Source organism: Capra hircus, chromosome 19, assembly GCF_001704415.2.
Source record: "Capra hircus breed San Clemente chromosome 19, ASM170441v1, whole genome shotgun sequence".
Taxonomy (NCBI): Eukaryota; Metazoa; Chordata; class Mammalia; order Artiodactyla; family Bovidae; genus Capra; species Capra hircus.
This window is the reverse complement of record NC_030826.1, coordinates 48,214,673-48,503,030: the sequence shown is the minus strand read 5'-3', so window position 1 is coordinate 48,503,030 and position 288,358 is coordinate 48,214,673. Positions and strand designations below refer to the sequence as shown.

The following is a 288,358-nucleotide window of genomic DNA, read 5'->3' as shown; positions in this document are numbered from 1 at the left end:
TGATTCCGTATGTCATGTTCCCTCCTATGTGGGCATGCACTCTGGGTCCCCATGACTCTCTACTTCCTTCCAGGGTGGATACCCACCTTGCTCTGTCCCAACCAAGTTTTAGGACTGAATTGTTTGGGAAAGGAAGAGGAAGGGAAAAGGGATTTGAAGAGAATGAATTATTAGTCCCATGATTTAAAAATGAACCTACAGACTTTATTCAGATCTCGCCAGTTCTGCTCACAGCCTTTTTCCATCCCAGCATCTAACCAGGTACCATGTTGCCCTGAGTAGTCGAGTCGCCTTAGTCTCCTCCTATTTGTGATGGCTTCTCAGTTTATCCTTGTCCTTTGTCTTCGACACTTCCGAAGAGTCCACTCAGACGTTTTGTATCACTTCAGTTCAGTTCAGTCGCTCAGTCGTGTCTGACTCTTTGCAGCCCCATGGACTGCAGCATGCCAGGCTTCCCTGTCCATCACCAACTCCGGGACCTTGCTCAAACTCATGTCCATCGAGTTGGTGATGCCATCTCATCCTCTGTCATCCCCTTCTCCTGCCTTCAATTTGGGCTCATTAGATGTTTTCTCATGATTAAGATTGGGCATGTAGATTTTGGGAAAGAACACCTACAAGATGGTGTGCCCTTCGGATTATAGCTTCTCGTGGGATGTGTGATATCCACCTGTACTAGTTACATTTTTTTGAGTTCTTTTCTTTTTTTTTTTTTTGGATGTGGACCATTTTTTAAGTCTTTATTGAATTTGTTATATTGCTTCAGTTTTATGTTTTGGCTTTTTGGCCACGAGACATAGGATCTTAGCTCGCCAATCAGATTGAACCCGCACCCCCTGCGTTGGAAGGCAGTCTTAGCCACTGGACTGCCAGGGAAGTCCCTTTTAGTTATCATTTTAAAGATGGAGATTCCAAAGCTGTCTCTTGCCTAAAGCCACACAGCCAACAAATGGTGGAGGGAGGATTTGACACTGAGCCATTCTGAACTTTGTGCCACTTCCTTTTTGGAGGGGAAGAACTGGCCAGTGAGAGAGATAAAAAGAGGCCTTTAGCATTGAAGTGAAGTGTGGGATGTGGGGAGACCTCATGTCCATATTAAGTCCCTCAGCCAGGGTGATTCACCACCCATGGTCTCTGCCCCACGGCCTTGTCCAGTCTTGTCTTAAATTTCCTGTGTCCGGTGCAAGAGGCAATGAGGTCTCCTCTTTAAATAGATATGGCAAGACCATCACATGCCCCTTAAATGAGGCTGTCTGGTCTTTTCATCCTGGCACTAAAAGCACAGATAATCTGATAATTCAAAAAAGATGCATTTTCCATGAGGGCTTAACTGATGCAAGAATCCTATAACCGAACCAGCTAATAGTCACAAGGCTATCTGTTCCCTTCAAATTTCCTGCCTGCACTCTGGGCCTCTCCCTGTGGGATGCCTTACAGAGGAGGCTTTCCTTTGCCCACTCTTGACCTCTTTGCCTATCAGTTATCAGCAAAGTCACTATTACTGCATCAGAAACTCCAGAACATCTGAGGTTTCAGAGTAGAAGCTCTAAACATGTCTTCTGGGCAGTGGTCAACCAGCATATGTGTTTCGTTTGGTCCTCACTTAATTTAAGAAGTTTAAAATTAGTTCACAACATGAAAAAAAATCAGGAGTTCATCATAAAAGTCTGGATTTTGGCTTCTCTTGAGAAATCAGATGAGGCAATAAATGGTCTGCATTCTCCCCTGGCAGCAAGTAGCTGGAGCTGAGCATGGTGCAAGCACTCCATTTCACTCTGCTCCTCACCACTCCCTGCTGCTCACAACCCTCAACCTCAGTCACTTGTGTTTGCCTGGATTTTATAGTTGGTTTACACTGTTGCTGTGGTTTCTGCTCTACAGCAACGTGAATCAGTCATACATATATGTGTTTGAGATTCTGTTCCCATATAGGTCATTGCAGAGTCTGGAATAGAGTTCCTTGTGCTATACAGTAGGTCCTTATTAATTACCTGTTATATATATGATAGCTCACTTGGTAAATAATCCGCCTGCAATGCAGGAGACCCTGGTTCAGTTCCTGGGTTGGGAAGATCTGCTGGAAAAGGGATAGGCTACCCACTCCAGTATTCTCGGGCTTCCCTTATAGCTCAGCCGGTAAAGAATCCACCTGCAATGCAGGAGACCCTGGTTTGATCCCTGGGTTGGGATACTCTAGTATTCTGGTCTGGAAAATTCCATGGACTGTATAGTCAATGGCATCGCAAAGAGTCGGACACAACTGATCGACTTTCGCTTTCGCTTATAGTATACGTATATGTCTATCCAGTCTCCCGGTTTATTCTCCTATGCTGCTTTCCCCTTGGCAAGCATAAGTTTGTCTTCTACATCTGTGCCTATTTCTGATTTGTAAACCGGTTCATTTGTACTGTTTTTATACTTTTTTGTTTTGGTTGCACCTCATGACATGTGGACATCCCCAGCCAGGGGTCAAGCCTATGCCCCTTGTCATGGAAGCGGGCCACTGGCGCACCAGGGAAACCCATGTATCACCTTTAAAAATTCCACATATAAGTGACATCATGTGATGTTTTCTTTCTCTGTCTGACTTACTTCACTCGGTACGACAATCTCTAGGTCCATCCTGCCTGACTTCTGAAGACATTTGAGTCCACAACCCCTTACAGTTCATTTGTTCACTCAACAAATACTCACTGAGCTCCTAACTCCTACTCAGGCCAAGTTCGGTTGGAGGCTCCCCGATCGTCACACACACACTAATGATTCTGGAACTGGATGGTTAGTCCCCAGTAAACCCTGCTGATGAGAGCATTGAAGTAGGGGCTCCTAGCTCAGCCCTGAGGGAGCTGATGAGGCATACTACAGGAGACACCTATACCTTTAAAAAGCCAGTCACTTTCTAAGTGAGGTTTATGGAGGAAAGCTGCTCCCTTTACTCTGGGACCCCTGAAGCTAGTCTGAGTCACCTGCCTATCTGGACTCATCGTGTAGTTTTCTCTTCAGTGGCTTCATCTCTCTGCTAATCCTTTCTCTTTTTTGGTCACACCCCATGGCTTGTGAGATCTTAGTACCTCGACCAGGGATTGAACCCTGGGCCCCAGCAGTGAGAGTACCGCATCCTACTCACTGGACCACCAGGGAATTCCCAATTCTCATCACCTCTTTGTAGAGCAGGATTTTCTACATTTACCTTAGGACCTGGCTGCAGCTCAGTGGGATTCCGAGTATGTGAGAAAGAAGTGTAGAATGCTCAGCTGTGATGCGAGAGGACATCAGAGCTGGAATGATCTATTGTGTGAATGACAGAGGAGTTTTTTATGGATTAGGAGGTTACTTGAGGCAGGCAGGGGAAAGGGCAAAAGTCTTGGAGTCAGACAGATTTGGTTTAAGCCCTGGTTTTGCCACTTCCCCACTGTGTGATTGTGTGTGGTTACTGACACTCTCTGAGCATCTGTTTCTTCCTGTCTAAAATGGACCAATAGTGTTTATTCACAAAGTTACTGTCAATATCATGTTTAATGTATGGAAGGCATTCCCAAGTTGCTCAGTGGTAAAGAATCCGCCTGCCAATGCAGGAGACGTGGGTTCGAACTCTGGGCTGGGAAGAAGATCCCCTGGAGAAGGAAATGGCAACCCACTCCAGTATTCTTGCCTGGGAAATCTCATGGACAATGGATCCTGGTGGGCTATAGTCTATAGCGTCTCCAAGAGCTGTGCATACATGCACAGGGTGTGTGTAAACTTGCGAGAGCGGTGCTGTGAACATGATGCTGAATAGGTACTCATCATCGTTAGAAAAAAGAGCATACATTCCTTTTTTGCAAGGTGTATAATTCTATGAAATTTTCTGTGCAGATTCAAGCAACTATCATCAAGATCTGAATACAGAGCTATTCCATCACCAATAAGAAACTTTTTCATGTTATTCCTTAGTGGTCACACCTCCCCCCAGCCGTAACCCCTGGCAACCACTGATCTATTTATTCCCTGTCACTATGATGTTGCCACTTCAAGAATCAAAGAATATGTAACTTTTTTGAAATGAACACTTTAAAGAGAGCAATCTTACATTTTTTTTTTTTTTTTTGGGTGGGTGGCCATGCTGCACAGCTTGCAGGATCTTAGTTCCCCAACTAGGGATCAAACCTGTGCCTTCCTGCAGTGAAGTGTGGCGTCCTGACCACTGGACCACCAGGGAATTCTTGAAAAGACCTATTTTAAAATATAAATCTATAATAGGCAAAAAGGAGCAAAGCCAGCCTTAAGGGAAGGGCTTAATCTTTTTTCTCTTTTTCCAACTTTATTGAAGTATTATTGACAAATTAAAACTGTGTGTATTTAAGGTATGCCTGTGATGATTTGATATATGTAGGCATCATGAGATTAATACCGCAATCAAGATAAGTACCATAACAGCCATCTCCAGCACTGTACATCTCCAGTATGTGCACTTTGGAAATAGGCTTTTTTTCAGTCATCATAAAGCCCTAAGATGCCCTCAAGTGGTTTCGTGTATCAGTAGCTCATTCCTTTTGATTGCTGAGCAGTATTCCATTGTATGACTGGCCCACAACTTGTTTATCCATTCACCTGTTGAAGGACATTTGCTTGTATCCAGGTTTTGACTTGTGATGGTTAATTTTGTGTTTGTGTGTGTGTGTGTGATGGTTAATTTTATGTATCAACTTGACTGGATCACATGGTGCTCAGATATTTGGTCAAATTTGACTCTGATTGTTTCTAGGAGGGTGTTTTGGATGAGTTTAACAATTAAATTGGTATACTCAGTGAAGCAGATTGCTCTCCTTGGTGTGGGTGGTCCTCATTCAATCAGCTGAAGGCCTGAACAGAACAAAAAGACTGATTTTCCCCCCAGTAGAGGGACTCCTCCTGCCTGAATGCCTTGAGCTGAGATATCGGATTTTCCCTCCCTTTACACTCAAATTGAAACATCAGCTCTTTCTGGGTTTCAGGCCTTCGGACTCAGAGGAACTACATCTTTGGTTTTCTTCCATCTCCAGCTTGCCGACTCCGAAACTTTGACCTTGTCAGCCTCCATGATCATGTGAGCCAATTCCTTATGAGAAATCTCCCTCTCTCTTAACCTCTCTCTCTACTTTCTGGTTCTCTGAAGAATTCTAATACAGGACTATTACAAATAAAACTGCTATAAACATTGGTATAGAGGACTTTGTATGAACACACATTTTCCTTTCTCTGGGATAATTTCCCAGGACTGCTATTGCCGAATCTTATGGTAAGTATATATTTAACTTTATAAGAAACTGCCAAAGCGTTTCCTAGAATGGCCTTGCCATTTTTACCTTCCCACTGTTCATCATTTTTATTATTTTATGACACTAGTTAAATTCATTCAATTTGAAGTGGGCTGACATTTTGAAGGCTGGCCATGCAAGGATTTTTGCCCGCTTGTCTTATAAATCACAGCTATCACATGCATCCTTGTTTTAAACTTTCTATTTACTAGCCAAGCACTGAGGTCTGCTGGGTTAGAGATTTGAAATAACAAACCTGGCTGCCTCAGATTTTCTTGGCTGGCACCAGGTCTTGCCAGGCCTTTGAATCAGCTGGGTGCAGGAAAGGGTCACCAGGAAACTCAGGCTGCCGGACCCGACAGGAAGCGTGGGACGAAGCTTACTCTGGGTCTGGCTCGTGGTCAGCCTGGCTGGGGCCTGAGGCTTCCAGGCCGGCTCAGTGTACACTGTCAGGAAACAGCCCCAGCTCTTTAAATCACTCCACCCCTGAAAAATAAATTCATAAACAAGGAAGCGCTCAGCTCCTTCCTTTGAGAAATAGCATCTTATAGCCTGGAAGAAAATCCACTTGCAGAACAGCTGTGACTGTGTGTCTCTCAGGCTCCATACATTCACAAGTCAGTAACTGTGGCTTTGGGGCTTCTTTTCCTGGAGAAGACTAGTCTGGAGTTGTCTACGGACACTTCGTACCATGAACTTCTCCCTGCTACCCTCCCTGCATGCCTCCCCCTGAGTCCACTTGTCCAGAAGTATTTTATTTTATTTATTTATTTCTGGCTGTACCCTGCAGCATGTGGGATCCTAGTTCCCTGACCAGGAATTGAACCTGTGGCCCCTGCAGTGGAAGCAGAGAGTCCCAACCGCTGGACAATCAGGGAATTTTTGTCCAGAAGTATTTCTCTTGCCTGTGGTTATGATGGTCTTAGGCTATAATTTTAACATATTGCATTTTGGTATTGATAAATTCAATCAGACATCACAGCTGTATGAACCTTTATATTTGTGTATTGTCTTGACGGAGACTTCCAATAACCATATGGCCTAGACAGGTCAACTCAACTCCATTTAATTAGGAATTTCTCAAGACTAGGACTACAATTCCAGCTTCCCTGGTGGTTCAGACGGTAAAGAATCTGTTCCAGTGCAGGAGACCTGGGGTCCCATCCTTGGGTCAGGAAGATCCCCTAGAGGAAGGCATGGCAACCCATTCCAGTTTTCTAGCCAGGAAAATTCCATGGACTGAGGAACCAGGTGGGCTACAGTTCATGGGGTTGAAAAGGGACGGACACAACTGAGCGACTGACACTTTCACTTTTCAGGACTGAGATTCACAGCTATTCAGGCACTTGGGGTTTCCAGGTAGCGCTAGTGCTAAAGAACCTGCCTGCCAATGCAGGAGACATAAGAGACGTGAGTTCGATCCCTGGGTCAGGAAGATCCCCTGGAGCAGGGCATGGCAACCCACTCCAGTATTCTTGCCTGGAGAATTCTGTGTACAGAGGAGCCTGGCGGGCTACGGTCCATGGGGTCGAAAAGAGTCAGACACGACTGAAGCAACTTAGCACACAAGGCTCTTCCCATAGGTCCCATTGTTAGTGGTGGAGCTGGTGGTGGAGCAAGAAAGCAGGGACTCAGGGCTGGTCCAGAATTGTGCCCCTCACACTGAAGCCTGGAGCTCCGCACACGGCCCTGGAACCCTGAAATGTGGCTTGCTCTCCCTGAGATGCGTGGCAAGATACACATCAGCTCTCGATTGAGTGTGAAAAAAGTAATGAAAGTACAGTATGTCATTACTGATTTTTTACATTATTTATAAGCTGAGATGGCATTTTGTATATGCTGGGTTACACAGATATTTTGTAAAAAATAAGTCCTCCCCCCAGTTTTTTTTCCACATGATTATTAGAAATGTAAGATTACACACATCTCACATTGTACTTCTACTGGACAGTGCTGCTCTAGACCACATCACAGGCATTTTTTCTTAATAGAGGAGAGTTTTAGACAGATGATGTCATTATCTTGTAAAAGCGTATTCATCCCCAGTGTCTGCTTTCTGGACAGCATTTATGAAGATTTTTCCTCACCGTCTTTTCCGTCACCCATCTTTGATAAATGTTAGGGGAAGGGGGTTTTTCTCCAAACCGCTCCCGAATGGTTATCCTCTTTCTTTGGGTTCTGATTTTGTATTTTTTTAATTTTTTTTTTTTTTTTTTGCTGTGCAGGCTGTGTGGGCTTTTCTCTCACTGTGAAGAGCAAGGGCTACTCTCTAGGTCTAGTACACTGGCTTCTCCCACTGAGGAGCACGGGCTCTAGGGAGCGCAGGCTTCCATACTTGCAGCCCCTGGGCTCAGCTGTTGTGGCTCCCGGGCTCTGAGAGCACAGGGCTTAATAGTTGCGCATGGGCTTAGTTACTCCGCGGCCTGTGGGATCTTCCTGGATTAGGGATTAAACCCACGTCTCCCGCATTGGCAGGTGGATTCTTTACCACTGAGCCACCGGGGAGCCCCAGATTTTTTAAACTGCAGTAGAATGTGCATAACCTGACGTTTACCATCTTCATCACTTTCAAGTGTACAATTCACCGGCATTAACTGCATTCACAACATGTACAACCATTACCACTTATCCATTTCCAGAACTTTCTTTTATTATCTCAGCACAGGGAGGTCTACTCAGTGCTTTGTGGTAACCTAAATGAGAAGAAAAGCCAAAAAAGGGGATATATATATGTGTGTGTGTGTGTGTGTGTGTGGGTGTCTATAGCAGATCCACTTTGCCATATAGCAAACTAATACAGCATTGTAAAGCAACTATACACCAATAAAATTTGATTTAAACTTAAAAAATAATAAAAATTTGAAAGTAGATTAATTAAAATTTGAAGAACTCTGACATGTTTTCCAAAGTGGCTGCCCTATTTTACATTCCCCCTAGCAATGAATGAGCGTTCCAGCCTTTCCATATCCTCACCAACACCTCTTATTATCCATCTATTTGTCTATAGCCATCTAGTGGGTGTGAAGTGGTATCTCATTGTGGTTTTGATTTGCATTTCCCTAATGACTATTGATGCTGAGTGTATTTTTTCATGTGCTTATTGGCCACTGGTATCTCTTCTTTGAAGAAATGTCTGTTCAGGTCCTTCACACACTTTCTAGTTAGATTTTTTTTTTTGTCATTTTATTGTTGAGTTGTAAGAGTTCTTTGTATATTTTGCATTCCAGGCCCTTATCTGATACATAATTTGCAAATATTTTCTCTCATTCTGTGGGTTTTCTTTTTACTTTCTTGATAGTATCCTTAGAAGGACAAAAATTTTAAATTAAAATAAAGTCCAGTTTATCTATTTTTAACGCTATGCTTTTGATGTCATAGCTCAGAAATCACTGTCTAATCCAAAGTCACAAAGATTTATGTCTATGTTTTCTCCTAGGAGTGTTATAGCTTTAGCTCTTACAGTCAACTCTTTGATCCATTTAAAAAATGTTTATATATGATGTGTGGTAGGAGATTCACTGGAAAAGACCCTGATGCTGGGAAAGATTGAAGGCAGGAGGAGAAGGGGACGACAGAGGATGAGATGGTTGATGGCCTCAGCAACTCGATGGACATGAGTTTGAGCAAGCTCTGGGAGCTGGTGATGGACAGGGAAGCCTGGTGTGCTGCAGTCCATGGGGTTGAAGAGTCGGACACCACTGAGCGACTAAACTGAACTGAAATGAGGAGATTCAGTGTCATTTTTTCTCATGTGGATATCCATTTATAGAAAAGATTAATCTTTCCTCATGGACATTTTTTTTTTTTTTGGCCATAACACACAGCATGTGGGATCTTAGTTCCCCTACTCAGGATGAACCTGTGACCCCTGCAGTGGAACCCTGGAGTCTTAACAACTGGACCACCTGGGAAGTCCCTGTCTGGGCACTCTTGTTGAAAGTCAGTTGACCATAAGGTTTATTTCTGGACTCTCAGTTCTGTTCCGTTGATCTGTATGTCTATCCTTATGCCAGTAGGACACTGCCTTGATTACTGTAGCTTTGTAGTAGGTTTTGGAATTGGGAGGTCTTTGTTCCTTTTTTAGGATTATTTTGGCTACTCTGTGTCCCTTCTATTTTTCTATGAATCTTCCAGCCAGTTTGTCAATTTCTGCAAAAAAGGGCTCCATTTAAAAAAAAATTGTTAAACATTTCAAGCAAAGTTCAGAATTTACTATAGTATTCTCTGCACCTGTTATCTGAGTGACTTTTAACATTTTGCTATATTTGCTTTCAATATTTATTTATTTTTAAGGCAATGAGGCATCAGTTCAGTTCAGTTCACTCACTCAGTCGTGTCCGACTCTTTGCGACCCCATGAATCGCAGCACGCCAGGCCTCCCTGTCCATCACCAACTCCCGGAGTTCACTCAGACTCAGATCCATCGAGTCAGTGATGTCATCCAGCCATCTCATCCTCTGTCGTCCCCTTCTCCTCCTGCCCCCAATCCCTCCCAGCATCAGAGTCTTTTCTAATGAGTCAACTCTTCGCATGAGGTGGCCAAAGTACTGGAGTTTCAGCTTTAGCATCATTCCTTCCAAAGAACACCCAGGGCTGATCTCCTTCAGAATGGACTGGTTGGATCTCCTTGCAGTCCAAGGGACTCTCAAGAGTCTTCTCCAACAGTCTGCTACTATTACCTCTGCGCTGTAACTCTCGCCAGTCTTGTTACCTTGCCTCCCCTCTCCAGAGATAACTGCTCTTCTGAATTTCTATAATGGTCTTCATATATCTACAACATATATAGCATCTGCAAATATAAAATTGTTGTTTGAGCTATTTATTAACTTTAGTTAAATTACATTAGGTATCTATTATATTTCAGCTGCTCTCAAATTTAAGTTTTTGAAATTTATTCATGATGATATAGGAAGCTGTTGTTCTTTCTTAAGTTCCTGCATAGTACTTCATTGTATAATTCTACTGCAATTTATTTATCCCGTATTTTATTGGTACATGATTAATTTAGTTGTTTTTGTTTTTATTGCTTTGCAATTATGGAGTTGCAATGGACATTCCTGTTTCTACCATTTTGGGTGAGTGAGAGAATGCTTATGGTGTGTGCCCAGAAGTGAAACTGCTGGATTGAAGAATTTGTTCACCATTGGTTTTACTAGCTGCGGCCAATGTCTTATTCAGTTTACACGCTCGCCAATAGTGCAAGTGAGTTCTTATTTGTGCACATCTTTGCCCACCCTTGACAGTCTTTTAAATTCTTGCCAATCTGAAGGATGTAATGTGGTCTTTCAGGGTGGTTTTAATTTGTATTTTCCTGTTGATGAGTTTAAGAACTCTGGCCTCACACCCTTGACTATTTTCTGTTTCCTTTGGATTCTTAGTCATTTTCTTCTTGCTTTATTAGGAATTCTTTAAATCTTCTGAAAATAAATCGGAAAGTCTGTGGCTTTATTTTCACTGTGATTATACCCTTTTATTTTCCTTTTTCTCTCTTTTTTAAAAATATTTTTTTATTTATGGCTGTGGAGTGGAGGCTACTCTCTAGTCGCGGTGGGCAGGCTTCCCGCTGTGCTGATTTCTCTTGTTTCAGAGCATGGGCTCTAGGTATATGGCGCAGCCATCAGTAGTTGCAGCGCACGGGCTTAGCTGTCCCATGGCCTATGAGATCTCCTGGATCAGGGAACCAATCCATGTTCCCTGCATTGCCAAGTGGATGCTTTACCACTGAGCCACCAGGGAAGCCCTCCTTTATCTCTTGTTTTCTTCCTTTTGTACAGAAGTTGTTTCTTTTTTTCTTCTAACTTTATCCTATTTGTGTCTTATTTGAGAAGTCTTTTTCTACCCAGTGCTGTAAGATATTTCTCTATATTTTTTTCTAAAAGTATTAAAGTTTTGCATTTAGGTCTCCAATCCATCTTGAGTTTATTTTTGCATATTATGTGAAGTAAGGATCTAACTATTTCCCTCCCATTTATAAAACTAGTTCTTCCAGATCCACTTCTTTTTTTCAACTTTCAACTTTTCATTTCGTACTGGGGTATAGCCAATTAACCAGCAGCACGTTTAAGTAATCCAGCCATCTCCTTTTCATTGATTCGTAATGTTCCTTTTGCCAAATATTGTTTTCATGTGATTTTGGTTCATTTCTGGCCTCTCTACTCTGTTCCATTGGTCTCTTTGTTTTTCTTTTTTTTTTTTCTTTGTTTTTCCTTGTCTGGATACCACTCTGTCTGTTTTTAAAAAGTTTTAATGGGTGAATTTGACTCAGATAACCATTATATCTACTACTGCGGGCAGGAATCCCTTAGAAGAAATGGAGTAGCCATCATGGTCAACAGAAGAGTCCGAAATGCAGTACTTGGATGCAATCTCAAAAACGACAGAATGATCTCTGTTCGTCTCCAAGGCAAACCATTCAATATCACGGTAATCCAAGTCTATGCCCCAACCAGTAATGCTGAAGAAGCTGAAATTGAATGGTTCTATGAAGACCTACAAGACCTTTTAGAACCAACACCCAAAAAAGATGTCCTTTTCATTATAGGGGACTGGAATGCAAAAGTAGGAAGTCAAGAAACATCTGGAGTAACAGGCAAATTTGGCCTTGGAATACGGAATGAAGCAGGGCAAAGGCTAATAGAGTTTTGCCAAGAAAATGCACTGGTCATAGCAAACACCCTCTTCCAACAACACAAGAGAAGACTCTACACATGGAGATCACCAGATGGTCAACACCGAAATCAGATTGATTATATCCTTTGCAGCCAAAGATGGAGAAGCTCTATACAGTCAGCAAAAACAAGACTAGGAGCTGATTGTGGCTCAGATCAAGAACTCCTTATTGCAAAATTCAGACTTAAATTGAAGAAAGTAGGGAAAACCACTAGACCATTCAGGTATGACCTAAATGAAATCCCTTATGATTATACAGTGGAAGTGAGAAATAGATTTAAGGGACTAGATCTGATAGACAGAGTGCCTGATGAACTATGGAATGAGGTTCGTGACATTGTACAGGAGAGAGGGATCAAGACCATCCCCATGGAAAAGAAATGCAAAAAAGCAAAATAGCTGTCTGAGGAGGCCTTACAAATAGCTGTGAAAAGAAGAGAAGTGAAAAGCAAAGGAGAAAAGGAAAGATATAAGCATCTGAATGCAGAGTTCCAAAGAATAGCAAAGAGAGATAAGAAAGCCTTCCTCAGCGATCAGTGCAAGGAAATAGAGGAAAAGAACAGAATGGGAAAGACTAGAGATCTCTTCAAGAAAATTAGAGATACCAAGGGAACATTTCATGCAAAGATGGGCTCGATAAAGGACAGAAATGGTATGGACCTAACAGAAGCAGAAGATATTAGGAAGAGGTGGCAAGAACACACAGAACTCTACAAAAACAATCTTCATGACCAAGATAATCATGATGGTGTGATCACTCACCTAGAGCCAGACATCCTGGAATGTGAAGTCAAGTGGGCCTTGGAAAGCATCACTACGAACAAAGCTAGTGGAGGTGATGGAATTCCAGTGGAGCTATTTCAAATCCTGAAAGATGATGCTGTGAAAGTGCTGCACTCAATATGCCAGCAAATTTGGAAAACTCAGCAGTGGCCACAGGACTGGAAAAGGTCAGTTTTCATTCCAATCCCAAAGAAAGGCAATGCCAAAGAATGCTCAAACTACTGCACAATTGCACTCATCTCACATGCTAGTGAAGCAATGCTCAAGATTCTCCAAGCCAGGCTTCAGCAATACGTGAACTGCGAACTTTTAGATGTTCAAGCTGGTTTTAGAAAAGGCAGAGGAACCAGAGATCAAATTGCCAACATCCGCTGGCTCATGGAAAAAGCAAGAAAGTTCCAGAAAAACATCTATTTCTGCTTTATTGACTATGCCAAAGACTTTGACTGTGTGGATCACAAGAAACTGTGGAAAATTCTGAAAGAGATGGGAATATCAGATCACCTGACCTTCCTCTTGAGAAACCTATATGCAGGTCAGAAAGCAATGGTTAGAACTGGACATGGAACAACAGACTGGTTCCAAATCGGAAAAGGAGTACGTCATTGGGGGCTGGAGGAGAAGGGGACGACAGAGGATGAGATGGCTGGATGGCATCACCGACTCAATGGACGAGTTTGGGTAAACTCTGGGAGTTGGTGATGGACAGGGGGGCGTGGTGTGCTGCGATTCATGGGGTTGCAAAAAGTCGGACGCAACTGAGTGAGTGAACTGAACTGAACTGAGTTGGTTTATAATGTTCTATTAATTTCAGGAGGACAGCATAGTGAATCTATTTTACATATACATATATCCACTCATATTTAGATTCTTTTCCCATAAAGGCCATCACTGAGTGTTGAGTGCAGTTCCCTGTGGTATAAAGTAGGTTCTTATTTGTTGTTGTTGTTGTTCAGTTGCTAAATTGTGTCTGACTCTTTTCGACCCAATGGACTGCAGCATGCCAGGCTCCCTTGTCCTTCACTATGTCCCAGAGGTTGCTCAAATTCATGTCCTTATTGGTTATCTATTTTATATGTAGTAGTGTGTGTATGTCAATCCCAATCTTCCAATTTATCCCTTTCCCTCCAACTCTTGACTTTTTTTTTTCGGTAGTGGCTGAGTGGCATGTAGGATCTCAGTTCCCCAACCAGGGATCAAACCTGTGCCCCTGTGGTGGAAGTGTGGAGTCTTAACCACTGGATCACCAAGGAATTTTTAGTTTTTAAGGAACCTCCATACTGTTCTCCAGGGCTTCCCTGGTGGCTCAGACAGTAAAGAATCTGCCTGCATTGCGGGGGACCTGGGTTTGATTCTTGGGTTGGGAAGATCCCCTGGAGGAGGGCATGGCAACCCACTCCAGTATTCTTGCCTGGAGAATCCCATGGACAGAGGAGCCTGGTGGGCTATAGTCCATGGGGTCACAAGGAGTTGGATACGCCTGAGTGACTAAGCACACACATACCACTCTTCATAGTGGCCGCACCAATTTACATTCCCATCAACAGTGTGGGAGGGTTCCTTTTTCTCTGCACCCTCTCCTGCATTTGATATTTGTAGGCTTTTTTTTTTTTTTTAATTTTAAAATCTTAGGCTTTTTAATGATGACCATTCTGACCAGTGTGAGGTGATAGCCCATTGTAGTTTTGATTTGCATTTCTCTAATAATTAGTAATGTTGAGCAACTCTTCATGTGTCTAGTGGTCATCTGTATGTCTTGTTTGTAGAAATGTCTAAGGTCTTCTGCCCATTTTTTGATGGGTTGTACTTTTTTTTTTTTGGTCTTTTTTTTATTGACGTGTAGTTGATTTATAATCTTGTACCAATCTCTACTGTACAGTAAAATGGCTCAGTTATACATATGTGTGTGTGTGTGTATATACACACATTCTTTCTTTTATATTATTTTCCATTATGGTTTATCCCAGGAGATTGGATATGGTTCTTTGTTTTGTTACTGAGTTGTATGAGCTATTTGTATATTTTGGAAATTAAGCCCTGGTCAGTTGCATCACTTACAAATATTTTCTCCAGTTCTGTAGGTTGTCTTCTCATTTCACTTATGTTTTTTTTCTGTTGTGCAAAAGCTTATAAGTTTGATTAAGTCCCATTTGTTTATTTTTCCTATTATTTCTATTGCCTTGGGAGACTGACTTAGAAAAACATGGGTACGACTTGTGTCAGAGAATGTTTTGCTTATGTTTTCTTCTAGGAGTTTTATGGTGTCATGTCATAAGTCTTTAAGCCATTTTGAGTCTATATTTGTATACAGTGTGAGGGAGTGTTCTAACTTCATTGATTTACATGCAGCTGTCCAACTTGCCCAACACCATTTGCTGAAGAAACTGTCTTTTCTCCACTGCATATTCTTGCCTTCTTTGTCATAGGTTAATTGACCATAGGTATGTGGGTTTATTCCCCAGAAACTTCTGGTCACCAGTTTTCCAGTCTTGTACTTACTAAGCTCCTGACCAGTGAGCCAACCCTTCAGCCACTGCCCATGAGTCAGTGTGGATCCCTATCGCAGGTCACCTTTCATTCCACACAAAGTGGACAAACCAGTTGTTTGGTCTGAAGTTCGGCCCATTGGGAAGGTTTTCCTTCACCACTGTCATTCAGGGCCATGCCTGAGTGGGATGTAGTTGTCATTGACCTCATGTGATGCCTGCCTGCAGTATGAACTCAGCCAGAAACCAGGCCTACTGGTTCTTCTTCCTCCTCTGCTAACTTGTCATAAGGAAATTGCTGCAAGCCCATAGGTGTAGGGTTGAGGGGAAGATGGTGAAACAGCAGGAGCTCCTTGTCACCTGCTCGTACAGACACTTGTGCTTTCCAGATCTCAGACCTGGATCCAGGTACCCCAGCTCCAACTGCTGATGGAATATTGGAGTGCTGCTGTGCGTGTGACCCGGTGGCCTGTGTTCAGGTGTTGATTCTCAACCTGGATCCAGAAGCAAACCAGAGGCTGCTTTTCAAGTGGAGAATAGTGACTGGCAGAAGAAAGCAAGACCTTTCTCCAGTCTGCCCCTTCTCCTGTTGGGGCTTGTTGGTGCCCCAGAGAATCTCTCTGTGGGCCAGAGGCATTTCTGATCCCATTAGGTGTGCTGAGTCATAAGACCCACAGGCAGAGCAGTCTACAGCGTGGCCTGGACTGTGGGAGAGCTTTCTTATTCTAAGCCCCGCCAAGGCAAGCAGACTCCAGGTCGCCCAGGGCGGCATGCCCACATAGGATACATGCCATCTCTGATATTCAGAGGTTCACCAGGGTTGCATCTTTTTTTTCATAGTGGGCAACGCAAAGTGCATCTCTCACTTTGGAAGGGATCGTCTCACATACCCTAGACTGTGAGAATTTCACAATATAGTAGGTTTTGAAAGGCCATGGGGTTTATCTTCCACCCTCTGCAGTGCATTGGTTTACTTAGATATCTAAGATATAGTACTTACAACTCATTTATAGTACTTACAACTCATTTATAGTACTTATAACTCATCCATGTCATGAACCAATGTGATGTTTTTTAGGTTATCAAGATTATTACAGCTTTCTGGACTAGATTATGATGAGAGAAAGGAGAGCTAAGGGAACCCTAAGGCAGAACAGTCAGGACCATCTCTATTGGCCCCTGCCTCCAATTTTCTTTCCTTTGGGAGATAGGGGAGAAAAGTGTTTTTCTGTTGAGCAGCTATGTATTGTGTGTGTACGTGCTAAGTTGCTTAAGTTGTATCTGACTCTTTGCAACCCCACGGACTGTAGCCCACTAGGCTCTTCTGTCCATGGGATTCTCCAGGCAAGAATACTGGAGTGGGTTGCCATTTCCTCTTAAAGGGGATCTTCCTGCCCAGGGATCGAACCCATGCCTCCTGCATCTGCCACACTGGCAGGCAGATTCTTTAGCACTAGCACCGCCTGGGAAGCCTATGTATTAACGTGCCTAGAATTGTGCCATAGCTGGTACCTGATTATATCTGGGTCAGTCTCCTGACATTCCCCCATGACCACCTGGGGTTTTCCACTATTCACACAAGTATGTTACAGGGGCTGTCCTTGCATCTTTCAGGTTTTTGATGGTTTTGACTTGCCATCCTGGCGGGGCACTGGGTGGAGTAACAAAGACAGAGTGTGAATTCCTGACAGCTAAGGGGTGCTGACAGAAATTTCTCTGTTAGCTTCTTTAAATCACTGTTCTTTGGGTTCTCTGTCACAGCAGCCACATTCATTTCCTATTTAATATACCATTCAGGGTGTATTGACTTAATCTTATGATCTAAAGTTTTCTTTTACATGGTGGTTATTTTGAACAGTTATAAGCAACAAGAAGCAGCCACGGGTCAAGTGTGGACTCAAAGCAGACAGCTCCCAGGCAGTGACTGATAAACCGGAGAGCTGTATTAAGAGCCTGGACACTGGAGTCAAGACAGCCCTGGGTTCAAATTCAGATTTAGCTAATCCCTGCCTGCGGTCCTGGGGTGGAGAATTTAACTTCATGGATCTCGGTTCTGTTTGTGCATTTGTAGGTTTTGTTTTCTGGGTTTTGTTCTTTTTTTTTTTTTTTTGGCCATGCTGCCTGGCTTGCAGGGTCTCAGTTCCCTGACCAGGGATTGAACCTGGAGCCTGGCAATAAAAGCATGGAGTCCTAACCACTGGACCACCAGGGAATTCCCTCGGTCTTCTTATCTGTAAAATGCTGTGATAACTAAGTCTTCTGGCAGTATTCAGTGGCCTAGAACAGGGCTTTAGCAAATAGGAGCTGCCTGCCTCTGCCCTCTGTCCCTAGGAATTTGTCTCGCTCTCTGCTTTTCCTTCCTCCCATCCTGTTCTCACTCCCCTGTACTTGCTTTTATTTATTTATTTGGCTGTGCCGGGTCTCAGTTGTGGCAGGTGGGATCTTTAGTTGTGGCATTTGAACTCTCAGTTGCAGCACGTGGCATCTAGTTCCCAGACCAGGGATCGAACCCAGGCCCCTTGCATGGAGCGTGGAGTCTTAGCCACCAGGACCACCAGGAAAAGACCCCTCCCGGGCGTTGTTTACTTTCACTTTCTGGGTTGCTTCTGCCTTAAGCAGGACTCCTATGACCAGCTGGCGTGTTTTACCTACTATTGCCTTCAGAAGGCCAGGAATTGTACCTGGGCAACCTGTTATTTATTCCCCCTTCTTTTGCAATGATACTGCTTCAGCTCACTAAGAGATTGTCTCTCTTTCTTTCTCTCTTCACGGGATCATGCGCTGCAGAGAAATCCCTGCAGGCAACCGTGACCAAGCCTGACTCTATGACCTGCCAGGCCATCCCTTCGGTGTAGCCAGCCCCTTTCTCTTACTTTCTCTTCCCTCTGTCCCCTGAGGAAGCCCAGGACAGGGAGCTGGCAACCTGGGCCACCAAGTCAGTCAGTAAAGCACACCTGGAAGGGGAGAGTGATGGGCCAGGGCTGTCTCAGGCCTTCCATACATCAGATCTTGAAGGAAGGCCACCCACTCTTCTCTGTGTTTCTCTGGGGGCTTGTTCCTGGGAGTTGCAGTACACGTTTGATACTTCCTCGGAGAATGCATGCCAAAAAGGAAAGAAATGAGGGAGGAGAGACTCCTCTGTGGTCCAGTGGCTAGAATTCCTCGCTCCCAGTGCAGGGGCCTTGGGTTCGATCCCTGGTCAGGGAACCAGATCTCACACGCCACAGCTAAGAGTTTGCAAGCCACAACTAAGGCCCAGTGCAACCAAATAAATAAATAAATTTCTTTTTTAAAAAAAGAAAGAAAGAGAAAAAGAAAGAACAGAGAGAAAAGGGAACAGGGGCCAAAATGTCACTTATCCCATGAGGGAGCCAAGGCTCGGCTCTGAGTCCCTCTGTCGACACAGGGGAGCCTGGCTTCCTGTGGCGGCCTCAATTCTCAGGCATGGGTTCCACCCCAGCCCTGAAGGTCCCAGATCACCTCTTCTCTCCCTGAGAACTTGACTTTTTGTGCAGCCACATAAAGGTGACCAGTGTCTGGTGGCTTGACGGGACAGACTTGCAGGGACTTCCTGCCTTTTGATGCATGCCATTCCTGTGAGCTGGGCTGGGCTGCTGAAGACGAGAGGACCCTTTCGACTTCCTGAGTGTCTCAACATTTAGACTCTTGGGGTTTGTGGTCAGAGACACTGGCATGAACATTGTATTTCTACAAAGTGTAACTTCTGGGCCCTCAAGTTAGCAAGCAAAGCTTTGTGCAAGCCACCCCCTAACCAAACTGACCCAGAGGGTCTGAAAGGCCCTTGACCTTGCTGCTTTTCATGGGTAGATGAGCGAATGGTAAGCTGGCTCTGGGGGGATGAGGGCAACTGACTGGCTGGGGGGTCGGGGGGCGGCGGGGTGACAGCATGACCGTCTGCGGCGCTGTCCCCTGCCCTCTGCTCTGACACCTCAGAGCTCCCTCCAGATGTCACCAGGGATTTCTCCAGCCTCGCTAATTGCTAAGGACCTGACATAGGTCACTGCATTCTAATCCTCTTCCCACTTTCAGATGAGGAAACTGAGGCTCAGCGAGATGAAGCCATTTCATGAGAGGACAAGTCGGAGAGTCTGGGGAGAGGTCGCAGCTGGCTTCAGATGCATGACGCCTCTGCAGAGCAGGGAACAGTAAGTGTCCTCAGCGGGTCTCCTTCCTGGTGGCTAGTTCTCCTCTGCCTCCAAGGCATCGATCTCCTGTCCTGGAGATTGTTTGCAGGGTGGACAAGGGACCTAAGGAGGCTTGGTTGAAACTCGGAGAATGTGCCTTCCAGAAACTTCCAACCTGACCTTTGTGGAACTGTGAAAAGGGGATCTCTAGCAACTTGGTCAAACTGGACCATGTCTCCCCGCACCCCTCCTGATTCTGGAAATAGGGTGACTAACCCTCCCTGGTTTTCTTGGGACTCTTCTGGCTTTAAAATTCAAAGACTCATGTCCTGGGAAAAACCCTCATTCTCAGACAAACCAGTGGGGCTGTTCACTCTACCAGGAAGATCAGTTACTTTGCTTTCCCTCTCCAGCTTCTAGAAAGGAAAAAGTGAGGTTGGAATAAGGTGAGGGGAAATTACAGGAAGGGGAAACTCAAGACAGACTTGAGGTGTCTTCCCACCTTTGTGGCTGTCACACAGAGCTCAGACAAAAGATGGACCAGTTTCTACTACATGTGACTGAAACCTGGGGTGGTGCGCTCCTCCTACGGGAACATTTAGCAGAGAATTTAGCAGAATGGATGCCTGCTTTGGGGCCCGTGCATGCGTGCTAAGTCGATTCAGTCATGTCCAACTCTTCGTGACCCTATAGACTATAGCATGCCAGGCTCCTCTGCCCACGGGATTCTCCAGGCAAGAATACTGGAGTGGGTTGCCATGCCCTCCTCCAGGGGATCTTCCTGACCCAGGGATTGAATCCGCATCTCTTGCTTCTGTACTGGCAGGCAGGTTCTTTAACACGACACCACCTGGGAAGGCCCCACTTTGGGGCCCACCTCTAGGCTACTCCCAGGATGACTCCATGTCTTCCATCAAGGAGGGCCCCTTTCTTTCTCAGTTTACAAGAAGCACCTAGAAAAATGTGGATATATATATATTGATGTGAAAAGATGCTCATGACAAATTGCTTAAGTAAAAAAGCAGGTTGCAGAATGTTCTGCACCATATGAGCTCTTTGCTGTAAATAAATGCATTAGAAGCAGCCTGCCAGGATGACACCTCCTGCTGTCTTTAACCTCATGTCAAAGACAAGCTTAAAGATGCTTGCTTTGATATTCAGAGTAGAAGAAAAAAAAATCACAGCTTTTATTATAATAATCATAATCTCATAATAACATTCCAAGCTTTGAGCTGCTCGCTGCATTTCACCATAAACACAAGTCCCAGAGCTTGTCTGGAGATATCTGTGGTCACACCAAGTTTTCTTGCTTTTTCTGTTCTTCTGGAAACTTAAATTAATGCATTTGCCCTTTCCTATGCTGAGCACTTTGTTTGTGATTCTTAAACAGCCAAGCTGGTTTTCATCAGAAGTTTCCTGGTACGGGTTTTATGACACTAATGCCCTTTAGCCAAAATGCAGAGTCCAAATTTTGGAGCCCACCAGGGCAGAACTGAGGTGAGGGGTCTGCAGGAACTGTTTCTCTCTCTTCTGGCTGCCAAACAAGACATCAGGCCACAGCTTCCATGGTCTTGAGGCTGGAATACCTCCGTAAAGTTGGGAGGCTCCTCTGCTGGGGCGCCTGAGCATGAGGGCCCAGGACTCATTCAGGCCAAGTCAGCTTCCTCGACCACTCCGGACGAGGTATAGAAAGCAGGTTTCCCAGAGATCCTCGGGCAGTGGGCTTCTAGGTGGTCTAATCTCCTACCTCAAACCAAGATTAGTAAAACCACTTGCTAGAAGGCTACTCCTGGGACTTCCCTGGAAGTCCAGTAGTTAAGACTCCATACTTCCACTGCAGGGGGCATGGGTTCGATCCCTGGTCAGGGAACTAAGATCCTGCATGCCATGCGGCGTGTTAAAAAAAAAAAAAAAGCTACTCCTTTCAACAGTTCCTACAGAGCCTTAACCCAGACATCCTCTCCTCTCTCTGCCACTGAGTTGTTCCTCCCCGCAGGGGGCAAACACAGCACCAAGACTTGCTGCCTCGTCGAGTGTTCACTTCCTCACTCATATCGTCCCCAGGAAGACACTGGCACAGAAGCGGGTTAATCGCACAGCCCACTGGAGCTGGCTGGGGGCTTGGCATCAGCGCCCTGATCCCCCTTCAGCCACCAGTCACTCAAGCCGAGAACCCTGAAGAAGGAAACACCTGTTCTCCCTTCTTAGGGATGGGCTGCGCATTCCCCAAGACGCAGAGTGAGTCACCGCAGGACCATGGAGCGGAATTTACTCACCCCCCAGGAATGGACCCTTGGAAGGCTCCAGAATGACTAGCCTCAAGTGTTCCGTCTCAGGCACGGGGCATTTCCCTCCCCCCACCCCAACCACGTCTGCAGTCACTTCCTCTCTGGACACATCCTGTTTCTGAGAGCAGGCGATTTGCCAGGCAGATCGCAGCCTCTGCTGCTGGGAGCAGACGGGCGGAGACATCCTTCCTCTGATTTCTAGTACCTAATCCCATCTTCCTTCCCAGTCAGAGATATCGATCAGCATCTCCGCTTTTCCCAGGTCCCTGCACGCCAGGAAGGGAGAGTAGATAGAGAGGGAGCGTGTTTCTATTGGTGACTCCAACTCATTGGAGATGCTTAGAACCACCTCTGGTTTGTTATCAGCCTCGCAGGCACATGGTAGTCAAGAAAGGACCTGGGGCAAGGATCATTTCCATCCATCCATTCCCTCCAACTGGGGTTTCCCTGGTAGCTCAGCTGGTAAAGAATCCGCCTGCAATACCAGAGATCCTAGTTCGATTCTTGGGTTGGGAAGATTGCCTGGAGAAGGGATAGGCTATCTACTCCAGTATTTTTAGGCTTCCCTGGTGGCTCAGCTGGTAAAGAATCCACCTGCAATGCAGGAGAGCTGGGTTCGATTCCTGGGTTGGGAAGATCCCGTGGAGAAGGGAATGGTTACCCACTCCAGTGTCCGGCCTGGAGAATTCCGTGAACTGTATAGTTCATGGGGTGGCAAAGAATCACACACGACTAATCAACTTTCACTTTCATTCCCTCCAACAACAAATCTGTATTGAGTACCTACTATGCTGTTGTTTGTTTGTGGTTTAGTCGCCAAGCCTGGTCTGATTCTTTCGAGGCCCCGTGGACTGTAGCCTTCCAGGCTTCTCCGTCCATGGGATTTCCCAGGCAAGAATACTGGAGTGGATTGTCATTTCCTTCTCCAAGGGATTTTCCCAACACAGGGATTGAACCCATGTCTCCTTCATTGGCAGGCGGATCCTGAACCGCTGAGCCACCAGGGAAGCCCCTACCTACTGTAAGCCAAGACTTATTCTAGATGCCAGACTATGGAGATAAACAAAACATAAAAATCCATGTCTTTGTATACACTGCGGTACTTAAAATAACCAACAAGGACCTACTGTATAGCACATGGAACTCTGATCAATATTATATGGCAGCCTGGATGAGAGGGGTCTGAGGGAGAAAGGATACATGTATATGTATGGCTGAGCCCCTTCACTGTTCACCTGAAACTATCACAATGCTGTTTGTTAGTTGACAACGTTTTCGTGTGTTAGTCACACAGTCATTTCTCACTCTTTACGACCCCATGGACTGTAGCCCGCCAGACTCCTCTGTCCATAGAATTCTCCAGGTAAGAATACTGGAGTGGGTTGCCATTCCCTTCTCCAGGGGATCATCTCGACCCAGGATTTGAACTGGGTCTCCTGCACTGCAGGCAGATCCTTTACTGTCTGAGACCCCAAGGAACCCCTTAATTGAGTATACTCCAATACAAAATAAAATGTTCTTTTAAAAAAATCGATGTCCTCATGGCAATTACGTATGATCCGCTGGCAGGGACAGCTGATAAACAAGATAAAACGTATAAAAACTTATGGCATGTAAGATAGCGATAAATGCTAAGCGGAGAAAACAAAGCTGGGAAAGCAAATACGAAATGTTGAGTGTGACGGGAAGCATGAAACGGTCATCAGGGGGTCCGGAGAAGTCTTTGCTGCAAAAGGAAGTTTTAAGCAAAGAATGGATGGAGGCAAGGAGTGATCAGTTGGGGGACAAGAGCATTCTAGGCCGAGGTGTGAGTGCTGGGAAGTGGAAGTGGGCCTGGACTGTTTGGCAAATGGGGGGAAAGGCCAGGGCGACTGCAGTGGAGTGAGAAGCTGGGAAGCACAGGCGCTGAAGTCAGAGAGGTAGAAGGAGCCGCCCTGTGAGAGGTGGTACGGACTTTGGTTGTCACTTTTATATGGGAGGGCTTCCCGGGTGGCATTAGGGGTAAAGAAACTGCCTGCCGATGCAAGAGACATAAGAGATGCAGGTTCGATCCCTGGGTCGGGAAGATCCCCTGGAGAAGGAAATGGCAACCCACTCCAGTTTTCTTGCCTTGGAGAATCCCATGGACAGAGGAGCCTGGCGGGCTACAGTCGATAGGGTCGCAGAGTCGGACCCAACTGAAGCAACTTAGTATAACGACTGATATGGGAAACCGCAGGAGAGCTGTTTAATAATTTTGTTTCCGTATTTATTTTTGGCTGCGCTGGGTCTTCACTGCTGCTCAGGCTTCTCGCTCATTGTGGTGAGCAGGGGCTTCTCTCCAGCTGCTGCAGCTTCTCTCGTTTCGGAGCACAGGCTCTGGGGCGCGCGGGCTTCAGTAGTCACGGTTCTAGAGCGCAGGCTCAGTAGTTGTGGTGCTCGAACTTAGTCGCTCCAAGGTATGTGGTTCTTCCCAGATCAGGAATCAAACCTGTGTCTCTTGGATTGACAGGTGGATTCTTAACCACTGAGCCACCAGGGAAATCCCCATGGGAGAGTTTTAATAGAGCAGTGACAGAAAACTACTTAGATGGAGATTGCCTTAGTTTAGGGGAGGAACTTCCCTGGCGTTCCAGGGGTTAAGACTTCTTGCTTTCATTGCAGGGGGTGTGGGGTTCAATCCCTGGTTGAGGAACTATGATCCCTCATGCCTGTAAACGTGGCCAAAAAATAGTCTAGGGGAGAGATAATGGTGGCCTAGAGAGGTAGAGGAAGAGGGTGGGGTGAGCAATGGTTCCAGAATATTCTGAAGATAGAGTTCACAGGATCTGCTGTTAGGAGATGGGGTGTGAAAAAATACAAGGAGATAAAGATAACACCAATGTGTATAGCCCAGGAAAATTGAAGAATGGAGCTGTTATGAATTAAGATGGGGTCTCCTGCCGGAGAAGCTAGGCCAGGGTAGAATATCAAGAAGTTGGTTTTGGCCATAGAAAGTTTGAGATGCCTGTTAGAGATCCATGTTGAGTTGTCAAGCAGGCTATGCAGACATGGGTGCATAGTTCAGAGCAGAGGTCCTGGCTAGAGATATAACTCTGGAGTCATGCTTTTAGAGCTGGCTCTGGGTTTTATTTCATATGCTGAACATTTGAAAGATGTAATCTTTAAGAACTTCTGGTATGTGATCCTTTAAAGATGTAGTTCGGATTGTATGATTTCTCTACGTTGAAACTTCAAATGATTTCCCTTTTCACTCAGACTGAAAAGCTAAATCTGAAGACCATTTGGTAATTTCTACCAAAGAAAAACCCACACCCCCGAATCCCATCCTGATAGTTACTCAACTGAAAGGCATGCTCATGTGTTCCCAAAGACATGAGCGGGAATACTCATAGCGGTATTATTTGAAATATCCCTCAAATTGGAAACAATCCAAATACTGATCAGTAGTAGAATAGAATAGAGAAAGAAATTGTAGGATATTCATACAGTGCAATACCATATACTAATGAAAAAAAATGAAGCCTGACTGTACATAACAAGATGGACGAGTCTCATGAACATAACATGGAGTGAACAAAGTCAGATACCAAAGGGTAATCCTGTACAATTCCATTTGTACGAAGCTCAAAACCGGGGCAAAATTAATCTATGGTGATAGAAGTTGAAGTCATGATTCTCCTTGGGATAATGACAAACGAGGCAGGAGAGGTTTCAGGGTTGCTGGCAATGTTCTGAAACTCATTTGGGAAGGTGGTTTAAATGGGTGTGTCCAGTTGGTGAAAATTCATTGAGTTGTACATTTATGATTTGTGTACTTTTCTCTTCCCATATTTCCATGAAAAGCTTACGCAAAGTTCTTATCTAAAAGGCCCTGCATAACAATGCCACTCCCTCTCCCCAGGCCATATTTCTTAAAAAAAATTTTTTGGGGGGCCTGCACCCTGCAGCATGCAGAATATTAGTTCACTGACCAGGGACTGAACCCATACCTCCTGCAGTGGAAATTTGGAGTCTTAACCACTGGACCTCCAGAGACAGTGACAATGTCTGTCCCTCTCCCCAGCCCTCGTTTCTGACTGCACCCCAACTTTGCTCACTCCGCTCATATATTGTTCTCCAACAAACACTGTTGGTTGCTCCTCGTTTGAGGGTTTTGCACTTCCAAGTCCCTCTGCTTCCACACAGCTTGTTCCCTCACCTGATCCAAGTCTCGAACTTTTGCTTATCAGAGAACTCTCCCTCGGCAAACCTCTACAAAATAATATCCTCCACCACTTTTGTCTCCTTACCCTTCTTTATCTTTCCTAAGCATTTATCATTGTTTTACATGTTATGGGTTTCTTTCTTCATTCACTTATTGTCTTTCTAGAATCTCAAACCAGAAGACATACCTGGTTTTTATTCGCTATTGTATTTCTGGTGCCTGAGTTGGGCTCTGGCACATTGTAGATGTTCAGTAAATATTTACTGGATGAATGGATGCAATATACCGGGCAAATAAGCCCAACATGGTTCCTGTCCTCATGGAAAAAAGAATGCTTAGATCTTTAAAAGGAATATAGGGGCTTCCGTGGTGATCCAGTGGTTAAGACTTCACCTTCCAATGCAGGAGGTGCAGGTTTGATCCCTGGTTGGAGAGTTAAGATCCCATATGCCTCACAGCCAAACAATCAAAACACCAAACAGGAGCAACGTTACAAAAGATTCAATTAAGACTTTAAAAAAATACAATAAAAGAAGTATAAATCGTTTAGCTAGCTCTGAAGTAGGGGTTACATTTCTTTGTATTTTCATAGAGTAGAGGATAGGAAATGATCTATAGAGTAGATTTTCAATAAATGATGACTGTGGTTTTCAAAGTTAAATTTCTGGGCTTAGAAATTCATTCCCTCAAAGGAAGAATGAAGACAACTGATTGAATACATCTAAGACTATTTTTAGCCCCATCTGGTTTCCCAGCCATAGGTAAGAGACTGGACCCTAGCCTACAAGCAAGTGCTCCAAATCAAATGTGTGTGTAGGTCTGTCCCCTGAGTAGATGTAACTGCCAATACTAACAGTTTACTGCACCACATTTCAACATCTTGATGAGACTACTTCATTCTTAGCAGTACTTCTAGGGCATCAGAACTCCAAGTGTGTGGAGACTAGACTTGTCTTGATAAGTAGGAGAAAGGCAGGACAGCAAGTAAGTGAGTGAAAGTCGCTCAGTCGTGTACGACTCTTTGTGACCCCATGGACTATACAAGTCCGTGGAATTCTCCAGGCCAGAATACTGGAGTGGGTAGCCTATCCCTTCTCCAGGGGATCTTCCCAACCCAGGGATCGAACCGGAGTCTCCTGCATTGCCAGTGGATTCTTTACCAACTGAGCAATCAGGGAAGCCCACTCTAAATAAGAGCTTAACTGAATTCCCTGGTGGTCCAGTGGTTAGGACTCAGCACTTTCACTACCAAAGCCCAGGGTTCAACCCTTGGTTAGGGAACTAGGATCCCACAAGACACTTGGTGCAGCTACTGATGATAATAAATAAGAGCTTAAGATAGGGCTTCACATCTGGGGAGGAACAGGGACACCGGTGGGGGGGGGGGGGCGGGGACCGAGAAGGGCAGGTCACTAGCTCGATGGGGAATAGATGCTGAAGGATGTACCTGGGCTAGTATCCCAGCTGGGAGTCTCACGTGCATTCATGTCTTCAAGTTGGTCACCCCTGTCCTGTTCTGATGGGGCGTCCCAGGTGGCTCAGTGGTAAAGGATCTGCCTGCCAGTGCAGGAAATGTAAGAGGGGCAGGTTGGATCTCTGGTTCAGGAAGATCCCCTAGAGGAGGAGACAGCAACCCACTCCAGTATTCTTGCCTGGGAAATCCCATGGACAGAGGAGCCTGGCTACAGTTCACGGGGTTGCAAAGAGTTGGATATAACTTAGTGACTGAGCCCAGGCACTGGCTCTTTGCTGACAGTGATGTGAGCGCTGGGCCACACTTCTGCTCCTGCACGACCCAGCTCTAAACCCAGAGTGCTGACCTCCTAGGTGCTTCAGGAGATCACGGGATGTATAGGATTGCATGACTCCTAAGAACCCTCCTCCTGCCTACTGGGTCTTTTATCCCACCCGTTCACATACCTTCTCAGTTGGTAATTAAGCTCCCCACAGACCCAAGTGGAAGCTAGAGATGTTGAACACAGTGTTCCTTGTTCTGTGGAGAGAAAAGAAACAGGAGCGCTTCTAAGCGTCTTGGCTGGAGGGCACGCACAGTGAGTCAGCGACGTCTCCCAGGAGGGGAGTCTGGCGTCCTGTCCACAAGTGACATGTTTTATTTTAATCACCACCCCGCCCAGCGCCTTCTGGTCTCTTCCTTCACAAATCTGTGGGTCTGTTACCACTCTTCCATCAGCTTGCCCTCTCCCAAAAATGTGTTGGAATTTTTCAACCATGAGATAGTTTGCTTTCTTTCTTTTTTTTTTTTCTCATAGGTTTGTAATCTTTTAATTTCTTTACTGTCATTGTAACAGGGTCTCCCTAGGCAGAGGAGAAAAACCCAAGTGGAGAGTCTGTCATGATTAAAACTTAAATTTGAAAATTATACTGATACCGCCACTGGTAGAAAATTCAGGGGGGAAGAAAAGGTAGGAGGAATCTCTCGTCTCTCCTCCCAACAAAAGCACTATTATCCTTCAACACTGGTGTGTTGCTCATGTGATTCTTTGCTACGCATGTTTTCAGAATGTGGTCATATTCTTGGTTTGTGTAAACTTTATAAACTTTTTCACTTGACATTTGCATCAGAAGCATTTCCCCTACTTTTTGACATAACTTTTAAAGTCATTGCTTTAAAGAGATTTCACCAGGAAGATTTACAAGAACACACTTTAACCGGAATCCTATTGTTGGTCTGTGTTACCAAATATTTAAGGTGTCCCTGGTATTAATTCATAAGGGGTATCTATATTCAGTATTTTTTTTTAAACTAGAAGAAGCCATCACTTGAATGTTGTCAGTGAAATCTGATATATTATAAGGGTACATAAATCAACAGAAGCTATAGATAATAAGGAGCTTCCATGGTGGCTCAGATGGTTAAAGAATCAGCATGCAATGTAGGAGACCTGGGTTCAGTCCCTGGGTCAGGAAGATCCCCTGGAGAGGGAAATGGCAATCCACTCTAGTATTCTTGCCTGGAGAATTCCATGGTCAGAGGAGCCTGGTGGTCTACTGTCCATGGAGTTGCAAAGAGTGGGACACGACTGAGTGACTAACACACACATAAATAATTACAAGAAAAATTATGTTGGATCACCAGAGTAGCCAACTGGGAGGAAAAACCCTCATATCTACACCCTGAATTAGGATACATTTCAAGTGCACCCAATATTTAGCTATCCAAAAAATAAAAACAAAAAACAACCCTAAGAAACTGTAAAAATACTTGAAAAATCCACTGGAGAATTTTTTCATTATTTCATTGATGGAAATCTTGTCCAAGTATGAAACAAGGTCCAGCATTCATAAAATTAAAAAATGAATAAATATGATCATATAAAATCTTATTTCTTCATGGCAGAAACTACTATGCAAGCTATCAAAAGACAAATGACAAAACTGAAATACAATTTCAATTTCAAATATAGAAAGGACTAATTTCTCTAATATATTAAGAGCTCCTACAAATTGGTAAGGAAACAAGTCAATTACCTAGTGGAGAATGGTCTAAGACTAGGTAGAAACATTTCACAGAAAAGAAAGCAAAATATTTTTAAACATATGAAATAATATTCATTTTCTTTCACAGTAAGAGCAATTCATAGGAAATATCCTAGACAGTAACAGTCTTTATTTCTCAGATTGAGAGGGACCAAAAATGCAGTTTAGCTTCGTGGTTAAGATCCTCAACCCTGGCTTAGAGACCCTTGGTTTGAATCCCCATCCCACCATCTATGAGTTAGGTGGGTATGCTTCACATTTAAGTCATTGATTTATTATGAGCAATGATGTCCTTTTGTGATCTGGTGATTTATACATTTGGTCTTGATCCCATTGTGGGCTTCCCTTAAGGCTCAGTGGTAAAGAATCCACCTGCAATGCAGAAAACTTGGCTCAATCCCTGAGTCGGACACGACTTAGTGACAAGGAAATGGCAACCCACTCCAGTATTCTTGCCTGGGAAATCCCATGGACAGAGGAGCCTGGCGGGCTACAGTTCATCTGGTCGCATAAAGTTGGACACGACTGAGTGACTAACGCATACAACAACTTGGTCCTATTGCTGGCAGAGAGCTCCTAAAACCCTTGGAATTTCTGAAGTGAGAAGAATTGTAAAGGTGTCTTTTGTTATGTTAATATGACTTTGGACAGCACCTAGGGTTAGGGGCTGGTTGCCAGGAGACCCAATCATGTAATTAGAGAGTTGGAACTCCCAGGATGGGGTGGAGCTGGAGATAGAGTTCAATTGCTAGTGGCCAATGATTTAAAGAGATGGGAATACCAGACCACCTGACCTGCCTCCTGAGAAATCTGTTTGTGTCTGAAGCAGGGGGTGGGGAGGTAGCAGGCAGTCTTGTAGGACTGAGCCCTAACTCGTGGAATTTGACACTCTCAGATAGTGTAGAATTGAATTGAATTACGGGATACCCAGCTGGTGTCAGAGCATTGCTTTGTGGTTTTGAGGGGGAAACCCCTCTCTACACATTAGAATTTGAGTTTTTGACTTTATAAGGGTATTTGTTGCATTGTTGATTGATGAGCAAAAGATTGGGAACATGTCTCCAGGCATGTCAGCTATAAAGAAGATGGGGTCTTATGTTTGTGCCTTATGCTGAAGAAACAGGGCATCCTTGTTATGCTTAAATAATATCATGATGAGCAGCTTTCCACTTAGTGCTTTCCCACATTATATATTATTGATTTATTTGAATCAGATTCTGAGAAGTGAGATTGTGGAGTTAAAAGCTATGGACAGTTTATATATGACTTTGTCAAAGGGTTGAAAGTGACAGTCACTCAGTTACGTCTGACTCTTTGAGACCCTATGGGGACTCGAGCCCACCCGTCTCCTCTTCTATGGACCTCTCCAGGCAAGAAGACTGGAGTGAGTTGCCATTCCCTACTCCAGAGATCTACCCAACCCAGGGACTGAACCCAGGTCTTCTGCATGGCAGGCAGATTCTTTTACCATGTGAGCCACCAGGGAACCCATTTTATATATAACTTTGTCAAAGAGTTACATCCAATTATATACTTCCATACCTATGTGTGTAAAAGAGTCAGTTCTTCTGCATGAAGGCTTGTACATGAAAGTTCATAATCACCAAAGAGTGGCAACATCCAAATGCCCATGGTGAATAGATAGACAAAAATGTGGTCTGTTCATAGAATAGAATATTATTTGCCAATAAAAAGAATTGAAATACTGATACATGCTATGATGTGGATGAACTTTTAAAACATTATAGTGAGTAAAAGAAGCTAGTCACAAATGACCACTCATTGCAAGTCCACAATAAGCAAATCTAGAAAGGCAGAAAGTAGATTTGTGATTGTCCACTACTGAAGGGGAGGCGGGTAGGAAATGACTTTTAGTGGGTTCAGTGTTTCTTTCTGGGGTGATGAAAATGTTCTAAAATTAGATAACGATATGGTTGTACAACTCTGTGACTACACTAAAAGCCACTGGTTTGCACATTTTAAAAGCATTGACTTGCATAATTGAATTATACCTCAATAAGGCTATTATTGGAGAAGGTAATGGAACCCACTCCAGTACTCTTGCCTGGAAAATCCCATGGACGGAGGAGCCTGGTAGGTTGCAGTCCACTTTCACTTTTCACTTTCATGCATTGGAGAAGGAAATGGCAACCCACCCCAGTGTTCTTGCCTGGAGAATCCCAGGGACGGGGGAGCCTGGTGGGCTGCCGTCTATGGGGTAGCACGGAGTTGGACACGACTGAAGCGACTTAGCAGCAGCAGCAGCAAGGCTATTATTAAAAAAGGCAAGGAGTTCTATGAAACTGACTAACATGAGGTTATTCTTTACTGTTATATTTTCCTGATTCAATTACTTACACATATTTTAACAAATGAAAAATTAAAAAATTTGTTGAATATCAAAAATTTTGCTTTGAACTATATGTGCAACTACTTTGGGGTTGGGGTTTTTCCTTGTTAATTTGTTTATCCACATAGTAAACATATAAATACTTCCCTAATCACTTTTGGAAACAAAATGCAGTCTGTTTCTTTCACTTTTGTGTTAATTTTTCTTGGGCCTGCGTAAGTTTAAAAAATAATTTTATAAAGTTAATTCTATCACTTTTTCTTCTGTAGTCACTTTTATTGTTTTTAGGCTTGGGAAAGTAAATGAGTCAGAGATAAGGTTGCATTGATAAATAAACTGAAGGGCTAATTCTCTGAAATATTGAAAAAATCTGATGATCTAAGTAGACATAAAAAAGGTGGGAAAACCCCACAATAACTAGATTTAGAAATGAGGAAGAGAATATAAGATGAGAAGAAACCTCTCAAAATTTAAAGTGTATGATGTTCAACTCAAGTCTAGTAAATCTGCAATTCTCGATGAAGTGGAAAATTTTCCCAGAGAAATATGTGACCAAAATTGATCCATGAGAAAGTAGCATATCAGAATAAGCAAAAAGGTATGGAAGAAACTGAATATGTATGTCATTAAAGAAAAAGCCAATTTCAAGAAAATATCTGAGTCCAGAGAATTGCCAGTCCATACAGTCAGCTTTTAGGAAAAGAAGGACTGGTGGTCGTGTAGTGAAATAGCCTCATTTGTTTGAAAAAAAAAAAAAAAGACTGTACTGAGAAAAAGTTCATGCCCTTTGACTTCAAGGGAATCCCAATTCTAGGACTCATTCTAATAAAAGAACCAGGGAGTTAAGAGCAAGAGTATTCTTTAGAGATAAAAACTGGTGAAAAATTGGAAATGACCTAAATATTCATCACTATGGAAACAGGCAATAAATCAAGTGTATTTATCAGATAAAACACTACATTGTTGTTGTTTTAGTGGCCAAGTCGTGTCCGACTCTCTTGCGACCCCATGGACTGTAGCCCGTCAGGCTTCTCTGTCCATGGGATTCTCTAAGCAAGAATAGTGGAGTGGGTAGTCATATCCTTCTCCAGACATCTTCTTGACCCAGGGATTTGAACCTGTGTCTCCTGCATCAACTCCTGTACTGGCAGGTGGATTCTTTACCACCAAGCCACCAGGGAAGCCCAAATACTATACAGCCACTTATAAAAATAATATTTAATTATTTGGAAACAGTCTTGTGATAGGTAAAAAATCTGGATGTAAAATTGATTTTGCAGTGTGATAACTTGATTTAAATTTTTTTAATGCTTATGCATAAAAACACAAGCTGGGGACTTTCTCTGGCAGTCTAGTGGTTAAGACTTCAACTTCCAATGCAGGGGGTACAGGTTCAATCCCTGGTTAGGCAGCTAAGCTCCCCCATGCCACACAGGCCAAAAAACCAAAACATAAACAACACAAGCAGTATTGTAACAAATTCAAGAGAGACTTGTATATTTTAAAAACACAACTGGGATTGAAATATTAATAGTGATTAAATATAAATACATACAATTTTCTCCTTTGTATTTCTCTGATTTTCCAAATCTTCTGCATTAAACTTGTGTTACTTTTATAATCAGAAAAATATTGGTTAAAATACGTAAATTTCCATAGAATAAGCAATAAAATGAAATATACAGTGGTTATCTTTGATTGGTAGATATAATAAGTCATTTTTAGCTCCTCCTTTATAGTTTTTGCCATTTTCCAAATTTTACAATGAGCAATTGTTCTTTTCTATAATAAACATTAAAAAAATCAGTCTTCATAGGCTAGATAACCTTTTTTAAGGTTTTCACAATTATTTTTCAGTGAATGTTAAATACACATGATAAATAGCACACTGAATATATTATTTTGTAATTTGTTTTCCCTAAATGTATTATAAACACTTTTAATGAACCTGTTAATGCCTTTAAACAGTCATCTGAGATATAATTTTTAATGGCTATACATTTTCTTATAGTTTTTACTAGATATTTTTTTTTCTAATTCAAACTCTTCTTCAGTGAAATTTTTTTATTTTTAATCTTTTGGCCACAGGGCTCAGCCTGCGCGATCTTAGACCCTGACCAGGGATCAAACCCTGTCCCCCTGCACTGGCGGCGTGATCCAATCTTAACCACTGGATCACCAGGGAAGTCCCTTCAATGAACATTCTTATTCAGAAGTCTTTCTGAGATACCCTTCCAGTTTTTAAGTTCTCTACACACTCCTTAATGAGGGTAGTCCCACCTCTGATTTCTCTCCAGAGCAACAGGGCGCTTATCCCCTCCCCAAGTGGGCAGTCCGAACCAGTACCGGTCCAATTTGAATATACGTTTGCGTCACCTGGGCATCTTTTTGAACTGCAGGTTCTGATTCAATATGCCTGGGCTGGCCCTGAGACCCAGCCCTGTTTTTCTCATGGGCTTCCCCTGAGGTCCACGTGCTAGTTCTACGGACCACACTTTGAGGAGCAGGTTCAAAGCTGGTATATCTTCTGCCGGTTCAAATGATTCAAAAAGCATTCCTCCTGTCTCAAGGTCTGTCTCAATAGAATTCCAACCCCAGCTCCACCACACTGGTCATGCTTCCTTCCTGAAAAACTATGTGGCAGAAAGTTAATTCACCTGAACACGATCTCTTAATATTTTAAGGCAGCTGATGTGTTCCTCTGAGTTTTCTTTCTCAGCTTTTCCTTCTGCATGGGACATGGCTTGACGTTCCCCAGCATCTTGGTTCCTTTCTCCCTGGTCCTTTTTACAGTGTTGCATTCAGAACTGAAAGTATTACTCATGGTGTGGGCTGATGGGCTGCAGGTAGAGGGCAACCATCATGACCCTCACCCCAATAGAATCCTGCTGTGAATTCAGCTAAAGAGCCCATGACCCTGAATGACTCATGCTGAGCCCACTGTCAGCTAAAAGCCTGAAGTCATTTCCACAGGAGCTGTTGTTGGTTCACGTCTCCCTCAGCTTCTACTTGAGCAATTGACTTTGAATCAAAGTGACCCCAGGGATCCCTGTTCAGCTCGTTTTCTCGCTTGAATTTGGCATAGGGCTGTCCTTGTCTCAGAGAAAAATGCTATGATCACAGGAAGGGGGCGGTGTTGAGTCAGAGAATCCCACCACCATTTGGACCAATACAAAGGTGTTGCCGGTATTTGCAAATTACACCGTTATTGGCTTCATTTAGGAATCTTGCCATGACAGTCATATTTCTTTTTAACTTTTTACTTTATATTGGCATATAGCCGATTAACACTGTTGTGGAGAGTCATATTTCTCAAGAAGGAATCTATAGCAATTGATGATAATATAGAAATTTTTGGTTCACCGAAGTAACCTTTCTCCTAACTGCAACCATTTTTCTTCCCCTGCTCACTTACCCAACGTGGGGTGAAATATTAGTATTATTAATATGTAATGTTGATAACAGGGCTTCCCTGGTGGCTCAGATGGTAAAGAATCTGCCTGCAATGCAGGAGATCTGGGTTCCATCCCTGGGTGGGAAAGATCCCCTGGAGAAGGGAATGGCTACCCATTCCAGTTTTCTTGTCTGGAGAATTCCATGGTCAGAGGAGCCTGGCGCCGGCTACAGTCCATGGGGTTGCAAAGAGTTGGACACGACTGAGCGACTAACACTTTCACTTTCTTTCTTCATGTTACTAACATAGGTAATATGATTTTAATATATGCTCATTGTGAGAAAATCAGAAAAACATCAGAATTAAAGAGGGAAAAAGAAGTCCTATATGATGCCATCATCTAGTTGATACTGTATATCAATCTTTCATTTTTTTATTTGTCTACTTTTATCTTACTAAAAACAATATTTTAAACTGTTTTCCTACAAGAGTAGTAGATATTCATTATAGAAATAGGTGGAAAATATGAATATGCAACAGAAGAAATAGAAATCCCATTATCTAGAAATGACTTGTTACATTTGGATATATTTCTTTAAGATATTTAATCTGTATATATATTTTTGTTAATAAATTTATATAGTAATACTACATTATAAAGTTTTTTCACTTGACAGCATGCTGGAAGCATTTCCCCACATAAAGAAATATACGTATTAATAATATTTATGCATTATATGTGTGCTATGTATCTTTATTTTAAAAACATATTTCTATAATATTATTTTAATGACTGAATGTATTCCATAATATTAATGTTGTTGTTATTTAGTCACCAAGTCATGCCTAACTCTTTGCAACCCTTTGGACTGTAGCCCACCAGGCTCCTCTGTCCATGAGATTTCTCAGGCAAGAATATTGCAGTGGGTAATCATTCCCTTCTCCAGGGGATCTACCCAACCCAGGGATCGAACCTGAGCATCCTGAATTGGCAGGCAAATTTTTTACCACTAAGCCACCAGGGAAGTCCATGAAATATGAATGTGCCATAATTTATTTAACTGACCCTCCATGGTGCAATATTAAGATAGTTTGTAAGTTCTTCCTGGGATATAAAGTTTTTATTCTAAATAAAATCTCTCACTAGGTCATGTTTTCTCAACTTCTTTGTTAATATGTACTACTTGCTGCTACTGCTGCTGCTAAGTCGCTTCAGTCGTGTCCTACTCTGTGCGACCCCATAGACGGGGGCCCACTGTCTCTGGGATTCTCCAGGCAAGAACACTGGAGTGGGTTGCCATTTCCTTCTCCAATGCATGAAAGTGAAAAGTGAAAGTGAAGTCACTCAGTCGTGCCCAACTCTTAGCAACCCCATGGACTGCAGCCTACCAGGCTCCTCTGTCCATGGGATTTTCCAGGCAAGAGTACTGGAGTGGGGTGCCATTGCCTTCTCTGATGTACTACTTAGTGATATTTAACTCAATTTTCTTAAATAAACTTAACTTTATTACAAATATACAATTCAGTGTGTTAATATACTTTATCTACTTAGCATTTTAATGGCCAATATGGCATTCTATTAGTTGCATACATTATAGATTATTTAGCTATAATACAATCACAAATGGCATGTTCAAAATTCCTATTTCAACAAGAAAATTCACATTAAACATTAAACAATAAGCATTAAACAATAAGCAGATAGCTTTTTAAAAATTTTGTGTGTGTGTTTATATTCACAATCGTGAACATTTTCTCTTTCTGTGCTCATTCAGTCATGTCCAACTCTTTGTGACTCTATAGACTGTAGCCCTCCAGGCTCCTCTGTCCATGGGATTCTCCAGGCAAGAATACTAGAGTGGGTTGCCATGCCCTCCGCCAGGAGTTCTTCCTGACCCAGGGACTGAACTCGAGTCTCATGTCTCTCTGCATTGGCAGATGAGTTCTTTACCAGTAGGACCACCTGGGAAGCCCCAAAGCTGAGATAACTGAAGCCAAAAGAATATCTCCTTCCAGGCTGCTTTACCATGAGGGTAGACAGGTTTCACTTCGGTTTACTCAGAGTTCTTTCTTGTGTCTCCTGCATGAGGACGCAGGAGAGGAATTCCCTCCATGGTCTTGACTGGCTGAATTGCTTTTCATGGCTTCGATTCTATGGAAAACTATTCTAGAGAATGCTTAGTGAACTGACTCTGTATGGTTTCACAGTGTGAGGATTTACTTTATAAGAATATTATTTCGCCTGTAGTTGAAGAAAGTTGCTAGTTTTGGCAACCCCTCTTTTGTTATGAGAATTCACAGGAGACAAATTCCACTTTCAGAAATGCTGTGGGCCAAGCGTCACTCTGTGTAAGTTCATACCTACAGACTGCAAATTTCTGAATGGGTTCATAAGATGAAAAACAATGTACTTGTGCTCACTGCCTTTACTTAGAAATTAATTCCAGAAAGTTTTAAATGCCTACATATAATCATAGGTTCAAACTGCTAATGACAGTAGTGAAGGAATTCAGAAACAAGGCATATCAATGTTTTCAAATGGTTACACCACATATTTTAATAGTTTTGCAAATAAGGAAATTCTGATATTGAAAGGAAACCCTCTTGGTTCCTATAAAGATAATACAAGTCATTCTGAAGACTATTTTTAAAGACAGGAACTTGAAAACTAAGAATTCAAGTTTGACAGCATTTGGTACAGTAAATATTTTGATGAATGAATGTATAGTTTATAGTTATTCTGCCGGGATAGTAAAAAATATGACTTTAGCCTTTTTTCGGCTGTGCCATGCAGCATGTGGAATCTTAAGTTCCCCAACCAGGGACTGAACCCTGGCTCCCTATATTTGAAGCTTGGAGTCCTAACTATCGGACGGCCAGGGAAGTCCCTCTAGACTCTTGATTGCCATATGGAATATCTTCTGGTAGGGGCACAGATTGATTGGGTATCGTTTTGTCTTTGGGTTAAAACATTTGGTTTTCAGATGCTCTCCTTGTATTGTCTTATCCCAGGCTCAATCCATTGACCACAGTGCTACTTTTCCAAGTCTCTGTACTAAATCCATGTTCCGCTCCTTGGCATCTTCTGCCAGCTCTGGTTAAGAGTCCTTGTCCTCTGGAAGCCTAGGTGATGTTGGCCAACCCACTGATCACTTCCTGGACTATAAACATGGATATGGGGCATAATGTTGCACAAAAGTGTTTATAGCATTGATATTTCTATGGCATGAGAAAATAGAATCCTTTTTCAGCTCAGTCCCTAATCAAGAAGTAACTTTTCCTTGAGGTGAGCTACGACTCAATAGGCCTTGTGTAGCTCCACTTCCCTCTTGGCACTCAGCCCATCCTCCCTGTGAACAAGCCCAAGCCAGCCTGTGGAGAACAAGCGGCCACGTAGAACAGAGGCAAGCCATCCCACCTGAGGCCACTTAGTGCAGCCGGTCCCCAGCTGATGTGCTAGCTGACCAGCCGCTGACCAAAGATGCATGAGTGAGTCCAGCTGAGCCCGGAAGCCCAGTCCAAAGTGCTGACCCATGTAATTGTGAGCTAAATAAATGATTGCGGCTTTACACATGGAATTATGAGGTGGTTTGTTACACAGAAGAAGTTGAATGGTTCACCCTGCTAGGGAGGTCTGGTTACATCACAGATTTAATAACTGGCTCAATTTTACTTGACTTTAAGGCCATCTTTGGAGCTATCCTGTTCTTCTCTAATACCCTCAGCTCTACTGTAACACTTTAGTGTGGAGGTCTTGGGCACTGTAGTCCCAGACCTGGATCTGAATCCAGTCTCTTGAGGCGTATGACCCTGAGCTAGTCACTTTCCTCTCACTGAACCTTATTTTCTCATCTGTAAAATGTGGAAAGGTTTATCACCTAATAATATCACTTGTGGTTGCTTATCCAGTATCCATTTCTGGTCCCTATATTTCCTTCCCAACAGAACTCTGATTTTGTTCAGTAGTCATACATCCTCTGTATTATCTTCTGAATTCTCTAGTAGCCTAGATCAGGAGTGGTTCTTGATGATTCTCAGCTAATCATGGAAATTCCATTCCCTTGGCCAATGGTTAGTTTAAGTGTGGGCTAGGATAAAGTTCTGACCAATGAGAGCATAGAGGGAAAGATGCTAGCATGCAGGGACTTCTGGGAAAGATTTCTTCACTCCTAAGATGGACATGAGTTTGAGTGAACTCCGGGAGTTGGTGATGGACAGAGAGGCCTGGCGTGCTGTGATTCATGGGGTCGCAAAAAGTCGGACATGACTGAGAGACTGAACTGACTGACTGAAGAAGCAGAGAAAGAGACGATCTGTCTCTTTTGAAGACTGTTTGGTCTGGACATGAAGCCTGGGGCTATTGTAGCCGTCTTGTGGTCATGGTTACTTGAAGGTAAAACCAAAACCCCGAGGAAGGCAGAAGCAACAGATGGAAAGAACCTGGGTCCTTGAACATATCACTAAACCACTGAAACTCCAATTACCAAGTCAACCCTATCTCAGAACTACTTTTTATAAGAAATAAAAAATCTTCTCTTTTATTTAAGTTTGTTTGAATTAGGCTTTCTGTTTCTTGCTAACCCAAACCTCCTAAATGATATATCCTTTAGGGAAGTATCTGACACGCAGTGAGACTTCAGTAAGCATTAGTTCTGGTTAGAATTGTACTGGCCCCCTTCCCTCAGCCATTAGATGGTTTCAGGTTTCACAGATCTTAGAAAAACACTTTGCAGAATTCTACTGATTCCGACACTGTCCTGTTTGCTTATGGTCTTAGTTCTAGAGCAGGGGTTAGCGCTATAGACAGTGCACCAAATCTAGCCCACTGCTTGGTTTGTAAATAAAGTTTTATTACATAGCTACACCCATTCATCCAACGATGCTCTTGCGTTATGACACCAGAGTTGGGTATTAATAGTTGCAAAGGAGGCTCTATGGCTGGCAAAGCCTGAAATAGTTACTCTCTGGCCCTCTACAGAAAACGTTTGCTGGTCTGTGTTTTGGAGCCAATTCTTTACCTCCTCAACGATTATTCACTTGGAGACCTTATTGCAGTTTTCACCCCAGAGATTTTGCTTCCCTCGGTGTATCCGCTAGGACTCTTGTGAACAAGTGATTGAACATGAGACCCAAACTATGTGATGGCTTTAGGAATGGCTGGAACCAGGGACTCAGTGGGATAGTGAGGATCATATTCCACTCTCTCCATCCCTTGGCCCCTCTTCCTCTGTGTTGACTCCAGCCTCCAATGACAGTGTCTGCCACTGAGGGCCATAATATGACCCCACAGTGCCTGTCCTTCCTAGCTAATGTTTAGTGAGAAAGAGGTAAAATCTTTCTAAACATGTTCAGTAAAACTCTGGAGAATTGCTGTGGCTGATTTGACTCAAACATTGAAAGTGCATTTGAGAGAGCAGCAACAGATAATTCTCTTTTTACTCTTTTATTTTACATATTGTTTACTTGTTGTCTGTCTTCCTCCACTAGATTACGAATTCTAAGAACAGTACTCAGCAGCTACTATATATAGCTACCATATGCCATTTGTAATGAATGAATGTATTTATTAGTATATTTATTTAAAAATTAGAATTGGGATTATTCTATACAGATAGTCTTATTTTCTGCTTTTAAAAAATTTACAAATTTACATGAGGACCATTCCTTTTGTGCCACTAACGCTGTTTGAATTGGATTCCAAAGGCAATGAGCAGCCATTGAAGGTTTTCTAGCAATGGTTGACATTGACCCATTGGCTTGTGAGCCATGTTGATCTCATTCTGGCCCATACTCTCTGCATTACCCATAAAGACTGCATCATACAAATATTTCCACATCTCCTCCCATCCCGCCCTTAGAGAATCATGTTGTAGCTACTAGAGTTTTTATGTTGAAGATGATTGGATATGACTCTTTGGTTGAGCCTGTTTGTGTTGCTCAGTTGTCCAAGTAGTTGCAGTTGACTGATGCGCCCGCTCCCTTTCCCCCGGGGCTGGGGCCGCTACCTCATCCTGAAAAGATGTGTTGCTTCATGATATCAGCTTACAGCAAACCATGCACAGATAACTTTTCAAACATTTCATTGTAATACTTCCACGCTTAAATCACCAAACTGGCTTTGGAAAATATGCAATGCCTTCAAATTACATCCTCTTTTAACTGAGAATTCACAGGATCAGAGGGCAGTCTGTGTACTTAAGACATTTGAAAATGGGGGCATTAAAATTGGGCTAGATTTACAGGATTTAAATTTAAAAAAACCCACAGTATTGTAAATGCAACAAATGATGAGAAACAGATACGCCGTGTGTCTTTTTACCTGTATTGTATATAATACAACTGGGTGTGGAAGGGACTGAGAGGTTGTTTTAGTTTCCTAGGGCTCTTGTGACAAACTATCACAAACTGGGTGGCGGAAAACAACAGAAATTTATTTTGCCATAGTTATGAAGGCTAGAAGTCCAAAATTAAGTTGCAGGCAAGGCCATGCTCTCTCTGACACTCTGGGTAGAATCCTTCCTTGCCTCTTCCTAGCATCTTTTTTAAAGAAAATATTTCTTTGGCTGCATCAGGTCTTAGGTGCGACCACAGGACCTTTTGCTTCGGCACTTCTATTTCTTAGCTGTGGTTCACGGGCTTAGTAGCTCCTCGCTATATGGGATCTTAATTCCCAGACCAGTGATCAAACTGGCGTCTCCTGCATTGCAAAGTGGATTCTTAACCACTGGACCACTGGGGAAGTCGCTCTTCCTAGCTTCTGCTGGTGGGGCCAACAATCTTTGGCATTCCTTGGCTGGCATCTACGCACTCCAGTCTCTGCCTGTCATCATATGGCATTCTTTTTGCGTGTCTCCGAATTCAAATAGCATTTTCTTCTTCATTAAGGATACCAGTCATGTTGAATTCAAACCCACCCTAATGGCATCATCTTAAACGAAGAACTTATTTCCAAATAAGATTATATTTACAGGTACTGGGAGTGGAGTTTAGGACTGTAACATATTTTTTGGAGGGGAGGTCAAAAATTCAACCCATAACTTAGGTCATCAAGTTCATTTCTCTACTGGATGTAGGAATCAGCTATATAAGATCTATCCAATTTCAAGACTTAGGCACAAAGTATGATAATCCATTTAAGTCAAACCCAGGTAGGTGGAGAAGTGGCAGAAAGAGGGTCCTGACACAAAATTGTCCCACACTTACTAGTGTGAGATAGTTGCTGCTGAACTGACCTTGTTTTAGAAGTTGGTGGCAAGGACTTCCCTGGTGGTCTGGTGGTTAAGATTCCGTGCTTTCAATGCAGGGGGCTCGAGTTTGATCATGGTCAAGCTAGATCATGATCAGGGAACTAGATCCCACATGCCCTCTGGCCAAAAAAAAAAAAAGGAAACTGGTTGCAGAGCTGGGTGGGTGGGATAAGGTCCTAAGAGTGATGCAGGGAAAGTCTGGTGCTGGGCAGATCACAGAGCCCACTGATGGGGAATCCAGCTGGCTGGTGGCAAAACTTCTGGAGGTAGATGGGTGGGGTAGTCATCATCCTCTGGATCACCAGTGTTCAATAGAAATATAAAGTGAGCCACGGAAATTCCCTGGTGGTCCAGTGGTTAGGACTCTGAGCTCTTACTGCTGAGGGCCTGGGTTTGATCCCTGGTTGGGGAATTAAGATCATCTCTCAAGCTGGGCAGTGTGGGCTGAATAAATAAATAGATAAAAGTGAGTCACACTTGTAGTTTTAAACTTTCCAGTAGTCATATCAGAAAGAGTAAAAAGAAATGGGGAAAATAAGACCTTATTTTGGGAGTTCCCTGGTGGTCCAGTGGTTAAGACTGTGCTTCCAGCTCAGGGGATGTGAGTTTGACTCCTGGTTGGGGAACCAAGACCCCCATATGTTATGCAGCAAAAAAAAAAAAAAAAAAAGACTTTAATTCAGTATATCCAAAATATTATAGTTTAATATGGCATCAATATAAAAAAGGTTAAGATATTTGTTTTTGCCTTCTTTCCCCCCCCATACTAAGTCCTTTTTAAAAAAGCTTTTAAAAAATATCTTAATTTTTGGCTGTTCTGGTTCTTCCCTGATACATGGGCTTTTCTCTAGTTAAGGAGAGCAGGGGCTGCTCTCTAGTCGCTGTGCTCAGGCTTTTCATTGTGGTGGCTTCTCTTGCTGTGGAGCACCGGCTCTAGGCATGAGCTTCAGTAGTTGCGGCTCCTGGGCTCTGAGCACAGGCTAACTCTGAGTTGTGGCGCACTGGCTTAGCTGTGTCTGGGCATGTGGGACCTTCTGGGATCAGGGATCAAACCCTCGTCTCCTGCATTGGCAAGCGAATTCTTGACCACTGAGCCACCAGGGAAGCGCACCCCATGCTGAGTCTTTCAAATCCAATGTGCCTTGTATACTTGCAGGACCTCACTAGCCATGTCAAGAGCAGCCTAGCCACAGGTATTAGACTGCAGTAGATTCTAGAAACGCTGACTCTGCTAGGATCCAAGCCACAGACTGGGTTGCAAGTGAGACTCAGTTCTGGGGAAGAACACAGGCAGGAGCACTGCAGAAGCTAAGGGTATCTAGGGAAGAGTTTAGGGCAGCCTGAGGAGGAGGCAGTGTTCCAGGTAGAGGCAAAGTGAGTGAATGGGAAAGGGTCCGCTTAAATTCGCTTTAGTCGGAGATGGGCTGGTTATTCTGCACAGTGAGATCCTTTGGAAACTAGCTGTAAGAAGTCACACCTGGGCTGGGAGTACCGGCAGGAAACTGGTCAGACAATCACTCTCTTTGTTTCCCTCTTTAGTTATGAAACCTCTTATCTCCACTTCTCTCTGCTTGTCTGTTTTGTTAGTGTCTTTTCTACACACTCATTTCCTCTTTTATTTCTCTAACTGGGCCTTAAAGTGGCTTCCTTAGCGGCTACCTCTAGGATTTCTCCGCTCCACTCCCCACCTCTAACTTAGTGGCCCCATGGCCCATTTCATGTTCCAAGGGGAGAAAATCTGATCGGCCACTTAGTCACTCACCCACCTTTGGCTCAGTTAGCTGAGGCCAAAGCCCACCGAGTACCACTGGGGCCACCCAGGCTCATCCCTGGTCAAAGGCAGTGGTTTTCAAAGTGGGTTCTCTCCACCGGCAGCCTTAGAAGTGTAAACGCATGGGCCCCACCCAACCTGCTGAATCAGTGTCTCTGGGGATGGAGCCTGGGGTACTGTGTTAGCCACGGGTGAGGGCAGATTCCTTCAGAAGAGGATGTGGCTAAGGACTACCATCTTAGTATATCACCTTAGAGGCCAGAGCTGAGGTGAGGAGCAGGGGGGAGCCCAGACCACGAGAGAAAGAGGTCCTAGATGAGGCCTCAGCTTCTACCACTGGGGACCAGGTCTGCTGGGAGGGGTTGAGGGACGAGGTCACAGAGAACAGGTCGGAATGTGACCTAATCGTAAATCATGTCAGGACAGGACTACATGTGAGTGTTTTTAGTGAACCTTATTTTGAGGACCTGGGACGGGCAGAGGCAGAGAGGAAGTGAGTGGAGGTGGTGGGGGGTGGGAAGAGTCAGGTTGACAAGGTATATGGTGGCTGTGCTTGGCTGCTTCCTCAGTTATAAACTGATTTGGAGGAAGCCAGAACTAAATATTAAATTAAATTGTTGTTGTTCAGTCGCCCAGTCATGTCCGACTCTTTGCAATTCCATGGACTGCGGCACGCCAGGACTTTCTGTCTCTCACCATCTCTTGGAGTTTGCCAAAGTTCATGTTTATTGCATTGGCGATGACATCCAGCCATCTCCTCCTCTGATGCTCTCTTCCCTTTCTGCCTTCAATCTTTCTCAGCATCAGAAAATTAAATTAATAATATTTAAACAGTGAAGAAAGTTGAATTTTTAAGCAGTGGTAGAAACTGCTGAGTGCTTGATGTTTGCTTTTTCCATGGCACGTAAATTGTATTAAAATTGAAATTTACACTACAAAAATAGCTTCAGAGGAGTACCATTATTAACATAACCTTACCTCGGACAGATTTTTTATTACTGGAGACAGCCCTTCTAGGTACAAAATCTATTAATGGCTGAAGCAGAAGAAAAATACCAACTACAGATGGTAAGCATTTTCTTGCAAAGTCACATCACATTTAACATTAGCCTTGGAAAACAGAAACATATTTAAACAAAAGGTTTTAAATAGTCTTAGAACCGTGTGTAGATTTTCACCTCTGGTCTAGGATACTATCCTAAAGAGAGCACCTTGAAGTGATTAAAATAAGTTAATGAAAAGAGTTTAAAACTTTTGCTCAAAAACGGTGTTTAATGAGTTCTTACACCATTTTCATTGGAAGGTTCTGTTAAGTGGCATTCATGGAAAAAGACATATTTTATTGGTATGAAATAGGTGGAGTTAGTATACTTAAGACAGATGCCTAGAACAGTGATTTGATAAAAGGTGCACAATTCCACTGAGAGCAAATTAGAAGTCACAAGGGAATAAAAAGTCTTTGAAAAGATTTTCTGCAATTCCTGTACCCATTAGAGTCATGGGCAGGTATGATTTACATTAGAAGTAGATTTCTGGAGAAGGCAATGGCAACCCACTCCAGCGTTCTTGCCTGGAGAATCCCAGGGACGGCAGAGCCTGGTGGGCTGCAGTCCATGGGGTCGCACAGAGTCGGACACGACTGAAGCGACTCAGCAGCAGCAGCAGCTGTTGACTTATATCCTTTAATAGCCTTTGTAATAAATCTGTAATCTAGTGAAAAAAAAATTAGATTTCTATTTTAGGAAGGAAGAAAGAGAGAATTCCCTAGGAGTTGTTGTTCCTCCCCTTTTTTCTCAAAAATATGTCTAAAAACGTTGCCATGATGAAGCAATGCATGCATGCTCAGTCACTCGGTCGTGTCCAACTCCTTGTGACCCCGTGGACTGTAGCCCACCAGGCTCCATTGTCCATGGGAATCCAGGCAAGAATACTGGAGTGGGTTGCCATTTCCTTCTCCAGGGATGAAGCAATGCTGTGCGTCTAAGGCTGAAATAAAATCTAGTGAAAGTTTAGTTCTCCTCAATAGTATGGTTTTAAGGTATTATCCGAAACTTTTTTTAAAAAAACAACAACAGAAAGATTTAAACTTATATGCAGGCAAGCCTAAACAGAATCCTTCTCTGCATATTAAGCGTGTGTGCATTTTTTTCCTGAACTGTCACTTGCACATTTGAATGTACTGCTTTAAACTTCACAACAGGCAATCTCCACAGCTCCTCCATTGTTTTCTGAGATCTTAACTTCTGTTACCTGATACAAAACTGCAGACTGTGTTAGTAGGTGGTTGGGAACAATGTGTGCCATTAGAATAAGGCAAATGTGTATGTATACATCCGTTTGGTAAGTTTTATTGCCATTATTCGTCTAGTCTTTTAAACTGTAATGCCAACCATTGTTGAAATTGTTTAATGTATTTTCAGAGCTTGTGTATCACAAAGAAGAGTTACTGCACATAGCAGGCACTCAGCATTTGTTGAATGAATTTCTAGCACTGTCTCCTGAATTTCTAGTCCGACTTCCGGAACTTTATATAATTTTTGCATCAGTTTAATTTGTAGGACTGTATCCAGATTGATGAGCTTCCCTGATAGCTCTCAGTCGGTAAAGAATCCACTGCAATGTGGTAGACCCTGGTTTGATTCCTGGATCCGGAAGATACCCTTGGGCTTCCCTTGTGGCTCAGGTGATAAAGAATCCGCCTGCAGTCTGGGAGACTTGGGTTTGATCCCTGGGTTGGGAAGATGCCCTGGAGAAGGGAACAGATACCCACTCCAGTATTCTGGCCTGGAGAATTCCACGGTCTGTGTAGTCCATGCGGTTGCAGAGTGGGACAGGACTGAGAGACTTTCACTTCACTTCACTTCACCCAGATTGATGAGAAGTTCTTGGAGGTGACTTGATCTGGAGAATAAAATGACATTATTGATGAATTAAAAGAGACAAATGACACAGGATTAAAATATATCAGATTTTATTAAACATTTAAAATTGCAATAGTAGTAGCCTTAAGCAAAACAGCACACACACAAAATCCTCCATGTATACTTTTGCATGCACACATACCACTTTTTATTCTGCTTTTAAACTTTGATTATTTGTAAACTCTTCCATATTATACGATCTTCGTAATTGCCACTTAAATGGGGGCATTAAAACCTATGCGGTTGATGTAATGAAATTCGCCATTAGACTGTCAGTTCGTCTCCCTTTTGTTATTAACCGAATTTTGCAAGAACATCTTTTGTACTATTATATCAAGAATAAATTCCTGAGTGCAATTACAGGGTCAAAGGGTAAGGTACATTTATTTTTATTTCCTTTTCTATTTTTTTCCTCCTGAGATAACAAAATACAGCCCTGTACGAAGAGCTTTCATACATTGCTCTCGACGGCTTATCTTGTTAATTATCCTTTAAGGCATTATCATCCGCCTATCCCTGTGCTACAGTTGAAAAGAAGAGCCCAAGCAGGCTGGTAACCTGATCTCGTTCACCAGGTGAGTCCTGGATGGAGGTGGAAACTACGCTACCAGGAGCAAAACACCCTTGGGGATTTGCCGGAACCCTCGGTGTGGGAAGAGCCTCTCCTGCCTCACTCCAGCCGAGGCTCAATCCGGACCGCAGCAGGTTCGGTTCTAACCGCTGGCCCCTGCCTCTCAGAGAAGCGCCCTGCACGCGGTGGGCGTCTAATAAAGGCACCCTGTATTGCGCGGACAAAAGCTCTCCCTTAAGCGGGTTGAACTCCAGGCCCTCCTGGCACCACAGAGGTCGGCGCCGCCACCCAGATCCTTTGCCCGCTCCTTCCTCAAGTTCTGCATGGGACAGCAGGGCTCACCAGCCCGGACCGCCGCGCCCAGGCCGAAGCCAGGCCTGACGCCTCCGCCCCCCCTCGGTGCTCCGCGCGCGGCCGCCCAGGCCCCGCCCCCGGCCCCTCCCCGCCTCGTCGGCCCCGCCCCCGTCTCCACCCCGCCCCCCGGAGCCGCTGAGTGGCGGCGGCGGCCCCAGGACCGGGTTTCCTCAGACAAGAGGGCGGGTGGAGGAGGAAGCGGCCGAGCCCAGAATCCTGCTCCGGCGCCGCCGAGCACCGCCCGCCGCAACCGCCCGGCCCCGTCGGCTCCTGGGCCTCACCGAGCCGAGAAGAGGGAACGGCAGAGGAGGCTGCGTGGAGGCGGCGGGGGCGCGGGCGGAGGCGGCGCGGCCGGCCGCGGCTGCCGCTTTGTTGTGCGGCCCGGGCCAAGGAAAGAGAAGTGGGAGGAGGGGGGAGCTCGGCGTCCCGCTCCCTCCGCGGCTCATGGCGACGACGCTCGGCACATCCGGGACCCTCCGGCCGTGGCGGCCGCGGCGCCGGCTGCTCGGGCCCCAGCCCCGGCCGCTGTGGTGACTGCGCCGCGCCTCACTGTCGCCCCCGCCCCGCCCGCCGCCCACCGGCCCCGGGCCCCGCGCCGCGGCCGCAGCCCCGCCGCCGCCCCCGCCGCCGGGGACATGTCTAACCCCGGGGGCCGGAGGAACGGGCCCGTCAAGCTGCGCCTGACAGGTGAGGGGGTTGGGCGGGCGGCGGGAGCCAGGCCGGGGCGGCGGCGGGGTGGGCGAGCCGGCGGGGGGTGCCTGTGGCCTTGAGAAGGGCCAGGGTCGCGATCAATGGTGAGTGGGAGGTCGGGGACGTGGGAAGGCCTAGTTCAGGGAGAGTGACTGCAAAACCAGTCTCCCTCGTTGGGAGATTCTTAGAAAAGCTAAGGGTGACTCGGGGGTCTTTTGTTGTTGTTGTTGTTGGGGGGGGGTCCCCCCGTTGGAATTCCAGGCGGATTTGAGGTCGAAAAGCCTTGGCCGAGAAGCACGACTCTCTCCCGGGGCGTCGGGGAGCAGCCCTTGGGCTGCTGCCCAGGTGGGGTCGTGGAGGGGATGAGGAGCTCCTGTGGCGGGGATTATTGAATCCGGCTGCTGACTGCGCGCAGTAAACACTCCTTAAAGATGGAGCGCTTAACGGGAGGGTGTGTGTGTGTGTGTTCCCCGGTTGTTAACTTGTTCGCCCACTTATGCCCGCGTGCAAAACCTTCCCTCTCGGCTGCCAGGCGCAGCCGCGGGTTCCACACACCTGAAACGCACGACTTGAGAGGGAAGGAGACCGAGGTTGACTTTTCCGGTGTGTCTGCCTGATCCGACGACTCGGGCTCATTGTGCCCTCTGTGTTTTGGAAGTGTTTGATTGTAGGGTAGTATGTTTGGGGTTGTTCCTTGTAGGCCGCAGAACTTGTGTCTCACTTCTAACTCTAGATCTGCTTTAAAAACACACTTTTTTTGAGTCCCTTGCTAAGTTTGTGCTCAAACGGACTTTGAAGCAGAGTTTTTCTCTCTCTCCCCACTCTCCTCCCCTTCCTTTTTCTAAATGGAAAAGAATGTCTGGAGGGGTTGCTGGATAGCAGGCTTTTCTTACGAAGTGTTTATGATCCCAAGTGTGTTAGATCTTTAATGTTACAAGTACATTTTTGATCTTACATGGTCGTTTTACCCCATTTTAGGGAAAAATTATTTGGAGTTTGAAACGTGTAAATGAAACCATTGTAATTCTGGCTTCATTATTCGCTATTAATAAATTATGCAGGTTGATATTCGGATATGTGGTGAGAAAGATGACTTTCCTTAGAGAATCTGTGTGTGTGTGGGTGCGTGTGTAAGAATAAACTGTAATTATGTTTGTCTCCACTAGACTTTGAGATTTATATGGACTAATTTTGTAATTGAATGCTTGTCTGTTACATCCCAGTCCACTGGCTGAACTTTCGAGATAAAAACTTGCAGTGAATTAGGTATTCGAGAATTTAGCCTGACTGTATGTTGGCAGCAATTTTTAAAATATATTACTTTCATGACAGTTTTACTTTCTCTAGAGAATATTGCAAAGAATCATTAACTGAGTGGTTCCTAATGGAAAACCTGGATTGGAGGATGCCTGTCTCCCCTACTTCCCCCCATTCAGTTTCCTTATTTTCTTAATCAATGGAAACCTTTGTAAGGGATCTTTGTTGTAGAGTTTATCTACTGCTGTTCCTCTGTGGAGTCAGTCTTGTGTCAGTGATCATGGAAAGAACCTGTGATTCCAGGTGTGCAAAAGGCATCAGAAATAGCCTGGTGGCCACTTAATTCCTTCTAGGTTATATACACGATGACAGCATGAGGGAGAAAACAGGGCTCTTGACTTTTTGCAGATAAAATGAGTTTGAGGTTTTTAATGTGATTCAGAAGATCTTGAAGTGTTTATCTGTGGTTTTCTTCCTACATATGATACATTATAAAAATGCATGAGTAAAGTTAGGAGAAAAGATTACACTTATTTTTGAAGGGATAGGGAATACTGGGCTAAATCTATAGAGTAATTTTGTATTTTTAGATTTTTCTGAGGAATTTTAAATACACTTTGTCCCCTTAATTGTAAAAACAGTTTTAGATACTCAGTTTCTTAAAACCATTGGGAATTTGTCTCTGTCATATTTTAAGAGAAAACTATTTAAATATTAAAAACTTCGCCTTCTTCCTTTTGGTTACGAATGGTAGAGTCCCTTCTGTTTTGCCAGGAAGGTTAATATGTATTTTTGCATTTTTGTCCACTTACAAATTAGATGGTATAGATTTTAACAAATAGATTTTAAGAGCTGGATTCAATTAGCAGCTTTTTAGGACATAAACATTAAAGAGTTAGATGGAAAAGATTGTTTTGACTGACTGGATAAATGACAGGGCTGTGTTTGATGTGCGTCCAGGAATTGGTCTGGAGCTGGTGCCCAACTTTTCAGTCCATCTTGAGAAGCCAAATAAAATATTTAACCTAGGCCTCATTTTGTTTAAAAAAAAAAAAAAAGGTTGATTCTTTGTTAAGACCTTAAGAAATGTTTGGCATACCTTTAGACTAAGTGTTTAACAGTTCATTTAGATCTGGGTTCCATAATAGAGGAAAATTACTTTTAAAAAAATGGGAGGAGCAAATCCCGTAGTGAATTTTTATTTGGATTACAGTATACTTGAACTGTAAGATGATGTAAAATAATTGTTCTTTGCTTTAATACCATATTAGTATTTTACATTTATAGACTGTCTTTGATTTCAAGGTGCTTCATGAATTGTAGTTACTCAGTTATGTCCTTCACATAGAGCTGCCCCTTTACGGAAAGATGTAAACAGCTTTTGCATGGTGTTTGTCACAGATATACACACACACCCCTCCCCCCACATATACATTCTCACATGTACACACAAACTGAAGGAAAAATATTTGAACCATGAGATCTCTGCACACAACAGATATTATACTTTTCCACATGTTATTCCTAAGACTACAGTCAACTGGCAAACTGTTTGATATTCCTTGATGCGAAGAAGGCAGTGCTAATTTAATATGAAATTTGAAATTCCTCAGGTCATTGGTGGTTAAGATCTGATTTGGTCCATCAAACTACTTCTTTTTTTTTGTGACACATTAACACTTGATCAATAAAATGGGCTATATGGTAAAGCTATCAATTTCAACTAGTATTTGTACAGAAAATTAATTATAAAATGTAAATTCTTATACATTAAACTTATGCATAGGCTTTTCTTATGACGGTTTGGATAGAAGATATTCTTTGAGGTAAAAAATTGAGGGTAATTTTTTATATTATTACGTTTTTGAAAACCAAAGGCTAGAAAAGCAGTTTACTATAATTTCTAATATTTAAAATTCTTAGATATGGAGAAATAACAGATTCCTTCTCTAAAACATTTATTGTAGACCTGTTTGTAGTTTAAATGTTTTTGTACACTGTTCCTTGTTATTAATCTATAAAATCCTAAGCAGTAATGTGGTTAACCTTGGCTATAGCTAAAGCAAAATTAACTTTTAAAAAGTCTCATTTCACATATGCTGGTATCTTAGTATTGTTTTATTACATATTTTGTTGATTCAAAAAATTTAAAAGTTACAGCTTGGTTCTCATAGTTGTCTAAGTGGGAATGTGCCTGTACACCATAATGATTTGTTCTATGGGTGTTAATAATTAAAATGTCCCCAGTTCATATTTTTTTCCCTTGGTGTCTGAGGATGAAGCCTGACTTAGCTCCTTCCTTTTCTCTTAAGTTTATCTCTTCTAGTCTGACCTTCAGGCAGGGACTGAAGCTGCCTAGGTGCTTAATGTAGTTTGGTTTTCATTGGTGACTAAAGTGTGGATGTGTGTGTGTGTTTAAACATGGATTCTGCTTTTTTCCTGTTGGTTGAACTATAACTATCACAGCATACTGACATTTATTTAGCATATTTATTATATAACTCCATTTTCAAGGTAAATGAAGGTCCATACTTTAGCCCTGCGAGGTCTTTATTTTAGTCATTTTTGGTATCTTCCAACAATTTTGAAGGCTTTCAAAGATGTGCTATGCCTTACTCTTTGAGTAGTCCGTCCTTAACAGAACTTAATGTTTTATTTATGATTCAGTGCCATGTGGCTCAGTGGTAAAGAATCCACCTGCCATGCAGGAGTTGTGGGTTCAATCCCTGGGTCAGGACAATCCCCTGGAGAAGGAAATGGCAACCCACTCCTGTATTCTTGCCTGGGAAATCCCATCTACAGAGGAGCCTGGCGGGCTACAGTCCATGGAGTTGCAAAAGAGTTGGACATGACTTGGCGATGGAACAGTAACAGCGATCCTTATGAATATGTTATTGTGCTGGTGTGATGTGTAGTACGAGGATGTCATCATGGTGTGTAGGGAGGACTGTTTGATTCTGGCTGTATGTTGCCCTGTTCTTACAGCTTTTTCTCTTTGCTCTCAGTTTTGTTTATTGGTACTTTGTTCTCAGAATGCTAAACCTTGGAAATATATTGTTGTAATCAGCATTGTTACGTGTTTCTGTTTAAGGGACATGTATTGAATGCTTATTAAGTGCCACATACCATATTAAGTTTACATCCATTATTACTTGTAATTCTCATACTCCAAGAGGTAGGAGAAACTCGGAGAGGTTAAGTACATGTCAGAGCCCAAGTTGTCTGTTTAGAGTGCCTGTTACAAACTTTTAAGATCTTGTGTAGAAAATAAAACAGTTTCATTTATTTTGACTTAGCCTTGTCCCTCGAAATCTTTGCTCATCTTTTAAGGCTCAACTCAAGGAACCCTTATCCATAAATTTCTCCTTGACCGATGTTAACCTTTCCTCTGTGACTAAGAGGCTCTACTTCTAGCATCAGACCTAACTCACAGAAGGCAGTGAGTTGTCTCGAGTTAGCTATGCTTAGTGAGTGTTGTCAATGCTGTAAACTCATATGAAGGCAGAATCCTGTTTCAACATGGATTAAGAGCTTTCTGGCATTTTATTTTGAATGAATGCTGGAGACATAGAAGTAATTTTGTGTATTTTTACACGTGTTCCTTATGACCAGTACTCTGGGTGTGAGTGGCAAGAGATGAGGCTGTAGATAGGACCAACCCATTTTAGGACCTTTTTATATAGAAATTTTGCCAAGAAGTTTGATTTTTAAAATTTTTTACAGTGGTGGGAACCATTGAAGGATTTTAAGCTTCGATGTATTCAATGTTTAGAAGCTTCAATCTTCAGGCAATAAGGATGGACTGGAATGGAAACTGTGAAGACTGATTTTAGGGTAACCAGTTAAGAGAATGCTATACAATCACCGGTGTTTTTTTCTTGTTTTAACTTTTATTTCTAAATTTTGTTTCTATAGATAATTGCTGTAAACATCTTGGTGTAGATTAATTTTTTTTAAGGGTTGTTTTCTGAGGATATTTCCATAGAGTGCTATTGCATTAAAGGGTGTGGATCTTTTTAGGTGGTTGATGAATTTTTTTTCCTAAGGCTATTTCTTAAAAGAATTGTGCCTGTTTAGAGTGGTTGAATAAATGTATCCCTCTTAATAAAGAATTGGCTCTTGTTCTTTTTTAAATGTTTGCTAACTTCATTACAAAGAGTATTTAGCAGTTTTTTGTAAAGTTGAGTATTTTCCTGTTGACTAATTATTTCTCTTTGTTGACTTGTTTGGTCTTGTCCTAGATATCGGTTAGGCTCTGTGTGTTTTTCTTGGGTGATCTGCTTGAGAATTGAAAAAGATATTAATCTGTTGTCATACTTGTTACAGACATTTTCCCTATTTTGTTATTTGACTTTTAATTTTGATCATTTTTGGAAGAAAAGTGATTTTGAATAAATTTGTTACTTAAGGAGTCAACTTTGTCCAACTTTCCCTTTGTTTTTTCTGTTTTTTATACTTAGGGAAGCCCTTTTCTTCAAGAGGCTTAGTAAATATTTAATTTTGTTTTATTTTAGTGTTTTTAAAAATGCTTTAGGAAGATATTGCCCCCCAAATTGCTATTCAGTCATCTCATCATTATTTGTTAACCAGTTCTTCCTTTTCGTAGTGCTGTGATACCTTTTTGTTATGTTAATACGTTAGTTACAATCGATGAGCTCTTGTTCAGTGCCATACTCTTTTCAATATTATAGCTTATAATTTAGTTTAATCTTCTCATTGTACCAGAAAAATATTTTTGCTCTTTTTATTTGCTCTTCCAAGTTAACTCCAATTAAATGGTTAAATTTAAAAACAATTTCATTGTGATTAGAATCCATTAATCTGGGAAAAGGAGGCATTTAAGTGTATTTCATTTTTCCACCTAGAAACATGCAGTGTTTTTATGTTTATTTGAACTTTTGTTTATATTGCTTCAGTTTAGTTCAGTCGCTCAGTTGTGTCCAACTCTTTGCGACCCCATGAATCACAGCACGCCAGGCCTCCCTGTCCATCACCAACTCCTGGAGTTCACTCAGACTCACGTCCATCGAGTCAGTGATGCCATCCAGCCATCTCATCCTCTGTCGTCCCCTTCTCCTCCTGCCCTCAATCCCTTCCCAGCATCAGAGTGTTTTCCCATGAGTCAACTCTTTGCATGAGGTGGCCAAAGTACTGGAGTTTCAGCTTTAGCATCATTCCTTCCAAAGAAATCCCAGGGTTGATCTCCTTTAGAATGGACTGGTTGGATCTCCTTGCAGTCCAAGGGACTCTCAGGAGTCTTCTCCAACACCACAGTTCAAAAGCATCAATTCTTCGGCGCTCAGCCTTCTTCACAGTCCAACTCTCACCTCCATACATGACCACAGGAAAAACCATAGCCTTGACTAGACGGACCTTAGTCGGCAAAGTAATGTCTCTGCTTTTGAATATGCTATCTAGGTAGGTCATAACTTTTCTTCCAAGGAGTAAGCGTCTTTTTAATTTCTTGGCTGCAGTCACCATCTGCAGTGATTTTGGAGCCCCCCAAAATAAAGTCTGACACTGTTTCCCCATCTATTTCACATGAAGTGATGGGACCGGATGCCATGATCTTCGTTTAGACTAGCTTAATAGTTTTCTTTCTATGTTTTAGTGTAATTCCAGCTAATTTATATTTGTAGCATATTCATTGTATTTTCTAACCGTAGTTATTGGTTTGCATTTAGGATTGCAGTCATATCTATTTTTGTTTGATTAGAGCGACTTTGCTGAACACTGAGCCTACTAATATTTCACTAGTGGTAGTTTTCCAGATATCAGTATTTGGCATTTAAAAAAAAAATTTATTTGGTTGCACCAGGTCTTGGTTGTAACATATGGTATCTAGTTCCCTGACCAAGAATCAAACGCTGGCCCCCTGCATTGGGAGCGTGGAATCTTAGCCCCTGGACCACTAGGGAAGTCCTGAGTATTTGGCATTTTTTACAGTAGAGTGTTAACACTAAATTTTTTTTCTTTTCGTTTGGATTTTTGCACTAATATGTGATTAATTGAACAAAGTGAAGAATTTTATATTAGTTTATTTTAGAATCACTTCTAAAGGCATTGACTTTAAAAACTCCTTTTGATATGAATTTAGAAATTTCAACATGTGTCTTAAGTTTGGCAGTTTGGTCTGGTTTCTTGTTAAAAATCCACAGCAGACATAAAACTTAGTTTTAAAATAAATGCTGATTTTTAGGTAGGAATTCCTACATAGATGATCGCACAAATCGCATTTCTTTCTTCCCCACACGTTTCCTCCTGCCTCTTCACAGTCCGTCTTCTGCCACCCCCAGTCCTTGGCAACCACTGATTCCCTTTCTGTTGCTGTAGTTTTGCCTTTCCTAGAATTTTACATAAATGGGACCGTACAGTATGTAGTATTCTGAGTCAGGCTTCTTTCCTTAGTGTGGTGCTTTTGAGGTCCATCCAAGTTGTGTATCAGTTGTTTGTTCCTTTTATTGCAGAAGAATATTGCATCATACCCCATTTTATTTATGCGTTCACAAATATCCAGACATTGGTTTCCAGTTTTTTGCCATATGTAAAGCCATCATAAAGGAAATTTGGGTATACATCTCTTTGTGAACATGTTTTTATTTCTCTTGGGTAAATATTTAGGATTGTTGGATCATATGGTAAGTATGTGTTTAACTTAAACACCAAACTGCTAAACTGTTTTGCAAAGTTGTCCCATTTTTGTTTTTCTGTCGGAAGCTTCTGAGAGTTCCAGTTGCTCCCAATCCTAGCTAGAGCTTTAGCACTTGCTGTTGTCAGTCTTTGATTTTAACCATTCTAATTGATGTGTGAAAGTGAAGTCACTTAGTCGTGTCTGACTTTTTGCGACCCCATGGACTGTAGCCTACTAGGCTCCTCCCTCCATGGGATTCTCCAGGCAAGAGTACTGGAGTGGAATTGATGTGTAGAGATAACTTAAGTGTAGTTTTAGTTTTAATTCCTTTACTGACCTACAGTGTTAGGCATCTTTTAATAGACTTATTTGTCATGTGTGTATCTTTGGTGAATATATTTTCAAATCTTTTGCTCATAGTTTTAAAATTGGATTGTTTTCTTACTGAGTTTTGAGAATTCTTTTTGTATTCTGGATACAGGTTCTTCATCAGATAAGTGTTTTGCAGATATTTTCTCCTAATATGCATGTGGCTTTTTCCTCCCCTTAATAGTGTCTCAAAGAGCAGAAGTTTTGAATTTTGAATAAGCCCTGTTCATCAGTTTTTTTCTTTATGGTTCATGCTTTTTATGTCGAATATAAGAAATCTTTTCCTAATCCACAGTTCCAAAGATTTTCTATGTTTTCTTCTGCAATATTTATATTAGCTCTTACATTTCGGTCTAGAACTCTCCTGCTGCTGCTGCTGTTTCTAAGTCGCTTCAGTTGTGTCCGACTCTGTGCGACCCCATAGACGGCAGCCCACCAGACTCCCCCGTCCCTGGGATTCTCCAGGCAAGAACACTGGAGTGGGTTGCCATTTCCTTCTCCAATGCATGAAAGTGAAAATTGAAGTCGCTCAGTCGTGTCCGACTCTTAGTGACCCCATGGACTGCAGCCTACCAGGCTCCTCTGTCCGTGGGATTTCCCAGGCAAGACTACTGGAGTGAGGTGCCATTGCCTTCTTGCTAAGTTAATTTTTTAATTTGCTGTGATTAAGTAAGGGTCAGGTTCTTTTTCTTTTTTCTCACAGATAGCCGATTTTCCTCCCACCACTTGTTAAAATGCTTTTGTTTCCTCCATTGAATTGTCTTGGCACCTTGGCTAAAAATCAGTTGACAACATACATGTTCTCTTTCTGGACTCTATTCTGTTCCTTTTATCCAGCATTCTTTTCTTTGTAAACACTTTCTTATTGCTGTAGCTTTAATATAAGTCTTCTGATTTCACTCATTGATTAAACTTTTTGGAAACATCTTGAAAACAGTTTAATAAGCATTGGGACCCCATAATGATTTAGAATCTTGTTATGGTCTGGAGCCATTATTTCATTTATTTAGTCAACAAATACTTATCAGTTTCTTGACATGTGTCAGACATTAATTTTTTAAATTCTATAATACCATGAATGGAAGTATAAGAAATCAGAATAAACCTAGGTTGGACTCACTTGTTTTTCTTTTTAAAATTCGATTACAAATCTTTAAGAAGTTTTTTATTATTTTTGTCTCTTACTGATGAAAGTGGATAACAATAAGCATACCATGATAAAGTTTGCTGTTTACAGCTACCGGCCCCTTCAAATAATTTTTGGGAAAAGGTGGGATAAAAAATTAACATATCTAAAATGTGGCAATAGAAAAGGATATAATTATAATTGTTTTGTTAAATGTGGGTTGAATTACATTTTTTAAAACTTTTATTCTATGAGCATTTTTCTATAAGACAAAGGAAAAACAATTTTTTATTGAAGTATAGTTGATTTATCATGTTAATTTTTGCTATACAGCAAAGTGATTCAGTTATATATATATATATATATTTGTGTGTGTGTGTGTGTGTATATATATATATATATACTTTTTCTCCCCTGTTCTTTTCCATTATGGCTTGTCATATACAGAGTATAGTTCTCTGTGTTATACAATTGGACCTTGTTAATTCATTCCATACGTCTGCTAACTCCAGCTTCCCACTCCTTCCCTCCCGCAGCCGCCCCGCCCCCCCCGCCCCTGGCAGCTGTGCGCCTGTCTCTGTTTGGTGGATTAGGTTCATTTGTGTCATATTTTAGATTCCACAAGTGAGTGGTATGGTATTTGTCTTTCTGATTTACTGATAATCTCTAGTCCATCCATGTGGCTGCAGATGGCATTATTTCATTCCATTTTACTGGCTGAGTTGTATTCCACTGCATATATGTGCCACGTCGTCTTTATCCATCCATCTGCTGATAGACATTCAGACTCTCTGAGTGTTGGCTACTGTGAAGAGCGCTGCTGTGAACACTGGAGTGAGTGTGTGTGTCTTCTCGGGTTAGGGTTGTAACTGGCTATATGCCCACGAATGGGATTGCTGGATCATATGGTGATTCTGTAATTTTATTTATTTATTGGCTGTGCTGAGTTTTTAAAAGCCTCAATAGTTGTGGCACATGGGCTTAGTTGCTCTGTGGCCTGTGGGATCTTCCAGGATTAGGGATCGAACCTGTGTCTCCTACACTGGCAGGCGGATTCTTTAGTGCTGAGGTACCAGCACTAAATTACCTCATATGGTAATTTTATTTTTAGCTTTCTGAGGAAGCTTTATACTGTTTTCCATAGTGACTGTACCAGTTCACATTCCTACCAATGGCGTAGGAGGATTCTCTCTTTCCCACATCCTCTCCAGCATTTGTTATTTGTAGAGTTTTTAATGATGACCATTCTGACTGGTATGAGGTGGTATCTCACTGTAGTTTTGATCTCTAATAATTAGCGATGTTGAGCATCTTTTCATGTGCCTCTTGGCCATCTGAATATAGAAGAAAATTTTATTAAAATCTGAGCAGACTTTTAAATTTGACCACAGTGTATTCCTGGAAACTGTCATAAAGCAGACATCTACAGTGTAGACCTATTTACTGTTAAGGTTGGAGGTAGTTGGGATGTTGTGGAAAGTATAGAACTTGGAGCTAGGAAATGTGGGTTCAGATCTTAGCTGTGCCACTGATAAACTTTGTATCTTTAAGCAAATCACTTATTCTCTTGGTGCCTATGCTTTTTAGTTATAAATACACGTTTAAAATGACAGTGTTATTTATTTTAGGATCCTGCTAGATAAGAAATAATGTATGTGGAAAATACTATTCAAGCTGTATTCAAGTATTATGTTAATATATTTTGATATTTTTATCCAAAGATTGTGTTTTATTTTGCTTCTCATTTTTTGTTGGAGTATAGTTGATTTACAATGTTGTGTTTCTGCAGTACAGCAAAGTGAATCATGTATGTATATACATATAGCCACTCTTTCTAAGATTCTTTTCCCATTTAGGTAATTACAGAGTATTGAGTAGAGTTCCCTGTGCTATGCTGTAGGTTCTTACTGTTTATTTTTTATATATAGACTGTGAAAAGATAGTGTTTTAAATAGTCATAACCAATTATATGTTGTTTTATAGGAGCAAGTACAACATTAAAGAAGTAAAGGAGCTTGGGAGAATCATTTGAATGGCTTAGGGTTTTGGAGATGGGAGAGCTGGTTCCATCCACATCGTCAATAACTTTTTCCTGGTACTTTCAAAAGTTGCCTGTAGTTTCATCTCTTGCCAGTAGGTGGAGATATTTCTGCATAGGTAGATATGAACAGTGTGTAAAAGAAACTTGTAAAACTGAAACTCAAAGTTGTAAAAAAGAGTTCCTAAAGAGAGTTGGAGAATTAGAAACTATCAGAGGTGATGCTGGCTTCTAGTGAAAATCCATGCTTTAGGATAAACTTCCTTATAGAGACTGGATGTTATTAATGTATGTCGAGGAAGAATGCGTGCGCGTGTGTGAAGTCGCTTCCGCCGTATTCCACTCTTTGCGACCCCCTGGACTGTAGCTCTCCAGGCTCCTCTGGCCTGGATTCTCCAGGCAAGAATACTGGAGTGGGTTGCCATGCCCTCCTCCAGGGGATCTTCCTGACCCAGGGATCGAAGCTGCTTCTCTTATGCCTCTTTCATTGGCAGGTGGGTTCTTTTCCACTGGCATCACCTGGGAAGCTCCCCAAATTATTTTTGTTATATTAGAATTGCAAACATTGGTAGTTAATTCATTTTTAATTTTTGTATGATCTTATGTCATCAGCCTTTAACTTTCTCTTGCGAAATAGAAAATTTATTGGTTATTCAGAATCATATGAAGTTAATTCTAAATAAGGTTGAAAGAACTTTATTAAAAATTGAGTTTTGTAAAGGAAGAAGAATGAAAAAGAGTTTTAAAAGTAAAATGGTATTTGATATATTCAAAATACCATGTCTGACACAGTACTTGATACATAGTGTATCTTCGTTAACTATTTGTGAATTCAAGAATGATGACATTGAAAAAAATGCTTACATGGTTTGAGGACTTCATCTGAAACATATAATAGTCTCTCTCTATGATGTTATTACTGAATTAACTGATATTTGTGCCTTAGTAAATTTTGACAGTGTTAAGTTATAAAGATAGAGGACTGAAGTACTCATTTAGGTTAGTATTTGACTTAAAGAATAGTAATCTTTTACCATCTGCAAAATTTACTTCTCTACAAAGTGAAGATCAGTCTGATATTCAGTGCAAGAGATTTGTTTTTGCAGTGTCACCTAAGAAATTCACATGTATAACAAGTCTGTCAGTGTTAGGAAGATAATATTTTTCCAGAACTTTATAGTTTTAACTTGTTCTCATTTGTTATCTAATTTGATTGCTATTCAGATACTGACTTAGGTATTCTAAATCAGTGAAAGTGAAATATAATCTTTTATCTGATGAATTTTTTTTTCTTGAATCTTACAAAGAGAATAGTATTAGTTTTTTTTGAGGGAACAATTGGTACAACTTTTTAAGTTCCATAGAGAGAAGGTTGGTTGTACCAAAAGTCTTTCATAATGAAATATGAATCCTTATACATTTTAGTTTTTTATTTCCTATATATGTGTATGTGTGTGTCAGTTGCTTAGTCGTGTCCAACTCTCTGCAACCCCATGGACTACATGTAGCCCGCCAGGCTCCTCTGTCCATGGGACTCTCCAGGCAAGAATACTGGAGTGGGTTGCCTTTCCTTCTCCAGGGGATCTTCCTGACCCAGGAATTGAACCTGGGTCTCCTGCATTGCAGGCAGATTCTTTACTATCTGAGCTATAGGGCAGTCCCTTTTATTTCTTAGTTGTTTTGAAATTTTAAAAATTTAAGTAGATAGGAAAGCTTAGGTAGTGAACTGCTCTTTTTATTATTTTAAAATATGTTGGTGATGTTATTTCGAGTTTTTCTGATTTCCATTTTAGTTGTCTTAAATCTTTTTTTCTCTAACTAGAGAGAGGACTTGGAATGGTGATGAAATGCTTATGTATCCGTTCCGTGATCATTTTTGAGAGTCTTACATGCACCTTACTTACCCTTAGGGGTAGGTTTTGGGATTTCAGGAAGAGCTTGGATCCTCATCTTGCTTTCAGGGAACCTGCAGTGTAAACAAGCAGAGACAAGACTTGATGGATGAAGTAACTGAACAGTTAACGCTAGAGTACATGCAGTGAGGGTAAAATAAAAGAATGAAAACCTGTGGATATTTTTGAGGGAGTTCAAGGGAGCTCAATTTTTAGATTCTAAAGTTGATTAGTTCTTTATATTTTCTTCCTTTCTCTTTGCAAAAGAAAGGCATATCTCTTGACCATCCCAAATAATATCGTCCTGGGTTAAGAGGTTTTCCAGGCCACCTAAGAGACAAGTCGATATATTGATGAGGTTGTTGAGAAGTCAGTGACTCCAATGAGTGACACCTTTTCACAAGTCATATAGTTTCAACCCTTTAATTTAATTTAGGGACTCAATCAAGTTGCTAGTTGATCATTAAAAATTTTTTTCATAAAAATAAGCTTTTTTAGCACTTGAATTTATAAAAATGAAAAATTGAAATAAAATATTTTCAATAAGCATTCATTGATAGACACATGAATGAATTAAAAATAAAACCTCATCCATCTTATGAAATGATGCATTTCTGATTCTCCTTTTCCTCATCTCCTCTCCCCCCTTTTGAATAAGTGTGTGTGTGTATGTTAGTCTCTCAGTTGTGTCCAACTCTTGGCGACTCCATGGATGTAGCCCACCAGGCTCCTCTGTCCAAGGAATTCTCTAGGCAGGAATACTGGAGTGGGTTGCCTTTTCTTCTCCAGGCGAACTTCCTGACCCAGGGGTCAAACCCGGGTCTTCTGTATTGCAGACAGATTCTTGACCATCTGCGCCGCCAGAAATGACTGGTTTGTTCTGATTAGGAGGCAGGGAAGGCCTATACATTCATTGTATTTGGTTGTATGTCTAAAGTCACTTTTAAAGTATAGGCCCATTGCCCCTTGCTTACCTTTCTTTTTTGAATTTACTTATTATAGAAACCAGATCTATTAAATACCTCTGTCAAAGAACTCTGTATGATTTGCTTCTAGCCTTGTTTCCCATCATGCCTGTGTTCCATCATATGCCTATATTCCACGTTCTGAATTCCTCTTCTTTTCCTGTTCTTCACATTTTCTCATATCTCCCAAAGTTTGATGGTACTGTTTCCTGAGACACTATTACAATATTTTCTTTCTAACCTAGTTGCTCTGCCCAGTCACTAGGCTTTTAAGACAGCTGAAGCATTATCTCCTCTGAGAAGTCATCCCAGACTTTCCCAGTTTGAGTTAGGTGCCCCTCTCTAATAGTTAGGGTCCTGATAGAGACAGATAGCATTCTCACAAAAGATGAAGGAGAATGTCCTTCAGAGATTACTTAGAATGAATGGGCAGGATTAAGGGAATCCAACTAGGAATGGTGCAGCACCTTGGGACTAGCAGTGATGGGAAGTTGCATCATCTTTGTGCAAGAAAGGGAAAGGAAGAGAGTCGCCATGGAAACCCAGAGAGACCCTTGCTGTTGCTTCTCATTTACGGAACCCACTTTGAAGGTGAAGGGTAAGCGAGGCCAGTTAATATAGTCCATAAATGTCAGCCTCCTAGGACACTGTGTGCTAATTAAAGGATGGAGAATGATCTGAAGGAGCAAATAGAAATATACAGAACACCCGTATTTATATTCCTATAATACGTTAGCATACGCCATAGCATCATTTATTATATTGACTTAAAATTCATTGTTTGTGGTGATGTTTTCCTCATAGCACTGTGAACTCCTCTCTGTAGCTATGAACTAGCTCTTACTCATATTTGTCTGCCCATAGTGCTTATTAGATATTTGTTAAGTGCAAAGAAAGCAATGAATAAGATACATAATTTAAAAGATCTGTTCTACTTAGTGGTAATGTGTTGTTGATTCTTAGTTCAGAAGAGTAAGTCTATAATTTTTGCTTTGTTTGGCAGTTTTGATGCTTCTGCAGTAATTGACTTACTCATTTAGATTGAAGAAAGGCCAGGGATTAATTTAGGCCATAATAGATAACTTCTGTGTTTAGAAGGATTATAATAGAAGACTGATTTATCTGAGCTCAGTGGCATAATAAGTGTATTTATGTACCTTCTTTTGCTATAGGAGAATTATGATGCAGGGAAAGAATCTGTAGAGGCTGTAAGGCCATAAAATTATGTTGATTTCAGGTAGAAATCAATATGATCAAATATTATTAGATATCGGAGAAGGCAATGGCACCCCACTCCAGTACTCTTGCCTGGAAAATCCCATAAATGGAGGAGCCTGGTAGGCTGCAGTCCATGGGATTGCTAAGAGTCAGACACGACTGAGCAACTTCACTTTCACTTTTCACTTTCATGCATTGAAGAAGGAAATGGCAACCCACTCCACTGTTCTCGCCGGGAGAATCCCAGGGATGGGGGAGCCTGGTGGGCTGCCATCTATGGGGTGAGACAGAGTCGGACATGACTGAAGCGACTTAGCAGCAGCAACATGCCTTATTAGACTTTCTCTGGGTTATTACATAGCTTTTCCAAGTCTCTTAAATGAAAGCTGGTCTCTATATAGAAAGTGCACCCTTGTTGCTAGCCAAATTCTTTCCCTCACCCCAGTTAAACTAATTATCAACTATTTGCTATAAAGGCTTGTTAGAATTGCTGCATGAAAAATTACTCCAAAACTTAAAGGCCTAAAACAAGCAGTAATTTTATTCTCTCTCATGATTTCCGTGGGTCACAAGTTTGGAAAGGGCTCTGTTGGGTGGTTTTGGTGCAGGATCTGACATGTATTTTTATTCAAATGGTGACTGAAGCTGAAATAACTGGTGACTGGCTGGGCATTTATATCTTTTTAGGTCATCTGTGAACCTTTCCATGTGGTTTTCAGTGTAACTGCTAACATGACTGGCTCAGGGTACCAGAAGGAATTGTCAGGAAACAAGGTGGAAAGCTACATCTTCTTTTCTGACTCAGCCTTAGAAAGTCCTTGTTGCATTTTACTGGTTACAAGCAAGTTACTTACAAGTTCTTCTAGATTCAAGGGAAGAGAGTGTTGACTGTATTTCTTGATGAAAAAAGCAGAAGAAAAGAATTTACAGTCATTTAAAAAGTTGTTATAGGTGGCAGTGGTGGCAGCCTCTGCTGCTGCTACTTTTGGTTTTTGGATTGGACTCTATGCTCTTTGGGATCCTAATCTGATACTATTTTCCATCATTTATGATTGAGTTATGTTCTGCCTTTGAAGTTTCCAGAAATTTTATTACAGAGAACTTAACAAAGGGCATAGAAATTTTCAACAATTTCTAAAAGAGTTAATGATAATTTGCTATGGTAATTTGTTATTAATATCCAAAAGTAAAATTTCTATAAAGGATAAAGATACTCAGTGGAAACAGACGCAGACTGGTAAGATGAAAGAAGGCAGATACTACTTGAATAAAATAATTTATAAAAATATGTGAATTAAATTATTTAATTCTCTGGAATGAGTTTTATATTGAAAAAATGTAATTCAGGGCTAATAATCAAACAGTTTTAGTGCTCCATCAGGTCTGCATTGTTTTTCTTTAAACTTTTTGTAATCAATTCTCCATGGACAGTTTCATTTAAAAAATTTAAATTGGATTATTTTACTCTCCTGTTTAAACATTCCAGTGGTTTTCCATTATACGTTGAATGAAATAGATGTTATTTTGCACAGTTCAGTTCAGTCGCTCAGTCATGTACTGGTTGGATCTCCTTGCAGTCCAAGGGACTCTCAAGAGTCTTCTCCAACACTGCAGTTCAAAAGCGTCAATTCTTTGGCGCTCAGCCTTCTTCACAGTCCAACTCTCACATCCATACGTGACCACTGGAAAAATCATAGCCTTGACTAGATGGACCTTAGTCGGCAAAGTAATGTCTCTGCTTTTGAATATGCTATCTAGGTTGGTCATAACTTTTTATTTTGCACAAGGTCCTGTATAATCTGGCCCTGTCTCTCCTTGGCTCACTATGCTTTAGTGACTTTAATTGTGTTTTGATTTCTTGAAAAGATCAATCTCTTTCCCACCCCCCCTTTTTTTTTAGTAATCTTTCTCTGGTTACTTATAATTTTTTTCTGTGTCAGTTCATCATTTCAGCTCAGTTCAGTTGCTCAGTCATGTCCGACTCTGCGACCCCATGAATCACAGCACGCCAGGCCTCCCTGTCTATCACCAACTCCCGGAATTCACCCAGACTCATGTCCATCGAGTCAGTGATGCCATCCAGCCATCTCATCCTCTGTCATCCCCTTCTCCTCCTGCCCCCAATCCCTCCCAGCATCAGAGTCTTTTCCAATGAGTCAACTCTTTGCATGAGGTGGCCAAAGTACTGGAGTTTCAGCTTTAGCATCATTCCTTCCAAAGAAATCCCAGGGCTGATCTCCTTCAGAATGGACTGGTTGGATCTCCTTGCAGTCCAAGGGACTCTAAAGAGTCTTCTCCAACACCGCAGTTCAAAAGCATCAATTCTTCGGCGCTCAGCTTTATTCACAGTCCAACTCTCACAGCCATACATGACCACAGGAAAAACCATAGCCTTGACTAGACGGACCTTTGTCGGCAAAGTTAATGTCTCTGCTTTTGAATATGCTATCTAGGTTGGTCATAACTTTTCTTCCAAGGAGTAAGCGTCTTTTAATTTCATGGCTGCAGTCACCATCTGCAGTGATTTTGGAGCCCCCCAAAATAAAAGTCTGACACTGTTTCCACTGTTTCCCCATCTATTTGCCATGAAGTGATGGGACCAGATGCCATGATCTTCGTTTTCTGAATGTTGAGCTTTAAGCCAACTTTTTCACTCTCCTCTTTCACTTTCATCAAGAGGCTTTTTAGTTCCTCTTCACTTCTGCCATAAGAGTGGTGTCATCTGCATATCTGAGGTTATTGCTGTTTTTCCCAGCAAACTTGATTCCAGCTTGTGCTTCTTCCAGCCCAGCGTTTCTCGTGATGTACTCTGCATAGAAGTTAAATAAGCAGGGTGACAGTATACAGCCTTGACGTACTCCTTTTCCTATTTGGAACCAGTCTGTTGTTCCATGTCCAGTTCTAACCTTTGCTTCCTGACCTGCATATAGGTTTCTCAAGAGGCAGGTCGGGTGGTCTGGTATTCTCATCTCTTGAAGAATTTTCCAGAGTTTCTTGTGATCCACACAGTCAAAGTCTTTGGCATAGTCAATAAAGCAGAAATAGATGTTTTTCTGGGAGTCTCTTGCTTTTTCCATGAGCCAGAAGATGTTGGATGTTGTCCTCTGCCTTTTCTAAAACCAGCTTGAACATCTGGAAGTTCGCGGTTCACGTATTGCTGAAGCCTGGCTTGGAGAATTTTGAGCATTACCTTACTAGCGTGTGGGATGAGTGCAGTTGTGCAGTAGTTTGAGCATTCTGGCAACCCACTTCAGTACTCTTGCCTGGAGAATCCCATGGAGGGAGGAGCCTGGTAGGCTACAGTCCATGGGGTCGCAAAGAGTTGGGCATGACTGAGCGACTTCACTTTCACTTTGAACATTCTTTGGCATTGCCTTTCTTTGGGATTGGAATGAAAACTGACCTTTTCCAGTCCTGTGGCCACTGCTGAGTTTTCCAGATTTGCTGGCATATTGAGTGCAGCACTTTCATAGCATCATCTTTCAGGATTTGAAATAGCTAAACTGGAATTCCATCACCTCCACTAGCTTTGTTTGTAGTGATGCTTTCTAAGGCCCACTTGACTTCACATTCCAGGATGTCTGGCTCTAGATGAGTGATCACACCATCGTGATTATCTTGGTCTTGAAGATGTTTTTTGTGTAGTTCTTTGTATTCTTGCCGCCTCTTCTTAATATCTTCTGCTTCTGTTAGGTCCATACCATTTCTGTCCTTTATCGAGCCCATCTTTGCATGAAATGTTCCCTTGGTATCTAATTTTCTTGAAGAGATCTCTAGTCTTTCCCATCTGTTGTTTTCCTCTATTCCTTTGCATCGATCGCTGAGGAAGGCTTTTTTATCTCTTCTTGCTATTCTTTGGAACTCTGCATTCAGATGCTTATATCTTTTCTTTTCTTCTTTGCTTTTCACTTTTCTTCTTTTCATAGCTATTTGTAAGGCCCCCCCAGACAGCCATTTTGCTTTTTTGCATTTCTTTTTCATGGGGATCATTTCAGAGAGTTCCTAAATACTCTGTCTAAAGTAATTTCTACCTTCATTATTCTGTATCACAGTATCCTGTTAACTTCAGAGCACTTGTTGTAGTTTATTTTCATATTTATTCTTATTTAAATATTTATTGTCTTTGTAAAAATGTTAAATTTCAGATTAGTTTTAGATTTACAGAAAAATTGTGATGATTTTTCACTTTCTATATATTCCCTATCCAGTTTCTTGTATTACTAAGTAATCTTAGGATAGTATGTTGCATTAGTCACAATAAATAAATCAATAATGAGACATTATTTTTAACTAAAATCCATACTTTATTTAGACTTCCTTAGGTTTTATCAGTACCGGATTGGAAACTCCTGCAGCGCAGAGACTGTGTATGTTTCATTCATCTAGAATAATACTAAACACTTAGAGTTACTGTGTATTTCTTGGAAGACCTACTACCTGAAAGATGTTTTAGAGTTTATAGTCTAACTTCTTTCCCATTTTATGTGAATAACTCGCTCAGGGAAGTCATTTGTGTCTTCTCTAAGTCGATGGCTAGTTGGCAGTACCAAAGTCTCCAGGGTCGTACTAGAGACCACATCTTGTGATGTCTAGTTTGCTCTATTTAGAGGTGAGTTTACAATTCCCTGGAGAACAGAAAGGCTACCCACTCCAGTATTCTGGCATGGAGAATTCTATGGACTGTATAGTCCATGGGATCGCAAAGAGGCGGACACGATTGAATGACTTTAACTTACTGTGAAACCAGTGACGCTTAACTTTCAGGATTCTATCTGAGGTCCTGGGAGGGATGCTGGCAGTGAGTTCACATGATCACTTTAAAAAATTGTTTTATTAGTATATATTATGAATACAGAAAAAGTGCCAAAAATTTTAAGTTTGCAACTTAAGACTTTTCACAAGCTTAACACTCCTATATAAGCAGTGCCCAGATCAAGAAATAGTGTTTCCTGTACATTGTCACATAGTTATGAAGCTGCAAAGCTGTCTTAACCACAAGCAGTTAAGATTGCTGTCTCTCTTTACACTGATTTGCCTTCTATCATGCTTCTCCCTCCTTATGTTAGTGGCGCTGGAATGGCTGTAGGCAGTGTGGGCATCTGGCTATGGGGTGACTGACCTGGGGATACATTTAGTTGGGTTTGTGTAGCTCAGTCGGTAAATAATCTGCCTGCAGTGGAGGAGACCAGGGTTCTATCCCTGGGTTGGGAAGATCCCCTGGAGAAGGAAATGGCAACCCACTCCAGTATCCTTGCCTGGAAAATCTCATGGACACAGGAGCCTGGTGCCCTGCAGTCCATGGGGTTAAGAGAGTCGGGCACGACTGAGTGACTAACACTTAGCGGGATAGGTTTATGGGTAGAATCTCGGTCTCTTCAAGTATAGTCAAGGTATTGCTAGCCATCCTAGTACAGTGTTAGTGTCTAGGAATACCACACGTTGTGTTAACTCATTTGACATTGTGACATAAATGTGCAGTCCTAGAGATGGTGTAGTGACCTGAGTATGTCCCATGGCATCTGGCACCTGAAGTATGTGGTTAGTGGAGGAAAAATAAGGTTTGATGCCAGTTCGTGAAACTCTCTTCCAAATCTTAAAGCTTCATATGAAAGAGAATAGTTAATAGTTTCCCCAAGTTTGGCCACAGTCCTAAAAGTTTACATAACATTACCAATAATGGCCCTGTGCTAAAAGAAACTTTTTCTAAGTTTTATAACAGCAAAAAAATGTGCTCAGCTATGCTAGAGACAGGATTGAATTATTTTTCTGTTATCTCTATAGAAAATGACATTATAAAACTCCTGGGAAAATGTGGTATTGGCGTAAGGGTTGACGTAATAGGTCCATGGAATAGAATTGAGAGTCCATAAATAAGCTCATACATCTGTGGTCAGAGATCAGACTTGTGGTTGCCAAGGCGGGGTGGGGAGGGATGGGGTGGACTGTGAGTTAGGGTTGGTAGATGCAAACTTTTAACATTTAGAGTGGATGAACAGCAAAGCCCTACTGTGTGGCACAGGGAACTATATCCAGTCTTTCTGGATAAACCATAATGGAAAAGAATATTAAAAGAATATATGTGTAAAATTGAGTCAGTTTGCTGTACTGCAGAGGTTGGTACAGCAATGTAAGTCAGCTATAGTTCAACAAAAACACACAGACACGAAAAATGGGAGAAGGACGTGGACAGACATTTCTCCAAGACAGACCAGTGAACAGAAGCCTGTGAAGAGTTGCTCAGTGTTGTGAGTCACTAGAGGAGACGCAGGTCACAAGCAGATGCCATCTCACACCCCTTTGGAGGACTGTAATAAAAAGTGGGAAGAGGGCAAGTGTTAGCAAGGATTTTCATACATTGTTGGTGGGAATGTAAAATGATTCAGCCACTATGGCAAAATTTTGGCAGTTCCTCAAAAAATTGAACATGGAATTACCATGTGACTCAACAATTCCATTCCTGGCTGTATAAGAAAATTGAAAGCATGTGTTCACACAAAAACTTGAACACAAATGTTCATCGTAACATTTTTTGTAATAGCCAAAGTAGTTGGGTGGGAACAACCCAAATGTTCCTTAACTGAGGAATAGATAAAATGTGGTGTATCTATATAATGGAATATTATTCAGCTCTAAAAGGGAGTGAAGTATGTGCTGCCATGGATGGACCTCGGAGACGTTATGCTGAGTGAGAGAAGTTTAGACACAAAGGGTCACAAATTGTATGACTCTATGTCTTCACAGATTTTCCAACTAAAGTAGATGGGTGGTTTCCCGGGGACAGGGGAGGGGAGAATTGGGAGTGACTTCCCTGGTGTGAGGTTTCTTCCTGAAATTAGATCATGGCGGTGGTTGTGCAGCACTGGGAACATAGCACGGTTTAAAATGGTGAATTTTGTATTGTGTGACTACTGTCTCACAACAAATTGTAGAAAATCCCCTGTCACATGGGAAGAGGTGTTCAGTGAGTATGCAGCCAAAAAACTAGGAAAAAAAGATTTTACAGGGTGTCAGTTACCAAAAGTATTCTTCTCTGGCGTTTATAATGTTTGATATTTGTCAGCTTGTTCAAATTTATGATTTCTCATTCAAAATTGATTACTTGCTTTCATACCTAATTTTGTATTCTTACTCTAAAATGGGGCCCCCAAACTGTATGAACTCCAGGCTCCACAAAACCTGGATGACCCTTGGATGTATATTAGCATCAAATAAAAGTGATTCAAGTACTGTGCTATCTTTTTAAGCATGGGGGATTGAATAAGCATTTATTTCTGTTCTTTCCCAAACTACGTTCAGTGATAGTAAATGGGTAAAGATAGCATATACACCTGTAAGAGCAAAAAGAACAGAAGAGGAGATGGCAAATAGTGATGTCAGAAAATCTGGGGGAGATGGAAAAGGGTTGGAGCAGGTAATTTAGCTGAGAATGTGGAATATAAAGTAGTTGCGGAGGATGTGCCAGACTCTTGCTGTATTCCAGCTACCTTAGATCCAAGATCTCATGAGAAGACTCACGGGTTGGAGGCACCAGGTTTCTTTGTGGGGTGCAGATGAGATGTGAGGCTGAAAACGAGAAATGATGTAAAATCTGTCAAAGGTTCTATATTTCTGTACGTTATTCCAGGCAGCCTGGTGACTGTTCTTCCTCAATCCTCAGAGAAAGTTAAAGACATTTTGTGGAGAAAGTTAACCAGATTGACTCCAAGCACCAGGGATACCTGCGAGTGTGGAAGGTGGGGGGGAGAAATGCCCCTGAAAATGAGGGGACCGGCAACACGTGTTCCCAGCCCCCCCGTACTGCTCAGCTCCACGAGCACTGGCACCCAGTTAAGTCTTTTCCCCTTTATGAAGAGGTCTTCTCTGGAAAATACTGGACAGCTCCTGAGAAAGCACTGATGAATGCTGATATTCAGGGTCTAACGAAGCAGCTCAGCCTCCCTGCTAGACACCTGGCAGTGAAAGTTACCAGTTGTGTGGTGGGGGCGGAGGGCCTCACCACTCCTTAAACTGTCACTTGCTCATGGAGAATTAGAAGTGGCACTGACCTCTCAACTGCAGCATCAGAGCTGAGAAGACAGTTGAACAGTGCCTTTGGAGTTCTGAGGAAAGAGCACTTCTAGCCTAGAACCATTTGCTCGTCAAGTATGAAGGCAGAGTACAGCTGCATGTTGAGGCATGCCAGATCCCCCCCATTTTTTCCTGCTTCACCTCTTTTAGGGAGCTGCTGAAGGATGTGTCCATCCAAGTGAGGGAACACGCTTTGAGAGTGGCACGTGCTGGCTGCGTGTCCGTGCACACACGGGGAAGCAGAGAGAGGGGAACCAGTGAGCCCCAAGTCCAGGGAGAAGCCTCTGGGGGCCATCCAGCTTCTTGGAAGAGGGTCTGTGTCGGCACTCTTGTTTATAAACAAAAGCCAAACTTGTAAAAAAATAAAATAAAAAGTTGCCAATGACTGACATTATCAATTTTTTTAGTGTTTGACAATTTTGTAGGTAAGAGACATGGCACGTTTAAAGAATTTTGAGCTTGATGGTCTTTTGTCAGTCCCATTGAACACTTTCATTTGCCAGATTCTTTTTTCTTCGCTTTTGTCAGTTACCTTACAGCTTTATTGCTAAAATACTTGCTGATAGAAAACACCCAAGTTTCAGAGCTGGCTGAGAACCAAGCTCTAAAATTACCTTTAACCTGGGATATGTAGACCTTTAAGAAGTTTTTCAGGTATAAAATAGGCTACAAGGATATTTTGTGTAACATGGGGAGTGTAGCCCATATTTTATAATAGCTATAAGTGGAGTATAACCTTTAAAAATTGTGAGTCACTGACTTGTAAAACTGTAACTTACAGAACGCTTCCCTGATGGTTTAGCAGGTAAAGAATACGCCTGCAGTGCAGGAGATGCAGGAGGCTTGGGTTCAATCCCTGGGTCAGGAAGAGCCCCTGGAGGAGGAAATTGCCCACCACTCCAGTATTCTTGCCTGGGGAGTCCCGCGGACAGTGGAGCCTGCCGGGATGCAGTGCAGAGTCGGACATGACTGAGCATCTGAGTACAGCACAGCTTCTTCTTCAGCAACTTTACGGCAATTAAAGACAAGACTTAAAATGATGAGACATCTCAATAGTCCTCATCATTGTGAAGAATAAAATTTTGTGTTTTGTACTTTGTGAAGGGAAAAACTGAGAAAAATAAAAATTCTATGAACATTTTTAAAAGATTAAAGGGGTGCATCTCACACACATTTTATAATTTTTTGAGGTGGGGCAGTTGTTGAATGAATGTTTAGGGAGACAACTTGGGTTGTTTAATTTACTGTGTTGAATTTTTTCTGGAATGTAAATCTCCTTTTCTGTCCTGGTTAGTAATATCTTAATGATTGTTTTGGGGTCTTGTATTCTTGTGGTTTGAATGTCAATTTGAATGCATTTTAGCATCGAAGCCTTAAATAAGTGTAGGGTAGAACACACGTTCCTAGGTGTGTGTGAGTCACTCAGTCGTCTCCGACTCTGCCACCCCAGGCAAGAATACTGAAGTGGGTAGCCTGTATAGTCTGTGGGGTTACAAATAGCTGGACATAGCTGAGCAACTAACACATTCCTAAGCTTTCAGTTGATTTTGGAAATAAAGCTTAAGGACTAGTATATCTTTCTCTGACTTCTCTCTTGAGCAGCTACTGAGTTTTAGGCTGTATTTTGTCTCTTACTAGGCTGAAACCCTCTTGAGGGCAGGGACTTTGTGTAATTTGCATCAAGCATATAAGGAGAAATCTAAGCTTATTTGTTAAATAATCAGTCCTCAGTTTAAGTCCATTAGGATGTATTGTTAAGGTCGAGATTATTGTCAGTTTGTAACATTGTTTAAGATAAATTGATTATAAAATAATACAGAAACATTTTAGAAATTTAGAAAATCACTGTTTAGAAAAATAAATCATTACCCACATTACCTTACATTTTGGAATTATAGTGAAACATTTTCTTTTTTTAATAGTATGTGGTCCAGAAATGTGTTTTAGTGGGAATATTACTTTCTTTTTCTAAGATTAAAAAAAAAATATATTGATATTCAGTGAAGGACTTTCTTTGCCCTTTTTCTCTATTTAAAGGTTTCAAACTTTGCTACACAGTAAGGAGGAGAAAGATCAGAGTTGCCTTGGGGTAGTTATTTGGCTTGAGCCTTGAAGAAACAAGACTTAGGACTTGGGAGTTCCTTGGCGGTCTAGTGGTGCTTTCCCTGCTATGGCTGGGTTCAGTCCCTGGTCAGTCAACAGAGATCTTGCAAGCTCTGCTGTGAGGCCAAAATTTGGAAAAAAAAAAAAAAAAAGACTTAGGATTTGGTCTGATATTGTGATTGATTTTGAGGCATCTTGAAGAAACAGGTTGTTACTCAGTTTTTATCTCTCTTATGCGTGATTTTTAGAAGTTGAAAACATTGAGTAAACTAAATGTATATGTATGGCAAGTTGTACAAAAGACTGTACAGGGAAATGATTAATTTCCATCTGCTCCCTAAACAGTTTCTTTTTAAAAAAATTGAACTATAGTTGATTTACAATCTTGTGTTTGTTTCAGGTGTAGAGCAGAGTTCAGTTATATACATATATATATGTACACACACGCCCCTTTCCAGATTCTTTTCCATTATAGGTTATTATAAGATACTGAATATAGCTCCTCTTGCTATGCGGCAGGTCCTTGTTGCTTATCTGTTTTATATGTAGCAGTGTGCGTCTGTTAATTCCAGGCTCCTCATCTACCCTTCCTCCCCTTTCTCTTTGTTAACCATAAGTTTGTTGTCTGTGTCTGTGAGTCTCTTTCTGTTTTGTTTCCGGCTGTGTTATGTGACTTGTGGGAACCTTAGTTCCCCAAGCAGGGATCAGATGCAGGCCGGGCGGTGACAGCAGCAAATCTGAACTGCCAGGGAATGAATGCCCTGTCTCTGTTCTGTAAAAAAGTTCATTTGAATCATTTAAGATTCCACACATACATGGTATGTGATATTTGTCTTTCCCTGATTTACTTCACTTAGTATGATCATCTGTAAGTTCATCCATGTTGCTGCAAATGAAATCTTTCATTTTTTTTTACAGCTGAGTAGTATCACACTGGATCTATGTACCACATCTTTATCCATTCTGCTCTCAGTGGACACTTAGGTGCTTCTATTTTGGTTATTGGAAATAGTGCTGCTGTGAATATGTTTCTTTTTGAATTAGTTTCTTTTTCTTTCTGGATATATGCCAGAGTGGGATTGCTGGAACATATGGTAACTCTTGTTTTTAGTTTTTTAAGGAATCTCCCTGTGTGTGAGCTCAGTTGTGTCCAACTCTTTGTGACCCCGTGGGCTGTAGCCTGCCAGGCTCCTCCTTATCCATGGGGTTTATCATACAGGAATACTGGAGTGGGTTGCCTTTTCCTTCCCCAGGGGATCTTCTTGATCCAGGGATTGAACCTGTGTGTCCTGGATTGGCAGGTGGATTCTTTACTGCTGAGCCACCAGTACAATAGGGTAGGGAGGTGAAGAAAGGAACACCTGCAGTGAGATTGTACAGTGACTTAAATGACAGGCTAAGGAGTCTGAATTTTATCCGATAGGTAGTCAGGAGTTAGTAAACATTTTTAAATAAGGGAGGAATTTTAGATTTACAACAAGTCCCCGACATGCACATCTTCAAATTGTGAGCTTTCAAAGGTGCAGACGTGCATTCCGTCAGTGTCAGGTGTGAGTGAGACTGGAGCTTCTCCTCTGTCTCCTGTTGCCGATTCTTCAGCTCTGCCATCTCCCCTTTCCCTTCCCTCCTCCAGTCAGTAACTCTTTGCCTGTTCACTCAGTGTCAGTCCCTGTATGCCAGCTGTTGCACTCTACTGTAGTTTTCAAGGTATTATACTGTAAAATTAAGAATGTTTTATATTTTTATGTATTATTTGTGTGGAAAGTATTATAAGCCTATTACAGTACAATACTATATAGCTAGTTGTGTTAGTTGGGTACTTTAGACTTAAGAAAAGGGTAACTTTAGACATAAGAAGAAATTGGACTTATAAATGCACTCTCAGAACAGGACTCATTTGTATTTAGGGGGCTTCCTATATGGTTAATTCCCCATTTCTCCCAACCCTCATTCTGAAACCCTACTCTTTCTTTGAAGTCTCTCAACCTATCCTTCCTTGTCCATTCTTACTCATTCCACTACCATAATCCAGTCCTTATTACTTCAGACTGAGATGGTTGCTGTAGTTAACAAATGGTTTCTCTGCTTTGAGACCTTTGTCCTGCAGCTAATTCTGGGTATTGCTATCAGGTTACTTACCTAGAGCTTCACTTTGATCAGGTCTTTCTCCTGCTCAGAAACCTTTAGTATCTCCTTTTTGTTGACAGGATAAGATCCAGACTTCTTAGCTTGTCATTCAAGCCATTCTAATAATTAATCCAGTCTGCCTTTTAAGTCTTATCTTTTCCCTTGGTTCTAGAGAACTTCAGATGTTCCTTTTTATCCTCTCATACAGCTTGCCCCTTTCACTTAAAAATTTTGTCTTTGATTCTTCTTCCTGGGTTATCCTCTCTCTAGTGTCATCTCTATTGGTTAAAAACCATACCCAGCCTAGAGTTCAGTCAAAGTTATACCTCCCTCGTAGAGCTTCTTCAAATTAGAAGCTAGTGTGAGTTCTTTCCTCTCGAATCTCAGAACTCTTTATACTTAAGGCACTTAATGCATTCTGTTGTGCCTGTTTGCCTTAACTGCCTTGCTGGATGATGTAACTTAGTTACGGTGTTTATTTTCTGCACATAGTGCCTTCATTGGAGAAAGAAATAGCAACCCACTCCAGTATTCTTGCCTGGGAAATCCGATGGACAGAGGAGCCTGGCAGGCTATAGTCTGTGTGGGTCGCAAAGAGTTGGACACAACTGAGTGACTAACACAGTGCCTTCATACACATCCATGTGTGCTTGACAAATGCTTGTTCTGTTAATTGAACACTCTTATTTGGGGACTGGCTGGCTACAAATGTTTTGGTAGTTTATTTTAGCACAAATTGTCCAGCATCAGTTTGATAGTAGTTGTTTTATGTTTCTTAGTCACGGCTTCCCAACTAGACTATGAAATTCTTCAGGGCAGGAAAGATGTCTAATCTGTCTTCAGAATTCTTATATAATGGTTTTCATTTTTAAAAATAGTGCTGAGATGCTTCAGTCTAGTGTGAGATATTTGACAATTGAATTTTGGACTTAAAGCTTTTTTAGTAACTGGAAAAGTTTTAACATGTTTCTCAGAACCCTAGAAATGTATACTTCTGTATGAAATAGAAGCACACATATAGAATTTCATAGCTGTAGGTTAGGTTATATTTTAAGGAAACAGAAGTTCAAGTAGCCCTTCCCTTTTGGGGCTACAAAAGCAGTATAATACCCCTTTCTATAATGAGTAGTTTTCTCTGTTCAGATAATCTAAAGGTTATTTGTTTGAAATACTTTTATAGAAATTATTCTGTGATGAGTGCTTTTTTCTGTGTTTAAAATTTCAATTTGAGGGATAGTTTTATGACAGCTCTGTGTTTATAGCTTGTTATACTGTTTCCTTTATAGTTGCCAACTAGTATAGTTAATATTGGAGTAGGAAGTGGCAAGCCACTCTAGTACTCTTACTTGGAAAATCCCATGGACAGAGGAGCCTGGAGGGCTATAGTCCATGGGGTCACAAAAGAGTCGGACACAACTGAGCACGCTTGCACACACACAGACACACACACAGAGGGGATGTGTGTATGTGTTTGAGAATTATGTTTATATACTAATGGCAATTGAGTTTAATAATATTGTATATCCTTGAGTCTTTGTTTTGCCTAGTAATATTTTTCTTAAAATCACAGAAAAATCAGTACCTCCCATTTTGCAGTATTATGCTAATAACCTTGGAGTTTTTGAACATTAGATACATATGTAAAATAAAAAACACGTAAGGACCTGTGGCAAAAATATACTTAAGATTGTGTGCTTGTCTGGTTTTATAACAAATGTTAAATTGAATCAAATTGCAGAAATTGTCTGCTTTTGAAGTAAAAGTTGGCAGCTTGTGTTCAATTCAGAGGCTTTTAAACAAGACAGCAGAAGGAGAAACTATTTGTTATTTATATATAATAATTTAGATTAAAAGTAAGTAACTCTTGGCTGTTTTATTTTTAAAAACTGCAACTATATTCTCTATAATGCAAATTTGTGAAGTATAAGTTATTTAAAAATACAGAAAGTATATGTGAAATGATTTAATTTTTATTTTTTTTCAGTTATATAAGTCTACATGCTCATTGTAAAAATTTCAAACAATATAGAAATATATGGAGTAAGAAGTGTAGGTTCCTCCTAGTAGCTAATCTTAGTGTCTTCCCAGATGTAACTACTGTTCATATAGTTCAGTGTATGTATAACTTATCTAGATTTGCTCTGCATTTGGCTTATACACACTCACATAATATATTTTTCATAATAAAACATGGAAATAGAATCATACTCTTCCAAGTGTCCAGTGACTTGCTTTTTTACACTTAATTTGTCCTGAAGGTGTTCTTTTTTAACCATAGAATAGATAAAATAGCTTCCCTGGTGGCTCAGATGGTTAAGAACCTGCCTGCAGTGCAGGAGACCTGGGTTTAATCCCTAGATCAGAAAGATCCTCTGGAGAAGGGAACAGCTACCCACTCCAGTATTCTGGCCTGGAGAATTCCATGGACAAGGAGCCTGGTGGGCTACAGTCCATGGGGCTGCAAAGAGTTGGACATGACTGAGCAACTAACACTTTTACTTTTAGATAGAATAGATAATTCTAGGCAGTAATTAAAAGTAGAGCATGCTCAGTTTCTATTGCTGAATATTTAGATTGTTTGTTTTTAGCTGTTACAAATAGTTACCCAGTGAACACTCTCATGTGTGCATTTTTTTGCGGGGGACATATCAGGCAGCTTGTGGCATCTTAGTTTCCCAACCAGTGATGGAACCTGGGCCCGTGGCAGTGAAAACCTAGAGTCTTGACCCCTAGACCACTGGGGCGTTCCCTTGCGTGTTCATCTTTTGGTTCATGTTTTAGTATTTCAGCAGAATATATTCCTGGAACTGCTGAGTTAGGATAATTGGATTTTGACTGTTGTCAGATACTGCAAAATTGCTTTCCAGAAAGGAGGAATTAATTTACATTCATAGCCATGAATAGTTAAAAAAAAAAAAGTCTGTTTCTTTATACCCTGAAAATTCCGGGCTTTAACAGATCTTTAAAATTTTTGCCAATTCAGTGGGTTAAAAATACTACCATAATGTTTGTTTCAAGTTTAATCTCTTTGATTCATAGTGTGGTAGTCATATTTTCATATTCTTATTTGCCATTTTAGCTTCTGTGAATTCCATGTTTATATTGTTTTAACCATTTTTCTATTCTGTCTGAAATTTTTCTACTTGGTTTGTAGAAGTTCTTTATATGTTCTGGATATTAGTTCTCTGTTCTATATTTTTTCCTGTCATTTCTCTTTGACTTTGTTTTGTGGTAACCTTTGCCATACAAAATTTTTAAGTAGTAAATTTGTTGTGATGAGATTCAGATTTAATACTGCATAAAGATCAAACCTAGCATTATGGAACTGACATAATGAATTATTATACTAGGTTTTAATTTTTTAAGAAAACTTTGATGAATCTTCACTGATTGTAATTTTGTTTCATTTTCTTACTGTTACTATGTCACAGACTGATTGATTGTCACACTGATTGATAGTGGCTTTGGGATTTTAGATCCCGACCAGAGACTGAACCCAGGCATAGACTTTTAAAAATCATTCTTCTAAGTATCACATTGCATACAGACCTCCTTTTGTTCCTAATTTTAAATTATAAGGACAGTAATTTAAATATTTGGATTATTTTTAATGATATTTAAGTGATCCAACTTTTAGAGGGCAGTAATTTCTATCTGTTTAGCTTTTCTTATTTTTTCAAAGTTTTTCCACAGAGTTGATCACATTGGATGCATTTTTCTGAGAAAAGAAAGCCTAGAAAACCTATTTTCTGTGAAAAAAACATGAAAAAGAAAGTGAAGTCTCAGAGCACTTTGGATTGAAAGCTCTTTTTTTAAAAATTTATTTTTTATTGAAGTCTAGTTAATTTACAGTGTTTCTCATGTACATCTTTTCTGTTTTAATGTGAATATCATTATGCACTTGAACAAGAGATTCTACACATATACAAACAGAACTTGTGTCTCTTCAACAGTTTTGACCATATTTCTGTGAAGGTATGTTGGGGGATAATTCTGTCCTTAAATAAATGGTTAATAACTTATTCTAGTCATGTTTAACCCAAGAGACGCTGGTTTGATCCCTTCATTGGGAAGATCTCCTGGAGAAGGAAATGGCAACCCACTCCAGTATTCTTAACCTGGAAAATTCCATGGACAGAGGAGCCTGGTTGGACACGACTGAACACACACACATACACACACACACACACCCCTCACTCACACACACACACACCCCTCACTCACACACACACACACCCCTCACTCACACACACACACACCCCTCACACACACACACACCCCTCACACACACACACACCCCTCACACACACACACCCCCCTCACACACACCCCCCTCACACACACCCCCCTCCCTCCCCGTTTCTTCTCCCCGCAGTGGCTGACTCTGCACTCCAGTGCAGGGGGCCTGGGTTCCATCCCTGGTCAGGGAACTAGATTCCACGCTCCACAACGAAGATCAGCATGCATGCTCAGTTGTTTCAGTCATTTCCTACTCTTTGCAACCCCATGGACTCTAGCTTACTAGGCTCTTCTGTCCTTGGGATTCTCCAGACAGAATACTGGAGTGGGTTGCCATGCCCTTCTGCAAGGGATATTCCTGACCAGGGGTGGAATCTACGTCTCTGGCATTGCAGGCAGATTCCCCAGATGAGCCACTGGGGAAGCCCCTAAGGCCCAGCACAGCCAAATAAATAAATAAACATGTTTGAAATAAAGAAAGACCCAGCTACAGATAATCTGAGAGTCACTTTCGAGTTCACTTTGAAACTTAGTTATACTTCCTTGACAGAAAAGATTTTACATGATATTTACAAGGAATTGGTGAATTTGCAGTTATCTTTTGATCCTGAGACACATTATCCTCGTTGCCTGTGGACGGATATTCATTAATTCATTCTACTGCTATTAATTCTGTTCACAGTCAAATAAGGCCTATGAATTTGGTGTTGTGCCAATATGAATGGATGGAAAGATGAAAGAGGCTGTCTCTCCTCTTATGGAGATCAGTTGATAACTGCAGTGATAAAAAATTATGTAAAACAAATGTTTCATTGGTATATGTTCTGTAAAGGGATATATATCAAATATATCATGGGTAAAATAGTGAAGTAATTGGGTCTATTTTCGCATTTTCTGTTCTTTACCATCAGTCTGTCTGTTAATGCACCAAAACTCATGTCTATTTCTGTGTTAGTGGTTTTAAATGTAGAGTTTTTGTAGTTTGTTTCAGTATCTGGTATATCTAGGCTTCTCCTTTTCTCCATAGCTTTTCTTCTCCTTGATATTCTTTTGTGATATTGTCACCTATCCTGGGGTACCAATTTTTCTAGAAAATGATTGTTAGTATTTTTATTGGGATTTCATTACATTAATTAAATTAACAGATTTGTGAAGTAAGACAGATAGGGAGGAATATCATATGACATCCCTTTCAGGTGGAATCTAAAAAATGATACAAATGAATTTACAAAACAGATTCATTTATTTGGCAGATGAACTTACGGTTGCAGAGGGGAAAGGGTTAGTTAGGGAGTCCAGGATGGACACGTACACTCTGCTGTATTTAAAATTTAAGTTTTTCATATTTGGCCAGTGAAGCGTTTTTATGATGGCTGCTTTAAATCCTTGTCAGAGAATTCTAACATCAGTGTCATCTTGGTGTTGATGTCTTCTGATTTTTTTTTCTCATTTAGTTTGAAATGTTCCTGATGTTTTGTATGACGAGGGATTTTTAAAAATGAAAACCTGGATATTTTGGGCAAAGAAAAGGAGCAAGGGATTTAATTTTATTTCATTGATTACATTAATTGTGACCACAGAGTGTTCTTGCTGTTTCTGCTTTATGAAACTTTATGATTATTTGGTGGGGAGGGAGCTCCTAATATGTACAAGAATTAAGAAATTCTTTACCTGAATCATCACATTTAATTTTCAAAGTAATTCTGTGAAGTAGGTGGGTACAAATACTGTCGTCATATTATCATCAGAAAACACTGACCTCAGAGAGGTGAAGTAATTGTCCAGGGGTTCAAAGCTAGTAAGTATGGGGGGGCTTGAATTTGAACAAGCTGTGTTTTACTTTCCTGTCTGTGTTGTGTTACACTGTCTTCCTAAATTGTTCAGATCGCTTGACAGAGCTCTGGAAGTATTTGAACAGGGTTTGTTTGTTTGTTTGTTTTTGTTTTTCTCCTAGGCAGTTCCTTTTTGTCTTACTTTCCCCTTCAGCTTAAAAAAAAAAGAAAGAAGTATTTATAACTTCCTTTAGAACCAGATTTTGGGTCAAATAGGCTGTGTTTTGAATTAAGAGAAGATTGGTTTTTTCCTGCACATCTCTCTTTTCAACAGCTGACTGAGTGTAAGTCAATTGGAGACCCATTTCATTTATTTGGCAGATGTTCTCCGGCGGGGGGGGGGTTGATGTTAGAGTGTGGGGTGAACTATTAACCATGTGGTGTGGGTTACACAGGGTACTTTGGCCATTCTACCTTCAGACATCTGATCTAATGAGGAAATTTGTGATTAATGTGCCAAAACTTAATCAAGTCAAAACTTAGGGAAATTGAAAATGATGCCTTCCCCCCCTTTTTAAATACAGAGGCTTAGGGTGGTTGATAGACGAGAGGCCTATATTAGTAAAGTACAGCTTCACTGGTGATCTTCTCTAAACCTTAGTTTTATTCTGTAGAGTGCGAATAGTATTATTAATCCAGAAAATTTAGTGAACTAATCCATATAAAGTACTTAGCACAGTGAAAGAGTAAACACTCAGTGACTATGACTGTTCTGTGAATACTTGTTTACATCCAGTAAACATGGTGCTAAAATGAGACGTGAATTCAGAAGCAGAATGTAGGGCCTTATCATATTTCTCTGGTGGGTTTTTTTGTTTTGGAGGGCATCGGTTAAATTTTTTTTTTTTAAAGAGTAGTTCATAGAAGCTTGGGCTCCTCCTCAGTCAAGACCAGTTAATTATCCTTCTGTGTTGTGAAACTTTGCCCTCCTGCCCTTTTCTGTTTCTTCGAGAATTTAAGTATCCATGTGTACCTCTCATATTAAAAAGTCCTTCTACAGCCCATATCGTTTAGCTCCTGTAGTTTCTCCAGTCCGACTTTTAGAATAAGAGCTGTCCACGCATTTCCGTCCGTGTTTCTCACTCTTCATTTACGTGCTAATCCAGTCTTTGCCTAGTACTCTTCCGAAACTTTTTGGTGAAGATAGTGGTGCGCTAATTAATAAAATGAATGGAGACTGTGCTGTCTTAACTTTCTTGCCTTCACTGCTTAACTAGTAATTTCTTATTTAAGGACATCCTAGAATTGGTTGAGTGCTGGCCTCGGGATGTTTTAAGTTCTCCCCTAAAGCAGTGTGTTCTTATCTTTATCAGTTTAGCAGAGGCAGACTCTGGGTAGTTGTTACAGTTTTCTAAAGACAATTTAAAAAACCGATTTGGGCTAAATTTATTTCTACTCTGGCTGGACTATCACCCATTTTCTCTCTGCTGATGGTTGTCCTAGAGCCTTAAATATATATTTTTAGCTCTGACGGTATTAACAGATACTTTTGCACTACCCCTTACACCAACCTGTTACACCAGTTCGGGTGTGGTGATAACTAATTTTTTGTGTCTTGGTAGATTGGTTCTTTGCACACTTGCAGAGTAACAGGTTTCCTTCCTTCTGTGGCATTTAATTTTAGTGATATTGTATATTTTTAGAAATTCCCAGTTGACTGATAGTTTCTCAGATGAAGTGATGTTCTACTTGGTGCAGACGTGAAGACTCCTCCTAAAACAAAACACTCTTTTAGGATCTTTGCTAATCACTTAATCTGCATTAACTTTATATTCATCATCTAGAGGCAAAAGCAGGTGATTATTCACCTCAAGTAACTAGCCGCTTCAAGTAACTAGCCCTTCCTGTCATTCATTGTCTCCTTTTGTAAAACCTCCCTGTTACCTGAGGTCAGATTTACAGCTGATCTTCATATTATGAGACCATTTCTGGGTCCAAACTATATATATAGTTGAAAGGCAGGTATTAGGTTGGTACAAAAGTAATTGTGGTTTTTGAGCCTTGAATTTTTAATCATTTATAACTAGGTTCAAATACATCTTTATTAATCAAAATAGGAACCATTACAATCAACACATTTTTGCCAATGAGAAATGTTTGTTTATTCTTGTAGCATAAAAATGTGTGTTTCAGGATTTGGCAAATTCCTGGAAAGCATTTTTTTGCATCCTGCTGGTTATAGAAGCATTTTTCCCTGCAAAAAGTTGTCGAGATGCTTGAAGACATCTCTTACCAACCTCTCTAACCTGGTGAGAGGTCAGGTGGACATGGCAGATGAGGCAGAACTTCTTAGCTCAATTCGTTCAACTTTTGAAGCATTGGTGTGCGGTGTGCAGTCGGGTTTTGTCGTGGAGAAGAATTGGGCCCTTTCTGTTGACCAGTGCTGGCTGCAGGGGTTGCAGTTTTCATCGCATTTTCTGAGCATACTTCTCTGATGTAATGGTTTCGCCACAATTCACAGAGCTGGGGTGGACCAGATGGGCAGCAGACTACCAAAGAGTGACCATGACTTTTTTTTGGGGGTGCAGGTTTGACTTTTGGAAGTGCTTTGGAACTTCTTGGTCTAGCTACTGAGCTGGCCATCACCGTTGTCATATACAATGCATTTTTTGGTCGTATGTCACAATCTGATTGAGAAATGGTTCATTGTTGTGTAGAATAAGAGAAGACGACACTTCAGAAAGACAACTTTTTTGATTTCCGGTCAGCTTATGAGGCACCCACTTATCGAGCCTTTTCACCTTTCCAGTTTGCTTCAAACACCAAATGACCATAGACTGGGAAACCTTGAGTTCTTTGGCAAATTCTTTTGTAGTTGTAAGAGGATCAGTAAGAGGGTCAGTGATGGCTGTCAGTTGATCATTGTCAACTTGTGATGTCTGCTCACTGCGCTCTTCATCTTCAAGAATGTCTCCTTTGCAAAACTTGTTGAACTGTAACTGGGAAGGGTTAATTTTGACTCCATGCTGTGACTTTAATCCTTCTTTTTGCCATTTTTGTTATTATAATCATACATGAAGGCCTGCCTCAGAACCTTGCCCTCTCTGCCTGACCCTTAAACTAAAGTGCCTTTGCATAGCTCATAGGGAGACATTCTGACCCACCTGTGAATGACTGTAAGGAAAAAAAAACTAACACATCCCCTTCCTTGAGGATTGCCATGCTAGTAGATATTTGCAAAAATTAAATGGTCTTTTAATTTTGTTTCCTTACCTCCTCCCCATCTCAGATCCATAAAAGAAATAAAAGAACCTGACATCCAGGCCCTGACAAGATGGTTATTTTGAGAAGTTAGTCTGCCATCTTCTCGGTCAGCTGTCTTTCTGAATAAAGTAGTATTCTTTGCTTCAGCACCTCATCTCTTGGATTCATGGGCCTGTTGTGCGGTGAGCAGAGTGAGCTTGAACTGGGCAGCAGAGCTACCACTGCACTGTATGTTCATCAGCAGTTCCTGGGCCAGTGCGTTTTTGAGATTGTGAGTTGTCTCCACTGCTTTATGACCCATTTTGAACTTGAATAGGAAATTGCTTGAATTTACTTTTTGTCTAACATCATTTCCATAGTCTAAAATAAATAGCAAGTAATAAGTCATTAGCAAAAAAAAAAAACAACAACAACAAAGCAAGAAATGCACATTAAAATGAATGTGCAACATAACCACATTTATTTAAGAATGTGTTCTAATATCAAAGGGCAAATTTCAGCAGTGCAAAAATTGATACTATGCTTACACCAACCTAATAGTTTCATGTCTGTCAGCTTGACACTTTGTTTAAAGTATGAAATAGCTCCTTCCAGATATCTTTTGTGACTTCTCAGGTCATTCTTCTGAGCCTAACTGACACTTGGGGTTAATGTCTTTGTAAGTTTTCTCTCCATTTTCTCCTAAGCCTCAGCCTTTACTTTCTCTGCTTAGTAGCCTAGGTTTCTGGATACATATTTTTCTTGCAGTCAAATCACCAAATTAATTTCCTGTAGGTTTTTGGTCAGAACTCTTATCTCAAGACAGCCTTCTATGGCAGGTGTTCTGAGCTCTCCCTGTAGGTCTCCGAATAGGCGGTCTTTGATACCGGATAGTTTGCTGCTGTTCAGTCATGTCCAACTCTTTGTGACCTCATGGACTGCAGCACAGCAGACTCCCTTGCCTCCACTATCTCCCAGAGTTGGCTGGATAGTTTACTTATTATTGTGATTGTTTCTCCTGGCCTCTGTTCTTGTAGTTTTTTTTTTTTTTTCCTTCTTTTTTTCTTTGCTTTCAGTCTCATTTGCCCATGTTGTTCTTAAAATTTTTAGTAACCTGCTCTTCATCTCAGCCTCTCTCTCTTTTTTTTTTCCTCTCTGCAGCTTACAAGATCTTAGTTCCCTGACCTGGCGTCAAACCTGGGCCACTGCTGCAAAGGTGCCAAGTCTTAACCACTAGACTGCCAGGGAATTCCCTCAGCTTCTTTTCTGAAAACTAACTTATCTGTCATTCAGTCTAGCCTCTCTTTTTACTGCAGTGTTACTAAAAAACTCATCTTCAAGATACTGACCCAGAACATCAGTCCTGGTCTCCAAGATTATTTCCCAGGACTTCCCTGGAAATACCATCTCTTTAGAAACTGGTATCTTACCCTGGTGTGATTGCCCCTGTAATTCCAGTGCAGTGATAATTGCTTCAGCTGGCCTTCAGTTCACTCGCTCAGTCGTGTCTGACTCTTTGCGACCCCATGAATCACAGCATGTCAGGCCTCCCTGTCCATCACCAACTCCCGGAATTCACCCAAACTCACGTCCATCGAGTCAGTGATGCCATCCAGCCATCTCATCCTCTGTCGTCCCCTTCTCCTCCTGCCCCCAATCCCTCCCAGCATCAGGGTCTTTTCCAATGAGTCAACTCTTTGCATGAGGTGGCCAAAGTATTGGAGTTTCAGCTTTAGCATCAGTCCTTCCAGTGAACACCTAGGACTGATCTCCTTTAGAATGGACTGGTTGGATCTCCTTGCAGTCCAAGGGATTCTCAAAAGTCTTCTCCAACACCACAGTTCAAAAGCACCAATTCTTTGGCGCTCAGCTTTCTCACAGTCCAACTTTCACAGCCATTCATGACCACTGGAAAAACCATAGCCTTGACTAGAAGGACCTTTGTTGGCAAAGTAATGTCTCTGCTTTTGAATATGCTATCTAGGTTGGTCATAACTTTTCTTCCAAGGAGTAAGAATCTTTTAATTTCATGGCTGCAGTCACCATCTGCAGTGATTTTGGAGCCCCCAAAAATAAAGTCTGACACTGTTTCCACTGTTTCCCCATCTATTTGCCATGAAGTGATGGGACCAGATGTCATGATCTTCGTTTTCTGAATGTTGAGCTTTAAGCCAACTTTTTCACTCTCCTCTTTCACTTTCATCAAGAGGCTTTTTAGTTCCTCTTCACTTTCTGCCATAACGGTGGTGTCATCTGCATATCTGAGGTTACTGGTATTTCTCCCGGTAGTCTTGATTCCAGCTTGCGCTTCTTCCAGCCCAGCGTTTCTCATGATGTACTGTGCGTAGAAGTTAAATAAGCAGGGTGACAGTATACAGCCTTGACGTACTCCTTTCCCTATTTGGAACCAGTCTGTTGTTCCATGTCCAGTTCTAACCTTTGCTTCCTGACCTGCATATAGGTTTCTCAAAGAGTCAGATCAGGCGGTCTGGTATTTCCATCTCTTTCTAACTGGCCTTAAGGAGTCTTAAATACTCTTTACAATTTATAATCATGTTTTGGGGAGGGATGAAGTAGCCACCGTAGATGAGGAGTTACTTTCTCCTTAGGTTTTACCAATAAGTTAACAGCAAAATGTAGTGGAAAGAGTATGGATTTTTGTAGTGAGAAAGAATTGAATTTTAAATCTTCCTTTTCCACTTTGTTGTTTTGAGACCCTGAGTCTCAGTTTCCTCATCAGTAAGATTATATCCACCTCATGCAATTGTAGTGGGACTAAAAGTTTATATAAAAGATACCTAGAAGATAATAAATATCTACATACATAGCAAAGAGTTTATTTTTCCCCTTTAAGAAATGGGCAATGGGCCTCAGTTAATTAACCTTGTATGCTTAGTTGCTCAGTCGTGTTCCATTCTTTGCGATCCCATGGAATGTATAGCCTGCCAGCCTCCATCCATGGGATTCTCCAGGCAAGAATACTGGAGCAGGTAGCCATTCCCTTCTTCAGGGGATCTTCCCAACCCAGGGAGCAAACCCAGGTCTCCTGCATTGCAGGCAGATTTTTTACTGTCTGAGCCATCAGGGAAGCTCAGTAACCTTACTGTGGTAATTATTTTGCAATATATATGAATATCAAATCATTGCATTGTACATCTTAAACTTACACAGTGTTATGTGTTAATTATACTTCAGTAAAGCTGGGAAAAACCCCAGGCCTCTCAGACCATGAAAGTAGTGACCGTCCAGCATACCGAGAGGATTAATCATTTAGTTCAGAAACATTTACTGAGTACTTGATGTGTATCAGGCAGTGTGACAGGAGAATAGGTGTTAAGAAGACATGATCTTTATGTGTAAGGCACTTATAGTGTGGTATTTCAGTATATGTTGGTAAGGGCAATGGCAGAAATAAACCCAGTACTGTAAGAAGACTAAGAAAGGAAAATCAAACCTGACCAGACTAGCAGAGGCCTGGTTAGGTGCTCAGGATCACTTTCTGCTGGGAAATGTTTTTAAGGATTAGTAGTGTTTAGCCAGGTGTGTAAGCTGGGATAGAGAAGAGGCATTCTGTTTTGAAGGAGTATAGTGGTTGAAGGGTACATGTGAGTATAGGAGGTTATGCTGGAGAATATGGTGTTCGGGAATCAAATTTTGAAGTATCATGTGTGGCTAAGGTGTTTTGGCAAGCTACTGAAGAATTTTAAGCAAGTAATGATATAATCTGAGTTCTGTTTTAGTTTACTGTAGAAAGTGCATGGATGAGGGATAAAGATTAATTTCTAAACTGCCTCGATGACTGTGTGAATTGGTTGTTGTTCAGTCGCTAAGTTGTTTGCGACTCTTTGTGACCCCCTGGACTGCAGCATGCCAGGCTTCCTTGTCTTTCACTATCTCTGAGAGTTTATTCAAACTCATGTCCATTAAGTTGGTGATGCAATCCAACCATTTCATCCTCTGTTGCCTCCTCCTCCTCCTGCCCTCAATCTTTCCCAGTATCAGGGTCTTTTCCAGTTAGTTGCCTCTTTGCATCACTTGGCCAGAGTATTAGAGCTTCAGTGTCAGTCCTTGCAATAAATACTCAGAGTTCTTTAGGATTGACTAGTTTGATCTCTTTGCAGTCCAAGGACTCTTCAGGAGTCTTCTTTAGCACCACAATTTGAAAGCATCAATTCTTTGTCACTCAGCCTTCTTTATGGTCCAACTCTCACTTTTGTGCGTGACTACTGGAAAAGGAATGGATTGGTAGTGCTGTTAAAATTGAAGAGGAAAGGGAGAGATGAATCAGAATTTAATAGTGGGGGGAACCCTAGACACAGTTACTAAAGAGAACAGAGAAGACTTTTAAAGACCAAAAATTGAGCGTTGAATGAAGAAATTTTACTGCCCAGCAGGGAGCCTGATCTAGCACAGAGCCTAGGTATATGTGTTTTGTATTAGATACCTCTTTTGTATTAGGAAAGCAGTGACTCTGAGTGTTGATGATAGGCTGATGATAAAGGTCTTTGTTGGTCAGATAAGCACTGGACTGGCCAGAAGGAGTCTGTGTATGTGTCCTGAGTATATATGTATGTGCCTGTCTTGAGATTATAATGTTTAGCTAGCTGCCAGTGTACAGGCCTTAGTATAGGTGCGTTTACAGTGTACCTACAAATGTGTTTTAACTGTACCAGGAGCTAAACATAGTTAAAGTCAGTCTCACTATGCTAAGAGAAAACAATAGTCACCTGGTGTTTGAGTTAAATCACTAGAAGAATACTATAACAGTTGTTTTTTAAAAAAGAACTTATCATTCTGTGTTTTGTTCCAATATCTTATGTAGAAACTGTCTTTACATGTAGTCATCAGTTTGATCTGTGGTTTTGGAGCAAATTTTGTTTCTTAGGATCATCTGCTTCTAGAGTTCTTTTAATTAGGCTCAGTCTAAGGTCACTCAGGGGTGTGGGAATCTCCTGGTCTGAATTAGGAGCTTGTTTCAGCTGTGACACACACACCCATGCATCCACTCCTTGAAGTTTGACTGTTGTAGCTGTTGACAGGAGGACCTGAAATGGTCCTTAGCAGAGAGGCAAGGTAGCTTACACTTTTTGGGTAAGAGACTGGGTAAATCAGGTTAGTCACTGACAGTATTTGGTGAGATTTGCATGTAAGAGTACAGAATAAGTTGAGTAAGTTTTTAGTGGAGGTGGACCCCAGTTGGGCATATTGTAATGATTACAAATAGAAAGAAAGTCTCTGTCGGCTCTGAGGGAACAATTGCATGGCCATTATTAATAGTGGCAAAACTTTAGGCTAGGGAAAAGGAAAGGTTTCTGAAACTTTGGGGATAATATGAGAAGTGGAGTTTCTGGTGAAGAGAGGGGTGTTACAGAGTTTCTGTTTACCTCTTCCAATGAAATGAATTCCTTGATTATTTGATTCCTATCAAATTTGATTCCTATCAAGATTTTACTAACACAGGGAACTATACCTGATATCTTGCAATAACCTATAATGGAAAATAATCTGGAAAGAATATATATGTATAATGTATAACTGAATCTTAAGAGTTTGAACTCTTATTTAAGAGTCAGCATCATCTATTCTCATCGACTCGATGGACGTGAGTTTGAGTGAACTCCAGGAGTTGGTGATGGACAGGGAGGCCTGGCGTGGTGCAATTCATGGGTTCGCAAAGAGTTGGACACGACTGAGCGACTGAACTGAACTGATCATCTGTTCTGTGTTAGTAAAATCTTTAGCTCAAGGAGTACAGGGCTGATTTAAGGGTGGTTTAAGAGAGGCCAGTGTGTGCAAGAAAGCACAAGTGTCTGCAGCTGCTGTAATTTAGCTTTGTGTATATATTTCATTTGGGATCTCTAAAATACATATGCCTTCTGTCAAACATTAATTTGACATGCTACTTACATAATAATCCTCAACCTAGTAAATTATCCAGAGCAAAGATTACACTTAGGAAGATATCTTCCTTTTCTAATAGACTAATTGAAATTGGCAAGTATTGGGAGACTGGGAAGATAATAGGGTTATTGGTGATACCTACCTCTGTTATTCTTTTTGTACTATGAGAAAGAGTAGAAAGGGATTTAGGATAGAGACAGAAGGCCCTGTACCCAGGAAACTGCAGCTCTGTTTCTCAACAGAAAATTCATTCTGTCTAGTAACAGCAGAAAGGATAATAGGGTATTGTTGAGATGCTCAGAGGTGTATTGTTACTGTGCATCTTTAATTTGGTTTAACTCCTTTCTCAGTTTTTAAGGGATAGTCGCTTTTCTAGCATCTGAACTCTTAATGGATCTAGCAAACCCTCTCCGACAGTTCTTACCTGTCAGAGGAGGGAATGTTAGATTTTGAGTAAGTTGTTTATTTTGAAGGGGACTTGTGGGCCTTTTTCCTTTTCAGTCTTTTAGAGTTCGTTGACGATTTTCTGTTGTAGCTCCTCTAAATGCTCTATTTGCCAGTCCACTGGCATTCTTCTCACTAATCTGGTTATTTCTGGTTTTAATTCATTAAAAGGCTGAGAACATCTTGTAGTGGCTTCTCAGTCTATATTGAGCTATTTCCTAAAAGTTTATAGAATTTCTGATTATGAATAATTTTGCTTGTGATTTTGGATTTTGGTCTGTTGTACTTTGATAAGAAAGGCATCTGGGATGGCCAGAAGCAAACACTTTTCTGTGCCTTTAGCTTTCCTTAAAATTTGTTCTAATTTGTGATAGTGCGTTAGAACCCCAAACTGTGTTTTTCAAACCTTCTGTTAAGGAAACTGGTGTTCTGGATAAGCCTGTGAAGTTCTGGAAAGTCTAGGGTGTATATAGGTGTCTAAAAATATTCTAAATTCTTTTAAACCTTTGGTTCTCAGTGGGCTTGGGTACTCTTTCTGACCAAAAGTTGAAAGTAGCAGTATGACCTGTGACCTTCTTCTGAAGAGTGAGGTGGGTAACTGTGTAATGGAAGTTGTATGATTGTCTGTTCCTTATGTGGATGATCAGCAACAGGGGAGGAGATAGGACCATGATCGCTAAGGGAGGAAGACATTAAGGCAAGCCATGGTGATAAAGAAGTTGTGAGAGAAGTATTGAAGTCTTCACCTGCGGACTCAGTGCATCAGGATTCTGGAAGACGGGGTAAAGGCTGAGTTTTGGAGGCAGAAAGCCAGGAACAGAGAAGTTGCCTTTGCTTTAGCATTTGCCAGGGAATCCTTCAAGGAAGTTAATTCTGAGTGTCTGAGGCCTTTAGGTGTCTTGGTGTACCAGTTTAAAAAGGCAGGCCATGGCCTTGGGAATAGTCCTTGCTGAAATCGTTCAGTTCTCCAAAGTGACTACTATAGTTATAAACTATTCTTGTTTTAGTTATGCCGTATTATTAGACATGTATATGAACATGGACTAAAATGAATATGCATATAATTGATTCTTTGAATTGACAGTCCTTTCAATAAATGCCAAGAAGGCGATTCTTTTTCCACTTGGTAGACAAATGTATACAGAGCAGCTCGTCAGCTGAGAGAAACCTAGTCTAGTGCCTGCAGTCCTTGAATCTGGTCCAAACCGTGAGTTTTCTGAGGAGTCTCTTCAATAAGACATAGGTGGAGTAACAACAGAAAATGTATAGAATAGATGCCCTCTCTTTGTGTCACTCAAGAAGGAGACCAAATTTCCTCTACCCGTGAGAAACCAGATGGCTCTGAGCCAGAATAAACAGAACCTTGTGAGATAGAACAGACTCAGAGCTAGAAATCAGCTGAGTCACCACCAGAAGGTGCCAAAACTCTGCTAAATCCAGAGCTCAGTAGGTTCGTAAGTGTCCATGGTCTGTCAGCTTCCCTGGGGGGCTCAATCATTTGATCTCTGTGGGACCTCCGAAGTGTTAGAGAAAGCACAGTGACTGTTGGAGACCCAGACTGTGTACTAAGTGAAAAAGCTTCACTGCCAAGCATGGAGCCTGATCCAGCCCAGAGTCTATTAGCAGGTCCTTAGGGATGGCTTCAGGGCAGGAGAAATGGGGTAGGTCCTTTAAAGCCAAAAGCCATGAACTATCTTTGTTTGACAATAGAAGAGACACTGGCTGGTGTTGTCTAGGTTTGTTGGTTGGTAAGCACTGGGCTGGCTGGAGATGGTCTGTGGTATACTGTGGTATGGAATTACGATGTCTTGACCACCTTTGTTGTGCATACTATGTCCAAGTTAAGATTATGTCACTCAGCTGCTGGATTGGCATCAGGTGAGGTTGCCAGGTCAAGGTTTATCAGAGTTTAAGTAGTTGTGTGGATATAGAGGTGTGGGTGTTAGAGAGATCTGGGTATGCTATAGACTTTTAAAGGTGGTCTAGTAGAAAAAAATGTCTGCTTTAACGGGTCTTAATCTGTTCTTAACTCATCTAATGGTGTTCTAATTATCAGTTGATGTTCAGTAAACCACCCCAAAACTTAGTGGCTTGAAACAACAAGAATTTGCTCAAAAATTTGTATTTTGTTCAGGACTTGGCAGGGTCATCTTGTCTCTTTCACTCAGCATCAGCTGGGGTGTCTCAAGGGCCAGGGCCTATGTTATCTGAAGGTTTATTCAGTAATATTTCTGGCAGTTCAGCTGTCTGTCTGCTGGGATCTTAGCTGGGACTCTCAACTGAAATTCCCACCAGTGGCCTCTCTATGTGGCCTCGGTCAGTTCAAAGAGAGAGCCAAATCGCCTCCCACAGCCCCACTTCCAAATACCATCCCATTGGAGGTTAGGTTTCACTGTACAGATTTGGGAGGGACACAAGCATTCAGTCTGCAACATACCTATTTTTCAGCGATATAAAAGTTATATACCCAAAATAACATCTTAATTTCCATAAAAGAACATTTTACTAAAAATAAAACACTATCTAGGACTTTCCAAATACGGAAATAAAAGTTTATGAACTATAAATAATGAAACAGTATGGCTTTTCATATTTTACAGATTTTATTACAGTGTCTGTCACATTTTAGTCACTGAAAGATACTCTTGAGGGCAGTAAACGTAATAACCTTTGAAACAAAATTCCTAACTGCTCTGCCCTTATAGGATGAATGATCTAATTATTAACACTGTATGTAAAAGTGCTTATGCACCTGGATTTTTCCAGTGGCCCAGTGAGCTTTCAGGGAATGAGTTTCTTAGCTTTGTCTCTGGTGTGGTGGATTATACGTGTAGGTCTCAGTGCTTTTTGGAATGACTCTTCACAGAAAAGAATTTGTTAGCTGTAATCTGGAGGTGGTTGGCTTGTTTGGTTTTGAAACACACCTGTGTTGGTACATACCTGTATTTGTATGTCTTTCATGTGATAATTTAGTTATTCCTAAATGCTTTTCTTTTGTGTTTAATTAAATCTAGATACAGATTTTGTATCATGTGGTCTTTTTTTATAATGACAAGGTGAAATTATTTTCAGGTAGGTTTCTAAAACAGATTCTTTATGTTGATTAGTAATTTGAATGAAAAAGCCTGTACTCTTTAAAAAATCAAGATGAATGTGTGAAATAAACTAGGTGAGAGTTCCGAAGTGTACTTGAAAAACACGGACATGTAAGGACCCTATTGTTACTATTTTAATGTGTTTCTTACTGTGTGGATCACAATAGACTGTGGAAAATTCTGGAAGAGATGGATATACCAGAGCACCTGACCTGCCTCTTGAGAAACCTATATGCAGGTCAGGAAGCAATGGTTAGAACTGGACATGGAACAACAGACTGGTTCCAAATAGGAAAAGGAGTACGTCAAGGCTGTATATTGTCACCCTGCTTATTTAACTTATATGCAGAGTACATCATGAGAAACGCTGGACTGGAAGAAGCACAAGCCGGAATCAAGATTGCCGGGAGAAATATCAGTAACCTCAGATATGTAGATGACACCACCCTTACGGCGGAAAGTAAGAGGAGAGTGAAAAAGTTGGCTTAAAGCTCAACATTCAGAAAACGAAGATCATGACATCTGGTCCCATCACTTCATGGCAAATAGATGGGGAAACAGTGGAAACAGTGTCAGACTTTGTTTTTTGGGGCTCCAAAATCACTGCGGATGGTGATTGCAGCCATGAAATTAAAAGATTCTTACTCCTTGGAAGGAAAGTTATGACCAACCTAGATAGCATATTCAAAAGCAGAGATATTACTTTGCCAACAAAGGTCCGTCTAGTCAAGGCTATGGTTTTTCCAGTGGTCATGAATGGCTGTGAGAGTTGGACTGTGAATAAAGCTGAGCGCTGAAGAATTGATGCTTTTGAACTGTGGTGTTGGAGAAGACTCTTGAGAGTCCCTTGGACTGCAAGGAGATCCAACCAGTCCATTCTAAAGGAGATCAGTCCTGGGGATTTCTTTGGAAGGAATGATGCTAAAGCTGAAACTCCAGTACTTTGGCCACCTCATGCAAAGAGTTGACTCATTGGAAAAGACTCTGATGCTGGGAGGGATTGAGGGCAGGAGGAGAAGGGGACGACAGAGGATGAGATGGCTGGATGGCATCACCGACTTCGATGGACATGAGTCTGAGTGAACTCCGGGAGTTGGTGATGGATAGGGAGGCCTGGCGGGCTGTGATTCACGGGGTCCCAAAGAGTCGGACACAGCTGAGCAACTGAACTGAACCTAGAATTCTCTGGAAGAGGAACGTGGATGAGCTTCTGAGTTTCCCTAAACCCTTTTGTGTGTGTGTAAGGACACATTTTCATCAGATTTTCAAAGTGGCCCTTTACTCTGTGTGGGTGGGTGGGTGGGTGGGTGTGGGTGTGGGTGTGTGTGTGGTGTAAGGACATGTTTTCATCAGATTTTCGAAGTGGCCCTTTACCACCATCATCTCATCCCCTAGCAAGTTAAGAGCATTACTGTATTGCTGTGGTTTTCAAAATGTACAGAAACCAGAAGCAGCAGCATCACCTGGGTATTTAGGCCCAGCACCTCCCTCCAGACCTAATGAATTAGCAACTCTAAAAGTGCCCTCTCCTCATATTTCAGTGAGCACTCCAGATGGTATGATGCTGAAATCTGAGAACCATGACTTTAAGGTGATAGAATAGAAATAACCTAACAAATACAATTTCGATATATGTTGGCGTGTGTGTGTGTTAGTCGCTTAGTTGTGTCTGACTCTATGCATAGTTGATACTAATTTATGTGATCTACACTGATGTTAATTTGTTGACAATTTGACAATAGAGACATCAGTTGAATACAAAATTCTACAAGCATGTTCACATGTTCTTGTCTGTGTAGCATTTTTATTTAACACAAATCTTGTTTTGTTGATATTTAGGATTGGAACTAATATTTGAAAACATTTTGATTTATAAAATGTTAATGACTCCTAGGTATAACATATTTTTACTTTTGGTTAAATGCCTTTTGGTCTTTAAGAGTGTTTTGGTTAACACTGTAGATTACTTTTATTCTAATGAAGACATTTTGGTTGCAGGTAACAGGAAAACAACCCACTCAGACTAACTTAAGCAAAAAGAGACATTATGGGAGTGCAGTTTTCATGCCCGAGGGGAAAGTGCAGCCCAGCTTTAGGTGAGACAGGATCCAGGAAATGGGAAGCCTCAGACAGCTATTCTCAGTGACCCCTTCTGGCCATTTAGAACTCTTCTAAGTGCTATGCTTTCTTCTTGGCAGTGGCCTGATTCCCTGTGCTTGTTGCATAGCAGAGAGGATCTAGCTGGATCATTGGGGATCTGGTGGCTACTCATCATCCAATCAGCTGTGGTCAGGATCACACGTTACAAATACAGCTGCTGATCTTTTTCCTCTCTGGCTCATGCTGTAGCTATAGATTACATTTTATTGAGGTAGTACAGTTTAATGGCATTTTGATATGCTGTTAAGATTAAAGTAGGACCATCTGACTTGCATTTTAGTTAGTAGTAAATTGTGTTCTTTTTCTCTACAGTAACTTTCTCTTAAAGACAAGCCATGGCAAATTAGTGAATATTATATTAATAGATATTATAGTACAGATGTAATTATAAAAAAATTATAGACATAAAGTTGTTTAGTAGAATCATGTCCTTATAATCTTGACTTAATTTTGCATGTGTTTGGATGGATTGTGGAAACATTCTTTCAAATTATAATCAAACTGTGTACACAGAAGACAATATGTATTTAGCTTATGCTCTTTCTTTAGATATTACAGATTTATAAAAAGATACTGGTAGGTTTCAGATGCTTTATTTTACATACATACCTACTGTGTGTTTGAAGAAGGCATTTTGTGTAAACACGTATCAGATTTTGGGAACTTTCATTGTCAGTAATTGTTCTGCTGCTGCTAGTGTTGATAAGGATTTGGCATTATGCCTTTCATTTATACTCTATATGGAAAGTTGAAATGATCATTTGAATAGAACTTGGACAGGCTGATGTGTAAATGGCAGTATATCTCTATAGAAAGAATCTAGGAAATGCATTAGTCCTTTGCATTGGAAATTTTACTGAATAATACTTAATAGTTTTGGGGCTTGCAGTGAAATGAGAGGGAGGAGCAGTGGGAAAAGGAAGGCTTTTGTTTACTGTAAGACAGTGCAGTGAAGTAGACATAGTGATGCTAACATCACAGAAGTGTAAACATGACAAATCTAGGCAGACTCCACTGGAACAGTGAGTTACATTATGACTCGGTTCTGAGTCCTCTTGTGGAGCTTCAGAATGTCTAAAATGTCAGTATGTTTAGCAGTTACTGAATGTGTTCTCTGTGCATGGTTTTCTAGACTCCGGGCATGCAGTGGAGATGAAAGTTAAGTCCCTGACCTCAAGGAGTTAATGGTCTGGTAGGGAACCCTGGAAATATTTCGAAAGCATGAAGTTATAAAGAAGTATTTTCTTATTGTAACTACAGTACTTTTTGTAATTGCAGTCTTCTTTCCTGTTTATGCTGGTGGCCTGTGTTTACAAACGGAGCCTGTTTGGGAAACTAAATATCTTTGGCACTTTTGGTCCATCTGAGTATATCCTCAGGTAATTGAATGACTGTGCTTTTTAGAGCCTGGAAGAATGCAGAAGACCTGGGAACTCATCCTTATTTGCACTGTTGTAGAAATAGGTTAATAAATTTGGATGACCTCATGTTCTCATACACCTTTTTATTGTGTATGAGAGAGCTCAGTGAGATGTGTTACTGGGAAAGGGCTCCAGTAGGTAGTTGAGCCCTCTGGTAAAACAGAGTGCTTACAAATAGTTGAGGAAGCCACCCTGATTTAAACGAAATGATCTTTTTGAACAAAAATTAGGCTAAAGGGAGCAGTGAGTTTTGTTTTATTGTTTACCTTTTAGTTTGCTCATTCTTATACCTTGTCAGTGCTTTTTGGAGGATTTTCATTGATTTAGCAAATATTTGAGTACATATCGTATGTAATAAACTGTAAGAGAAATAAAAGTAAGCCAGACTTTGTCTTCAAGAAATGTATAGGTTAATGGGACATAAAAGGAAGGGTAAGACATCATGTTTGGAAAAGACTCTGATGCTGGGAGGGATTGGGGACAGGAGGAGAAGGGGACGACTAAGGATGAGATGTCTGGATGGCATCACGGACTCGGTGGACGTGAGTCTGAGTGAACTCCGGGAGATGGTGATGCACAGGGAGGCCTGGCGTGCTGCGATTCATGGGGTCTCAAAGAGTCGGACACGACTGAGCGACTGAACTGAAGACATCATGTGAGTATGTTTAATACAAGCAAAATGAGAAGGGACATACAAAACAAGCAGAGCCAGAACTGGAAGTGCGCAGGAAGAGAGAGGTCAAAATCAGATTGTGAGAAAGGAGGAGAACGTAAGAGTTTTCACGTGGAGTTGAAATGTGATGGATGGAGAAAGTTTTGAGGGTTAGTAGTTAGAATAGGGACTTCCTTGGCAGTCCAGTGGTTTAGAGTTGCACTTCCCAGGTTGGGGGTGTTGGTTTGATCTCTGGTCAGAGAACTAAGATCCCACATGCCAGCTGATGTGGCCAAAAAATAAAAAAATTCCCAGTAGTTAGAATAATAGCACTTGGGGTAGGGAGAGTATTTTGAATAAAGGCAAAGGCAGAAAAATCCTGGGCTTCTTTGAGGGGACAAAGAGAACAGTATTTTCAATGTAGGAGTTAATGAGAGAGAAAGAAAGGATTCTTGACAGCCTCGGCGTGAGGAGTCTGTAGAAGAGGATGGAACCTGGGTCCAGAATACCTGAGCTCATTTACTAGGTGACAGGTTGGAACAGGCCACAACTCTTGAGTTGTAGTTTCTCTCATGGTGGATTTTAGAATGTAACTTTTGTAAGGACCAAGCAAAAGACTCTGTATACATGTTTTTTGGGGCACATTGTAAAATACTTAGACAAAGCTAGTGAAGGTGATGGAATTCCAGTTGAGCTATTTCAAATCCTAAAAGCTGATGCTGTGAAAGTGCTGCACTCAATATGCCAGCAAATTTGGAAAACTCAGCAGTGGCCACAGGACTGGAAAAGGTCAGTTTTCATTCCAATCCCAAGGAAAGGCAATGCCAAAGAATGCTCAAACTACCACGCAATTGCACTTACCTCACATGCTAGTAAAGTAATGGTCAAAATTCTCCAAGCCAGGCTTTAACAGTACTTGAACTGTGAACTTCCAGATGTTTAAGCTGGATTTAAAAAAGGAAGAGGAACCAGAGATTAAATTGCCAGCATCCGTTGGATCATAGAAACAGCAAGAGAATTACAGTAAAACATTTATTTCTGCTTTATTGACTATACCAAAGTCTTTGACTGTGTGGATCGCCACAAACTGTGATAAATTCTTAAAGAGCTGGGAATACCAGACCACCTGACCTGCCTCTTGAGAAATCTGTATGCGTGTCAGGAAGCAACAGTTAGAACTGGACATGGAACAACAGACTGGTTCCAAATTGGGAAAGGAGTACATCAAGTCTGTATATTGTCACCCTGCTTATTTAACTTATATGCAGAGTACATCATGAGAAATGCTGGGCTGGATGAAACACAAGCTGGAATCAAGATTGCCGGGAGAAATATTAATAACCTCACGTATGCAGATGACACCACCGTTATGGCAGAAAGTGAAGAGGAACTAAAGAGCCTCTTGATGAAAGTGAAAGAGGAGAGTGAAAAAGTTGGCTTAAAGCTCAACATTCAGAAAACTAAGATCATGGTATCTGGTCCCATCGCTTCATGGCAAGTAGATGAGGAAACAGTGGAAACAGTGACAGACTTTATTTTTTTGGGCTCCAAATCACTGCAGACGGTGACTGCAGCCATGACCTTAAAAGATGCTTGCCCCTTGGAAGAAAAGTTATGACCAAGCTAGATAGCATATTAAAAAGCTGAAACATTACTTTGCTGACAAAGGTCCATCTAGTCAAAGCTGTGGTTTTTCCAGTAGTCATGTATGGATGTGAGAGTTGGACTATATAGAAAGCTGAGCACCGAAGAATTGATGCTTTTGAACTGTGGTGTTGGAGAAGACTTTTGAGAGTCCCTTGGACAGCAAGGAGATCTAACCAGTCCATCCTAAAGGAGATCAGTCCTGAATATTCGTTGGAAGGATTGATGGTGAAGCTGAAACTAATACTTTGGTCACCTGATGCAAAGAATTGACGCATTTGAAAAGTCCTGATGCTGGGAAAGATTGAAGGCAGAGGATGAGATGGTTGGATGGCATCACTGAGTCAGTGGACGTAAATTTGAGTAAACTCCAGGAGTTGGTGATGAACAGTGAGGCCTGGTGTGCTGCAGTTGATGGGGTCACAAAGAGTCGGACACGACTGAGCAACTGAACTGATGTTATTTAAATGTGAATATTGCAAATGGAAATAGGCAAAGAGATATGTGATACCTGAAATAATCTGGCAACTACTTTGGATGTTCAGGGAGAGGGATTGATAAGACATTTGCTCTCTGGATGATTGCAAGCATATGGTGCAGTTCACAGAACTGGGGAGATCAAAAGGAAGAAGAGCTGTTGCAGTAGGGAAGCTGATGAATTCAGGTTTTTAAAAAATTTCTATTTATTTATTTGACTGTGACAGGTCTTAGTTGTAGCACGCAGGTTCTTGAGTTGTGGCATGCGAGCTCTTAGTTGCAGCACGTGGAGTCTAGTTCTCTGACCAGGGATTAAACCCAGTCCCCCTTCATTGGGTGTGTGAAGTTATTAGCCACTGGACCATCAGAGAAATCCCTGATCAGTTCAGTTTTGAATACGTGTAATTTCAAGTGCTGGTAAGGTAAGGTATCCCAAGTGAGTATGTTATGGTAGACAATTGTAATGTGAATTTGGATTTTGAGAGAGGAGTGAGACTGGGCATACAGATTGAGACTCATCAGTGTGTACCAAAAGCTTACTAGGTTCATGAACTTTGTTACTGACTGAATGCTTCTGTCTGTGTTCTCCCGTATTTTACATGTTGAAGCCCTAATCAGGGAATTCTCTGGTGTTGCAGTGGTTAGGACTCTGCCTTCCACCTCTAGGGGCCCAGGTTTGATCCCTGGATGGGGAACTAAAATCTGTAAACCTCCCCCTCAAAAAAGGAATGCTCATCCCTAGTGTGATGGTAAATGAAAGTGGGGCTCTTTGGGAGGTACTCACATCATGAAGGTGGAGCCCTCATGATTGGAATTCAGTTCAGTTGCTCAGTCATGTCCGACTCTTTGTGACCCCATGGACTACAGTATGCCAGGCTTCCCTGTCCATCACCAACTCCCTGAGCTTGCTCAAACTCATGTCCATCGAGTCGGTGATACCATCCAACCATGTCATCCTCTGTTGTCCCCTTCCCCTCCTGCCTTCCATCTTTCCCAGCATCAGGGGCTTTTCCAGTGAGTCAGTTCTTTGCATCAGGTGGACAAAGTATTGGAGCTCTAGCTTCAGCATCAGTCCATCAGTGAATATTCAGGGCTGATCTCCTTTAGGATGGACTGGTTGGATCTTCTTGCAGTCCAAGGGACTCTCAAGAATTCTCCAACACCACAGTTCAAAAGCATCAATTCTTTGGCACTCAGCTTTCTGTATAGTCCAACTCTCACATCCATACATGACTACTAGAAAAACCATAGCTTTGACTAGACAGACCTTTGTCGGCAAAGTAATGTCTCAGCTTTTTAATATGCTGTCTAGGTTGGTCATAACTTTTATTCCAAGGAGCAAGCATCTTTTAATTTCATGTCTGTAGTCACCATCTGCAGTGATTTTGGAGCCTCCCAAAATAAAGTCTGTCACTGTTTCCACATCTATTTGCCATGCAACGATGGGACCAGATGCCATGATCTTAATTTTCTGAATGTTGAGCTTTAAGCGAACTTTTTCACTCTCCTCTTTCTCTTTCACCAAGAGGCTCTTTGATTGGGATTAGTGCTCTTCAAGAGAGGTGCTACTTCTTGTGGCTGTATGAGGATATAGCAAGAAGGTGGCTGCCTACAAAACGAGAAGGGGACTCCTCACCAGACACTGAATCTGCCTGTCCCTTGGTCTTGGACTTGCCAGCCTCGGAACTGTGAAAAATAAGTGTTGTTTAAGCCACCTAGTCTGTAGCATTTATTATAGCAGCCTGAACTAAGACGGGCTTCTCATCAGATTGTGAGAAGACCCCTTTCTTGCTATTTAAGATACTTGCAACCTGGGGGATTAACTTTTATTAGAAATTTTAGAGTAGAAAGAATAATAATAGCTAATATTTTTTGAGCACCTGGTACTCTTCCAGGTGTTTTATGTGTTTGAATTTATTTAATCTTTAAAACAACCCTGAAAGGTAGCTCCTAGTATCCTCACTGTAACAGACGAGATATCTGAGGTAAATAGGCATTAAGTCGTCGTTCAGGGTCACAAGTTAATAAGTGACAGCACCGGGTTCAAACCCTGGCATTCTGACTCAAAAGTGTTTAACGTTATATAATGTTTATATCTTAACAGTATACTATGGTATCTCTATGCCTGTCTCTAGAGAAAGAGGGTAAAGGAGACACATTTGGGAGTGGCCAGAAAGTGAGTCAACTTTTCCCCTACACGAAGAATGATGTTCAGGCTTCACTGTAACTATACACTTGAATTTTATACCAAGGATTCCTTCTTTTGGTGTTTTGATGAAAGTAAATTCACTGCAACTATATACTTGAATTTTATACCAAGATTTCCTTCTCTTGGTGTTTTGATGAAAGTAAATTGTTGTTTGGTGAAGTTTAGATACACTAGACCTGTCTCTTGAGCAGCCACCAGTTACGAAATGGATCTGTTTGAATGAAAGTGTCCAATCAAGAAGGTGCAGTGACTGTCTCCGGTAGCACTAGCCTGATAGTATTCAGTCTCCAGACTGCATCGGAGGTCCTTAAGTCTTAGTGAATTTACCATTGTTATGAGTGAAGGATAGTACTTCTGTGCATTTTCATCCCTCAAGTGGAGAAAAGAATTCAAGGAAATATTGCCTAAGATAGCAGAAGGACTATCTTGTAGTATTAAGATAAATAGCAGCAGAGAGTTTCTTACAGTAGCGGTATCTGCAGCGTGCCTGCTACATCCCAAGTCCCTGCATGCTTTACATTTATTTCATACTGAATGTTGCTTGGCTTTAGCAGAACCTTTTTTTTTTTAATGCCAAAACTTGATAATTGTGTGTGTAATAGAAGATTTATTTTAAAATTGCCTCCAGTCTTTTTAAGGTAATTATTTACTCTTGTGGCTAAAAGAAATATCTGCACTTAAAGTTGTTTGATGTGAATGAACTAGATGGGTCATTTTCAGTTGGTTAACTTAAGAACCAGTTTTGCCTTTGAAATACTTAAATGCTGATGCTTTATTTTTTCCTTTAAGTAAGAATATTTACATCATGTTGGTAGAATCTGTATACTGATTAGTTACTCATCAGATACTAAAAACATTAAGCTAAACTTAGAGACCCGGTTTGTTTTGTAACATGCATGAAATGAATTGCCTGAAATTCCTCGATTAAATGGCACGGTAGCAAGACATTTAGTTAAAAGGAGATCTAATATGATCGCAGAGGTAAACTATAATCTATTGAAAGAAATTGCTCATCTTTTGGAAGAGGTCCTTTTGCAGTCTGGGTTTCTGTTAACCATTTTGTAAACCTGTATCACCAGTAATTGCTTTAGCACGTTCAGTTCAGGTCAGTCGCTCAGTTGTGTCTGACTCTTTGTGACCCCATGGACTGTGGCACGCCAGGCCTCCCTATCCATCACCAACTCCTGGAGTTTACTCACACTCATGTCCATTGAGTTGGTGAGGCCATGCAACCATCTCAATTTCTGTCATTCCCTTCTCCCGCCCTCAGTCTTTCCCAGCATCAGAGTCTTTTCAAATGAGTCAGTTCTTCCCATCAGGTGGCTAAAGTACTGGAGTTTCAGCTTCAGCATCAGTCCTTCCAGTGAATATTCAGGACTGATTTCCTTTAGGATGGACTGGTTTGGATCCCCTTGCAGTCCAGTGGACTCTCAAGAGTCTTCTCTAACACCACAGTTCAAAAGTATCAATTTTTCAGCGCTCAGCTTTCTTTATAGTCCAACTCTCACATCCATACATCGACTGACCTTTTTCCGCAAAGTAATGTCTCTGATTTTTAATATGCTGTCTAGGTTGGTCATAACTTTTCTTCCAAGGAGCAAGCGTCTTTTAATTTCATGGCTGCCGTCACCAACTGCAGTGATTTTGGAGCCCCCCAAAATAAAGTCTCTTCACTGTTTCCATTATTTCCCCATCTATTTGCCATGAAGTGATGGGACCAGATGCCATGAGTTTTAAGCCAACTTTTTCACTCTCCTCTTTCACTTTCATCAAGAGGCTCTTTAGTTCTTCTTTGCTTTCTGCCATAAGGGTGGTGTTATCTGCATATCTGAGGTTATTGCTATTTCTCCTGGCAATCTTGATTCCAGCTTGTGCTTCTTCCAGCCCAGCATTTCTCATGATGTACTCTGCATATAAGTTAAATAAGCAGGGTGACAACATAGAGCCTTGACATACTCCTTTCCCGATTTGGAACCAGTCTGTTGTTCCATGTCCAGTTCTAACTGTTGCTTCCTGACCTGCATACAGATTTCTCAAGAGGCAGGTCAGGTGGTCTGGTATTCCCATCTCTTAGAATTTTCCGCATTAAGTTCCTTTAAAAAGGAAGAGCTAACCTGACAGACTGTGTTTAGCTGTATGTATGATGTTTAAGAGTTTGGATTCTGTGATTAGTATCAACTATTTGTATTGTTCGGAGAAGGCAATGGCACCCCACTCCAGTACTCTTGCCTGGAAAATCCCATGGACGGAGGAGCCTGGTAGGCTGCAGTCCATGGGGTCTCTTAAGAGTTGGACACAGCTGAGCGACTTCACATTCACTTTTCACTGTCATGCATTGGAGAAGGAAATGGCAACCCACTCTAGTGTTCTTGCCTGGAGAATCCGGGGTCGCACAGAGTCGGACACGACTGAAGCGACTTAGCAGCAGCATTTGTATTGTTATCTTCACTCTAGCATTTACAGTGTAATCTTTGGCAAGTCCTTAATGCCTAAACTTCCATTTCTTCATCTCTAAAGTGTAGTAGGGACTTACCTGGCGATCCAGTGGTTAAGACTGTGGACTTCTACTGCAGAGGGCATAGGTTTAAGTCCCTAATGGGGGAACTAAGATCCCACATACCATGCTGTGTGGCCAAAAAAAAAAAGAAAAGAAAAATGTAGGTAATACTGTTACTTAACTTCATATGATTGGTATATACTTGGACATAGTAAATAGTCAATAAATGTTATCCAATCTTTTTTATATTCCTTACTAAAGTTCTTTTTCATTTAATGAATAAATGGACTTTTATTCTTAACAGCATATTAAAATTTTTTCTTGTCAATAAATATTTACGTAATCTTAATGGTTATATTTCAGCATACTATTTGTCATCCTTAAAAACTATCAATATTTTGTTATTGTGCAAATAAGGTTGTATTTGATATTTCTGCTAAGTATAGCCTTTTGTAATAATGCTTTTTAAAGGATAATAATGCTGTTGAATATGAATCTTAGGGCTCCTGTTTGAAGAAAAAAACTGAAACATATAGGTATAAAAATTATATTTTATGCAAGTTTTCAATAGAACTTAAATTTCGTGCTTTGGGGTTGAAGTAGAGGTTATTTTCTTGGAGCAGAAAGATCAGGAAGGGAGCGTATTGTAGACATCTTTAAAGCACTAGGCCATCCTGTTGGGATTTGTATAGAAGTGCTGTCCTCAACTTCAGTTTTGTTTTGCAGTGTTAATATAAATTCAAAGAAAATACAAAAGCAGTCTACTCTGTTGAAAAATGGTTTGTACAGCTTGAACAAACAGTGCTATATAATCTGTTTTTGTGGGGCAAAGGAAAATGGGATGTCTGAGTGTTTGTTTTTTTTTTTTCTCTCAGTCTCATTCCAATCAGCAGTGTAATTGGAATGCAACTCCAGTCTGGAGGAGGAAGGGGAATTTTTGGCAAGAAGATACTGAGCAGTTGGGAGTTTAATTCAAATTTAGTATAGGCAGCCATGCATTAGAGTACAACTCAGTAAGAGCAGCAATAGCATTCTACTTCTACAGCTGGGAGTTGTACTCTGGTATTATTAGATGCTGTGTTCCATATAGATAACGCTTTTCCAACCAGAAGAAGGAATTATCAACTGAAATGGTAATATTTATTGCATCTGCACTTCTGCACATGGTTTCCTCCGATCACTGCCTCTAATAAAATATACTAAAGACTTTTGTGAAATTTAAAAATATTTCTTGAGAAAACAACAACAAAGAAAGGCTTTTATGGCATGATATTTGTATTGTACCTGACCAGCAAGCTCTGAGGGGAGAGGACTGTGTCTTATTTATCTTTGTATCTGCAGAATCTGTCATCGCACTTGGCACAAAGCAGTTGTTTAGGATATGCGAATGAAAGGGTGAATGAAGGAGCGTACCCTTCTCATTAAGCATCCCAAGATGGTCCCGTCTACTTGTGTGTGAAATAGAGAGGAGTTACCAGTGTACCAGCCAGGAAGATCTTACCTTGTTTTGATTATCTCCTCTATTTCAAACTCACCTATCTGCTGAAGAGTAGAATAGCTGGAACAGGTTTTAGGTTTTGGAAGTGTAGACTTGGGAGTGAGAAATGCTTGGAAGAAATTTGAGAAGGGTAGTAGCATGATCATATTAGTCTAGTAAAATTAATCTAGTAGAAATCTACAGGCTGTGTGAGACTTGGTCCCAATGGGATCTGAAATAGTGGTACTGTGCTGGTGTGACGCCACATTTGTAGCTCACAGTACTCAAAATCGACATACGGCTGTTAAATGTCTGAAGTCCTGTATAATGTTTTAATACAGAAATTAGTGGAAGTTCATTGAGTTATATTCCTAAGAATTACGCACTTTTCTTTGTAAATTATTTCAAGAGAAAACTTAGTAAACATTAAAAATTTTAAAATATTGACATCTGTCTAGGAGTAAGTCTGTACTCTTTAGCCTTTGTTCTGGCCCTCACACCCCCTTACAAGGTTTCTCTCCTGCTAGTCCCTTCCTGTAATTTCTCAGTTCCTGTGTTTCTCAGCAATGTTTTTACCTCTCTCCTGTAATAATCATTTATAAAACAAAAATGAAAGTTCTTCCTCTCTGCTACCCTTCCCTAGTGCCACAGTTCCCAGTCTTGGCTCAACTTTCTTTAGTTTTCTGTTACAGAAAGTGATTTACAGATATAAATTTGTGCAAATATAAATGTAAAATTATACTACAAATATTAAAACACATTGTAGTATTATATATTTCTCAGGAGATTCTGATGTATACCTCCTTAGTTGAGAATTTGTTACAGTGACAAATAGGAGTTTGTCCTAGTGAAATTCATTAACTCATTGAGCATTTACTGAGCTCTTATGATTGGTACCGAGGATGAAAAGAGCAGCGGGCTATGGTTCTAGGACCCAGAGTACATTCCTAAGAAAAGGAGCAGTAGACTCCAAGGGCTAAAAATGGACTCATGTGAGTAAATACCAGAGTCTCAAATGGCGGCTGAAAAGGCCATCTGCAGATTTACAGGCGCGCTCTTTTGCTGCTGCGTGTACATGATCAGAGATTGCCTGGGGCTGTTGAGATGGAGTGTGAGTAGGCGCTCTGACCAGTCTTGACATTTCTTTCTTTTAAATTAATCTTGTTTCTCTGTGTTATCTTCCTTACTCTCAGAGTTGCTAGAATTTCTCTTTATAAACTTTGAACCTGACTTTAAAGTTCTTTCTTCTTTTGATTTTTTCAGTTACTCTTTAAAACTTGGTCATATATTAGCAACATCATACTCGTGATTAAAAGAAAAAATGTCAAACATGACCTGATGAGTATCTTTTAAATATTGGGAAATGATAATAACATTGTATAAACCAAAACTATGGTTACTTACAGACTGGTAATCTATCACATAGTATTAAAAGTCCCTCTTTCAATGAAATTATTTTAGATTATTTTGGAGTTTGTTTTTAGTCATTTAGCGTTTTACCAAGTGCCCATCAAATGTCTGGCGCAGTGTTTGCTTGGTGCAGGGGTTTTAAAGAAACGATGCAGTCATGATTTATGCTGAATGGAGTTTACCATTTCTAGTTACAAGTAACATTCTAAACTTAAAAACATAATAACGTGTGACAAGTACCTGGGATAAGTATGGGCTTTTGTGAAAATACAAGTGGGCAAAAGGTTGAGAGAAACATGTTCTAAAAAGCTTCCTTCCCTTTTGAGACCTAAATACAGGTAGTTGAAGGAGTCCGGGGCAGATGTTTTGGGGAGAGAGAATGACACAATGAAGGCTGTGGGTGAGAGAATATATTTGAGAATGTGAAGGTTTAGTGTGGCTGGATCTTGGACTTGGATGCTTGAAGAGGAGGGACGGTAGTGGAAGACGAGGTCAGAGAGCAGGAGCCAGAGGGTCTGATGGGCTTAAAACCCAAATAGGTTTTGGGCTTGAAGACCTTGGCAGTATTCTAAGCATGGAGGTCAATAGAAAAGGCAAGGGATACAAGGTTCCTGAGAAAGTGGGAGGTTGGGGATGTGATCCAGAGCACCAGTGGAAGGACTGTTTTGAGGAGTGTTTTACACATGTTTTGGAAAGTTATTAGGAAGAGAAATGGATGGAAGGAATTAAATAATAATTTTAGAAAGATCATTTTAGGTCTAGTGTGGAGACCTGATTGAAGGCAGTTGAGGCTTAAGGCAGGGGACTGATAGGGAGGCCGTTGTAATGGCTTAAACAGTAGTTGATGGTGGTCTGCACAGGTGTAATGGCACTGGTAATAGGGAGAAGTGCACAGGCGAAGGATATTTCAGAGGCAGAGTTGATTAGAAGCAGTGATTGCCAGGAGGTGGGGAGAGGTAGTGTAGTGGAGGTTTCTGACTAGGGCAGTAGAGTGGAAAGCAAAGATATTTATTGAAAGTTAACTGGAGAAGGAGTTTGAGGGAAAGGGGGATAGTGATTTTTATTTGAGGGTGTATTTAGTGTGCCTGTGTGGATCTGGAGTTCAAGAGAGAGCTGAGGATTGGGTTTATAGATTGAGGTGTCCTCAAAATGGTAAAGACCAGGGAGAATGTTTGGAAAAAATGGCTTTTCAAATTTGTTTTTCAAGATGAGAGGAGGAGCTTTGTCAAACTGTCAAAACTATGAACTTTCTCCCCAGGAGAGTACACATGGATATAACAATTTTTGTTTTCCTCGTCCACTCTGGTTTATTTCAAGATATTGAATATAGTCCCCTGTGCTATACAGTAGTACCTTGTTGTTTATCTATTTGAATCCCAAACTCCTAATTCATCCTTCCCCTAACCCTTTTCCCCTTTGGTAACCATAAGTTTGTTTTCTGTGTCTGTGAATCTGTTTCTGTTTTGTAAATAAGTTCATTTGTATCATATCTTAGGTTTCACATATAAGTGATAGCATATGGTATTTATCTTTCTCTTTGTGACTTACTTCACTTAAATTATGGTAATCTCTAGGTCCACCCATGTAGTTGGAAATGGCAGTTTTTTTATGGCTGAGTAGTATTCCTGTGTATGTGTATATCACACCTTTTTTATCCATTTACCTGTTGATGGACATTTACGTTGCTTCCTTGTCTTGGCTATTATAAGTAGTGCTTTTATGACCACTGGGGTGCGTGTATCTTTGGGAATTGGCATTTTCTCCAGATAGGTGCCAGTAGCGGGGTTGCTAAACCACGTGGCAACACTGTGTTTTGAGGATCCTCTGTGTTGTTTTCCATAGTGGCTGCACCGACTTCATCCCCACCGACAGTGTAGGAGGGTTCCCTTTTCTCCACACCCTCACTAGCATTTATTATTTGAAGACTTTTTAATGATGGCCATTCTGACTGGGGTGAGGTGATTTTTGTAGTTTTGATTTCCACCTCTCTAATATTAGCAGTGTTGAGCCTCTTTCCATGTGTCTGTTGGCCATCTGTATGTCTTATTTGGAGTAGTATTACTTACTCCTTTAGTAGTAGTTGAGATCTTCTGCCCATTTTTTGACTGGGTTTTTTTGTTTGTTTTTGTTACTGAGTTATATGAGCTGTTTGTATATTTTGGAAATTAAGCCCTTGTTGGTTACATTGTTTGCAGATATTTTCTCCTGTTCTGTAGGTTGTCTTTGTTTATGATTTCCTTTGCTGTGTGAAAGCTTATACATTTGATTCAGTTCAGCTCAATCGTGTCCAACTCTCTGTGACCCCAAGAATCGCAGCATGCCAGGCCTCCCTGTCCATCACCAACTCTCAGAGTTGTGTTACCCAAACTCATGTCCATCGAGTCGGCGGTGCCATCCAGCCATCTCATTCTCTGCCGTCCTCTTCGCCTCCTACCCTCAATCCCTCCCAGCGTCAGGGTCTTTTCCAATGAGTCAAACTCTTCGCATGAGGTGGCCAGAGTATTGGAGTTTCAGCTTCAGCATCAGTCCTTCCATTGAATACCCAGGACTGATCTCCTCCAGGATGGACTGGTTGGATCTCCTTGCAGCCCAAGGGACTCTCAAGAGTCTTCTCCAACACCACAATCTCATTTGTTTATTTTGGCTTTATTTTGTTCATTTTGTCATATAAAGAAACCATTGATTTATGTCAGAGAAGCTTTGCCTATATTCTCTTCTGGGAGTTTTACGGTGTCATGTCTTATATTTAAATCTTTAAGCCAGTTTAAGTTTTTTTGTGTGTATGGTGTGAGAGACTGTTCTAACTTCATTGATTTCCATGTGGCTGTCCAGTTTTTCCAGTACCACTTGTTGAAGAGACTGTCTTTTCTCCATGTATATTCTTGCCTTGTCATGGATTAATTGACTGTGGGTTTGCAGGTCTGTCTCTGGGCTCTGTTCTGTCCCACTGATCCATATGTGTTTGTGGCATTACTGCACTGTTTTGCTTACTGTAACTTTGTAGTATTGTTTGAGGTTTGGGAAGGTTATGTCTCCACCTTTGTTCTTTCTCCTTAGGATTGCTTTGACAATTCTGGGTCTTTTATGGTTTCATAAAAATTTTAGGTTTATTTGTTCTGGTTCTGGGAAAAATGATGTGGGTAATTTGTTAGGGGTCACAGTAAATCTGTAGATGGCCTTGAGTAGTACGACCACTTTAACAGTGTTCTTCGAATCCAAGAGCATGGGGTATCTTTCCATCTCTGTATTTTTATTTTTGTCTGTGCTGAGTCTTCGTTGCTACATGTTTTTTTGTCTGTGCTGAGTCTTCGTTGCTACATGTGGACTTTATCTAGTTGGAGCGAGCGGGGGCTGCTCTCTAGTTGGAGCAGGTGGGGGCTGCTTTTTAGGTGCGGTGCTCAGGCTTGCCATTGCATTGGCTTCTCTCATCGCAGAGCGCCGGCTCTAGAGCTTCCGCGGCTGCAGCTCATGGGCTCTAGAGCATGGCTCGGTAGCTGTGGTGCACAGCCTCAGCTGCTCCACAGCATGTGGGATCTTCTGGGACCAGGGGTTGAACCAGTGTCCCTGCATTGCAAGGTGGATTCTGAACCACCGGGGAAGCCCCTTTCCATTTCTTTGAATAATCTTCAGTTTCCTTTATGAATATTTTATAGTGCTCAACATATGTCTTTCACCTCCTTGGTGAGGTTTATTCCTATGGTGTTTTTTTTTTTAGATGCAATTTCAGAAGAGATTTTTTTTCCCCTTGCCCTTTCTCATATTTCACTGTTAGTTTAAAGAAATGTGACAGGTTTCTGCATGATAATCTTGTACTCTGATACCTTGCTGAATTTATCAGTACTAGTGGTTTTTATGTGTGTCTTTAGGGTTTTTTATGTATAGTAGTATCATGTCATCTGCATCAATGCTGGTTGAATAGAAGTGGGGAGAGTGGACATCCTTGTCTTGTTCTGGATTTTAGCAGGAGGTCTTTCTGCTTCTCAGTGTTGGGTGTTACGTTGGCTGTGGGTTTGTCATAAATAGCTTTTATTATGTTGAGATATGTTTTCTCTGTAGTTTTTACCATAAATGGATACTAAATTTTATCAAATTTTTTTTGCACCCATTGAGATGATAATGTGGCTTTTTTTGGGTCTTTCATTGATGTGTATCACATCGGTTGACTTTTCATATGTTGAATGATCCTTGTGACTTTGGGATGAATCCAGCTTGATTGTGGTGTGTGATCTTTTTTATGTGTTGTTGGATTCAGCTTGCTAATACTTTGTTGAGCTTGTAACAGTTTACATATAATTCCAAGGTTTATAGGATGGACGTCTGTGCTCCTTAGGTTATAGAGTAAAAGAGGACCTGAGTAAGGACATCTCTGAAGAACCTCAACTTTCATGGATGGAGCAAAGGAAAGAGATCTGGCAAAGAAGACTTAGAATAAATTTTATACTTGGATTGTTTGTGATACATATACGCAATGGAGTATTACTCAGCCATAAAAAGGAATGCATTTGACTCAGTTCTAATGAGGTGGATGAACCTAGAGCCTATTATACAGAGTGAAGTAAGTCAGAAAGATAGATATTGTATGTTAATGCATATACGTGGAATCTAGAAAGCTGGTGCTGAGCAACCTATCTGCAGGGCAGCAGTGAGACGCAGACATGGAGGACAGAGTTAGGGACAGAGGCGGGGAAGGAGAGGGAGGGACGAATTGAGAGAGGAGCACGGAAACATACACACCACCATGCGTGAAATAGACAGCCAGTGGAAACTCGCTGTATGACGCAGGGAGCTCAGACCCACTGCTCTGTGACAGCCGAGAGGGGTGGGATGGGCTGGGAGGCTGGGGGGAGATCCAAGAGGGAGGGGACATGCGTATACCTGTGGCTGATTCATGTTGATATATGGCAGAAGCCACCACAATATTGTAAGGCAATTATCCTCCAATTAAAAATAACTTAATTTTAAAAAATTACACTTGATTTAAATTTTATGTTTGGTGTTAAGCAGAAACCAAAAGTAGAGAGGGGTTCCAGAAGAGGGAGTAGTCAGTAGTGGCAAATGCCCCCCAGGGGCAAGTGCAATAAAGAATGAAAAGCGTCCATTGGATGGATTTAGTAATTAGGTCCCCAGTGCTCTGGAGAAGCAGTGTAGAGGCAATGGTGAGAGGAGAAGCCAAACTACAGTTAATTGAGGCATTAGTGGGTAGTAAAGAAGTGAAGTCACAAGTGTACACGGTGTTTTAAAGTAGTTCAGTTACGGAGGAAAAGAGGTAAGATGGTGGCTGGAGTGGAGGGGCATGGGCACGACTGGAGGATGTGTAAGTACTGATGAGGCCATCACTAGAGGAAATGGGGGGACAAGTCTTGAGAAAATGATGGGTTGGGTATGAAATCCATAGCACAGTCGGAAGGATGCCCTTAGAGGAGTGAACATGGTAAGTGGGAGGAAGAAAAGAATGAGTGTTAAAACGATGTGTGTGTAGGCTTAGTGACAGGAAGTTGGAGAACTTCCCATGTAGCCTTCTCTCTGAAGTAGGATGTGCAGTTATTTATGTTTTGAATCATAGAGTGGTGGTTTAAGCATTACTGAGACCTTGTCAGCACTGCAGGTTGTGATGTGGATTCATATATGTGTTGCATGGGCTTCCCTTGTGGCTCTGGTAGAGAACCTGCCAGTGCAGGGGACGCGCTCAGTCCCTGGGTAGGGGAGAGCCCCTGGGACAGGAAGTAGCAACCCATGCCAGCACTCTAATCTGGGAAACCCCACGGAGAGAGGAGCCTAGCGGGCTGCAGTTCACGGTATCGCAGAAGAGCTGGATATGACTTAGTGACTAAACAACGTGTATTGTATATGTATAGATCCTGAGTATTCTGTTCAGTTTATGTGATGATAACAAAAGTTGAGGGAGTTTTTTTTTTAATGCTTTATCAGATCAAATTCCAAGTTCTCTATGACAACAGCACCCCTGTTCTTGGTTTTCTTGTTTTAAAAAAGCCTTTTTTTTTTTTTTTTGACCATGCATGGTGGATCTTGGTTCCCCAACCAGGGCTTGAATGCACAGCCCCTGCAGTGGAGGCGCAGAGTCTTCATTGTTGGACCCCAGGGAAGTCCCTTGGGAGGCGTTCTCCTCAATCAGCTTTCTGATTTGGTATTCTGAAATATGGCCTTGGTTTTCATGGTTGAGTTTTTATGTTCTTAAACTGTTTCTAACACAGGGCCTAAGAGACTCTGACTAGTAAATCCATTTCTTGTGCTTACTTAATAATTTTATTCATTTATCAGTGGCATCTATCTTCAAGATTATTTTTATTTGAACTTTTAACAGTGATTTATTTATTTAGACTTGTTCCCAAGGTTTGTTAAGTGAATTGTTACACACTAAACTTCCAATAAGTGCAACTAATTGAACAGACCATTTAAACTATTAGCAGAAGTGGGTAGAAATTAGTCACACATTACTTTCATAGATATTTTATAAATTAAAATATAAATATATGGACATTGGTGGTTTACCTTCACTTGTAACAAGTTTGAATTACAGAAGTTCAGTGACTGCATAAGCAGAGGCTTTTAAATTGACATGTAATGCACGTACTGTAAAATTCATCCCTCTAAAGCATGTGCAGTCCAGTGATTTTAGAATTGATCTATTCACAAGGCTGTGCAGCCATCACCATTAAGTAATCATGTAATGAAGGGTAATCCAGAGAATGTGGATCTGGGCTATCTGTCTTGATATATTAACTTTTAGTTTTTGGAAGACACAGTCGATCTTCTTGTCTTTTAGCCAGTGTTTCTGTGGAGTTGAGATGGAGAGAAATAACAATTTTTTTTTTAAATGTCATCTATATCATTTAAGCTTTATTTTACTTATGATCCTCTTCAATATAAAATTATTTTACCCTTAAAATATATGTATATTAATCCCAGTGTTTGTATTTCCTCCTTAGAACTGTGTTTTTCCCTTGCTATCAAGCTACTCTGAGACTAGATCTTGATGGGAGATAGGAATCGGTTCTTTGTTAGAATACCGGATTTATAAACTTTGTTGCCCTCACCTGTTGCTGGTGATCATTGCTGAAGTTGCAGCCACTGGTTCAGCTGTCTTTTGCTAAGCTTTAATCAAAGATTGTGATTGTATTTCATACCTTGCTATAATTAGTGTTTAATTATTATTCACTAGTATTTCACAGTGTTTCAAAATGTTTGACGGTGCAGTTTCACCATTTTAATTCTTCCCATGTATTTTTTGTTTTTTTGTTTTTGCAGTACTCTGTGCAAAAAACTTGGTGAAAAAGGATTTTTTCCGTAAGTAAATTAACTTTAAATCTTGTATATTGTATGTAGATTTTTTTGCAAAGCATTTTCAGAATTGTCTGGTTTAGGGATTTTTCTATTCAGAAATATACTGATTGTTTTATGAATTCTTTGATTGAGCTTTTTGGCATCACATTTCTTAAAGAGGATTTTGTGCTCCTTAGCCCCTTTCCCTTTATCCACTGAGGACCCTAGCATGTCTGTGTGAAATGTATGTGTGTGTAATGTATACTGAAGGGTGTGCATACTACTAGATTTCTAGAAGAGATTTGAGATTATTTGTTAAACACTTTCCCCCTAACATTTTGTGGAAAGTTTACCCATGCATTCAGGAGTTATTGGAAAGCAGTGAAGTCATTCAGCCTGCTTGGAATTTCCAGAGTGTAGGAAAGAAATCTCTGCCTCATTTGATCATAGAAGCTTGTAATGTCTCAGACTCCAAAAGGGACATTTAGTTACTGTATTTGCAGTCTCTTTGCCAATCAGTTGTGATATTTTTTTGTGGCTTTATTTAGGATTAAGTTTTGTGAGGGAGGATTGGGAAGTACCCCTCACACATATTTAAGATCTTTACCCTATAATATTAGACTTCACATTAGCTTTAAATTTTCGAGTAAAAATGATATAATTTTTTTGTAAAAAAAAAAGTCTAAGCCAGCTAAATTTGATAGACAAAATATTTGAAGTTAGAAATAGAGAAGTTCATTAGATTTTTAAAGTTCAGGTCCTACCAGCCATCAAAAACTGGCTATATGCTAATTAATATGACTTAGTTAATTTTCAAGGTTTGATTAAAAGAAGTAATAAGCTCTTGATCTATTTTAAATCATATTTAATTCATTCTACTTAAATTTTTAATTCAGTCTTCCTAGAAGAGCACCTTAAAGTTTATAAAATAACATTAACTGTATAAATTATGGTATGCTTATATGGTAAAGCAGTTACACAGGATAATTTGGGACATAGTTAAGTAGTTTCCAGTTTATGTACTATATTCTTTTTACCCTACAGCATGTCACAGGACGAGAGCCAGTGACTCTCTCTCCTTGCTGCCCCCAGTTAGTGTTACCTTCACAGTGGCTACTGAACTATCCGCCTGGTCCCTGTTGCTGATAAGCTAAACTAACGTATACTCCTTTGACCTTCCTTTAGGTTGATCCAAGGTAGGATTATCCTAGTGGACTTCAGAGTGGCCAGTAGAATTGGATAGGCAGGTGACAAGGAGAAGAGGGAGTGAAGTAAGGCATCGTCTACCCACCCCCACTTCCAGGACAACTGTTCTGGTTTTAAAGACAACATCTTCAGTTTTGTCTCCTTGCCTTCCTTCCCAAATTCTTTTCCTTCCTCTGGAGTCCCAAGACACACCTTCTCCAATAAAGCATCAGATATCTTTGTCTCAGTCTTCCTAGGAAATCTAGAGGAATCTTACTCTAAGTCTTTGTAAGCCCCTGAGAAGCCTATTATTATCAATTACATGATCTTTATCTGTCCATAAGTTGTATGTGAAAAAAAGAAGGAAATCTTTCCCCTTTTTATTGGTGTAAGCAGTAAAAATTGATAAAAATCCTTGAGTTGTGAGGACGCTTCAGGGATAAGAAAACTAGAGGAAACTGTGATTATCTTTGAAACCCAGGATGGAAAAAACACTTGATGGCCTGGTGGGGAAAACAGGAAACCCATTTGTGAGGCCTTCAGAAGAGACTCAGCTGACGATGAGCACCCCAGGTTCACGCTGGCACAGTCCCCCCTCTGTGACAGATACATTTATTTTTGATGTGTTTATATGTTGAGGGTTGCCCATATCAATTTCAAAGAAAGCGTTGAATGAGAGTTCCTAAATCTCTCAATTAAATTAGAGTGAGAGTGTGTTTATATTGATCAGAATGCTGTTATCATTAATACTGCAATATAGTTCTTTTTGCTTGTAGATCAATTTAAGTCATGTTGAATGAAAAATGTAAATTTTAATATGAAGCATGACTATAGGCCGATATTATATATATTTAACTATAGGAAAAATGGCACTGCTGTGTGTTGTCTTTGTAGAGTAATTTGTATATTTGAGATAATACTACCTTTGCTTTGAGATAATCTACCTTTTCTGAGAAAAGTTTTGCTAACTTATCTTTTGGAACTGTTTTCAAGCTTCCCCCCAGATTTTGGCAGAAGAAAATTTCAAACACATAGGAACATGTAAAGAATTATACAATGAATATACATCATCTGCATTCTGTCATTAACTTCATCACATATCTATCCATTTATCCGTTGTGTTTCTTTAATAGTATCTGTTGTTACTGTCTTTTTTCCTCTTTTTTTATTAGAGGATAATTGCTTTAATATTGTTTTGGCCTCTACTTATATACAATGGAATATTAAAGTCACTCAGTCATGTCCGACTCTTTGTGACCCCATGGACACACCTGTCCTCTGTCCGTAGAATTCTCTAGGCAAGAATACTGGAGTGGGTTAGGGCTTCCCTTGTGGCTCAGCTGGTAAAGAATCTGCCTGCAATGTGAGAGCCCTGGGTTGGGAAGATCCCCTGGAAAAGGGAAAGGCTACCCACTCTAGTATTCTGGCCTGGAGAATTCCATGAACTATACAGTCCATGGGGTCGGACTTTCACACTCACTCAGCCATTCCTTTCTCCAGGAGGATGGAATATTACTCAGCTACAAAAAAGAATATATTCATTTTGTTTTAAAAAAAGTTTTTATTAGTGTCAAGTTCTTTTTATCTTTTATGTAACATTTAAATAAATCTTTGCGTGTAAGATACTTTGTTAAGGTGCTGCTGCTGCTGCTAAGTCACTTCAGTGGTGTCCGACTCTGTGTGACCCCATAGACGGCAGCCCACCAGGCTCCCCCGTCCCTGGGATTCTCCAGGCAAGAATACTGGAGTGGGTTGCCATTTCTTCTGCAGTGCATGAAAGTGAAAAGTGAAAGGGAAGTCGCTCAGTCATGTCCGACTCTTCACGACCCCATGGACTGCAGCCTACCAGGCTCCTCCACCCATGGGATTTTCCAGGCATGAGTACTGGAGTGGGATGCCATCGCCTTCTCTTGTTAAGGTGCAATGTAGGGCCAAATTGAAGCCATTGAGCTCCAGCATGTCTGGTTGAATGTTTTTTCCTCTCCCACCCCAATCAAAAACAAAGCTTTATTTTATCTGCTAAGTAGCTCACTTTTAAGTGGAAATTTTTGTCTCATTATTTGAAGCTCATTAAGTGCATTACTGTAGTGAGGAAGTTCCTGCTGCTTCTGCTGCTAAGTCACTTCAGTCATGTCCGACTCTGTGCGACCCTGTAGAGATTTTCCAGGCAAAAGTACTGGAGTGGGGTGCCATTGCCTTCTCCGAGGAAGTTCCTAAGTTTTAGCTATTTTATATGACTCAAATGATGGGGAGAATTGAGAAATTTTTTAAAAATATAGAAAATAGCCACTTTATGTTTACCACTAGAGGTCTCACTAACTTGTGAAAGCTTCATCTTCTGACTGCATTAGGGAACTTGACTCAGGTTAAATTCTTATAGGATAATATAATCAGGTAAGTTGAAACCCAGGTATTTTTTTGTTAGGAAAAAGAGCTTGTGTTTTGTATTATATAACAGAAGGGAACATAGGAAGATGAGATTCAGACTTTCGTACTTAAATAAGGATCTAGAAGCCACAACTACTGACTTATGTGTGGAAAGGTGGTTTTTCTCAGTCTTGATTCTTTAACTGGTTAAGCGCCATCTAAAGGGAAAGCTAGAAATGTGATTTTTTTAATTTTGTTTTTACTTAGAGACATATTCTTACATGTTTATTTGTTTAGATAGTAGAATCAAAAAAACCAGATAAAATGGATTATAAAAATTAATATTATTACAAGTAGAGGGGAAAGTATTCTTCCATTAGACACATTTACAAATGGTTAGGTTGTATTGAAATACTAATATGAATAGTGCTAAACTGCAAGAAATATATAGTTAAATAGATTGATACCCTCACTTGCCAAGGTTTTTCTTGAATACTTAATACTGCTAAATATTAGTCTTCTCTTATTTGAAGTTGCTAGATCACAGAGTTATAGAATTGAGGAACTGGCTGAATTGATTTCTGTCTGGCCTTGAATGTTGGCAGATTAGTATCTTGACTTAAATTAGCATAGTTATCAAGGTAACAGTTTGTGCAATTACCAACACTTACCAGTATTTCATTTTAGTATTTTCAGCTGTCTCTGGGAAATCTACGCTATCCCAACATATCTAACTCCTGAATTGTTGTTTTGGTCTCTAACATTTTGTTTAGTGCCACCTTCTTCCCCTGAATGTTAAAATTCTGCTCATCCTACTGTGTGAAAGTTAGAACAGCTGCTCTGTACCTTTAACCTTTCCTTCTCTGGATACCACCAGTAGACAGATGCGACAGTATTTTTACAGCAACGGTCAAAAGTCTAAAACGGCTCCCCGTTTTCTACTTAAGTCATTCCAAGCCTTTATTTTCTGACTTTTAAGCCTTTCTTACTAATCAGTCTAATCTCTCCAACAGTGTTTACTTTTCACACTTTAGCACAAAGGCTTTTATTAGGTCGCTCAAAGCCTTTCAAGTATTGTTATACCCTCCTTGGTGCTCCTTCTGTTTGTTCTTTAAACCCCAGAGGAATCCCATCCCCTCAAAAAGGGGAGTAGGGTGGGGAGCCTTTCTCTACTGTTCAGACTCAGATTGGTCTGCTTTTCTGAGCTCTTGTACTCACTATTAAACCAGGTAGCAAATGAGAGGTGATACAGTGTAAACGGTTAAGAGAATAAAGTTAAGAACCAGACTCTGTGTGCCTGGGTTTAAGAGTCTACACTTCATACCCTGGCTCACCACCTACTGTGTGACCTTAGACTAGTTAATTAACCCCTTTGTGCCTCAGTTTCCTCATCAGTAAAATAAAGATAGTAGTATTATTCACTCCATAGAATGATTTTAAAGATTAAGAGGTTTAATATACATAAAGCATTTAGAATAGTGCCTGACATGGTATTATAAGTGTTTTCTTTATAATCAATACGGTCAAAAGCTTGCTTATTCTTTGGGTTTCTGTTTTGTTTATAATGTGTGGTGCTTTAGTATTCTCAGTTAGATGGGAATCTCTTTTTAAGGCAGGGTGTTAAGCTTTTTGTTTCAGTTTCTCATCACTCATGGGAGTTATTCAGTAAAAAAACTTTATGGCTAATTTGATTTCTTGGTGGCCTGTGTTCCTGTGTGAAAACTTCAGTAAGCTCTTTCTTTAACTGAGCTAAGGGGGACCTTGGGAAAGCTCTGAGAGAGCCAGGTATGTTTTAAGCATTCACCCCTCAGGGGTTAAAGGGCTGGTAAAGATGAATGAAGACTTCTACATTGTAAAATAATCTCTAGACTTTGGTAGTTTGAGAGGGTTCAAGACAGGAGCAAGAAAAAAAAATGAAGATTTTGATGCTTAATGTAGAATTAGCCCCTCCCATAGTGGCTCAGAGGTTAAAGTGTCTGCCCACAATGCTGGAGACCTGGGTTCGATCCCTGGGTAATTAGCTTTAATCTTAGTTTTAAAATGAACCACTTTTCATTTGTAGCTTAATGTTAAACTTTTTATAAAGAATGGAGTAAGTCTTTTGTAGCAAATGTTAGTCTTTATATAATTAATCTTGTCAAAATATTCTTTAAACCCTCCCTTTTTTCCCCCCACCCATTACAGGGCTTCCTGATCCATTTGCTAAGGTGGTGGTTGATGGATCTGGGCAATGCCATTCTACAGATACTGTGAAGAATACACTCGATCCAAAATGGAATCAGCATTATGACCTGTAGGTTTAAACGGTTTATTTGAAATAAAAACATAGACTCAATATTATTTGATATAGTCTTTGAAAAGAATCACTGAATATGATCTGAGTTTGATCATGGTATAATTTGATTGTCAAGAGGGATGCAAAACCTTGTGTGAAGATGTGGAGTTCTTAATAAGCCTATGAAGAACAAAACGTATACACAGTAAAATGCAGCCCCCCCACCCCTTTCAGGCACATAAAGCATTAATTCACTGTAGGTCAGTTTGTTCAGTCGCCAAGTCATGTCCGACTCTTTGCAACCCCATGGACTGCAGCATGCCAGGCTTCCCTGTCCCTTACCATCTCCTGAAGTTTGCCCAAGTTCATGCCCATTACATTGGCAGTGCTATCCAATCATCTCATCTTCTGTCATCCTCTTCTCCTTCTGCCTTCAATCTTTCCCAGCATCAGGGTCTTTTCCAGTGAGTTGGCTGTTTGCATCAGGGGCCCAAAGTATTGGAGCTTCAGCTTCAGCATCAGCTCTTCTGAGTATTCAGAGTTAATTTCCTTTAAGATTGATTGGTTTCATATGATTAGGTCAGTTATAAATATAAAATCAGAAATCATCATTGGATTACACACATAGGCATTCTCTTTGTTTCTTATATGGATGATTTCTTTTAAAATTTATTTTAATCATAGTAGCATATGTCCCATTTTTAAAAAGGCAGATGATACTGTAGTGCTTTTAATGGGAAAATTCTTATTCCTGATTGTAATTCTCAAGGTAACTGTTTTCAGTAACATTGGCCATTGTAGAATTTTCTACTTCTAGGTATCGTGCTTATTTATAGCGTTTAATGTAAATATATATTTATTTAGTATTAGGTATTATTTTAAATTTTTCCACCATGGAAGACCGTGTAGCTTTTACAGCTGATCTCTCTCACCCCATTCCTACAGCATCCAGATGCCCCTTCCCTTCTCCCAGCCCTCCTGTGTATAGTTATTTGAACCTTTTTGTTTAAATCATATTGTTCTCTGTTTATGCTATTATGATCATGTAAAATATTCATGACTGAGCCATGTGGTGTGCAGATTGTATTTTCTTTCTGGACACCTTTTTATTTTATGAAGTTAATAGCTGTCTAACTTCACCATTTGTTTAGTTTTCCATCTATCTCATTGAGCACTTCACAAACTCTCCTACAGTATATTTGAAATATAATGCTCCATATTTACTATGATTTTAATCTAGATACCTAGACTCTTCAGTTATGGGAAACTTTTCTGTTTATTTAATGATCTATAGATAATTCCCTCTCCTCCACTGTATTTCTGTCTTTTTCCTCTTCTGGAACTCCTGTTATTTGGATGGTACCTCTCCTGAATTGATTTTCATTTAGTTGTCCTGTCTTTTTTCTCCCATATTAAGAAAGTTATAATAAAAAATTTTTCTTCTAGTAAAATATTAAAGCCCACATCAAAATATTTGGGCCGTTTTTTCAAGCATTCCTATTTAATGTAATTTCTGCTCTCCAGTTTTTAATTTTTATAATTGTAGTTCTTTTCTGTTGTGTAACCTCTCTCTGCTCAAGTTTCCTTTTTTTCTTTTCTGTTAGTTTGATTTGGGTTCCTGTCTTTTTATATTCAAGGAGAGGCACTTAAATATTGATTGGAAACTCTGCCCATGGGTAGTGCTGGCCTGCTTGGTAGGGTGGTCAGGAGTAACTGTGACATTTTCTGCACAGAATTATTCCTTCTCCTTCCTGGGGGCTATGTTCTTGATCTCAAAGGGTTCTTGGATCTGAAAGACTTAAGGATGTTAGGAGGTCTCTCCATTCACTAGATTAACCCCTTCTCTGAATACCCTGTTTTTAATACAGAATTTCACCTCCTCCCTCAGCTGTGCCTAGTGTCTCTGAGTGCTGCTATGGTTGAGGATGAACTGGGTTGGGGAAGGGATCCAGGAGGTCTTTCCATCCCTTTTCATTTATTTACTTTTTTAAATTGAGTTGTTGATTTAACTTTCCATTCCTTTTAAACACTTTTTGCTACTCCTTTTTTTGTTTCAACCTCGTCATCACCATTGGAGTATATAAGGCTTACAGTTTGAGAATATTTCAGGGCTTGGTGACAATAGTCTTGTTTCAGGGAGTCTCAGAGAAAGACAGTCATTCAAGGATACAGGCTGACAGAAGCTTTCCTGTTTTCCATATATGTTCCCAGGGTCTGTCTGGGCTTTGATATCCAACCTCCCAACAGGATGCTTAAGCCAGTGGAGGGGGTAGGCTTTAAGGCCTCAAGAAACTGGTATTTTAGCATACCTGTGTATCAGCTGGGACACTGACTTTAGTGTGATGGTTTTTTTTTTTTTTAATGTTTGGTTTGGGGTGATTTATCTGGTTAATACTTGATTCTGATTCTAGAATTTTTACATATCATGGAGGTACATAGTTACTGAAAAAGCTCTGTTTAGGTTTATTTGAAAATTGATACACGTGTACTGAATGATATTTTAGTCTAGCTTTTTCATTTGCAAGCCACAGAAATGAAATTCACATTGGCTTCATTTTTGAGAAGTGTTGGCTTGCATAATGAAACATATACACACTACTATATATAAAATAGATACTCAACAGGGACCTATTGTAATAACCTATATGGGAAAAGAATGTGAAAAAGAATGAGTATATGTATAACTGACTCACTTTGATGTACATCTGAAACCAACACAACATTGTAAATATACTCCAGTATAAAGTAAAAAATGTAAAAGTATTAGCTTGCATAATTAAAAGGAGGGTAGGCATGCTTTAACACAGCTGGATCCAAGGCCTCAAGTGTGCCTTTCATGTTACTCATTTAAAAGATTTAGTCCTTACTTAAGTGGTATAGGGTTGGTTTTTTTTTTAATTTTTCTGATATTACTGCTTTACTGAATGACACTTTAAGGTCAAGGTTGCTGGACCAAAAATTTGACCTCTTAGAGTCATTGAAATTTAGGGTTCTACTGATATAATTATTTTATAGTATTTTCGCATGGGATGACACCATGTTAACAATTGGCTGTGGTAGAGCTTCTCCACACTTCCAGGTGTATGCACAGACAAGTGTAGTAACGCTTTTCCCTGCTCTGCTTGTCTGCAGGCAGTGAAGTGAAATCTGCAAGAGTCCTGCTCGCTCAAGGCCTGCATACAGGAAAGAAGCAGGGGAAAAGCGTTACAATCAGCTTTTGTTCTGCAGCATTTTAAAACATAACAGGTATGTCAGATTTTTGGTCTGTCAGCCTTGACAATGCCCCTTGAAAATGAACTGAGTATTCGCTGAGGTAATAGGTCATGTCATTGAAATATATTTAAAATGTGACTATGATAAAAGTTCTTCTAAGATTTTTGTTTTTGGAAAGAAATAATCATAAACTTCCATAGAGTTCTGTGACACTAGCTACTAAAATAGTTTCCTTTATTAACAAAAATTGTTACTCAATCTGAAAGTGGCAAATGTGTTGAAGAATATATTAAAAATTCTTTTTAGACTTTACTTTTGAGCTTTTTTTTAAAAAAATTCAGTCCTGTGGATAGATTGAATTCAAACATATTTTGTGCTATCTAGCCATATTTTAAACATTTGTGACTTTGGACTACAACAAAAAGGAAAGAAAACTTTTATATTAACTACTCATAGTTACCAAGTTACTCATGCAGTCATTTTGGTTTTTTTAGGTATATTGGAAAGTCTGATTCAGTTACAATCAGTGTATGGAATCACAAGAAGATCCATAAAAAACAAGGTGCTGGATTTCTTGGTTGTGTTCGTCTTCTTTCCAATGCCATCAACCGCCTCAAAGACACTGGTTGTGAGTAGATAACGAATGCTCTTAAAAATTTAAATATATATACGTATATGTATATTTTGATGGGGGAGACAGGGGTCTGAAACCTAACTTCCCCTGTATATTTGAAACATTGATAAAAATTCCTGGTCTAAATTTATTTTGTTGACTTTTTCAAAAGAAGTGAAACATGTTAAGAATTCAGTTATGAGTGCCGTAACCAAAGTAAAACCAACATACAGTGGTTGACATTGTTCCTTACTGTAACTGGTCAGGCCAGTGTCATGCCTGTTTTTATAGATGAGACATGAGAGAGGAAGTGAGTTCTAAATGATTAGTACCAGAACTGACTCAAACCCTTTTGTTAGTTTATAGTTGCCCTTTTATTAATATTTATGTTGTGTGTTGGGGCAGAGGGTTATTTGAAATGGTTAGATAAAAATAATGACAACAACTAATATTTTTGGACACTTATGTGCCAGGTACTGTGCTGAGAGTTTTACATAACTGTCTGATTTAATCCTTAATATGTGGTAAGTACTCTAATTACACCTGAAAAAAATCAAGCTTAGGGATAAGTTGCTTAAGAACCAAACTATTAAAAAAAAAACAAAAACTATTAAGTGGCAAGCTAAGATTTAGACTAAAGTGTTTCGAAATTTTTGGAGAAAAAGTAACTGCTCGTTGGTGCCATGTATTGTGGTTTTTTAAATCTGAGTTTGTCAAAACTTCTGTTGAGACATTATATTAAAATTATGTGTGCAGTTAAAATTTTGAACATTTGCTTCATCATTAAACCTTAAAAATTCTTGAAATGACTGGTCCAATTTCCAGTGGATTGTAGAAATTTACTATTACTCTATAGATGTTAGAATCTCTGATACCAACTTACTTTTTTTCCTTTTGTTGTTGATTTGAAATAGATCAGAGGTTGGATCTATGCAAACTTGGGCCAAATGACAATGATACAGTTAGAGGACAGATAGTAGGTAAGTGTGGAACTGAAAATTATATGAATTTGGGTTTCATTTAAGCTGACCTAAACTCTAAGTCTGACATGACTAAGCAACTTAACTTAGCACAGCAAACTCTAAATACCTGTTAAATCAAAGTACTATAACTGTAGCTTTTGTAGCTTCATTGTACTGGCATGAATTAAATAAGTCATGTAAAATTCTTTGAATGCTGGATCCAGAGTCCAGGCCAACTTAATTTTTTAAAAAAGGAACAAAATATAAATAATGTAAAAAATAGGCTCCTAATGTGAAGAACTATTGATCCTTTAGGAAGGAATATTTTAAGTATACAAATACAGATACAAATACAAATAAAACTTTGAGATAAATCAAGATCTTCTCAAACTAGTTTTTGAGTAAGAAAAGCTAGTTTAATACTTTATGGTTTTAAAATATCTTTACTAACTGAGAAAAATAGGATGAGGAATAGCAGTATAGCACTGATGGGAGAAAGGGAAGAAAAATTGTTCCCTTACTCATAGGCACTTATTGGACTAGTGGGGTTGTCTTGAATTGACCTCATTATATAAAATTTCCTGAAACTTATCTTAAGAATTGATAGATTAAGATTGATTAAGATACCTAGAATAGTATAGGACACTGAGATGGGCTCCTTTGAAGCTTCTTAAAAAAGAAATATGCAATTGAAATCTTACCATTTGATTATAGAGGAGAATTTAGAATAAAATGATTGCATTGTATGTGGGACTTCCCTGGCGGTCCAGTGGTTAAGATTCCGTGGTTCCAATGCAGGGGCATGGGTTCAATCCCTGGTTGGGAAACTAGGATCCCACATGCTGTGTGGCATGGCCAAAATATATTAAAAAAAAAGATTACCTTATATGAACCTGTTAGAGAGGTTTTAGTTACAGAAAGTATTGAAAGACTTAAATTTAGAAGGCAATGAATTAGGGTCATGGTTAGGGAGTTGCCAGAGTAGCATCATAACAAAAGCCCTATTGTGGGTATCAAGGAACTATCTAAACTATAGTATTATTCCTAATTCCTGTCATTCTTAGATTGAAAAGGAAGTTAAAAACTCAAAAATGTGAAATACACAAGTATACCTTTCATGTGTTATCTTTCAAGTGCACTCATGGACTTTACTCTTGCCAGGAGTCTCCCATGGACGGAGGAGCCTGGTGGGCTGCAGTCCATGGGGTCACTAAGAGTTGGAGACGACTCAGTGATTTCACTTTCATGCATTGGAGAAGGAAACGGCAACCCACTCCAGTGTTCTTGCCTGGAGAATTCCAGGGATGGGGGAGCCTGGTGGGCTGCCGTCTATGGGGTTGCACAGAGTTGGACATGACTGAAGTGACTTAGCAGCAGCAGCATGGACTTGTGTTGCCCCATTATGATAGGAAGAAAAGGAGTTCATGGACTCTCCTCCAAGAATATGATAAAAGGTAGAAAACCTTAAAGGGAAAAATATCATGCGCAGAGAAATTGCAGAATTTAGTAGAAACGAGAGTTCATTCTTAACTATTAAAATGAGCTAATAAGCCAGATATCTTTTAAAAAGCAGTGTTGTAAATTGCAGTAATTCTTTCTAGTTCTGTGACTCTTAGTGATGTTTTTGTTGTTTAACAGTAAGCCTTCAGTCCAGAGACCGAATAGGCACAGGAGGACAAGTGGTGGACTGCAGTCGTTTGTTTGATAATGATTTACCAGATGGGTAAGTTAAATTCATTGATAATATCCTTAAAATAATGAGCAATAAGTTGGTGTTTATACTTTAGAAATTTGCTGATCAGTTCCAAAGTCCTGGTTTTCCTTGCACTTAGAAAATTAGTGAGGAATCTTATTACAACAGATTCATAAAATAATACATGAATTAATTATGAACAAATTAGATATGTTACATTTGTTTTACTTAAGAGTTTTGACTGGGGAAAAAATCAAATTGCTTGACAGATATAAATCTCTTGTGAATATTACATATTCAAAACAAAAGCTTTTTTGTTTGATTAAATTCAAAACATGGCGTATACATACTGAATCTGAGACATTGCTCTATTTAAAGGGATGGGATACAGAATTTGTGTAATAGTAATGACAATAACATAGTAACATTTATTGAGCCTACAAGTGTTAGCACTTTATATGATTTATCATTACATGATATACATAATATTTCATTCTCATAGCATGTGATTCTGGAGTTAGACCATTAGGGTTTCGATCCTTACCATTCTGTTTGCTAGCTTTATAAGTTCAGTCCATTCATTTGGCTTTTGTAAACTTTGGTTTATATTGCAGATAATGATGGTAGTACACATGCCTTAAATACTTGTGAGGATGAAATGAAATCATGTAGAGCGCTCAGCACAATGTCTTACATATAGCAAGTGCTTAATAAATAATTAAATAAATAATTAGCTACGATTTAGTAAATAAATAAATAAATAGCTGCTATTACTACTACTGTTACTACTGGTACCACCCTCATGCGTTTTACAGGCTTAAGAAACTGAGACTCAGAGAAGATATGTATTTTGCCAAAGGCCACATAAAAATGGCAGAACTGGAACACAGATTTAGGTCTTGTTTCTGAAGTTTATGCTTGTGTCGTCGTTCTCTATTTTTGTTTGGTACTAGTTCTGAAATCTTACCATTCTATTTTTAATTTTCAAAGTATTTTTAACTTCAATGAAGTATAGTTTACATGTATAATAAAATTATATCCATTTAAAATGTATAATTTATTTAAATTTTGATTTAAGTTATTTTCACATGAAATTTCAAGTCCAGGCTATGATGTTTACTCATTTTGTGTGAACTGTTAAAAAGTCTGTTTATAGATCATTTTAGACTCTTGATGTACCTGTTAATTTTTATGGATGTGAGGTAAATTATGGTACTTTTGAGGGAGAAGTTTAGGATGAAATAACTAATCAATATTGAGAGGTTACAAAAGTGTAAGACTAGTTATTCTGAATTTGTTCCACATCATTGTACTGTAACTGTAATCACAAAGGGGAGAAACCTGCAAGTGTCTTCTTATTTTCTATTTTTTTGCCAATGGCTTGGTGGAATATTAACATTATTGTGGTCACTTACCTAATTTTTTTGTTATATTAATTAATAAGATTGAAGAAGTAAAATTTTTGCTTTTTAAAAATTTAGTTTGATAAATAGCAAATGTTGCTGAAGTTATGGAGAGAAAGGAACCCTTGTGTGGTGTAGATGGGAGTGTAAATTGGTACAGCCATTATAGAAAATGGTATAGAGGTTCCCCAGAAAGTTAAAAACGGAATTACCGTATGATCCAGCTATTCCACTTCTGGGCATCTATCCTAAGAAAAGGAAAACACTAATTCAAACAGGTATATGCATCCCCTTGTTCATTGTAGCATTATTTATTACAGATGAGATACGGAAGCAGCCTGAGTGTGCCCATTGACAGAGACATAGATAAAGGAGATGTACTGTACACACACAAAATGGAATATTGCTCAGCCGTAAGGAAGGCATGAGATCTTGTCGTTCCTAACAACACAAGTGGAGCCAGAGAGTATTATGCTAAGTGAAATAAGTCAGCGAAAGACAAATACCACCTGATTTCACTTACATGGGGAAACTGAAAAACAAAGCAAACAGATGAAACAGACTCAGAGAACAAAGAGCAAACTCTGTATTGCTTTGCCAGGGCGGGGAGAGGGAGGGAAATGGATGAAGCAGGTGAAGAGGATTGGGAGGTACAGACTTTCAGTCATAAGTAAGTCATGGGGATGTAATGTACAGCATAAGGAATATAGGCCGTGCTGTAATAACTTTGGTTACAGATGGTTACTAGACTTATCCTGGTGATCACTGTGTAGTATATGGAGGTGTCAAGCCACTATGTTGAATGCCTGAAACTAATAAAATGTTGTATGTCAGCTGTACTTCAAATTTTTAAAAAATTCATAACTTTTGATAGAAAATATGTAAAAGAAAATAAAAATATGAAGATTAAAAAATTAGTTTGGGTAGCCTAAATGTTTTGGAAAGATTTTTATACACATTTCTAGTTACATTTTATTAAAATTACGTGTAATTTTTATTGTTAGTATGGACTCCCCCCCCTCACTAAATTCTGGAGAATTAGTATCATTACCAATAATTGAGCATTGTCTACATCATTGAAAAATTCTCAGTTTGGCTGATGGAAAATAGTCACTCCTCAGAATAAATATCTTAAAAGCTTCAGCATTCCAGAAGACATACTGTACAGTTGTAAAATAAGTTGAAACAATTTGTATATTCTGTGTATTATTTTTCCAGTTTGTCGTTGCTGATTCATAACAAATGTCTTGTGGGTTGCACCAAAACCACTCCATGTCTGGCTTCCTATTACTGCTTTATCTCTCAATATTTTTATTTAAGCTGGGAAGAAAGGCGAACTGCCTCTGGAAGAATCCAGTACCTAAACCACATAACAAGAACTACGCAGTGGGAACGCCCAACACGGTAAGAACATAAGAATCTCTTTCCAGAGTCTGTGCTGTTCACCCTCCTGAAGTCACCCTCTGTTTATATGTCAGCTTTATCCGATTTCTTTCCTTGGGGTAAACTGCTCTAGATCAGTAGATCTTACAGCAGATGCCTCTATTATTTTTAATAAAGATTGCTTACCAGGTTATCCTGTTATTGTAGCTCCATGGCCTGTGATGGTATTTAGTAAATATTTATTAAATGAGCTAAATGAATACGTTGAGAAGTCATCTTACTCCTGCGACTCTTAAATTTTTTGAGTCCATTATTGAATGGCTGTAACAAAATATGTGTACAGGGATCACCATTTATTCAGTCATGTCAAGGGATGACTATAGTGTGTCCAGTGAGGTCTATGACCAAGAGAAGGACCAGATGGTCTGAGACCATCTGGAGAGGCACTTGACATAGAGTTGGGGGTAAGGGAATGGTAGAACTTGGAAAGGAAGACTCTGAAGGAGGAGAATCTCTGAACTAAAACTCCTGAAGCATATGAAGATTTAGCGAAGTAAGGGGGAACATGATGAAAAGTGTTCAGGACAGTGCTAACAGCTATCATTGAATTTACTTAATTGTTGTATGCTCGGTTCTGTGCTATAACAATGAATAATGCAGAAAGGCCTTCCTGGAGCTTAATGTGTAAAGACGGGGATGCAAGGTAATTTTTGAAAGCTTCAAGGAAAGCTCTTTAAGTAACTGAAAATGAACAGGATAAGTGGCTGGCTTTCCTGTTTTTACTTTTCAAAATAAGAAAAAAGTTTATTTGCCACCTGTACTTACTCAGCGCTTGCTTTGCTCCCTACTGTTTTTTTCTCCCTGAACAAGAATGACCCCAGACATAGAGCATCAAATGCTTCACATTAGCTATCAGTTTAGTTCAGTCGCTCAGTCGTGTCCAACTCTCTGCGACCCCATGAATCACAGCACGCCAGGCCTCCCTGTCCGTCACCAACTCCCGGAGTTCACTCAGACTCATGTCCATCGAGTCAGTGATGCCATCCAGCCATCTCATCCTCTGTCTTCCCCTTCTCCTGCCCTCAATCCCTCCCAGCATCAGGGTCTTTTCCAGTGAGTTACCTCTTAGCATGAGGTGGCCAAAGTATTGGAGTTTCAGCTTCAGCATCAGTCCTTCCAATGAACACCCAGGGCTAATCTCCTTTAGGATGGACTGGTTGGATCTCCTTGCAGTCCAAGGGACTCTCAAGAGTCTTCTCCAGCACCACAGTTCAAAAGCATCAATTCTTCGATGCTCAGCTTTCTTCACTTTCTTCACAGTCCAACTCTCACATCCATACATGACCACTGGAAAACTTTTATTTATTGGGATTAAATTGCTTAACTCATTGAGTCACTAAGTCTTCTCTATTACACTGTGATTCTTGGATGAAAGCCTAGCTTATGTTGCCATTTAAAAAAATGCTTATTTGAGAGTTTATTTCTAGTATTAAACAGCCGAGGATTATATTGAAGTCAGGAGAACCTGTTTTATCGTATCTCCGTGTAAATAAACGTGTGCTTGTGTCAGTGTTTTAGTGAAGTCCCTTTCTTCCTCATTTATCTGATAAAATTGACTTTAATTTTCACATGTATAAAGTTGATTGTAAATGTTAGTTTAAAAATTGACTCTTGATTATCCTCTTAATTTGGTTGACCTAGAAGAGACTGGAAGCTCTTTGAAGTGACAAACTGTCTTCTTTCCTTTATTCAGTATATATTGAACTACTTCTCTTAAATATATGCTGAGTGCTGTTCCAGGTACGGGAATATTTATGGTGGGTAGCTAGGCAGACTCTGTTCTCTCAGTAAATAGTCTAGTGGGAGAAGACGGGCAGAAACAGGGTTGCAGATGAGGAAAACACCAGAATTAACTGCTCTGCTGAGGAAGTAAGGTGATATACTATCAGATGCCTGGGTGAGTAGATCTGATGGTCAGAAATGACTTCTTAGAGGCAGCACTTAAGCTTAAGCTGTGATTTGAATGACAAAAAAGAGAAAATAGGAGAAAAAATCATCCTAAATAGGAGGAAGGGCTGCTCTCTGGCACTGAAGGTAGAACAACATGCAGGATTGAGGAGGAGGAAGAGGGTTAGTGTGGCAGAGGCAGCACAGGAGAATGATGGAAATACAGGTCTGAAGTGGCCTGTAGCTGAGCCAAGTAGGGCTTTGTGCGCTCCTACACACATCTGCAAGTATATGTAGATTTCATATAAAATGTGATTAAGATCAGTAAGGGCTTCCCTTGTAGCTCAGATGGTAAAGAATCTGCCTACAGTGCAGGAGACCTGGGTTCAACTCCTGGGTCGGGAAGATCCCCTGGAGGAGGAAATGGCAACCCACTCCAGTTTTCTTTCCTGGAGAATCCGAAGGACAGAGAAGCCTGGTGGGCTACAGTACATGGGGACTAAACCACCACCACCAAAGTGATTTTAATCCGTAACTGATAATCTGCTTATCACCTGGGTTTCTTTGGTGCTTTGAGACTTCTGGTTTGCTTTTATTTAGAGTTTCTTGAAGTCATCATGTTTGTATTAATCATTCTGTTTTCTTGGAAGTGATTGTTACTGCAATACACACATTGTCTATAAACTCTACTTCTGATATCTGAGTTGAATAAGATTTTTTTCCTTGTTACTTTTTGATAGACCGGCATCTGAATATTCTAGTCCTGGGAGACCTCTTAGCTGCTTTGTTGATGAGAACACTCCAATTAGTGGAACAAACGGTGCAACGTGTGGACAGTCTTCAGATCCCAGACTGGCAGAGAGAAGAGTCAGGTCACAACGACATAGAAATTACATGAGCAGGACACATTTACATACTCCTCCAGACCTACCGGAAGGCTATGGTATGACAACTACCAGAGGAAAAATAGAGTGTGTTTTACTGACTTAAACTTGCTAAGAAAGCCAGAAAAATCAGCTTTTAAAGTAGTTATTAATCTGGGTTTAGGAATTCTGCATGAAAATAAAAGTAAATGTAAAACCCCCCAACCCTGATAAGTCTCTGAAGTGATAGAAGACTAACAACAGTTTGACTTTGGGCTAGTCATTTAACCTCAGCCTTTTTGCTCCATTACAGTGAAATGAGATGAACAATACCTCTCCTTTTCACAAAGGCCTTGTGAGGAGTACGCGAAGCAGCGTGAGGCTGCTTTGTACACAGGCACTGTAAAAAGTGAGATGCCGGTGTTCTTGGTAACGGCAGTCTGAAGTCAGAACTGAATGTAATTTTCTAAACATACATATTTAGAAATAATTTAAATAGCATGTTTGTGATGGTATTTATGTATTATATTTGTGCTGTCTATAGTTTGGGGTTATCTGATTGGGTTATTGTAAATGATTGAGTCACTTCTATGTTTATATGAAAATATAATCTTATGTAATTTCCTAAATTTTAGAATTCCATGTGAAAGATGACATGAGTCTTGTAGCTGAGGACAGAACTTCCTAAATTAATCTCATCTTGTGAACTCTTGTAGTATGAACTCAACTGGACTCTCTTGTTAAAAACTTAACCAAGTTAGTTATACCCTTGCCCTTTTCACAACCTCTAGATAAACTCTTGTGGGCTGGTCATGACACCTAGTGACCAACATTGGGAATTGCCTGATCTAACTTACTTTTACTCTAGAATATTTTTAAAACTTAAATGCATCATTCTGACTTTTATAAAGTATTTTAACTCTTTAATTAAAAAAAACTTTTTTTCCCATTAATTGTGCTAGGCCATACAGGTTAACTTAAAGCACAGTGATTAGTGCAGGCAGACCTGGGTTCAAATCCTGTCTTTGCCACATGGTATTAATAGTTGTTTGACTCTGGGTACATTATTTAACCTCTCTGAGCCACCGGTTTTATCTTATATAAAAAGGGGGAAATATTAGTACCACTCACGTAGATTTGTTGTAAGAAATAAATGAAATGTCATGAGAAGTTAAAATTAGTAAAATTTAGCGGTCATTATTAATGTTCAGACATTACAATGTAGTATTCCCTGCCATTTCTCTTTGAGATTATAAGGCAAGCGGCTTGGAGCGTGGGAGTCATACTTTTATATTTGTGTGATTTCAATTAAAAATTTTTTTTGTACAACTGAAACATAATAAAACATGAGTTCCAAGGCTGAGATTATTGCAGCTGTCATGCAGAACCAGTTTTAAACATTTTTGCATTTATAAAAGTTTAAAGTTTAAATTGTTCTTTATTACAAGTTTGTGAACAAATGTATACTAATAAGTATTAGCAATAGTTTTATTGTTTCATATACTGGAATTTTTCATTAGATTTTTTTTTAAGTAGTTCTGTTGCTGAAAAGCATAAATAAATAAAGACCGAAAACCACCATTGAAGAAACCCCAGTAGAGAAGCCCTTGTACAGATTCCTTCTCTTTTCTGGCTTCCTCACTCTCTTCCCGAAGGTTTTGACTTAATTTTACCTGTGACTTTTTTCTCTCCAGTAGGCACACTTGCCTTTAGTCTTCTCTTTCTAACTTGGTTGTTTTTCCATCGTTGCCTATTTTTGACTATAGGGTATCTCTCTCGTATTCCATTGGTTTTGCTTTAGTCGGAGTCCAAGTGTAGACTTGAGAATACACTTCTCTCAGGGAAAGAAAAAAATAACAAGTTTGGATATAAAATTAGGCATTATTTAAAAAGCATTCCCAGCCTGTTAACTCTTTGAAAGTTACTACAAATCCCCTGAGAATCTCCCCAGAGTTGGCTGGCCTCTTCCTCTGAGCCCTTCTGTTCCCCTTAGTCTCTGCATTTAAGACAAACAAAAGATAATTTCATGTTTGTTTCATTTAATTATTGGTACTATGACAGTTTGTTTTCTGTTTTCCATTGCAACATGTTTAATATATGAGCCATATTTTAGATAGCTGGCCTGTGACCCTCAGCACCATTTATAAGATTGTTTCCTGGAGGAAATGTGTTCCGAGTTCAGAACAAGTAAGGCAATTCCTGTGTAATAAAATAGATTGGTAATTTGGAAATTTTACCTATTCATGTCCTAGTGTTTATAGCTGTTTTTGATTTGGACATTTTGAATGTTTTTATCATTAGTGTCTCCTAATTTTACAGAACAGAGGACAACACAACAAGGTCAGGTGTATTTCTTACATACTCAGACTGGCGTGAGCACGTGGCATGATCCAAGAGTGCCTAGGTAAGAACACGTTCTGAATACCACTGAATATCCGTTTCACTGAACACTTATTTGATTATTTAGTCTTTAACTCCTTAAAATAGTAAAAGTTTGGCTCTTTTGGATCATCTTTTCGGTTTGACATTTAGTTGAAAGTTCTAACTTCTCTGCAGGCATATCCCAGTGCCCTACCCCCTGCCCCTCAACCAGTCCCTGGTTCCTCTCCCCTTCCCCCTTAAAAAAATCAAGGCAGAAACATGAGTCTTTTAAGAGTTTGAAAAATGACCTGGGGGAAACATGGAAACCTTACAAAAACATTTTTCTTAAGGGTAGTAAATTGATATTTTTATTTCTGGTTAGGCTTTTTGTTAAAGGTTTGTTTACTTTAGCTTTACATAAGTATAATCAATCTTCAGGTTTTAAAATAGAAGAGAAATAACTCAATTAAAAGAAATTTATTTCAAATGCCAAAACTTGTATATTTGAGCTGCAGGCATTGTTGAATGCATTTACCAACCAAAATGTCAGCTATCTTTTAACTTCAAGAAAATGACATGATACAAAATCAATTCAGTAGTTTAACATAATTTCTAGTACATTTTAGTATCAAATAATGCATTTTAAGCCACTAGCTATTTGAATTATTTTCTAATGAACCGATGGAGAGTGCCAAGCAGTCCAGTTGAAGCTGCAAAGAAAAGGCTGAGTTCTAAGTGAGTTTCCAAATCAACTTTGTAAGCTGCACATACACCTTTATAAGATGAGGATATTTTATATATTAAATACAACATTCCTCTCTTTAAAAAGTCCTATGGAGAGTCAGATCTTTTTCTGCATAAAGTTTGTACTCAGAGCTCTGTCAAGAGTCATGTTTTTTAATTAAAAACAGATGTGACTAGCTGATTTTGGATGGCTTTGATACTGTATTTATTTATAAATAAAGCTATTATAATGAAAATGTTTTACTTTTTTTTTTTTGGCCTTGGTTTGTGGCTTGTGGGATCTTAGTTTCCCTACCAGGGATTGAACCTGTGCCCCAACAGTGAAAACTGCCTAATCGGCCAAGGAATTCCCAAAATGTTTTACTTGTGATAGAGCTTAATTAGAATCTTTTGAGAGTGGCAGCCAAGGAAATGTGTTATCATTAATGATTGTGTCAAGGTGGCCATTTCTGTGTGTTCATGATATAAGCTGTTGATTTAAAAAAAAGAAAAGAAATTGTTTTTTTAATAAGCTCACTGAAAAAAATCCAAGTGCCTAATTTTTAGAAATAAGAGTTTTATTACATAAGTTATTAAAAGAAGTGCTTTGGGTTCTGTTTATCAAGTTGAAGGTCAATATTGAACTTTTCTATAAAATTAAAGTCATTGTAAGGAAATGTTTAGAAGAAAAATGATTCTTAAAACTAAATAATTTACAGTAGTGTGAAAGTTGATTTTGAGTTGCCTGTTGAAAGAGTAGTATGTTAAGCCGGCATCAGAAGTTGAAATTGAGAGAGATTTTGGCACCGCAGTTGGCAATACGTTCTTATTCCTAAGGAAACAGTGTCAGTTTTTCATTAATGAATAAGGGGTTTCTATAAGGATTTAAGAATATTTCATATTGAATATTGAATAATAACTTTAAGAAACAATGCTCTGGATTATGTGTTTCTTTTCTTTAGTCTCTATGCTCCAAAGTGTTATCTTAAAATATATATCTTTTGTTCAGAAAGTTCCTTTAATAAATGTCTTTTGTATGGAGAATCTTTTATCGAAGCAGACTATAAATATTTAGATTCCATTAAAATATTATTACTAGTCAAAGACATTTATAAAATAGTGTAACGCAGACACTTTTAAGACTAGCTTTATTTAAAGATACCCAGTAAACTTAGATTTACCTGAGAAGTCCCATTTCAGAATGTTTTGTATTTCCCTTTAAAATAATGATTAATGATGCTTTGTTCACTCTGTAGCATACTGACTATGTAGTCTTGATACCATACCATCTTCCTTTAATCACGTCCCAGTTCCACATAGAGCGTTAACAGTTTGCTGCTGCTTATCAGTTCTTCAGAGTTCTTCCATGTATGACTGTAAAGCTATGAAATGCTGAATAAAATGATATAAGGTCAAATGCTGCATTATAGCAAAAGAATTATTCATTCTTTGATTGCAGTAATTACCTTTCATTTTAAAAGTTCCATTAAAAAAATCTATCTGTTCATTCTTAATCTCTGAGTGATAGTTTGTTTCTGTAACTGTTCCCTTTTATTACTTTTTTCTAACACTGCTTATCATAGCTATTCTTTTTGATCTCTGATAGTACTTGGGGATCTATTTCCGTGGTTTTGTTTCTACTGACTCCCAGTAACCATGAATTCCTTTCTGAATGAAGTGTTTGGTGATCTTTGATTGTGAGTTTGATTTTAATTGGTTGGAGTTCTGTGAACCCAAAGTGAGAATTGAGGAGTTTTCCCTGGAATCGCTTCATCTTGCCTTTGAGTTCTCAGTGGGGCAGTTCCAGGTTTCCTTTTCCAACCTTGCCTCTGGCCTGAGGCTGAGTTTCCCAGTCGATCACTGCTCTTTGGCAGCCCACACTCTACCTGTCTGCCTCTCAGGTACCAGCTCCAGCTCAATTCACTTAAAAAAAAATTGAGGAGGATTCTTGGAACTTTTTCCCTTGCCTCTTTTGAAGATTAGCGGTGTCTCAAAATAGTTTCTTCTTTCCAATATTTAGTTGTTCTGAAGCAGAAAAATCTCTGGGGCTTCTGTAAGCACAGGTCAGAAATCACTGTTCCAACAAATCTATGGGTCCCCATCATTGTATTTTCACTAGGACCAAGAAGAGGTTATTTCAGGAAAACAGATTTGTCATTATAATTATTGGCTACAGTTCAAATTTATATTAGATATGCTGCTTTTATTTCATTCTTTAAGGTCCTGTAAATCTTTGTCCTCTATAATAGAATGTATGACATAATAACACACTTCCCAGGTAGCTCAGTGGTAAGAATCTGCCTGCCAGTGCAAGAAATGCAGGAGACATGCATGGTTCAGTCCCTGGGTCAGGAAGATCCCCTGGAGGAGGAAATGTATCCACTCCAGTATTCTTGCCTGGAGAATTCCATGGACAGAGGAGCCCGGTGGGCTACAGTCCATGGGGTCACAGAGTCAGACATGACTGAGTGAGCATGCCTATGATATAATAACAGGGATCTTTGCTCCATTAAAAATCTTTAGCTGCTTTTTACATAGCAGTGAATCTTAGAACATTCTTCCTAAGGTGTCTTAAACTGATTCTCCGTTCACTAGCTTTATAGCTTTTACAATTCAAAATGGAGCAGTTATCCTTTAAAACATATGCTGTAGTTATTTTCAGGATCATAATTTTAATAATATGTCCAGTTTTGCTTTATTGAAGAGCTTAAAATTAATCATGGAATGAACATTTACACAGATTTTATGGCGTGGTAAAGAAAAAATTGAAGGGAAATTTTAGAAAACATGTAATTCCTTATATCACTGACATTTGGAAAACAATGTTTTTTCAGACAAGTATTGAAGTACAGTTTCTGTTGGCAAATGTTGTGATTCCTTTTATATTAATTTAAAACCTGAATTACATTAAAACCCAGGAATGAACTCACTAAAAATGTAGGCTGTGTGATAAGTTTCTGAGCCATTTATGGATTGGGTTTTGAATAAGCAAGTTTGTTAAACCACTGGGAATTAAAGATTCCAGCTCAACATCTCAAGTTTCTGAAACAATACATTTTCTCAGACTTCATGGAATTGTTCTGTGTCATTTACACTTGCTTGGCTCAGCAGGCCCAGCAGTGAGGTATTTTTTATTTTATATTTGTTTTTGCAGGGATCTTAGCAACATCAATTGTGAAGAGCTTGGTCCATTGCCTCCTGGATGGGAGATCCGGAATACAGCAACAGGCAGAGTTTATTTCGTTGACCATAACAACAGAACAACACAGTTTACAGATCCTCGGCTCTCTGCTAACTTGCATTTAGTTTTAAAGTAAGTTTTAAAAATAATACATGTTAAAATATGAGTCTCAACAAAAGAAGACTGATAGATGCTTTTTGTAATAAATGTGATAGAATGGCTTCTCTCTTCAGTTATAAATTATTTTTGTTGAACATAATTTTATGGGTATACCAAATGTTACTCTGATGTTTGGATATTTTAATCCCAACTGTGCTTAAGTAGGAACCTGTCCTGAAATGTTACGAAAAGAGTGTGTGTCAGAGGTTTGTCCCAGTACACCTGCAGAGACAGGCTGCTGTGTCCCTCTCCCCTCCACCCCTCAAGTGCCCTAGAACTAGCTCTAGGAGAGTTGAATCCATCCCAGAGGACTTTCTGCTGTCAGTTTTGTCCTTCAGCTTGAATCCTTTGTTCCCGTTTGCAGGACTGAAACAGTCTCTTTCACAAATCTTTGTGAATGGGCTTGATGTATCCTGTTTTTTTTTTTAATTAGAATATAGTTGATTTACAATACTGTGTCAGTTTCAGGTGTATAGCAGAGTGGCCCGGTTATATGTGTATATTTTTTCCAGATTATTTTCCATTATAGGTTATATAAGATATTGAATATAGTACCGTGTGTTTTGCAGTAAATCCTTGTTGCTTGTCTGTTTTATGTGTAGCAGTTTATATCTGTGAATCCCATTCTACTAATTTACCCCTCCCCACCCTCCCTTTCTCCTTCGGTAACCATAAATTTGTTTCCTGTGTCTGTCAGTCTGTTTTTGCTTTGTGTATAGATTCATTTATATTATTTTTTAGATTCCACATATAAGTGGTATCATATATAATATTTGTCTTTCTCTCTGGCTTACTGCACTTCGTATGATATTCTCAAGGTCCATCCATATTGCCGCAAACGGCAATATTTCATTCTTTTTTATGACTGAGTAATATTTCATTGTGTGTGAGAGTATGTATACTTGGGTTGTTTCCTTGTCTTGGCTCTTGTAGACAGTGCTGCTGTATACATTGGAGTGCATGCATCTTTTTGCATTAGTTTTCATGTTTTCCAGATGCATGCCCAGGAGTGGGATTGCTGGATCATGTGGTAGCTCCATTTCAGTGTTTTCAGGACCCTCCCTGCTGTTTTCCGTGGTGGCTACACCCATTTACATTCCCACCAACAGTGTCGGAGGGTCCCTTTTCTTTCCACACTCTCCAGCATTTATTATTTGTAGACTTTTTTGATGAACTGTTTTAAAATTGGCTTTGTTGAAATTTAATTGACACACAGTAAATTGTACATATTTTCTATGTGCGGTTTGTTTTGACATATTATATACTGTGAGACCCTCACCTTAATGGAGATAGTGAACGTATCCACTGCCCCGAGAGTTTCCTCCTGCCTCTCTGTAGCCTCTTGGTGGTCCCTCCTCCCACCCCTTCTCTAGTTTCCTGAGGCTGCCGTAACAAAATACTACACACTAGGTGGTTTAAAATAGTATAAGTTCATTCTCTGGCAGTTCTGGAGACTGGAGTTCAGAGCCAGGCTGGCCCAGGGTTGGTTCCTTCTGGAATCTCTCAAGGAGGATCAGTTACATGCCCTTCTCCTAGCTGCTGTTGGTTCCCAGAAACCTTGCTGTTCCTTGACTTGTGGGACCATTATTCCAGTCTGTTCCTTGTCTTCACCTGGCCTTCTGCGATCTGGTCTACCCACAAAACATCTGCCACCAAGTGTGGGAGTTTTTTCCTCAAACATTTCAATTCTCCCCATCTACGGACTTGAATTCAGTCTAATGCCGCCGAGTTGGCATCAGGCCTCACAGGTGAAGGGCTCAGTTTCAACAAGGCCTCCCATATTTCTTGCCAACTGGCTGTATGTTGAGGCGTTCTCATGACCCTTGGGTTCAGCAGTTTGCTAGAATGGCTCACAGAACTCAGGGAAATTATTTCCTTACTGTTACCAGTTTTTTTATAAAGGGTGTAACTCAGGCACAGCCAAATGGAAGCGAGGCATAGGACAGGAGAGGCATAGGACAGGAGAGGGGCTACATGGGCCTTGCATGTACTTACCTGCAAGGTGCTTCATCCTCTGGGCACCTGCGGTGTGTTCATCAACCCAGCGTTCTGAACACCAGCATTCAGGGGCTTTTATGGAGATGTTATCACATAGGAGTGATTGATCATTAACTCAGTCTCCAGTTCCTCTCTCCGCTCCCCAGAGGCTGGCGGTGGGGTGGGCGAGGGGGGTGGCACTGAAAGTTCTAGGCTTCTCATCAAGCTTTGGTCTTTCCTGCGACCAGGCCCCATCCTGCAACTATGTAACAGTCACGTCACTGAAACAAAAAATGCTCCAAAACCCAGGAACTTCTAAGGGACTTAGGAGCTTCCGTGTCTTGTACCAGGGACAAAGACCAAATATTGGAACAGAATACACTTTTCTTGTCACCTCTGTCATTCAGGAAATTTCAAGCATTTTAGGAGTTCTGTGTCAGTAACTGGGGACAAAGACCAAAGTATATATCTTAATATGTTACAGCTTCTCCCCTATATTCTGGATCCAAGTTTACCTCTCCTTATAAGAATACCAGTCTGTTGGATTTAGGGCCACCCTCATCTAGTGTGACCTCATTTAACTTGAGTACATCTGCAAAGACCCTGTGTCCAAATAAGGTCAAAGTCAGGGGTGCTAAGGCTTACGCCCTCAACTTATTTACTTAGACACAGTTCAGTCCACACCTCATTTTCAGCCAACCACCGATTTGCTTTCTATCACTACACATTGCAGTGTTTAGAGTTCTGGATAAGTGGATTCATACAGTATGTCCTCTCTTTTGTTTGATTTCTTTTACCCAGCGTAATTATTTGAGATTCATCTCTGTTGTTGCCTGTATAGTTCATTTCTTTTCATTCCATTGTGTGGATAGACCTCAATTTATGAATCTGTTTACCTGCTGATGAATATTTGGATTGTTTCAGTTTGGGGCTGTGACTAAACTGCTATGAACATTTATGTTTAAGTCCTTCTGTGGACATACACTCTCACTTCTCTTTGATAAATAAATGCCTAGGCTGCATCATATGACAGATTTGTGTTAAACTTTTGAAGAGACTGCCAGATTGTCTTTCGAAGTGATTGTGCCGTTTGACATTCCCACTAGCAGTGTGTGAGAGTTGTAGTTGCTCTTGGTAACACTTGGTTTCAGTTCAGTTCAGTCGCTCAGTCGTGTCCGACTCTTTGCAACCCCACGAATCGCAGCACGCCAGGCCTCCCTGTCCATCACCAACTCCCGGAGTTCACTCAGATTCATGTCCATCGAGTCAGTGATGCCATCCAGCCATCTCATCCTGTCGTCCCCTTCTCCTCCTGCCCCCAATCCCTCCCAGTATCAAAGTCTTTTCCAATGAGTCAACTCTTTGCATGAGGTGGCCAAAGTACTGGAGTTTGACTATGGTTAATCTTAATTTTAGACATTCTAATAGATGTATAGTGGTATCTCATTAAGTTTTTTAAATTAATTTATTTTTTATTGAAGGATAATTGCTTTACAGAATTCTCATGAAGTTTTAATTTGCTTTCCTGTAGTAACTAATGATGTTGAGCATCTTTTCATGGGCTTGTTTCCATCTGTATATCTTCTTTGGTGAAATTTTTTGCCTCCTTTTTTTAAAAAAAAACTGAGTTTTTTTGAGTTTTGAGAATTCTTTAGATGCTTGAAATACAAGTTTTATGTCAGCTATAAGCTTTAGAAAGATTTTCTCCTAGACTGTGACTTGTCTTTTCATTTTTTTAACAGTGTCTTTTGAAAAGTGTAAAGGTTCTTTGAAATTTAAGTGATGTTCATTTTATCCATTTGTTTGTCTACGGATTGTGCTTTGGCATCTAAGGCTTTTGGCTTTAGGTTTTACATTGAAGTCTCTGATCCACTTTGAATTAAAGTTTTGTATCTTTAACTTTGTGTACCCAAGTTCTTTTTTTGGGATAGGATTAATACGTTGTTTAAAGAGGATTTTTAATATATTCTGTTTTGATTTATATATGTGTGTGTATACAAAAAACACCTTTATTACAATGCTTTATGAGAATAAATGGTGATTTGTCATTTTCATCAAAGCTGCGTTTTTTTGGTTAGTTATGTGTTCTACGTATAAATTTGGGCCTTTACCTATTGAACCATTATATGTAAAGTAAGTTTGAGTGATTTGTTAGAGAACTGAAAATTATTTTTATTTTCTCATAGCTACCATTGTCCTTTACTTATAGGTTAGAAGATTATACTCTTGTCTGTTGTGTGTGAAATTAGATTCCAACGGAATCATTCAGCATTTGCATAGACATTAATTGTGAATTACGTGACTTTTTATTTCCTGACAGTTTACTGAAATTAACTCATTCATTATATCATAAGATTCTTTAAAAAAAATTCTTAGATGCAGCTTACAGTATTTTTGTCAGGAGAATAAATATATCTCTAGGCAATGTGCCTTCTAAAAATTATGTTTCCGCTATACTTGGGAGATTATCTTTGTGTATTTGTGGTAAACTGTATATGCAGTTCAAAGTCACTTCAGCATAAGAGACAATGTGAATGTACTTAATGCCAGTGACTGTAATACTTAAAAATGGTTAAAATGGTAAATTTTATGTGTGTTTTACCATAGTAAAAAGATAAGGACTTCCTTAGTGGTCCTCTGGTTAAGACTCCATGCTTCTTCTGCAGGGGACACAGATTTGATCCCTGGTCAAGGAACTAAGGTCCTGCATGCCACACTGCATGCCCCCCCAAAAAAATAAAGAAGGAAAGAAAAGAAAAATAGTCACTTTATAAAGCATTTAGACTTGTTTGTAAAGTGCTCATTTCTCTAACTTCCCACATTCCTGTGGTCTAGACTGTAGCATGCATAGGAGAAGGGGTCCTGCCAAACTGCCAGTTCCAACTGTTTGTCTCTTTCAGAGAGACGGACTCAAGATAACAGGCGCAGGGTTTGGCATGCGCCTGAATTTTGAAGTGAGAGCTGGTAAACTGAGTGGAGGAAAATGGAAACAGTACTTAAGAAAGTTGCTCTCAGCAGCTGTATAAAGCTTTTTGGATAAAACTCTCATTGTCCACTTCCATAAATTCTAAGAAGTAAACTCTGGAGCCAGTTTATTGTTGTCAGAAATGTCAAGCTAAGACTAAAATAAGGCCTCGAAATAATATAGACTCGGTTTAGCATGCAGTGCTATTTTAAATGTATAATTGCAGTCTTTAAAAAAGATTCTTTACTAATGTTTGTTTACTTGTAGTCGGCAGAACCAGCTGAAAGACCAGCAGCAGCAGGTGGTGTCGTTGTGCCCTGATGACACAGAGTGTCTGACAGTCCCACGGTACAAGCGCGACCTAGTTCAGAAGCTAAAGATTCTGCGGCAGGAACTTTCCCAGCAACAGCCTCAGGCTGGCCATTGCCGCATTGAGGTTTCCAGGGAAGAGATTTTTGAGGTAAACGTACAAGTCTGATTTTAATATAGAGAAAGTTTAAATTCCAGTGATGAACTTGTTTTCCAAGTATATATTGGGACTCAGCCTCTTTAAGGGCTTCCCTGGTAGCTCAGACGGGAAAGAATCCGCCTGTAATGTGGGAGGACCTGGGTTTGATCCCTGTGTAGGGAAGCTCCCCTGGAAAAGGGAATGGTTACCTACTCCAATATTCTTGCTTGGAGAATTCCATGGACAGAGGAGCCTGGCAGGCTACAGTCCATGGCGTCGCAAAGAGTCGGACACGACTGAGCGACTTCCACTTTAATCTCTTTAAAATGGGAGAATTTTCATTAATTTCTCTTCTTACTTGTGGGGAGTAAAGGCAGTAGTATTGAAGAGATTTCATATATAAGATAAACATTTGAATGGGATGAAGTGTGAGAGCTTCTGATGGGTAAAGCTTGATCCCTGCATTGCAGATACTGATTTGTTCATGAATTTTAAAAGACCACAGATATTATCCATCCCTTATTTTTTAATTCTTCCAAAAGGTAAGGGACTGTTCGATAAAAAAAATCGTTTTGTCTAAATACTGTTGGACTGCTTCCTTAATTTATTGAAAATCTTCCTTTCTGGTATGTCCTTTTATCTCTCGATTTTATAGCTCTAATAGCAGCTTCAATGTTCTTACATAATAAGTGGCAAGAGGTCCAAGGCAGGACTTGCCCACTTATTAGAGGGTTCCAGGGCAAGAGATGTTTGGGGGCTTCATAATCCTTCTCCCAAAGGATGAACTGTTTTCTCTCAGAACAGTTCTGACCTTGTTTGTACTCAGCCCTTTGTAATGTTAAAATAATGTAAAGTTGTCAGTGTAGTGAGGAGTACATTAACAATTACTTAACGTTCTTTGAAACTTTCTGCTTCTTACCTTTACTTTCTGGTGGAATCTGTCACTTGGATGAGGTCGACTAACTTTAAAAATGTGGTACTTCTGTCAGATTGTGTTTTTTTATGTGGTATCATTGCTATAGTTAATAGGACTTAAATATGGAGTCTTTAGTAGGTTTTTAATATGTCTATCAAAGGATAATGTCTATCAAAGGAATTGATTTCAGTAGTATTAAACTATATCTGTTTTAAGTTCCATGAGGTTCCAAACACTTGGAGTTGATCCGTTGATTTGATTGTTGAACACATTCCACCTAATTTAAATAAACATATGTTTCGTAGGTGGAATGGGAAGGAGAGTTTAAACAGGAGTTAAAAACACGTAGTAATAATAGTATATTAAACATTTTTTTCAGGAATCATATCGACAGGTCATGAAAATGAGACCAAAAGATCTCTGGAAGCGATTAATGATAAAATTTCGTGGAGAAGAAGGCCTTGACTATGGAGGGGTTGCCAGGTAAAGACATACTTGGCAGTAAATGACTAATAGATCCTTATATTTGCAAATTAGATACTCTCTGTGGTGTAACCTTCTCATTGGTATTTAGTTTCTAACATAATGTTACCGAATGTCTACAGTATGGAAGATACCCTAGTACATACATTCATAATGAAGTTATTTTGTAGCACTGCTGCCAGTGGAGTATTTGTGAACTCCCTAACGGATCATATCTTCCAATGAGACTTTCTCTGAAAACTAGCTGCAGCCCTACGTGGACTATTGGTAGGGCTTATAGGCCTGATATTTTCTCCATTTCTCTCCTTCAGTACATGCTCTTCCCTCTGCTTTACATTGTCAGGAACAATCTTGAGATTTTAATGATGTGTATTCTAAACTGAATACTGTTTCCCTTTGCTTCCATTGCCATGCTTTCTAACCTTGTTAAAGGAATGTGTCTGAAAGTATGTGTATATATCATAAATTCTCCATAGAATATTTCAATACATTCAGTATGTTTCTGCTGCATTCATACATCAAGTATTTTGTTTCCAGGTGTGAGAATGCACTATATATAAATGCAGCAGAAACATTATAGCTTCTTTGTTAAAACATTTTAAGGACCATCATGATAATTCTGTCTCCCCTAATCTAAATCCAGCCTAAATGAAATTTGTGTTTCCACCAGGTCCCATAATTACTATTTGGCATTACTTGTTTTTACCTGTAAACTTTATCTGTGACCCTTTTACTTGCAAATGGATAGTTTCCTTAGTTTGGATTTTTAGAATTGATCACTGTGCATGCATGCTCAGTTGTGTCCAACTCTTTGCAATCCCATGGCCTGGAGCCCACCAGGCTCCTCTGTCCATGGGGATTTCCCAGGCAAGAATACTGGAGTGGGTTGCCATTTCCTTCTCCAGAGGATCCTCCCAACCCAGGGATTGAACCTGAGTCTCCTGCTTGGCAGGCAGATTGTTTACCACTGAACCACCAGGGAAGCCTTTAAAAAACACATATATGCATAAAAATAATACAAGACATATTAGGTATGAAAGTTGCTTATTGGAGATCTCACTTTTTAATTTATAGACTTTTCAAGTATTAAACATAATGATTTGATTTAGACTCCATCAAATGATAGAACTTTGAAATGTTTTCCTTTAACTATTTTAATAGTGTTTCACTGCATTTCCTAAAATGATATTATTCCCCTGTTTAATCCATAATATCAGAGTATATCACTTACATGCCTTTCCTAGCTGAGGCATGACAGGAGTTGAGACTCGGACGTCACCTTCAGTTCTAGACTAGTGATTGTATTTCTGTCTCACCAAGACAAGAAGTGGTCTTTCATACTTTGAAAAATGTAAATGATTTAATCAGTTTAAGGTGATAGAACTGGTTATTTTAGGTTTTAAAAACACTGATGTATGCTTAAACTAAGAAGTGGGATGAAACATCCCCAGGAAGTGCTGGCCTGCCCTTTCATTCCCACTTAGACCACAGGCCTTGGTAGTTTCTCACCACGTACATGTTTATCATGGTTATTCTAGGGTTTACACAAAACAGACAGTGGAAATGGATAGTGAAATTTTCTTACTAAAACCATAACAACAATAAGACATGAATTAGTTATGTGTGAATGTTATATGTTGTATAAACTAGTATAAAACTGCCACGATTGGAGAGGATCAGGGTGCTATGGATGGGACCACATGGAGGTTTTGAAATAAAACCATATTCTTCCCTTCATTTTATATTTATCATGGATCACAAATTTGTTTAGCAATTGAAAGTAACAGACCACTGGGCTGCAGCATCTGATAGTACTTCTGGATATTATTATTATATTCGCTGATGTTAAAATGTCGTAAAATTACCTGAAATTGAGTGAGACATGAGTTCAGTATAATAAAACAAGGGTTTTCATTTACTTTGGGGCATGGTAGATTATTCTTTTTTTAAATTTTTAATTGGAGGATAATTGCTTTACCATGTTGGTTGGTTTCTGCCATACAGCAACAGAAATCAGCCATAGGTATACTATCTCCTCTTGAACCTCCCTCCCATCCCCCACTTTGTCCCACCCCTCTAGGTTGTCACAGGGCATGGGGTTGAGCTCCATGGGTTAGTATACTTTTCTAAAGTGATCTTACATAACTAGTTACTCGTGCTTTATTTTGTTTTATTAAAAACTTCTTTGCTAACATTAATTAATAGCATATCTTAGTAAAAGTATATTTATTAACAAAAAATTCCTGTGGCATATCTTGTTTTTTAGGGAGTGGTTATATCTCTTGTCACATGAAATGCTGAATCCTTATTATGGCCTCTTCCAGTATTCAAGAGATGATATCTATACATTGCAGATCAATCCTGATTCTGCAGTTAATCCGGTATGATTGGTGGTTATAATGATATGAACTGACTTATGACCTACAATGTTTTTTCATCTTTAAATGTCAATGTAGTCTATGACATAGATTTGTTGGCTTTGTTGAAGTCACATCCTTGGACTTGGCAAGTCCTCTTTTAAGTTTTTCTTAGATAAGTGATGATGAGTGGATGCATCAGTTGGGCCCAGGGAGGTTTACCGCATCACTGTTTACAGTAGCCCCAACTGGAAGTAACATTGCTGTCCACAAGAGAGACTGATTAAATTATGACATGAAGCAGCATGACGTGGTTAAGAGCTTAGACTCTGGAATTAGACATGAGAACATATCCTGGTCCTGTTACTAACTAGCTTTGTGACTTTCATTGACTTAAGCCTCAGTGATAAAATATAATTCGAACCTGAGAGAAGGGTTGTGACTGTTAAATGAGACCCTGAACAGTGCTATACGTTATTAACCCTATTACATATTATTAAGTACTCAGCAAGAGTTAGCAGCTGTTACTAATTTGTTGGTTTTATAGTATTTCTATTATCTTTCCATACAAGGGTATATTATAGAGCCCCTAAAATGATGTTGTGGGATAATGGATAATGATACGTAAAGATAGTATTTGTAATATATTAGGTGAAAAAAAGATAATAGAATGATGCAACTTTGGTAAACATACATATGTGTGAGAACATTGAAAAGATCCACACTGTAATATTTACAGTGGTTATGTCTGAGTGTTAAGACTATGAGCTTTTTTTCATTGTCTGTATTTTCTAAATATTTTGTAGTGAACAGGTACTGCTTTTTTAAAAGAAAAGTGCTATTTGTAAGATAAAAGGGAAGCTTAAAGGTGAGCTTAGGGATTGTTAAAGAGAAGTAAAAGAAGTTTAAAATACAAATATCCAACAGTAATAAAACAATATATCATGGAAGACCAAATCTGTCTAAACATGGTAGGCATGGTAAGTTCCTTGCTAGGTATTCTTCCTAAAGGGAAGATTTTTAGGTGAAGATTCTGCTTGACCAGCTCATTCACCGTGGTAATGATAGCTCACGTTTGTTGAGCATTTACCATATGCCAGGTCCAGTGCCTTGGGCTTCATCACCTCATGTTACTACCCACAGAGACCCTTTTTAGATACTATTATTACCCTCATTTTTCCAGATAATAGAAAATTATTTCTACAGAGGTTAAGCAGTTTGCCCAAATGTACATAGCTAGTAACTGGTAGAATCAGGACTCTAGTCCAAGTTAGACATGAAATCTGTGCTCTTAAATCTGTGATGTTTTGAAGTTCATTTCCTGGTAGGTCAAGAGAACTAGGAGGTAGAGAGTTGAAAGCTTTTCCGCATGACAGAGCCATGATTATGAGGAGCTCAGCTCAGCAGGAGATGGGCGGAGAGAGGAGAACAGGATCTGCAGGAGACGTAGTGAGGCTGCAGAGGGGCTAGACTCAGTTTCCGAGGGTAAATTTCACAGTGACTGCCCTTTCCTTGCGAGAGGCATTGACTCTGCTGTGATATTTTATAGCAAAGTATAGTATCTTAAGTGTGCCCTATAGAAACTCTCCCTAATGAGCATTGAGCTTTGATATAATAACCTATCCACTTAAATAGTTATAAACTGGAGTATAAGTTGATACTTATTATTTAAAAAATTAGTGTTGCTTACATATTTATTAAAAATTCCCTGGATAGTATCTACCTTGAATATTTATATAAACTTTTCAATTTCAGGAACATTTATCATACTTCCACTTTGTTGGACGAATAATGGGAATGGCTGTGTTTCATGGACATTATATTGATGGTGGTTTCACGTTGCCGTTCTATAAACAGTTGCTTGGGAAGTCCATTACTTTGGATGACATGGAATTAGTTGATCCAGATCTTCATAACAGTTTAGTGTGGATACTGTATGTATTGAGTCTTGTTCATTAGAATCTGAGCTCTTAAAAGATACATGTTTCAAAATGGATGTACTTTTTTTGAAATACAAAACATGATGCACAGAAAATATGCAGGGTGCTCATCTGAGTGATGGGACCGTATGAGACTTTACCTCTTTCTACTACTGCTTTTGTGTATTTTTCAAATTCCTAAACTTTAGCAAAAGTGTTATTTCTTTAAAAGGGGAAAATGTAGTATACTGTATTTTTAAAAGCACTTAATGGTTCCCTCAACATGATGCAGGTTCTGTTTCCATTTATCATGTGTTAGAATAAGATATTTCTGCTCAAATGATGATTGCTGAAACCATACTTTAAAAAGGGTTTTTGTAAGAGTCAGTTCTGTTTGTTGCGAGGTCATTCGTCTGTGAAGATACACTGGCCATGCTTGTTTTTATCAGGTACACAAGTAGCTTCCTCAGTGGGGCTCCTCAGGTGTTTGGTCACTTGGATTACCGAGATTCTGGCAAAACTTCTTACCTGAAAGCCAAACAAAACTGAGGTTTCCCTGTGTAAAACCCAGCTTTCCAGGGCTTCCTCTTTGCTCAATAAAATGTTCCCAGGGTTTATGAAAGTTAAAGCTCTTTGACGTTTCTGCCCCTAGGAGGAACGGTGGCCTAAGAACTAGTGAAAAGAACATCGGGTCAGATGTTCCTGTGTTTGTCGTGTCGTAAAACTACCTTAGTTTTATTTGTCTCACCAATTACTATTATCTCCGAGATCTGAATTTTAGATTTTCTAGTGACGTGTCTTTCCCTGTTCTTCCTTTCCAGCGAGAATGATACCACAGGTGTTTTGGACCACACCTTCTGTGTCGAACATAATGCCTATGGTGAAATCATTCAGCATGAACTTAAACCAAATGGCAAGAGCATCCCTGTTACTGAAGAAAATAAAAAAGAATATGTCAGGTAAACCCTTGTATCTTCTTAAGCCTGAGACTTGTTTTAATGTTCTAGAAGGGTACAGAAAAACATTGATGCTTAGATAGTGTTACTTACTGCCACAGAATAGGCTTCTGCGGAATTAAGTGGCTTAAAAACAACCACCATTTTATTATTTTTCATGGTCCCGTGGGTCAGTTACTTGGATCGAGGACGACAGGGATAGCACACTGCTCCTCCGCGTGGTGTCAGCTGGGGCGGAAATGTTCAGATGGCCTCTTCACTCACACGTCTGATGTTTCACCTGGGGTGGCTTGGCTGGCTAGGCGCTGCCTGGAGTGGACGCTGGGTCACCATCTGGCACCTGGTTCTCACTGTTGGCTGGGCTCCTTGGTTATCCCATGTGGTCTCAGAGGCCTGGCTTTTCAGCACGGTAGCCAGACTTCTTATCGGATGGCTGGTTTCCCAGAGCACAGGAGGAGGAGTTGTGGGATCTTTTAAAGTCCCAAGGCTGGAATTGGCCAACATCACCTCTGCTGTATTCTTTTGGTTAAAGTGAGTCGCACACCAGCCCAGGTTCAGTTGAAAGAGGGGCTGTACAAAGGCACTAATTTCAGGAAACACGGTTTGCCATGTCATGTGTGGTGGAGCTCCCACAGCTAGCTGTGCAGAAGCACTTTTGTGCTATATTACTAGGACTTAATCCTACTTATAAATAAAGATGTTGTGGGTTTATATAAGAAATACATGTTTTCAATAGAAATCTAATTTATGAAAATAGAAATATATTTGATATATATTAAATATAAATATAGTAGAAATATTTATTAAAGAAATATAGATTATATAAGAAGTACTATATTTCTTGTTAAAAAAATCAAGAAAATGTTCAGGTTTTACAAAATCACCTGTTGATTGAGGAATCTAGAAGTATTAAGTGAGATCATTTGGCTCATGGTATGTAAAGTTTTTCTAAGCATTAAACTATGATAATCAAATTTAGGAGTGTGAACTTCACCATATGTACACAGAAGTGCACTTGCTGTCCTTTTTTGCACAGCATATGTCCTCAGGTCTTACTGGCTGAAATGTTTTGGTTTATGGATGAGGCCCATCAGTCTCGTAGCCTGTGAACACTGGTAGAGCTTTGTTGGAAAACAATTTGAAAACAGCTGCCCAAATGAAAATGCATATGCAGCTCCATTCTTAGGGATCTATTGTTTGGAAACACATTTGTAATTAAAGAAATATAAGGCTGTTTAAACCTGAAAACTGAAAAATGTTTGTAGAAGAGGATGATGAATATAACAGAATATTGTGTGGCTATTTTAACAAAGAGATTCTGCATAAGCTGTCACTTAAAAAGCATGTCTTGGAACAAAGTCTGTATTGTTTTATTCTCATACAGAAGATGTTCAGGAAGACCACTTACCCAATAAAATGTTGCCTAGGGTGGGGGAGTGGAAGTGATAGGCCTGGAAGTAGAGACGAAAGAGGGTAAGAGAGTGGACTTTCGGGTTTTACTCTGTCTCCACATTTAATGGTTGATTTTTAAATTATGACTTTTCTTTTAATAACAAACACATTTGTAACTTAATGAGGAACTTCCCCATGGTCCAGTGGTTAGCACTCCACGCTTCCACGGCAGGGGGCATGGGTTTGAAGTTTGATCTCTGGATGGGGAACTAAGATTACGCATGTCAAGCAGTGTGGCCCCCACCCCCCCAAAAAATACACACACACATATATAACAATTAAAAAATAAAATAATAAAAGAAGAGTGAGTGGGGATTTCCTGAAGTTCAGTAGCGTCACTCCCAGGATCTAGAGTAGACTGCTCTCTCCAGGATCCAGTCTTGTTTACAGCACACAGTAATTATTCCTTGCGGCTTCCCAGATGGCTCCGTGGTAAAAAATCTACCTGCAGCGCAGGAGACATGGGTTCAGTCTCTGGGTCAGGTCCCCTGGAGAAGGACGCCTGGGGAGTCTCATGCACAGAGGAACCTGGCGGGCTGCAGTCCAGGGGGTGGCAAGAGAGTCTGACACGACTACCACCGATTATCCCTTATCAGATAGTTTTGAAATTTTAAAAATTACAAAGAAAAACTTTTTACAGGTATGCAGTTTTGATGTGCCCTTAAACAAGGAAAAATGAGGTCCCCCAAGAGATACAGTTAATATTAAGTAACTCATTTCTTAGAGAATTATTTCTCCGCAGTTTGGGAAAGGAAATCCTGACAAATTGGGAGTTTGAGTAGTTCTGAGGTTTGTGAGGTACGTTTTCCCGGGAAGATAGATTTAAAAAAAAAAAAAAAAAATTCATGTAGAAAGTGTAAGTCCAAACATAGCCGTGAGTACAGCGACACATGAGATGTAGTTTTGTGAACTTTGTTGCTAAATTACATCTCCCAGGGCTTTTAAAGCCTATAGGGGAAAACGAGTGGTCAGAAAGTGCTGGCCTAGTGGCTTTTACTGTTTCTTCTCATTTTGGATATGAGGATTCTCTTCATTCCGCCTTCCCCCATATACAACACACAAAATATAAAGAAAACACCCAACACGTTCAGATTGTATTTTCAAGTGAAATCAGAAAAAGTAATTTTCGGTTGAATGGGCTTTTTTTTTTCTGGTTATTGACATGCATGCTAGAAGCTAAGAAAATAATTTCATTTAGATTTTAACTTCAGACCCATCTGCTCTCCAGCCAACTTCGAGTTTAATAGGAGTTTTTCTGAAGTGAAGAGTTGCTGTAGCGATGCTGCTTTTGTTAGTGGAAGGTTACTGTTTTTTAATTTATACTGCTTATAATTTATGCTGAACTGCCTCACTGCTGAGGATCCATCTCCCTTCGGTAATATGAGATTCTTTTAGATTTTAGACTAAATTCTTAACGCTAGATACTTGTAGAGTGCAATGTTGCTAATGTACTAGAGATTCATAGTAATTACCAAATCTGAATATATTTCATCATACAAAACCCTTGTCCAATGTTTCCAGGCTTTACGTGAACTGGAGATTTTTACGAGGCATTGAGGCACAATTCTTGGCCCTGCAGAAAGGATTTAATGAAGTAATTCCACAGCATCTGCTGAAGACATTTGATGAGAAGGAGTTAGAGGTCAGTGTATGAATATCATGACGTCATCTAGTATAACAAAGCAAGGTTGAGAAGTTTCTGTTACTTAGTTTTAGAGGAGTTGTATTTCTGGTGCTTTTGAAGTTTTTCTACATGTTGCTGTGAGAATTCTGACTCATAGGAGAAGCCGTTCATGTTTTGGAAATTCTGCAAGTAGTCTCTTATATTGTGACTATCCTTTATTTTTCCTTATTTTCTATTCTTCCTTTTAACAGATTCTGTGTATTTTGTGTATATTCTTCCAGTGTTATTTCCTGTTCTTTAATTAAATGGCTCTTGATTTAGTTAAGTGAAACTTTATCAGTTGGTCTCCACCATAGTGCAGTTTATTTGGAATAAAAACCTAGACCCAAGTGGATTTACGTTAAGCTTTACAAGAAAGCATTTGATAGACAAAAACCTAGAGGAAACATTCAGGATCGTCTCTATCTAAACAAGAACCCACCTGCAATGCAGGAGACCTAGGTTCGATCCCTGGATTGGGAAGATCCCCTGGAGAAGGGAAAGGCAAACCACTCCAGTGTTCTGGCCTGGAGAATTCCATGGAGTACCGTCCATGGGGTTGCAAAGAACTGGACATGACTGAGCGACTTTCCACACTATCTAAACATCTTCAGTCTCCTTGGAAATTTTCATTACTAATACAGACTTTAATAACCAGTTAACCATTGTTTTATTTTAAAGCTAGTCCTTAAAGCACCTTAGGTTTAGTTTTATAATTAAGACTTTTAACAAATACGTCTGAATTGCTACTGAACTGCTTTGAAAAGTAATGAGATTTTATTCTGCTTGAGGTCCCAAAATTTAATTAGTGCCTAGGGATAGCATAAATATTGGAAGTCTATCCATAATTTAAAACATGATTTTATTAATTAACTTTAGTGTCCTTTCTAACTAAATCTGTTAACAGATCTGTTAGACAAACCTAAAAAGATTGGTTTGACTCAATAGCACCCCCACTCTTTTCGTGACTGAGCTATTCATAGTGAAATGGCCAGGAGGAAGTAGGAGGAGGAGTGAGACACAGCAGAAATGACAATAAAGTTGAAATACGATGCATTTTTTTCTGTTCATATAATAAATAAGGAATTTGGCCTTAAAGTTACCACTCCTCTGAAGAAAGGAATTTTGAGAGGTATAGTCACTATTATAAGCACTTCTGTAATTCTGTTTGGATAACCACTTACCTGTTCATGTAGCTGTGATTCAGTATTTTTCAGAACCCTGTAGAAGCTCTGTTGCAGATTTTATTCAATAATGTTAGGGTTTATTATATAATTTCTACTGCTGATGAAAGTAAGCTTTTCATAAGAAATATATATATATAATTTATTTTAGTGTTATCCTGGGTTATTATAATTAATTGTAAACTATGGGATTTGCAGGTTAAATTATGTTCTGTACTACACACTATCATAAGTCAGTGTTATACACAGGTTAGTAAGATGACTCTGTCTTGGCCCCTAAGGACGTGTATTAATAGGATCAAAGTGATTTTGACACATCACTTATACTGAGCCTGCATCAGATGCCAAGCAGAGCTCTGTGACAGTGCGTTCATATATTTTGTACTTTGGTCCAACTTTAAACAGACTGTATCACTTACTCAACACAATTTCTTGAATGCCCATGCACTATTGGTTGCTTTCAGAGGATATAATGAAACAGATATTACTGCCTTATTACTGCAGAGGAAACTGTGGCCAAGGGAAGTGAGCAGAACTGCCCAGAATACCAAAGCTAATAAATGTTGAAATTGGAATAGTAGATACAGGTCTTAAGGAAGGCATATGTAAGCTGTATTTACTCTAAATCTAGTTTCTGATCATTAACATTTTTTTAGAATTCTACTGTGAGATTATGGAACTTCTCATCTTGTCATGTCCATCACTGTGGTTCTCAGATCCTGGGTAGGGAACCTGCAGTGTGCAGGTACTCATGGAACTTTTAAAAAATACAGATCCTAATCCACCCCAGATTCACAGCATTAAAATATGAGCATAGAACCTAGTGTGTACATTTTGAAAAACTTTCCAGATGGTTCTGATGTCTACCTTTGATTAAGGACACCATTTGAAAGCGAAAAAATCTAAAGTTCCATTTTAAGGAATTTTTGGCCTGACTTGGGTTTCCATTGTTCATTGTTTGTGCAATATTTTAACAGCTCATTATTTGTGGACTTGGAAAGATAGATGTTAACGACTGGAAGGTAAATACCCGGTTAAAACACTGTACTCCGGACAGCAACGTTGTCAAGTGGTTCTGGAAGGCTGTGGAGTTCTTTGACGAAGAACGACGAGCACGGTTGCTTCAGTTTGTGACCGGCTCATCCCGAGTGCCTCTGCAGGGCTTCAAGGCTTTACAAGGTAGGAGAGAGGGAGGCACAGACGATCTGGCATCTCGTCGTCGGGGGCAGGGAGTTAGTATTTGGTGTATGCAGATGGTGTACACATGTGCTTATAAACAGATTCTCTTTTCACTCTGGTTCTTATCTGTAACTCTTGTGTCTTGATACCTTCTTCTCCTTCCTTCCTTTATTCCCTCCCAAGAGCCTCTCCCGCTGGGTTCTCTGTGGTTGTAGTGAGTGCCGCATGTCAGGGGCGTGTGTGCTGACGCTCTGCCTTTCCTGGGCACCTCGCTTTAGAATGCTGCTGCCCGTTCCTCTAGGGGAGTCTGTCTGCTTCCATGCTCACATCTCAGCCTGGCAAACGTTTACACACCTGGGAGGCCTCTCCCCTCTACTTTTTTAATCTTTTAATAGAGGCAGCATGAGTCGTGGAAGCCGTTTGTCTGATAGAACACTTGTAGGTAATGCATGGCATCAGACCATCTCACAGCCGTATTCCATTTTTAAGAACTGCTTTCCATGGAAGAGCTGTTCAGTTGGGGGCTGAGTTGGGATATTGCTAGTGATCGTGGTGCTTCACTGGGTGGCAGTGTTCCTTTACCTCTGAAGCTTTTCATTTTTAAAACTGCTGCTGCTGCTGGTGACTGAGGGTGTAGGAAGCAAGACTGGTACATGACTCCACAGTGCCGCGTACAGTCAGTGTGTCAGAATTCCGCGGGGAAAACAGACTTGAGTCGTGTTTGCATTCCCTATGTGGAGAACTCATTATCAGCAGGCTGCCCAAATGCATGAAGTGAAGCTGTATTTCTGCCAACTCTCTACTCTCTAGACTGCTGATCTTTTGCTCTCTGCAAAGTCTGAGGAGTGAAACCTAAATTTGCATTAGGCTGTCATCTTTTTGAAGATGTGCTGGATCTTGGATTTGCCCCTTTGGGACAATGATTGTCCATAGAAGATAGAAGTTGGCAAAAGGTTTCAATCCTGAACTTTTTCTTAAATCGAAAGGCTAGCAGATCAAGGAATCAGCCTTGTTATCCAAGGTCAGTTCCAGCTTTTAAAAACCCAGATTCTTTTCCTGGGCCTTTTGGCAGCTGTGTGGAGTCACCAGTCCTCCCTTAGCCCTAGACCCTATGGTTCATGTACCAGTTTTATTCTGAGATTCTGAAGGCTGACACAGGTGCCCACAGCGATCTGACCCGCACTGGCTCCCTCTGCAGGTGCCGCAGGCCCACGGCTGTTCACCATACATCAGATCGACGCTTGCACCAACAACCTGCCCAAAGCCCACACCTGGTGAGTTACTTCAGTAGCTTTTTCCCTCACGCCAGCTATGTAGGTGTTAGTTTCAAGCAGATTTCACATTTTATTTGTTGCTCTTTTTACTGAATGGACCCTTAAAAGAGTTGCTTATCATTCCTTTTAAATGGATTAAGATTATCCAAAAATGGGTAGGAAAATTCCTTTGGGGGATTTTCAAGTAAATCTCAACTTGAGAGGAATATAGCCTCTTTCTTGTAGTTTTCTGTATTAGTTTAGTGTAAACTAATACACACTTGCCAGTCAGTTGCCCTATTTTGAATGAACTGTGATTTGCTTATTTACAGCTTCAATCGAATAGACATTCCGCCCTATGAAAGCTATGAAAAGTTATATGAAAAGCTGCTAACAGCCATCGAAGAAACGTGTGGATTTGCTGTGGAATGACAACTTCAAGGATTTACCCAGGACTCTATTTATAGCCTGAGGGACAGACAGCCTCCTTTCAGCAGAATTTCAAGGAATGCTGAAATACAGGAAAATGCCCCCCCCCCCACCCTCCCTTTAAAAAATTTTAGGACACTGTGAGGGGAAAGGACAATTTTGAAATTCCTTTTCAAGGAAAAAAAGAGGTCTTTATGCTTTGCCATGAGGCCACATTCAGCTGCTATTTAAAATTAATATCTTGAACCTAAAGAATGCTGACTTTTCCTACATTTCCAGAGTTAGGCAGTATTCTACACTTAAAGACTACTACTATTTTTATAAAAGGTAATCTATTCAAATCACTTCACAGATTTCAAGTCTATCAAACATCAAGACAACTTCAGCAGTCGGTACAAGTCACATTTCATTTTGAATACATGATTTTGAACAGCTCCTGTACTTGCTCTTTGTAAAAAATAAAATAAAATAAAATTATTTTGAATTATTCTACCTTTGTAAACAATTGGCTACAAAAGAATCTTAAAAAAAATTAAGCCATTTACACATTTAATTGCATTTTTCTATAGCAAAGCATTATATTTTAGAAGCATTATATGTTTCAACCTAGCCTAAGTGAGTCTTTTTTATATTTTTCAAGCACGAATTCTCTGGAATACAGCTATATAATTTTGGTTGTCAAGTTCCTAATGCAACCATTTAGTCTGAACTTAGTAGCTTACTTGCTACAATAAAATGATGCATTCAGGGGCTCCCTGTTCTTTAAGAGACTTTTAAAACAGAAACCTTAATTTTTTATCTTGAATGAGTATGATCAGGTATTTTGGATTTACGTTGCATCTTAAGTGGAAATACTGCATTTTTATAGCTACTCAGTTCACATGGATGAGATGGGATTTTCATTCTGTTACTGGGTCAGCTTATCTTTGATATATATATATACTATGTCTGTAAACCAAAGTCTCCTATGACAAGTGCACCTAATTCATATTATATTTTAATTATGGTAAGTTTCTATCAAGTAAACCATCCTGAATCTCCGTTTAGCTGCTCATATCTTAATCAGTTCAAATTATGAAAAAGGAAAAACTCTGCTCGAAAGATTATTTAGCAAAGCTTAGGAAACTCTTTTACCTAACAAAATGAAGTGGGGGTGGTGGGGCAGGAGATGTGATTACTAAAAACAAAAACCAAAAAGTGATTCTAACTCTCTCATATACATTAAGTCTGAAGAGTAATTTTGGAGGTAATGGAATCTCGGTTCCCTTGGTGTTGAAGATCAGCATTTGACTTTGAAACATCCAGATTCAGCTTTGAAGGTGCGTGGCATGTTGCATGATCCAGAAGGCAACCAGAATTCTGGAGTGAGAGCTTGGAAAAATCTGAAGTCATGAGTGGTTCTTTAAATTCAGCCGTCAGAAATCTGCACTGTTCTTTTTATTTTTTACATTGATGTGAAATCAAGCATAGCAAATTTTGATGAGACAGCTTTGTTTAAATTTTGCAGCTTAATTATCAAGTGAATCAGCCCTTTGTGTACTTTGATTTGATGGATTGGTTTCAGCCTGTGTTCTCGGAGCCAAGGGCTTCCTCAGAGGTGCCTCAGAAGTCATGGTTAGAGAGGAGGGACAAAGAGAGGGCGAAGAAAGGCCGAGTTGGTATTTGAGCAGAGGCCTCGAACTCCCCACCCCCTTTACCCAGAACAGCTCTGATTTTTCTTTTATATATATACATATATATATATATATAGGAATTTCACGTAAGGTTTCAGAGACTAGGAGGGGTGGGGGGATGGGTAGAATACAAGAGGTGGAAAACTTGCTGCTTAAAAAAAAGTTGAGAACTACTCCTGGAGCTTCTCTGTGTTTATTTCATTCAGCCACATTCGACAGCCACACGCAAGCTGGTTTAGTCGTAACCGTGTAGTGGCGATGTGCTTATGCCGAACTGTTTCTTCCCACTCTGTTTTCTTACTGCATTCTTAGCTGTACCGGAGAACATCTTGAAATACGCTGTTTGATCATCAGTAGTTTTCAGCTTTCACAATAATACCTTATTGGTCGCAGGTCCATCTCTCTTTCATATTAAAGCACTAGCGCAGTGTAATTGTGCCTATTATCATCTTTCAGTAAAAGTAAGTGCATGATGAACACTTGAGAGAAATTATAACTGACAGATGAATAATGAAATGCTACTCTCAAAATATGTACAAAATAGAGCAGGCAGGTACCATCGCTTTTTGAGTGCCTTTTTAACTTTATAATGACTTAACAGAGCTTTAAAAGAAAGAAACTCCCCTCCCTTAGAGTCTGTGGTGTCACCAACTTAATTTATAGACATGGTTTAGATTTCGTTTTCAAAGTCACGTTACCTGATTACTTCTAAACAGGTGCTGAGCAAACAAAAGCCCCTAACGAATCACTGAACCTTGGACTTGCACCTCATGTTTAATGTGAATATTTATTTCCACATGTCCCTCTTAGCTGGGTTTTTTCTAATCCTTCCTCTAGCTGTGTTATTTCAGACACATGATGTCGTGTTTCCATACAATGCCTTTGCATCGTGAATGCTTAATTGTGAACAGTGGTTGCTTTGTAGCGCTGTTACGCAGTACAGAGGAGAGTTTGTTTCAGAGGGCCTCACTTGGTGTAAAGTTTTTAAACAGTGCTGTGTATAGTGTACATTTTGTTTTTGCACATAGTTTGTTGCCCCGAATGGGTTTTATTTTTAACCAAGTCTTTTATTTTTTCTTTGTAATTACAGTCCAGAGCACAAGTTTCCCTTCTTTTAAATACAGTGTAATTTGCTTTATTTTATAACACTAAGTTGGCTTGAACTTCCGGTGCATTGAGCTGGCTGCATTGATGGGAGTTACGAGATTGTTCCAGACGTCTTGACAGTTTGATAGAGCAGCTCCTCCAGCTTGTCTTTAGGCTGCAGCACAGCCAATGGCTGCCATTTGTGGTATTTAATGTACTTACATTAGAATGATGGTTGTACCAAATGCTGAGTTGTTCTGTTTCTAGATGTAATTAGTTCACTGATTGTAATATTCTTCTCTCAAACTGACTTTAAAAACAAAGTTTTATCATTTTCATTGTATGTGTATTTATTACAGAGTGTTTTAGCTTTGATATTCTTTGTATTTTCACTCAGTTGTTACATGAGCTTTATCAATAACATCTGTATAAATGGTTTTTAAAAATTAACTATGTATGTGTCCATGCCGAAGTTGAGCAATAAATGAATGCTGTTTGCACTGTCACAGCATCAAAGTTTTTAAAGAATATTGTTTATATTGAATTGTTTTTAAGAACTCTGGCTCTATCAAGAGTGACTACTTACAGACCATAAAATGTGAAGTTTAAGAAGATTTGTGAGCCTTCCTGAGCTGCTGATGTTGTCACGCGGTAGAGCCTGAGGGCTCGGGACCCCTTGTGCCAGGTCTGGCAGGAAAGCTGCTCGTTTTCTCCTGGGGTGACGCAGCCTTAGTGGTCAGTGTGGCCTCTAACAGCTTGCCAGGCTCTGGAGGGCAGGGCTACGACTGGGGCCTCATTTGCTTCCTTGGTGTTGGGCAGTAAAATCCTCGAAAAGCAGCAATCAGTTACATTTTCCCAAGGAGCCATGGCTTTAAGGGTCATAATTCACAGTTCTGTAAATGTAGTGAATTGAAGTCTTATCTACCTGCCTACATGGGTAGACAGAGAACTGGATGTTCTTTCATCCACAATAGTCTGTGTAAGTCTTCTCAGCATAGGCCACACAGGGAGGCGTGTCTTGGCGGGGCGAGGGGGTGGTGGTGCAGTGGAAGCAGTCCTGTATTAAAAGTTCCCAGAAAAAAATAATAATAAAAGTTACCAGAGTGGGCATGGGGTCCATCTTTACATCCTTTTGAATGTATCTTTTTTTGCTTTGCCTCACATTGCCAGTTTACTTGTTATGATCTAAAATTAGTAGTAGTATCATCTATGAATTACCTGAAAGTTTGAGTAATACGTGACGTTTTTCTGCCGTGTGGTGACCTTTTCATTATAATGAAGGTTAACCTCAGCACCACCCACTGCATTTATTTGTACTTGATATCCCAAATGCTTTCGGTAGGATATGCACAGAGGAATGGAGCAGACGTAATTACACAGAAAAAGGCTTAAAAGCTCATGATATTCTTAGCAAACTAGACAAATTAGATTTTAAAGTTACATTTCATTAAAAGGTATGCACCGTAAACATGGCTCGTTCTTTGTGCATTCAGCAAGCACCTGTCGTGTTCCTACCACGTGTCCAGCTCTGCACCAGCTTTAGGGACACAGCTTTGGATGGTGTTTTAAAAAAAAAAACGGAACTTCCAAACTGGTGTTTCTAGTGTATGTCTCCGAAGCTACAGTGCAAACCGAGGTCCTCAGAACTCAAGAGTGTGTGCAGCAAGTCGGTCAGTCATGATGGGAACACAACATTAATGACCTCACTTCCACAAGGCTTCAAATCCCTTTTGGTTTTTAAAAACTGGTACTGTTCCCCCACTCCCTTTCCCCATGACATCTCAGGTTCTAGCATACCTTTTCTGGATATTTGGGCTGGGATTTATCTAGGTTATCAAAATAGTCTGAGCTGTAGTCTCTTTAAGAGTTTTATAAGCAAAGGAAGTGGAGAGACAACTCTTGCACCCTAAGGGGTGGGTAAGAGACCCGTCCAGGGTTTTTCTCCTGCTGATCTAAGTCTTCTCTCAGCCCGGAAGAGTTAAGATGGAGAGCACATCACACTCAAACCTTGAGACCACTCACTCTTCCCAGAGACGGTGAGAGTGGAGAACTCTCTAGACAGGAGGACAAAGTTCTGCTTTTTAATTCAGGTACAGTTGACACATTATATTCATTTCAGGTGTACATGATGATTTGATACCTGTCTGTATTGTGAAATGGTCAGTCTTAAGATCCATCACCACAGTCGCAAATTTTTTTTTCCTTGTAATGAGAATTTTTAAGATCCCTCGTAGCAGCCTTCCAATATGCAATACATTATACTAGCTGTAGTCACCATGCTGCACTTATATCCCTATGCCCTATTTTATAAGTGAAAAGTTGCTCAGTCGTGTCTGATTCTTTGCGACCTCATGGGCTAGTCTGTGGAATTCTCCAGGCCCCAATACTAGAGTGGGTAGCCATTCCCTTCTCCAGGGGATCTTCCCAACCGAGGGATCGAACCCAGGTCTCCTGCAGTGCAGGTGGCTTCTTTACCAGCTGAGCCACAAGGGAAGCCCTTATAACTGAAAGTTTATACCCCTTGGCCACCCTTCACCCATTTTTTCCATTCCCCATTTCCGACAACTACCAGTTTGTATCTACAAGCTCGGTTTTGAAGGGTGAGAAGGGTTTGTTTTTGTTTTAAATCACACACATAAGTGAGATCAGATATTTGTCTCTTCTTTCACTTAGCATAGTACCCTCAAGGTTAATGATGTTGTGACTGACAGGATTTCCTTTTTTAAGCTGAATGCTATTTCAGTGTGTGTATATATGTATATTTTCTCTATCCATTCATCCATCGATGGACACGTAGGTTGTTTCTGTATTTTGGCTATTGCTTCAGTTGAATGTGGGGGTGCGGATAATCCTTTCTAGTCAGTGTTTTCATTTTCTTCAGCTAAATAACCAGAAGTGAAATTGCTGAGTAACATGGTAGTTCTGTTTTTAATTTCTTGAGGAACCTCCATAGTGGCTGCACCAGTTTACATGCCCACCGCCAGTGTACCAAGGTTCCTTTTTCTGTGCATAGTCACCAAAACTTACTTTCTTGGCAGCAAACAGTTATTAGATGATATCTCACTGTGGTTTTGACTTGCATTTCCTTGATCAGTGATGTTGAACACCTTTTCATGACCTGTTGACCCTCAGTATCTTTGGGAAAAAATTATCTATTCAGTTCCTCTGCCTATTTTATAACCAGATTGTTTGCTCCTGAGTTGTGTAAGTGCTTTATGTACTCTGGATATTAACTCCTTACCAGATGTCTGATTTGCAAATATTTTCCCCCATTCAGTGGTTGCCTTTTCATTTTGTTGATGGTTTTCTTTGCTGTGCAAGACTTCTTGGTTTGATTTAGTCTCACTTGTGCTTCTGGTGTCAAATCCAAAAAAGGAAAAAAATCATTGCCAAGACTGACGTCAGTGAGTTCACTGCCTTTTTCTTCCAGTTTTATGATTCCAGGTCTTACAAGTCTTAATCCATTCTGAGTTAACTACTTGTGTATAGTTAAGACAGTAGTCTAGCATTCTTTTGCATGTGGCTGTTCAGTTTTCCCAACATTATTTATTGAAGAGAATATCCTTTCCCCATTGTATATTCTTGGCTCACTTGTTACTGAATTAATTGATTTTATATGGTGGTGGTGGTTATTTGCTAAGTTGTGTCTGACTCTTGCGACCCCATGGACTGTAGCTCGCCAGGCTCCTGGGTCCATGGGATTGTTTGGGGCTAATTCTGTCCCATTAATTTATGCACCTTTATGCCAGTACCATATTGTTTTGAGTACTGCAGCTTTGTAATATAGTGTGATGTCAGGAAGCATGATGCCGCCAGCTTGTTCTTCAGGGGGCAGAGTTTTAAAGGCAGTTCAAATTTAGTGTATTTTTTCAGCTAAGAAGAAACTGGCCATGTCCATCAAATTCTAGGTTAGAGTTTGAATAGTTTGAAATTCCATTCAGCGTTTTCAGCATGTCTGGATTTAATCGAATAGATCACTCTATAAGCTGCAGCTTAAACCCCAACTTTGGAATTCCTTCTGTTTATGCCATTTCTCTTAACGACCGCTGTCTTCTGTCTGCCCTGCCAATCTCCTTCTCCTGTTGCAGACACTCCCTGTTTTCAGGGAGTGATACCTGTTTCCATTGTGAATAGATTTCCCCTACAGCCTTAGTTCCTTCACTAACGGCTCTATTCTCCTGCCTTACTTAGACAAAGGTTTTCTTTTCCTTTCTACATTTTATAGGAGAGGCAGCTAATTCTCCAGTGTCCCACATGATACAGTAATGCATATACACAGCTAAACATACATAGTTATTAAAAAAAATTCTCATTACCAGCTTAAAAAAAAATCTGAAGTAACAGATTTTAACTGCACTTGTAATCATTTCACAATAGGTACATTTATCAAATTAATATATGAAACTGTATAAACTTAAGGTATTATATCAATTTAAGATATATATCAATTACATCTCATTAAAAGAGGAGGGACTCTTCATCACCTGTTTCCCCAAACCCTAGTCTTACTTTCCAGAAGCTGCTACTCCTAAACCTTCCGTCAGCTCTTGTGGTATTTCCACATTTCCAGATGATTTGGTTAATAGTGCTCTTCATTACTTTTAGACAGTTTGATTTGGGGGGGGGGGAGAATGGAGTAGAAGGATATTTAAAGATTTAGTTCTCACACAAACCACCTCATTCTGTAACACCTCCTCCCCCACCCCCACCCCATCAGTTATAGTTCTAAGTCACTTTTCAAATGTGTGATCATAAGTTTTCCCTGGTTGGTTCTGGGCAAACTGGTTTCACATATAATCCCCTTTCCACAGGTACTTGGATAGCAAGAGCTTCCACTGAGTAAAGTTACCGCTTCATAAATTTGCATTCTACTTTTAAAAAATGCACTGGCATCATCCCTTTCCTGGTAAATTCCCTCACCTGTTCTTTTTTGTTATTCCCAGTTACTTAGTCTGGCAAAGAGCTATCTGAATTAACTTAAGAATCCTAAAGCATTAAAAGGAAAAAAGAAAAAACAAGCATAATGATGCCTTTATAACAAATTCAAATAGTGTATTACGCAAAGTTAGTTTAATAATCTGAGTCACACCTGGGGACTGTTCTTCCAGACCTCGGTGGTTAAGTTGCTAAGGTGTTTTTGACCCTTGAAACCCTATGAATGAGTATGTGTAGCCCGCTAGGTTTCTCTGTCCATGGGAATCCCCAGGCAAGAATACTGCACAGGTTGCCGTTTCCTTCTCCAGGGGATCTTGCTGATCCAGGGATCGAACCCAGGTCTTCTGCACTGCACAGAGTCTCCTGCTTTGCAGGTGGCTGTTTCACTGAGCCAGAGGCCACCCTCCACCTACGTTGTATTGACCACACTGCATTATACCCGCTCATACCACAGCTTTTTAAAGATTTGCTCATTTTAGTTAAGAATATAGCATGTGTATCTAGCTAGACGTTATTTTTCTCTAACAGTTTTAGACCTTATGTTCTAGCTCTTGTGCATTTCCCGCATTCTGTCCATTCACCGGCACTGTCAAAATATATATACTGCAGCTATCTGCATGTCTCTTCTAATGCTCTAAATTTGGCTATCCAGGGAACTCCTGCCTGCCTAGAGGCCCACACTGTCAGCTGCCATTCCAAAAGGGCAGCACGTGGGACCAGAGCTTTGGGTTCAGCTGCTCTTCCCCCCAAGGTAAGCAGACCCCACCCTATCACGCCAGCTGGCCTCCCTGGGTCTCTGTCCCTGTCCACATACTCCCCTCTCTATATGCCCTAATGGGCGCCCCTCTTCTCCCTTCCAATCCTCCTCTGGTGCCCTCTGCCATTCGCTGGCTTTGATTAGCAAAGTTCCCATTTCCTCAACTGCTCTGAAGTCTCCCCGCACCTCCTGGCTTTTACTGAACCCTCCTATTCAGGAAGGACATCACCCTGAGCGAGTTTTTCCTTCCTCCTCTGCTCTCACCGGAAAGAGGGGTGGTGTACCCCTTCCCACCTGACATCACGAGTGCTCTTTTGAGCACAGATGGACGATCTTACACCTGTTATCCCTCCCAAATGACAGAGGCCATAGTGTGTAATTCTCGTCTTCCAGCCTCCATGTGACAAAGTTACACAGACTTAACCATCGTATTTTCAGGGTTTAACCCTAAGGAACCTCTAATGACAAGCCCACACTTTAGCTCTTTTCTGAATTAGAGATCTTTTCTTTTGGTCCTCAAGTGCTGTTTTTGTTCACCTAAAGCAATAGGCTTCAGGAGCTTGCTGCTCAATTGAAGCTTGTTAATTGCTTTCATGCACCTCTTTTAAAGTTTTAGGTCAAATTCAAAGCAGTAAACTTTAAAAAAAACAGTATTTATTTTAAAAGTTATTTCATAAAGAGTACTAGTCATTCAGAAATGATTCTTCTGGTTTAGACTGTTTTACTGGCTCAGTTCTAGCTCTGCCCTGTTAAGTCCACACTGAGGAAGTCTGGCATCATAGGAAGGGGTTTTTACTGTACTGAAACGAAGCCAAATGAAGCCGACATTTGAAGCGCTCAGCTTCCAATTCCCGGAAAAAAGCATCGTCGTCGTTCTGCGTTATCATGTACTGCAGTTGCTGAATTTCCTTCTCCATCTTAGATCTCAGCTCTCTCTTCACCTTACATAACATCTAAAAGAGAATTCATGTCACTTGCTGGTCACAACCCCGATCCCGGCCCTCATCTATTTTTATTCCCTCTCTACTTTCCTGCTCATTAAGCTTCTGCAGTAATTTTAATAATTGAGCAGCAGCTCTCACAGAGATTGGAACAGGTAAAGTTAAAATCACAGAATACAGGTTTTGAATCGTTAATAGACCTTATTAGTATCCTCTCCACTTCTATTTCTTAAAAATGTAAATTAATGATTTCTATCTTGTTAATTATTACCTGGGCCTGTGATTTCTCTCTGGCTTTGAGCTCTTGACGTTCCTGTGATATGGCTTCTGCCAGCAATGAAAACTGTTTACAGGGAAGAAAAAAACCAAACCTTGTATTTGTAGTCCAAATATAACAATTATGTTCACAGGCTTAAAATCTTTAATGAAAATCAGCAGTACAGATTCTATACTGGGGTCAAGCACTAGCTAATTTAATCTTAAATTTCAGTCAGTCTAACCTGTGTATGACAAGTTCTGAATTAACATAGACTCATGACACCAGGTGGTCAAGATCAAGCACATCAGAACGCACACTAGCAGCGGTGGACCCACCTGGTCTTTATAGTAGTTCTCCATTGAGTCCAGTTCATTCTGGTGCTGTCTCTTTTGTTCGTCTCGCTTTTCTTTGGCGTAGTTTCTTAGGTCTCGTAACCTTTGCTTTTGAATCTGTAAACCTTCTTCAAACAGTTTCTTAAATATCTGTTCATTATTTAAGTCAGAAAAAGTTATGTGGAGTTTTCATGGAGGAATAAAATTTTGCCCAACTAGAGGTATGCATACTGACTGTATTTCACAAAGTTTTTTTGGGGGAAATATTAGCAAGTAATACTTTAATACTCTACTATATGGATATCACATTTTGCTAATTCACCAACTGATGGACACTGGTGGTGTTTCCTCTTTTTGTCTATTATAAATAGGGCTGTTACAGTATGAACATCTGTGTATAGTTACCTGGGGTGAAGGTGCTGGATCATGTTTAACCTTTTGAGGAGCTGCCAGACTGTATTCCAAAGTGGTTGCACTGTTTTATGACCCCACCAGCCCTGCATCTGTGTTCCAACTTCTACATCCTTGCCAATACTTTATTTTAGCCACCTTTATGGGTGAGAGTTTATGTCACTGTTGTTCTGATTTGTATTCCTTCAATGATTAATGCTGTTCAGCATCTTTTCCTGTATTCCAAAGGTTCTTTGCTGCAGCCATGTATATGGGAAAATAACCCTAGAGCAGAAGTAAATGCTGCATGTCCCCTTGTGCATAGCTGAGGGCCACGTCGTTATTATCTAACTAGGCCACAGATAAACAATTGTTCAAAGGATTTGGATATGCCCACTTGTCCTCCACTGATTAGTAAGAATTCTTGACTAAAGTACAGCCATGCATTCATTAGTCGGTGGTATTACCTCAGTGTGAAGTTATTAAACCTCTCAAAGCCTTAGTAAGGATCCTCTAGAAATGAGGATAACAGTATGACTCCCTTCAGAGTATTCAGTCCCATGAAGTAGAATTACCGTAATGTTTTACTCTAGAGATGAAATTTATTGCTAGTTTGAAATCACAAGCTTGATAAGGATGAAATAGCAAGTATCCTGTGGAAAGATCTCACAGCATACGTATCCATTATTTTCCTGATTTTGAGTAGAATCGAAGGTCATGTAATCACACCTTAAGTTCCCGTCTCTTAGAACATGTTCCCAGCCCCCTAAAGCAGTCATCCTGGAAAAATACTGACACACAGAAGGTCAGAGGGAATTAAGACTTCACATTAAGATAAGCGCAGTGGAGAAATTCAGATAACCAACAGGCACATGAAAAGATGCTCAACCTCTGTAATTATTAGCGAAATGCAAATCAAAACTACAATGAAGCATCACTTCACACCAGCCAGAATGGCCATGATTAAAAAGTCTACAAACGCCGGGGAGGGCGTGGAGAAAAGGGGATCCTCTGATACTGCTGGTGGGAATATAAGCTGGTGAAGCCACTATGGAAAACAATATGGAGGTTCCTCAGAAAACTAAGAATAGGATTTCCATATAATCCAGCACTCCTGTTCCTGGGCATATATCTGTACAAACCTATAATGTGAAAAGATACATGCACCCTAATGTTCATAGCAGCACTATTCACCATAGCCAAGACATAGAAACAACTTAAACGTCCATCAGCAGATGAATGGGTGGATATAGAAGATGTGGGACATATATGCAATGGAACCTTACTCAGTCATAAAAAGAACAAAATAATGCCATTCGCAGCAACATGGATGCAACTCGAGATTATCTTACTGAGTCAAACAGAAAGACAAATACCATAAATATCACTTATACGTGGAATCTAAACTATGACAAGTGAACCTGTCTACTGAGGGGGAGGGAGGCAGAGGCTCAGCTGGGGTTAGCAGGTGTCAACTTTCATATGGAGAATGGAAAAACAAGGTCCCACTGTATAGGATATTTTTCAATACCCTTTGACAAACCATAAAGGAAAAGAATGTATGTATAACTGAGTCATTGCTATAAAGCAGTAATTAACACAACTATACTTCAATTGCAAATCAACTATACTTTGATTTTAAAAATAGTAGTAGAGACTGAGAATAGACTGGGATGCACTATGGCAGTAATAAAATGAGGTGTGAACAAGTCTGAACTCTAGCCAGCATTCCAGACTTGCATTCAAATTAGGACAAGAGTCACAATGAGGATGGTTCAAAAAGGTAACAGACAAAATTTATCTTTTTAATTGGATTGGACAGGAAAGCCATAGTTACCATTTCTTCCCGGCTCCTCATTCTCATCATTTTTGAACGCAACTGAACTCTATAATCATCGTAATATTTTCGGGCACGAACAATCTGCTGTCGATTTTCTTTTATCTTTGATTGGGTCAACTTCTGCCTATGAATTCGGTCCTTGAAGTCTTGCTACGGGAAAGGAAAAAGAGGTAAGGACAAGAGGAAGACGGACTCCGAGGTTCTCATCGGCCCTGCTCCCCATCACGATGTCTTCAGGCAGCAAGATGGCTGCGGAGGGCCCGTGGTCTGCTGGCTGCGCAGAGGGTGGCCCCGGAAGCCTGCCAGCCTTTGTTGGTAGGTTCGTCATCGGAGTCAGAAGAGCTGCCCCACAGCCCAGTGGTTAAGATTCTGTGCTCCCACTGCAGGGGGCATGGGCTCCACCCCGGTAGGGGCAGTAAGAGCCTGCCTGCCATTGTGTAGCCAAAAAAGCGGAAAAAGAAGAGCCATCTCCACTGAGCCCCTCTCAAACAAGAATCTCGTCTCCCTGTTCCTCCAGGAGGTCACCTAAGTAATACCTACATGCCCACTTAAAAGGAGTAGAAAACCGGCACTCTCAAAAGATGCAAAACTAAGGAAATCAGGTGATAACTTAGCAAAGTAGTGAGGATGAAATGAAGTCATGAAGGAAAAGCCTTCAGACTACCTGTCCAGACACGCGTGTTCTTCTCCCCAGCACCAGAGTCCCACATGCAATTCCTGATGCTTCCCCTTCCTTCTTAGGAACTGTTGAGAGTTTCAGTTCTCACTGCCTGTCTACTGGAGAAGGAAATGGCACGCCACTCCAGTACTCTTGCCTGGAGAATCCCCATGGACAGAGGAGCCTGGCAGGCTACAGTCCATGGGGTCGCGAAGAGTCGGACACAACTGAGCGACTTCACTTTGACTTTTCACTTTCATGCACTGGAGAAGGAAATGGCACCCCACTCCAGTGTTCTTGCCTAGAGAATCCCAGGGACGGGAGCCTGGTGAGCTGCCATCTATGGGGTTGCAGAGTCAGACACGACTGAAGCGACTTAGCAGCAGCTTGTCTCTATACTCAGTCTCTTCCTCTGGCTTATTACTGTCTTTGATCTCTGTCCTCTCCCTTCATGATACTTAAGAGGATAACATTATCTAGTATACAATTGTTAGCCCAAATTATAATGGAGGCATAAATAACCTCAACTTTCTATTTGGGACCTGAGAAAGAAGGGAGAGGACCAAAAAAACACTTGAGTTAACCACCTGGTACCCTGAAGGGGCTCATAGGTAGAGACAGACCTGGATTAAAATCTAACCTTGCCCTTGCTGATTATGGCAAGACTGAGGGCAAGTTAACATTTCAAAACTTCAGTTTTTTCATTTCACAGAAAATATCTCTTTTGTGTTACTATAGAGACACTGTATAGGGAGGGAAGTTCAGGAGGAAGATTCAAGATGGAGGGGACATATGTATACCTATAGCTAATTCATGCTGATATTTGGCAGAAAAGAGCAAAATTCTGTCAAGCAATTACCCTCCAATTAAAAAATAAATTAGAAAAAATAAAACTGTGTTTATGAAGTACCTAGTATCTTACCCTCATGTCAATGTTGGTTAAAGACCTAAATGCTTCCACAGGCAAATGTTGTAAGTATGAGTCAGTAGGGATATTGCCTGGCTAGTACAAATAAAAGTAATTAATATAATTTACAAATTCAAAGATGTAATACCCAGTTTGCTCCTGACATACCAGTCTCTTGTTATGTTCATATTCTTTCTTGATAAGCGCAGTAAGGAGGTCATGCCTTCTCAAGGCTTCTTCTATCTTCAAGTGGGATGGAAGAGAAGGAGGTTAATAATTCTATTCACTAGACTATCAAGGATAAGCTCTGCCTCTCTTTGCTCTATATTTCTGTGCTTAATTGACAGCATCTTACTTCGTCCTGGAGTTTCTTCTTTGACTGACTTTCTCTACATGCATCTTTTCTGAGTTGTTCAACCTGAGCGATTTGCTGTTTCCACATTTTGCTTAGTGTTTGGCCAGAAACATAGAGAAATGGAAACTGCTCCAGCATCAGGGGCAGGAGACTGTGTTCATTCACTTTCACTGCAAGGTAAAAAAAAATTTTAATCTGAGAAACTTACTGACAGCTTTTAAGAAGAAATCTCATTCAACCTTCAGTCAAAGCTTATCTACGTGATATGGCTCTGAGCCTGAAAAGAACAAGTCTAAAAGTATGTTATTACTTTTGCATTCCTTTTCTGATTGGGACAAGCCAACTACTAGTAAGGATGAAATAAGCTCAACATTTCTGACTGAGGACATGCTGGTCTTGTGAAGTCCATCCTAACTGCTCAGCTGATTCAGTGCCTGGGGTGGATGCTGTGTGTGTGGTCAAACAGACTCTCCAACCCTCCCAGGAGGGAAAGTCTGTGTCTAATAGGATGTAGTTAAAGGTCAGTGGTCTTTGAAAATGCACCTTGGTGCCAACTGTCAATATGCAGGAGCTGGATAGGCCCTCTGCTTGCTTTGGAGCATCCCTTTGGTTCTACCAACTTTCCAGAAACAAAGAAAAGGCAGCCAGCACTTAGTGAACAGAGAGAGCTGAAGCTGGAGCAGCAGGTCAGCCAGTACACTCCTTTGTGCCAATGTACTGACATATACTTATAGAGTTTTAAAGAAATGGCTCATTTAAGAGTTTTATCTCTCTTTATAGAAATTTAGCATACAGCAGAGGCAGAAGAGGGCAGTTTGTCCAGCTCACTGGTAGATGTTAGTTTTCAGTGCTGTGTCCTTGGCAGGTAGCACACACTTTCAAAGGATGCCAGTTTTCCATAAAGTACAATTTTGTGGTTCTTACTTGGAACTGCTTTATTTGGCTTTGGCAAGGCACCTCTTGGACTTGGAGTTGTGGTTTTTCTAGAGTAAATCTTCCAGGGCTGACTTCGTTTTGGAGTTCCTTTATGAACAGCTTCTCTGTATATTTTTTCCTTAGACATAAAACAATAGAATGAGAAGTCCAATAGCTCTTTCATATATCATCTTAAATATTACATATCAGCAAAAATAGTCAGCGTAATTCCCAACCAAACTACCTTACTCAGACTCTAAGGTAAATACCTCTTTAGTTTCTGGCAGCCCGTGGAATTTGAAAAAGCACTGAATCTTATTCAGGTTTCATAGTTGCCAAAGTCCTACCCGCTAAGTACGACAACCGGCAATGTTCTGAGTGCTTGCTTCTTTGACAGGCTTTTCCATGTGGATTACAAAAGTTCTAAACCAATGTTTAGTTATAACCATACTGTATTCTATATCCTGGTTTGTGAACATTTTAGCATAAGCATTTTCTTCCATGCTTTCATTTAGCTTCTGTAACTATTCCTTTGAAAGACAATGAAAACTTATGCTTTGGGTTTGTTCCAACCAAGCTTAGAACTGGGATTTTCTGTCTTCTCTTACTCTCCCTCTTTAACTTGTCAGCCCAGACTGTCTTTAAAGCCTTGGTGAACTGATAAAACAACAGAAGCCCTTAAAACTGATGGAAGTTTCAGGCAGGCAGGAAAAAACACTAGAGTTTCTGGTACCACAGTTTAGCAGCTTGGTTACCCTATGAATAAAAGAAAATCCACATCCATGAAATGAAATTCTGCTTAAGAGGCTAATGATTAAGGTTTTGTTGATTCTTTTTTCCTTTCAAAAAGATCATCTCTGTACTTTTCCACTGATCTGATCAAATGGCATTTATTACAGTAGAGACTTTTACCCACTGTTTCCTCCTCGTCATTTATTCCTAGAGGTCCAATATTCTCTTGAACTTTATTTCTTCTTAGTTCCTTTTCAAATGCCTCAGTTATTGCCTACAGGGGAAAAGGCCATATGATATTATAGTTATTTAAAACATACAAATGAAAATGAAGAAAAAAAATCTACCTAAGACTGCCATTCGAATCACTTTTTTTAAAGTTCCTTTCAGGCTACTGATCAATAAACATATACTATTTAACAGATACCTAACTGAGACATAAAACTACCTAATGTTATTTTTTTGTTCCCACAGTTTATAATGATTTTGATACACCCTTGGATGGAAGTTACATGTTGAATTACATCCTGAGTTAGTTTTCACCATTATAAAACATACTATAGCAAACAACTTAAATGTTCTAAATTTATGCTACATTTCAAAATCACTATTCCACAGCACAAAGTCTTCCTCAGTAATCATACGTTCTCCTGTTGAACCCTAACCATCTTTCATTCCTGTCTCGGGCATTTTCATCTTATCTGTAACTCAAATGGTCTGTCACAGTTAATCCACCTCAAGTTCTCTTTATTTCTAAACCTCTCTCTGAAAATATCAGTCTACACTGATACACTTTCTTAATCCACTGGAGCACTGGGCTATATAAGGTTAGTTTTGTTAGAGTTTCAGAAGCACGAGTTTTATAATGGGGGACATAAAAGCCAGGTCACATGATTTTGTCATTCACTCAGCTCAAGCATCTTAAATGCATTTTATGCCTTTAATCAACAGCATGTTCACTGTAGCATCTGGCTGAGGGTAAATAATGGTAATACCTGCTGCCTAGTAACAGTCAAGAGATGGGATATACCTTTGCTTGAAATCGGCGGATATCTGTTTCTTTGGGTTTTCGCTGCCTTTTTCTCTCCATCTGGAATTGTTTGTTTTTGTTAACTGGAGATGGAGAGAGTGAATGAGATCTGGAGAGTGCCTTTCTATGCATGGCAAGTCCTGCAACACAAAAGAGACACATACCGTGAGTTTCTGAGTGCCAAAAATGTTAAGCTGGCACCAAATAGTTGATTTTTACCAAATCCAAAGAGACTGTGAATGTGCTAAATGTGCTCTCCTCTAAGTGATTTCTATTTGTATGTTTAATCATACCAAGCAGACAGACAGATGCACATAAATATGTGCTCGAAATGTTTCAAAGAAGTACTAAGTTTCTATATTCACTTTTGGGTTGAAAATGGAGCAACATGTGGAATGCCTGCTGCACACAAAGGCCTATACTTAGTATTCTTGGTGGTAGAGAGAGGGAAAAAAAAAAATTAAACCATCCTAGCAGTGTGTCTGCTAACCTTTTACCTATGTAGGTCCTGAGGAGGGGGATGTAAGTGTGTATGTATGTATATGTGTGTGTGTGTGTCTATATATATATACACACACACACACACACACACACACACACACACACACACACACACACACACACACACACACACACACACACCCCTTACCCTTATAAAGCAGCACCTTATATACAGAAGTTATTTAGCCTTTTTAAGCAGTCCTGTTCTTCCCTACTTAGTGATCCAGCCCCCATATTCCACACTGCCTGTGAGATCTAACAAATTACTTCCCTCCACACACTTTTTTATGTCCTATTGTTTATAGATACATTTAGGAATCTGCTAGTTGTGAAGAGGGGGACTCTGCCTTTTTGGAAAAGTAAATAATTCAATACAGCTCTGACATCAAGGAAATTTGAAAGGTTTGATAACTTTCTAAATAAATTTTTCCAGAGAAGTAAAGTGTCCTTGAGCTTTTGTCTCTTTACTCTCTTGATTTAAATCTCTCAAGTTAAGTAAAACTAACTTGCACAATCTATTTTAAATGGTGTTTTAATAACATTTTTACTATGTCCACAATGTATTCTTTAGAAATTGAAGATCCAATAAACCAAACATTTTAACTTGCAATGTGTTTTCAAAATGGTATAACATGCACATTACAGGGTGAGGGTTCCTAGAGACTACCTAAGCCAAATCTCAGGGAAGAGAGGAAATAATCAAGACAAGGAAAAAGCATTCTCAAGGTTAAAAAAAAACAAAACTGGAAAGTAAGTTCTGGATGAGAAATGGACTGTTTCTAGAGAAACAAGGGATGACCAAAGTAGATAAAAATGAATGCAAAACATGCAGAATTTCAGTTGCTGGAAAATGGGATAGTTATTTGAACAAGCAGTAGGAAGCATCTGCAAGGATGGGGCAAACCGGAAACTGTCATGCATTGCTCATATAAGCACAAATGTGTGCGATCACTTTGGAGGGGAATTTGGCAATGATAAGAAAGTGTAAACCCCTGATCTACCAATTCTGGAAGATGTGGATCCTAGAGAAACTTTTGCACATATTACAAGTTGTTCATTGCAGAACTGTCTGTAGTTATGAAATCTGGAAGCAAAAAAACCCCCACATATACATAAACAAAAATACACACTCATATAAATGAGATACACTGTACAAAATCAGTGGAAAGTGTCACTCAGTCATGTCCGACTCTTCATGACCCTATAGACTGTAGCCCGCTAGGATCCTCCGTCCATGGAATTCTCCATGCAAGAATGCTGGAGTAGATAGCCCTTCTCTTCTCCAGGGGATCTTCCCAACCCAGGGACTGAACCCACGTCTCCCACATTGCAGGCAAGATTCTTTACTGTCTGAGCCACTAGGGAAGCCCTGAGAATACTGGAGTGGGTAGCCATTCCCTTCTCCAGGGGATCTTCCCAACCTAGGGATGGAGCCTAGGTCTCTCCTGGATTGCAGGCAGATTCTTTACCATCTTAGTCACCAAGGAAGCATGAACTCGGTTACACGGTAGTTATAATGAGTGAACCAGAAGTACGAACAGATTTTTAAAACAATGTTAAACAGGAAAAAAAAAAGTTGCAGAATAATATATATAGTATCTATGTAAATTTTAAAAATAGCATATTTAGACAGGTAACACAATGCTGTTAAAGAAAAAAGAGGTGAAATGGGAATTTGCTATATGACTCAGGGAACTTAAACTGGGGCTCTGTAAAAACCTAGAGGGGTGGGATACGGAGGGAGGTGGGAGGGAAGTTCAAGAGGGAGGAGACATATGTGTATCTATGGCTGATTCATCAACATTCATGATGTTTGGCAGAAACCAACATAATACTATAAAGCAATTATCCTCCAATTAAAACATTAAAAAAAATTTTTTTTTTAAGTAAAAAGACAAGGGTGAGAGGGTTCCAGTTCAAGATGTTAATATACAGGCTCCTGAATTCATCTCCTCCCAAGACACTAACATATACTATACATACGGAATAATTTCCTCTGAAAAGAATCTAGACACTAGATGAGTGACCCAAATGACAAAAAACCCACATCAAAAAGGGTTAGGGCACACCCTCAACTACCAGGAGCCATTAAGAATGAAGAGAGTGGCTTGGACAACGAAGATTTGAGAACCAACCAGGAGCTAGGGATGGGCTGAATGCTGAGTCCTCTCCTGTCCAAGACTACTCCTTCAGGACTGAGAGAGTGGCTGTTTTACATACTGCTCAGGAACCAACACAAAGTCAGGAAAATGAAGAAACAGTAGAATATGTTCCAAACAAAAGAACAGATAAAATTCAAACCGATCTAGATGAAACGCATACAGGCTTTACCTGGCCTTGGCTTCTTCGGTCCGTACTCCACAATGCCATCACTGTGCTGAGACAGGGTCTCGTCATTTCCACTTCCCACCTCTTCATTTCCAATGTTCTCTTCGGAGCCAGTCTTTTCTTTCATTCGGTCACCCAGGGCACTTTTTAACATCTATCAAGAAAATTCTTTTTAACCTCTGTTACTGATTTCAGCAGAATGCAAGTTGGAAGGATTAGACAGGTAAAACCTTTTAAAAGCTTTCTCTGATAATTAGGCACAGGTTCAGGCACAAGTTTTCAGACGCTTATGCAGAGTTTCTAAAGGATATATATCAGTGCCACAGGCTATCAGTTCCAATAACCTTAAGAGTAAGTCACACAGGGACTTAATATATTTATTCAATGATATCTCCAAACTACAGTATTTTTTGAAAATCAGAGCTCATCCAATTTTATATCAAAATGTCTTTAGTGACAAAGAGAAACAATACATATGCATCTAAATATATATGGTTTAATGTAATCATTTGTTATTTAATCAGAATTTGATAAAATTTGGATGAATATGTACCAAATCTGGTTATATCATAAAAGGCTAGGAGATAATTTCTCAGCCTATGTCCCATCTGCTTGACTTACAGAAGATTTTCACAGTAACTAAGATAAAATTAACTTTCTAGTTCATTAAGCTTAGCTCTCATCTTAACTGGAAAATCACTTACATGCTCACCAACTATGACAATCTCAATACAGGTAAGACAAAAAAAATTAGACTTGCCGAGTCTAGTTCAGAGAGGCGCTGAGATAGCTTCTCTGATACTGCACGTAATTCTTGTTCTGTTAACCTTTTTCCTGCCCTCTGGGAGAAAGGTGAATCCCAGGATGAGACTGCAGCTCTGTTTTCATATCTGTAATAAAAAGTGATATGACATTTAAATAGACAAGTGTACGTTACTTAGTTCAGAACAACTGTAATACATGCTTTGTCAAATGTTTCATACTGGCCTTCACAGCTAAATCTGGAGAATACACCCTTAACTCTTCACATCCCTTTGCGAACAAACTGTAAACACTGAAGCCTGCAGTGCTGTTACCTTCTTTCTCTGGGAAGTTTCCTTGTCCTAGGGCCTCGGTCCCGAGCTGGATACATTTCCTGTTTGCTATCTTTAGACAACTTGGAAGTTAAGGAAACTCTATTGTCTGGTTCCTATTAAAAACAAAGGAGAATTGATTTGAAAAAGACATAGGGAAGACATAAAAAACAACATATTGTGTGTGATGGGAAGGGAGGACCTGTGATAGAAAGCTAGGTCCCTTTATTCTCCATGTTTTGCCTTTTTAAAAAGCCATTTGTCAAAACACTCTACTGATCACCAATGCCAAAGGAATGGAGCAATGTCTGTAAACCTGTCCTCAAAGAAAAAGCACGGCTCAGGACGCCATTCAAATACAAAGGCAAGTGAAGCGGCCTCAAGTATGAGAATTCACAGAGGTTAAGGCTACACCTGGACAGCGAGAAATGATCAAACCACGAGCGGAAGGTATTAAAATCATTTTCTTTCATATGATGAAGTCAACAGAAACAGTTCAAATAAGCAAAATCTCTAAAATATGAATATAAATTCAACATTTTAAACAATGTATATCTTAACTTTGGAGGGAATCTTAGGGAAAATATTTCTTGTGGTTAAGAAACATTTGATGTTTAATTAGCTCTTTAATTTCACTTATCTTTTTCTTCTATTAAAGTAAAATTAAATTTAATGCCTTTAAGTAAAAACTATATTATAATCACATTTAAAAGAAACCTTTTTAAAACTGAAGTTAGTGTCCTTCTCAAGAACTGGTTCAAAATGATTATTTCCATTTAACTGCCACTCAGTAAAGAAAAAGAGTATTACCAACAACTCAGAAGCCCTTCCACCACCCCTGCAAGCCCCCTCAAAGTAACCACTAACCTATGATCCCTTTCTCTCTTTATCTGTTCACCCTCTGATCTAAACTGATGCTCAGAATGTTTAGAATGACGGTCACCTAACGCTAATTTACTTTTTTGGTATTGTTTCAATTTTTAATAATGACAGTGTATCATTTTTTAAATACATCTACCCTTGGCATATACCTGAGTGCTCTTGTTGCTGGGAAAATAGGAACATGATGACTGTATAAAGGAGGCTTTTGTTTTCAAAGAAAAGAGTAGAAGCAAACAGGCCAGAATGTTAATAGTAGTTCATGCTGGATTAATAGGAATATGGCTGGAAGATTATTTTTTATACTTTCTGTTAAATAATTTCAATTATTAAATTAGATACATACAATATGGGTTCTGAAGCTAGAATGCCTGAATTCTAATCCTAATTCTACAACTGCTGTGTGACCTCAGACAAGTTCTTAAACCCTGTATTTCAGTTTCCCCATAAGAAATAAAAATAGTATCTACTTCAGAGCTGTGTTGTAAGAAGTAATTTATCCAGTATTTGTAAAGTATTGCAGAACTGTGCCTAACACAAAATGAGCACTCAGTATGTGTTGGCTCATCCTATTTCCCCTTTCACAGTCATCCTGCCCGTCTCCCAGGCTAAGAATACGCAGGTGTGTGCAGAGGTGAACTCTAAGAACTACAGTGCTCTCTGGTTAATGCAGTATTCCTGACTACTATTCTAGCAGAGAGCTTTTAAATAAATCTATAGGCTTTGATCCAGCTGAAAGCAAGCTTTTCCACTTACCGTAGAAAATGCCGTGCCTTCTCCGGTAGAATTCATGGTAGGGGAGCAGTGACTTGAACGCAAGTATTCTCTTCCTATGGGGCAGGGAGCTCGGGGCTCTGAAGGGTGGTAAGGGGGATGTAAAGGAATAGCTGACCGGATAGGCTCCCCTAACTTCCTAGCACTTGGGATCATATCCACAGAAGAAATTCCTGCTAGTTGGACAAATCAGAGTGGACATTAAGACATAAATCATTTCACATATACATATACCCTATATAAACAAGTGCACACACACCCTACTTACAAATATATTTTAAACCTGATTTTAAAAGAAGTACACCGAAAAGACAACGGAAATAGGGACTCATTCTCAATGAACAAGTAGGAACCTAATTAAATCAGGAAGAATATAATTTTAATATTATAATGGTTTCCTAAAAAGTTATTTAAAAATAATGAAAAATTACTAAAAACCTAAATGGCTTGAATAGCTATATAAATTATGGTTCATCTATACGTTACAAAAACAGTTAGCCATTAACTATGACTTTATATAATACTAACCATATGAAAATCCTAGAGATAATATGAAATGAGAATATTTTTCAACTTAATATAATTTGAAGACCACCAACTCATAAACTAATGTATCAGAGACTCTTACGGTCTTAAAGCCTTTGAGAGGATTTAGAGAATAAAATAATGGATGCAAACACAGGACCAAAGACCATCTTCAGAAGACATCCAAGTTCATAATTAATAGTAAACATTTACAAATGAGATCATGTAAAACCAAAAATTGCATTAACTGCAGAGCAACAAAAGTAAAAAGGCTAACAGCACTGCTCACGACCAGCTGCCTCCAGCTCCCAGCCACAATCTCAAGAACTCTGTGCATTACTACTCACTGTCTTCAACAAAGGATGTCCTGCTCTTGGACAAAAAACTAGAGGGAGGGTTCAACACTGCTTCTTCTTGTGAGCTAGAGCATGGTAGGGTTGAGGATTTTTTAGACTGCGTTTCATTAGGACCTTGGGCACCTAGAAAATATTAAAGGTAAAATTTTTTTATTGCTGTTAGACTAAAAGCTAAAAGTTTAGCATCTTGAAGATAAAAATATCAGAAAATGACATAAGTCATGGAACTATGTTGGTCTGATTTCTTGAAATACCAATTACTTTGTCATAGCTAATAGCAACGTGTAGTTCTGTAGCCCAGAATCATTTATGTAACTTAAAAGCAGTTTTACACAATGTTTCATTCCTCCGCTTTAGAAAAGTAGGGCCCAGAGTTGTAGAAGCACCAACTGTTGCACAGGTATATCTCTGAGCTAGAAGTCTTGGTTGGAACCATAATCAAAGATTTATAGGTCAAACAAATGTTCTGATTTTTTTTCTTTTAAAAAAACATTTGTTTTTATTTATTTGGATGCCCCAGGTCTTAGTCGGGGCATGTGGGACCCAGTTCTCGGACCAGGGAATGAATTCTGGCTCCCTCCATTGGGAATGCAGAGTCTTAGTCATTGGACCACCAGGGAAATCTCAAGTTTTGTCTAATTTTTGAATGGTTAATATTTTGAATCAGCTCCATATTATTATTATATTACATAGAAAGCAGTATTAAAATAGTTCTGAAATTGAGGCAATACCACTTTGCTAATCTTCCCTGGTGGCTCAGACGGTAAAGCATCTGCCTACAATGCAGGAGATCCAGGTTCAATCCCTGGGTCGGGAAGATCTCCTGGAGAAGGAAATGGCAACTCACTCCAGTATTCTTGCCTGGAAAATCCCATGGATGGAGAAGCCTGGTGGGCTACAGTCCATGGGGTTGCAAAGAGTTGGACACGTTGCTGCCTTGGAAATCTACAATACACAAACTCCCCATAAACAAAATGGATTTCCTCATTTTTGATGGAATTTCTCCTAAAAACTCATGGTTAATTATCATCTAGAACTTTTGTCAGAGTGAAAGTTACACATTTAATTATCTCTCAATCTTCAGATTGTTTTAGAACCTACTGTTTTATTACTGCAGAGATTGTGAACTTCTCTACTGTAAACATTAATAATATTTCAATTAGGGATTTCCTTGGTGGCCTAACAGTTAAGATTCTGGACTTTTACTGCTGTGGCCTGGGTTCATCCCCTGGTCAGGGAACTGAGATCCCGCAAGCTGCATGGCACAGACAAGAAAAAAATTATGTAAGTATTTATATAATACATATATAATATCTCATTTACAAAAAAAAAGGGTCCACAGTAGAACAAATGAGTGAAGATAGAAGCACAAACTTCCCATTATACAATAAATAAGTCATGGGGATTTAATGTACAGTAAGTAAAAGTTTTAGTTGCTTAGTCGTCTCCGACTCTTTGCTACCCCACAGACTGTAGCCCAGCAGGCTCCTCTGTCCATGGAATTCTCCATGAAACAATACTGGAGTGGGTTGCCACTCCTTTCTTCAGGGGATCTTCCCAATCCAGGGATCGAATCCAGGTGTCCAGCACTGCAGGCAGATTCTTTACTGTCTGAGCCACTAGGGAAGCCCCAGTGTACAGTATGGTGACTATAATTAACACTGTGTTGAGTAGGCAGTGCCCTGGGCGCCAGAAGCCTCCTCCTCCATGAGCCTAGTTCACACCAACTGTAAAGCAAACCCAGGCCTTACAGAGGCCTCACCACTGCCTCCCCAACTCAAGTCACAGAGCAGCCTGCCTCAGCCAGGTTTGCATCATGACGAGATCCTGCTGTGTATCTTATTACAAGGTGCTTAGGAAGGGATTTCTCCTTACTCACGGAAAAGGAATAAGGAAGGGAGGATGGCCAAGACGCCAGAGTACAAAGAATCTGAACTCACTTCTTCTCATGGGCACACCAAAACCACAACCATCTGCTGAACAACAGTTGATGAAAAAGATAGGAATCTACCAAAAAAGATCTCCTATTACTAAAGACATCAAAAAGGAACCACAGCGAGATGGTAGGAGGGGCAGACTTGCAATAAAGTCAAGTCCCATACCCCAAGGTATGGTGGGTGACCACAAACTGGAGAATAATTACATTGCAGAGGTTCTCCCAAAGGAGTGAGCTCCCTGGCCTGAAGGTCCTGCACTGGGAAGATGAGCCCTCAGAACATCTGGCTTTGAAGGCAAGTGGTGATTACTTTTAGGAGTCCAGAGGGCTGCAGGAAAGAAATTTCATTCTTAAAGGGCACACACAAAATCTCTATTCTGGGACTGGGGACAGAAGCAGTAATTTGAGAGGAGCCTAGGCCAGACCCACTTCCTGAACTCAAGAGTCTCCTGGTGAGACAGGTGGCAGCGGCAGCTCACCCCAGGCACACAGACACTAGTGGCAGCCGTTGTGAGGAACTCCTGCCACGTGGACCATGGTGCTGGCCAGCATCACTGTGGAATCCTACCTCTAGCTTATTGGCCCCAAGACCTGGCCCTATCCAAAGCCTGTAGGTACCAGTGCTGGGATACCTCAGGCCAAGCAACTGAGCAAGGACACAGCCCCACCCATCAGCTGATAGGCTGCCTTAAGACCCTCTGAACCTCACCCACCAGTGGGCATGCAGCAGTTCCAAGATCTAGATCCGCTGGCCCTGGCCTCGAGGGAGCCTGCTCTAGCCTCTGGACCAGTTTCTCCCACCAGGGGACAGACATCAGACGCAAGAAAACTAGTCCTGCGGTAGGCCAGACCCCTCACTGGGACAGCTGGGCCCCGGCCCTGGCCACTAGCAGGCCAGCACAAGCTTCAGGACACCCCAGACCCTGTACCCAACTGTGTCAGGAACTGTCCACACCCAGCAATCAGACACCAGCTCTGGGACCCCTGGGCTCTGCAACCAGACTCCAAGACCTGCCCTGCCCATGTATAGGGCAGCACTAAGCCAGGATCTGGCTTTACCTACCAACCAGCAGGAAACAGCTCTGCAGGCTTCAAGGGTCTGATTCCACCCACCACTGAGCCAGCACTAGCCCTGGGTGTCTCTGAGGTTACACAGTTAGCCATCTTCTGACCAGCCAACCAGCAGCTGGCAGCCTCTGCACAAGGCAAGGCCTGGCAACCAACTGGACCAAGGGCCAACCAAGTGTACCAAATAGCCCACCACAACCGAAGGCCCAATGCAGTCCTCACAGAGACAACTGCTAGAGCATACAGCTCAGGTGACGAGAGGGGGACATGTTGCTGGGATGCATAAGGCATTTCCAACAAAAAGCCACTTCTTCAGTAGGGAAACATAATCAACGTACCAGATACATAAAAATAAAAACAGCAACTTAGGCAAAATGCGGTGACAGAACATGTTCCAGACAAAGCAACAAGGTAAAACCTCAGAAGGACTAAGTGAAGTGGAGACAGACAATCTACCAGAGAAGGGAGTTCAGGGTAGTGACTGTATAAGATGATCAAAGAACTCGAGAGAACAATGGCTGCACAGAATGAGAAGCTAGAAGTTTTTAACAAGAGAAAATAAAGAGCAAAACAGAAACGAAGAATACAATACCCGAAATGAAAAACACACTGAAAGGAATTAAAAATAGACTAAATGACATAGGGGAATGGATCACCCAGCTAGAAGAGAGTAGTGGAAATCAGGGGCACTGAATGAATTTTTGAAAATGGTAAGAAATGACATTTTAATAGATTTCTAGCACAGTTTCATGTGTACTAACAGTCCCACTGTACAGGTTCCAGAAGAGAGAGAACAAGGAGCTGATAACATATTTTAGGACATAATAACTGAAAACTTCCCTCACCCGGGAAAGGAACAGATATCCAAGTCCAGGAAGTGCAGGAAGTCCCACGTTACAAGACAACTCTAGTTCTAAGAGTAAAAATTAAAAACTGCTCTTGTTACTAAAAGCAACAAGGGAGAAGAAACAAGGGGATCCCCTCAAGGATATGTGCTGACTTCTTAGGAGAAACTCTGAAGGCCAGAAGGGAGTGACAGGCTATATTTAAAGTGATGAAAGGGAAAACCTACAACCAGGAACACTCTACCCAGAAAGACACTCATTCAGATTTGATGGCAAGATCAAAAGCCTTACAGACAAGCAAAAACTAAGAGTTCAGCATCACCAAACCAGTTTTACAACAAATGTTAAAGGAACTCCTCTGAATGAAAAAAAAAAGGCTATAAGTAGAAACATGAAAATTATGAAATGAAAATGTTCACTGGTACAGGCAACCACACAGAAAAGGTAGGAAATCACCCACACAGAAAGCTAATAAGGTTAGAAGACAAAAGTAGCGAAATCATGAATATCCACAATAAGGAACTGTTGTTTAGTTGCCAAGTCGTGTCCAGCTCTTCTGCGCCCCCATGGACTGTAGCCCGCCAGGCTCCTCTGTCCACGGAAGTTCCCAGGCAGGAATACTGGACTGGGTTGCTGTTCCCTTCTCCAGGGAATCTTCCTAACCCAGAGGTCGAACCTGTATCTCCTGCACAGGCAGGCGGACTCTTTACCACTTAGCCAGCAGGGAAGCCCAGTTAAGGGATCCACAAAATAATTAGATATAAACTATAAAATCAAAAACAGTGACTGTGAGGGGAGGCGTGTACAAATGCAGGGCTGTTAAAAAGGACTTGAAAGTGAGAGATCAGCAACTTAAAACAATCATGTATATATACAGACTGAAATTAATCTGTGAGAAAACAAAAAATACAGTAAGACTGTCTCTTCAATAAGTGGTGCTGAGAAAACTGGACAGCTACATATTAATCAATGAAACTAGAACATTTTCCCACACCATATACAAAAATAAACTCAAAATGGATTATAGGTCTAAATATAAGACCAAAACCATAAAACTCCTAGAAGGAAATATAGGCAGAACCCTTTTTGAAACAATCATACCAATACCTTTTTGGATCTATCTCCTAAAGCAAAGGAAATAAAACCAAAAATAAACAAATGAAAGTGAAACAAATGAGACCTAGTTAGACTTATAAGCTCTGCCCAGCAAAGAAAACCATCACAAAAAGACAATCTTTAAAATTAGAAAACATCTGCTAATGAGATGACTGATAAGGGGTTAATAGCCAAAGTATAAATAGCTCATACAACTCAACATAAAAAACACAAACCCCAATTTAAAAATGGGCAGAAAACCTGAATAGACATTTTCCCAAAGAACACATACAATAGCCACAGGTACATGAAGAGACTCTCAATACTGCTAATCAGAGAAATGCAAATTAAAACCACAATGAGATTATCACCTCACACTTGTCAGAATGGCTTATCAAAAAGACCACAGATAACAAACGTCACTGGAGATGCGGAGAAGAGGGAACCCTTGTACACTGCTGGTGGGAATGTAAGTTGGTGCAGCGACTGCGCAGAACAATGCCGCAGCTTTTCAAAGAGCTACAAACAGAACTACCATACGACCCAGCACCTCCACTTTTGCTATATATTCAAAATAAAAGAGAACACTAATTTGAAAAGACACGTGCACCCCAATGTTCAGAGCAGCAGTCACCAAGATAAGGAAGCAACCTGTGCCCATTAACGGATGGATAGAAAAAACATGATTTATGTACACACACGCTGGAATACTACTCAGTCATAACAAAGAATGAAAAATTTTGCTATTTACAACAACATGAATGGACTTTGAGGGCATTATGCTAAGTGAAGTAAGTTAGAGAAAGACAAATACTATATATGAGATCACTTATGTGTGGAATCTACAAAATAAAAGCAGTGAATGTAACAGAAAGGAAATAAACTCACAGATACAGAGAATAAACTAATGGTTACCAGTGGAGAGAGGGACACGATGGGGATGGAGTTAAGAAGTACAAACTATTATGTATAAAATAAAGCTACAAGCATATATCATACAACACAGGGAATACAGCCAATATTTTATAACTGCGTGTTCAGTCACTCAGTTGTGTCCTGACTTTGTGACCCCATGGACTGTAGCCCGCCAGGCTCCTCTGTCCATGGGATTCTCCAGGCAGGAATACTGGAGTTGATTGCCATGCCCTCCTCCAGGGGATCTTCCCCACCCACGGATCAAGCCCGGGTCTCCCACATTGCAGGTGGATTCTTTGCCATCTGAGCCACCAGGGAAGACCTATAAAAACTACAAATGGAGTATAAAATTTAAAAATTGTGAATCACGATGTTGTACACCTGACACTTATATAATATTGTACGTTAATTGTATCTCAATTTTAAAAAAGGTTTAAGAAAAAATACTGTTGTATACTTCAAAGTTGCTAATAGAGTGAATCGTAAAAGTTCTCATTACAAGAAAAAATTGCTAAGTTTTAGGTAACGAATGTTAGACATACAGACTTAAATTGAAGAAAGTAGGGAAAACCACTAGACCTTTCAAGTATGACCTAAATCAAATCTGTTATGATTATACAGTGGAAGTGACAAATAGATTCAAGGGATTAGACCTGATAGAGAGCCTGAAGAGCTATGGACGAAGGTTCATAACACTGTACAGGAGGCAGGGATCAAACCCATCCCCAAGAGAAAGAAATGCAAAAAGGCCAAATGGTAGTCTGAGGAGGCCTCACAAATAGCTGAGAAGAGAAGTGAAGTGAAAGGCAAAGGAGAAAAGGAAAGATATACCCATCTGAATGCAGAGTTCCAAAGAACAGCTAGAAGAGATAAAAAAGCCTTAGGTGAAAAATGCACAGAAATAGAGGAAAACAACAGAATGGGAAAGACTAGAGATCTCTTCAAGAAAATTAGAGCTACCAAGGGAACATTTCATTCAAAGATGGGCTCGATTAAGGACAGAAATGGTCTGGACCTAACAGAAGCAGAAGATATTTAAGAAGAGGTGACAAGAATACACAGAACTGTACAAAAAAGGTCTTAATGACCAAGATAACCATGATGGTGTGATCACTCACCTAGAGTCAGACATCCTGGAGTGTGAAGTCAAGTGGGCCTTAGGAAGCATTACTACAAAGTTAGTGGAGGTGATGGAATTCCAGCTGAACTACTTCAAATCCTAAGATGATATTGTTAAAGTGCTGCACTCAATATGCCAGCAAATTTGGAAAACTCAGTAGTGGGCATAGGACTGGAAAAGGTCAGTTTTTATTCCCATTCCAAAGAAGGGCAATGCAAAAGAATGTTCAGACTACCACACAATTGCACTCATTTCATATGCTAGCAAAGTAATGCTCAAAATCTTTGAAGCTAGGCTCAATTTTAGAAAAGGTTTAAAAATACTTTTTTCAGTATGTGAACCAAGAACTTCCAGATATCCAAGTTGGATTTAGAAAAGGCAGAGGAACCAGAGATCAAACTGCCAACATCTGCTGGATCATAGAAAAAGGGAATTCCAGAAAAACACCTACTTCTGCTTCACTGACTACGCTAAAATCTTTGACTATGTGGATCACAACAAACTGGAAAATTCTTAATGAGATGGGAATACCAGACCACCTTACCTGCCTTCTGAGAAGCCTGTATGCAGGTTAAGAAGCAACAGTTAGAACTGGACACGGAACAACAAACTGGTTCAAGACTGGTAAAGGAGTACGTCGTATGCCAAGTCTGGATATTGTCACCCTGCTTATTTAACTTACACGCAGTGTACATCATGTGAAATATCAGGCTGGATGAAGCTCAAGCTGGAATCAAGACTGCCAGGAGAAACAGCAACAACCTCAGATATGCAGACGACACCACCCTAATGGCAGAAAGCAAAGAGGAACTAAAGAGCCTCTTGATGAAAGTGAAAGAGGAGAGTGAAAAAGCTGGCTTAAAATTCAACATTCAAAAAACTAAGATCATGGCATTTGGTCCCATCACCTCATGGCAAATAGATGCGGAAAAAAATGGAAACAGTGACAGAATATTTTTTGGGGTTCCAAAATCATCGTGGACGGTGATTGCAGCCATGAAATTTAAAAACACTTGCTCCTTGGAAGAAAAGTTATGACAAACCTAAGACAGTGCATTAAAAAGCAGAGACATTACTTTGCTGACAAAGGTACATCTAGTCAAAGCTATGGTTTTTCTAGGAGTCACGTATGGATGTGAGAATTGGTCCATTAAGAAGGCTGCATGCCGAAAATTGATGTTTTCCAATTGGGATGGTGGAGAAGACTGAGAGTCCCTTGGACAGCAAGGAGATCAAACCAGTCAAACCTAAAGGAAACCAACCCTGAATATTCACTGGAAGGACTGATGCTGAAGCTCCAATAAATTTGGCCACTTGATGCAAAGAACTGATTCACTGGAAAAGACCCTGATGCTGGGAAAGACTGAGGGCAGGAAAAGAAGGGGGCGACAGAGGACAAGATGGTTGGATGGGATCACTGATCAATGGACATGAGTGTGAGCCGACTCGAGGAGACGGTGAAGGACAGGGAAGCCAGGCACGCTGCAGTCCGTGGGGTCACAGTCTGACACGACTGCGTGACTGAACAACAAGATACACTGTGGTATTCTTTTCGCAATATACACAAATAAAGAATCATACTGTACACCTGTATAATACTATGTCCATTATACTGCAATAAAGACTTACAATCCGGGAATTAAAGTCTGAACTAGATGCCTAAGAACGTGTATGACGACATTAATCTAATGACTTAAACCAATATAAAAAGAAGCCACCATATGATATCAAACCCAAACACCTCAGCCTGGCTTTCTCTCAACCTTTTCTTTTTCCCTTGAATTGCGTTTCATCTGAATAGCTAAAATCTGAAAACAAGTAATTCACTTTTTATAGATACAACGTTTCTACATGCACTGGCTATCACAGAATACCATTTCTAAAACCACCATCCCTTTCATCCAACTCTCCGCCTTGAAGACACCTTCTCGCATTACCTACACTTGACTCTGGTATTCTGCTCCTTTGCCCATAGTGGCAAGTCTATGGGTCCGATCCCTGGGTCGGGAAGATCCCTTGGAGGAGGGCATGGCAAGCCTCTCCAGTATTCTTGCCTGGAGACCATGGCCTACTGTCTATGGCCTACTGTCTGACCTCCCAGGCTCAGGCTCTTTGAACACAATTCCTTGGAAAGGAGAGTCTATTCTTTCGAATTAAGAGTACCGACGTGCAGGATTTCAGAGATGCTTTTGCTGAATTCTCTGTCTTCACACTGGAAGAAACAGGGGCTCAGAAAAGAGAAGGGACTTGTCCTAAGTCACACAGCCAGTACGGTGTCTGGAAGAGAATGTGGGCCCCTTGACTGCCATAATTTAATGTACTTCATTCAACTCTACCATTCCTGTTCTTCAACTCCAAAAAATACTTACTGTGGGCCTGATGTTTCCCTAATTTGGGGGATACTAAGACAAACATGAAAAATTTTATTATACACTTCACTTATTTGTCTTATTTACTGACTGCCCCCACCAGTGGAATATACGTGCCGCGAGGGAAGGGAGTTGTGTGTTTGGCGCCGCATCACCACTGCCTGGCACAGGGAAGGCACCGAACAAATACTGACTGAATGTGTATGAGGTGGCTGCTGTGCCTGCAATTCAGCTTACATAACGTCGAACTCGAAAGTGACTGTGCAGTGTCGAGAATGGTGTCAGTGAAATAAGGCAAGGAGACCCCATTGTGGGAATACAGAGCCTCAGAGGCCGGGCTTTGTACAGAGTGAGTCTGCCAGGGACAAAGAGGAAGAGTATCCCAACAAAAGAAACTATATGGTGTTCCCTGCTGGCCTAATGGTTAGGATTCCGGGCTTTCACTCCTGCAGCCCAGGTTCAACCCCTGGTCAGGGAACTAAGATTCCCTCAAGCTGTGTAGCACAGCCAAAAAAAAAAAAAGAAACTTGTTTGGCCAAAAAGTCTGTCCGAGTTTTTCTGTACCATCTTATGTAAAAACCCAAATGAATTTTTCAGCCAACTCAATATATGATGACAAGAAAAGAGCAAGACAAGCAGAACAGAAGTGGGATGGCTGGAGGACGGCGAGGTGAGAGGCTCGAAACGGCCTGTATCAGCAGCAGACTGTCGGAAATGCGGCCTGAGCCTGGGAGAAAAACTGCCTCTGGATGTACAGACTTGGTTGAAGCTTGGAGAGAAATGAGTCACCCAGCTTGGAAAACTATGCTTAGTGGGTATTCTGAATGTGACTAAACTGTGAAGCTGCACCCAGGATTTTCTTCCTAGGGTATCAAGTCCCACATGTGCACTCACACGTGCTAAGTCTCTTCAGTCGTGTCCGATTCTTTGTGACCCTAGGGACTACCGCCCACCAGGCTCCTCGGTCCATGGTCTCCAGGCAAGAATACTGGAGAGGCTTGCCACGCCCTCCTCCAAGGGATCTTCCCGACCCAGGGATCGGCCCCACGTCTCCTGTGTCTCCTGCATTGGCAGGCGGCTTCTTCACCACTACTGCCACTTGGGAAGCTGCACGTATTACAGGACAAACTTACATACACCTGTCTGCCCATGCACTGGGACTCCCACTTGACTCATTTTGGACGACTGTTCATATTTAGTGGGTAATGGTAGCATTCTGGAATTTCAATTCTGGTATTCAGTTAGGGCTCTCTATTCTTCTCAACTTTTAAAAACCCCTAAGTATAACCATTTACATTTTCATAGTTGTATGCTGAATAATAACTGATATTTAAAGTTTAATTACTCACCATTACTTCTTAGAGAAAAGGTGTGTGCTGTGTCTCCAAGTCTAATTATTTCACCAGTGGATTCTGCTTCATCTCCATCCCAAGAGGAGCCCAGTGCCCCAGACGATAAGGAACACCTGAAAGAGTTTCCTCACTTACTCATGGCCTGGCCTGACCACAAGGGCCCTTCCAGAGAGGATCCCGAGAACTGCTTCAAGCAGCCTGCCTACGAACGCTCAGACTGGTCATCGCGATGTGAGGAAAAAGGGACCATTCCCCTTTGCTGCCTATCTGATATATGTATGGTGGGAAAAGCAGTGTATAAAGTGTCAAGGATTAAATGCATACGGGAAGACACGGAGAACAATAACTACTGGATACTTCAGGGGTGTGAAGGGAATCTGGGTAGGATTTTAAATCTGTACTAAACATCCTTCTATTGTTCTACTTTTGCACTTGTGTATTTTTTAATCTAATAATGAAAAATTCAGTCAAATTTATTTTCTGATAGTCTTCTTTAGACACATTTTCCACAATGTGCTGTATTTACATAAGAAGGCTTTGCTTGTGCTTTTCAAACTGACAAACTCCACAAAATAAATGATAATCAGATATTTAAAAAAGAATCTTTGTATGCTATTCAACCTCTACTTAGCAGAAGTATAATCAAGCCTGTTACAACTTACATTTTGCCTATGAAACTCTGGCATTTAATAGGCAACAATACCAGTGGACGACCACTAGTGCAGTTACCCAGCACTTTTATACTGCTGGTGGGCATCCAACATTTGCAGCCTTTTGGGAAAGTAATGTGGCAACTTTGAATCACCCTATATCATTCATAGTCTTTGACTTTGAATACAGCTTAAATATATGAGAAGAGGAGACAAACTGAAGTATGTATCACCTTAAAAAATAAATATATATTAAGAAAACTACCTCTACTGAAGAGAAGTGATTTAGTAAATTATGATGCACCCATTCACACAGTATGTTATACAGTGATTAAAAATCATTGTTGTTTATCAAGTTAGGAAAAGATGTGTTAAACTTTAAAATTTAGGAAATGAAATTATACAGACAATATGACTAAATCTGAAAAGAAAAATATAGTTTTTTTAAAAAAAGACTAAATTACAATAAAATGTTAATAAGTAGTTATTTAGTTCTGAATGATACAGTGCATCTTATTCTTTGTTTTTTGCTTCTTTTTTACTCCAAGTACTTTCCAAGTATTCTGCAAGGAACATAAATTACTTCGGTGATCAAGGAAATGTTTTAAATTAAGTAGGCGGTTCATGTTGAGATTATACATACCTCAGGTGCTTAAAACTCTCTCAGGGAGGTTTAAAACACGAGAAGTTAGTAAAATTCACATTAGCTTTGTTTTTTGCTGCCATTCTGGTATACTGTGTGCAATTTTAATTCTTAGTAGAAGGAAAAGCATAACTCGTTTTGATTAAATTCACAGACATTGAGAGCTACCTCTCAAAAGAAACTCTTTTCCATGATGACGTGGATTCTTTAGTATTTTCTCGATCTTCCAAAGGGTCTCCTCGATGGGATTCTTTAGAACCCTGTCCAGTTTCACCTGTTTGGAACAGATAAAAACAATATCAAAAAAAAAAAAAAACCACCCCAGGTTAAAAAAAGAAAAAACAAGTTAATGTAATTATTTCTCTACAGGGCAAGCATAGAGCTAAGGACAGCAAAACACCCTCAACCCCTTACTGGTCAACTAGGTACCTGTGAGAGTGAAGCAGGAGCCAAATCATTACTTGCAATGAGCATGCACTACATGGGCAACAAAGAAGCAACACAAGTGCTGCTTTCTCAGCAGAGTCTACGGTTGTACTAGCAATGTTTTCTTCTTTAAGCTAGGTGGTAGGTTCATGCATTCTTCATACCTCTCTATCTGTAAGGGATGTCTGAGGCAGAATGACTAGGGTGTAGCTTCAGAGAAACATGACTGAGTCAGCCTAACTCAAGCTCCCAGGCAGCCATGCCCTAACCAAAGAGAGAGACCACATGAGGGCGTGGATGAAATTTTCCTTAAGACTATCAATCTTGGGAATTCCCTGGTGATCCAGTGGTTAAGACTCTGCACTTCTCACTTCTGCAGGGGTTCATCCCTGGTCGGGAAACTAGGATCCCACATGCCATACCGAGTGGCCAAAAAAAGAGAAGACTATCAACCTTTTTTTCTACCCAACATACTAGAGAAATACATTTTCACAGTGGCAGTAACTAAGGGAGTGATTCTAGGAGGTATGTGGGTGAAATCTCCTACTTCAGACCTACCTGTCTGCATATTCTCATCCCACTTCTTACTTTTTTCTATTTCTATATTCACCAAACAACATTTTAACAACATTAGTCAATATTCATTGCGTAGTAACTCTGGGCTAGGCTCAGTACTAAACCACTTATGTGTATCTATTAACCTTTCCTACAACCGTGAAAGAATTTCCGATGGAGAAAACTGCAGCTTAGAACGGTTCAGTCATACATGAGGGTGGAAATTTAGTCATACAGTGGGCAGCAGCACCGAGTCCACAGTTTGCCTTCAAATTCCTCGTTCTTCAGTGGTAAACAATAATACCAGCTCAGAAGAAACTGCCCTATACCTGACTTGACTAGTAATAAATATTTCCTGTTTTTAATTGGCATTTTGAGATTCTGATCAGCTCCAGGTAATACTGCTGTATAAATCTGGACCTGCAAAGTTGAGGTCCAGACTTTAGAAAACATTCTCCAACTCCACGAGAGCAACTCCCTCCTAGCAGCACTAAGCTCACCATAGCCTCCTGACCTCCCCGGGAAGATTCCCCACTCAGCATTTCATTTTTCACTAGCCTCGCATATAAGTATCTCTCAGTTCTGTCCTCCTCTCCATTCCCATTATCATCCCCCACTACCTGTAATCAAGTACTATGTCATAAAAACTGCCGTCTCTAGAATGTTTCAAATCAATCAATCTCCTACAGGAAGTTTTCTTCCTCTTACTTTTGCTGCTAAAATGACTAGAAAACCATAGAGCATTGAAATACCTATGGCAGCCTTGAATTAGGTCAGGTTTTTTTTGCATGTCACTCACTCCCTCCCAATTCTGTTACACTTTTTATCGTATGTACTTATGGCACTCTCCCTAACTTGAGTATAGCTTTGAGAGCAATAAATACGGCATGCAGCTTTGACTCTTCCCAGTGTTCCTAAGTTGATATTTAACATATTAATATATTACACACTCTTAAGTTTTTTGAAATTAAAATAAAAAGAAATATAGAGTATGGGGGATCCTTCAAACTTTCCTTCTAGGCCTTATCTCTATATGCTTTTAAATCTTTTCAGCAACAAGGATAAAAGATAGAAAACTATCTCTGAAGAATTTAAGACTAATTTCAGATGTTATAATCATGGCATAGTTATCAGCATCAACAATGTGAGAATTAAGAAATCATGAGCCTGCCCCCATTTTTTGTCTTCATTTGTACTAGAAGTTATATAAATTGCTGCTGCTGCTCCTGCTGCTAAGTCGCTTCAGTCGTGTCTGACTCTGTGCGACCCCATGGACGGCAGCAAACCAGGCTCCCCTGTCCCCGGGATTCTCCAGGCATGAACACTGGAGTGGGTTGCCATTTCCTTCTCCAATGCATGAAAGTGAAAAGTGAAAGTGAGGTTGCTCAGTCGTATCTGACTCTTAGCGACCCCATGAACTGCAGCCCACCAGGCTCCGCCGTCCATAGGATTTTCCAGGCAAGAGTACTGGAGTGGGGTGCCATTGCCTTCTCCAATATAAATTGCTATGGCTGCTAAAAACTGGTTTTGGATAACTTCACAATAGCAAACCTATCTGAGTCATATATTATTCACTGTATATTAATGTTTTTGTTGTTCAGTCAACTCAGTTTTGTCCGACTCTATGTGACCCCATGGACTACAGCACGCCAGGCTTGCCTGTCCTTCACCATCTCCTGGAGCTGGTTCAAACTCATGTCCATTGAGTCGGTGATGCCATCCAACCACCTCATCCTCTGTTGTCCCCTTCTCCTCCTGCCTTCAGTCTTTCTCAGCGTCAGGGGCTTTTCAAATAAGGTCGCTCTTCGTATCAGGTGGCCAAAGTACTGGAGCTTCAGCTTCAGCACCAGTCCTTCCAATGAACATTCAGGACTGATTTCCTTTAAGATTGACTGGTTTGATCTCCTTGCAGTCCAAGGGACTCTCAAGAGTCTCCTCCAACACCACAGTTCAAAAGCATCAGTCCTTTAGCACTCAGCCTTCTTTATGGTCCAACTCCCACATCCATACATGACTGCTGGAAAAACCATAGTTTTGACTACTTGAACCTCTGTTGGCAAAGTAACATCTCAGCTTTTTAATATGCTGTCTGGTTTGGTCATAGCTCTTCTTCCAAGGAGCAAGCATCTTTTAATTTCATGGCTATAGTCACTATCTGCAGTGATTTTGAAACACAAGAAAATAAAGTCTGTCAATGTTTCCATTGTTTCTCCATCTATCTGCCATAACGTGATGGGACAGGATGCCATGATCTTCATTTTTTTGAATGTTGTTTTAAGCCAGCTTTTTCACTCTCCTCTTTCACTTTCATCAAGAGGCTCTTTAGTTCCTCTTCACTTTCTGCCGTAAGTATGGTGTTATCTGCATATCTGAGGTTATTGATCTTTCTCCTGGCAATCTTCATTCCAGCTTGTGCTTCATCCAGCCCGCCATTTTGCATGATGTACTCTGAATGTAAGTTAAACAAGCAGGGTGACAATATACAGCCTGATGCACTCCTTTTCCAATCTGGAGCCAGTCCATTGTTCCATGTCCAGTTCTAACTGTTGCTTCTTGACCTGCATACAGGTTTCTCAGCAGGCAGGAGAAACCTGTATGTACTTCTGTATTGTTTACTGATCAGTCCAGATTGGTAAGACATATAGGTTCTTTTTTTTTTCATTGATAAGTAACAATGCATGAAAACCTCTAAGCACTTGTTTTATAAAAAACTTATTTTATATTATTTGGCTACATTAGGTCTTAGTTGTGGCACCTGGGATTTTTCAATCTTCAGTGCAGCCTGTGGGATCTAGTTCTCTGACCAGGGATCAAACCCAGGCCCCTGTATTGAGAGTACAGAGTCTTAGCCACTTAACTATCAAGGAAGTCCCTAACTTCCTTCTGTACTATTTCTTCAGGATAAATCCCTAGAAATGGGATTTATGGAGTCAAAGATTATGAATAACTCCTATACACTAGTGATACAGTTTAAATATAACCAGAACACTTTTGGAAAATATTAATAATACAGCAATAAAAAACCATAAAATCAAAATTTCACACAACAAAGTGTTATAATTTGGGGAACTAAATTACCTGAAGAGTAAAATAAAAAATATTCAAGCTGTCACAAACCTAGGTGTAGGATGAAGACAGAAACATACCAACTCTTCCTGTTGATGCCTTGGCAATATCCAAATTTACACAAAAATGGCAGTTCTGACATGGGAATTACTGAGTAAGGAATTTCATGTAATAATAGGACAATAAGCAATTTTAACTAGATTTAGCTTCCTATTATATATTAACTTTAAAGTAATTTACAAGCAATACCCAAGCTGACAAAGCATGTGATGATTAGATAAGAGTTTTCAACCACTTCAACAGTGAGAACTGAAATTTAATTTACAATTAAATTCGTCAGATACAGTGTATTAGTGATTCTAATTTCTAAGGACAAAAATAGGCAAAAAGATAAAAGATAAAAAGGGAGATAACAGAATATAAAAAAAGCCAAATTTTATTCTTAAACTTACTCTTCTCCTGAGATGTTTCACTGATGTGTTCTGTAAGATACTCCAGCAACCCATCAAATATTTCTAGAAGATTCTTAATAGATTCTTTATCTCCTTTCACTATATTTTCTCCTGAACACAGAATACAGAGCTATTAAAAAAAATTAACCAAGAAATTGAAAGCCTCATGATTTTGAAATGGATATACCAGTGTAAAAATATTGTTCAGGACACAGGATTATAAATTAACCCAAAACAAAAAATAACAGTGTAAATATTAAAAATATCAATTTCCTGATACTTGATTATATTTGAAAAAGGTAGTCCTGAACATTATGGGTGGTAATTCATTGGCACAGCCCTTCATTTATGAAGAAGCAAAATAAGTGAATTTCATCCTATAAGATTTACACTAAAGTATAAACAATTAAGCTGAATTTTACTAGCCTGGTGAACATGGGATGATGGTGGCATGCCTTGTTCTGAAGACAACAGCAGCAGAGAACATAAAACAAAAACAAACTTCAGATACCTTCATCAGGAATTCCTAATTTTTAAAACTGGTTAACTCCTATTCACTTACTACACGTTATACCATTTTTTAATTAAAAACTGAGCCGGTTCCCTGCATATAAAACTCCTTTTAATCTCACCTTACCCCCAGCTCTCCAGCCTTACCTTCCATTACACCAACTTAATACCTAGAAACTAACTAACATTTAAACTAACTGTTTAAAGTCTCCAGCACAGTACCTGGCTCAAATAGATTTTAAATAAATGTTAAGTTGAAATGTTGACAAGAAATGGGCTGCAAAAGCATGAAAAATTGACATGTTTAATGTCACCTAAAATGGACTCTGAGCAACCTGAGGTATGGATGGAACTTAAAACTCCTGACACACTTGGGCTGTCCTTTGGGAGATTAGATTTGGCATGAATTCAAACAAGCATGGGAGAGGCAAAGTGGAAATTTGATATTTGAGATAATCCAATCATTCATAACCTTAGTCATGATGCAGAAAAAAACCCCAAAAAACTAAACCAGGAATTTGATGTTTTACAACACTCCAGTAAAGACAGTCAATGTTAGTTTTTTTTTTCTGTTTAAAACAACTAAACAGAAATCTTAAGCCCTATGTTTTGTTTTGTTTTTAAGCCCTGTGTTTTCTGGCTTAACAAGGTACACAAGCATACCCCAAGGACATATCCAAGACTTCTGGTTTCCAGGATGGGGAGCATACTCTGCCAACCCAGCAACAAGACTATCCGCCAGAAAGCAGTGCTTCAGCGTGTAGGAGAAACTGCTTTAAACAGCACACAAGAAGTAAAAAGCCGCTTTGCAGTCTACTACAGGAGGTAAGCAGTTTTGCAACTTTCTGTGGGGTGGGTATGAGTTGTTAGAGGCAACTCCACACACCAGAAGTTCTATAAGCAGACACAATCTTGGTATACAGTATGTTTAAACAGTAAATACAAATACCAAAAATTGCCCAATTGGCAGAGAAGCCATTTCCAAAGAACAGGGAAGTCCCCGCATTATCCCTCAAAATGAATTTTCCCCAAACTAATTTACCACACTTACTCACCTTGAACTACACTAAAAAACTTAAAGACAGTATTTCTGTAAAATTTTGCTATCACTACCAAAATAAGATATAAATGTTCCATCCTGACTAAGATGTATCTCTTTTGACGACTGTAAAAGGATGAAACAGTATACACTTTCTCTTAGTGATTCAGGTATAGTTTCAAGTCTCCAAAATTTCCTCTGTTCATTAGGTTGAAATAATTTACTGAAATAACCCTCATTTTCTATCTACCAAAACAGAGATTTACAAATGAATTTGTTGTGTTTGGCTTTTGAATATAAGCATGGATACTGTTTTGGAAAAAGGCTGAAAAACAATTTACAGTTTTATTCCGAACAGGGAATACATTCATATGGTTCAAAATTTTAAAAGTGTAAAAGGTATAAAATGAAAAATCTCATCCCACCTTTGTCCAGTTTATCTCATTGGAGGCAATCAGAATTAATTTTCTTACATGTACTTCTAGAGAGTCCTTCTGCATTCAATCAACTGCATATAACTTCTGAATTTGTTTTTACAAATAATAGCATGTTCTGCAAATCAGCATTATGACTACATCATATTTTTCTCATACAATATATATTAGAGATCATTTCATGAATATGGAACATTTTATTGATATATAAAGAGCATCATCAATTATCTTTTATAGCTATAGAGTAGTTCCCTATAAGGAACTATAGTAATTTATTTAACCTGTCCCTATTAATGGACACTCAGGTGTTTCTGATTTTTAGTTACTACAAACAAACAGAATGGTAACTATAAAATAGTAACAACAACAAAACACAGTTCAAATTACCAGCTAGGATTCTGAGACCTATCCCAAACTCAATGTATGACTCTCCTGGAAAAGCTTTTAAGGATGTTGTCTTAACTATACCAGTGAATTGTCTTGGTTCAGTCTTGTTGTTTGGTCTATTTCACAACCTTACTCATTTGGTAAAACAAGGCCAAGTTCTATCCAACAAAATATTGTAGTAAAATCCAAAATTATCCGATGATTAATACATACCAACCTGTTATGTGAGACAGGCTGACCTGTAGGTAATCCAAAGCTAGCGAATCAATCACTGCTTGTACATTGTGAGCTTCATCCTCTTGATTCCTGGGAATAGCTATGAGATCTGTGGGGAAAAAACTATGTAATTTTGCACCCTATGCAAGTCCAAGTTTTCATCTACCTGTCTCTGACCAGGCCTCTGAGCTCTGCTCAGAGTGGGCTATAACATACAGATAAACAGAACCTGAATTCCACAAAGTGGAATCTTTATTCGTTGAATATATAGTCAATCAACATATATATGGAGAAGGAAATGGCAACCAACTCCAATGGGCAGAGGAGCCTGGTGGGCTACAGTCCATGGGGTCGCAGAGTCAGACACAACTGGGCGACTAACACACACACATACACAACACATATATGAACATGCTCCATAATAAGTGCCATGCTAAAGAAAGCTAAATAGATCCATAAATTCAAGGAGATACTATTACTCTAACGAGAGAGAACCCGCGAGTTGGGACTTTAACCCATAACCCCAGGCTGCTTTCCGTGAGAGGGAAAAAACCCATAACAGGTGTGAAAGGAGGATTCATATATGTGCTGTTAAAGCAAGCTATTGGGAATTACTGGCATAAAGGCTTTTAAGATCAGTATAGATCAGAGCAGAAAGATCTTAATAACAACTTAAATTTGGAGTTTCTCCTCTTGTATTGAGGAAGATAACTGTCTTGGGGAAAGATGAAATAAGTATTTTAAAAGACTGATTCAATAACTACATGCCCAAATGGCAACCCACTCTAGTACTCTTGCCTGGAAAATCCCATGGTAGACTATAGTCCATGGGGTTGCAAAAAGTCAGACACGACTGAGCGACTTCACTTCACTTCTGTACTCTAAGAGACTAGTAATAAAGATACCAGCTGGAGGCTATCCCATTATTCCAGGAAGTGATGAGGGCACTGACTCATAACAATGGATCGAAGAGAGATTGTACAGAGCTTTAGTGCTTAACAGTTATAAACAATACAAAGATGGAGAAGTAGCAGAGCAATCTATGGATAAGGACTCTGAGATACTCAACCAGGCACACAGGACAAACAATTCTTATCCATAACACTGGTTAAATACCAAGACTCAACAAGTCTTCAAATTCAATTTTAGAACCCACGCTTCCCTCGTGGCTCAGACGGTAAAGTATCTGCCCGCAATGCAGGCGACCAGGATTCGATCCCTGGGTTGGGAAGATCCCCTGAAGAAGGAAATGGCAACCCACTCCAGTATTCTTGCCTGGAGCATCCCATGGACAGAGGAGCCTGGTAGGTTACAGTCCATGGGGTCGCAAAGAGTCGGACACGAATGCGTGACTTCCCTTTCTTTCTTTCACTTTCTTAGAACCCATGCAGGTACATTTACAGAGAAGGTGTGACTTTCACACGACATTATGAATGATTAAACCAGTTGATGACCAAGGCAGTTACTATAAGTGGGTCTCCTAAGATATTTATTAAGGCAATGAATGCTATTATTTAGATAAAAACAAGATACAAAGAGAAATCTCAAGACTTTATATATAAGATCTAACTAAAAAGCACTAGAAACATCTGGCTTAAGATATAGACACTATATAGACACTATTATTCCTGCTTTTAAGCATTCTTACCTGGTACCTTTTCTCCCAAAATGGATTGATAAAGAGCAATAAAAACATTAGCATCACAGTCTTCTAGTTCTCGAATCCTCAGGTGTATGTGACATTTCAAAAGAAGATTATTGGCAACAGTTATCCACTCTGTTGGGAAAGTAGGGAAAAGATTAGTCTAACTAATACTAGGAAAAAATCAAACACATTTCTTTAAAAAATAACCTCCACAAACACAGACACTAAATTCAATAGAAGATAAGGAATCTGATTGTTAGAGAATTTCGAAGACCCTCCTAGGTGATTTATTTTTCAATTAAAAATAATTTTTTTGGCTACACCCTACAGTATAAGGGATCTTAAATCCCTTAACAAGGATCACACCTGCATCCTCTGCACTGGAAGGTGGAGCCCTAACCACTGAACTAGGGGTGATTTTTGAAAAGCTGTATTTAATTTCTTGGGATGACTTCCAAAAAGCTCTAATTTCAATTTAGTCAAAACTATGATGCAAATTCAATTTTCACTGCTGCAACCTAAAATCTTGAGTTACTTACCATAGATCTCATTTTACTAACCACAGGTAGATGTTTTTTCAACACATTTACAAGTAAACAGGATGTCACAAACAAGACAGTTTATTAATGATAAATGTCAGGCTACTAGAAACTAATTAATGGATGTTGCTTCAAATTCCCTATAGCATTAGTCATGTTTTTAACCCAATTATCTTGTGCAAGTTGGAATTTCTCTGCTGCCCAAATACGTGGTGATTAATCTAGCCTGTGAAGAACTAGAGTAATGGCACCAACACTACTGGATTTGTTAGTTCTATTTTTAATTATACTTGACGTATATGAAAACAGACATGGGAAATTCATAAAAACGCCTTTAAATTCAGAGCTAGCACATCACTAACCCTATCGAAGTTTCCTGTGTATCACCCCTCCGTTGGGATTAGCCAAATTATTTCAAGGGCTTCTCAACCAAAGGTAATGAAGCAAACCTGAAACACTTGTTCCCTGAAATAACTGGCGATTAAGGGGCAAGTTCTTTTATTGTGCACGTTATCTTCAGTATGTTCTAGAAATAAACATGTGTATGTGAGGGCGTGTCAAGGCACCTTAACTCCCTCTCCCAGTGCCCATTACTTACAGCAGATCAAACCATGACAACTGGTTTGAACGCTGTCTTGGAAAAAAAGATGAAAGCGTCCTAGACAACCCAATCAACTCTCTTTTCAAAAACTGCGCTACAGAAAGCCGGTAACCGTAGAAAGCACTGAAGCGGGAAAATCCACCACTATTCCGCTTTGGGATGACAACAATAGATTTTTAGAGTGCTAATACTCAGCCTCAGGCTCCGCAGTGCAGGAGCGGAGGGCACACTCCCTAGAAAATACCAGTCTAGGGAAAGACACTTTCTGATCATTTACAGCCAACATGCTCGCGTGCTGCGGGCCTCGCCGCAGGGCCCTTGTCTCCCCGCCCCAAATCAGGCTCGACAACTTCGAATGCGCCAGGGAGCGGGACTAAGAAGCCCCAGCCAGAGAACCCGCCAACTACGACCGGGTTGTCTCACAAGCCCCGCCGGCAACCCACACCCACCCGAAGCCTCAAGATAAGATGGGGAGGGGCGTTCAGGACTTGGACTGAAAGGGGACTTGAGCCCACACACAAACGGGGCTCCACGCAGAGACTCACCAGCCTCTGAGCCGGCCATGTCGCGGGGGCAAGTCGCCGCCGGACTCCTAGCCGGGCGCGCGCGGGACGGCGTCCTGAAAGGGCCGCACGGCGCAGACCCAGGGCTGACAGCAGAGGAAGCAAACGAAAGTGCCGGGAAGGGGTGCGGTGAAGGAGGGAGGGACGTTAAAACGGCTTCTCGCTGCTGATTGGTCACCGCGGGAGTACTTCCTTTGGCGGCACGTGCCGAGGTGGCGGTTTGCGAACTCTAGATACCATTTTTCACCAGCCAGATCCCGCTCAGGGGTCCTGGGGTGGGTGGGTTTAACAGTTCGGGTCGCCCAACAGCCCCGGCCGATTTCCCGAGGGCATTAGCACGGCACTTCCGGTGAGCTATTTCGTCTTGTACTCCTCCGCCGACGCCAACTGGGGAAGTAGTGCGTCCCGCTCACTCGGCGGGCGGGGCAGCCACGTGACAATGTCAGGCTCCGCCTTCCTGTCGCCCCTAGTAATGGGTGTAAAGGCTCTTTGGAGACGTAAACATCTTCAAGGGGACCGAGGGAGTTGACCTGGGCTGGACATTTTATTGTCTGGGCTAGACCTGGAAAAGGGCGCAGTAGTTTCCCTGAAGTGTGAAAGACCAGAAAAAGGTGAAGTCAAGAGAGTGCAGGCTGAGGCATCCCAGTGGAGGACCGCGGGGTGGGGGCGGGTCCTATCCTTGAAAGGGGCGAAAAGTCGGCAAAGGGCCCGGGGGGAGGGGCGAGAAAATGGCGGATCCCGGAACGCCGGCAGGCGTTAATACCTCTGCGCAGGGGCGGAGTGATTAGGTCATAGAGCGGCTCCCAGCATTCTCTGCGGCGGAGGAGGCGGGCCAGGCTATAAAACCGGCTGCCGGGACGCGGCCGGCACCTCATTCATTTCCACCGGTCTCTTGTTGGGCAGCCTTGGCTTCTGTCATCGTCGTCCCTCCGCCTCTGCCGCCCCCGCAAGGCTTTGCCGTCGCCGGAGCCACCTCCAGCGACTCGTCGCACCCGATTCTCTCCGCTTCGCTTCCCGCCAACCGCAACCATTGACGCCATGTCGGGTTATTCGAGTGACCGAGACCGTGGCCGGGATCGAGGGTGAGTGTGGGAACCGACCTGTCAGGCCCGGCGGGTGGGGGATGGGAGACCGATGAGGGTTGCGGGGGTGGGGTGGCGGGGGCAACTCGGCTTCTAAAGACTATTCTCGGGCCTCCGCCATCGAAAAGGGCTTGCGCCATTTTGTTATTTGTCCAAACCTGGAGTTTTCATGTTAACGGTCCTCAAGATTCTTTTTTGTTTTGGAGGGGGTATCGGGGCCTTGATGATTTGGCAACTGTTAGGAGAATTTCGAGCACATTTTTTGAGGGGAGGAAAGCGCAGCGCTTTGAGGCGAAGTCGCCACTATTAGATGTAAGCTTACAGGAATTTTGAGGAATCTGGGGGTTCTGTGGGTGCCGAGGGGGCCGCCTCCGAAGCCGTTAATGCGGCGAGGATTGGAGGGTGGCCGGTGCCGCGGGAATCGGCCATGTGGCCGAGCCGTGGGTACAAAATGCCGGCGGCGGACATGGCGGCGGCGCCTTTGTTACCCCGCCCGGCGGAGAAGCTCAAAATGGCAGCGTCGAGAAAATGTGGCGCAGAGAGAAATGCGAGACAAAGGGGGAAGCGCCGCCCCAGCGGGAACGCCGCCCGAAGGACTCCGCCCGGGCCGGGACTCCTCCCCCGGTAGTCTCCGGCTCCTCCTCCTCGTTTTCCTTTCGTTATATAATTTTGCTACCTTGGTAGGAAGCCGTTTTGAGGGATCCCCCCAACTCGATTGGCTTGCCTAACTGTCCCCGAGCCACCCTCCGTGTTCTGCACTCACTTACCTGTGTTGTTCCGCTACCTATTAAAATCAGAGCTCTTGGTTCAGGACAGCTGCTAAGTAACATCTGTGTTAAGCTTCTGCTTTATTTTTTTTAGGCATTTAATTCTTTAGCTTGTGTGAAAGAGTAGTATCCACCAGCTGTTGTTTGTCCTTGTATCTGAACTCTTAGAGCTTGGCCAGCCAGTTTCCAACCTAGTAAATCCCGGGCTGTTGATTTGTTTTCAATGGTGTGTACTTCGTATAACGGGAAATGAGGGAGATGTAGTACTAACTGGCTTTTGAAAGAATGACCATCACTGAGGACAGCACTTGCACCTCCAGAATCTTTCATTGAGTTTTAGCATGTGCGCAGGGATGGTAAAATAAGTCTGTACATGTTTGAAAATGCAATTTTTTTTCCCTCAAATTTTAGGTTTGGTGCTCCTCGATTTGGAGGTAGTAGGGCAGGGCCCTTATCTGGAAAGAAGTTTGGAAACCCTGGAGAGAAACTGGTTAAAAAGAAGTGGAATCTTGATGAGCTGCCCAAGTTTGAGAAGAATTTTTATCAAGAACACCCCGATTTGGCTAGGCGTACAGCAGTGAGTAATTTCATGTGGTTTCTTCAGCTTGTAACTCAGTGACATTTAAGTTTGACTAGAAATGTCTTGCAAACTTAAAGGAATGTTAATGTTGATAATTATTAACTTACGGGTGTGTTGGTTGTGTGTTTAGTTAGGGGGAGTCCTCGTGAGATAACTGAATTTTATAAATTTCTTTTGTAGCAAGAGGTAGAGACATACAGAAGAAGCAAGGAAATTACAGTTAGAGGTCATAACTGCCCAAAGCCAGTCCTGAATTTTTATGAGGCAAACTTCCCTGGTAAGTGCTAGTTTTCCCCACCTTTAAAAAAAAATCCCTTTCTCATGGCATTATTGACGTTTACTTCTTAACATTACAGCAAATGTCATGGATGTGATTGCAAGGCAGAACTTCACTGAACCCACAGCTATTCAAGCTCAGGGATGGCCAGTTGCTCTGAGTGGATTGGATATGGTTGGGGTAGCACAAACTGGATCTGGGAAGACTTTGTCTGTAAGTTTGGGGAACTTTGAGTTAGGTGACAGGTCCTGAAAAAAAATGGGTTGGGAATTAAAAGAAACCAGAAGTGTTTTTATAATATGACTTCTTTTGTTTGCCTTTCTTCTGTATAGTATTTGCTGCCTGCCATTGTCCACATCAATCATCAACCATTCCTAGAGAGAGGTGATGGGCCTATTGTAAGTGTACATTGTATTCTCTTAACTTGGTTAACAGTGTAGAGATTTGTAGAATATCCAGCAAAAGAAAATTGTGGTGGTTTTATATGGAAAGTTATGTTTTTCAGTGTAGGAAGGGACAAAGCTGCTTTGGGTATTGACAATGTAAATCATCTGCTAGTGTAGCAACAGTAAATTAACACTTTAAAACTAGAATTCAGGGGTCTCCTAAAGGTGTTCCACTTTCTCTTTCCTTAGTGCTTGGTGCTGGCACCTACTCGGGAACTGGCCCAACAGGTGCAGCAAGTAGCTGCTGAATACTGTAGAGCATGTCGCTTGAAGTCTACTTGCATTTATGGTGGTGCTCCCAAGGGACCACAAATACGTGATTTGGAGAGAGGTATGTAACCAAAAAGGTTTTATTTGTCACTGATCATGCAGAAAGTTCTGGATGTCATGGTAACTTTTGTGTGTTTAATTAAAGGTGTGGAAATCTGTATTGCAACACCTGGAAGACTGATAGACTTTTTAGAATGTGGGAAAACCAATCTAAGAAGAACCACCTACCTTGTCCTTGATGAAGCAGATAGAATGCTTGATATGGGATTTGAACCCCAAATAAGGAAGATTGTGGACCAGATCAGAGTGAGTGCCCTTTTAAATGTTATGTCTTCAAATTAAGCTGTAAATTTGTTCTTGAAATGCAATGACTTTTTTTTTTTAATCTAAAAATCTGTAGCCTGATAGGCAAACCCTAATGTGGAGTGCTACTTGGCCAAAAGAAGTAAGACAGCTTGCTGAAGATTTCCTGAAAGACTATATTCATATAAACATTGGGGCACTAGAACTGAGTGCAAATCACAACATTCTTCAGATTGTGGATGTGTGTCATGACGTAGAAAAGGATGAAAAGTAAGTGACTAACTCTGAAGACAACTTTACAAGTTGAGTCACTGTTTCACAAGTTATCTTAAAAATGACTTTCAGTTGGGTGGAATCTAAATGCTAATTTGAAATCTGTCATGCTCAAAATTGTTTTGCTTCCTTCAGGTAATTGGCTATTACTGTTTTTTATATTCTTAACAGAAAGAGTATTGTCTTGTGGTTTAAGGGTAAAGGGTAGAATGGTTAAAAGGGTTAAGCAGGTGTTCTCTTGTAGCCCTGTGAGTAAAAGTTGGTGTTTTGTTCATAACCATGAACTTTTTAAAAAATTGAGAATATTTTTTCTTTCAAGGCTTATTCGTCTAATGGAAGAGATCATGAGTGAAAAGGAGAATAAAACCATTGTTTTTGTTGAAACCAAAAGAAGATGTGATGAGCTCACTAGAAAAATGAGGAGAGATGGGTATGTGTGGTTGTCGTCCACTAAAGCAGATATTGATTAGAGCTGAGTTCAGGAGAAGGGGCAAAGTTTAATCAGGGTTAATAGCTCTGAGTTTCAAAGATGGAAATTATCTGGTAGTATACATGTATAGGAAAGACTGTATGTATACTTTATTTCAGATGGAGTTAAAAGGGTTTGTGACCAAAACGGTTAAAGCACATGGTTAAAATCTACAAGGTTTTAAATGCCAGTCTCTTAATGTAACTTTTCTTTAATATAGGTGGCCTGCCATGGGTATCCATGGTGACAAGAGTCAACAGGAACGTGACTGGGTTCTAAATGGTAAGTATTTTAAGTGTGGGGTCCCACCCCCACCCCCCAAAGACTTAGAATACCATTCATATTGATGGCTATATATGTGCCTTCCTTTGCAGAATTCAAACATGGAAAGGCTCCTATTCTGATTGCTACAGATGTGGCCTCCAGAGGGCTAGGTTAGTACAAACTCGAATTCATGGCTTGGTTTCCCAGAAGATACCCATATAATTTTTTTTAAAGAAAGTTTATTGCTTTCTTTAACCTCTGCATTTTTTCTAAGTTTTTTTCATATAAAGGTGCAGTCTTTGTGGCAAGGCCTAGGCATGACAATCGGAGGACTCGAGGGGGATGGAGGACTAGTGATCGGCTGGCTGCTTCCAGTCGATTAGAGAGGTGAAAAGCTGAAAGTGTGCCAGTAATCTTCAAAAGGCAGAACATACCACCTCTGCCCCGTAAACTGTTCTCTCCGGGGGAAAAAAATGGAAGTTATCCTCACAGTTCACTGCCGTGGTATTTCTTCTGTCCCATGCTTTGCATGACTGCCATGGTACAGCATTGTTTCAAACTGTTTACTGTGATCTGTGGGTCTTTGAGTTTCAGTGAGTTTGCTGAAATGTCGAAGAAATATTTCCAAACTTCAATGTTCAATGAAATTTTTGTTCAAGTTTGAAATGGAGAGAGCAGCTTTAAAAGGTACTAAAAGCCTTTTACAAATTGGTGAGTACTGGCACATAAGATCTAGAGCAGGAGCAACTTCTCACACATAGTCAGTGGGAAAAAAAAGCAGTGCTTTGAAAGTTCCTCCCTCACCTACACAGTAGTCGTCATGTCGAGACCTGCCAGAGAGAGACACATTCTCAAGTGAATCCTGGCTTCTTGGAAGCGCTTGCCTAGACGAGACACAGTGCATAAAAACAACTTTTGGGGGACAGGTATGTTTTTCTTGCAGCTGCGGTTGTAAGGTCTTGGCAAGACAAGCAGTGTGGCCAGAATTTTGAACTTCTGATGAGTGTGTAACGCAAAGGACCATGTACATTTTTGATGAAAGGTCCTCAAAATGAGAGCACACGAGGAGGTTGCTGTGAACTTTTAAGTGGCCCTACTGCGCAGAAGCATTCAGATGTCACTTGATGATCTGTAAGGGGACTTGCTAATTTGGGAATGTTAGGAAATACACACGTCCTTTTGACACGCTCCATCATTGGGTGGGTAATAAGGTATACAGATGACGTGTGCTTTTTCTTTTTTTTCTTCCCCACCTTCAACCTCAATGGTATTCCTACAGGGAATGGATAACCATTTTAACTGTATTTTTTGCAGCCCATACCTTCTTGGGAATACAATTGTCTAACTTTTTATTTTTGGTCTGGCTGTTGTGGTGTGCAAAACCCTGTACATTGCTATTTTGCCACACTGCAACACCTTACAGATGTGGAAGATGTGAAATTTGTCATCAATTATGACTACCCTAACTCCTCAGAGGATTATATTCATCGAATTGGAAGAACTGCTCGCAGTACCAAAACAGGCACAGCATACACTTTCTTTACACCTAATAACATAAAGCAAGTGAGCGACCTTATCTCTGTGCTTCGGGAAGCTAATCAAGCAATTAATCCTAAGTTGCTTCAGTTGGTCGAAGACAGAGGTTCAGGTAAGACCAACCTTTGGTAAAGACATGTTGGTGGGTGTGGAGTCACATGATTGTTAACAAGTCCATTTGGATGGGATTGGTGGGTGAGGGCAGAAAGGAGTTGAGAAGATAACTCTGAAATAGAGCTACCAAATTCTTTTCTGTGTTAGTAATGATTGGTTCCATGGAAATAACCAGTTGGCAATTTTTTTCTTGACAGGTCGATCCAGGGGTAGAGGAGGCATGAAGGATGACCGGCGGGACAGATACTCTGCGGGCAAAAGGGGTGGATTTAATACATTTAGAGACAGGGAAAATTATGACCGCGGTTACTCTAGTCTGCTTAAGAGAGATTTTGGGGCAAAAACTCAGAATGGTGTTTACAGTGCTGCAAATTACACCAATGGGAGCTTTGGAAGTAATTTCGTGTCTGCTGGTATACAGACCAGTTTTAGGACTGGTAATCCAACAGGGACTTACCAGAACGGTTATGATAGCACTCAGCAATATGGAAGTAACGTTCCAAATATGCACAATGGTATGAACCAACAGGCATATGCATATCCTGCTACTGCAGCTGCGCCTATGATTGGTTATCCGATGCCAACAGGATATTCTCAATAAGACTTTAGAAGTATATGTAAATGTCTGTTTTTCATAATTGCTCTTTATATTGTGTGTTATCAGACAAGATAGTTATTTAAGAAACATGGGAAATGCAGAAATGACTGCAGTGCAGCAGTAATTATGGTGCACTTTTTCGCTATTTAAGTTGGATATTTCTCTACATTCCTGAAACAATTTTTAGGTTTTTTTTGTACTAGAAAATGCAGGCAGTGTTTTCACAAAAGTAAATGTACAGTGATTTGAAATACAATAAATGAAGGCAATGCATGGCCTTCCAATAAAAAATATTTGAAGACTGAATTAAGTGGAAATGGTACTTTATTTTACATATATAATGTCATGTAAAACTGCTTAGATGGTCTTTTTTAGTCATAAAACTAAAATTGACTGCTCCTTTCTATAATTTCATTTCGGGAAGTGGGGAGATCAGAAGGCTCTTCTTAAAGTGATCTATTCTAATTGCAAGGACTAAAATTCAATTGATTTAGGTTGATTAGCAGTTCTAGCTAAATTACATAAAGGCTTTCTTTTGGTGCCTCCCCAAATCAGGTGAGTCATTTGAATAGTCATTTAAATGGTGAAAGGAGATACTAAAACAGGGAACAAGTGTATAGCCCCACCCTTAACTTAGATTGCTTAGTGAGAATATGGATGACTTTGTTCCTTTTGGAAATTTGTAATTTGGGAAAAGTCTTCAAATAACTTTTCGAGAGAGATTATATTTGCTCCGGGCTGTACTATTACTGAGGCTGAAAGACTACACCCTTCAAGATGGTTGGCCACAAGCTAAGATTGAATTCATGTTCTGTGTTCTCCTGCCAGGGGTAGTACAGAAAGGCTAGTCTTCATAGGCCTCCTGGGGCTCTTAACTAGTCAAGCTAGGAGTCATGAATGCCCAGTAATTGAGGGAACTCTGGAGGATTTCAAAATGTAGAATAGGATGAAAGACATCCTCAAATTTAACGGGTTAATCTAGAGGAAGCCACGTTACCCAAAGCACAGTGACTATGATATAGGTCCGTTTGTTAGGGTCAACATGGGTTTATTGCTGAAAAGATCTGATGGGTAGCTTTAACTGTCTCTCACCAACCTTAATACTTCATTTGAATGTCTTCTCATGTTTGCAAGGAGAGGGTAGGATTTTATGAGACTTCATTTAAACTGTGGTTATTGAGGCTTTAATTGGTGTTAATGCCTTACCTCTAAAATGTAAAACAAACTAGAATTTTCCAGGGACAAGACAAGGAGTGGTATTTTTAGGACTGACATTGAAAACTGATTGACTCTCTAGTAACTTAACAGTTTTCAATAGCATGATTAGTCATTCATTATGACTCTTAAAAGGAGCTTTTGGGGTAGGTTGGAGTATTATATATTACTGTTTAATGTCTAAGGTGGGCCTTTTAATTTGTAAACACTGGAATGATTGTGGGGCTGTGGAAAACAAACTATTTACCTTTGAAGTAAGTTTTAAAAGACAGTCCACTTTTTAGCATGTGTGTTGTGTCCAGCCTGTGGTTGTCTTAATAAATGTGATTTTTCTTCCCATTCTCTCTTTTATTTATTTGCGTTGTAGGCCTCGTGTGTTTTCTGGGAGTGGAAAACACGTTAATTTTGCCCAGCTTTGCTGTTAATACAGTTGCTTTTCATACACTGTTCTACTGACTTTGACTTTCACGTGTTCTTGTATGGAAGATTTTTCTGAACCTGTCACACATTAACGTGATGAACCTGTGTTCTCTTAACTCAGGTGCTAGACCATCCTCTTCATAAATTGCCTTTTCCTGGTATTCTAGTAGAATACAGTAGTTTGTTCTTCCACCTGGGTTAGTCTTCTTAGCCACTTATAGGAAAGTTGGAAGTAGAACTATAATGCGGTTTGAAATAAACCGTTTTCTTTAATCTGGGCTGTACCACTACTTGGGCGATTTTTTTCAGGGCTGAAGTGGAAGTGTGAAATCACAAGCTCTGGAAGGGTCTCAAGGGCCCTCTGGTAGAAAACTGCAGTGTACACCAGTGCTTGGTTGTCTGGTGCGTCCACATTAACCTGTAGAGTTTTTAATATTACTGGGCCATTCTCAGCAGTTTTTGAAGTGTTTTCAGGTGATGGGTACAGGTGGCCAAGGGCTTCCTTTTTAATACATATAAAGAGACTACTTTCTCGTCACAACTCCCCACACACGTACTTCCAGGAGGGCAGGGAGGATGGCAACAGCATTTTTAGTAGAGATGCACGAGAGGCCTGGTCTCTTAACATTTAGGACTACAACCTTTTTTTAAAAAAGGAACTAAGGTTTGTTTTCGGTAACTACGTTGAGAATGCAAATTGCCATTTAAATGAGGTGTATGTAAACGGAAATGTGCAAAACACCTAGGTATTTTGGCAAAAGCAAATATGAAAGTAAAGCTGATTCTACTGCCAACAGAGGGATAGTATAAAGCAGATGGCAATGATCTAGCAGCAGTCCGAAGTTTCTAGACCTTGAGGAAAGAGGGATCCTGTATTCGCCTGGACGAAAGGGACGGGGCGGCGGCGGCCGGAACGCAGTGACGTACTTCCGTGGGAGGGACCGGTCTGCTCACGCTCACTTCCGTCGCGCCTGCGCAACTGGACCCCCGGGCTCGCACTGTGGTGGCGGTTTTTGGGATCTGCCAGTTAGTGGGAGACTGCCCTTTAACTCCCGAAGGCGATGCGCTCCGCCCCAGCCATCAGAGCCTGCCGGAGAGTCTCCCGGTGCCTGTTGTCTGGGTTTGGGGGTCAAGTAGATGGGAGGCAGCCGGAACAGTTGTCGGAACGGACAGGCTCCTTCGTAGGGCCCGTGAGGTCGCGAGCGGAGCTGCCCCGAAACGAGCCGAGAGAGGCCCCCGAGTCTGGTGGTGAGGGGAGTGAGGCGCTGGTAGAGATCTGTCACAAGAGACGTTTCCTCAGTGGCACCAAGCAGCAGCTTAGCCGAGATTCTCTTCTAAACGGATGCCACCCCGGCCTTGGCCCCTTGGGCATAGAGTTGCGGAAGAACCTAGCGGCCGAATGGTGGTCCTCGGTGGTGGTGTTCAGGGAGCAGGTCTTCCCGGTAGACGCCCTCCATCGTGAACCAGGTCCTTCACTGCCCGTGGACAATGGCTTCAGGTTAGTTTCTGCAGAAACGCTGCGCGAAATCTTGCAAGACAAAGAGCTGAGTAAGGAACAGCTAGTAGCATTTCTTGAGAACTTACTAAACACTTCTGGGAAACTACGGGAGAACCTTCTTCACGGTATGCTTCACGATTTCATGCTTCAAAATAGGTGTCGGGGGTGGAAAGGCAATCTCGCCCGATTTCACGAATTGCAACTGGCAATTCACGTGGAAAGGAAATTACCTGGATCTGTCTTCTTAATGTAGTTGGGTTTATTGACAATCTTGCTACCTTGGAGACAACTGGTTCATGGGATCGTTATTTTTTTCTTAAAAGAATCTGGTTCAAGGATCTAGTAAAGCTGTCAGTTTCCGAAGGCAACTGAATTTTGGAGTTCAGTTGAGTAGTCCTAGAATTAGGACCTAAGTTAAATCGCGTGTTTGGATCGTTTGTTCATTGTTACTAAAATACTAACAAGTATTTCCACAGTTACTCTTCTTTTTTTTTTTTTTAAACACACGGAAGACTTAGCAAGAGCTCGTTTTGGGACTTCCCGTGGTGGTCCAGGGTTAAGACTCCAAGCTTCCAGTGCAAGGGTGTGGCTTTGATCCCGGGTCAGGGAACTCAGATCCCATTTGCCGCATAGCCAAATTAAAAAAAAAAAAAAGAGCTCGTTTTTCCAGAGTAACAAGAAAATGCCCTCCCTCAGTTTTTCTTACTGATCTACATAATCTGTTGTTTGAAGAGCCCTTCAGGTAATTTTTTAATTGGCAGAATAATAGGACTGATCAAGTTTTATAAGTGATTCTTGAGTGAATACACAGAACTTTGTAGGGCACAGTATACCTTTAAAGTGAAATAGTAAATGATAGTAGAGATCCTGGGGTGGGGGGGAATCAGATATTTTATTTTTTAAAGCATCTCATCTTTGCAACATGTTATCCTTGCCATTTTTTTTTTAAAATTAAGAGGTACTAGGAAGTAATTTGAAATAACCAATGTCCATGGTCTGAAAATTGGTACCTATATTATAACCTTTTAAAGATTTCCTTAATAAATTAAGGCAAACTTGAACTGTTGAGTAAATGTGACAATTTTGATTTGAACTACTTTAATTATTCACGATGGTTTTCCTTTAGGGAAGTTAAATCACTTTTCATTACCATGTCCCAAAACAAATCAATTTTTTCTTTCCTATGAGAAAATGAAACATAGCTGTCTTAGATTCATGAAAGTATTTATTGATGAGCCAGACATTCTCTTCCCTTTAAGAAACTTAAATCCATGCATTTGCCTAATCTTTGGGTTGTCTGGTGCTTCTAGCTTTCAAGTACCAGTTTGCCATTTCTTTCTATGCCCCATGCCCTTGCCTTCTTTATCTCATGTCTGAACTATTGTGGTAGCCTCTGCGTATGAATACTTTGGCCACCTGATTCGAAGAGCTGACTCATTTGAAAAGACCCTGATGCTGGGAAAGATTGAAGGAGAGAGGAGAAAGGGATGACAGAGGATGAGATGGTTGGATGGCATCACCGACTCAATGGACATGAGTTAGAGTAAACTGCAGGAGTTGGTGATGGACAGGGAAGCCTGGCGTGCTGCAGTCCATGAGGTCACAAAGAATCGGACACGACTGAGTGACTGAACTGATCTAAGTATGAACGGTTTTTTAAAATTCTCAGCCATTATATCTCCAAAGATCGCTACTGCCCTATTCTCTTTCTTCTGTCCTGTGATTAGTTACCCATATGTTAGACTTCCCCCATCTTGTTGCCAACTTTCTTGAACACATTGATCACATTTTAAAGTCTGGTCTGATAACTCAGTTATGTCTGTTTCTAGTATCTGTGTTACTCTGGACTTTTGTTCATTTGGACTTTTCTCTTGATTTTCTAAGTAATTTGTGTGTTAATTATAGAGATAAATTGAAGCTCTGGGTGACGTTTTCTTCTATCTGTGGGCTAGCGGGTGGGGATTACTTTTGCTTTGGGCAGGCAGTTAGGGCATATTTATCCAGAAAGTTCATTGACAGCTTCGTTTTCACTTTACCCCTAGAAGGTAAGCCTTTAGGTGTTCCTAGTGAAAGGCTGGGGTGTTTGCCAGGGCCCCTCTTTCTTATGACCTTCGGACTATAATTTTTATACTTCCCAGCCCCCAGCCCCGCACGATGTCAGTGTTTCAGCTTCTCAGTTCTGCTACTTCAGATTGGAAAAGCAACACTAAATGTTGCGTTCGTCTGTCTCTCTTCCTTTCTCTCCAAATCTTGGACCCTCAGTCCTTACTGCCTTGATAGCTCTGTTGTGTCTTTAAACAGGTTTTTTAAAGTTTCTCGGCTAAGCTTTTCTTGTCAACCAGGTTGCCAATTATTACGGGAAGTGGAAGTCTCAAGTGTCGTCATTTAGTGAGAATAACCTAGGTGTAAGAAATCTTCAGCTTCAGTTTATTCTAAGTGGAAATGTTGAAATTATAGTTCTGAAGCTGTTTTACATATATTTTGTGCACGCCTGCTCAGTTGTGTCCAACTCTGAGCAAATAGACCCATGGATAGATTTATTAGGAACCAAGATTTTCACTGTAAGGGAAAAGATACAAAGCAGATAAGGATAAACTTTGTAATATTAAATTTGAATTGACTATCAGTATGAACTTATTTTAAAAATACATATTTCCTAACTTTCTTCGTTGAAAAGGCCTAGAAACAATGACAACAGCAGTGAGCACACCTAGAATTAAGTTTCTAAAAGGAACCAGTAGTACTTGGAGAAATGGCTCATTCCAGGTCTGGGACAGGGACAATATAAGGTGACTTTGGGACAGTTCATGGTGCTAGAAAGCCAAAAATTACTAGAAGACTAAGTATTGTTGTTCAGTCGCTAAGTTGTGTCCGACTCTTTGCGACCCCATGGACTGCAGTGCACCAGGCTTCCCTGTCCTTCACTATCTCCCAGAATTTGCTCAGATTCATGTCAGTTGAGTCAGTGATGCCATCCCGCTATCTCACCATCCCCTTCTTCTTTTGCCTTCAGTCTTTTCCAGCATCAGAGTCTTTTTCATTGAGTTGGCTCTTCCCCTCAGGTGGCCAAAGTATTGGAGCTTCAGCATCAGTCCTTCCAATGAATATTTAGGGTTGATTTCCTTTAGGATTGACTGCTTTGATCTCCTTGTGGTCCAAGGGACTCTCAAGAGTCTTCTCCAGCACCACAATCCAAAAGCATCAGTTCTTTGGCACTCAGCCTTTTTTATGGTCCAACTCTGATATTCATACATGACTGCTGGAAAAACCATAGCTTTGACTATACTATACAGAACTTTGTCAGCAAAGTGGGCTTGAAGGAGATTCCCACTGGCTAAATATGGGACAAATTGAACATTAAAATAAATATTGATGGTAATGGATGAGAACACATTAAATAAAAATCTAATCCACAGTGTTAATGAAAAAAATAAGTAATTAAGGCTTTTGGTGTAATTAAGGCTCTTGGTAGAAAGAGGAGTTGAAGAGAGTTTGTTTTAATAGGAGCTGTGCAGTAAATATAGGAGGAATGCTGGAATAGAAAAACTACCTTTGTAATCCTTGATAGAATAATTCAAGCAGGGGTCATCAGTGAATGCTAAAAGGTTGGGTTGAAGATTTTTGGGGAGCAGGATAATAGTGGGGAATGGATATTCACTGCCTCAACTAGTTAATCTAAATCTGGTTTCATTAGAAATGGGATCATTTGATACTAGGTTCCTCCTATTAGGATGCAGTAAGACATAACATATCAACTAGGTAGTATTCTTGCTAGAAATGAAATCATTAGGGAACATTCAGACAAGTCTAATTTGAGAGTAATCTGTGACTGGCCTGTACTCAAATCAAAAGTCAGTGTTATTAAAAGCAAAGTTGGAGAAGTCAGAGAAATAGTCTAGATTTAGAGTGATTTAAGAAACCTAATCAAAATGCAGAGTATTAACCTTAATTAGGGAGAAAAGGACAGCAATAAATGGCATTTGGGGGTGACAGAAAATAGCATATTGATCATATGTTAGATGAAATCATGACATGATTAATGGTGTAATAAAGGTGTACAGTGAATAGTTTTAATTTTAGGAGGTGCCTGCTGAAGTGTTTGTGGTGAATAAGAAAAAGAAATGTGGCAAAATGTTTACACTTGGTGAATCTAGGTGAAGGATTTACAGACGTTTATTGTACTATTCTTTCAACTTTCTTGTAGATTTGAAAATCTTCAAACTAAAAAGTTGGAGAGCACTACTTGAAATTAAGTGGTAATCAACTAAAATCTACTTTAGCTCCATGTTACTCTGCTGACTGCTATGTTAGCCGTATATTATTAATTTGTCTATAAATTGACCAAAATGATTGGGTTTATTAAACAGATTTATACAGTGATTGATTTATTTTTCAACAGGTGCCTTGGAGCACTATGTTAGTTACCTGGATCTGATAAACAAGAGGCTGCCTTTTGGCCTTGCTCAGATTGGAGTGTGTTTTCACCCTGTGTCTGATACTAAGCAGACCCCTGATGGTGTTAAAAGGTACACGGAAAATGGCATATAACTTGGCCTTGTGTTTAAACACTTTCACTTTGGGATAGATTATATGATTTTCAAATAAATGATTATCTTATATTTCTGATATCCAAAGAATCGGTGAAAAGACTGAAGCTTCTCTGGTATGGTTTACTTCAGCAAGAACTGCAAGCCAGTGGCTTGATTTCTGGTTACGTCATCGACTCCTATGGTGGAGAAAGGTACTACAATAATTAACCTTTAATTTAATAATGAATAGGCAAATTGTCTAAGTAAGAAGTAATACTTCTCTATAATAAATGAAATTTCATTTGATGTAGCTATGTTTTATTTATGAGACGGCTATAAAAATTAATAAGTACATATAAAAAAACTCTTAGTAATGATTTTCATTGTTCTGTAAGACAGAGTTACTTTGGTAAAGATATTCGTTGATGTTTTGGTCAGAAACTTTTGTTGGTAAGACTTCAACAAAATAAAGTTCAAATTCTCTTACCTAGCATTCCTGACTGGTATAGAGTTTGACCCTTGCCCACTCTTACAGCTTTAGCTTTTCCTCCCAACCTCCGTGAACTCTCCATGTTAATCAAATGGTCCTGTAATTTACAATCAGGTTTCAGTGTAAGCCTAAGAGGGAAAAGCTGAAGTAAGCATTTTTGTCTTGCTGTTGTCTTATTACTCTAACTCTCAGAATCTCCAAATACTCACCTAAAGTAAATGAAAGGATCACAAATACTCAGGCTTATGGAAGGATGAGAATGGTATGTGAGACTTTCTTCTGTATCTTAAGTTCATGGTTCCTTCCCTTCTTGTTAATTGACCACAGGAAGGCTAAATAGCATCGGCAGTTATTCTCTGTAATTCGTTCAGATTAAAAAACAGTATTTTTAGCAGTATAGTCATTCATATTTAATTCAACTTAACAGTTCTTATATGGAACTTGACCCATTTCATTCAGTTGCTGCAGGCAACTTTACTTTTTAATGTTTATTTTAATATGTTAATAAGACCAACTTTCCTTTCCAGTTTGCTGTGAGTCCATCTAACTTCAGCAGTGGAGACTGTCAGGATGAAGCAGGCCGAAAAGGAAACAAACTTTACTACAATTTTCCCTGGGGAAAGGAGCCAATAGAAACCCTGTGGAATCTAGGCGATCATGAACTTTTACACATGTATCCTGGAAGTGTGGCTCTATTACAGGTATGTTTTCCCTTGTGCTCCTATGTATCCTTTACCCAGATTCTCTAACCATGATCATTTTTAAGATATACTTTTTAAAAAACCCTCTGACTTGTACATTTTATTATTTTTTTAAATTTTATTTATTAGTTTTCTGCTGAGTCAGGTCTTAGTTGTGGTGCACAGACTTAGTTGCCCCGTGGTATGTGGAATCTCAGTTCCCAGACCAGGGGTCGAACCCTTGTCCCCTGCGTTAGAAGGCAGATTCTTAACCACTGGACTACCCTGTGATCATTTCTGAACCATTTGAAAATTAACTGTAGACTTGGTGGCTGGCCCAAGACTTCTCAGTACTTCAGTATGCATTTCTCAAGTATTACAAGGACTCACCTATATAACTGCAATGCAGTCATTATGATCAGGAGAGTAACAGTAATCTGCTATTACTGTCAAATCCACAGAACCCTTCACATGTAATCAGTTATTCCCATCTGTGCTTTATAGGTCCAAGATCCAATCAGTTATTCCGATCTGTGCTTTATAGGTCCAGGATCCAATCAGTTATTCCAGTCTGTGCTTTATAGGCCCAGGATCCAGTCTAGGATTGGATTTCAAGCAGATGTCACGTGTTCTTAGTCCCCTTCCTTTTATCTTCCCTTGTCTTTCATGACCTTGAGATTTTTGAAGAGTACAGGCCAGTTGCTCTGTAGAGCGTCCCTGGGTTGGAGTTTGCTTGATGTGCTTTTTGCTAGGCATGCCGCAGCAATGGTGCTGCCCTCTCCTCAGTGCATCCCATCAGGAGGCTTGTGATAGCAGTTTGTTACTGGTGATATCACTTTTATCGCTTGATTAAGATGATCCTACCAGGTTTCTCCATTGTAAAGCTGAGAAGTATTTTGAGGTTATTCATTGGCAAGTAATTAATAAGTCTTTTGTGGGCAGATACTTTACGTAAAAATAACCTGTTTCTCACCAAATTTTGACCTGCTGATGTTACAGCATCATTCTTGCCCAAATCAATGATTACTATGAGGGTTGCCAAAATGATAACTTTTAAATTAATTTCATCATTCTGTCTAGATTTATTGATCAGTTTGCATTCTGATTTTGTAAGTCTAAAATGTGATTTTAGGAGGTAGTTCTGCTGAATAATGCTTTAGTTTTGTTGTACTTTTCTATTGAGGGCCGAGACGGGCGGAAAAACGTGGTTCCTTCTGTTTTATCTATAAATGGAGATCTAGACCGAGGCATGCTGGCCTACCTCTATGATTCTTTCCAGCTAACAGAAAACTCCTTTACAAGAAAGAAAGATCTTCATAGAAAGGTACTTTGATATTTCAGAGACAGCCTTGGGAAGTTAAAAATACAGGTTTCTCCCCTCTTTTTTATGTTAGCGTACTTGGTTTCTAACATAAACTCTGAATAATAATTTTTTTAATTGAAATATTTTTCAGGTTTCTTAGAGAATGTGGCCACAGGAATAATAAGCAGGTTCTCGCAGAATTAAAACCGGGAATCCCTACTGGGTAACCCCAAAGGCGTTTCTGTGTGATCTTGGGCAGCTAGAGAGCTCTCTCTGACTCAGCCCCTGAGCCTCTTCACTGATGGCTTCCACTTACATCAGAGCAAAATGTTAAATAACAGTAAGACCAGCCAGACTTGTGGTATTGACCTCTCAGCTTCTGGTCTGACACCAAGTGGCTGGTCACTGGATCACAGGAGCAAGCCATGGGTCTGGGTCAAGGAAAAGGCTTATTTTAGGATGTGCAGTTTTAGCATCCTTACAGGCTCGAAATCAAGAGAGGAGGGGTTGCAGCCGTAGAAGAGAAATGAAATGCCTAATGGAGCAAAATTTTGGCAGAAACAAGAAGGATTAAGACAAAATCAAGAATACATATTGGTTGGTGGGGGGGTGGGGGTTGTCTTGAAAAGGATTACTTTAAACAGCATGGAGGAAAAACAATAGTATAGATAAAAATAGGCTGCTGGGGCTGTTTAGCCCTTGAAGGAAGCTTTACTCACATCCTTTGTTTTCTTGGGGAATTCAGAAGCAAGATTGTTAGCTTAAAATGTGGAGGAGTAGGGGTTTAAGTGGCAAGAGTTTAGAATAGTCCTATTCCCCTCAACTGTGACAGGGAGCGTCTGCAAATCAAAAGTTTTAACATGTTGAGTGCTCACCTGGCGTCAGACGCCACCAGCTTGTAGCTCCACTCTGCACAGTTAGTGATTGTTTATGCAGTGTTCATTTAGCCTGATGTGGCCATTCTGGGAGTTGGGATTTATGGGGCATTTGTGGCAAACAAGGGAGAACCCTTCTTTCTCTTATACCCCACTTCCAAACCATCAGCAAAACCTCTCTGACTCTGTCTCCAACATATATCCTGAATCTGGCCTTTTCTTACCACCTCCCCTGCTTGAACTCTGATCTAAGCCACCATCATCCCCACCACCCTGCGCTGAGTGGCCCTTTTGAACATTCATGTTACTCGGCTCCTCTGCTTTAAACCCTCCAGTGAGCTCCTCTTCTTACTCTGGGGAAAAGCTCAAGCCCCTTAAAATGTTTTACAAAACCTTTTTCTTTTTGACCTCCAACTCGTCTCCACGTTACTCAGTCTGCTCCAGCAATACAGACATCATTGTTGTTTCTAGAACATGCCAGGTGTGCCCCCAGAGCCATGTCATTAGTTCCCACCTCTGTCTGAGTGCTCTTCCTCCAAACGCACAAGTCTTGCCCCTCAATCTACTTTCAAATCTTTGCTCAAATGTCACCTCAGAGAGGAGACTCTCTTATCACCTTATTTAAAATTGCAAACAGCCCTCCCCTAGCCCACCCCTTGCCAACACATATCTTCTTTCTTTCTTTTTTTAAGCACTTACTACCTTGAAATACAGAGCTTCCCTGGTGCCTCAGACGGTAAAGCGTCTGCCTGCACGCGGGAGACCCGGGTTTGATACCTGGGTTGGGAAGATCTCCTGGAGAAGGCAATGGCAACCCACTCCAGTACTCTTGCCTGGAAAATCCCTGGTAGGCTACAGTCCATGGGGTCGCAAAGAGTCGGACACGACTGAGCGACTTCACTTGCTTTTCTTTTCCTGCCTTCAAATATATTACTTTTTTATTTTGTTATCTTCTCCCCATCATGAGGGACGGGGATTTTTGTCCCCACCGCCTAGAACTGTTTCTCGTACCAAGTGTTAAATGGCTGAATGAATGTGTAGCGTGATGGGTTTTGGCAGAGAAAGTGCGAGTGGTAAGGCGCGTGGCGCAGGCTGGGTAGTGAAGGCAGCGGTTCCTTCGAAAGGGCATTTCAACTGAGGGAAATGGAGTTGTCAGGAGAGAGGGGAGCATCAAGTGGGTGTCTTTCTGCAGAATGCCTAAGTGCAGAAATCTATGGCAGCTGACCGTAGATGACTGCTAGCTTCATTTTCACACAGAAAATTTTAACTGTTGAAGAAGCTTCGTGTTTGTTGGTGCTTGTCCTTTTTACCCCTGTTCTTTAAATTGTTTTAGGTGCTTAAACTTCACCCTTGTTTGGCCCCTATTAAAGTTGCTTTGGATGTGGGACGAGGCCCAACAGTGGAACTAAGACAGGTGGGTTAAATAAGCTTTAATGTCTTGATTTCAACTATAACCATTATTCCAAGTAAATGAGTAGTTTGCCATCTAAGTTTTATTTTGATTCATTTAAAATTTTTTTAACTAAATAATGAACTGTGGATAAATACTGTGATTAATTAATGCAAATTGGAATATAGCATACAAAAGAAACTGAATACACTTGCATGGATTTTGCTGTTAATGTCATGCTAAGTCATAATTGCATTTTTTAAAATGAGTATACATAATTTTGGTGATCAAAATATTTGTACAGAAGTCTAGTGAGTAACTTCTTACCTTTTCTCTTTTTAACACTTTTTTTTTTAATTGGAGGATAATTGCTTTACAGTGTTGTGTTGGATTCTGCCATTCAACAACTCGAATCAGCCATAATTATATGTATATCCCCCAGCTCTTGAACCTCCCTCCACTCTCCCACCCAACCCTCTAGACCGTCACAGGGCAGCAGGTTGGGCCCCTTGTATTATGTAGCAGCTTCCCGCTAGCTAGCTACTTTACACAGGATAGTGTTATATCTGGGCTTCCCTGGTAGCTCAGCTGGTAAAGACTCCACCTGTAATATAGGAGACCCTGGTTTGATTTCTGGGTTGGGAAGATCCCCTGGAGAAGGGATAGGCTACCCGCTCCAGTATTGGGCTTCCCAGGTGACTCAGATGGTAAAAGAATCTGCCTGCAGTGCAGGAGACCTGGGTTCGAGCCCTGGGTTGGGGAGATCCCCTGGAGGAGGGCATGGCAGCCCACTCCAGTATGCTTGCCTGGAGAACTCCCTTGGACAGAGGAGCCTGGTGGGCTACAGTCCACGGGGTCTCAGAGACAGACGTGACTGAGCGGCTCAGCACAGCACAGTGTCGTATATGTCAGCGCTGCTCTCTCAGTTGGTCCCAGCCTCTGCTTCCCTCACTGTGTCCATAAGTCTGTTCTCTGAGTCTCCCTCTCTGTTCCTTCCCTGCAGACAGGTTCATCAGTGCTGTTTTTCTAGATTCCATATATGTGTATTAACATACAATATTTGTTTTTCTGACTTCACTCTGTATAACAGGCTCTGGGTTCATCCACCTCACTAGAACTGACTCAGATTCATCCCTTCTTGTGGCTGAATAATACTCCACTGTGTATATGCGCCACATCTCCTCTGTCCATTCATCCGTCAGTGGGCATCTAGGTTGCTTCCATGCCCTCGCCTTTGTAAATAGTGCTGCAGTGAACATTGGGTTACATGTGTCTTTTTGAATTGTGGTTTTCTCAGGGTATACGCCCAGTAGTGGGGTTGCTGGATCATATGGTGGTTTTATTCCTAGTTTTTTAAGGAATCTCCATTGCTGTTCTCCAGTGGCAGTATCAATTTACAATCTCACCAACCGTCCAAGAGGGTTCCCTTTTCTCCCTGTCCTCTCCAGCCTTTATTGTTTGTAGACCTTTTTGATGATGGCCATTCTGACCGGAGTGAAGTGATATCTCATTGTAGTTTTGATTTGCATTTCTCTAACACTGAATGATGTTAAGCATCTTTTCATGTGTTTACTTGTTGGTATCAGCCCAAGCTCTAGATTTGCAATCTTATTTTATTTTTTAATATATCTGGTCAAATTAAATACTCTTAAAAAAAGCCAGGGCCCGTTCAGCAGTCATTTCTGTCTGGGTGACTCAGACCATCTGGGACTGAGTGAGGACTCTTGAAAGATTAACTGGCTTTCTCGAGCTCTTGGGGAGGGTCTGGGAAGGTGGTGATAATGAGCTCAGGGAAAGGGAAGGAGAATGGCTTGATTTCCACATTTGCCCCCAGGATTGAGGAAGACTTCCCAAACACCCAGAAGGTACCAAGTTCCTAGGGAGTTTTTTTTTGCTTGCAGGACAAAGAAGTCTGCCTCTTAGATTTTCATGATTGCTACTGCAGGCCCTTTTCTGTTTCATTTTGTTTCCAAGAAGAATAGTACTACTTGGTGCCCCAGGTGTTTTACCAAACGAGTAGTATCTGTTCTGTTCTTAACTTTTTTCCTCAGCTTTATGACAGAGAGAATCCTTATGCCTGTAACTTTCTGGGCCATGGAAGAGGTTTTGTGGGTTGTTTTTACAGGGATCGGATTTTGGGATAAAATGAACATAGCCTTAATTTCACTATATCAGTTAGATTGCTCTCCAAACTGGCTGCCCCTGTTTGTGGACTCGTCTGTGACATGAGGGCTTTCATTTCCCCATGTCTTCACCTGGGCCTAATCATGCGGAGAGCTTTTTCTTTCCTCTTCCACCTTCTGTTAGGAAGAGGTCATTTTCTGCTGGCAACCACTAACTTACTAAAACTCCTATTAGTCTTTTTCCTGTTACTTTCTAAGATTTATTAATATCTTTATTCTCGTTTGTCCCCCAAATACCATATACCTTAACACCCATTTATTTTGCTCTGGTCTTTCCCTGGGAACTTGCTAGAAATGCAAATTCTTGCCAGACCTGCTGAATCAGAAACTCTGGGGTGAGGCTGAGCCATCTGTGTTTTGCAAGCCCTCCAGGTGTTACTGAAGGTAAAGTTTGAGACCCAGTGCTCTAGTGTAAGCACATGCTCTCACGTGACCCTTCCACTCGCCCTTACCCTCCCCCTCCTCCTCCCCACCACGGACATTTGGTAAAGTTTGGGGACAGTTTCGGTTGTCACAAGGTGAGGGAGAGTGCTCCAGGCATCTGATGAAGGCCAGGGATACTGCTAAACATCTTGCATCAGCAGCACCAGTGAGGAAAATTTTGCTTTAGTTTTTAGTTTTGGATTGTTACGGGCATTTTAAATTTTTCTTTCCTTTTTTTTTTGCATCACCATTTTTAAGAAAACAGTAAAGTAAACTGTCGTTTACTCATTATTATTTCTGTATTTTCCATCAGGCTTTTGTCTCCAGCATTCCACTGATGCTAAGCAGTCATTCTCTGTTCCTGAAACATTTTCTTTAGTTGGCTTCAGGAATACCACTTTCCTAGTTTTCTTCATACTTTTCTGGCTTCTTCTTACTTTTCCTTGATGTCTCTTCGCTTCAGTCCTCAAGTCTCAGATGAGTTAACATAACCCTTTAGACTTAACTGCTTTCTTTCTGATAGACTCTGTTTTGCTTTTTGTGTTTTGAGTGATGATAATAAAAATTCTTACATTTAGTATAAAAATCTCAGAGATTTGCATTTAGCATTCATGGCTCAGACGGTAAAGAGTCTACCTGCAATGCAAGAGACCTGGGTTTAATCCCTGGGTTGGGAAGATCCCTGAGGATGGGAATGGCCACCCCTCCAGTATTCTTGCCTGGAAAATTCCATGGACAGAGAAGCCTGGCCAGCTGCAGTCCATGCAGTCTCCAAGAGTCGGATACAACTGAACAACGAACATGCTCTGCAGTGTTTAAATTCTTAAGAAATATACAGTTTATAAATATACAATATATAAAATTATCAACAATATTATGTAAGTAAAGGGGTTTATGCCCATTTTAAATATTGAAAAAGATGATTGGTGGTTTCATAAAAATAGGGTGCTGCTTCTAGCTACTTTTCTTTCATATTCAGAGTTTTTGTGTTTTTCTCTAGGTTTGTCAAGGGCTGTTTAATGAATTACTAGAGAATGGAATTTCTGTGTGGCCTGGTTATTTGGAAACCGTGCAGTCTTCACTGGAACAACTTTATTCAAAGTGAGAATTATCTTTTTGGTTACTAAAAAAAATTGTATTTATTCAGAGTTTTTGATTATCTGATGTTTCTTTACTTTATGAGTAACAAACCTCTTCTGAATATGTATCTATAATGTAATTTTAAATTATTCCTAATTCTATTTACAGAACCACATACCCTTAGTTAATTGCTACAGCAGGAGGCAATGCTCAGCAGGTATATTTAACCATGCGCTATGTGAAACCTCAGGACTCCTGCTATGAAGTATGTGTCCCTGAGGTTTGCAGTTTATCAGGAATGGAATTACTCCCATTAGAGGCATTTGTTGAATCAGGACTGTGGGAACCTCAGTGGAGTGCCTTTTTCTTGCTCGTTCTTATGGTTCATCCTCGGGTTGAGTGGAAGGTAATTTCATTCCAGAGAACAGAGAACCGGTTTTCTCAGTTGATCGGTGCCTCTGTTTACTTGATTACTTAAGACTGAAACCTGGATATTGTCCGGCACTCCTCCCTCTCCCTTACAGTCCGCGCCCAGTCCGTCGCTGACTCTTGTCTTCCTCCTAAATGTATCTCACGTCCATTTCTCCCCATCTTCACTGTCCCTACTCAAGTTAAGGCTACTGGTATCTCTTGGCTGAATCATTGGACTAATCTCCTGATCGATTTCCCTGTCTCTGGTCTTAGCCTTGTTATTTCCAATGACTTCTATTTTCCAATAAAACAGTTCATTTCCCTTACTTTGGGTTTTTTTTTTTTTTTAGCTTTTTGTGTCTAATACTTATCTTTTAGGTGATAAGTTGTGAAGCTCACTGTCTTGTTCCTTAGTTCTCGAGTAACTTATTAAATATACCTTTCAGATGATGTCAGAAGAAAAATAGGTTTCTATAGATAGAGCAACTGATGGTTTTATCATATATAAAATGAAGTAGTAGTGCTTGAACCTTCCAATGTTCTCAGTTCTAAAATCTTACCCTTTGAGTCTTAAGGACACTATCAAGTTACCTTTGTTCTTTACATAGTAAAGGCTTTATGTCTCAGGATATTTATTTTTTTTGTCCCAGAATATGTTCATTCAGATATATATTAAGCACCTACTATATTTTATGTACTTTAATACAGCAACAAACAAGAGAGCAAAGTTTCCTGTTCTTGTGATGCTTATATTGTAGTGGGCTAGAGTAGACAACAGACAAGTAAGTAGATAAATAAGATAATTTCTGGTGGAGTCCTACAAAGAAGAGAAATATTAATGACCTAGTGTGTGACTGGGTAAGCAAAAAGAAGGCCAGTGTGGAATATATTCAATTATTGCTAAACTAGAAACTGTAACGTTAGCATACTAAGTTATATATTAAACATGGGTTTTGGTATCATTTGTTGTGCACTGGATCTTAATATTAGAGTAGTTGTATAAGAGAGTTGGGTCTAAAATAATTTTCTTGGATTGTATCCACATACCAAAAGGCCAAGGTTATTCTGAGGTTCATACGTAATATCATCCCAAATGATGTGTTGAGATACCAGTATTTCTTTCTTTTTTTTTTTTTCTGACTGTATTTATTTCTTATGTTTTATTTTCTTTTATGGCTTCCAAGCTATTACAATAAGTCAGAAATTTTCTGAAGATTTTACTTTGAAAATGATTCGGAAACTTCAGAAAATTATTTTTGGGTTTAGCTCTCAAGCACTGTCTTTGAGTTTTGTGGCTCTGGAAAGTGACATTGCTTCCAGAGTAATTAATGCTGGTTATGTAGTGAATTTCCAGTTTATATTTACGCTCATATGTTTTGGTTAACTACTTTTTTTTCTTAGATATGATGAAATGAGTATCCTCTTCACAGTGTTGATTACTGAAGCTACTTTGGAGAATGGATTAATACAGTTGAGAAGCAGAGACACCACAATGAAGGAGATGATGCATATATCCAAAGTAAAAGACTTTTTAACTAAATATATATCATCAGCTAAGAATGTATAGATTTCAATATTTGTATAATAAATATTCACCTTTCCTAAGCTGGTTGTCTTATTTAACTTTGTTATTGTTGTTTAACCCGTTTGCACTTAAGAAGTGGATGTTTTTGGTGCTTTGTTGTTTCATTGTTTTTACTACTTCTTGATGTATTTCATGGTATCAGAAATATTTTCAACTATAAGAAAAAGACTACTAGATTAAGCAAATTGGGGTTTGTTTTTCTAATAATAAGCAATCAAGGGTTTAGACTGTCCAGAGCTGGTGTAATTTTTTCCTCTATAGTAGTTAGGGACCAAGGCTCTTGCTATCTTTCCACCATCTTTAGTATATGGCTTATATCTTTCTACTTGTTGCTTCTTGGTCCCAAGGCAGCTGCTATATTTCTAACCTTCTCAGCTACACTCTAGTTAGAAAGAAAGTCAAAGAGATAAGAACTGGCCAGCCATGACTCTTTCCCTTTTTTTTTAATTAGGAAAGTAAGTGCTTTCCCAAACATCCTAACCAGAAGACTTGTTTACTTTTATTCATCAGAACTGAATCACACATTCATTACTAGGCTAGTCATTGTCCAAGGGCATGAGGATATCATGATTAATTTGGATCAAAGACACTTTATCCTTTGGTGCTACAGTACTGTCTTTTAGTCTCTGAAATGGGTTTTGTTATCAGGAAAGCAACGGTCTTTATGCACACTCTCAGATATCAAAGATTAAGCTAAAATTAGGACATTTATTGATTTTTGAAAAGCAAGCTAAAATAAATGTTAAATGGCATAATCTAACATTAGTATCTGATTCTATAAACGTCTATGTGCTGATTATGTTTGTGTTGACTGTGTTGTCAATGCCAACTTGGCAAATATCCCAACTGATGATTTGTGTACAGTGTCTTGAAAGGTTGACTAACTTGTCTGAGTTGACCTTGCCTAGTAGGTTTTTATTGTTTGCTCTTGGGGAGAATTTCAAACACAAAGACATCTACAGGGCAGTATAATTAACTCCATGTACCGATCACCCAGTACCAACAACCATCAACCTATGACCAGTCTTGCCTCATCCACCCAACACCACCCTTCCATATTATACAAAGCAGGTCACAGCTATCACTTCGTTTGTAAATATTTTAGTTCAGGATCTTTTGTTAACCATTTTCATGCCTGAAAAAATTAACACTAGATGATACTAAGGAAATACTGAGAATTTTCTTGAGCGTGATCATGATATTATGGCTTTATTTTTCTTTTTAAAAACCCTTATCTGAAAGACATGTATTTAAATATTTTTGAGTAAAAATATATAATATCTGAGACTTGTTTTAAAATTTAGTTTTAAAAAGTGGTAGAATATAGATGAAAAATAAGGATAGTCCTGAGTTGTTGAGTTACGGGTACATGGGTTCATTGTACTGCTTTTTGCATATGTTTGAGGATTATAATAATAAAAAGGTTTAAAAATCATATCTGTAGTATCAGATACCCAGTTATGGGCTTCCCTGGTGGCTCAAATGGTAAAGAATCTGCCTGCAATGCAGGAGACCCAGGTTTGATCCCTGAGTCAGGAGCATCCCCTGGAGAAGGAAATGGCACTCCAATCCAGTATTCTTGCCTGGAGAATCCCATGGACCAGAGGAGCCTGGTGGGATCACCCATGGGATCGCAAAGAGACATGACTGAACTACTAAACATGTATCCACTTAGTTTCTATTAAAAACTGTCTCATAATTAGATCAAGATCCAAATAAGGTCTACTATTCAAGTTGGTTGTTATCCTCATAGATTTGAGCACTCTCCTGCTCATTTGTACTTTTTTATGAAATGTTTATTTACTACAGTGTTTCCTACTGTTTGGATTTTGCAAATTGTACCACCTTGGTTTAGTTTAGCTGATTCCTCTGTGTCTCCAATCCTCTGTATCTCCTATAGATTGGAAATTGAATCCAGAGGCCTGATCACTTTGGTGTGGGGCGGGGGTTAGGCAAGATGATCGGCAGTAAATGTCTGATTGTTTCTCTTGGGGGAATGCCAGCAATCACTGACCAATGCCCAGATCAGCCAGTTTTTAAGAGGTGGCAAAATGCTGGTACTCTATCATCCTTTATTTATTAGCTAGAATACTTGTGTGAAGGGAAATATCTCATCTACTGTTTGCTTAGGGGTATGGGAAAGGTGGGAGAAATGCTGGGTTTGCCCTCTTTAATTCTTTCTCTTGCACAGTTGTCCTGTCTTTTGTCTCAAGTCCTTTTGACACGACTGTAGTAGTGCTTGAGAGCTTCCTTAGTATCTAATATCTAATATAGAGATTGTATAGTTAGAGTTTCTCTGAGGAGCCCTGGTTCCTTTTGTTGGAAAACTGGAGATTATACCCTGGGTGCCAGGGGTGCTCATTATTAGAAGGTGGTCTTTCTTTCTAGACCTTTTCAGTGTTCAGAGCTGGCAAGTGTGTGTGTGTATGTATGTGTGACTTAGCTTTACTGAGATATGATTTACGTACAGTAAATTGTTTTAAATGTACACATTATGAGTTCTGACGTGTAGAATAACCACCACCACGTGACAATATAGAACATTCCATTATCCCCCAAAAGTCCCCTCATGCCCCTTTAGGACTTTAGGGTTTTGACTTGAACTTCTATCACACATCTGTAATTCCCCACCCTCAAGAACCCTAATTCTCAAGAATCCTGAGAGATAAAATTAGAATGTCATGCCACACAGCTGCTCACCTGCTTTATCTTAACCACAGCACTCTCAGAGACGGCAACACCAATATTCCCACCATATGCCTACCTGAAAGGTTAAATTTCATTTTTGCAGTTCGGGGTCCAATTTTTTGATTATAGTATAACTAAGAATCTAAAAAGTTTTAAGAATTATTTTTCTAAAGAAAATCTCAGTCCAAGCCACAGGTACCTTTATTTAGGTACTGTGACTTCTTAGGGGCCTCAGCCTTCGCAGGAGGATTGCATTCTTGGTCTCAGGTCAGCTGACTGCACTTACTGGCAACATGGAATATCTAAACCGCAGTTGGGGTAAGTAATATTTATGGAGGATTATCCAGATCAGAGGTGTCCGACGGAGGTTATGTATCAGAATCTCCTATGGAGCTTTAAAAAAATAAATATATTCAAGCCCTGTCCCAGACAGACATACTATTTCTCTTAATAGTGAAGCCCACAGGCAGGAGGTGCTAAGATTCCACATGCCTCATGGATAAAAAAGCAAAAAACAGAAATGATATTGTAACAAGTTCAGTAAAGACTTTAAAAATGGTGCACATTCAAAAAAAAAAATCTTAAAAAAATTTTCATAGAGCTCCATACCTGGATGGTATGGTTTTGACAGAACTTCCCTCCAACCCAATTGCATTTAATAAATTTTTTTTTTACCAAATACCTTTCTTAGGTATTATACCACACCAATATTTTTTAATATATTTTAAAAGATGTTATTAGAAACAGCTCTATGGGATTTCCTTGGCGATCCAGTGATTAATAAGATTCTGTGCTTCCACTACAGGGGGCACAGGTTTGATCCCTCGGTGGGGAACTAAGACCCCACATGCCACGAGACAGGTTAAAAAAAAAAAAAAGCTTTATGAAATTCACTTTTCATGCCACCATAAAAAAGTTCTTGACGGTTGCTATGTTACACCATATCTTCCTGTGAGAAAGCATGGAGAAATTTCAGATTTAAATGCCAGGGTTAGTTGTGCTTTTCCTGAAGACTGGCCTGTTACATGTGTCATGTATGTGTTCATTTTGTTTATTTCCAAAAGCTTTTTGAGCACCCAAGTATCAGGAACTTGAGGTGCCGGGATGCAATGGTGAGCAAAACAAACAGCCCTTCTGGGGGCGGGCAGGTGGGGACAACCAATAAGCCAGTAGGTGCATGGGCAATTTCAGGTAATTCTGCGTAGTGATAGTGTTGTAAGATAGGACAGGATGGTGTGCTTTACATGGGTGATAAGGGAAGTTTCTGAGGACATGACCTTCAACTGAAACTGAATGATGCAAAGCAGCCAGCTGTGTGAAGATCTGGGACAGTGCGTTGAGCAAAAGGGAGTAGCAAGTGGCAAGGCCCTTAGGAGGGAAGCAGCATGGAATGAGCAAGGAGCATAAAGCAGGGCAGAGCTGAGGGTGAGGTCAGAGAGATGGTCAGGGTGCTCACTTCACTTAAGGAGCCTGGAAGCCATCGGGACAGAAGGGGGCACAGTTTGAGCAGAAGAGGGACATTCTGTTGTTTTGAAAAGCTCCCTGTGGAGAGTGGAATTTTACAGGAGTAAACAGTCGGGAGACCTATTAGGAGCTCTGACTACCCAGGCGATGGTGGCCAGGACGAGAGAGGTAACAACACCCTCCTTAGACCTGGCAAGACCTGGCAAGAGGTAGCAATACCTCCTTAGTCCTGTGGTTTAGAGGGTCCTGCTCTGGCCTTCTCTGCTGTACCTTCCTCCACATTATGTGTGAGGGGCCAGGGAGATGTGCTTGGAGATCATTGTAATCCTTAGGTGTCTAATTGTCCTAACCTGTGAGTTGATGCACTATCCGAGATCTTAGTTCCTGTTTCTGATAGCGTGTAATGGGGAAGGTCAAAGGCAGGGACTAGTGCACATCTCTCCAGGGCAATAAAGGAGAAAGAAGAATGTGTGATCTTCAGACATCACTGAACCACTCACTGCTGATCATTCCTGTGGTTAGCTCTCCCCTTTATCTCCTTTAGGAGAAGCAGCACTGAGAGAAGGCAGTCTCCTTAGGTTGAAATCTCCCAGCTCTGGAACCAGAAGGGGCAGAAGGGACAGATGCTTGAAGGGAACACCAGTTTGCAGCTCCTCATCCCAGCATGGTTTTCCTGCTGTCCTGGTGTTACCTTGCCTTCTCCCAGCCTCCTAGGGTTGCTGGCTTTTTTCTGAATGATTTCTGAGAGCTCATCAAATATTGTAGAACATCATACTTTATCAGAGACATGGATTAAAAATATTTCCCCTCCCCATTTTTTTTATTTAAAGATTTTTAAATGTTTCATCTAACTAAATTTAACACTCATTTATGCCTTCTGGATCACGAGTCATACTTAGAAAAGCCTTTCCCTCTTAAAAATTATAAAATTCCTCTAATTCTGTAGCTTAATTTTTAGGTATTTTTACTTTTTTTTTTTTAGGTATTTTAATATTTGAGCTAGCTGAATGGATTTTTTTTGTAAAGAATGAAGTGGAAAAAAAATGAAGTGGAGTTCTAACTTTTTTTAATGTGGTTTTCAATTTTTACACTGTATTGAATGTTCCATCTTTTCCCCATTGATTTAAAATGCCATATTCTTCACATACTAAACTCATCCATATTTAGATTTATATTTGGACTTTCTTTCATGTTACATTTACATTTTCTACTTGTTTAGCCATATACCCATAACACACCTTCAAAATCCTGCTAATTTTATAATGCTTTCAAACCTTATATACCTCTCTCTCTCTCATTCCTCACCACCCCCTAACACACACATGCTTCTTGAATCTGTATTCAGTTTCCTTTTTCATGTAGTACATTGTGTGGTTCTTTCAGCGTGAACGCAATTGACAAAACCTCCTCCTTTGTCTTAAAATGTGTTTATTTTCCCCTCAGTCTTGATTGGTATTTTGGCTAAAGTGGTAGTTATTTTGGTTGGTTCTCTTAAGCCACATCATAACCCTTCTTCTATTTGGTGGGGTCTAAAACCTGAAAAATTGGAATTCCCTTGCTGCCAGGGTATGACTGTGAATATCTTCCACCAATTAGATGCATGTCCATAGGACCTGGGAAGGAGAGGGGAGATGATGATTTCCGCTGAAAAGCAAGTGTCTCTAATGGCAGAACTCCACACTCCACTGGGCTCCAGTTCCTGGGTGAGGCAGTTGTACTGAAGGCAACAACGCTAACAGTAGCAGCAGTAGTTGTCTGGTCTCCAGATTGTAAGAAAACGTACAGATAAATTAAAAGACCTTGAGACAAATTATTAAAATTGGAAAGGGAATTTAGCAAGGTTGCTGGATACAAAGTTGACCAAGAAAAGTGATTGTGTTGCTGTGTATCCACAACATGAAATAAAAATACAACTTAACATAGCCTCAGAATATTAACCACCTAGGACTAAATCTAACAAAAAGTACGCAAGATTGTTTATACAGAAAATGATAAAACACTACCGAGAGAGTTGAAGAAGACAAACAAATGATGAAATACTTGCAGTTCAGAAAACTCAATATTATAAAAATATTAATTCTCGCCAAGTTGATCTAAAAGTTCAATGCACTATCAATCAAAATCCATACTATGTTTAGTTTTTTCTGTAAGGAAATAATAAGCTGACTAAAATTTGTATGGAAATGCAGGGACTTCCCTGGCGGTTTAGTGGTTAAGGCTCTGTGTTTCCACTACTGGGGGCACGGATTCCATCCCTGGTTGGGAAACTAAGATCCCACAAGCCTCGCCAAGTACAGAAATGAAAAGGTCAAGAAAAGCTAAGACATGACTAAAAAGAACAAGGTGGGGAAACTGCTCTTCCAGCTGTTAAACGATCTATATAAGAGCTGAGTATGGCATTGACACAGGAGAGAGAAGTCTAGAACAGTGAAACAGAATCCACAGCCCAGAAGGAAACCCACATGTATATGAACATTTGATTAGTGACATGGATGACACTGCGGTTTAGTGGGGAAAGGACGGCCTTTTCAGTAGACAGTGCTGCAGCAAGGGGGTATGTCCATGCAGGGGAGGGAAAACAAATGAGATGCCAGGATTTCCCTGGTGCTGCAGTGGGTGAAAATCTGCATCCCAAAGCAGGGGACACAGGTTTGATCCCTGGCCTGGGAAGACTTCACACACCACGGAGCAACTAACTCCACGTGCCACAACTACTGAGCCTGCACTGTAGCGCCCGCATGCTGCAGCTACTGGACCTACGCGCCTAGAGCCCGCGCTCTGCAACAAAAGACACCTGAGAGACCTGTGCACCGCAACGGAGAGTAGCCCTGCTCGCCGCGGCCAGAGGAGAGCCCACGCAAAGCAACACGGCCAACAATCAACAGTAAACTTAAAAGAAATGCGATGCCAATTTCACATCACAGAAACAATTACAGGCTGATACAAAATGAAATATAAAAGTAACTAAAAAAGCCTTTAGTAAAAAAAGAAGAAGAAAAGCCTTTAGTAGATAATAGTATAGGATAATGCTTGTATGACCTCAAGCTGAAAAAATATTCTTCTGGACACACATTCACAAAAAAGCACTAAACATAAGACACAGCAGGCACAACAAGTTCTTCAAACTTCATCCATCTGGAGGAGGAAATGGCAACCCACTCCAGGATTCTTCCCTGGGAAATCCCAGGGACAGAGGACCCTGGCAGGGTAGTCCATGGGGTCACAAAAGAGTTGGACACGACTTAGCAACTAAACCAACCAACCAACCAACAATGCAAGAATTAAATAAGATGATATGTGCTGAATGAGAAGCCCGTGCACCCCAAGGAAGAGGAGCCCCTGCTTGACATAGCTAGAGAAAGCCCTCACGCCGCAGTGAAGACCCATCACAACCAAAAATAAAGGAAAAAATAGATTTTTTTAAAAAGATGATAAGTGCTGAAAAAGTTAAACTATGTAAATATATGAAAGCCTATATGGGAAATAGTATTGAGTAAAAATAAAAGTGGAGCTGTAGTCACCAATCATTACAAGGCAGAAATCAATTTTGCATAATATAATGCACTAGAATTGTAAGTCTACTGAATTTTGTGTTTGGTAAAGCTACTTGGTTATAATAAAAACTGTAAGCTAAAACAGAAGAAAGAACTTCATCAAAAAGTACCATTAAGATAGTGAAAAATCAGGCTACAGAGTAGGAGAACAGCTACTAAAAACTATGAAAAAGTCAAAACACTGCAGTGGAACAATAGGCCAAGTACCTCAAACAGACACCTTATAAAAGAAATCCAAATGGCCTGCGAATATATGTAAAAGTGCTTGACCTTATTAGTCATCAGGGAAAATGTAAATTAAAATCACAATGTTCAGTTCAGTTCAGTTGCTCAGTCATGTCCGACCCTTTGCGACCCCATGAACCGCAGCATGCCAGGTCTCCCTGTCCATCACCAACTCCCGGAGTCTACCCAAACTCATGGCCATTGAGTCGGTGATGCCATCCAACCATCTCATCCTCTGTTGTCCACTTCTCCTCCAGCCCTCAATCTTTCCCAGCATCAGGGTCTTTTCTAATGAGTCAGCTCTTTGCATCAGGTGGCCAAAGTATTGGAGTTTCAGCTTCAACATCAGTCCTTCCAATGAATATTCAGGACTGATTTCCTTTAGGATGGACTGGTTGCATCTCCTTGAGATGCCAGTATATATCCACAAGAGTGGTTAAACTAAAACAAAAGATATCACCAGTGCTGGTGAAGATGTAGGGGAATGGGGAAGTTCATACTGCTTATAGGAATGTGAAGGGGGTAGAACTACTTTGGAAGGAAATATGGCGTTATCTACTTGGACTGGAGATAAACATACCCCATTCAGTTCAGTTCAGTTGCTCAGTCGTGTCTGACTCTTTGCGACCCCATGGACTGTAGCACATCAGGCCTACCTGTCCATCACCAACTCCCAGAGTTTACTCAAACTCATGTCCATTGAGTCAGTGATGCCATCCAACCATCTCATCCTCTGTTGTCCCTTTCTCCTCCTGCCTTCAATCTTTCCCAGCATCAGGGTCTTTTCAAATCAGTCAGTTCTTCCCATCAGGTGGCCAAAGTACTGGAGTTTCAGCTTTAGCATCAGTCCTTCCAATGAATATTCAGGACTGATTTCCTTTAGGATGGACTGGTTGGATCTCCTTGCAGTCCAAGGGACTCTCAAGAGTCTTCTCCAACACCACAGTTCAAAAGCATCCATTCTTTGGCGCTCAGCTTTCTTCACCGTCCAATTCTCACATTCATACATGACTACTGGAAAAACCATAGCTTTGACTAGATGGACCTTTGTTGGCAAAGTGATGTCTCTGCTTTTTAGTATGCTGTCTACGTTGGTCATAACTTTTCTTCCAAGCAGCAAGCATCTTTTAATTTCATGGCTGCAGTCACCATCTGCAGTGATTTTGGAGCCCAAAAAGATAAAAGTCTGTCACTGTTTCCACTGTTTCCCCATCTATTTGCCTTGAAGTGATGGGACCAGATGCCATGATCTTAGTTTTCTGAATGTTGAGTTTTGAGCCAACTTTTAATTTTAAATTTTTCTCTAGTTTTCTTGAAGAGATCTCTAGTCTTTCCCATTCTACTGTTTTCTTCTATTTCTTGGCACTGATCACTGAGGAAGGCTTTCTTATCTCTCCTTGCTATTCTTTGGAACTCTGCATTCAAATGGGTATATCTTTCCTTTTCTTCTTTGCCTTTTGCTTCTCTTTTCACGGCTATATTTAAGGCCTCCTCAGACAACCATTTTGCCTTTTTGCATTTCTTTTTCTTGGGGATGGTTTTGATCCCTGCCTCCTGTACAATGTCACAAACCTCCGTCCATAGTTCTTCAGGCACTCTATTGGATCTAATCCCCCTAAATCTATTTCTCACTTCCACTGTATAATCATAAGGGATTTGATTTAGGTCCTACCTGAGTGGTCTAGTGGTTTTCCCTACTTTCTTCAATTTAAGTTTGAATTTGGCAATAAGGAGTTCATGATCTGAGACACAGTCAGCTCCCAGTCTTGTTTTTGCTGACTGTATAGAGCTTCTCCATGTTTGGCTGTGAAGAATATAATCAATCTGATTTTGGTATTGACCATCTGGTGATGTCCATGTGTAGAGTCTTCTCTTGTGTTGTTGGAAGAGAGTGTTTGTTATGACCAGTGTGTTCTCTTGACAAAACTCTATTAGCCTTTGCCCTGCTTCATTCTGTACTCCAAGGCCAAATTTGCCCGTTACTCCAGGTGTTTCTTGACTTCCTACCTTTGTATTCCAGTCCCCTAAAATGAAAAGGACATCTTTTTTGGGTGTTAGTTCCAGAAGGTCTTGTAGGTCTTCATAGAACCGTTCAACTTCAGTTTCTTCAGCATTACTGGTTGGGGCATAGACTTGGATTACTGTGATATTGAATGGTTTTCCTCGGACATAAATAGAGTGTCTAGGAGTCTCTGGTGGAGGTGTGGGTCGGCAGTGGCCCACTGCAGGGTTAGGGGCACTGAGTGTAGCCGTGTGTGCATGGGACCTTTTAAGGAGGTTGCCATTATCTTCATTACCTCCCCTGTAGTTTGCCCCAGGTAAATAACTTCCCTGGTGGCTCAGACAATAAAGTGTCTGCCTACAATGTGGGAGACCTGGGTTCAATCCCTGGGTTGGGAAGATCTGGAGAAGGAAATGGCAACCCACTCCAGTATTCTTGCCTGGAAAATCCCATGAACGGAGGAGCCTGGTAGGCTACAGTCCATGGGGTCGCAAAGAGTTGGACATGACTGAGCGACTTCACTTTCTACTTAAATAAGAGTGAGGGAACACAGCCCCAACCATCAACTGAAAATTGGATTAAAGATTTACTGAGCATGCCCCTGCCCATCAGAACAAGGCCCAGTTTCCCCCTCAGTCAGTCTTTCCCATCAGGAATCATCCATGAGCCTCTTATCCTTTTCCATCAGAGGGCAGACAGACTGAAAACCACAATCACAGAAAGCTAACCAATCTGATCACATGGACCACAGCCTTGTCTAACTCAATGAAACCATAAGCCAGCCATGCTGTGTAGGGCCACCCAAAATGGATGGGTCATGGTGGAGAGTTCTGACAAAACGTGGTCCACTGGAGAAGGGAATGGCAAACCACTTCAGTATTCTTGCCTTGAGAACCCCATGAACCCACATGAAGCCCCATATGAGAAGGCAAAAAGATAGGACACTGAAAGATGAACTCCCCAGCTTGGTAAGTACCCAATATGCTACTGGAGATCAGTGGAGAAATAAGTCCAGAAAGAATGAAGAGACAGAGCCAAAGCAAAAACCACACCCAGTTTTGGATGTGACTGGTGATGGAAGTAAAGTCCGATGTTGTAAAGAGCAATATTGCATAGGAATCTGGAACGTTAGGTCCATGAATCAAGGCAAATTGGAAGTGGTCCAACAGGAGACGGCAAAAGAATGAACATCAACATTTTAGGACTCAGCGAGCTAAACATGCCCCATGCCCCAGTAATTCCGCTCCTGAATATGCTCAGCATAACTGCATGCACTTGAGAACCAGGAGACGTGTGCAAGCTCGTAAGAACGGTCATGACTGCATTGTCTCTGACAGTTCCAAGCTGTGCGTGTGCACGCCAAGTCGCTTCAGTTCTATCCTACTCTTCTCAACCCTATGGACTGCAGCCCACCAGGCTCCTCTGTCCATGGGATTCTCCAGGCAAGAATACTGGAGTGGGTTGGGATGCCCTCCTCTAGGGGATCTTCCTGACCCAGGGATGGAACCTGAATCTCCTGCAGCTCCTGTTGCAGGCGAATTCGTTACCACTGAGCCACCAGGGAAGCCCAGAATAGATAAATTATAGTGCATTCAAACAAGGGAATACTACTTAGCAAGACAATAATATAATCTAGACCGTATATTAAAAAGCAGAGACATTACTGACAAAGGTCTGTCTAGTCAAAGCTATGGTTTTTCCAGTAGTCATGTATGGATGTGAGAGTTGGACCATAAAGAAAGCTGAGCACGGAAGAATTGATGCTTTTGAACTGTGGTATTGGAGAAGAGACTCTTGAGAGTCCCTTGGACAGCAAGGAGATCAAACCAGTCAATCCTAAAGGAAATCAACTCTGAGTATTCATTGGAAGGACTGATGTTGAAGCTGAAACTCCAATACTTTAGCCACCTGAAGTGAAGAACTGACTCACTGGAAAAGACTGATGCTGGGGAAGATTGAAAGCAGAAGGAGAAGGAGACGACAGAGGAGGAAATGGTTGGATGGCATCACTGACTTGATGGACATGAGTTTGAACAAGCTCCAGGAGCTGGTGATGGACAGGGAAGCCTGGCGTGCTGCAGTCCATGGGGTCACAAAGAGTTGGACATAACTGATCAACTGAACTGAACTGAACTGAGCAAGAGGAATAAATGAATTACAAATACATGCAGCATCTTGGGTAAACCTCTCAAACACAATGTTGAGCGAAAGGAGCCAGACATGAGAAGAAATGCTATGTGATTTCATTTACATTCAATTTTGAAAAAGCAGGCAGGCAAAACTAAATATGGTGCTTAGGAATGCATATGTAGGTGGTAAAACTATAAAGAAGGGCAAAGGTGTGATTCCCATAACAGGGTACTTAAGTTGGGGAATTGGGGTTGTGATTGAGAAGAGCTATGCAGAGGCCTTCTGGGATGCTGACAATATTCTGTTGCTAGTGTCCACTTAATAGAACTGATTAAACTATGGATATATATTTTTGTGCATTTTTATATAATATGTACTCTATTTCACAACCAAAAAAAAAAAAAAAAAGAATATGTGGGTTTGAAAAAGAACCAGGGATGTCCTAAGACTCTGCACTCCCAATGCAGGGGACTTAGGTTCCATCCCTGGTCAGGGGACTAGATCCCACATGCCCCAACTAAAGAGCCACGTGCTGCAACTAAGACCCAGCTCAGCAAAAAAAAAAAATCAAAAACCAAAGGGAAACTTCTAGACATGAAAAAAATGTAACTATTGAATGGAAACTCAATAGATCCTCTTCCTCTTCCTTTTCCTCCCCTTCCCCTCCTAAACAATTCAGTCCAAAAGCCATGGGCTGGGGCTCAATGACTGTGTGGGGAGTAGGTACGGGCGGAGGCTGCAGAAAGTTGGGGTTGTGTGAGGAGGGTGTTGTGAGAAGTACACAAAACACTCAGCAGTGCCTGGAACCTGGTATATACTCAGCCCATGGCAGTTATTATTATTGTCGTTATTATAGTCGTTACGCCGGGAAATGGTGAAGGACAGGAAAGCCTGGCGTGCTGCAGTCCATGGGGTCGCAAAGTCAGACATCAGCAACTAAACCACATAGTCATTACAAAGGAAATGTTGAGAGACAGCAGAGCAGCCAGCAGTCACATCCGCGGACTCCAGCTGCATCTGCAGCCTCACCCACTTTGTGCTGACAGCTTTCTTGCTTTAAGTGGTCAAGGCATATTACTCCTTTTCTACCTCGGGGGTTTCCAGTGCCTGGGGTGAGAGGCCAATGGAAGCCTATTCGGAATGCCCACATGCATCACCTCCTGGGGGCAGCCCTCAGCCAGTGGGGGATGGGAGCCGATGGATAAGTGCTTCTCGCTCTCAGTCCTCAAGGGGATAATTCTGAGAGGCATTTTTTCGCTCCACAGACAGTTCCAGTGGAATCAAGCCCCAGGTCCCCCCAGCAATGCCCAACTCAGCCTTACACCGCGTTCTGGCTTTTCCTCCAGTCCCTCATGCCTGTTCGCCAGTGTCCCTTCTGTTCCACAGAAGGCCTTTTCTCAGCCTCTGCTTTCAGGGCTATCAGACTGTCAGAAGGCTGGAGAAAGCAGCCCTGATAAACAGATTTCCTCCCAAGATGAATGGCAACAAGGATTCTTGCTGGTGGTGAGGGGAGTAGAGATAATCCTTACATGTTATAGCTTCACAATTACTAAGACTTTCCCTTGCAGTGGGGAAGAGGGCAGAGGTAGGTAATGAAGCTCGAGGTTATGCAATAGTTCTAGCGCTTGAAAGGCAGGAAGCAGTGGTAATTACATGGATTGTGGGTTGGTTGGCTTCTGTTAACTGCTTTAGAAGCTTTGCAAAGAGAAAATGAGAGGCTGTCGATTCAGGGCCTGCTGTGAAACCCAGAGACATAGTGGACTTTGAGACCTCAATTGGTCTTAATAGGATCAAATCCAGTTACTGGGGTGCTCATTAATTTGCCAGCCCGTGCCCACCTCTTGTGTTGGCTGCTTCTCTATTTCACTCTCCCTGGGCCCTGCACCAAGTCCTTGCCTCAGGCTCTGCTTCAGGAAGGAGCTCAGGTTACTACATCAGGAAGTTAATGGTGGCCAAGTAACTAAGTTTATGACCTCGAAGACTGAAGATTTCTAAGGGGAGCAGCCAATTAGTATGGCACGTGCTAAGGATGAGCATACTATGAATAGCTAGCCTTTTTTTTTCTTTCCAGTTCTTACTCTGTGCCCGGCCCTGTTCCAAACCTTTCACATTCATTACCTGAGTTAATTCTCACAGTAGCTCCATGATGCAGGTAACATCTCTCCCTGTCCCTCTCCTCTTTCCCCCACCCCCTCAAGTGAGGAAACTGAACCCCAGGATTTTATGTAACTTACCCAGAGTCACACAGTTAGCACTGAGCCTGCAAATCCTCACTCTCAGCCTCTGCGATATACTGAGTTCCTCCAAATATTGTTGTTAAGTCACAAAGCTGTGTCCTCCTCTTTGCGACTCCGTGGACTGTAGCACGCCAGGCTTCTCTGTCCTTCAGTATCTCCTGGAGATTGCTCAAAGTCATGTCCATTGAGTCGATGATCCATCCAACCATCTCATCCTCTGTCTCCCCCTTCTCCTGCCTTCAATCTTTCCAGCAGCAGGCGCTTTTTCCGGTGAGTCAGTTCTTTGCATCAAGTGGCCAAAGGATTGGAGCTTCAGCTTCAGCATCAGTCCTTCCAATGAATGTTGAGTTGATTTCCTTTAGGATTGACTGTTTTGATCTCCTTGCTTGTCCAAGGGACTTTCCAGAGTCTTCTCCAGCACCACAAATCGAAAGCATTGATTCTTTGGTACTCAGCCTTCTTTAAGGCTGGTCAAAAGTTCATTTGGGGTTTTCTATAACATCTTATGGAAAGAACCCAGAAGGACTTATTGGCCAAGCCAATAAACATGTCCACAAAAAGAAGGGGAAATTAAGCTCCTGAATGCTGCTTTATGGCAACAAAATCCTCAGATCCGCCTGGACCTGTGTGTACAGCATAGCTCTTCCCACCCTGAATATCCATCCCCACAGCCAGTGCTGCTGTTCTTTGCTGGGATTTAAGTCCCAGTTCAACCACTTACCAAGCTGGGGATGACCCTGAGAAATTACTTACCCCATCTAAGCCTCAGTTTCCTTACCTATAAAATCAAGTTAATAATACTGGCCCCAAGGGTGTTACAGAGTTAGTGTCTAATTAGCTGATAACTATGATTTTTCTAGTCAGAAGTCCATTGTTGAGAATAGTTAACACTGAGGTTCAGGCAACCCTCCCAGAAGAAGAACAGAGTGGAGCAATTTTGGCCAAGTTATTTTGTGTCCAGAACCCCAGAAATGCCTCTTGGCTTTATTGGACTTCACTTATAACTCCTGGGATGGAGAGATTCAAACCAGAAATATTTTTGCCCCTCAAGTGGACTGAATGGTGGCTCCCTCATAAATCCTAACCCTTGGAACCTGTGAATATCACCTTACTTGAGAAAAGGGTCTCTGAAGGTGTAATTAATAAGTTAAGAATCTCAAGATAAGATCAACCTGGATCATCTGGGTAGTTCCTGAATCTACTGTGTGTGTGTGCTAAGTCACTCCCACCAGTACTGGAGTGGGTAGCCTATCCCTTCTCCAGCGGATCCTCCCGATCCAGGAATCAAACCGGCTCTCCTGCATTGCAAGTGGATTCTTTACCAACTGAGCTATCAGGGAAGCCCTGTGAGAAAACACATGTCTGTTGTTTGACGTCAGCAGTTTGTAGTAATCTGTTGCAGCAATCCTGGGAAACCAATCCATTTCTCTCTTCTTCCCCGACTCAACTCTGGGCTGTCCTCCTGACAGAGAGCTGACCGGAGATGCAGTGCATGAAGGCATGCTTCTGACATGAGCTAAGACTTGAGGACTGAGAAAGTCCATGGAAATCAGTGGAAATGAATTTGCAGCCTTCCGGAAGCTAAGAGCAAATGTGAGTGGCAGCGCATAATAAATGTGTACTCGCTGAGTGATCTTGCCTTTCTCCAGAGGTGACTGCAGGTGCTGTTTTCTTCAGACACCTTTTCAAGGTCACCAGGTTTTGTTTTGGGAATTCAGGCATGGTTTTTGCTTTGTGTGTTTGCTTCTGAAACTTCAGTGGACACAGCGATAGGGAGATGATTGTCGTAAGCTTCCAGGATGCACTTATGAGGAACACAGCAGTCAAAAAGTTATTCTTTATTAAATGGTGTGGAAATGGGGGAAATGGCCCTTGCCAACAAATGGCAACAGCATGTAAAAACTGTCATTAGTCAGGATCCCACCTAACAAAACTCTTGTCTGATGACAGGATTGTATGTACCTGAAAAAGCCAAAGGAATAGTGTTTAAGCATGAAAAACAGCGAGTCATTTTGGGTAACCAGGTGAAACCTTTCAAAGTATCAATCAAGTTTGCTTTTTCTTTATGGAAATCAGCTTTATAAAAAGCATCTTACCCTGAGATGTAGCCTACTTTTTTAAATCTCAGAAGACGAGTTCAGAATAGACATGTCCACCTTTAGAATTATTACTGTTTTCTGTAATACAGAAGAGAAAATAATTCAGTAAACTTAGGGTGTTGTTGTTGTTCAGTTGCTAAGTCATGTCTGATTCTTTGAAACCCAGTGGACTGCAGCATGCCAGGCTTCCATGTCCTTCACCATCTCCCAGAGTTTCCCTCAAGCTGTGTCCACTGAGTTGGTGATGCTATCTAACCATCTCATCCTCTGCCGCCCTCTTCTCCTTTTGCCTTCAATCTTGGATATATATCTATAGAAGCTCTTTTAAAATTCTATTTTGGTAGCTGGGGGGCCTGATAAAACCAAGTGTGAACTGTCTTTTTTTCCTGGACTACGTTATGTGATTGATTCTTGAAAGCATGTTTGATTCTTGAAAGAACTGCACTTGCATCGTTCTCTCTGGATTTTTTTTATGTGATACACTCCTTACCACATCCTTTCCTCCTCCCCATCCACCCACGTCCTGATGAAATTTATTAGGCGCTGCGGTGCTGGTTGCTATTGGTTTCCTAGGGTGTGCATGTTGCCCCTGTTCATCCCATCCTTGGGTTCCTAAAGCCAATGACCGCCTCACAGAAACCACTGACCCATTTCAACAGTGTCTCCTATCCCAAACTGTGGCTCACCCTGATCTCTTGGTGCCACCTGCTGGAACACGGGGGCAGCATACTGTATCTCCTGGGAGTATTCAGCCCCTGGGTAAAAGACAAGAAACAGGGTTATTGGGTCTATGGTCCAAATCTCTGATCTCCCGAGGGCAGTGGCTACACTTGCGATGGCATGTCGCTTCTAGACTTTGCACAGAGTACTTACCGTCTTGGGCACTGGAAGCACATTGCTTTGGTTCTAAGCCTGGCACAGGTTCCTCGTCTGTAAAACGAGGGTGATATAATTTGGGAGTTAGTGGTGTTTGCACCAGACAGAGCAGATAAGTCGCCTAGCGCTGTGTCTGGAACATGGTTGGCCCTCAGTCAGCATCAACATTGGCTGGGGTTGTTCTCATTGTTGGCCAAGGCGCTGGGTCTGTTTGCCATAAAGCAGTAAATGATGCCAGCTTTAAGAGGTGATCATAAAAGTGACTGGAATGCAGTGTGGATCATTCTGAAGTGATATCAAAATAAAAATCTCCAAGATATGCTGTTAACTGGAAAAATCAGGTGTAGAATGGCATATCTATGACATGCTACCATTGCTGCCATTTATTTAGATGCTAAAACACACACAAAATACCTGTGGAAGGATTTTAAAGTGGAAAGTGGGATTGAGTGTTGGGGCCAGAGGGAGACGCTACACTCAGTTTCTTCAGTATTTTGCCCATGTGTCTGTATGACCTTAAAACAATGTAAAAGACAAAACCCCCAAACCAACCAAAATCTCAAACAAAATTCTCTTACCTGCTTGATTTTCACAGACATTTGCATATATTCCAGCTTCCATGGGTGTATTTCCGTAGACTCTGGGTGCACTATCTTTCATAGTTTTTCCTACATAAATTGGTGCAAAATCATTAAAATAAACCAATTCAGCCTCATCTTTCTTTTCCTGCTCCTCCACGGAGCAGAATTCCCCAAAGTTCTGGAAGAATGACCTTCTCGGATGGCCTAAAGTGTTGTCTATTAAAGGGAAACTGTGGGCTCAGCTAGGAGACCATAGCATCTGCTGCTTCAAGCCAGGAGTCCTTCTGATTTATTTTCTCAGATCTGCAAATAACACCCTTTGCCTATCAGATTGTGCTTGAGATGGCCAGAGATATCTTTTCTTTCCTTCACTGAAAAGAATAGCCTGTAAAAAGCTTCTTAATATCTGCAAGAGATACTAAATTACCCAACTGAGTTCCATTTAACCCTGGTGAGTACTCAAGAATATTAATTCTACTTTTGTAGGATCCTTGGATTTTTAAAAATGCATGAGATGCAATAAATTTAAGAGGATTGAAGTCGTATCAGCCAAATTTTCTGACCACAACATACGAGACTAGAAATCAACTACAAGAAAAAAAACTGCAAAAAAAAAAAAACACCCCACAAACACATGGAGGATACACAATATACTACTAAACAAACAATGAGTCACTGAAGAAATTAAAGAGGAAATAAAAAAAAAAATACCCAAAGATGAATGAAAATGGAAGCACAACCATCCAAAATCTAAGGGACCAAGCAAAAGCAGCTCTAAGAGGGAAGTTTATTGCAATACAAGTCTATCTCAGGAAACAGGAAAAATCATAAACAACCCAACTTTCCACCCAAAGGAAAGAAGGAAAGAAATAATAAAGATTAGAGAAGTGAAATAACAACTACAAGAAAACAGTAGAAAAGATTGATGAAGAGCTGGTTCTATGAAAAGCCAAACAAAATTGATAAACCTTTAGCTAGACTCATCAAGAAAAGAGAGGGCTCAAATAAATAAACAATGAAAGAGGTGGGGGATGGGCGGGAGGCTCCAGAAGGAGGGATATACATATAGTTACGACTGATTTGCCTTGTTGTATGACAGAAACCAACACAACATTGTAAAGCAATTATCCTTCAGTTAAAAAAAAGAATGCTTTTATAGGACTTCACTGAGAATTCTCCATGGAAGTAAATTCCATATTATATTGTCCAAGAAATTTTAAAAAAAATGAAAGAAGTTACAGCTGATAACCATAGAAATACAAAGAGTCGTAAGAGATTAAGATAAATAGTTGTACATCAATAAAACACCAATAAAACAGGATAGTATATTCAAAAGCAGAGATATTACTTCACCGACTAAGGTCAGTCTACTCAAGGCTATGGTTTTTTCTGTGGTCATGCATGGATGTGAGAGTTGGACTGTGAAGAAGGCAGAGCGCCAAAGAATTGATGCTTTTGAACTGTGGTGTTGGAGAAGACTCTTGAGAGTCCCTTGGACTGCAAGGAGATCCAACCAGTCCATCCTAAAGGAGATCAGTCCTGGGTGTGCTTTGGAAGGACTGATGCAAAAGCTGAAACTCCAATACTTTGGCCACCTCGTGCGAAGAGTTGATTCACTGGAAAAGACTCTGATGCAAGGAGGGATTGGGGGCAGGATGAGAAGGGGACGACAGAGGATGAGATGGCTAGATGGCATCACCGACTTGATGGACATGAGTCTGAGTGAACTCCGGGAGATGGTGATGGACAGGGAGGCCTGGCGTGCTGCGATTCATGGGGTTGCAAAGAGTCGGACACGACTGAGCGACTGAACTGAACTGAACTGAACTGAAAGTCACAGTATATGGAATTATTAATAATATACAGAGATCAGTTGCATTTCTATACACCAACAATTTCTCTGAAAGAGAAATTAAGAAAACAATCCTATCTGAATCAAAAAGAATAAAATGCCTAGGAATAATATAACCGAGAAGGTAAAAGACCTGTGCTTGGGAAACCATAGACACTGATGAAGGAAACTGAAGTCAGCACAAACAAACGGAAAGATACACCATTCTTACGGATTGGAAGAATTAATATTGCAGATGGCTGTACTCCCCAAGGCAATCTACAGGTTTAATGAAATCCCTGTCAAATTAGCAATGGGATTTTTCACAGACTTAGGCAAATAATTCTAAAATTTGTTTGGAAACACGAAACAACCTATCCTGAGAAAAAAACAAAGCGGGGGGTATCATATTTTCTAATTTCAAACTGTACTATGAAGTTACAGTAATCAAAACAGGATGGGACTGGCACAGAAACAGACACAAAGATCGATGAAGCAGACTAGAGAACCCAGAAATGAACCCCTACGTATATGGTTAATTAATTTACAAGAGAGGTAAGAATATACAGTCGGGAAAAGACAGTCTTTTCAATAGATAAGGTAAGGTAAGGTAAAGTCGCTCAGTCGTGTCTGACTCTTTGCAACCCCATGGGCTGTAGCCTACCATACTCCTCTGTCCATGGAATTTTCCAGGCAATAGTACTGGAGTGGATTGCCATTTCCTTCTCCAGGGGATCTTCCCGACCCAGGGATCGAACCCGGGTCTCCCACATTGTAGACAGACGCTTAACCGTCTGAGCCACCAGGGAAGTCCTTTTCAATAAATGGTATGGGGAAAACTGGACAGCTATATGTGAAAGAATCAAACTGGACTACTTTCTCACACCATCTACAAAAATAAAGTGGATGAAGAACCTAAATGTGAGATCAGAAACCTTAAAGCACATAAAAGGAAACACAGGTAGTATGCTCCTTGACACTGGTCTTAGCAATATTTTTTTCGGCTCTGTCGCCACAGGCAAGAGAAGTAAAAGCAAAAATAAACAAATGGGACTACATTAAGCTTGCACAGTGAAGGAAATTATCAACAAAGCAAAAAGGCAGCCTACTGAATGAAAGAAGATACTGCAAACGATATGTCTGATAAGGAGTTAATATCCAAAACGTACAAAGCACTCATACAGCTCAACATCAAAAAACCAAACAACCCAATTTAAAAACAGGCAGAGGAATTGTATAGACATTTTCTAAAGAGGACATACAGATCGCCAGCAGGCACATGGAAAGATGCTCAAAATCACTCATCATCAGGGAAATGCAAATCGAAACTACAAAGAGATACCACCTCACACATCTCAGAATAGCTGCCATCAAAAAGGTAACAAGTAACAAGTGTTGACAAAGATGCAGCTTAAAGGAAACCGTCATGCACTGTTGGTGGGAATGTAAATTGATGCAGCCACTGTGGAAAACTGTATGGAGGAGTCTCAAAAAAAAAAAAAAGATCCAGCAATTCCACTTCTTGGAATTTTTTCTGAAGAAAGAGTTCACTGATGGATGAATAATGGATAAACAAAGTATGTGTTATGTATGTATACATGCGTGTGTATAATGTATACACACACATATATAACTGATTATTCAGCTTTTGAAATGAAGGGGAAAAAAAATCTTTTGCACTGCAAGGCTTGTGGGATCTTAGTTCCCCAACCGCAGATTGAAGCCGTGTCCCCTGCAGTGGATGGAAGTGCAGAGTCCTAACCATTGGACCACTAGGGAAGTCCCCCCAAAATGAAGGAAATTCTGACATGTATACAACGTGGATGAACCCTGAGGACAGTGTGCTAAATGAAAGAAGCCACCTACAAAAGGACAAATTCAGTGTGATTCCATTTACATGAGATTTCTAAAATAGTCAGATTAGACTATTAGTCAGAATAGACAGGAATCGGAATGGTGTTTGCCAGGGGCTGGGAGGAGAGAGAAGTTAATAGGGATGTACACTGTTTGACAGGTACAGAGTGTCATATTTGCAAAGTGAAAAAGTGGACGGCTGGTGATGGTAGCCCAGGAATGTGGATGTACTTAATGCCGCCAAACTGTATACTTAACAATGGCCAAAATGGTAAATTCTATTGTTATGCATATTTTACCACAATTTTGAAAAAGAATTTTTAAAAAATTTTAAAAAAGGTAAAAAGGTATTACAAATTTTAAGATGATGACAGCAGAGCATTGAAATGTCTTCTTAGCATGGGGCCCCACGTGACTACACAGGTAACATGCCCACAAGCAATCTCAATAGGGAAGGCTTCATCAGAGAAAAGAGAACTGTGCTAAATGTGAACAGTTCAGGAAGTCCTGCATTATCTTCTCGTTTTGCATCTTTTCCTTCTCTTTTCATTTTCTTCGCTCAGTCGTGTCCAACTCTTTGCAACCCCAAGGACTGTAGCCTGCCAGGCTCCTCTGTCCATGGATTCTCCAGGCTAGCATACTGGAGTGAGTAGCCATTCCCCTCTTCAGGGGATCTTCCCCACCCAGGGATTGAACCCAGGTGTCCTGCATTGCAGGCAGATTCTTAACTGTCTGAGCCACCAGGGAAAACAATGGCAAAGCTCCTAAGGAACTTACTTGCTTTGTACTTTGGTAGCATCCAAAATGCCAGAATTAGGATGATTACTATTAGCACCAGTAATAACCCCGGAAGCAGGAGCTGCAGGCAGAATGGACCGCAGTCTCCTCCTGGAAGAAGAAGAAGACAGCATTCACTGGTCACTGCACAACCTGCTTTTCCAATGATACTGAATTGCGGAATGTTCTGGAAAGGTCGATCATGACTGTCTCCCAAGTTAGGTAAGATCCCATGAAACCTGGGCCCCTGCCCTGTGTGGACACCTGCAGCACCGTTCTAAAAGTCATACCAAGTCCATCTTCCACCAAGGGTTATTTACAAAGAAAAAAGCAGCACAGCATTTAACAAACAGGTTGTTGTCTACGTCATTAGGGTAATAAATCTGAGAACAGCCTGGCCATTTGTCAGGCAATGTCTTTAGTCAGGTTGGCATGATCTATGTTACCCAACAGCTGTCACTTATTATTGACTATACGCAGACATTGTGTTAAGCACTTTATGTGCATTGCCTTAGGTATCTCATTGGCATTATTCCCATTTTACAATTAAGTAGAATAAGACTCAGTTAAGTAAAGTTCCCATTTTACAATTAAATAAGAGTATGTGACTTTTCTAAGGTCACACAGCTAGTGAATGGAAGGTGATGATTTGTAGGCAAAAGGCTGACTCTGGGGCCTGACTCCAACAGGCTGCCTAACTTGTTAGAACTTACTGAACACCCAGATGTGGGCTCTGATCTTCTGAGGATGAGGTGTTTAACGCCCTTGTATGCCTATTGTCTTTGCTAACCTAATTTTTTTTTCTCCTCCCGCCTTGACCAGTGTCCCTTCATCAGGCCAAGTTTTTGTTTTTTAAATTTTGTGGCTGTGCACCATGAGGGGTCCCAGCTCCCTGACCAGGGATCAAACCCGCTCTGCCTGCATTGGAAATGCGGTCTTAACCACTAGATGGCCAGGGAAGTCCCTAAGGGCAGCTTTAAATCTGGAATTCTCAGACTTGGAGTTCTGCGCTGGAACATGACAGTGTAAAGAGAGCTGGCTCTAGCTCCGGCCTGGCCCCTTCCCATCCAGGCTCTGATCTGCGCCCTAAGGAACCTGACAGACACATAGACAGCCCCTGCCTGTGTGGCCAAATGTTGTCCCTCAGCCCCCGCAAACAGCTCCCTTGGCTTGAGTCCAGGAGTGCTCACATCCTCACGGTGGTCTATCCTTGGGAGGACGAGCTGAGAAAGAGACTTGCGCTGGCCCTGGGAGGTGGGTTCTGATCTGATGGGGCAGTGAATTCAGGTCTAGGAACCTAGAGTGGGGTATAGAAAAGTAGAGATACAAGGTCCAGGCAGGCATCCCTATGGCTTATGGGAAGCTTATTGGAAAGTGTGTGGCTGAGAAGAATCCCGGTAGCACCTTCCGAAACACAAGACTGGGACAGGAGCCGCTCTTGCCCCCAGTAGAGAAATCTAGATTCACCAAGCATTAGCAGTAGGGCATTCAACAGCCAAGCAGGAAGCTACTGGTGTTAGAAGTGAGTTTTTATTTAAACGATTTAAAAAAGCACAAGAAAATCAAGAGACCCCAGCAGCTTCAAGAGATGCAGGACTTCCCCAGTGGTGCAGTGGATAAGAATCCGCCTGCTAATGCACAGAACACACGTTCGATCCCTGGTCCGGGAAGATTCCACATGCCGTGGGGCAACTAAGCCCAGTCACCACAACTACTGAGCCTTTGTGTTGCAGCCACTGAAGCCCGCGTGCACAGAGCCTGTGCTCCACAAACAAGAGAAGCCACTGCAATGAGAAGCTCGTGCACTGCAACGAAGAGTAGCCCCCACTTGCTGCACCTAGAAATAGCCCACGCGCAGCAATGGAGACCCAGCATGGTCAAAATAAATAAATATATAAAAACAGTGCTTAAAAAAAGAAAGTGAAAACAAAGAGAGTTACAAATTCTAATGTGATTGCTTAGAACCTGAGCAGGAAACAGAGTCAGTTCAGGAAGTCTTCTACACGGTCCCTTCCTGCCCCACTCTCTAGGGTTTCTATGGTTCCTTTATGGCAGAAAGCAGCCCCATCAGAGCATATGGACCCTACAGAAGGAAAAGCACTTACAAGCAGGTGGGCAAAGTGGGAAATGGTGGGCAGAGGAGAGGCTGCAGTTTCTGGAAGTAAATCTAGACCCTTTTGAACGAGTTCAGGTAGCCCTTACCTGTTGAGGGTATGATGACAGGTTGACTGTATTTTACACGGTCAGGCAATCTGTTTTTAGCTTTACACCTGTACTCTTTCACTTCTGCAGTGTTACTCTCGGTTATGTTAAGTTCAGCAGGCTTCCTTACATCCTTGGAAATAACTGGTGATATGGTGATGTTTTTTTCAAAAAAAATATAATCGATGGGCAGAGAGCCATTGAATGAGATGCAGCGTAGTGTTATATATCGGTCTGTTTTTGTTTGAATGACACTAATGTTCAGCACTGGTGCAGTCACTGGGTCTAGAAAAATGAAAGTGCACGTTAAATGGCTAAGCAGAATGGGTTCCCTCACTCAGTCCACAAACATGGATGGAAGCCCTACTCTATTCCTGTCTGTTCACCCAAAGGTGAACGACACCCCTCTTGTGAAGCCAAGCTGCTCACAAGAAGCTCCATGGGGAAAAATCAACAGCTATGGGGTTAACCCCATGTATCCTGGCATGAACCAGGCTCTGAGAAAGCCAGAGAGTGGAGAGTGTCTCTCTGCTTTGAGGAGCTGGAGTGCAAACTTGCCTTTTATCAGAATTCACCATTCGTTTGTGGTTGATGGTATAATTTTGTCAAAGATCCAGCTCCAAGTATGTAGTTGAGAGGTGCTTTTAGTCCCAATCCTTGTAAGATAACAGTGTTGTTGTTTTTTTTTAATCAAGAAAGTCTAAAAATATCATCTTTTCTCACAGTACTGTCATTTATAGAATTCAGCTGTGCAATTATCTTCCAGTTCCTCCCTGAAACAGGAAGTAACCCTGATAAATAGAGTTAAGGGAAATTCTTGACCAGAAACGAGTGATTCTGGTAAGCTCTGCCAGATCATACCATACTTCATGTGAGAATCCAGCTCTGTAATTTGTTATATAGTTCTTTAAGGAAACAGGATTATAGGGAAAGAAACAGCTGAGTATCCTTCATGTGTTGGGGTCACTACCCATGTTATCTTGGTTCACTTCACAACAGCACACAAGGTGAACAGCATTGTGCCCACTCCACAGAAGAGGCCATTGAAATTCAGAGACCACATACCTAATAAACGGCAGAGCCAGGGCCAGCTCCCAAGCAGATACTTTTGTTTTTAACAGTAGTGTGTCAATTTAACAACTGGGTGCAGAAACAATGAAACATGTTTCATTGTTTAAGTCAAAGGAAAGAAACTAACAAATTAGAGTCTTCTTGCTCCATCCCTCCCTCCCCTGAGCAGGAATCCCCGGGGCAGCATCCTTGACAGAGTGATACCCAGGGATGGGAGCCTCAAAGAGCAACTTTGTTTGGGAATAGCATCAATAGACTGTTCTTCCTATTAAAAACTGAAATCTGCTTGCTGCAATTTTTAGGAATTGACGTACTCATGATGAAGTAGAGAGCATAGACTTCTCTCTGAGATAAGATGATTCAAACTAGAATAACGGTTGATATCTAAATTTAGTGGAAAGATGTAAACTTCCCTCTAGAGAAGGCAATGGCAACCCACTCCAGTACTCTTGCCTGGAAAATCCCATAGGCGGAGGAGCCTGGTAGGCTGCAGTCCATGGGGTCGCTAAGAGTTGGATACGACTGAGCGACTTCACTTTGACTTTTCACTTTCATGCACTGGAGAAGGAAATGGCAACCCACTCCAGTGTTCTTGCCTGGAGAATCCCAGGAACAGGAGAGCCTGGTGGGCTGCCGTCTATGGGGTCGCATAGAGTCAGACATGACTGAAGCGACTTAGCAGTAAACTTCCCTCAGAGTTTGTGAAAGGACTGGTAAAGGGCATCACAGCATGACTGTGATCAAGGCAAGGGAGTTGTAACTCTTCCATAAATCAGTTGTTTTTTAAATTAAAGGAGTCCTTTAAGGCTCATTCAGATGCCACCTTCCCCATAAACCTTTTCCTAAATCCTCCGGGCGACAGTTCTCCCTCTTCCGTCTTCTCCAGCACTTGATCCCGTCCTCATACGACTTTTTCTGACTCTTATTTCAGGATCCACTTGCATGTCTCCTGGCCACCTCAAACACAACCTTTTGAAACTGAACTCTAGTTAATCTGCTAGTCAATGCATCAATCGGTAGGTAGATAAACATTATTAAGATTATATTCTTTAAAAAAATGCTTTTATGCATTCAAGTCATGCATTTAGTTCTTTTGTGCTAAGAACAGTTAACATGAGATCTACCCCTTCTTTTTTTTTCTTAATCATTTTTTATTGGATTACAGTTGATTTACACTGTTGCATTAGTTTCTGCTGTACAGCAAACTGAATCAGTTATACATATACATATATCCACTCTCTCAGTTGCCATATAGGTCTTTACAGAGGATTGAGTAGGGTTCCCTATGCTATACAGTAGATTCTTTTTTTTTTTAAATTGGAGTATAGTTGCTTTACCATGTGTTATTTTCTGCTGCACAATGAAGTGACTCAGCTATATGTATACATACAGCCCCTCCCTCTTGGACCACCCTTCTAGCACACCCCCATCCCACCCCTTTAGGATGAGCACTGAGCTGGGCTCCTTGCACTATAAAACAGGTTCCCATTAGCTATCTGTTTCACACGTGGCAGTGCACACACCGTCAATCCCAATATCCGAGTTCATCCCACCCGTGCCGTACTCACACATCTGCTCCCCGTGTTTCTGTCTCCATTCCTGCCCTGCAAATAGGTTCATTTGTACCATTTTTCTAGATTCCACATATATGCAGTAATACATGATTTTTTTCCCCCTCTTTCTGACTTTATTTTGTATGACAGACTCTAGGTCCATCCATGTCTCACACCGGTCAGAATGGCCATCATCAAAAACTCTACAAACTATAGGGACTTCCCTGCTGATCCAGTGGTTAAGAATCCACCTTGCCATGCAGGGGACGTGGATTCAATCCCTGGTTGAAGAACTAAGGTTCCGTGTGCTGCTGTCCAATGCATGAAAGTGAAAAGTGAAAGTGAAGACGCTCAGTCATGCCCGACTCTTCGCGACCCCATGGACTGCAGCCTACCAGGCTCCTCCGTCCATGGGATTTTCCCAGGCAAGAGTACTGGAGTGGGCTGCCATTGCCTTCTTCCAAGAGTCCATGTGCTACCAGGCCACTAAGCCCAGGAGCCCAGCTACTGAACCCCAGGGCTCTGGAATCTGTGCGCCACCATGAAGGATCCTGCATCATGCAACAAGGATCGCATGTGCTGCAACTAAGGCCCGATGCAGCCAAATAAATAAATAAGTATTTTTTTTTTAAGTCTACAAATGATAAAGGCTGGAGAGGGTGTGGAGAAAAGGGAACCCTCTTGCACTGTTGGTGGGAATGTAAATTAATACAGCCACTATGGAGAACAGTATGGAGTTAGCTCAAAAAACTAGGAGTAGAATTACTGTATGACCCAGCAATCCCACTGCTGGACATATCTGGAGAAAACCATAATTCAAAAAGACACGTGTACCCCAATGTTCATTGTAGCACTGTTTACAATAGCCAGGACATGGAAGCAACGGATAGGTCTAATGGCAGATGAATGGATAAAGAAGATGTGGAACCTATACACAATGGGATATTGCCCAGTCATAAAAATGAATGAAACCGGATCATTTGTAGAGATCTACCTTCTTCATAAATTTTTAAGTGCATAGTACAGCATTGTTAACTGTAACCAAAATGTTATACCCATTAAGCAACTTCTATTTTTGCCCCTTTCAGTAAATGACACCACTCCTTGTCCATCACCTGATCACAGTAGACGCCTGAGAGTCATTCTCGACTCCTTCCTCACCGTTACTACCTATGATTCCAAACCTAATCACTCAGCAAGTCCTGTTGTTTCTCCCTCCAAAGTCTGTTCTGACCCCGTTCACTCCTCTCCATCTCCCCACTGTTTATCTCCTGGATGATTGCAAAAGTCTCCCAGCCAATCCCCAACCTCTACCCTTGCCCTGCCCCACTCAGGAAGAATTAACTTCAAAGATGATAAATGGGATCATAGGCCTGACTTTCTCCCCTCCCCTTTCCAGTCTCACCTGAGCTCACCATCCCCTCATCTGACCTCCAGCCATACCAGTGGCATATTACACCCTACCCAACAGCCAAGTTCTTCCTCAAGGTGGAGCCCCCAGCACAGGGTATGGTCCCTTGACTAGAGCCTTCTTTCTCTCACTGTAGCAAATCATTGCTCATCCTTCAGGGACCCCCTGAAATGCCATCCCCTTAGAAAGTCTTTCCATAACTATCTTATCTGGGCTTCCCAGGTGGCGCTAGGGGTAAAGAACCCATCTGCCGGGACTTCCCTAGTGGTCCAGTGGCTAAGACTCTACGGGTCCAATCCCTGGTCAGGGAACTAGAGCTCCATACGCCACAACTAAGACTCCTGGACAGCCAAAAAATAGAACCCGTCTGCCAATGCAGGAGACGTTAAGAGATGTAGGTTTGATCTCTGGGTCGGGAAGATTCCCCTGGAGGAGGACATGGCAACCCACTCCAGTATTCTTGCCTGGAGAATCCCCATGGACAGAGGAGCCTGGAGGGCTACAGCTGATAGTCGAGTTGGACACGCTGAATGGACTTAGCATGCACGCAACTACCCTGTCTAAGGAAGTCACTCCCCATTCACCACCCACTCCCCAACTCTTCTCCATCACTGTGCCAGTTTCTTTTTCTTTATAACCGTCAACACAGTTTGTGATTATGAATTTATTTGACTGGGTACTTGGGTTTCATGCCTCTTCAATTAGACTATAAGCTCCACCAAGGCAGGAACTAATGTATATCCAGGGCTTGGCACATTGGGGATATCATTAAATATTCGATGAGTGGATCAAAGAGGAATGAATCCGTGTTCATGGCTCATATCCCTTACTGAGTTGGGAACAAGATCATGATTTAGGTATCATCGAAACTCTGGCAGCATGCAAGACAGTTATTCACATGGGGTAGGCACTCAATAGATGTTCAGTTCAGTTCAGTCCCTCAGTCGTGTCCAACTGTCTGCAACCCCGTGAATCGCAGCACGCCAGGCCTCCCTGTCCATCACCAACTCCCGGAGTTCACTCAGACTCATGTGCATCAAGTCGGTGATGCCATTCAGCCATCTCATCCTCTGTCGTCCCCTTCTCCTCCTGCCCCCAATCCCTCCCAGCATCAGGGTCTTTTCCAGTGAGTCAACTCTTCACATGAGGTGGCCAAAGTATTACAGTTTCAGCCTCAGCATCAGTCCTTCCAATGAACACCCAGGACTGGTCTCCTTCAGAATGGACTGGTTGGATCTCCTTGCAGTCCAAGGGACTCTCAAGTGTCTTCTCCAACACCACAGTTCAAAAGCATCAACCCTTCGGCGCTCAGCTTTCTTCACAGTCCAACTCTCACATCCATACATGACCACTGGAAAAACCATAGCCTTGACTAGATGGACCTTTGTTGGTAAAGCAATATCTCTGCTTTTGAATATGCTATCTAGGTTGCTCATAACTTTCCTAGTCTGACCTAAATGAAGATGATACAGGTTTATAATCTATAACAAAATTCTACCAGGCAGTGTAATTACTGCTAGAAACTAGTGCCTTTACTTTGAAGGCAGGATGTGGGAAGACTATACACCTATCTGTGGGACAGATGCTCAGAAAATGAAGACTGGGTTTGTTTGTTTGTTTTTTAACCCATTGATTTAAGGCTTCAGCCTTGCACAGGAAGCTAGGGGTATACATGGGTTTCCTGATGGCCCTTGCATTGCTTTTTCTGCAAATCCAGGCTGCCCAGTCCAGCGGGAATCTGACCACCAGAGAATATTACCAGCGAGGGCACTGCCCTCACACTGTATGCCACATCCTAGACCTGGGTTACATGGTTGTCTTTTCATGTTTCTTTTACAGTTATGGCTTCAATTGAGTTTGTGTTCAAATCTGTCCTAAGATGGATGGTTCTTTCTTTTTTTTTTTTTTAATTTAAATAAAAAAATTTTTGGCTGTGCCACACAGCATGCAGGCTCTTAGTTCCCTGACCAGAGAATGAACCTGTGCCCCCTGCACTGAAGGCCTGTAGTCTTAACTGTCAGGGAAGTCCCTGAGATGGCTCTAATCCAGAGTCCATGGCATCCCTTATAGTCTTATGCAGATGTTTGCTTCGGTAGGCTCATGAAAACATCTCAGGGAAGGTATCCATCACTGTCATTACATTGCTAAGATGGTTATACCCTAAAAAGCCAAGAACCATTGCCCTAGAGTAAAGGCATCCAATAGAGCTTTCCGTGATGATGGATATGTTTTGTGTCTGTGTTGTCTAATAGAACAGCCACCCCACACCCATGGCTTCTGGGCGCTTGAAGTGTGACTAACGAGATGGAGGAACTGCATTTTTAAAATTTCACCTAATTTTAACTAACTTGAATTGAAACTTAAATAACAACATGTGGCTAGTGGCTACCGCGCTAGAGAGCACAGACCCAGAGAATCACCCAGATACTCGATCAGTAAGTCGGGGGTCCTCTGTTTGGAAGACTCCAGGTACACATATTACCTGGAAACCCTCTCTCCCTCTCCCAACAGTCCAATATCAAGGTCACAGTCATGGATGAGGCCATTAATGCTAGGCTGTGAGAGGCTTGGGGTGGGAAGATGGGAGAGAAAAATGTAAAAGTGATAAAATGTGGTTGGGGAATTCCCTGGGGGCCTAACAGTTAGGATCCTGGGCTTTTACTGCTGTGGCCTGGGTTCAAGCCCTGGTCAGGGAACTGAGATCCCACAAGCTGTGGGTAGTGTGGGGGAAGGGCAGGGAAAGAGGTGGCTGGGCAGGAAGTGTGCTGGCCAATGCCCATCATAAACAGAAGGAGCTGGGGAAAGTCTGGGGCTCTGAAGACCCTTGCCACAGGGTCCAACACTGATTCTATGACTTCTTACTTGAATCTTCAGAGAAAAAGTCTCTTTTTGTGTGTATGCCTATATGACAAGAATCCAGAGTAAAGCATCTAGAAAGGATTTCAACAACTTTCTCAATTGTTGATGTAAGACTTTTCGTCTTAGACCGTCAGCCTATTATCATCTGAAATGGCTAAACGTCTTTGGGAGAGAAAGTGAAATGGAATTATTAAGAAACAAGTGATCTTGCTTCTTAAACAAGATCTCAGTGACATATATGCTAGGATCTTGAGAGAGTGTTAACCAGCAGAACAGAGAGTCTACCCTAGAACAGGAAATAATCCCCCCAAACCACAGGGCCCCCGAGTAACAAGCATTTTACTTACCAGCAAATGTGAACTTGAATGGATGACTGTATTTTGAACAGTTGGCAACTTGGACTTTGCATTTGTAGGGACCCAGATCATGGGCTTCTGAGACTGTTAGGTTAATAGTCATGGGTTCACCTTTTCCATCCTGGGTTTGCAGGCATTTCTCACCCCGAAACAAAAAATAGGTGATCTCTAGTGATATGTTCTGAAGGAAACACGATAGAGATACATTCTGACCCCTCATGACTGTTTCCGTTTGTGAGTGCAAACTTGGAGAAGGGAATTCTGGAAAACAAAATAACACAAAACAAAGTCCTTTTTTACCGTGCAATAATAATAACCCCATGGTTGTCAAGCCAGATTTTGTGGGTCGAGGTGGTGGAGAACCCTCTTTTCCTGGCGAACTTCCCAGAGGTAGGGGGCATTTCTTGCCTGCGCATCCAGGCTGGACAGTGTGTGAGGAAGTCTCGGCACCTCCAGAGGCCTCTCCCAGTGAGAGATGGGTGACCTCAGCAAGCTCTTTTGTTCTGGCTTGGAACTTACTGGTCACTGGTACCAGACAAGGCCACCCCATGACCATATTAGATCGAGAGAAAAAGACCAGATGACTCCTGTCTAAACACAGATGAGGACGTGAACATCGTCCAAAACACAAAAATGGCCAAATATCCCTCTAAACTGGCTAGTGTGGTTGACAGCTGCTTCTTTATCAGTCACGGTTTTTGCCTTGCACTGCTTATCTTTCAGATAAGAATTATTTATTTTATTTTAATTAATTAATTAATTAATTTTACTCGGAGGATAATTACAATATTGTTATGGTTTTTGCCATGTATCACCATGAATTGGCCAGAGCTTATACATGTGTCCCCCTATCCTGAACCTCCCCCCTACCACCTCCTTCCCCTCCCTATCCTTCTAGGTTGTCCCAGGGCCCTGGCTTTGGGGGCTCTGCTTCATGCATCAGTCTCACACTGGTCATCAGATAAGAATTACTAAGATGCCCAGCTGTGTTGTTGTTTCCATTTCCTAAAAGAGTCGAATTCAGGGACGTCCCTGGTGGTCCAATGGCTAAGACTCCATGCTCCCAATGCAGGGGGCCTGGGTTTGATACCTGGTCAGGAAACTAGATAAATTTAAAAAAAGAGAGAGAGAGAGAGAGAGAATCCAATTCAGAGTAAATCCTGCTGCCTCAAATCTTCCTCCAAGTTACCTAACACAAATCTGACTCTAGGATGCCCTCTTGCTCGTTCCCACGGTACACATTTCCCCTCAGAACCCAACTTTGCTCAACTACCCATGTGTCCCCAGTGATCTTTGGCTGGAGGACATTCATATGAATAGTTTTTATCTCTAAAATGTAAGGACTCTGGTAAAAATAACAATACCATTATCCCACCTGAAAATTAACAATATTTTTAAAATATTACCAGATGTCTAGTTACTGTTCAAATTCCCCCAACTGTCTGGTTTTTCTTCTAGGACCCATGACGGTCTGTTGTAGTTAGTTGAAATGTTTCTTATGTCTTTTTTCATCCATAAATCTTTCTGTCTCTTTTATCCCCCCTGTACTTTAATCTGCTGAAGACAGCAAGCTGCTTGTTCTGAAGTGTTTCCCATGGCCTGGATTTCTTTAATTACGTTCCCATGGTGCTCCTTTATCACGTTCTTCTATCTCCTGTCCAGAGGCGTGATGAAATTCAGATTAGCTTTTATTTAGCAAGAATGCAACTTAGGGGGTAGATGTACTTCCATTAGGAGCCACATAATATCTGATTATCTCTCTTTTTTGTTTGTTAGCAGGCTTTGATGATGGTTACCCAGAAACATTATTTCACTGAGCTTCTTAGGTGGCACAGTGGTAAAGAATCCATCTGCTTAGGCAGGAGATGCAGATTCCATCTCTGGGTAAAGAAGATGCCCCTAGAGGAGGGCGTGGCAACTCACTCCAGTATTCTTGCCTGGGAAATTCCATGGACAGAGGAGCCTGGTGGGCTACAGTTCATGGGGTCGCAAGGAGTCAGACACACGCCTGAGAACACATGTGCTCATTGATAATTTCATTAGATGCTGCAAAATGAGGCTATACCAATTCTTTTTCATTTATAACCCATAATTATATGAAGAGAAATACCCTTGTCAACTCTTTGGTTACACTGTGGTTCGGTTTGTCTAGAAAGGGAGGATAAATACTAGATTCTCTTCTGTTATTGACCAATTTTAAAAAATAATGAGTTGGTTTCCTATTATCTTATAAGAGTGAGATGTTTCTCCTTTATTATCGTTATTTTTGTTTAAGAATCATTGTGAACTCATAGATGTAAACACATTTGATGTGTCTCAACCTATTACACTATTTGCACTTATTTTATTCTTACAGCCTCTCTAAACGGCCTTCTGACTCTTTTTGCCACAATCCTAGTAATCTCTGATAGCTTGTGTGTTTGTATTTTATTATTTTAAAATGCCAAGGGAAGAAATAACCCTCATCAGAAAATCTAATGTTAAAATTTAAGATTATAAAAGCATTAAGAGAAATACCCAGAAACGTTTTTATATCATCTGTTGGAAAAGGTCTTCCAAGTAAGAGCCACAAAACAGGAACCATAAAGAAAAGACTGAAAGAAATAACTATTCTAAAACTTTAAACTCCTCCGTGGCAAAATTAAGACAAGTGGAAACCTAGAAGAAAGTACTTAAAACATAAATAAGCATAGGATTCTTTTAATATACGTAAGATAAATGTGTTAGTCGTCAGCCATGTCTGACTCTTTGGGACTCCATGGACTGTAGCCTGCCCAGGCTCCTCTTGTCCATGGGATTCTCCAGGCAAGAATACTGGAGTGGGTTGCCATTTCTTTATCCAGGGGATCTTCCCAACCCAGGGATGGAACCCAGGTCTCCTGCATTGCAGGCAGATTCTTTACCGTCTGAGCTACCAGGGAAGCCCTAATTTACATAAACCAATAGCAAATTAAAAAGGAAAAGACAATCAAATAAATGGTCAAATAATATGAATAGGTAATTCCCAGAAGAAGAAATAGTGTTCCAGGGATGGCTTGGGTGGAGGAGGGGTTTAGACCCCTCAAAAACGCCAGCAATCTACACTTTGATCTGGACAGTTAATATTTTCTCTGTCTTATGTAAGCTCAGATTCAAGATAAGACCTCACCTCTCTTTCCAGCCAGACTGCCATCTCTAAATGTCCTTTATATGGGCGTGCTAGGGCTTCCATAGTCAACAAACATGAGAAAGAAGCACAGCTTTATGAGTGATGAGGCAACCGTGGACTCAAACAACATTCAGATATTATTTTTGTACTCATGAGACTGACACAAATTTAAAAAATTGATTGTATCCACTGCCAGAGAGAGGGTGAGAAACCCACACTCAACCCATGTCCGTGGTCAGCGTCGGTGAACATGCACCAGTTCAGTGTGTTAGGAGGGCAACTTAGCATCAGCTGTAACAATTCAAACAGACATGGCCTTCGACCCAGCCATTTCACTTCTAGGATTTTATCCTATGTGAACTCTCACACGCTCATGTGTCCACAGAGGATGTTTACTGCAGTATTGTTTCTATATGGAATACAGTGGAACAACCAATACGGGAATGATGGTTCGATGAATTATGACTAAGTCCTATTGTGAAATGCCATGCAACTGTTGAGAAGAAGGGAGCGAAACCTACAACTTCCTCTTAGAAAGATGTCTGGGACGTGTTAATTTTAAAAAGAACAGGCTGCAGAAGAGTTTGTTTGCTTTGATATTGGAGCGAAAAGGACTGTTACTAGTGTTTGCTCCTGGACACAGAGATGGGAGAGGGACTGAGGGGATCTGTTTATAGCAGAACATTCACCGTTTACAGTATAATAACAACAACGACCTGGGCTGGCATTTACTGATGGCTCCCCACGCACTCGGCTCTGTGCTGAGGGACAGGGCTTGTCTCAGTCTTCACAACAGCACTCCCAGGGAGGTGCCTTTATTTCCCCCGCTTCACAGAGGATAGAAATTAAGCTTAAAGTGGTTTTTATCATGTGCCCAGACTACCAGCTGGAAAGGGTAGAAACAAGGTTAGGACCACAACAGGCTGGCTCTATGATGATAAACTGCCTCCCAGGATATGTTTTTAGTGTCGCCTGAATTATTTTACAATGATAGTGTATTGATTTTCTAATTAAAAAACAACAGAAAAAGAAAGAACCGTTTGATTGTTTTTAAAAAAAAACAATCTCAACATTTTGTTTCTTAGTTTCAGGAAAGATTCTCTGACTCCGTCCCTAATATCACTTCATTTTAAACAGTACAAAGTGGAAAAACTCTCCTCTTTGGCTGCTCAACAGAAAGCACAGAAAACCCTGCTCGCAACAGCGCATGACTGAAGCTGACGGTCTCACCGTTTCGGTGAAAGCGGCTTTAATACAACAGAGAAGTAAATGAAACTTACCATTTGGTTTTCTCAGTCTTTCACAATCCAGTGCAGCCTTTTGAACTGAAAGAGAGAAAAGGAACACAAGAAAACTCTTTTTCCACATGACGTTTTGGTTTGGAGATTCAAGCTTCAAAATGGTAAGTGAGCCTCGGATGTGGCAGAAAGAAAAATGCCCCAAAGAACGGCTTGTTTAAATAGCCCCACATTCTCTTGAATGAAATCGGGGAGGAGGGCAAAGGAGTCTTGATGGCCTCCCTGCCTCCCACCAGCGAATCACAGAGAGAACTTCCTCTTTTTCGACGAATTTAAGGAAATTGGAGTTGTGTGGACTAGCCTGGTGCGAGATGACTGTTTGGTGTGACCCTGTGCTCCTCTGTGAGCACTTGTAGGCAGAAAGGGATATGGCAGGTTACTTCTAATTCAGGCTGGCAGGGAAGCAGACTGTGAGTAAAAGAAAAAATGTTGCTACTATGGACATCCCTGGTGGCTCAGCGGTAAAGAACCCACCTGCCAATGCAGGAGACCCGGGTTTGATCTCTGGGTGGGAAAGATCGCCTGGAGAAGGAAATGGCAACCCACTACAGTATTCTTGCCTGGAAAATCCAGGGACAGACTAGCCTGGTGGGCTATATAGTCCATGGGGGTCACAAAAGGATCGGACATTACTTAGTAACTAAACAACAACAACACTGTCTTTATGCAAACCTACGTGATCATCTCCTTTTGGATTCAGCCTGGGTCAGAAGGAAGTTAGCGGAAAGTTTGTTTTAGTCTTGGGGAGCAACATTGACTGTCTAGAGAGAGACACAGAGAAACATGGCAGCAGAAATGCCTGACTGTGTTAAACGCTGGCTTCTAGGCCCTGCTCCAGGCTTCCTGGGGATGAAACCTGGGACTCTGGATTTTCTCCAGGGCCCCAGCAGCCTCAGCGTGTCTAGATTACAGCCCCGAAGTGGCTTGTGATTCACTTGCACCCAGTCCAGAATTCTCCTGACTCTGCCAAGTGGATGTATGTTCTGTTGTCATCAGCATGAAGTGGGGAGTGGGAAGGGGGTGAGGGGTTCCTGAGTGGCGGGGGCTGTGATTGGGCTGGGCCCCTTGGGTTACTGGTTCTTTTTTTCTTTTCTTATTTGTGTGGTTTTTTTTTTTTTTTTTGGCTAAGCTGCGCAACTTGTGGGATCTTAGTTCCCTGAGCAGAGAATGAACCTGCATCCTCTGCAGTGCACGTGCAGAGTCCTAACCACTGGACCGCCAGGGAATTCCCAGGTTACTGGCTTCTGTTGCCTGAAGGGTTGACCCTGACAGTCTCTTCATTCTCGTGGATAGGTGCCCTCTCCGTGGGGAAGACACACCCCTGCCTGGGTGCAGGTTCTTCCGAAACATCACCAAATCACCAGTATTAACTCTCTCCAGGGGCTCCTTGCTTGGGCTCCCCAGGTTCCCAGCCTGTTGCGGTCAGTCGTGCCCAGCCCCACACCACTGGGGGTCTGAACAGAGCCCAGGGCTTGGCTGCCGTCACCCCCACTTCCTCCCTGTCTACTGCCACTGTCTTGAAGCAAATCATCTTAGTCCTCAGTTTGTAAAAGAAAAATGCAAAGTTAGCCCTCCGTTTGTAAAAGGACTTTATTTCCTTCCAACAGTAAAAGTTACTTCTTAGGCACCCACCCTTCCAACAAAGACAGCACTCAGTGACTTCATATGGCAATATTGGTGGCAATTTCTCTCACTAAAGGAGAGTGTGGAAAAGCACCCCACCAGTTTAATCTCTGGTGGCATAACTCTCAACGCGAGAATTTCTGCTAAGGGGAATCAGAGGTTTTGGTTTTGACGTTTCCCACCAGTGTCTTATCCATCCTGGCCTGAGAACTGTCATGCCCAGAAGGATGGGGCCTCTTTCAGAAAAGCTGACGTGTCTGGGGCATTTCTGCATGTGGAACTTTCAGCTCGGGCAGGAAGCCTGCAGACTGCAGCAAAGACAGCAAAGGAAACTGGAGGAAGTTCTTCTTAGGGCTGTTAGTAAACGTTACTAGGAGTACCTTATCGAGGCCCCCCTCAAAGGGATCATAGTTTATCAAAGATTACACAACAAATCAGATATAAAGTCTCAAGTGGAAAAAGAAAAAAGTTCATCCATGGACCTGACACGTTGCATAGGGCCCAAATCATGACAAAGCTGCACTATCATGGTCCACCGAAATTCATCATATCAATAAACTTGATAAAAATAAATATAACCCAGGGACTTCCCTGGTGTTCCAATGGTTAAGAATCTGCCTTGCAATGCAGGGGACGAGATTTCCGTCTCTGATCTGGGAATTGAGATCGCACATCCTACGGGGCTACTAAGCCGATGCATTGCAACTTCTGAGCTCGAGTGCCACAGTCAGAGAGGCTGAGCGCTGTAACTAAGACCTGACACAGCCAAATAGATAAGATTGTACTCATTAAAAAAATAAATATAGTCAAACAAACAGTAGCGTTAGGCTTCTCTGTTGTCTAAGAGCTTTACGCTAATCATCTCATTTACTCCTTAAGAAACCTCTATGGAGAAGGCAATGGCACCCCACTCCAGTACTCTTGCCTGGAAAACCCCATGGGTGGAGGAGCCTGGTGGGCTGCAGTCCATGGGGTCGCTGGGAGTCAGACACGACTGAGCGACTTCACTTTCACTTTTCACTTTCATGCATTGGAGAAGGAAATGGCAACCCACTCTGGTATTCTTGCCTGGAGAATCCCAGGGATGGGGGAGCCTGGTGGGCTGCCGTCTGTGGAGTCACACAGAGTCGGACATGACTGAAGCGACTTAGCAGTAGTAGTAGCAGTATGAAGTATGCCGAGGTATTATTAAAATTATGCCACAACCAGTAGGATAATATAAATATATGACTCAAAGCATGGATCAAATATTTTAAAATATATTCCACTACCCTTAGTTTATCTCTAAATAAACTGTTATGCTATAACACTACTCGAGTGATATAAATTTTTGAGCAAATCTTTAATTAAATTATTCTGATAATTTCCAAAATTTTGTTGATGTTTAGAAATGGTTGGCATGGAATCCTTCAAGACAGGGCTCACGTTCTGGGATGATTTGACATGGAGAACTGCCTTGAACTTTTCCAGTGAATTCCTTTAAACTGGTGGTCATTGGATGTGTAAACTCAACAAGTTGAGAATTTCTCTTCACATCAGTTGTTTCTGGTGTTAAATCTTCAACTCCTGATGAACAATAACAATGATAAAATTTGAAGCATTTCCAGCCCTCATAATGCTGTTTGAAATTTTTTCTGTATCCAATATTTTTTAAAAAATTATTTATTTGTGGCTGTGCTGGTCATTTTTGTAAGCGCTTTTCTCTAGTTGTGGAGAGTGGGGGCTACTTTCTAGTTGCAGTGTACAGGCTTCTCATTGCCGTGGCTTCTCTTGAGGCGGTGCACAAGCTCTGCGGCACTCAGGCCCCAGTAGCTGAGGCACGTGGGCTCACAAGTCGTGGCTCCCCGGCTCTAGAGCACGGGCGTAATGGCTGTGGTGTGCGGCCTTAGTTGTTCTGAGGCATGTGGGATCTTCCTGAATCAGGAATCAAACCTGTATCTCCTACGTTGAGAGGCAGATTCTTTACCACTAAACCACCTGGGAAGCCCTATACCCAATATTTCTATTATCTGTTTTATTTCTAAATCACAAAAAATCATTTAATCCATTGGTTTAATTTCATTTATTCTCCCGTGAAAGTGAAAGCGAAAATTGCTCAGTCGTGTCCAACTCTTTGCAACCACATGGGATACAGTGCATGGAAGTCTCCAGGCCAGAATATGGGAGTGGGTAATCCATCTATGGGGTCGCACAGAGTTGGACATGACTGAAGCGACTTAGCAGCAGCAGCAGCAGCAGCAGCAGCAACCTTTCCCTTCTCCAGGGGATCTTCCCAAGCAAGGGGTCGAACCCAGGTCTCCTGTATTGCAGGCAGGATGAAAGAAGGTAAATTAAAAGTTTGTCAGAAAAATACTTTAAGGTTGACATGATTCACATCTTTTTTTTTTTAAATTTATTTATTTGGCTGTGCCGGGTCTCAGTTGCGGCACTCAGGATCTTCCATTTTTACTGGGGCATGTAGAATCTTTAGCTACAGCATGTGGGGTCTAATTGCCTTAATTGTAATTGAAACTGGACCTCCTGCCTTGGAGAGAGTCTTCGCTACCGGACCACCAGGGAAGTCCCTCACATCTTTAACTACATCACCCATCGGTGACTATGGAGGGTTTGACCCCATCTGTCTGAGAACAGGTTCCTGAGCAGTAGAGCCTGAGACAGGCTTCTTGGGTATGTGGTTTATTGAGGGAGTGCTTGAAGGAGAAGGGACGGGGATGGGCACATAGAACAGGATGTGGGAAGAAACTAAGCAAAGATAGGGTCCTTCTGAACTTGACCCATTGTCTGCTCCCTTGGGGTGATGTGGGGTGTGAGTTGCGCCATGGAGTTTGGTCCATCTGGTGGCAAGACACCTGCACCTTCCCTCCATTGTTCAGTCATGGTCATGGGCCTGGGTGGATGTGCCTGGAACCACCCAGGCATCTCTGGATAAACCATCCTCCAAAGAGGATGTGCCACTCTGCTGAGTCAGTTGTGGAGGAAGGGAGCTGGGCTACTCGCCTACCACCAAACTAAAGGGTCTAGAAACAGTTTCTAAAATCTTGGCTGATGCTCCAGATTTCCCAGACTTCTTCTTTACCCTGCTCTAGTACCCCCACTACGCATAAAACCCAGTAAGATTTTTATGAGACATCATGGAAACCATATTTCTCAAGCACTGACGGTAAAGTTGCGATATAGTATTGTACATCTTCCTTCCCCTTTAAGAGATGAGCAAAAATAAGCAACTATTTTTGAAGACTTGAATATTACATTTTATTTTAAAAATACATGTTAGGGAAGTAGTTGAAACTGGGGGGAAATGATGCAGATTTTATTGCCTTAATTTATAAATTTTCATTTTTTAAATTTTTATTATTTTTTTTAATTTTAAAAATCTTTAATTCTTACATGCATTCCCAAACATGAACCCCCCTCCCACCTCCCTCCCCATAACATCTCTCTGGGTCATCTCCATGCACCAGCCCCAAGCATGCTGTATCTTGCGTCAGGCATAGACTGGCAATTTGATTCTTACATGATAGTATACATTAAATTTTCAAAATGTGTCATTTCAATAGTGACATTTTATAACAAGTGGACCCATTAATTTAGGTCACAATGATATACGCATGCCTTTTTATTCTTTTTTTTTTGAAATTCTATTCATTTCATGTCTAAAAAATACTAAATTATTTAAAACTATACATTAGATTGTGTTAAAAGTCTGATAGCAGTTTCTGAATATTGTCACTTATTTCATAGATATAATTTTGATGTTTTAACTTCCAGAATTTTTATTATTTCAAATACAGATTTAAGATTTTTTTTTCATTATTTTGCTCACTAGAATTGTAGAATTTATTAGAGCAATGAGCTTTGTCAGAACAAGATTACCGTTCTGATGAAATATATTTAGTATTTTCAATTTTTTGCATCATAACTTCTGAGCCCCATTTATTCACAGCACAACTTCTGAGTCCTGTTCATGTTTTCTGTTCGAATAATCAAACTGGTTTTCATTCCAGAAATAGAAATCATTTGCTTTATTTTGTACTGCTTTTTGTACAGTGTAAAAAGACATTCTGGGCTGTTCTGATCTGAGCAGAAGATGTTCTGGGCTGCAGCTCACTATTTCTGAATTGTTCCCATAGATTCTGTACTTGACTGAATGGTGCCCCCTAGACTTCAAACCCACCCAGCACCCTAGAATGTGAGCTTATCTGAAAACCAGATATTTGCAGATTTAATCGGTCAAGATGGTCATGCATGTGTGCATGCCAAGTCGCCTCAGTCGTATCCTACTTTTTGGGACCCCATGGACGGTAGCCCTCCCGGCTCCTCTGTCCACGGGATTCTCCAGGCAAGAATACTGGAGTGGGTTGCCATGCCCTCCTCCAGGGGAATCTCCCCGACCTGGGGATTGAACCCGTGTCTCCTGTGGCTCCTGCATTGCAGGTGGATTCTTTAGTGCTGAGCCACTGGGGAGGTCAAGATGAAGTCATACCATGGTCCTTAAAAGAAGGCAGCTTTGTGATTCTCCGAAGGGGTTGGAGCTGACACAGACTTCGATAATTTCCTCTTCTCCAGTTCTCCTGATTCATGATGGCTGGGCTGCTGCTGAGGGCTGTCTGCTCCTGGACCCTGGAGTGATGTCAAGTGACCTCCCCTCTCCCCTCTCAAGGAAAGGGGTGCTGAGGATTCTGGGAATCCAGTCAGTTCACAGGGCAATTGTCAGTCTCACCCTCCTTGTCACTATTCTTCCTGGGACTTGTTCTACTGCCCACAGCTGGGAATAGTTAACTTTGGTGTTCATGCAGGGCACCAGCCAGTTGCGGGGGTCACCACTCAGGAACAACACAATGTGGATGGATTCACCAGGGTCTTTTCTACTTCCTGGGGTTTGCTGTGCTCTCATCTAGAGTGTTTCAAAGACTGACGGGAAGGATCTAGCCAGGAACATCTAGCCAAGGGTCAGCCCCTCAGATGCGGGCCAGTTCACCCCATCCTCGTAGTAACCTATGAGCTGTTCTGTTTCACAGATGGAAAAACTGTTCAGGGACAGAACGAGGTCTCCAGCTGACAGAGGCAGATCGGGGATATTAACCAAGGTGCCTGGGCACACCGAGCCACGCAGGTTGTTGTCGGAAGGCTAAACACATTGCCCTTCTCCCTTGTAGGATTGGGCTTCCCTTGTGGCTCAGCTGGTAAAGAATCTGCCTGCAATGCGGGAGACCTGGGTTTGATTCCTGGGTTGGGAAGATCCCCTGGAGAAGGGAAAGGCTACCGACTCCAGTATTCTGGCCTGGAGAATTCCATGGACTATACAGTCCATGGGGTTGCAAAGAGTTGGACACGACTGAGCGACTTTCACTTCACCTGCATGATCAGTGAGGGAAACACAGACCCACCCTCAACAGAAAATTCACTTTCGTGTATGTTCTAACCTTTATATTCTTGGAAGAAACCTGAAGTGGTTTCTACAACACCAGCTAACACCAGAATTCCTGCATTCACATCCAGACCTATATGTGCAGTCCTAGAAGCTTACCTGAAGCTACAAGTGTCCAGGGGCATCCTTGCAGTTTTGCTTGTAATCTAACTGCAAACACCTAAATGCCTACCAATTGGGAACAAGATTTAAATTATAGGATTTTTTTTGACATTCTGTTATTTTGTTAAACAGCTGTTTTCTGGTGATGTAATTCACATACCATAAAATTTAAAGTTGTTCAGTGTTTTTTTTTTAGTATAGTCACAAAGAGTTGCAAACATCACCACATTCTATTAGAACATTTTTATTAAAAAAAAATAATTTATTTATTTAATTAAATTGGAGGCTAATTACTTTACAGTGTTGTGGTGGTTTTTGCCATACACTGACATGAATCAACCATGGGTGTACATGTGTTCCCCATCCTGAACCTCCCACCCACCTCCCTACCCATTCCATCCCTCAGGGTCATCCCAGTGCACCAGCCTTGAGCACCCTGCCACATGCATTGAACCCGGACTGGCGATCTATTTCACACATGATAATATACATGTTTCAACGCTATTTTCTCAAATCATTCCACCCTCGCCTTCTCCCACAGAGTCCAACAGTCTGATCTTTACATCTGTGTCTCTTTTGCTGTCTCACATATAGGGTCATCGTTACCATCTTTCTAAATCCCATATATATGCGCTAATATATATGTGTGTATATATATACATATATATATATGTGTTGGTGTTTTTCTTTCTGACTTACTTTGCTCTGTATAATAGGCTCCAGTTTCATCCACCTCAGTAGAACTGATTCAAATGCATTCTTTTTTAATAGCTGAGTAATATTCCATTGTGTTTGTGTACCACAGCTTTCTTATCCATTTGCCGATGGATATCTAGGTTGCTTCCATGTCCTGGCTATTGTAAACAGTGCTGCGATGAAAATTGGGGTACACGTGTCTCTTTCAATTCTGGCTTCCTTGGTGCGTATGCCCAGTGGCGAGATTGTTGGGTCGTATGGCAGTTCTATTTCCAGTTTTTTAAGGAATCTCCATACTGTTCTCCACAGTGGCTGTACTAGTTTGCATTCCCACCAACAGTGTAAGAGTGTTCCTTTTCCTCCACACCCTCTCCAGCATTTATTGTTTATAGACTTTTTGATAACAGCCATTCTGACCAGCGTGAGATGGTACCTCATTGTGGTTTTGATTTGCATTTCTATTACAGCATTTTTATTACCCTGAAAAGGAATCTTGTAGATATTTTGGAGCCATTGAAAAAAAAAGTTCTATTTAAATGAAAATATATTTGTAATGGGCAAAAGGTTCAAAAAAGCACATTGCAGAAAATAAGTGATATTCCATCTATTTATAATATCTATATCTAGGGTTGTTCACTCATTCATGTATTTGTATATGTATACAGTCCTCTGGAGAAAGAAATGGGGAAGTTTTATTTTCAATCACTTTTAAGGACCACTTTTATGCTATGTATTTTATATAATATTTTTACATCAGTGCTCTGTTTGCACTGGAAATATTATAATAACCGAAGGGCGAAATAAGCAATGGGGTGTCCCAAGCTGATAAAGAAGTGTTAGAAGTGGTTGGTACAAATGTAAAGGTAATAAAAAATGATGTTTTGTGTGTCTAGTCTGATATTCCATTGTGTGTTAGTTGCTCAGTCATGTCTGACTCTTCGAGATCCCATGGACTGTAGCTCTCCAGTCTCCTCTGTCCATGGAATTCTCCAGGCAAGAATACTAGAGTGGGTTGCCATTCCCTTCTCCAGGGCATCTTCCCAATCCAGGATCAAACCCAGGTTTCCCACATTGCAGGCAGATTCTTTACCAGCTGAGCCCTGGGGAAGCCCCTTCCATTAGATGGCGCCATTGTAAAAGTTTTACATTAGATATTCCTTAAGATTATGAAAGAGACACATGTACCCCAATGTTCATCGCAGCACTGTTTATAATAGCCAGGACATGGAAACAACCTAGATGTCCATCAGCAGATGAATGGATAAGAAAGCTGTGGTACATATACACAATGGAGTATTACTCAGCCGTTAAAAAGAATTCATTTGAATCAGTTCTGATGAGATGGATGAAACTGGAGCCAATTATACAGAGTGAAGTAAGCCAGAAAGAAAAACACCAATACAGTATACTAACACATATATATGGAATTTAGGAAGATGGCAATGACGACCCTGTATGCAAGACAGGAAAAAAGACACAGATGTGTATAACGGACTTTTGGACTCAGAGGGAGAGGGAGAGGGTGGGACGATTTGGGAGAATGGGAATTCTAACATGTATACTGTCATGTAAGAATTGAATCGCCAGTCCATGTCTGACGTAGGGTGCAGCTTGCTTGGGGCAGGTGCATGGGGATGACCCAGAGAGATGTTGTGGGGAGGGAGGTGGGAGGGGGGTTCATGTTTGGGAACGCATGTAAGAAAAAAAAAATAAATAAATAAACATAAAAAAAAAAAAAAAAAAAAAAAAAAAAAAAAAAAAAAAATAAATAAAATTTTACATTTGATATTGTAAAAATTTTAAATTAGATATTCCATTAGATGGCGCCATTGTAAAATTTTCTGTAACTTCAAATCAGTCATGGAAGGAACAGTCACACCCGTTTACTATTTGTCTGTGAAGACTTATTATTATTTTTGCTTGCTTTTCTTTTAAGTCACTTGAAAAAGAAAGTTTAAAGCACTCTTCAGTAATACCTTATTATTTCAAGTCAATGGGAGTAAATGAAATGAGATACTTTTTAAAGACATTTAGTCATTAGATGAAAACTACTGTCAAATGCATTTAAAATGGGCACTTAGGGACAAGTTGTTTTCTCTCAGTCCTGATTACCAGAAATGCAAAATGCTATCTGTTACTTTGAAATTTCCAGACTTCTGAGCAGGCTGAGATTCCTACCTTTTCTCTACCACCAACTCCTCTATTATTTCTTAACTAAATCTCATTACTGGAAAGATTTTACCCGTACGGTAATAGCATTTACTAAGTAGCTAAAGGTTTTTCTATTTTCTGTTTCTGTATGTATGTATTTGATCAGTTGAAGTTCTTGATAGACAAAGGGACAAGCTTGGTGGGTTGATATAATTCCAGCCAGAAGCTGGAGGAACTCGAACTGGGTGATAAGAGCAAGGACCCTGGCTAGGGCCGGCCCCAACCAGCCTGGCACTGTGGACAAGTTATGGTGGGACTGGGTCACACACATGTAAATCACATGGTGCCCTGCAATAAACGCCAGTTACTATCATCAACATCTTATTCAGCGTGTTTGGCCGTACCTTCAGGCAGATACTGATCATGCCACTTGAGCCCTGTTGGTCTGGGTTCACCGCTGGGCTGATGAATAGATTTGAGGAAGGCTGGGGTTTGGGTGGGGAGTTGCTTTTGTGGTTTTGTTTTGCTCCAAAAAGGTTTATTGTTTCCATTTGGTCCAGGGCTTGCTATAAAGTTTCAGGGCAATTAAAAAGCTGGCTGCAGAAAGGCTTCAGCTGTTCTCCGATTTAGTTTAAACTCTTTAAGTATTTTGGAGAAGGAAATGGCAGCCCACTCCGGTATTCTTGCCTGGAAAATCCAATGGACAGAGCAGCCTGGTGCGCTATAGTCAGTGGGGCCGCAAGGGTCGGATACGTCTTAGCGACTAAACCACTTAAGTATTTGCGTGAAGAGTTTGGTTTCATTTTTTCTGGATGTGAGACCACGGAGAGGACCAGCCACCCCACACGCTGTTTGGATTACATTGTCCCACCACACACCTCCCAGTCACGGTGTGGTGACTTCGGTGGGCCCAGAAAGCAGGCCTCGGGGTGCAGTTACATGGATCATTTCAGTCTCTCTCGGTGTTCGCAGACTGCCGGGGCAGCCCGGCTTTGGTGAAGGCCGAGAGCCGCCTGGCCTGGCTCTGAGAGGGGAGCCTTTCCCGGCCCAACCAGGGCGGGCAGGCAAGGAGGATGGGAGGGGTTCTCAGGCAATCTGAGGGGCCGATCAAGGACCCCCACACGCCTCACAGGGTGAATGCTGATGCCCGGCTTCCTGGGCCCAATCTTGGAGCGACTCCACTAAGTGAGATAGTGTGTGTCAAGCTCATACACTCACACTGTGCCTGGTGTGGACATGGCAACTGAAAGCAGGCTTCCATGAATTCAGAGTTCTTCTGACACATACTGCTGAACACCCCACTGAGGGCTACAGCCGCTCCATCTGAGGGTTGGCAACAGAGAAGGTCCCCGCCTTAAGACAGCTGATCCTTTAGCAGCCTGTGTTTACTGAGCACGAAAATGCTGTATGCCAGCGTTTTCTAAGTGCTCTGTATGTGTTAACATCAAATCCTCACCAGTGCTAGATGGCAGGTACAGCAAGTCCCTGCGGTACGAACCTTCAACTTGAGAACTTTCAAACACTCGCACGTGTGTTTGCACGTCCAATCACGTAACTTAGTTCACGTGTCCGGCGTACACAATCGCGTGCACGCATCCTCTACGAGTAGTTGTGCTTTCGGGTACTTCACGGTACTGTATAGAGTATAGTAGTACAGTATCTTTATTTTAAGCCTAGGATGTCCGGAAGCAAGCATAAAACCAGTGGTGATGTAGCTGGTACTACTGTATTTTTCAAGGTACTGTACTGTAAGATTAGAAATGTTTCCTTTATTTTTTGTGTTTTTTTTTAATATGTATTATTTGTGTGAAAAGTATTATACACCTATGACAGTATAGTACTATATAGTCAATTGTGTTATTTAGGTACCTAGGCTAACTTCATTGGATTTAGGAACAGTCGGACTAAAGGCATCCACTCTCAGAACAGAACTCGTGTGTATGCAGGGGACTTGCTGTACTATCGTTTTCTCCATCCTGCCTGTGAGGAAGTGGAGGCTCAGAGAGATCAAGTCCCCTAGATCACACAGCTCGTCAGGCCCTCAGTTCAGTTCAGTCCAGTCACTCAGTCGTGTCCGACTCTTTGCGACCCCATGAATCGCAGCACGCCAGGCCTCCCTGTCCATCACCATCTCCCAGAGCTTGCTCAGACTCACGTCCATCGAGTCAGTGACGCCATCCAGCCATCTCATCCTGGGTCGTCCCCTTTTCCTCCTGCCCCCAATCCCTCCCAGCATCAGAGTCTTTTCCAATGAGTCAACTCTTTGCGTGAGGTGGCCAAAGTACTGGAGCTTCAGCTTTAGCATCATTCCCTCCAAAGAAATTCCAGGGTTGATCTCCTTCAGAATGGACTGGTTGGATCTCCTTGCAGTCCAAGGGACTCTCAAGAGTCTTCTCCAACACTACAGTTCAAAAGCATCAATTATTCGGTGCTCAGGCTTCTTCACAGTCCAACTTTCACATCCATACCTGACCACAGGAAAAACCATAGCCTTGACTAGACGGACCTTAGTCGGCAAAGTAATGTCTCTGCTTTTGAATATACTATCTAGGTTGGTCATAAATTTTCTTCCAAGGAGTAAGCATCTTTTAATTTCATGGCTGCAGTCACCATCTGCAGTGATTTTGGAGCCCCCCAAAATAAAGTCAGCCACTGTTTCTACTCTTTCCCCATCTATTTCCCATGAAGTGATGGGACCAGATGCCATGATCTTCGTTTTCTGAATGTTGAGCTTTATGCCAGCTTTTTCACTCTCCTCTTTCACTTTCATCAGGAGGCTTTTTAGTTCCTCTTCACTTTCTGCCATAAGGGTGGTGTCATCTGCATAGCTGAGGTTATTGATATTCCTCCTGGCAATCTTGATTCCAGCTTGTGTTTCTTCCAGTCCAGCATTTCTCATGATGTACTCTGCATATAAGTTAAATAAGCAGGGTGACAATATACAGCCTTGATGTACTCCTTTTCCTATTTGGAACCAGTCTGTTGTTCCACGTCCAGTTCTAACTGTTGCTTCCTGACCTGCATACAGATTTCTCAAGAGGCAGGTCAGGTGGTCTGGTATTCCTATCTCTTTCAGAATTTTCCAGTTTCTTGTGATCCACACAGTCAAAGGCTTTGGCATAGTCAATAAAGCAGAAATAGATGTTTTTCTGGAACTCTCTTGCTTTTTCCATGATCCAGCGGATGTTGGCAATTTGATCTCTAGTTCCTCTGCCTTTTCTAAAACCAGCTTGAACATCAGGGAGTTCACGGTTCACGTATTGCTGAAGTCTGGCTTGGAGAATTTTGAGCATTACTTTACTAGCATGTGAGATGAGTGCAATTGTGCGGTAGTTCGAGCATTTTTTGGCATTGCCTTTCTTTGGAATTGGAATGAACACTGCCCTTTTCCAGTCCTGTGGCCACTGCTGAGTTTTCCAAATTTGCTGGCATATTGAGTGCAGCACTTTCACAGCATCATCTTTCAGGATTTGAAATAGCTCCACTGGAATTCCGTGACCTCCACTAGCTTTGTTCGTAGTGATGCTTTCCAAGGCCCACTTGACTTCACATTCCAAGATGTCTGGCTCTAGATTAGTGATCACACCATCGTGATTATCTGGGTCGTGAAGATCTTTTTTGTACAGTGCTTCTGTGTATTCTTGCCACCTCTTCTTAATATCTTCTGCTTCTGTTAGGTCCAGACCATTTCTGTCCTTTATCGAGCCCATCTTTGCATGAAATGTTCCCTTGCTATCTCTAATTTTCTTGAAGAGATCTCTAGTCTTTCCCATTCTGTTGTTTTCCTCTATTTCTTTGCATCGATCGCTGAAGAAGGCTTTCTTATCTCTTCTTCTATTCTTTGGAACTCTGCATTCAGATGCTTATATCTTTCCTTTTCTCCTTTGCTTTTCGCCTCTCTTCTTTTCACAGCTATTTGTAAGGCCTCCCGAGACAGCCGTTTTGCTTTTTTGCATTTCTTTTCCATGGGCATGGTCTTGATCCTTGTCTCCTGTACAATGTCACAAACCTCATTCCATAGTTCATCAGGCACTCTATCAGATCTAGACCCTTAAATCTATTTCTCACTTCCACTGTATAATCATAAGGGATTTGATTTTGGTCATACCTGAATGGTCTAGCGGTTTTCCCTACTTTCTTCAATTTAAGTCTGAATTTTGCAATAAGGAGTTCATGATCTGAGCCACAGTCAGCTCCTGGTCTTGTTTTTGTTGACTGTATAGAGCTTCTCCATCTTTGGCTGCAAAGAAAATAATCAATCTGATTTCGGTGTTAACCATCTGGTGATGTCCATGTGTAGAGTCTTCTATTGTGTTGTTGTAAGAGGGTGTTTGCTATGACCAGTGCATTTTCTTGGCAAAGCTCTATTAGCCTTTTGCCCTGCTTCATTCTGCATTTCTAAGGCCAAATTTGCCTGTTACTCCAGGTGTTTCTTGACTTCCTACTTTTGCATTCCAGTCCCCTATAATGAAAAGGACATCTTTTTTGGGTGTTAGTTCTAAAAGATCTTGTAGGTCTTCATAAAACCATTCAACTTCAGCTTCTTCAGCGTTCCTGGTTGGGGCATAGACTTGGATTACTGTGATATTGAATGGTTTGCCTTGGAGACGAACAGAGATCATTCTGTTGTTTTTGAGATTGCATCCAAGTACTGCATTTCAGACTCTTTTGTTGACCATGATGGCTACTCCATTTCTTCTGAGGGATTCCTGCCCTCAGTAGTAGATGTAATGGTCATCTGAGTTAAATTCACCCATTCCAGTCCATTTTAGTTCGCTGATTCCTAGAATGTCGACATTCACCCTTGCCATCTCTTGTTTGACCACTTCCAGTTTGCCTTGATTCATGGACCTGACATTCCAGGTTCCTATGCAATATTGCTCTTTACAGCATCAGATCTTGCTTCTATCACCAGTCATATCCACAGCTGGGTATTGTTTTTGCTTTGGCTCCATCCCTTCATTCTTTCTGGAGTTATTTCTCCACTGATCTCCAGTAGCATATTGGGCACCTACTGACCTGGGGAGTTCCTCTTTTGGTATCCTATCATTTTGCCTTTTCATACTGTTCACGGGGTTCTCAAGGCAAGAATACTGAAGTGGCTCGCCATTCCCTTCTCCAGTGGACCACATTCTGTCAGGCCTCTCCACCATGACCTGCCTGTCTTGGGAGGCCCCACGGGGCACGGCTTGGTTTCATTGAGTTAGACAAGGCTGTGGTCCTAGTGTGATTAGATTGACTAGTTTTCTGTGAGTATGGTTTCAGTGTGTCTGCCCTCTGATGCCCTCTTGCAACACTTACCATCTTACTTGGGTTTCTCTTAACTTGGCGTGGGGTATCTCTTCAAGGCTGCTCCAGCAAAGCACAGCCACTGCTCCTTACCTTGGACGAGGGGTATCTCCTTACCGCCGCTGTTCCTGACCTTCATTGTGGGATAGCTCCTCTAGGCCCTCCTGTGCCTGCGCAGCCACCGATCCTCGGGTTGCTCCTCCTGGCCTGGCCTCGGGCGTGGGTGGCTCCTCCCAGCTGCCGCCCCTGGCTTCAGGCTCGGGGTGTCTCCTCCCGGCCGCCGCCCCTGACCTCGGACTCGGGGTGTCACCTCCCGGCCGCCACCCCTGACCTCGGACGCAGGGTAGCTCCTCTCGGCTGTTCCTGCGCCGTCGCAGCCTAGCTCTCTAGGCCGCTGCCCCTGACCTCGGACGTGGGCTAGATCCTCTCGGCCACGCTTACTCACAGCTGCCCGCGCTTAGTGAGTCTGGCCCTAGCATTTTCTTACTACCACTCTATGCTGACTTACATGGTGTTGGGGTAAATTCTGTGGGAGCCCAGAAAGTGAGGTGTCTGAACCATCAGGAAACCTTCCCAGGCATGTTGCATGAGGGGTTAGCTGACCAGAGAGTGAGGGAACAGCATTCCAAGCAGAGGGAATGGCATATGCGAAGGTAAGAGGCAACAGAATAAACAAGGCCCAAAGAAGAGTAACCAGCAAGGCTCGGAACAGACATTTCAGAGCGTTTCCAAAAAGCTGGAATTTTCCTTGGGAAATGTAGTCTAACTTAAGCAAGGGAAAGAGTCTCAGGTGAGAGCCCTGAAGACTTTCAGGAGCAACTTGCAGCAAGTGTCTTAACTTGGTGAGTTGTCTCTGGCCCATCTCCCTCCTTCTCCAGGCCTGTTCTTCTGTCGCAAAAGGCCAGTACTACCCGTATGTGTGCGGCTCACATAATAGAACCCAGGATCATGCAGGGCTTAACGTAAGATAGGGGCTCGTGCTAAGTTGTGTCCGACTCTTTGTGACCCCATGGACTGTAGCATACCAGGCTTCTCTGTCTGTGGGATTTCCTAGGCAAGAGTACTAGAGTGGGTTGCCATTTCCTTCTCCAGGGGATCTTCCCAACCCAGGGATCAAACCTGCATCTCCTGCTTTGGCAGGCAGATCCTTTACCACTCAAGCCACCTGGGAAACCTGTGAACTAGAATAATGTGGGTGGCATACATGGGGGAGCTTAACAGTTGGCACGTGGCCACTCAGGTGTAACGTCCTGCTGGGCCCGATGTTCACCTTTAAGAGGAGCCCAAGCCCCTTCCCTTCAGCTCTCAGCAGTGGAGGGTTTTCCATGTAGATTTCCATCTAGCTGTGACCCCTCCCTCTTCCTCTACCTGTGGTTCTGGAGTCAGCCTGGAGAGGCACCGGGCTGCTGCCAGACTCTGGAGCTGGGATGGTGTTTACAGGGGAACCAGAGGAAAGGAAAAATCCCGTTGCCGACTCTCCCCCTCCAGCTTCCCAGTGATTTATCACTATGGACACTGAGCTCTTTTCCTCTTTGCTGGCTGGGGGGGTGGGGGGAGGGCACACATTGTTGGTGCCCTGGCTACGCAGATCAACAGTTCCTTCCTCTTTCCTGTTGCAGAAACGTCACAGTCACCACCGTTGTCCAGGAGCTCACACCTGAAGAGCTCGGTCTTGGGGAAAAACAATCCCATTTGATTCCCCAGGGGCTGTGGGGGGAAACAACGCTGGTGTGAGAACAATGCAGCCTCCAGGGCTGAACTGGGGCCCTGTCTTTCCCCTTCCTTCAGCTTTCCTCGCTGCACTTTAAAAATGGCTTTACAGGCAGATGCAGGTAGTCCGCATTGTGTTAGGTGGCAGTAAACGCAAAGCGCCTTTGTGGGGGCTGAGCCTTCTTTGAGGGCACACAGAAGGCAGATGTGGATACAGGGAGATGCAGATGCAGGCCAGAGGGTACTCAGAGGAGACTTCTGCCTGTGTCACATCCACTTTCCCGTGAGTTTCAGGCGCCGTCAGCTGGAGGCCTGGTGAGAGCTGGCTTTGCTGGGGTCGGTCCAGGACTCAGGACATTCCTTAAAGGCTGGTGCCTGGGGGATTTCCCTGGTAGTCCAGTGGTTAAGATTCTGCTCTTCCACTGCAGGAAGCAAAGGTTTGACCTCTGGTTGGGGAAATAAGATCCCCACATAGTGTGGCGGCCCCAAAAAAAAAAAAAAGGTTGGTACCCTGAGTCTTCCATCACACATACTGGGCTAGGTCCTGGTATAAGGACACAGGGCATGTGGTGAACGGGGACCCCAGAGACCCTGAAGGAAGCTCCCTGGCCAGGAAGTCCTGAGACAATGCCTGGTCCACTTGGGCTGCCTGGGCAGGTTGTGGCCAGCTCAGGGGCCTTGTCTGTAAGTTCCCCTAAGGGATGTCTCTCTTGGTCTCAACCTATGGGGGGAAGAGGAGTCTAAGGGACACCTCACATTTATCCATTTCACTGTTTAAGAGGTCCATCAGGAATAACCATCTACATGAAACTGGTCTTGAAATTATCCAGGAAGGAAACACTTCCTTTAGGAGAAGCTCGTGCACTTCAGCTAGGACAATGTTCAAAACCCTTTTGCCTCCTCGAACATCCACATCTTTCCTAGGTCTCAAAATATTCCTGTTCTCTTTCCACCTAGAAGGTTCTTTTATTGGGGAGAGGATTTCCAAGCTTCTTCCAGATTCTAAGTAGCAACCTGAACATTCATGTTTTGTTTTTGTCGGGGGAGCTGCCTGAACCCCCAGACCCCAGGGAAGCCCAGCCTTTAGGAGAAAGCAGACGGTGACAGAGGTAGCCCTGCCAAATACCTTCAGAGCCACTCAGCTCACCTCTTTCTCTTGGTGCAAGAGAACAAGCATCTGTAAGGAGGACATTCTACTTGTCTCTGATTCTCCCTGTATGTTTGTGGACTGGGAGAAAAGGAGGACCCGTTTCGTGCAATGCTCAGCTACCTCCTCACTGCCCTGGAAGGGTCTCACTCCCCACAAGACCTCAGGAGAACTGGAGGGGCCGCCCCATGCAGTAAACTCCCCAACAATACCTTCGTCAGGGGGCATACAACCAGCACTGGAATCCTTCCGGGACAGGGAACCAGTCCATTAAAAAAAAATAGCAATTAAAAAATATATTTATTAATTAATTTATTTTTGGCTGCGCTGGGTCCTTCTTGCCGCATGTGGGCTTTCTCTAGCTGCAGCGAGCAGGGGCTACTCTCTAGCTACAGGTTGGCTTCTCACTGCAGGGGCTTCCTTTACTGTGGGGCCTGGGCTCTAGGCACGTGGGCTCAGTAGTTGCGGTACAAGGGCTTAGTTGCCCTGCAGCATGTGGAATCTTCTCAAATCAGGGACCAAACCCCCGTGTTCCCCACACTGGCAGGCAGCCTTTTTTTTTTTAATTTTTATGTTGTTTTGGGCTGTGCTGGGTCTTTGTTGCTGCACAGGTTATTCTCTAGTTGCAGTGTACGGCTTCTCATCGCCGTGGCTTCTCTTGTTGTGGAGCGTGGTCTCTAGAGCACGTGGGCTTCAGTAGTTGTGGCTTGAGGTCTCAGTAGTTGCCATTCACGGGCTCTGGAGCACATGCTCAATAGCTGTGAGGCATGGGCCTGTTTGCTTTGTCGCATGTGGAACCTTCCCGGACCAGGAATTGAACCTGTGTCTCTTGCACTGGCAGCCAGATTCTTTACCACTGAGCCTTCAGAGAAGCCTGGCAGGTAGGTTCTTAAGCACTGGGCAGGGAAGTCCTTAATAGTGGTCTTTATTGAGCTAACATTAGATTCTTGTGCATTTATAATACATAATATAGAGAGCCCTAAAATATATTTTAAGCAGGTTTCCACAGTGGTACCATCTTAATGTTGCAGTATAATGTTACCGGACCCTGACATTGATACAACCCACCAGTAAATCTTCCAGTTTTACTGTTCCTCATTGTGTTTCAGTGTGTGTAAAGTTCTTAACAGCTTTATTACCATGTAGGTTCAGGTATCCATCGCTGTAGGCAGTACACAGTTCCCAAGCCACAAGCATCCTCCTGTTGCCCTTCTTTAGGTACACCCATTCCCTCCCCTGTCCCCACTTCAACCTCTGGAAACTGCCCATTTTGCCTCCATCCCTAAACTTCTGTTATTTCAAAAATGTTATGCAAATAGGATCATATTTAAGGGACTGGCTCTTTTTCACTCAGCCTATTTATTGTCCTGGAGATTCATCCAAATAGTTGCCTGTATCAATAGTTTGTTTCTTTTCATTGCTGAGGAATATTCCATGGTGTGCATGTAACTAACATTTATTCGCTGAAGGATATCTGGATGGACCCCAGTTTTTCCAGAAAGCTGAAATGACAAATAGAGCTGCTGTGAACATTCACACAAAAACTGTGTGTGTGTGTGATCCTACATTTAAATTTTTTCTGGGCAGCTTTTCCATTTTTTAAAATATACAGTTCTAATTAAAGAAGATCCTTGAGGTCTGTGAGGGATCTATTTGAGACCAATGTGTGTTCTCACATTCTCAGAGTTGGAAATGTTTATACAGGCTGCTGGCTTGGTCTTGAATCATGTGAGCCTCATGTCTGTCTGGGAGCACAGTTTCCTGTGCATAGTCTCATCCTCCAACTTGGCTGCCTTTTTTATTGGGATGTATCTGTTTTAATTTTGTTTAATCAGGTAATGAAGCTGTAAAGAAACAGGAAACATTGAGACAGTTGTATAAAACACATTGAAGGATGGCATCCTAAAATAACCTGGGTGAATAAATATCTCATATTCCGTGCATTTCAACTTTTGTAGGCTTTGACCCCTTCGGTCTTTGTTCTAAGCCAAAGATTTCCCTATGGTGGTACATTTCAAGAAGCCCTGAAATGGTTTTCTTCCAGAGGCATCAGGTGTAGAGTTCAGGGCTTAGGTCTGGAATCAGGCAGCTGGCATTCCAATGGACTTAAACCACCCATGGGATGGTGAGCAAGTGTACTAACCTCTTTAAGACTCTCGTTTCTCTCCTGTGCAGTGAGGATAATTCTAGCGTCTGATCCACAGGATTAAATGAGACAGTTCATGAGGAGTACTGAGTGCTCAGTACATTTTAGTAGAACCCCCCTCTCCCGGTCTCTTGAGAACAATGCTTCAAAAGCCTTCACTGAAGGTTGTCTGAAGGGGGCTGTGAGGGAAAATTACGTCTCACTGCCCAGAGGAGAACTTCCCGCCGGTCTCCTGTACCTAGATTCTCCCTCAAAGCCAAGCTGCCACCGCCCGCACCGAGTCAGCCTGTTGGCCTCCCTCTGTCACCCTCGCCCCCAGATGGGCCCTTTCTTCCTCAGGTAGCTGTTGAGATTTCTCTGCGTCTCCTCGGCGACTGTGGTCATTCTGCCACCCCGGCGGGCACCCCAGCCCCCTGAGATGAAGACTGAGTGCTTGGGCTGCTTTCTGCTTTCCTTCTTGTCTTTCCTGTCTCTTCCTGTCACGTCTGCTGTTTGGTTGGTCAGACGGATCCGCTTGGGTTTCCACAGCAGGGACACAGATGACTTCTCACGGCATCTGGCAGGTGGTGCCTGCGCTCCGTGAACAACTTCATGGGTCTTCTCAGCATCCAACCGGAGTGGTGATCCCGGCCCCACTTATGAGCAACGGAGGCCACTTAGTGACCTTCGGGATGAGGACAACTGTCTTCTTTCCTTTGTCTTCAATCCTGGCAGTCAGCAGGATTACTGCTCTCACTCTGCTCTGACGCATGGCATTGGCTTTGACAAATATTTGGCTCTGAAGATGAAGAAACGCGCAGTAGCCGGTTTTCCCCGGACAGAGCAGGTCTGCCCACGTGGCTGCTGGAGTTGGATGCAGAGGAGACTCCGCAGCCCTCTGGAAATGTCTCCCCGCTTCTCAGCTAACTTTCCCTCACCCGCTGTGTCATAGACATCTAACTAAAATAGATCTCCCTATAATTTCTACTGTAAGGTTAAAAAATAAAAGTCCCATTCCTCTTTCACATACGACCAATGCAGTTGAGAAATGCAAATCAAAACTACAAGGAGATATCACCTCACACCTGTCAGAATGGCCATCAGCAAAAAAATCCACAAATAATAAATCCTGGAGAAGGTGTGGAGAAAGGGGAACCCTCCTACACTGTTGGTGGGAATCTAAATTGGTGCAGCCGCTTTGGAGAACAGTATGGCAGTGCCTTAAAAAACTAAAAAGAGTTACTGTGTGATCTAGCAATCCCACTGTGAAGCATATATCAAAGAA

General features: G+C 41.0%; 6 protein-coding genes across 11 annotated transcripts; 4 read left to right on the top strand and 2 right to left on the bottom strand.

Moving 5' to 3' along the window:
- On the top strand, positions 47,266-48,518 carry LOC108638215 (translation initiation factor IF-2-like). Its single transcript, XM_018064019.1, has 3 exons — positions 47,266-47,386; positions 47,840-47,960; positions 48,008-48,518. Exons 1-3 carry the CDS (start codon positions 47,266-47,268, stop codon positions 48,471-48,473), a joined length of 708 nt encoding a protein of 235 aa, XP_017919508.1. The 3' UTR covers positions 48,474-48,518.
- Positions 48,520-163,140, top strand: SMURF2 (SMAD specific E3 ubiquitin protein ligase 2). The gene is made up of 19 exons (XM_018065362.1): positions 48,520-48,626; positions 116,330-116,368; positions 122,081-122,189; positions 125,879-126,012; positions 126,912-126,977; positions 128,598-128,682; positions 131,376-131,459; positions 134,126-134,328; positions 136,568-136,652; positions 140,487-140,645; positions 145,882-146,074; positions 147,358-147,461; positions 149,728-149,842; positions 151,574-151,752; positions 152,559-152,696; positions 155,667-155,787; positions 157,970-158,171; positions 159,370-159,445; positions 159,757-163,140. The coding sequence occupies exons 1-19, from the start codon at positions 48,575-48,577 to the stop codon at positions 159,854-159,856; spliced, it is 2,244 nt and encodes a 747-aa protein (XP_017920851.1). The 5' UTR covers positions 48,520-48,574; the 3' UTR covers positions 159,857-163,140.
- Positions 168,937-205,868, bottom strand: CEP95 (centrosomal protein 95). 3 transcript variants are annotated; one of them, XM_005694013.3, is made up of 20 exons: positions 205,508-205,868; positions 203,826-203,954; positions 202,179-202,286; positions 199,592-199,702; positions 195,261-195,366; positions 193,797-193,912; positions 183,091-183,222; positions 182,201-182,394; positions 180,569-180,681; positions 180,253-180,382; positions 179,496-179,646; positions 176,664-176,803; positions 175,818-175,907; positions 174,911-175,040; positions 173,987-174,156; positions 173,800-173,874; positions 172,064-172,216; positions 169,840-169,986; positions 169,517-169,588; positions 168,937-169,257 (listed from the first exon to the last, which is right to left on the bottom strand). In XM_005694013.3, the coding sequence occupies exons 1-20, from the start codon at positions 205,524-205,526 to the stop codon at positions 169,081-169,083; spliced, it is 2,463 nt and encodes an 820-aa protein (XP_005694070.1). In that variant the 5' UTR covers positions 205,527-205,868; the 3' UTR covers positions 168,937-169,080. The 3 variants fall into 3 exon arrangements, with proteins under 3 accessions (XP_005694070.1, XP_005694071.1, XP_013827753.1); XM_005694014.3 differs by having other exon boundaries at positions 182,201-182,391; XM_013972299.2 differs by lacking the exon at positions 199,592-199,702 and having other exon boundaries at positions 205,508-205,867.
- DDX5 (DEAD-box helicase 5) lies at positions 206,256-213,718 on the top strand. Its single transcript, XM_018065360.1, has 13 exons — positions 206,256-206,607; positions 207,786-207,951; positions 208,135-208,231; positions 208,311-208,444; positions 208,564-208,629; positions 208,867-209,008; positions 209,093-209,253; positions 209,348-209,520; positions 209,843-209,953; positions 210,213-210,274; positions 210,367-210,426; positions 211,680-211,904; positions 212,104-213,718. Exons 1-13 carry the CDS (start codon positions 206,564-206,566, stop codon positions 212,505-212,507), a joined length of 1,845 nt encoding a protein of 614 aa, XP_017920849.1. The 5' UTR covers positions 206,256-206,563; the 3' UTR covers positions 212,508-213,718.
- POLG2 (DNA polymerase gamma 2, accessory subunit) lies at positions 215,091-230,606 on the top strand. 2 transcript variants are annotated; one of them, XM_013972523.2, is made up of 8 exons: positions 215,092-215,762; positions 220,037-220,163; positions 220,273-220,378; positions 221,184-221,357; positions 222,520-222,660; positions 224,848-224,928; positions 228,511-228,611; positions 230,403-230,606. In XM_013972523.2, exons 1-8 carry the CDS (start codon positions 215,201-215,203, stop codon positions 230,566-230,568), a joined length of 1,458 nt encoding a protein of 485 aa, XP_013827977.1. In that variant the 5' UTR covers positions 215,092-215,200; the 3' UTR covers positions 230,569-230,606. The 2 variants fall into 2 exon arrangements, with proteins under 2 accessions (XP_013827978.1, XP_013827977.1); XM_013972524.2 differs by lacking the exon at positions 222,520-222,660 and having other exon boundaries at positions 215,091-215,762.
- Positions 246,706-267,057, bottom strand: MILR1 (mast cell immunoglobulin like receptor 1). Of its 3 annotated transcripts, XM_005694010.3 has the most exons (9): positions 266,785-267,057; positions 262,348-262,617; positions 255,107-255,391; positions 252,905-253,015; positions 248,440-248,529; positions 247,859-247,915; positions 247,672-247,740; positions 246,983-247,063; positions 246,706-246,848 (listed from the first exon to the last, which is right to left on the bottom strand). In XM_005694010.3, exons 1-8 carry the CDS (start codon positions 266,870-266,872, stop codon positions 247,011-247,013), a joined length of 1,023 nt encoding a protein of 340 aa, XP_005694067.2. In that variant the 5' UTR covers positions 266,873-267,057; the 3' UTR covers positions 246,706-246,848; positions 246,983-247,010. The 3 variants fall into 3 exon arrangements, with proteins under 3 accessions (XP_005694067.2, XP_017920848.1, XP_013827865.2); XM_018065359.1 differs by lacking the exon at positions 247,859-247,915; XM_013972411.2 differs by lacking the exon at positions 255,107-255,391 and having other exon boundaries at positions 266,785-267,035.

What these genes read in the sequence shown, in the direction of transcription:
- MILR1 (XM_005694010.3), bottom strand. Translation starts at nt 266,872, where the DNA reads ATGTGGAAAAAGAGTTTTCTTGTGTTCCTTTTCTCTCTTTCAGTTCAA. An exon ending in TGTCTGTGAAAATCAAGCAG is followed by an intron (nt 247,916 to 248,439) that starts GTAAGAGAATTT and finishes CTCGTTTTACAG; the next exon opens with ACGAGGAACCTGTGCCAGGC. An exon ending in TGCTTCCAGTGCCCAAGACG is followed by an intron (nt 247,741 to 247,858) that starts GTAAGTACTCTG and finishes TCTTTTACCCAG; the next exon opens with GGGCTGAATACTCCCAGGAG.
- POLG2 (XM_013972523.2), top strand. Translation starts at nt 215,201, where the DNA reads ATGCGCTCCGCCCCAGCCATCAGAGCCTGCCGGAGAGTCTCCCGGTGC. An exon ending in GAAGTGTGGCTCTATTACAG is followed by an intron (nt 221,358 to 222,519) that starts GTATGTTTTCCC and finishes TTTTCTATTGAG; the next exon opens with GGCCGAGACGGGCGGAAAAA. An exon ending in CAACAGTGGAACTAAGACAG is followed by an intron (nt 224,929 to 228,510) that starts GTGGGTTAAATA and finishes GTTTTTCTCTAG; the next exon opens with GTTTGTCAAGGGCTGTTTAA.
- CEP95 (XM_005694013.3), bottom strand. An exon ending in GCCAAATAAAGCAGTTCCAA is followed by an intron (nt 174,157 to 174,910) that starts GTAAGAACCACA and finishes TTTACCTTGCAG; the next exon opens with TGAAAGTGAATGAACACAGT. An exon ending in TGAGGAGCCGGGAAGAAATG is followed by an intron (nt 169,987 to 172,063) that starts GTAACTATGGCT and finishes AATAATGAACAG; the next exon opens with ATATTTAAGAAACTGTTTGA.
- LOC108638215 (XM_018064019.1), top strand. Translation starts at nt 47,266, where the DNA reads ATGAAATTCGCCATTAGACTGTCAGTTCGTCTCCCTTTTGTTATTAAC. An exon ending in TGCAATTACAGGGTCAAAGG is followed by an intron (nt 47,387 to 47,839) that starts GTAAGGTACATT and finishes GTTGAACTCCAG; the next exon opens with GCCCTCCTGGCACCACAGAG. An exon ending in CGCGCCCAGGCCGAAGCCAG is followed by an intron (nt 47,961 to 48,007) that starts GCCTGACGCCTC and finishes GCGGCCGCCCAG; the next exon opens with GCCCCGCCCCCGGCCCCTCC.
- SMURF2 (XM_018065362.1), top strand. Translation starts at nt 48,575, where the DNA reads ATGTCTAACCCCGGGGGCCGGAGGAACGGGCCCGTCAAGCTGCGCCTG. An exon ending in GATAATGATTTACCAGATGG is followed by an intron (nt 128,683 to 131,375) that starts GTAAGTTAAATT and finishes TTTTTATTTAAG; the next exon opens with CTGGGAAGAAAGGCGAACTG. An exon ending in CTGATTCTGCAGTTAATCCG is followed by an intron (nt 149,843 to 151,573) that starts GTATGATTGGTG and finishes TTTCAATTTCAG; the next exon opens with GAACATTTATCATACTTCCA.
- DDX5 (XM_018065360.1), top strand. Translation starts at nt 206,564, where the DNA reads ATGTCGGGTTATTCGAGTGACCGAGACCGTGGCCGGGATCGAGG. An exon ending in ATTTGGCTAGGCGTACAGCA is followed by an intron (nt 207,952 to 208,134) that starts GTGAGTAATTTC and finishes TTTCTTTTGTAG; the next exon opens with CAAGAGGTAGAGACATACAG. An exon ending in AATACGTGATTTGGAGAGAG is followed by an intron (nt 209,009 to 209,092) that starts GTATGTAACCAA and finishes GTTTAATTAAAG; the next exon opens with GTGTGGAAATCTGTATTGCA.